Source organism: Lygodium microphyllum, chromosome 7 (genome assembly GCF_053477565.2).
Source record: "Lygodium microphyllum isolate KBCC chromosome 7, Lygodium_microphyllum_v1.1.10, whole genome shotgun sequence".
Taxonomy (NCBI): Eukaryota; Viridiplantae; Streptophyta; class Polypodiopsida; order Schizaeales; family Lygodiaceae; genus Lygodium; species Lygodium microphyllum.
The window spans coordinates 106,854,620-107,142,977 of record NC_141141.1 but is presented as its reverse complement, the minus strand read 5'-3'; the positions used below and the strand labels follow the sequence as shown (position 1 = coordinate 107,142,977).

Genomic DNA, 288,358 nt, shown 5'->3' with positions numbered 1-288,358 from the left:
GAATCATCTCCCTAGGCCCATGTCATTAAGGGACTATAAGAGAAAATCCCACTGTAGATAATAATGAGCTTTATCAAAATTTGAAGTGAATAAAATCTTGATATGTTTTGTGTGTGTAGTTAACTTCTTCCTAAAGGGCTACGATGGCATCAAGTATATGCCTACCTTTATGAAGCCCTTTGATCCTACATGACCTTAGATAGAATGAAAGCATTTACATGGTTATGTGGACCTAGCCCATACTTTATTTGTATGGATTTATTTAGGAGCCATGCCAAATTCATTTTTCTACATGTAGTAACATTTATGGCCCATGGGCAAGAGTTTGAAAGCATATGCCCTCTTAGTAGTGACCTCTAGGCTAGCATAAAATCCATGTTTACCCATGAAAATCCTAGCTCTTAATTGACACCAAATTTGGCTCCTAGCGAATAGCACATTTTTAGCTATTTGTATCTACATTCCAAATTATCCTTCGTGAATCTAAGAATCTTTGTTGCTTCTTAATCTTTTTCTTAACAATTAGCTCCTTCTCTCTCTTGCTCAAATATGCGTTAGTGAGTTGGACGCTTCTCTTCGCTTCTTTCACAATAACATCCTCTGGGAAGAATGCCTTTAAAGGCAATCCATGTCTCAATCCAAAGATTTCATCAATGCTTTTGTCTCGAAACATCGTCAATTTTCTTTTCAACCACACATTCTATAAATAGACACTATGTATGCAATTCCATAGAATGGGGGTGCAATTATTAGCTTGACCTAATAGAATTTCCTTCCATTGAAGGGGATATGGATGGAAGGAGGAGATGATGTATTATAGCTCAGCTAGGACTCCTATTACTAGTGCAGGTGATAAAAAATACAAGATCGACTCATGCTCTACCATGTCCTCATACATGTTCCATTTCGAATGCCCAATTTGAAAGCTCTTTCATTGTCCACATTTCCATTTAAGATTAGCTACATTAGGCATGAGGCTTTGGGAGGGATAGAGATTGACCATATCTATTCAAACTAGTAATGCAATTACGGCTTGTGCCAATTGGAAGCCACCTCTTGTTGAGCTTGTTGATCAAGTGTCTTGATTACATATTGTAGCAAGTTTGGCAAGGGTAAGAGTGATATCATGTTCTCTCACATGATTTGCATGACTAAGGTTTTGAGGCTATGCCTGGACAAGATTGATCAGTCGTCTTCAATATTTTGCATGCTCTTGATAATCCACTTCACATCCACTTATCAATTACTATCATACCTAGTATATCAATTACTCCTAGACATCCAACATCCTTTTTGGAGGGTACATGTTTGCCCATGAGAGTTTAGGGCCCTTAAAGTTGTTTGCATACCCGCAACACCATAAAAAACTACAAGAGAGTGCCTCTAACTATCCAAGCTAGACTTGGGTGAGTGACAACATACTAGAATGTAGGGGGAATGTAGAGGAAAAATGGGACAAGGATATGGTTTAATACTCCTAATCTACCTCCAAATCCATGTTTGAGATTGCACCAATTGTCAAATGTCTTGTTCAGTTTGTCTAGAAACCATAGCCATCATTTTGGAATAGTTACTCCAAACCCCACTGCGATCTTGAGGAGTTTGGTGTCTTGCCTTCCTACTCCCTTCCTACATAACTTGGTAACCTTTATCGAGACTAACTGAGAGGGTCCTTAATTAGAGCTTTGATGCCAATTTTGAAGTGGTTTCCATCAATCTTGAGGCTAGAAAAAAGGTCTAAATGCATTCCCAAAAGTTTGCAAGTGATTTCTAATAATTTCTAATAGTCAACTTATCATCAACAATAAAGAGGTTGAGAATTATATATTTCTTAGAATTTGAAAGGGAAACGCCCCAAATAATCCTTTTTCCAAATTGACCCTAGATAAGCTCCTAAGTCCATCAATTGAAATTGCAAAAAGGAGAGAAGCTATGGACAAGAGGAGGGCATTGAAGGAGACTAATTCCCTCTAGATTAATAGCATGAATAGAGTGAGAAACTCTTCTAGTTTTGGAGCAATTCATCAAGGATCCCATCAAGACTAGGGATCTTCCCTTTAGCTAGAGAATATACATCACCTCCTATCTCCACCTTTCTAAAATTTGAATCTAAAATTTTAACAATATCTAGGGGGCTACCTTTTTCATGCATGATGCTATTGTAGCTTTGGCAAGTCTTATTTAGGTATGCTAGCTTATTAAGTCAATAATTTGACTATCCTACTAAGTTAGTTAGCAAGTAAGTAGTGTTAATAATTATTATTATAATAAATTTTGATGGTATGATTAGTAAAGGGGGAGGCTCGCTTATTAGGAGTCAACAACCTGTTAAGTTGCTATGAGGGAGCCTTGCCACCCCGCCACCTCACCCATCACCCCACTCCTTGCAAGAATCATCGCCTATCCCCCCGTTGTGCCTTCTCCACCATATACTATCAAGAACCACCATCTATTACACACACCCATCCACCACCCCACTTGTTACAAAACATGGCTTAAGCAAGAAAATGAGAATGAGCTATGGTGGAAAGAAGAAGACCAAGTACAGGAGAAAAATGCCATGAAAGAGACTTGTTTGATTGATAGTTGTGCTAAGCACACTCTTTTATAGCTTTTTAGCTAGAACACAATCTTCCCTCTTTGCTTATGGCATATAGTTCCTTACATGTGCATAGCACAACTTCTAGCACCATGTATTTTAACACCCCCTCCCCCTTGTTGCTAGCTTACCCTTTAGATACATGCACGTAAGGATGCAGTCCCCCTCCCCCGGCACCCCTAGACCACACCCCCTTAATGCCTACAAGGCCTTTTAGCTCATGTAGTGTCAAAAGAGTGTAGGCAATTCAAATTTTTAGAAAAGAGTTTCATTAGATTGTTTAAAGGATGATGGTTCTTGTACATAATTGGTTTTTTGATTCCAAAATCCTTCTCAGCGTGTCTAAATTTATTGTAATTCTTGCACTTGGGTTGTGTCTAGCTTTCCCACATGTCCTACAAGCAATCTTTGAGGATCCTTTGCTATAGAGAGCAAACACTATGGGATTCCATGAAGTTTCTTGATTCTTCTCTTTAAGTTTGTTTTCTTGTTGGTTTGGCCACACTATTAAGTAGCATTACAATTGTCTTATCTTCTTTGATATTCTTATTAATAGAAACTAATTGCACTTTTGAGATTTTAACTTTATTTATTAATGAAATCAAGGAGTCATAAATTTTTAGGTCCAACCATAAAATTTCCATTAGAAGCCAATTGCACTTTTGGGCTTTTAACTTTAGTTATCAATGAAATCAAGGAGTCACAATTTTTTAGGTCCAACCATAAAATTTCCATTAGAAGATTTATTTTTGAGTTCTTTTCTTGGGAGTTGAAGGTTTTGTTAAGTTCATCCTAGGCTTCTTTTACTTTTGCAATCTCGAATATATGATGAAGAACATCACATGGCGAGCCTCATACTATTATCCTGAGTGCTTTATTATTTTTTCTTTTCCATATTAGATCATCAAGTGCCTTGGTTGCAAAATTCCCCAAAGGTCTTTCCACATTAGGTTTAACATGGTTTTCATTTTCCAAGTGTGAAAACCATTCCCATTAAATTTTTTAACTACAATTTTAGACATTTGGGAAATGGAGAGGGTCTCACCGGTCATTCACATGGTAATGTCTACCTCCATAGAAAAGAGATGTAATTTTTCATAAAGACACAATGGGTTTGGTCAATTTTAGTAATCCCTTGGAAAATACCCTTACATATTCTGATACAATACTTAGATTCAGCTTTAGAAGAGTGTGAATAGCCCTTTACAGATAACCAGTTTATCATGGATAGTGTGAGCATGCCTTTTATACACAAACTTGTTTAGTACATCTATAGTATGAATGTAATTTTTAGATTATCCAATTCAATCTAGCAACAACTAGTGTGAATAGGGGCTCAAAAAGACTAGTTTGGAGGGGGATAACAATGAAAAGGGATTGAATTGATACAGTCTAGTACCTTAGTTAAAGAGGTTAATTAAACTTTTTATTAAAAAAAGAAATCTTATCCTCTAAACAATTAGTGGACCATTTCTAGCACCACTTGATCATGACAAGACAAAAGTATGCTCGTGCTACATTTGAATTGGTCCCAGTACATGCTAGTGCAGCAAACAATGAGATCCTTGATCTCCAAGCTCAATCATTAGTTTCTTCTCCCTCTATGTCAAACAAACACAGGCTGCCCCAGCTTTTTAGGCAACCAGGCCTCTTCTTTTCTTCAAGCTACCCCTAGCTTACTTTGGATAAGCATGCCCTATACTTGGTGAAAGAAACCCCCTTAAGTTGTCCCCTTAAGCAAGGGGTTTAGGCTAATAGGTCCCAAAATTTTGACGTTGAAACAACTTTTTGATGACTATAGTCTTCAATGGAAACCATGCAATTAAACATGATAATGATTAAATGATAATGACTTTGCTTATACCTTGCTTGAAACAAACTCTTCTATGCACTTGATATAACTCAGAGTCTTCAACTTCAAGCATTGAGTCATGAGCTTCTTTGAAAGCACTTCTTCCTTGTGCCTCACAAGCCTCAAGGATGAGTGTCTACTACCATGTTACAAAACATGGTTTGAGTAAGAAAATGAGAATGAGCTATGGTGGAAGGAAGAAGAACAAGTATAGGAGCATAATGTGTGACTAGCCTTCCCTTATTCAATAGTCACTAAAAGAATAAAGAATAAAGTGACAATGATGGGCACCCACCACCTATAATGTACAGGTGTGCAATAATGATGTGTGAAGTAAATATAGAGTGACTTAGGCACATGTGCGTTTATTTGCAACATATAGTTTCTTACATGTGCTTGTAGCATAGCATCTAGCACCATATATTTTAACACCACTGCCCCTCCTTTTCTCATTGTTGTTGTGATTGCAAGTGGCTTATGCACCAACCATCCCTCCCTAGCCCCCCCTCGAGTTGATACTATCATCACCTCCTCTAATCCTTCGTCTCTAGCTCACTACAATAAACAAAATGTCCCCCCCTTCCTCAAGATAGATAGAGCCATGAGGCTATCTTTGATTTTAGTGAGAGATAAGAAGAAGATAGAGAGAGAGAGAGTTATATAAATTAGGATATAGTTTGGGCAATGAGAAGGCTACTAAACAAGTATGGTAAATATTTATAGTTATTCAAATGATCCCATCTCTGATGTCTCAAACCAAACTAGTGGGTGAGATCTTAAACAAATAAGGAGACTTAAATTTACACTTGACCATATAATAACCCTAAAGGGAAATAACCTACCAAGGTTAGGCAAAAAAAAGAGGGAAATAAATAAATACCCAAAAAATGGGGGTAGTGGAAATTTGACCCAAATCCCTTTTGTTTTGAACCCTAAATAGTATGCATTTATTTGGTAGTCTATTCAAATATGGAGACAGAGTTGGTTTATATAAAGATAATGACATTAATAATTAGCTTTACACTGCCATCTTGTGTGGGAAGGAGTGTTTGTTGAAATTAATATTAATTTTGGTTTTGATTTCCAAAGAGACGAATAAGTTCTCATTAATTCTATGCTTGTAACTCTCATACTAAAAATAATGGTCACCACACACCTCTACAAGGGCCTTATCATGGCTTCATCACCTCAAGCCAATAAAGACTACCTAAAGATGATTGAGCATGTCTTAGGTAAGGGTCCCATAGTAGAAAGGCTCTCCCTTATGATAGAGTGAGACCTAGTGGGGCTTTGGGTCGTGTGTGTGTGTGTGTGTGTGTGTGTGTGTGTGTGTGTGTGTGTGTGTGTGTGTGTGTGTGTGTGTGTGTGTGTGTGTGTGTGTGTGTGTGTGTGTGTGTGTGCGCGCGCGTGCACGTGCATGCGTGCGTGTGTGCGTGTGCATACGTGCATGCGTGCGTGCGTGCGTGTGTGTGTGTGTGATGTAGTGGCCACATTACGGTGTGGGGGACTAGTAGACTAAGTGTGGCACAAAAATAAGCAAAAGCGGTATGAGGAGAAGATTGAACCAAGGATGAAAAGGATAGCCCAAGAGAGAAAAAGAGGGGCGCCCAACGTAAAGGGGCATGGTTCAAAAAAGGCAAGGTAGATACCAAAATACCAGTAGTTGCACAAGGATTGGGAAGGGTATCCCAAAAGAAAGTAGGGCAAGCATTTGAGGCAAGAGTACAAGGGAAAAAGGAGGAAGTATCATGTGGAAACCTTAAGAGAGGTTAAGGTAAATGGGAGATTGAACACGTGGAAGGTGACGTGGGACTTTCATAAGGAGATGGGAAGTGGGTGCATGAAGAGAAGGTTTCTTGAAATGCAAGGAGAACCGATCCACAAGGGAAAAATCCACCCTTGAAAAAAAAAGGGGTGTATGTTGTAGACTCACGGAGGGGGGTAAAGAAGAGATCTCATGAAAATGTTTAGTAAAAGCTCACCTAAAATTTTTGATGATTTGAAAAGCTCACCAAAACATTTTCCCTACACCACGCAAGGATGTTTCATTTGAGTTAAAGTCTTATCCAACTCCTACACTACTCACGTTAAATTTGATGCTCTATGATGCATGGGCTATGCTTGAAGCGATAACATCAAGCCTCTAGAATCATAACTCTAGTAGGAGGGAAGCTCTCATGGTCTCTCCCAAAAGGCTTAATGGGGTCACAATGAGTTTATCTTTAGAATCAATATGCATTATAGGTATTTCTATTCATCTATTATTAGGCTTTTCATGTCTTTTATGGAGCACAAACTAGTTCCCCAAATGGTTCAATTAGATGTCTCAAGCAAATTGTATATTATCTTACTACATGTTCCTAAAAAAGGGTTTTTGCTAGATGCTTAGCAGCTTGAATGCAAAATGTGATAGGATCTTTTGTTTAGATTCAAGGAAAACTAATGTGCTATGTTGCCTAGCCTATTTATATTTTCACTAGTGGTCTTTTCATGTTGAAAGCTTTGTGTCGGGTGCACTTCTCAGGCTCTCAAATAGTCTCTATACCTCAAATTCTTTCCCTTTCTAGATGCATGTTGTTAACCCTAGCTCGAGATGGAAGAAAAAGAAGTAAAATACAGAGGCAATGGAAGAAGCAAGATGGAGAACAAGCAAAGGCGCAAGGATGGCCTCTAAAATCAAGCTAAAGGCAAAAGCACACTTTTAAGTGAAAGGCGCTCCAAAATTTTTGTAAAAGAGTGCTAGGCTCCCTCCTGTGCAGATTGTAAAAGGATAGACATGTATAAACTAAAGAAATAGGCCAAGTATAAGGGAATGGGAAAAAGGACCTTGCCATAATGGCCGGTCATGTAAAAAAAAAGGGATGGATGCCCATGGGATTTTAGGACATGTATATAAAGTTCAAAAAGTGAATGAGAGCTCATTCTTTAGTATGTGGCAACAAGAGACTCCTTTTCTTTTTCTTCTTCTTCTTTTTGCTTGCTTGTGTGTGCTTGAGAGAGGGAGTGTGAGAGTGTGAGGGTGAGGGATCAAGGAGATGAAGCTCTCCACCGTCTCCTTTCTTCTTCTTCTCTTCTCTTCTCTTCCCTTGTCTCTCATGCGGCTATGGAGGATGGAGTTTGGAGGTGGAGGCTTGAGGATGCTTGAGCTTGCATCAAGAATCGTGGAGCTACTGGTGTGCTTGAGGAAGGAGGCAACTCATTCAGGCATCGAGGTAAGCTCACTACACCTCGGTAGGATCTAAGGCATGTCGGCTAGGTGAGAGATAGCCATAGGTGCTCACTTGAAACACTTGAACAATAAGCGGTTCGTGAGCGTAAACACGCCTTTACATATTGGTTCCATTGTCGGGACCAATGGATTCAAGCTTGAGGGCTTGCACACCTCAAATCAAGCATCAAAGTAAGGGTTTCATCCCTAAACTGGAGCTTGAGATAGGTAGGAAGTTTTGGGTTTTTTAATCTTCACAATAAGTAAGTATTTTGGTTATTTTGATGGTTTGATGATTAGGAGAGGAGGAGAAATCAATTCATTACTTTGCTTTTGATTTGTGTTACATTTACAATAGGTTAAGACTAAGAAATCGAATTGGAAAGGTGTAGGGTTTGCTGTAGCAAAGCTGGCTCAAACATGGCACAAATCAAGACATCACTCGACGTGACGAATTTTACGTCATTTCGACAAAAAACCCACCGCATTCGGCCCATCCGAGTGGCTTGAGCTTGGGCCAAGTCCCAAATCGGCCCTCAACCACTCGTCTTCGGTCATTCGACTTGTCTGAGTCATCTTGGCCCATTTGGATATGTAGCCCCTTGGCCCACGTAGACTCGACCCGTTTGAGTATGTACTCGGCCCTTTCAATTCCGCCTCGAACTTTCCCCGGCCCTCCGCCCAACTGTGCCAAGTGCCATTCGGCCCAACCCAATTCCACCCAGTTCACTCAGCCCCCCCTTAGAATTCGGACCTATTGGGCCAAATCTGATTTTTTCCTAAATTTTTAACTTTTGGACTAGACCCACCTAGACATCGGCCGTACGAACCTTCAAAGACCATATAGATGCCTGAAACACTCTTTTGGCACAAGGAATAGAAAAATCAGCAAGACACAGACGTGAAGGTGACGCTAATCGACTATCTAATGACCCAGCCTGTTAGCGGCATCAAGCGGTGTCGTAGACCCCATCAAAATCTTGACTGACTGGGAGGTGTGTCAAAAAACCCTATAAGCCAATGAGGATGGCAAGAAACCAAACATACAAGCCTATTAGGCCAAACCCATAAACGAGGGCGCAAGAGCCGCTTAGACACTTTGTTTTCTCACTCACTCCGATTTTCAGCACTCGAAATACACTTAAGAATAACTAAAAGCTTCATGGTACACAGTGCATGGAAAAGAATACATACACACGTGCACAGAGTGAGGGTAAGTTGAGGACTACTTGTAATTAACAAGGAACTCACTCAAATATAAAAAAAAACTTGAAGGAACCACCAGTAAGAGAAGATCCCAAGACATAGATGGATGGTCAAATCCCCAAAAGTAGGACCAAGCACAAAACACAATTGAAAAGATGGATGCAGTAAGGACTAACACTATGGGGGAAGTGGATCTACCCGACCTCATCAACCTAATCGACAACTTAGCAGAATAAGAAATCTTAGACATGGAAGAGGGTAGCTCAGGCCATAGAAGCAACAAAGAACTTGACCTAGGAGACTTTCTTGAGGTGATCCATTAGTTAGTGAGCAAATATGATGCTCAAACCCGATTAGAACACTGCGGCAGACCTATGGAGGACATCATAGCAGATCTTGAGGAGGAGAGGAAGCTCACGCGCAAGGCTCCGCAAGGCATAGTTGCATACAACCAAGATCAACAAACTAGGAGCTTACACCAGAGCATGAAACTGCGAGAGATCGAGAGAGTGCTAGCCCTAGTAGGCAGGAATCGGACAGAGAGTGAGAGAGCACTAAAAGAAAACCTCACCTTGAGCAAGCTTCTGATGAAGCGGCTGTAGATAACACAGCAACAGAGCAAAGCGTTGCAGTGTTAGCAACATCGCTACTCGCAGGGTTATGAGTCAACCAAGGCTCTAAGAGCCAATCGAAAATTCTCGTGGTAGCGAAGCAACTGGACAAATAGCAAGCAAACGACAACCGGTACAACTTTGTGGAGCAGTTTGAATAGGTCTGTGAGGCCAATGGCCTCACTGATCCTAATCAACACTCACAAGATTTTGGTCTGTGCTTGGGTGATAAGGACGGACCTGGTATACGAGTCTGGATGCTACGAAGCGAGCCAATTTCAACGGCCTGAAAAATCTATTCATTAAGAGATTTTTCGAGCTTGGGTACTCCGATAGCCTGCTAGTGCGACTTATGAACGTCAAGCAAAGAGAGAAAGAGGACATTCAAGATTATGTGACCCATGTGAGGAGCCTTGTTAAGAGAATCCCTATGGGCAAGAGACCAATTGAAAGAGCAGTGTCCATAGTATTCATTAAAATGGAATACGAAGTGAAGAGCTCTACCAAGCCCTGATCGGCAACTCGAGACAGCGAGATACAATGGTAAGGGTCTTGAAGAAGCTATTAGAGTGGACGACCAACTTAAGCAGAGAGGCTCCAGGGGGTCGAATCAAGAAGAGTCTAGTGCCAGGAATTTCGAAAGGCCTTCAACATCGAGTGAGAGATCAAGCCCAAGCACTCACGATAAAGGGAAGGGCACTAATTTAGGACAAGAGCTAGCAGAGATAAAGATGGAAATATCCAAGTTGTAAGAGATGATGAGACAACCAACACGCCCACATGCCCAATGCGTGCATTATGGCAGAAACCACATGCCAGCCGCGTGTTAGGACCTGAGGTCACGACCTCGTGCTAATTGTGGTAGGTTCGGCCATGACGCCATGCATTGTTGACTATCCTAGAGACTCCCATACTCGCAACCTTACGGTCAACCCTACGTTGCGAACAAGCTGCCGAACTTCTTTGGAAGGGGAGCTCCATTGGCCCTCACAGCACCTAATGATGCTAAGCCGACCATCCCTAGGATGGAGATAAACCCTACGGGTATCCCTAGACCACCTGCACCCTACATAACCCATCCACCGAGTGATACTCTAGTCCACTATGTGGAGGAGCCGAACGGCAATGAGCCTTTTGTAAACCCTTATGTATCATACGATGAACAAGCCAACACAGTCCTTATGGACTACTGACCAGTACTGGTGATGGCATTAGGTAGAGGGAGGGGCAAAGGCCTAGGAGGGCAAACACAAGAGCTGATCGTGTGTTGGACTTGCGGTCACCTAGGACACGTTTCTTCGCGCTGCTCCGAGAGGGAGCAAGCTAATAGAGACAAGACTGACCTAAGATGCGTCGAGTGTGGAAATACTCATCTCTTTGTTGATTGCCCTAAAAGGAAGCCATTCAGCAAATGAGCCATTGGTCCCATTGGGGTTGTTCGATGTCAAGACACTCGATAGGGAGGCCACACCCATCCTGTTGCATGTCATGACCCGTGCGCAAACAAGACAGGCCGGCATATCATTGTTAGGGCCTAGCAATCTCGATGCAACCTCAATCGAAAAGAAGAGTCGGAGACGGAGGAAGAAGAGACCAGACGCTAAGGTCATGCTCAAAACTGAAAGTGCCATGACACTGCCTATTGGACAGAAGGTCACAAATGCAGAGGCAAAAATGTCAGTTCTGAAGACGATTGCGATGGAAAGTGCTAGGGTCGGGGAGTACCCCAACCCAAAGTGCTAGCTCGAAGCCATCAAGAAGGTGAAGGAGTGGGTGAAAGAAGCCCAAGAACAATTAGAAGACATCGAACCCATGCTAGAGGATGATATCGATGAATTCTCGAGCATGAGCATGCTAGTCTCACCCCCACAACTAAAATCGAGGGACGCAACTGCACCACAAGCAGTGCCGCTTAGGCAAAGTCTAAATGCTACGAGCTAGCGAATTAGTGAAGGCCATTGGCCAAGAACTGCAGGGTTAGGAGAGAGGCAAGTAGCTAGCAACCTCCTTAATGCATTGGTGACCACCCCTGTGACTCTAAGCTTAGGAGGCCCGCTTAAGCATCATCCAATGCTATGGCAAGAACTAAAATAGTGGGTCAAAGAATCAAATGAGCAAGCTGTCGTCGCAGACTTGCACGAGCACAATGTGAAAATGCAAATACCTAACCTAACGCTGCACTCCGTGCCTAAGTCCTTGAATGTGAATGTCTTTTGGGAAGGCACAGAGATGCATGTAGTCTTACCAGTCTTAGCTCTTGGAGATGTCATAAGAAAGGGAATCATAGATACATGAGTGGGAGTTAGTGTGCTAAGCCATGAGGTACTCCAAACTTGGGGTAGCCCATCGATTAAGATTGCTAGGTTCAACATCACACTGGCTAATGAAATGAAGGCGAAACTGTTCGACGTATTAAAGAATCGGCCAGTGAAGATCGCAGGAGTCCAATTTTCTATTGACTTTATAGTCACTATGACATCCTGCTAGGTCGGCCCTGGATGCGCAATGCGAGAGTCATAAAAGACTGGGGCAACAATCTCATCTTCCTAGGTAATCAAACGGAGGCTGTAAGGATAGAGATGGACACTTGGAAGACCATGCCGATTGACCTAGATACCATCTCCACCATGCTGAAGGAGGGTGATGAAGGCTCGATTAGAAAATCCTATGGGCCCTTAACGAAGTATATCCCATGTCATGAGGATGAGTGAGATTGGATGCACATTCTTGCTACCATCGACTTGCCGTTCTCTGACAATGAGGAGTACGAACAAGCCATCAAGATGATTGGCAAGCCCAAGGACACACCCTCATTACTAGTTTGCATGATGGCTGGAAACCTACGCGGAAGACCCAACCTTGTCTCATTCCAAGTCCCAAGTAATAGACAAGAGACTTGAGATCCTAGGATATCTGACTGACAAGTTAACCGACAATCCATCAATGAATCTCAAGCCACTCCAAGATCTCTTGGATGAGCCTAAGTGGCGATGGTCCAAGGTGCACGATTTAAATTTGATGTACAATTGGGATTTAGTCCCCGGCTAACAAGAAGAGACGTATCAGGACGTGGGGGATGATGAGTAGTCGGACAAAGATGGTTCTCATGACGACAAATATGAAGACTATTGTTCCTTCAGTGATGAGAGTGAAAGGGAAACGGACACTATAGAATGGGCATGAAATAAAACAAATACGAGTTGGCTCCAAACCATGCAACCAGAACACCTTTAGGATAGAGAAAGGAGTCATGCGCATGGAGTCAAACTTGGTTGGAGCACATGGTCGCAATTGACTCTACCAACAGGCAGGCCTAGCCCAACCAAGTGACACGTCACTACTAAGAACGGAGTTACCTTTGGAGCTACGACCACTAGGAGAGACTCCCTCTTCTAGCGAGGACAAGGAGTTTGATTTTGAGTCAGAAGTCAGCTTAGATAGTGATCCTAAGCTGTCCATCTAAGGCATTGCTGTTAAGAATTGCATGGTGAGGGGACTTGCTTTAGCTACTGCGCCAAACACACACTGTATATACAAGAGGAAGCTCACTCAAGAACACAAGAAGAGAGATGGAGGCCAAAACATTTTCTTGCTGGTTTCTTCTTCTTCTTCCACACACTATAGAATGTACACAAAGTATAGATAAGATACAACATAAAGAAAAGTGGCCTACTAAGTCAAACAGTGCATAACCGACTACACTAATCGACTAGCGCTATGTCTTTGCCAACTGTAGGTAGGTGTAACTAACTAAATATAATAAGTGATAAGTCAGTGGCTATGTGAGTATCATAATGACCACCAATGTGCTAACTGTAGACGTGCGAACCCATCTAGCCAGGCAGTCCATCATCAATGTCCGCACGTGTTGAGCTTGCCATCTCAACACTCCCCCTCAAGCTCAACTCTATCTCTGCAACTCCAAATAAGCTTCAGAACTTTCGAAGCTTCTCTGCACCCAATGCCTTTGTGAAAATGTTAGCTATTTGATCCTGTGTGCTGACATATACCAAGTCAATCTCTCTTGCAAGTATATTCTCTCTCACAAAGTGGTAGTGCACTTCAATGTGTTTTGTCCTAGCATAGAACATTGGATTCCTAGCTAGCTGTAAGCTGCTCATGTTGTCACAATGAATGACAACTAGACCATCTCCCTACACGTTCAAATCACCTAATAACTTTTGCAGCCATACCACCTCACATGCTACCATAGCAGCACCTCTATACTCAGCCTCTGTACTCGATAAAGAAACTGTAGGTTGCTTTTTGCTGCTCCATGTAACTGCTGCACTACCAAGGAAAAACATGAATCCACTTGTAGATCTTCTGTCTGACATGCTACCAGTCCAATTTTCATCTGTGTATCCAAAGACCTGTATGTCCTTACCTGCCTCATAAAAAAGTCCATAATGTAAAGTGGACTTCACGTACCTCAATATATGTCTAACTGCATCCAAATGAGGCTTTCTAGGCATCTGCATAAATTGATTGACAAGGCCAACAACATAGCTCAAGTCTGGTCTTGTGATAGTCATGTAAATCAAACTCCCTACTATCCTCCTAAACATAGTAGGGTCTTCTATCTCATCCCCACCAACGTCAGCACTCAACTTCACATTTTGCTCCAATGGTACTGAAAGAGGCTTGCATGCTATCATACCATACTTGGATAACATATCCAAGCCATACTGCCTTTGGGATAGCCATATACCATCATCACATCTGATCACCTCAATACGAAGAAAGTATCTCAGCTCACCCAAATCTTTCATCTCAAGCTTCTTCTTCAAGAAGTCATTAACTTCAGCAATCCCATTGTCACTATCACCTGTAATAACCAAGTCATCCACATAGATAACTATGAAGACCAAACCTGCATCTCCCTTTCTCACATAAAGTGAGTGATCAGCATCAAAAATACAAAATCCAATATTGACAATATGCTCTCCAATCTTGTCAGACCATGCTCTAGGTACTTGCTTGAGTCCATAGAGCGTCTTCTTTAATCTGCACACATATGTGGGATACTCTAAATCCTCATAACTTGCTGGCTGCTCCATATACACTTCTTCTTGCAATTCACCATGCAAGAAGGTATTCTTAACATCCATTTGCTGCAAACTCCAACCTTTGGCTGCTGCCAAGGCAACACACACCTAAGAATTGCCATCCTAGCAACTGGACTGAATGTCTCTTCATAATCTATGCCATATGTTTGAGCATAGCCTTTTGCAACCAGCCTAGCCTTATACTTGCTAACTGAACCATCTACATTATGCTTGACCTTGTAAACCCACTTATAGCCATTAGGTAAGGGTACCAAATCCCAAGTCTTATTGACTTCTAATACAGCCATCTCCTCATCCATTGCTGCATCCCAATGAGCATGACCAACAGCATCCTCAAAACAAGTGGGCTCAATATCCTCAACTAGTTTCACCATATAAGCATAGTGGGGACCTGCATAACCTTCAAAACCAAATCGTTTAACAAGGTATCTGACCCTGATAGATCTGCGTACCACCGGATCACTCAATGGAGCCTTTACATTACTATGAGTTCTCTGTACACCTGGTGTCCTGACTGAAGGAATACCAAGCTCATCATCCAAGCTCTCCGAACCACTAGAATCTCCATCCAATCCCAAATGACTGGTAGATGCATCATTACCATCCAGCACTTTCTTCTTTCCTTTGTCCTTTCCTGCAACACTTATAGATCCACGTGAAGATGTGGGGTTACTCCTTAGTCTCCTAGACCAAGGGCTCACTGTAGATGTAGTACTAGATGATGTTTTTGGTCCACTAAGACTCCGTGATTCTTATTTATATTTCTGCACATAGCTGTCCTGATCATTATCATCATCCAAAACATCACCAGCAGGTGTATACCAACTTCCCATCTCATCAAAGATAACATCCCTACTCACTCTGAACTCACATGTGACAAGGTTATAACAGCGATACCCTTTTTGCTCTAAAGAGTATCCAATAAAAACACAATTTTTCTACCTTTGGATCAAGCTTCTTCTGTAGCTCATCTAGCACATGAACGTATGCAACACAGCCAAATATCTTCAAGTGCGATATATCGGGCCCCTTGCCAGTAAAGCATTCTTCAGGAGTTATCCCATGAACTGCAGCTATGGAGTTCTATTCATAATGTAAACAGCAGTATGGACAGTCTCATACCAAAAATTGGGCATATTCTTTTCAGCCATTAATGCTTGTGCAACTTCTGTAATATGCTTGTTTTTTCTTTCTGCAACACCATTTTGCTGTGGGGTATACCTGTAAGTAAATTGCCTCTTTATCCCATGAGTCCTCAAGAAGCCACTGAACTCATTAGAAATGTACTCTCCCCCTCCATTTGATCTCAAGCACTTTACTTTTAAGCCTGTTTCTGTTTCAACAGCTACCTTAAAAGATTTGAAGTGCTAAAAAACATCACATTTTTTCTTCATGAAGTATACCCATAACTTCCTTGAACAGTCATCAATAAATGTGAGAAAGTATTTGCTACCACCAAGAGATACATTTTGTGTAGGCCCCCAAACATCTATATGCACTACATCAAGTATTTTTCTACTCACTTCTCTATCATGCAAGAAGGGTTATCTTGCTTGCTTACCAAACTGGCATGCTTCATAGACTTTATGCAATTCTGCAACTCTAAATGTAGGCAACCCTGTAACCAATCCTCTGGACTGCATTAATTTCAGCCTTTGCACATTTGCATGTCCAATACGTTTATACCATATTTCAATATCTGCAACTACTTTTCCTTTAGCATACATAGCAGCATCCATTGTAGGAATTTCAGCATCCAAAGTGAACATTCGGCCAATTCTACTTCATTTTACGACCAACGTGCATTTATCATTAAAGTCTTCTACAAAACAACCTTTTGCATTGAATCGGACCTGCAATCCTTGCTCTACCATTTTGCCAATAGACACTAGATTCTTTGTAATTGATGGCACATGTAATACATCTATCAGACTCTTTTTCTGGCCATCATACAAGGACAAGGGAACCTTTCCAATGTGTAAAATTAGGTGGCATGAATCATCACCCGTCTGCACATAACCTGGGTTTTGTAAGTCCTGTATCTCTCCAAACCATTCAACATGACTGGTCATATGATTAGATGCACATGAATCGACATACCATACATCATCATGTGTCCCTTACCTGTAACTGCATTCATCATATGCTGCATAACAAACAGATGCTTATTTTTTTCTTCATTCTGTCGTGAAGACGATGCATAGTTTCCTTGCTGCAATTTATCACTATGAATATCATCCCTCTTTGCATAGCAATGGGCTGCAATATGGCCTGTGTTGCCACAATAATGGCAAATAATAGTAGAATTTCCAAAATCTCTATTTTGCCATCCACCTCTTCTTTTAGAACTCCCCCTGCCTCTAAAGTTTCCTCTACCTCCAGAAACGTGCATTTCACCAAACTGTTGATTAAACCTATTTTGCTGGTTGTCGCCAGTACGTCCCATACCATGGCCTCTCGAAGAGGATCTACCATATCCCCTTCTTCAACTCGAGTAAAATGCTTGGACCTATTCACCATTTCTTTTAGACGAATCACCCTGTATATTGATCTCTTCAGTAATCATGAGAGAGATCAGCTCATCAAAATCTGGAAATGGCTTCCGTACATATACTGAAGTAACAAATGATTTCCATGCCTTCTCATTGTTAAGGTCACTCAAAGTGGATGGAACCAAATCATCATCATTCGGCATTGCATCAATCGCTGCTAAAGCATCTGCAATGCTCCTCACCTTCAACACATACTCATTGACAGACATTTTCTCTTTCTTCAAGGCATTCAACTCTTGCTTGAGTTGAATCTTTCGTGCCTTTGTATTTACTGAAAACATACTCTCAAAAATTGTCCAAGCTGCATGTGAAGTTTCTGCATTCCTGATATGTCCCAGCATAGTATTATCAATGACTACAAATAGCCAGTACATCACATTTTTGTATTTCGCATTTCACTCTTTCCATGCTTTTAACTCATCTACAGTCGAAGGGATACCCAGCTCTGGCTCCTTTTCTTCACTTGGAACAAACTCATAAAGGCCCTTTCCAATGAGGAAGTTCATCACATGAAACTTCCATGAAGGGTAGTTATTCTTGTCGAGCTTCTCAATAATGGGATTTCCACTGTTCTCTACCATTATCACAAACAAGGATACAACACAGCAAGCTAGTCTTCTGCAATCTTTCACAATACGTGCACAGCACTACACCAAGCAACCTTTTTCACCGATTGCTCAATAGTACATGTAATCTGTAACCTATTTGCAGATAAACTTTATGTTTGCCTCCTGCAAACACCTCAAAAATTACATATTCGCAATCTGTAACCTATGCACCCACTTTTGGTCAATACAATCGAAATCACAATGTACCCTGAAACTATTGTCCGCAACCTTGCGGCTCTAAAACGAGCCTGAAACGGCCTCAGACGCCCAAAATAACTATGGGAAAGCCCTAAAGGCCTAATTTGCAGAATATACAGTGCTCTGCTTGCACACCAAATCTCACAGCAATCTGAGATTTTTGCTCAACCCTGCTTTCGGTGCCTCCACAGGCACTATCCAAGAGAGAGGGAGAGCTTCTTACCCGTTGCTTGCTTGCTCGAACCTTGCTTCTTATCCTTCACTTTAGCCTTCGAAATCAGCCTCTCTCAAAGGCGTGGCTCTGATACCATGTCAAGAATTGCGTGATGGGGAGACTTGCTTGAGTTGCTGCACCAAACACATACTGTATACATAAGAGGAAGCTCACTCAAGAACACAAGAAGAGAGATGGAGGCCAAAACGTTTTCTTGCTAGTTTCTTCTTCTTCTTCCACACACTATAGAATGTACATAAAGTATAGATAAGATACAACATAAAGAAAAGTGGTCTACTAAGTCAAACAGTGCATAACCGACTACACTAATCGACTGGCGCTCTGTCTTTGCCAGCTGTAGGTAGGTGTAACAAACTAAATTTAATAAGTGATAAGTCAGTGGCTATGTGAGTATCATAATGACCACCAATGTGCTAATTGTAGACATGCGGACCCATCTAGCCAGGCGGTCCATCATTAATGTCCGCACATGTTGAGCTTGCCATCCCAACAATTGACGATTGAGGGAGAAACAACAGAAGCCACCTAAGGAAACACATGCGGAAGAGCAGTGAAAATCATAAGACCTACCAAAGCGATTCACGAAGTTCAAAAAAGGAGATAGGGTAGTGATCTTGCCGGGAGGCAAGCGACAAGGGCAAGCAAGCAAAATCGAAGGGCTCGCCAAGGTCAAGGATGTCAATTTAGCCAGGGTAGGGGAGACACCCCGATCCGTCTTTATAACCGATGACTTGACCAAGGAAGAGGAAGCAAGCCTCATGGCTGTCTTATGAGAATACATAGACGTCCTTGCTTGGTCCCTAGAAGAACTTAAACCCAAGGGTAGTGACTCACAACATACCCATGACCCCAGATGCAACGCTGGTCAAGCAATGACTGTATCCCATGAATCCAAAGCACGCCCACACCGTTAAGGAAGAAATTGACAAGCTAATGAGAGTAGGATTCATCTATGAAATTGAGCACACGGATTGGGTTTTGCCCATAGTCATCGTATTGAAGAAGAATAGAAAGATTAGAGTGTATGTCAATTATAAGAATGTAAACTCTGCTACAAAGAGATATAACTATCCATTGCCATACACCGAGAACATGCTCGAGAGAATGGCTGGCAAAGAGACCTACAGTTTCCTAGACGGCTTCTCTGGATACAATCAAGCGCGCAAGTGCATCCTAATGATAGGCATAAGACTGCATTCACCACTAAGTGGGGCATCTTTGCCTACATAGTCATGTCTTTTGGGTTGACTAACGTGCCATCTACCTTCCAATGACTTATGTGCACTATATTCAAAGATATGATTGGGAAGGAGTTAGAGGTCTTCATGGACGACTTGTGCATTCACTCTATGTGGAGGGAACACTTGGACAAGCTCTGAGTGGTGTGTTGACTATATCGTCTCTCATTGAACCCCTTGAAGTGCCTTTTGGGTAAAGCACGGATGCATCCTAGGGCATGTAGTGTCGAAGAACAACATTGCCACAGATTTCTCAAAGGTCACGATCATTGTCGATCTTCCATCCCCAACTGATTACAAGGGCGTTCCAGTGCTTCTTAGGCCATACATGATATTATCAATGGTTTGTGTTGAACTATGCATTGATTGCTAGACCTCTATACAAGCTGTTGATCATATTTGAATGGACCGAGGGGGAATGCCAATGTGTATATGAGGAACTGAAAAAGGCTCTGACCAATGCACCAATTCTACGAGCCCCAAATTGAACACTCATATTCCATATGCACATTGATGCTTTGAAATTCATCGTAGGAGCTATGTTGTGCCAACCTAGTGAACATAACCTAGATTACCCAGTGAGCTTTGCTAGTAGACAACTTACTGAGACCAAAATAAATTACTTAACAACAGAGAGAGAGGGTTTGGTTATGGTGTTTGCTATAAAAAAATTTCAGCATTATCTTTTGGCTACGCCTTTTACCTTCTTTGTTGACCATTAAGCATTGTTATATCTTGTCAATAAACCTTGTGCTACTGGATGTATCACTCGATGACCCCTTTTGCTTCTAGAATTTGACTTCTTTGTGGTGGTACGTAAAGGGAAGTAGCATTATATGATTGACCATATGTTTGCCATCCCCACAGGAGAAACCGCTAGACAAGGCATTGTAGACGAACTGCCAGAGACGCTCATTTGTTCCAACTTGTCCAGTGAAAGGGATTTGTTTAGAGCCGACATGATGCCGTATTGGAAAGATGACATAGTTTAAGTACTTGAGCACGGACTACCTAAACGACCAATAGAAAAGGCTCGCGACTCAGCCGACCCATCTTGAAGATCCAACCTTATCAGTTGATAGCGGGTCAACTCTAGGGGTTGGGGCAAGATGGATTGCTACATAGATGCGTATGTGAGCATGAAATGCGTGGTGTACTCACAGAAGCACATGGTGGAATCACAGGAGGACACTTCAGTGTGGAGATACGACAGCTCGCAAGGTGTTACAGTCCTAGTTGTGGTGGCCCACTCTTTTTTGAGATGCAGCCTGATTCATAAAGCATTGTGATGAGTGCCAACAGACTAAGGTCCCTATTTGTATAAGGACCACATGGAGCTAACCCTAATCATCGCATGACAACCCTTCGAGAAATGGGGGATTGACTTCATCAGACCCATTAGTCTCGCGGTACATTATTCACAAGCTAAGTACATCATTGTCACCATTGATTATCTAACGAAATGGGCAGAAGTGCGCACTACAAGAAGAAACAAACGCTAGGACCACTGCCAAGTTCTTATGGGAGCAAGTGATCTCACGATTTGGTTGCCCCATCAAACTTGTTAGTGACCAAGGCACACGCTTCATCAATGAAGTGATATCTAATCTCCTATCCACCTTCCTGATCATCCATCAGAAGTCTTCACCTTACTACCCTTAGGCAAATGGCCAAGCTAAATCCACAAATAAAATCTTAGTGCATGGCTGTAGGTCAGACTCCCTTTAGATTGACCTATGGAACGTAGGCAATTCTACCCTTAGAATTCTTTGTCCCTAACATGTGGATAGCCCTTCAAGAGAGATGGCAGGGAAAGAAGGCATGGGATGGAACGCTTGATTGAGCTCAAACGCTTATATGAAATGTAGCTTCTAGCTACCCATGCGCTAATATGCGAGAAGGCAAGACACAAAAGCTAGTTTGACAAGCATGCCAAGCAACGAGACTTTGAACATGGTGACTTAGTACTGCTGTACTAAGTTGCATCGTATCCACCTAGCCATGGGCAACATCCGCATAGTTACAGCTTTCAACAAGGGCTGCATGACTCCTTCTGAGTCCACTAAGCCACCGATAGAGAAACTTGCTACCAAGTCTAAGGAGGGAGGTCGTGACTCGTCACCACCCGCCAAACCTAAAGACCTGCAAACCACTGAAGCCAAAACTAAAACCTCTAAACCAAGGATTCAATGGATATTAAACATCAAGGCCTACCACCTAGGAGCAGACATCCGCGACCTCGCAAGGCTAATGACCCACACTCAAAACCTAGGAGGCCAAGACAAAACTATGGACATCAACATACAGTTAAGCCGCAATGGGTCCACAAAACCTTGTTGCAAGCGCAAGGCTACTATGCGGGTAACACTTGGATTTGGCTACCTAAAGCCAAACCAACCAAAGGCCCTACTCAAATGCCACCATCAAGCTTGACCACACGTAACATCAAGCTAGAGGCACTCAAACCCCAAGTAACTCAAGCTGATAGATCCATAGAACCTCCAAGGTCTAAGTCCGCAGAATCTAAAACAATCTATAGGCCAAAACTGCATCTCGCATGCTACTAACAACCTGTCTCAACCTATGTGTGCTAGTACTCCGCAGGTCTCGAAAGCACCCTTAGTAGCAGCCGAAACGCAACCTATTGCACTACAGGGAAAGCCACAACCTCAGAAGCACCTCAAGCTGCAATAATCAATCTTTGAACTCTCTAATTCAGTTAAACCCCAACCACCTGCCAGTCTTAGACCCTCTTATGAGTGGCGATCAGTTCAACCTTGCCAAGTACATTGAAACGTTCAAACCTGACCACACTAAGTGTGCGGAATTCTTGAGGACATATAACCTCAACAAGGAGTGTGGGATAGTATCCGTGGGAAGCATAGAAGGAATCAAGCAGGTGCAGGTTCCGCTTAGTAGGGCCTTGGTGGAGAAGGCATTGGGATTGGAACAGAAAGTGAAAAAGAGGCAGAAAATAGACGTTTATGCTATGTTGAGGATGAGAAAGGAGAGCATCTTGACGAATGATGGCATAAACATCCAAGACATCCTCGACACATAAGTTAGATTGCAGGTCAAGGTGATCCGCTCTCTCTTCTCCAGCCAAAAGTACTACTCGCTCATGCATAGAATTAGTGTGCCTATGTTGGAGAGCATGGTGGTTCACTCGCTTGATGGGGTGGATTGGAATGGCTATGTGTGGAAGGCCATAGACCAATCTGTTAAAACACTAGCCCTTGGAAGCAGACCGTCGGGCGGGTGGAGAGTCCCCAGCATCGAAAGGAACCGACATGAAGAAGCCTCTAGCCAAAGCCTCGTTTATTGGGTATGGAGGAATCTTGACTACCCTTATCAAAGAGCTGATAAGACAGGCATAGGACGGAGAAGAGGGAGTGGATGAAACGCATGATAAGTCACCTCTTCTTCATGACAAAGAACAATCAAGTGAGAGGATGGTTAGTGAAGAGGAGGGAGAGCAAGAAGCTCAATCCAACAGAAGAAAAGCAAAGATACCTAAGAAGAAGATGACGTAGAAAAAGCAGGAGGAAGAGAGGAAGAAAAAGGAGAAAGCAAACCTGCAGAAAGCCAAGAATGAGTCAAAAAGAGCCAAGGAAGAGAGGAGGAGAAAGGGCACTAAACATGAGGAGGAGTTAAGGAAGAAGGAAGAGGAAGACATTGAGCTGGCCAAATGCACGTCAATGGAGCAGCAAGGTGAACAAGGTGAGATGGACACCTTGAGCCCAAGGAGAGAGGAGGGCCCGGGTTCAAGAACTCAAGTACCTAAAGGCACGCCAACCACAATGCAAGAGGGCAAGGGCAAATCCCCCATCCATCCCATTTCGCCCCTCATAGTGCCTACCCCTGCAAGGGCAATGCCCACCCAGAGCGATGCCACTAATCTTATGGTCTGGGTGCAATATTTCGTCAACAAGGAAATAGATCAGGCAAAGAGCATGGAAACCCGAACTGTAGGGTAAAAAAGACTACCCGATAGTAGCAATAGATGCTGAGTCAAGGTAGGACCCTAAGCGAAAAAAGATGGGAGCCTCCATAACTCCCATCCCCACAACTATGATGCAACCTGCTAACTACGACGAGTATGTCACAGAGCTACTCTCTCAACTGGAGAAAGTCAAGGAGGAAAAGAGGATAGTGGTGGCTGAATTGGAAGCCGAGAAAGAGTCGATGGTGACTTTCTTATTGGAAAAAACTCGACATGTGGCCTTGTACCAAAAAGAAGTTAGCGAGATAAGGGTCGAGCTCAGTGCCAAGAAATAAAAAGAGAAAACCTGGATACAACAGCTCGAAGATGAGAACCACGAGCTGGTTACACTACAACACGACTACAAAATCTTAATACTACAACATTAGGACCTGGAAGCTCAGTTGCAAAGAGTCCAATTGGGCATGGAGGAGCTCGTTGCAAGAGAAGCAAAAAGAGAGCAGGAACAGGAGGAGCACCACTGAGAGGTTGAAGACGTGGTGGTCAAGGTGTTCCTGGAGATAGATGAGCAAGAGAGGCTGGAAAGAGAAATCGAACACCTGGAAAAGTAGAAGGAGGGGCTCACCCACAAGGGGAAAGAAAAAGAGTCGATCATAACAGCCCTAACACAGAGGCAAGGGGAGAGCTTTGAGAAGATGACGAAGAGAGCAAAAGAGTGGGAAACCTGCAATGAAGGGAGGGTGAGAACCTTGGCGTGCCGTCTAGCTCAAGTAGAGAAAGATAAAATACTTGTTAAATGCAGAGCAGAGGCTGCCCTAGGTGGGCTTCCAAATGCAATAATGTGCCTTCCTAAATACCCTATTGGATGTCACACAAGCAAAGGAGGGAGAGTCCATAGAAGCAATCAAGAAGAAGCTGGAAATGACACGCAGGGCCTTGAGGGCAACCTGTGGGAATTGGCCTTAGCCTCGAAGAGCAATGCCACTATCTCCTATTGGCAGGCCTAACCCAACAAGAAGTGGATGTGCTTGGATTCGCTGAAGGAGAATAGCAGGAGCCAAGGCAGGAGGAGGAGGTGGGCATGAACTTGGAAATGGGACCGCACGAGGAAAAGCTTGTCCCACCACCTCCCTCCCCATGGCCTGTGACAAGCAGTGACACGTAGATACCTCTGCAGAAAGAAAGGCAGCGCTGAGAGAAAGAAGAAAACAAATGGTGGATGAAACAAGTATAAAATGAAATGCTAGAGGAGTAAGGGCACCCCCAGCACCTATCCCCCCTTGTGAGGATGATTTCCTAGCAAGCTTCCACATCGACCTTGTAATCTGAGAGAGGCAATAAACAGCCAGGAACCCCTTTGACTTTAATTTCCAATTTTCCACCATCCTGCGTTGAGTTTTGCCCATCAAGGTGGTGGAGGAGGTGATTAATATCGGAGGCACGCTCGAGGAGAAGTGGCTAAAGGAGAGATAGCAGAACCCCACACTATGGGGCACTAAAGATTTGGAATTTTGGCAAAACAAAGTTTTTGAGGTGCCAAGGTCTGTGCCTGGTTACGAATGCCAACCTACATGGAGAAGGAGGATCTGCGAAGCCAACATGGACACTTGGATGGGCTTTTGCAACACTCAACCCTTTGAGAGGAATGACCCAATGCCATACCCTCGAAGGAGGGTGGGAGTGGATTTTGACTCCAATGCCCACGACCGCTATGACTTTTCAATAATTTATAATCCTCATTGTACTACATATGAAGGTGCCCTCATTTTCACATCAGAAAATTTGTATGATACCCTAATCCACTTCATCAATGAATTCTCTTCATGCCCTGACCCCGCCTTTGTTACCACATATAATTACCTTAGATTGCTTAGGATACTCCTTAGGCAGGACCCCACTCCCCAAGAGCGCGGCCTCCCAGTCCTCCATTTTAATCCTAATGTTATAGATAGTTGCATGATGGCTCGACGAATGATGTGAATTGCTCTACTACCCTCATTTTGCTTAGATCTTCTAGAGGAAATGAATGAAAGCCACTTCACCCATTGCAATCATCCATTCCTCTCCACCACCACCCTTCAGGTCTGCCTAGACCTCAAGGGGTATCTCCAAAGCCACCAATTCCTTAACAAATCTATTAAGCTCCCTCTCCACCTCACTTTGATGACAAAGACTAACTTCTATCATAACTATATAACTTAATTATTGAAAGAATAGAAGGAAGAAGAAGAAGAAGAAGAGAGAAAAAGAAAAGAAAGAAACAAAAGGCAAGAACGTACAAAACAAAAAGACAAACAAAGAGAATGGAAATGGAAAGAGGCTCACATGAAAACACAGCAAGTTGCACATAGATCACAGCCACTGCACCTAGGGGTTCTCAAGTTAGGCGCGTTCGGTGGCCTCGGTTGGCCTAACCCCCTAGCCCTCTTTGATTCCCCACCACACATGCTTAGGCACATCAAGGGCAGGACATACCTAGGGAGGTAACACTTGCCTATAGTTAGACCTGTCACCCTAAGCTACATGCACTACACTTTCCTCATGCACAATTGGGTCCTCAAGTAAAAGACAATGCTCAGGCTTGGTTTGACCCAACTCCCAGTTCCACTAGCACGAGCACAATGTACCACACAGTAAACCAAGCACACCCCCAAGTAGTGCACCTTCTTTTCTTTTCAGGTACAAACAAAGACCCCAACCACCAGCTTCGGAAGCCCCATCATCCATGCAATGTGTTCCCAGCCTCCACTACCTTAATAAGGTGATTAGTTTCTTCCCAAGCCAAATTTCCTTGAGACCCCATCAATATCAACTCACACATCAATCCTTTCTCATGGAACCTTCATTAGCTCAAAATTGCAAGTGTCTTGGAACCAAGCACCTGCTTAAGAATGGGATCATCTCATGAGATAATGTCACCATGCAGGTGAAACAAGGTAGAAGCAGACCGAGGCAACAACTCCAATCAAAAAGTGAATGAAGAAGCTAATTTGGAATAGCATAGGAAAAGGCAATTGTGGAGGGCCAAATGATGGATCTGCCCACAGTCTCTCTCCACACAAGAATCCATCCAACAAGATATTCAATTTCAAAGGACAAATCCCCCCACAGCCAATAGCAAGAGGGACTCACCCCAACTTCATCTCCAATTTCAAGGACTGGTCCACCCAACACCAACTCCCGCAAGGGCTCATATACACACTCAAAAAAAGCCACTTGACTACACCCATCCCTCCTTCCTACCACTCCACATCAGTGCCATAGGACTGGCACTATACTAGGAAGGGGGTAATGTTAACCCCAGCTCGAGATGGAAGAAAAAGAAGTACAATACGGAGGCAATGGAAGAAGTAGGATAGAGAACAAGCAAAGGCGCAAGGATGGCCTCTAAAATAAGCTAAAGGCAAAAGCGCATTTTTAAGTGAAAGGAGATTCAAAATTTTTGTAAAAGAGCACTAGTCTCTCTCCTGTGCAAATTGTAAAAGGATAGATGGGCATAAACTAAAGAAATAGGCCAAGTAGAAGGGAATGGGGAAGGGACCTTGCCACAATGGCTGGTCATGTGAAAGAAAAAGGGATGGATGCCCATGGGATTTTAGGGCATGTATATAAAGTTCAAAAAGTGAGTGAGAGCTCATTCTTTGGTGTGTGGCAACAAGAGACTCCTTTTCTTCTTCTTGCTTGCTTGTGTGTGCTTGAGAGAGGGAGTGTGAGAGTGTGAGGGAGAGAGTGTGTGAGGGTGAGGGATCAAGGAGGTGAAGCTCTCAACCATCTCCTATCTTCTTCTTCTCTTCTTTTGTCTCTCGCACTGCTAAGGAGGATGGAGTTTGGAGGTGGAGGCTTGAGGATACTTGAGCTTGCATCAAGAATCATGGAGCTACCGGTATGCTTGAGGGAGGAGGCAACTCATTCGGGCATCGAGGAAAGCTCACTACACCCCAGTAGGATCAAAGGTGCATCAGCTAGGTGAGAGAGAGCCATAGGTGCTCGCTTGAAACGCTTGAACAATAAGCAGTCTGTGGGTCTTGGCGGTTGAGCATGAGCTTACCTCTACACATGTTATGCATGTAAGGAGAATGGCTAGTTCACTTGTGATTAAGGAGAAAAAGAAAGCTTCAGTTCTATAGGCTCAATCCCTAGGTAAATGCCATGAATGTAGTAGGGAAAGAAAAGAGGTTGCAAGAGAAAAGTCTTCACCACCCAATCAAGTGAGGGTTGTTCTTTTAGTGGTAAAATACATCTAGAAAAGAAAATGGATGATACCTAAAAAAAGGAGAGCATGACTCCAAGCAAAAACAGAGTGAATAATGTTGTCTTTATTGGATTTGGAGAAAATAAAGGCTATGGTTAAATTCTTGAGGGTTATCTCAAGAAGTTTATAAGGGTTAATTAATGTTTCACAAATTATACTACACATGTACTTAATTTTTTGGTTTTCAAAGATGAGGGAATTCAATGTTTTAAGGGGCTTCATTACTTGAAATTTACTTATAAGATGTCAAATGTGTAGTGCAATTTACTTGACTATTATTAAATACTCTTTGATGCACCAATTAGGGTTTTTGATAATAGAATTACCCTATGTCACTTCCCCCTCCAACATGTTTTGTGGTTGTGATGGTCCTTTTGCTTATATACGCTTTGATTTTCTATGCACCTAACTTGTGCTTAAAGGGATTGGAATCAAGGAGTTAAACTAAAGGGTTGGATCTTAACATTAATACCATTTTGAAAAGAACTTGGCATATGTTTGCATCACCTTTGGCAAGTTTCACTTGTGTGATAACATGCTATATCAAGAGATTAAAGCATGTAAGAAGATAATAAAGTCCATGACCTAAGAGACGTAGTGAAAATATATTTCATATTTTGTGGGCTTGAAAAGGTGTAGAAAAGTACTTGGAAGAAGGTTCAAATTTGACTTGCAACCAACCTTCTTTATAATTAGATCATGTGACATATTATGAGGGGGCTTCCCTTGTAGAACATAAAAATTAAGGAATCATCTACATCCTAGATCTATCTCTCAGACTATGGTTGATGTAATAGATCATTTTGATGAGTTTATACATTGGATTAACATGATACTAAGCAATCTTTAAAAGAGGATGAAATAATGATTTTGATTGAAAGACTTCTTGTATTTGAGTTTGTTGGGGATACAAATATCTATACTCTATTAATATGTTCCCTATGAAAAATTTAACAAAAAGTTATTAGCTTTTACAAGTTTTATTTCCATGGTATGTCTAATTAATCGTAACTCATGAAACTCAATTATCTTCTCTGAAAGAAATGAGATATCTTTCTTTAATTTCACAATTTTCTTGATGTCAAGACAACTGTCTAGAAAATGTAAGGTGTTGTTTTTTGAGTTGAGCTATTTTCTTGACATTGAATCTCAATATTTCATTGAATTCCCAATATGAATAAATTGAAACTAACATGAAAATCATTTTGTATAACTTAATATGTGAATTCAATTTGTGGTAATGATTTATGCAATGATAAACATAAGAGAATTCTTTTTCTTAAAAATCATACTTTGGTAAGCTCCCTTAACCTATTAATTCTAGATGCAAGAAAAAAGGCAAAAAGTGTAAACTTGGTGATACTTGATTTGTTAGCATTGCTTGTTAGGTAGATGCTATTACAATGGTGTGGTGACACAGTGATGCCACCCCAAAAAAGGTACACATTCTTAACTTTAGTTAAGTGGCTCACTTTCAGACTTATTGACTTATGACTTGTTCCACTTTAGATCAAGTTCATTTTATTAGAGTTGAGTAAATCCCTTGTGAAGCCTTTATTATTGTTCGTATCAGAACTTAATCTAATAGCCAAAGTAAAAGATATTAGAAACCTTGATCCACAAAAGTGGCCTATTATATTCCACAAGCGACTCCTACATACCCTCTATGAAACATAGCATACCATGCTCCTTATACCCTTGTGTATCCATTCAAGCTTCCATTACTATAACAAGAAGACTAGTATTAACTGAGAGAGAGAGAGAGAGAGAGAGAGAGAGAGAGAGAGAGAGAGAGAGAGAGAGAGAGAGAGAGAGAGAGAGAGAGAGAGAGAGAGAGAGAGAGAGAGAGAGAGAGAGAGAGAGAGAGAGAGAGAGAGAGAGAGAGAGAGAGAGAGAGAGAGAGAGTGTGTGTGTGTGTGTGTGTGTGTGTGTGGGTGCATGTGCATGCACGCATACGCATGCACTAAATCCCCTATGCCATTTTGTAGTGCTCCTCACCCACAATCCAATGTTGTAGCATAGTTGAAGTTAAATCTAAGGGATCTACGATGGGGTATATACCTTTAGTAGCTCTAAATAGTTATAAGTAAAAATAAAGGTTGTTTTGTTTTCATGGAAGATGATGGAATGATTTTAAGATATCCAACAACCCTTATGCCATAAAACACATTAGCAATAATCTGTATGCATAGAAGGATAAAGGAGAAGTCTTAGAAAAAACCATTTTCTCTATTCTAGTTATTCAATTGATTTTCTAATGCATTCTTTTTCTTTTCTATACTATGTGTTTGAGACTTTGAAAATAGGTCATAGTGAAAGCACCTATTTGCAACATATATGACAATGTTTTTATGGTTTGGGCTACCTAGGAGACATTGGAGAGTTGCTACAGTAGTGAATCTTTGTCAAACACTATAGAGAAAGAGTTATTCTTGGGGTAGCTAGAGGTCATGATTAGAGCAACAATAGGTTGAGTGCTGAGGAGCATATTGTGACATGTTTTTGTAGCTCTAGTGAGCAACACTCCTCCGGCGTGCATACACGTGGTCTTAATAGGATAGAAGTGCATGCAATGGGTAGAAAAATGTAAGTGAAGTAAAAGTAAATTAGTATCTCCATTAAGCGAGATGGCTACTCATGCCTAGTGTTAACTATTATACATAAGTAACAATATTTCACATGCCTTGAAATGCTATTAGTGCCTCAATGCCAACTACAAAAGAAAACTTGTTGAGATCCAAGGTAGCATGACAGTGTGTAGATTGAATACTAGATGACTAAAGGTTAGTATTGCACTCTTTCTCTCTCAAAATACTCGTGCTAGCTCACTCATGTTGTTGGCTCCTACCATTCATATGTAGCAAACACTGTAGTTGAGATATCAAAGGAGAGAGTAGTAATGTTTAACCTCCAATGCTATGTTCTATATTCAAGGATATGCATGTTGATAGCATCCAATGATAGTATTTAGTCATTACCAACATTATATGATGTGAAACCAACAATTTCATGCCATGAATTTTTTTTCTATAGCATTAAGCATGAGGGATATTTGGTAAATATTTAGTCATTATTAGCATTAAGTGATTTGAACACCAAAAGAGAGATTACTATTTTATGCAAATTGTTATATATGGCTAGCACTAGCAATGATAAGTCATATGTTTTGTATCAATACTTCTATAATGAGATGATGCAATTATTTCATCTAATTAGGGGGAAATTGCAACAATTAGTTAGAAAATGCAAGTGTTATGTGGTCCATATTGCCTTCATTATTATAATATAGTGATGAGTTAGTCCTTTGTATCAAAATTGGGAATTGATTGCAAGTATCAAATTTGGGACTTGACTTCAATAGTAAGCCAAAAAGAAACTTTGCAAGGGAAATGCTCTAACTCACAAGTTTGCACTCATTTAAGGGGTTGAATTTAAGCTCAAATGTGTATCATAACTATTCAACATTTTGTTTTTGGAAAACCTATAACAAAAGTTATAGACCATAAAATTCTATAAAATGTATTTTATTGATACACCCTAAAGCTGGCAGATTGAAAGATACTTGAACAAAAAATAAAATAGGACTTGAAAATTTGGTCGTCTAAGACTCAAATTCAACAACCTACTTTGCATTGATATAAATTTCTCACCGTATAGAATCTAGTCTTAAGATAAAAATAGAATGTCTTTGCTTATTAAGAGCTCCACAAAACTTGTCCAGTAGTGGGTGGATAAATATGTTGTGAGCATATGAAAAATTGTGTCTAAAGTGCTTGGCTCAAGTACTAAGCATAGTCCTCAACATGACATGTTTGGTTTGGAGATCAAGCTCATTATTGAGGAGGGCATGCATGGACATAGGTCTAACTCATGGGGTACATGCATAGTTATAGGGACAAGTTTAAATGAATGAGTGTTAAATGGCCATAGGCACAATCTCATTATAAAGGCATCATACATGGTCCTATGGCCAAAGTGGTCCTAGGAAGTATACAATTCTTCTAAATGCTATAGGCATTGATGCTCTCCAATTTGAGTATGAAACTAGTTGGTAACATACTACTCATCTTCTTTAACTTTCTAACAATGATCATATATGATGTTGGCACATAAAACTATTTTCAGCACTCACTAGCTCATTACAATGCTAATGACCCTCTAAAGGTAGTGAGCCTAAAATAGAAAAAAAGAAAAATACCTTTAATGCCTCCAATGTGGTTTTTTCTTTTCATGTATCATGGCAAGATTAATAACTTCAGTTCAAATATGAAATACCCCTCCTTCCTAGCAAGAATTTCTTAAGCACATATTGATGGATTTTAAATAAATTTTCCCCTAAACCTCATTAAAGAATTGAGTTATGTAATAAAGCAAAATAATACCTTTGCCAATATTTAGCCTTAAGTCTAGGGTTAGATACAAAAGGGCTAAGTTGTAACTTGCCAAGCATCTTTTGCCAATTCTAAACATTTCTTATTTGAGGTTTCTAGCTCCCACCATCCACTGAGGATGTGTACTCTTTTGGCCACCATGGCATTGGGGTGGATACATTGCCCCTCCATAGCATGAGGAGGATATCATGGTGCAGCCTCTCATAAATGATTCTCAGTCTTTGTAACAAATTGGTAACATGATTCATGGCACCCTAGCTACCTTGGCTATGGCTTTCTTAGTATTATGTGTATTTCCTATATTTTTTTAGTATTTTAGTTTGTTGTGTAAATTAGCTTCTTTACAATGGTATCAAAGCCTTGAATTTGATTCTTGGCAAGGCCATTTTCAAGTCTAGATTTGGTTACCAGCACCATCTAGGGTTACTGGGGTTTAAGATTTGGTTACAAGACTTGGTACAATTCAAACTATGATTAGTCAGGGTTTTTAGCAGTTAGTCTTGACCAATTTTAGAGATCTAAAGAAGAAATGGTAGATTCTTGGACATTTTAGCAACTTGTGGTCAAGAAGAGGCCCAATTTGAAGATTCTTGATGTAACTGGGATTAATGAAGATTAAGAAGGGCTTAAACGAGATTACTTTTTGCTAATCAAGAGTTTCCCTCTTCTCTCGTAGTCTATCCCAAGATTCCATAGCTCAAATTTTACTAAGATATTTCATGTTTGTCAGGATCTTCATTAGCTGAGCACACCGTCTCATTCTTCACTTTATCTAGAGCATTTGGAGCAACCTATTGATCAATAGTGGAGCAATTCAGCCATGGCTTTGGGAACAACAAGATTAGCATGAATTGCACCACAAATTTCGAGTTGCCTTTTTTTTATCTTCTACATCTTTGATCTCATCCTTGGTGTGACTAATAATTGTCCTTTGGCACTCCCTAAAGCTTCTTCCATAGGTTGACATTATTCCAAGAGTTCAAGTTTCAAAGTTCGCCATGGATTCTCTCTCCTCTTCTTGTTGAGTATTCAGAACATCATTGAATTTCTTCAATATTCCATGGGGGTTTCACTTCTTTAAGCTCTTGTGGAACCATTCTCTTGCTTAATCCTTCAAAGATTGAATCATTTCCTTCTCTTCAAGCTTCTTCCAAACCCTAGCTATGGTAGATTCAAGACAACAAGGAAATCTTAGCAATTTTTTGAATATTTGAGTGGATTTTGGTACTCCTTGGATTCAGGAGGGAGAAGACAAGCATCTATGCTCATAATTGAGATGTCATTGAAGCTTCCTGGCATGATATGAAGCAATTGCTTCATTCCAATTTGGGAAAAAATAGGGCAACTACGAATTTCTTCAAATTGGACAAGAAATGAGGCTCAAACCATGATACTATAGCAACCTCTAGGTATCAAGTGAATCATTGATACTATAGCAACCTATGATACTGTAGAATGAGGCTCAAACAATGATACTGTAGCAACCTGTAGGTATCAAGTGAATCATTGATACTATAGCAACCTATAGGTATCAAGAGGACAAGAAATGTCATGTACCTCTTCCATTGTTTGTTCCAATGAAACTTCAAGTACCTGTAACTCTCTGAATGGGTTGAGATATTATTGTATTACTATCAACCACTAACAAAGAGGATGTATATGCACCTAAACTTAAAATTTGTGTGGGTTCTGAGACTTGAGAGGTGTGCCAAGTCTCTCCTCAAGCCAGTTGGTGCACCCCTTCAAGGTCTATTATCTTTCTGACTTGTTTGGCATCCACTTTGTCCTCGTGGGAATGAACATGGCAAGTACATAAAGAAAATAGTGATGTTATGCATTGATTGAAAATTTCTTTGAATCCTTTAATGAAATGCAAGTGGAAAATAGGGATTGTTTGAATTGGAATGAGCTAAGGATAGACTATTACCCTTTCCAATGACTCATTGCATTATATGGATCCCACTTACCATTTTCACTATTTTGCGGCTCTTCACCTTGAAGGCTACGATCGCATTTGGTGGCGATATATATGCAAGGTTGGCCAATATTTTTTCACATGGGAGGAGTTCAAACAAGTCATCCTTGATGTTTTTGCTTTCCCTTTGGAAAAGGAAAGACTCCAAAGAAGATGGTATGCATGGACCCAAAGAGGGATGTCCGTTAAAGATTATTCAAATACCTATTTGAATCTCTCTATATATGTTGAGGACATTTTAGATTTTGCAAAGCTGAACAAGTATATCTTTGCTCTAGACCCTACCTTGTCATTGGAGGTGGGAGCTTAACAACCCAAAACTTTACATGAAGTAATTCAATTGGTTGAAATATATTCCTAGAAATACAAGAGAGATATAGAGAATTTTCAGCAAAGAAGTTTGTGGAGTAATTCCTCCAATCAACCTAGAAGATATGGATAAGTTTTTAGCCAATCGAGAGAGGGCTTTAAGCAAGAAAAATAAGAGTTTTAGTTTTCCTATTGTTAATGTCTCAAAACATGATGGGAATTATGATCCAAAATAGAGATAAAATTTCAAAAATATTGCTAAGACAAAATGAAAATTTTCAAGGGTTAAAAGTGCTCCAAAACTCATCCAAAATAGTTTCAACAGCAACTTTCTTCCTCTTGACAAGGTTAGGGAAATGCACGTCAAAGGATTTCGTGCTTTAAATGTGGAGAAAAGTGGTCCCAAGATAACAAGTGCAAAGCCAAAAACTCCAAAATCAACATGGTGATTACTCAAGATGTGGAAGTTGAGGAAGAAGAGGAAGAAGAGGGCAATTTATTGCATGTTGATGCTTATCCGATAGTGGAACAAATACATGGAGAAGAGCATGTCACCAATGAGGAATTTTATGATCCTATGGATGGGTTTCCATTTGATCCAGGTGATACCAATGATTCTTATTCTTTCTCATGTGCTATTTCACATGATGCATGGATGGGTTGCAAGGGAGAAAATACACTTAGACTCAAAGGTATCATTAATGGCAAGGTTGCATATATTGTTGTGGATAGCTTCGTCAATACTAAATCTTTGAGCGAGCTGAAGTTGCTACCCATTGATATGGAATCATCCTTACGAATACAAGTTACAAATAGTGCCTATGAGTCTAGTAAAAAAGTTGTATGCATATACTTCTATTGAACTGTCACCTACTTGCACAATACAAGTGGAATTGATCAATTTGGATATGGGACTACTTGATATTTTTATTGGTTATAATTGGTTAAAAATGGATTTGGAACAAATGTAAATGGAATTCAATTGGCAAGGGTAGCATATAGAATTGAAGGGCATTGACCATAAAGACACATAGAGTTGATCTCTATGAAGAAATTGCAGAAGAAAATCAATGCCAAGTTATGCATCTTCATTCTTTTGCTTGCAAAAATAGATGAAGGCTAGCCACCAAATTAGCCATCTTCTTCTCTAAAGAAAAAGGACCCGAGATTGAAAGAGCTATTAGAGGAATATAAGGATTTATTTCAGTCACCATCATCCTCCTCCTAAACGAGAGGTTGACCATCCTATCCACTTGTTGTCCAACACAAAGCCCATCAACAAACCTCCCTATTGCTTATCTAAGTTTGAGAGGAAAGAGGTGGAGTGATAAGTTAAGGAGTTGCTATAAATGGGCATAATTCATCCAAGTCAATCATCGTTTGCCTCTCCCGTGCTCTTGGCCAAGAAGAAGGATGGATCACTCTGCATATGCATTTTGGGTTACTATCAAATTCGAATGAAGGAAGGGGATGAGTTCAAAATAGCTTTTTAGACTAAAAGGAGATTATATCACTTCTCTGTTATGCCATTTGGGCTTTCCAATACACCCACCACTTTTCAAGCCCTTATGAACAAAATATTACAGCCTTACTTGTTCAAAATAGTCATTGTATTCTTCAATGATATCTTTATCTATAGTAAGTCAAAGGAAGAGCATTTGAGGCATATATGAGAGGTCTTTGATACCATAAAAAGACACACTCTTTGCCAAGATGATGAAGTATTCTTTCATGGAAGATGAAGTGGAATACTTAGGTTATATTGTGGGAGAGCAAGGAATTAGAGTAGATCCAATAAGGCGAAATGTGTCAAAGAATGACCTACCCCTACGAATTTGACATCTTTGAGAGGATTCCTTGGATTATCTTCTTTTTATAGGAGGTTCATCAAGAATTATGCTCATGTGGTAGCTCCATTGACATATATATTAAAAAAAGAAGCCTTGTTTTGGGACTCCATAGTCGACAAAAGCTTTAATGAGTTGAAATCTCTTTTAATTTCAATACCTATCCTTGCATGCCCAGACTTCTCTAAGGAGTTTATCATATGTGCGGATGCTTGTGGACGAGGAGTAGGGGCTATTTTATATAAAGATCATGGAGTCATAGCTTATGAGATCCGAAAGCTTGATGACAAGGAGTGCCAACTACATGTTTATGAGCGAAAGATATTAGCAATATTGCATACTATTAAAAAGGGGCATCTTTATATGTATGGCATCAATTTCAAAGTCAAAAGTGATAATTGTGTGTGCTGAAATACTTTCTTTCGTAGCCAAATTTGCCTCCCAGCCAAGAAGATGGTTGGTCACTCTTCAAAGATATGACTTTGAGATATTATATATGGCTAGAAAAGATAGTGTAGTAGCAGATGCCTTGTTTAGAATGTGGGCATGTTTCATTTCTACCATTTCGACCATGTATAAAGATTGGATCCATGACATTCAAGAAGAATACTTGTTGATGAGCAAGCATCCAAAATGATGAAGGAATTTTAGCAAGGCAAAGGAGAAGAGTACCAAATTTATAAGTGGCATAATGGTCTTCTTTGGTATCATGGATGGGTCTATTTGACTCCTCATTCATCTTTTGAATACTGTATTTTGCAAGAGATGCACTCTTCACCTTTAGCGGGCCATCATGGTTTGTTCAAGACATTTGATAATATCCATAAGAGCTTTTATTGAAAAGGAATTCAAAGAGATGTTAAAGATTATGTCATGAAATGTCTTTCATGTCAACAAACTAAGGATTCCACACTTCTATGCAAGAAATTGCTTCAGCTAGTACCTATTCCTTATGGGATTTTATTAGGGAATTGCCTAAAATAAAGCATGGGTGTATTAGCATTTATGTAGTTGTAGATTGATTGACTAAATCAGCCCATTTCATCCCAACAAAGATTTAATTTATAGCAAAGCAAGTGGTTGATTAGTTTATAGAAATTGTCTTCAAACTTCATGGGATGCCAATGAAGATTGTGTCTGATCATGATACTAAATTTATAGGCAACTTTTGGAAGAGTTTGTTCTCTTCTATGGAAACTATTTTGACTCCTAGCATGGCTTATCATCCACAAATAGACGGCCAAACCGAAAGGGCCAATGAATGGCTATATGACACATGGGATTATTGGCTTCACCTTGTGAAATTTTGCTATGATAATACTCATCACACAAGAATTGGCATATCTCCTTTTGAAGCATTGTATGGTTACAAAGTTCAAGTGCCTTTAGTGTTGTTTCATGATGACGTGAATTCTCATGCTCATAAAGAGTTAGAGAAGATGAAGGTTCTTATGAAGCAATGTAAGGACAATATTAGAAAAGATTAAGAGACAATAAAATCCTATGCAGATGAGAAATGAAGGCATGTGGAATTTGATAAAGGTGAATGGGTTTTCTTGAAGGTCCCAAAATCTGGTTATACTTCTCTTAAAGGAGGGCTAAACTTGCCCGTTCGTTTTATGGTCCATACAAAATAGTCAAGCAAGTTGAAGATTTTTCCTATCAACTTGATTTGCCTTCAACTACTCGTATCCACAATGTCTTTCATGTATCTCAACTAAAGAAGTATGTTGGCCCTGAAATTCAAGTTCTTGAAGAACTTCCTCCCCTTGATGAAGATGGTTTGATCATTTATGAACTTAAAAGGATTATTGGCAAGTAGGAAGGTTCTAAGGAACCAAATTCTTGTGGACTATCTCATTAAGTGGAAGGGTTTGCCTATGTGGAAGAGTCTTCTTGGCAGCCTGCTTCGTATTTGGAACAACTTCCATGGTTTCTTCAAGAGAATGCTTCACTCATTGAGTAGTAAATAGCTTGTTGTATTAAATTTATGTGAAGAAATTAAATGCTTTATCTTCATCAAAATTAGATTTTGAGTGGATACTACATAATGTCCTCTATATTTCTATAGATCGAACATGGAAATTGGGCACTTCTACTTTAAGTTATGGACAAAATTGTACTGTAGCCTATTTTGGATAGCCTAGAGTAGCTCTTTTATGCTGGGATGACTTGTAATAAAGCAAAATAATACCTTAGCCAATATTTAGCCTTAGGCCTAGGGTTAGATATAAAAGGGCTAAGTTGTAACTTGCCAAGCATCTTTTGCCAATTCTAAACATCTATTATTTGAGGTTTTCACCTCCCACCATCCATTGAGGGTGTGTACTCTTTGGCCACCATGGCATTAGGGTGGATACCATGCCCCTTTATAGCATGAGGAGGACATCATGCTGCAGCCTCTCATAAATGATTCTTAGCCTTTGTAACAAATTGGTAACATGATTCATGGCAACCTAGCTACCTTGGCAATGGATTTCTTGGCATTATGTGCATTTCTTATATTTTTTAGTATTTTAGTTTGATGTGGAAATTAGCTTTTTTACAAGTTAAGATGTAAAAGCCTCACTAAAACAAAAGAGGGTGTGATGAGGGCGGAAAGGTCATGTCATGCTAGTGTTGTGTAGCTATCACTCACCTATCCCTTCACTAATCCGCTCCTCAAGGGATTCCTCATAAAATTTGGCTTCTCTCTTATCAATTTGAGACCATTAATCACATTGTCAATTGAAACCAATGGCTTGAATATAAAAGCATACGATGATAAAAGTAATATGGCTCTGCTCCATATCTTAATATGTAGAAAAGTGGAGAAGAAGAGTGATTTTGACTTCTAAAACTAGATCAACAACTAACAAAAGTGTTGTGATTAGTGAGGACTATAATAATTGAGACAAGCATGTAGTGAAAGGTGAGAAGGATCGAAGCTTGCTTGGAACTGAGCTAGGGCGGAGAGTAAGAGCAAGAAGAGAGAGAGACACGAATGGGAGCTCCAATAGTCAAATGTGTGACTAGGCCTTCCTTTATTCAAACTATCACTAAAAGAATAAAGAATAAAGTGACAGTGATAGGCACCCGCCACCTGCAGTGTGCAATGGCGGGTACTGTCAGTGTAGTAATACACAGGTGGCTAGGTAGAGGCACCTTTACCCCCAACAACCTCCCACTTAAAGGTGAATCTGCCCCAGTGAGGAGTGAAAAGAAAAAGAAAAGACAGTATAATGTACACATGTACAACAGGATGAGGAAAAACATCATCTCATCCAACACCCATCAATCTCCTGAGAAAGGCAAAGCGCTTAATAGTGAGGCTTTTCTTAGCAAATCTGCATGATTTTCATCAGTGGAGATCTTAACAAGGTCAATAGACTTGTCCTCCACGACCCTACGTATGAAGTGATACCTCACCTCAATGTGTTTCATCTTCGCATGGAAGACTGGATTCTTGGCTAGTTGAATAGCACTCATAGAATCCCAATGTAGCGTAGGTATAGTATCAATCCCAAGGTCATGAACCAAACGGCCCAACCATATGGCCTCCTTGCAAGCCTCAGTGGCCGCAACATACTCGGCCCCAATGGTAGACAGAGCTGTACACTTTTGAACCCTGGACATCCAAGAAACAGCACCTCTAGCATAGGTAAAGTCATAGCCAGAAGTGGACTTCCTATTATTTGCATGTCCTGCATAATCGAAGTCTATGCAACCCACAATTCCTGTATCATGGCTGCCATAGAAAATACCCATATCCGATATGCCCTTCAGGTATCTCATGATGCCCTTTACGTCATCCCAATGATTTTTACCAGGTGTAGCCATATAGCACGCCACAACGCCAACTGCAAAGGCAATATCTGGACGAGTGGCTATCATAGCATACATCAAACTGCCCACGGCTAAGACATAATGGATCTTGACCATCTCAACCCTTTGTTTATCTGTCTGCCGACAATCGGCTTGTGAAACCTTCACATAAGAAGGTAATGGACAACCAATAGGCTTTATGTCTTGCATGCGAAAACACTCAAGGACTTTATGAATGCACTCCCTCTATGAGAGGTAGACTAGTCCTTGATGCTTGTCGCGCTTAATGCGCATACCAAGAATATGAGAGGCCTGTCCCAAATCCTTCATGTCAAAGCTCTTCTTCAACTGAGATTTAAGAGCATCCAGCTCATCATGAGCGTTCCTTGCTATCAGCATATCATCCACATAAAGTACCAAAATAAGCAATGAGCCATCACGCGCTTTCTTCGTGTAAAGACACGGATCCATAGTACTTTTCCTATAGCCCTATGACTGCATAAAGGCATCAAACTTATGATACCACTCCCTAGGTGCCTACTTCAAGCCATAAAGACTTTTCTTCAACTTGCACACTAGGTGCTCCCTGCCAGGTTCTGCAAAGCCCTTTGGCTACTTCATGTATATCTCATTGTGCAAATCCCCATGCAAGAATGCAGACTTGATATCCATCTGGTACAAGTCCAAGTCAAGTTGTGCGACTAAGGCCAAAACCAAGCGTAGGGTGGCCATCTTGACCACATGAGAAAAGACTTCATCAAAGTCAACTCCATGCTCTTGTTTAAAACCCTTAACGACAAGTCTTGCCTTATAAGCTAGCTTGGGGTTTCCAGGGGTACTTTTTTTCCAGGGGTACTTTTCAGCTTGTACACCCATTTGCATGGCAAAGCATTCTTGCACTGAGGCAGTGCAACCAAATCCCAAGTCATATTCTTGTGCAGGGAGTCTATCCCAGACTGCATAGCCCTCTCCCAGGAGTGACTGTCACCCTTGTGCATAGCCTCATCATAGGTGGAGACTCTCTTGCATCTGTAACCAAGACATAATGTATCGAAGGCTCAAATCTATCAGGTGGGCGTCTATCTCTAGTAGACCATCTCACGACAGGCTCTGCGGCCAGTCCAACACCCTGGCCATGTGTACCTGCTGCTGCAGGCTATCCAACTGGTTGTGCAGGAGCATGCGGCTCCTCCTGGAATATAATTCTGCATATCTCTACCACCTTCTCAGGCTGCCTATGCATCTTGTCTTCATGCAAGACTATATCATGGCTGTGGCTGACTTTCCGCGCTTGCGGATTCCAGAGGTGGTAACCCATCTTGCCTACATCCCCATAGCCAAGGAAAATGCATTTGACACTTTTAGAATCCAACTTAGTACGCTTATCTTTGGGCACATGGCAAAATGCCTCACATCCAAAGACACACAGATGCGCATAAGATGGAGGTTTCCCAGTCCATACCTTCTCTGCAGTCTGGAAATCCAAACCACTAGAAGGTGATCTATTTATGACATGCACGACTGTACTGACTACCTCAGTCCAAAAGCTCTTTGGTAAGCCTGCATGGGTAAGCATACTACGTACACACTCCTAGATGGTTCTATTCATTCGCTCAACCAAACCATTCTCAGGTGGGATATAGGGGGTGGTCAATTGACGCTTAATACCCCTCTCCTCACATAGTTGCTCAAAAGCATGTGACACATATTCTCCCCCATTGTCAATCCTAAGGCATTTCAGCCTATGCCCAATCTGGTTTTCAACAAATGCAAGACATCTTTGAAATACAGCCAAGACATCGGACTTAAGCTTAATGGGGTAAGCCCAAACTTTACGCAAAAAATCGTCAATGAATGTCACAAAATACTTTGCACCACCCATAGACTGACAGGGCATGGGTCCACAAACATCTGAATGTACCAATGCCAAGGCTCACTCATGCGTATCCTACCAGACTTCTTATGTGTATTCCTAGTCTGTCTGCCATAAAGACAATGCTCACATGAATCAAAACATGCATAGTCAAGGGGCGGTAAGTACTGCAAACCAGAAAGCATTTTCATTCCCTTCAAGGACATATGGCCCAAACGGGCATGCCAAAGAGATACATGTGGGATGGAACCCATTGATAAAACATGGTCAACAGAGGACCCATCAACTACAAGAGGATAGAGGCTGCCAGCTTTGGCACCTCTAGCAAGCACAAGGCTGCCACCGGTGATCTTCCAGGCAGAATCCCCAAATGAAACATGAAACCCAGCATCATCAAGCTACCTTGCAGACATAAGACTATGTGTAAGCGCAGGTACATAACATACATCTTGTAACAGAAAAGTACTACCAGTAGAGAACTGCAACCGTACATCCCCAATGCCAACAATAGCAAGTGACCTGTCATCGCCCAAGCAAACTGAACCAGAAATAGTGTGGTAGGAGTGGAACCACTCATACCATGGTGTAACATGAAATGAAGCACCATAATCCAAAAGCCAGCACTGCGCATACAAAGAGTGAACATCGATCAACGACGTAGCATCACAAGACCTAGCTACAAGTATGTACTCCTCATCGGAGTCATCAGTTTGTATGACATTTATCTCCTTGATTTTCACACTGGATTTCGCAGGCATAATGCTGCGATCAGAGGACTTTTCATGTACTTTGTCTTTCTCCTTCTCTTTGTAGTTCTCATTGCGCAACTCATGACACTGTGGGCGTATATGACCCTTTTTGCCGCATTGATGTCATGTCACATTAGCATTTCTCCCATGAGACTTGCTGCACAACTTACCACTCGACTTAGACTTAGACTTCTGTGAGTCTCTGCCATGGCCATTCCCACAGTCATTCTTGCCATTACCATCTCTGCCTCTAACAGTCAAAGCATGCGACACATGAGAGGCATCCAAGTTCTTACAGTTGATCTCTTCCTGCAGAAGAGCACTCTCTACATCAGGCAAGTTCAAAATAGAAGTAGGAGCAAGGTAGTGTAGAATACATCCCATGACTCACTTAGAGTCCCCCAAGCAAAAACAATGGAGTAACCTCATCATTAAAGGTAATACCCTGGGAAGTTAAGTTCTTGAGAATAGCATGGAACTGGCTCAAATGACCAGACATTTTCATATTCTCCTTCATGCACAGGTCCATAAGCTACTTCAACCAATACATCTGACTTGGTGGACTTTTCTTGTCATAGAGGTTCTTAATTTTATCCCAAAGCTGCCAAGCACTCTGTGCTTCCTCAACCACATTGTAATGCACCTGTTCAGTGAGAGACAAGATGAGGGTGGACTTGCATAACTCATCAAGCTCATCCTATTCGTCATCAGTCATAGTTTCAGCCTGCTCGCCATGCATCCTTAGTGGCTTTATCTGCGATTTCTGCACCAATACCTGCCAAACTTGGCTCTTCCAAATAGGCATAATTTGTACCATCAAGCTTAGTGATGTTGAAGATAGCACTGTTAGTGGAAGAAGAACCCGTAATGTAGTCCAAAACAGTGCAGACAGTTCAAAACTGCTTGTTGTTTTTTGCTGTAAACAACTAAAAATGCCACCAAAACCAAGGCAAAATGACCATGAACTGATAGCTAATGATGCTGCCCACCAAGTACCATTAAAAATACATAAAATCAGGATGATTCAGCATGAAAATTCCACATCAATCCATACATAATTTCTTGCTGTAATAAATTACAACCAGGTACAATGAGAGCAAACTGTAGGCAAAATCAATGCACCAAGTCAACCACTAACTATCAAAGTATAACTAGCATCAAGTGGGCATAAATCAGCATATGACAGCTATACAGACATCGAGCAAACACCCAAGCATGTCAAACGAATCCGGGTCAGTAAGCCGGCACACCCCCTATGTAATAGGGCAAAGTGTACACAACACTGGCAAGACCTGACATAAAGAGGTGTATGTTCAGGGAGTGCGAAGCCCAAATCAGCCCAAGTACATGTATGCGTACCACGGCATATCAACCATGCAACATCCAAGTGAAGAAGATCCCAGTCTCAGAAGACTCAAAGCTTAATAGCATAAACCACTTGCTCAATGTCTGTCAAACATCCAACGATACTCCCACTAGCACAAAAGCCGTATGGATCAAGCCAAGAATCTCAATAAGGCAATATAAGAGCATCAATGATGAAAGATCCAAGACCAGACATCAATAAGACATCATGAGTATATAGGCTCTGTAGCCCCCAATTAGAGCATCCATAGACATCAACTGTATCCCAAATACAACTTTGGCAAGCCAAGAAATATCCCAAGTAAGCCGAAAGCCAGATGCAAGCCAAGACAAGGCACTAGTAGCAATTGGCTCCAAACATTTTGTAAGTAGCATGTAGTAGTGGCATAGGCCAAGCATGTCAAGACCGGTCAGACATAGGTAACATACATGCCATATGTACATCCAAGACAGAGCATCAAATACGTTCCAAAGCCAAGCTCAAGCTCAAATGAAGATCCAGAACCAAAGATAAGCTCAATGTCGTACCTTGAAGGTCAATAATTCATTGCATATCCCAAAGACATAGCCCGAAATCAATAGGCATAACCAAACTGGAGGTAAAATAACCTGTCAGCCAAGGTAGCATAAATCCCAACCAACAACGAAGTGTCCGCATCCAAATCAAGGCTCAATAGCTCTCAAATAGCATATTCGAGCATAAACCATGATGACCAAGCATCAATACATCCAACAGGACACCCAAATGTCAACAAAGAGCATTGTGCATAAGCTGTCCCTGATAAAACCTTGCTGCCCAAACAATGTACAGCAGTAAATCCCTACATAAATCGAGCTATGGAAGCTCAACCCAAGTCCCAAAGCATCTCAAAACATTGGGAAAACATCCCCAAAGTATCTGGGCATCAAATACCAAGCCTCGAGAGCATCACATAAGCTAAGAGCATGACATTTTTTTGTTGTAAATCAACTCATATTTGTTGCAGAAAATGCTGTGATCAGAATTTGGCAGATCTGACATTGCCATCTCGTCCAAAGCATGCCAAAACCCCCACTCAAACTCTTGCTTTGTCTACATCGGATTCCATATGCTCGAGATATAAGAAAAAATGGGATTTTTGAGCTAGATTTTGAAACAGGCGCAAAAAAAAACGTGAGCGTGTGGGGTTTGCTGGTTATGCTAAGGATAAGGCGGCAAATGGGGGCATACAAGGTGCCCAATGAAGCCAAGGAACACCTGCAAAGAGCCTATGAGGGTTGAGGAGAGGGGGAAGATGAAATCTTACCTCGGGGGGAAGAAGCCATGGCTGGCATTGAAGCTCCAAGCTCTAGGCCTTCAATCCACATTGAAGCAATGCCGGGCCAAGCTCCATGATCAAGCTCTAATCCAAAACTCTGATACCAATTGAAATGTGAGAAGGATCGAAGCTTGCTTGGAAGTGAGCTATGGTGGAGAGCAAGAGCAAGAAGAGAGAGAGATACAAATGGGAACTTCAATAGTCACAATGTGCGACTTGGCCTTCCTTTATTCAAACTATCACTAAAAGAATAAATAATAAAGTGACAGTGACGGGCTCCCACCACCTGCAGTGTGTAGTGGCGGGTACTGTCAGTGTAGTAATACACGGGTGGCTAGGCAGAGGCGCCTTTACCCCCAACATGTAGGTTATATGCATGATGATATTTATATGATTAAAGGAGTGTGAATTTACAATAACTCCTGGTATTTGTGGACTACTACACAACCTCCTCATGTTTGTATGATTATAAGGGTGAATCTACAATACCTCCTCATGTTTGTATGATTATAAGGGTGAATCTACAATACCTCCTCATGTTTGTAGGATCAGAAGAGTGAATCTACAACACTAAGACAAAGGCACAACCCAATATTAGAAAATTTTGCAGAGAATTGGGCTAACTATCAACCACACATATTTTATAGAATTCACCCAATTCAATGCATGATATGTATATACCATATGTGGTCATCTTTTGAGCCTTTAGACGAATCTTCTTTTTCACTTTCTATGCATGCACATAGAGTGATATTGTGTAATGATTGATACAATCAAAATTGATCATTAAAGCCACATAGCCTCAATTAAGGAGCCTAACTTTCATAGTTTTTTCTCTGGTATTTTTGAGCTCTCTTTTCTCATTAAAGAAACCATTCCAAATATTCTACAACTCAAGCATGAAAGGCTTTACATTAGGGAAATGCATATGCCCATAATATATAATAGCTAACCTAGCTAGTAATCCTATTCACAAAGCTCACTCGGCTACACCTCACTTGCTTCACATTTTTATGAGCAAAGGGAGACAACCATTCTCACAAAAAGTAAAACAAATGGCATGCTTCACATACTACAAACTCCACACTCCACATATGAAAATGCATTTTTAAAAGCTATGTGAGTGTATGACAAATTCTGAAACACTGAATGCAAGTTTTATGTGAGTCAAAGAATTCATACTTTTTATATCTTCATTTTTGTAAAAGCTTCAACCAATGCATCTTTTAGTGTCATGCCCTTGGATGCATCAACACCTTAGATATATCTTCAATCGATCCTTACGTACAATATCAATGTTTACATAGTATAATAGCAAACCATTCACATCTGGAAGACCTTGTTTTGAACCTTGTTGAGCTCTCTCTCTCTCTCTCTCTCTCTCTCTCTCTCTCTCTCTCTCTCTCTCTCTCTCTCTCTCTCTCTCTCTCTCTCTCTCTCTCTCTCTCTCTCTCTCTCTCCATATCCCCATTATAAATAGATGGTATATGTATATGTGCATGCGTGTATTGGCCATTCTAAATGCTCAAAGGGTTTAACAATCTAATATATACCCATGGGGTGTTTATATATCTTCCTTTCTCAAATACTCTTGTAAGATGGCCATCTTGTGCTAGTGTCATCCTTATCAATAATTACTTATCTACACTAGACTTGTGCAAGCATCGATGTCAAGGTGCTTGTATAGTGAGGATGTGCACACCTCTCTCTCTCTCTAAAACATATTCTCTATCTCTTATAATAATTTTGCAACTTGCTTCTTAAAATATATACATAGCACACAAGGTGCTAGATTGGCGCAAGTGCAGGTGTCAATGTGGCTATATGGTGTGGTGCATATACCTACACATAGATACACATACACACGCACACATAGAATGCAAGTCTATTTCAATACAAATGTGCTATATATAGTACGAAGTATCTAAAGACTCCAATCCACAATGCAAACTTTTTGTTCACTCTAGCGCACACTATAATGTGCAAATGTGCTATATATAGTATTAAGTACCTAAAGACTCCAATCCACCATGCATATCCATTCTAAACATTTTGTTCTCTCTAGTGCACACTATAATGTGCAAGAATAGTTGACATAGAGATTCGTATAATTATACAACTAGTGTAGCATTTTCGAAATCTCATTTTTAAAAGAATGACATTACCCCAAACATATGTGATTTGTCTAAATGCTTGCAAAATTTTCCAACATGTCAAACTTTCACACCCTCTATTTCATTTGTTTATTGAAGAGAGATGACCTTGGCTTGCCTTCCCAAGTATAAATGGCTTGTATGTATAGTTTAAGCCATTAGTAAAACCTTTCACTTCATATGACATCAAACCCATTTAACCATTCTACAAGGCTTACAATAGTACAAAGACATATGACATCTACATTTTAATATCCTTTGTTAAGCATTCTTGAAGTTTTGAGTCTTTAATTTCTAGTTTAAATCTCAATACATACATGAGCATGCATCCAAAGGCATTCCATAATGCGTAGCTAATCTCTCTCACTCACTCACCCTCCCTCCCTCCCTCCCTCCCTCCCTCTCTCTCTCTCTCTCTCTCTCTCTCTCTCTCTCTCTCTCTATTTGTCACTGTGAGGCTCCATCTCCTCTCTCTATCTGTCCTTCCAATTTTTCCCCGTTAAACCCTAACCCTAGTATCTCTAGCGTAGCTGACCTCTCTTCAATGGTGAGCGATAAAGCTCATAATTGTTTTTTCCGCTGCGCTAATATTTCCTTAGCTACTGTCTCTCCCTCCATATAGTGAGGATGCGCGCGCACACACACACACACACACACACACACACACACACACTCTCTCTCTCTCTCTCTCTCTCTCTCTCTCTCTCTCTCTCTCTCTCTCTCTCTCTCTCTCTCTCTCTCTCTCTCTCTCTCTCTCTCTCTCTCTCTCTCTCGCCATATTGAGTATTCAAAATATTAAAGTTGTGAATTGTTCTCCTTGATGAAAATGACACCTCCCACCATATACACTAAAGAAGGAAGACATGCACACCACACATTGACTTGAAGTGTACATACCATTGGAAAGTATGTGGAAGCAAGCTTCATTATTGTTTTTTTAATCTAGACAATGTGTATTATAGAACTCACCCAAGGAATGAAAATCATGTTATGATATTTTGTTGGCTTTTAACCTTAAAACTTACACAAACAATCAAAGTTCCTCTTTAGTAAAATGTTGGCTTTTAAGATCCTTAATGCATTGAACGGAGACATAAATGCATGTTAGTTGGATGGATATCTTCTACGTATAGTCAAATAATGTATACTTTCTTGGAAAGGATAAGGGACATGCGAATTGAATGGTTGTGGAAAGATGATTATGGTGCTTGCAGTAAAACTTTTGCACTTGGAATATGCATTTCCTTTATAGTGACTTGATGCATATGTGTTAAAGCTTATAGAAGCACAAATCAATATAAAGACTCCAACACCACTACATAATCAAAATAAACTTTATGTTCCTAAGAGAGATGGCCCATCCATTAGGCTTTAAACCACATTTCACAAACTACATTATTTTAGAGAGAGAGAGAGAGAGAGAGAGAGAGAGAGAGAGAGAGAGAGAGAGAGAGAGAGAGAACAAATGCGAATATAATTTTTACAAGACCCACTATCATAAAATAGGTGAGATAAGCCATATGGCAAAAGTAAAAGTTATGTTCAAGCATACATGGTGTAATGGCTTGCAACCAAAACTTTGCTTATTTTGGTGGAGAGACCTTTCCAACCATCCTAAGACATGATGATAACACCTAAGCAAAGACAACCACATACACACAAACAAATTTTTGTCATAAGGCCCATGCATTTTTTGTGTGATGACATACATAAAAGAAATGTTCTTAAATATCTAATCACCATGATTAATCCTCAATAAGCACACTCTATGATCTAAAAATTCTTGAAGTTAAGAATTATTAGGCTCTCTCTCTCTCTCTCTCTCTCTCTCTCTCTCTCTCATACATAATCTGCACCAAGTAGTAATAAAACAAGATTGCAACATAAAGTACATAACATAATTTATCATTATATGGAAGAGAGATTATTAAAGAAGCAAGATCACTAAAAAATTAGATTGTTACAAAGCTAAGACTCCTACATAGGGGAATCAAAACACCAAGCTGCCATGAGTCATTTAAAAGTTATTGGTCCTTGCACCCTCTCCTTGGCACACCTTCATAAATGGTTGTGAGCCTTGAATCTATTGCCTCTATGATGAATTATTGCCACTTTTAGACCAAGGTGAGGCATATTCTAATCACCACCCTACATCTGGATCCTACCTCTAGAGCATTGTCCTTGACTATCACCCTTGGATCGCCCCTTCTAATGCCCCCCTTCCAAATCCACTACATGTGTTTGAGTTGTGAACTTTGAAAAACCCATGTGATGATGCATTGGATCACATGATCTAATAAGGTAGAGATGTTTGTATGTAATTGAATATGGCTCAATGGTAAAACACACTTATACTTTGTTTTGCAATCTACGACATCTTAGTATGAGGTGAGGGAGCCCTTTCTCCCTAGGTGCACCCAAAAAATCATACTCACTCTACCTCTCCCCCTAACATGGGGGATTTATGAAGCAAAGAGGACATTATATCCAACAATTCACATAGAGAAAAAAGAAAAAGATCATTTTGTATAGTCCAATATGTAGGACCAGTGTGAGAGAGATAAAAAAGTAGAAGAAGAAAACCTAAGAGAGGGAGTTTGATAGCAACTTAATTATATTAAGAAATTGCATAGGCCATCTCTAGCTTGGCTCCACTGCCATCTCGATGAGCCCCCACGAGAGAGAGAGAGAGAGAGAGAGAGAGAGAGAGAGAGAGAGAGAGAGAGAGAGAGAGAGAGAGAGAGAGAGAGAGAACATTGAATGCACTTCATTATGCATGATGCATGAATTTTGAAACATGTAATTCATCTATAGTAATTTGTAGTTTTTACTAGTGACCACTTTATTATGTTTCATTGGTCTTTAACTTAGCCCATTTTGGGCTTGCTTCCTTTGCGTACTTCATTTATTGTAACTACTCCTTGACTTCACTTATTGTAACTACTAGAGAAATTTTTTCTTTATTTACTAAGGGGAATATATGTACCTACAAGGTTCCTTAAAGCATTTGCCCTTATGATATGTTCAATATGTATTGTCCTTTAATGGGATAACAACCCTTTTATTTTTTTACATTCCCAAACAAATCTTTTTGAGGTTATTTCAACAAACAATTATGTGTCATTTCGTGCTCCAAAGTGTCAACCTAATATATGGGTACCTCTAACCAATCACGAGAATAGGTCTTAAAAGGCTACATAGATGGAAAAGTGGTGAACTTCTTAGGGGTTTGTTTTTCCTACCCATTGCTCCATTAATAGATCATGGATTTGCTAGATCTTAAGATCATGCACATGTGTGCTCAAAATCGATCAAAATAGCCTCTTCCATGGAGATCTAATTGTGAGTGCATAGGCCATGTATCACCTTACTAAGAGGTCTCATGATCTAGATGCCTACTAAAGTTTTGCATCCATTGATTGCATCCTTTTTTTGCAAGAGATATTGAACATACTTATGAATTGTAATTAGCTAAGGGAAACTCCAAAAGTTTTCTCAACACTCTTGCACATAGTGTGCATATCAGATTGCTTGAGCCTTGGCACCATCTAGTACTTTTGGATTGACCAAGGTAACATGTACAAGAATTAAGGTCCAACCCATCAATAAGTAGTTCTCATAGCATGTCATTAGGAGAATGCATGGACTTTCCTAGCCAAAGTCTCAAATAGTCATCAAAGGAATATATTTAATATCATTAAAGGCATGCCTCTTAAGAGATAAGCTTTCCTAGTACCTGATTGGCATGTGATGTCTTTTAGGATGGATCATGAAACAACTCATATAGCTCTTGGATTGAACTTATGTTTCTTCTATATAGTACTTGAGAGCATACACTTAAGGGTGCTAGAGAACCAAATAAATGGTAGATATTATTAAACCCACTAGCAAAACATGTTCAATTAAAACACTTTAGGAAAGCTTCTAAACAAGAAATAACACTTAGGCCTAATCCTTGAGATTAGCACCACACCATCCAAGTCCTCATATATGCCTTTGTTTATGGTGGCTTGCGCATGCATATGGATTTCACCCTTTTCCCACATTATAGTTATATGTGCTACCACCTTTCCTTTACTGTTGTATCTACTTCTATACAGGAAATATAGCTAGTTCATGTAGTGCTAAGCCTTCATCACTTGAAGAATAGTAAGATTTGAAGCTTGATGCCTCCCCCTTTGATAGAAGCGATTTTCTTGCACGTATGAGGAATCTAAGTCTTGACATATCCCTAAGATGATATCATGGTGTGGGATCAGGTCCCCATAAATTATGCATAGATGATTTAAGAGCATTATTTGTTTGAGATACAATATTTTCTATAGCTTTTTGATCATCATTAAAAGGATTGTTCTCATTGGGCATTGCAATTGTCTACTTTGCATGATACTAACATGGCCAACCGATCAACTTGAGCTTTCACCCACCAAGGATTAATAGGCCATCCTTAGGAATCTTTGAAACCCTAAACTTGATAGTCATGATGAAATATTGAGGTTACTCAAACCTAGCCCTTTGGCGGGCCACTAATGGCAATTCCCACTTTAGCTAGCTTGCTTCTCTATCCACATCTAATTATGGAGATTTACAATAGAGACATAGGCTAACACTGTCTAGAGGACCTAAATTCCTATTAGCAAATTCACAACTTATCAAGACCAAAAATGGGCATGACAATGTGAGTGTAGAGGGAGCTCACTGCTCTACCGCCAAGACCCATGGATTGCTTATCCCTTCAAGTATTTCAAGCAAGCACCTATGGCTATCTCTCACCTAGCCGACACACCTTCGATCTTACCGAGGTATAGTGAGCTTACCTCAATGCCCAAATGAGTTACCTCCTCTCTCAAACACATCGGTAGCTCCACGATTCATGATGCAAGCTCAAGCACCCTCAAGCCTCCACCTCCAAGCTCCATCCTCCATAGTCGTGTGCGAGACAAGAGAAGAAAAGAGAAGAGAAGAAGAAGAGAGGAGAAGATGGAGAGCTTCACCTCCAAGATCCCTCACCCTCACACACTCACTCCCTCGCTCCCTCACACTCCCTCTCTCAAGCACGCACAAGCAAGCAAAGAGAAGAGAGGAAGAGAAGAAGATGAGTCCACTTTTGCCATACACCAAAAAATGAGCTTCTCTATCCACTTTTTGTCTTTTATACATGGCCTAAATCGCTTGGTCACCCATCTCTTTTTTACATGACTGACCATTGTGGCAAGGTCCTCTTTTCCATTTCCTTCTATTTGCCTTATTACTTTACCTATGCCCGCTTACCTTTTACAATTTGAACAACAGGGAGTTTGCCGCTCTTTTACAATAGTTTTAGGGACACCTTGCATTTAAAATTGTGCTTTTGCCTTTGACTTGATTTTTGAGGCCGCTGTTGTGCTTTTAGCTATTCTCCATCCTGATTCTTCTGTTGCATCCACATTCTTGACTTCTTTTTCTTCTGTCTCAAACTGGGGTTAATAGCCACTCTATGCTCCATTCAAACCTTAAACCAAACCCCACTAAAAAGAAGAAATTAGTTGTTGTGTTTGTAATGCATTTATGTAGTCCTCTTTAATTGCCTTGTCTCTAGCTCCCTTAAGCAAACATGTTAATCTATATATAGCCTATGCCACATAAACACCAAGATATAGATCTCCTAACCTAGTAGAATTGTCTTGAATTGGCATTGCCCAATATCACAAATCATAATAAAGCTCCACTCAAGCTTTTGAAGACCTTAGAGATATCTGTCACCTAGCTTATGCTACTGTGGGGGGAAGGGTTTCAATGAGGTGTGGTCTTTGGTAGTAGAGAGGCAATGCAAAAAATACTCAAGCAAGGGGTTTGTTTTTGGGGCTTGGACTTGGTGTACTTGAGCTTGCAAGGATATTTATGCAAGTATTGCCCCATCTAGGTTGAAATACCTAAACTCCCAACATATTTGTGGAACCCCTAGCAAGCCCACAAAGGAACCATGCATGCCTACTATGGACCACTCATGAGAAGAAGCCTGGCTTTGTGTATTAACATTGCTTCAGTGTGGTAAAGTTGCATCTCAAACTTGTATGGAGCAAGCTCACTAGTGCTTGCTTTTATTATGGGAAATGGACCATTATTATGAGGAATGACCATAGATGGAGAATGAGGATAATAAAGGCAAGCATTCTACTAAAGCTACTTGGGCAGAGCCTATTAGAGACACTACTATTGATAGTGAAGGTAAGTCTACATTGGTTTTGAAGGAGATGCACCAAGATGGTTGGCATGCAACTAAGAATAGAAAGGATAGGAAAAACCCTCCTAAGCAAGCAGTGATACCTAAGAGTACACAAAATAATCCTCCACAAATTAGAAACTTTGGAATAAAGCTTCCGTTCCAAAAAATTGTTGGGGGAGGGTTAACTCTTTTCCCCAACTCAATTGTCTACTTCTAGAGCACCTAAACAAGGACTTTCCAAGATGGCATAGCAAGATACAAGCAACTACAACAGAGCCTTCAAAGAGGGCACATACAAAAGAAATCATACTTTGTTCATGGCATAGTTCAACTCAAGAATGTATAACAGAACCAAAGACCAAAACATGTAGTTTAAATAGTACACTCAAACTAAGTATGGAGATAAGGGCTTTGAGTATCGAGAACCTTCTTAGAAGTAAACAAGTAATGAAGAGGATTATGTATTGAATTAAATTTGCCACCATTAATGCCAAAGGTTCAAATGGTGAGGTTCAACAAGAGCCTTGTTTTAGCAATGGTTACTAAACACAATTTTGATGTTGTTATTGCACAGGAGCATAAGTTGTATAGTGTGTTAGAGTACCAACACATATATTATATTGGCTTCCTAGGAAGAGTTAAAGGCAATGATTTGGGATGCTTCATTGTTATCAAAGTTGAAAAAAATCAAGCGCGTGTGTTTAGATTGAAATATGGTGGTGTTCTAATGGTATTAATGAGTTGGGGGAATGACAAAATCAATGTTACCAATGTATATGGTTCAAATGATAGAAGGATCAAGAGGAAACAATGGGTAGCACTGCAAGAATACCTCAATAAGAAAGGTCTCTTTGATGGAGACTTTAACATAGTTGTAGACCCCTTGGATGCACTAAGCTCAACATCAATATGATCAAGTAACACAATTGTTGCTTGGAAAGAAGGTATTGATCACTAGGAACTGGTTGAAATTTCCAATTCTCTCTGCATATTTCGGACCCTACTTTCACCTATAGATCACTCAATCACACAAACATTATTAGGCTCGCTTAGATAGGTCATATTGCAATGATCAAGGAGCATGGATTCCTATAATAAATTCCACAGAAGTGAATACAAGGTGCTTATTTTGAGTTCACTTTTTGCTAATTTTGCAAGTTATGCTAGTTGAGTTCAAAAGGCTAAATAGTATGCATAAACCTATTGTAGTGAATCCCAAGAATTACTTGCAAACACCATTTCATTACATGTTGATTGGGCAATTGAAAACTAAATGAAGATGCCCAACTCTCATTTGATCCTTAGGGTTCCTTCCCCAATGGAATGTAGTAGATGACACCTTGCAAGGGTCATGGTTGTGCACAAAGGATAAGATCTTACATTGCCAAGTGTAGATCACTTACTAGTAAAGAAGCATCTAACCTAAGAATGGACAAAATCATCCTTGGAGCTACCATTACTAGGAAAATGGAGAAAATCAATATGATCAATAATATAATAATGATTGTTGATCTCTACTACATGTCCCCCATGTTTCTCAAAAGGGCTTCAAGGAAAAAGAAAGAAATAAAGCATGCTCACTTTGCAACTTGATAATAGGAGGTGGGTATCGAGTTAATATGAAATTGAAAAAGAATGCATGCATTTCTTCATGAATTTGATGTTGACATGGAGGTGAATGATAATTGTGAAGCCATAGCAAAACTCTTAGGACCAACTGCTATGGTGATATTAGAAAGGGAAAATCATATTCTAATCAAGCCTTTGAAATTGGCAAATTGGAATTGGCACTGAGCAAATGGGGCAATAGGAAGTCTCGTGGATTTGATGGCACATTTTAATTGTTAACAATATTATTGTCATTTGATTGAATCAAGTGACTTTGGCTAATAGCTATTGTGAAAGAGGATTCTTGCCTTCCTCTTAAACAAAAGGCACAATAGTCCTTGTTCCCAAAGAGAACTCAATGTATCAAGATTAGCCAATGGAAGCCAATATCATTAATGAGGACCATTTATAAAATATTTGCTAAAGCAATTACTTTAACATTGGTTCCAATAGTTAAGAAGCATGTCAACAGATGACAATATTGGTTTATAAGTGGTAGAAACATCTCCAACAATATTCTCAATGTGATGATGGTGGCTGCTAAATGGGCAAGAGCAACAAATCAAAATATAGTTTTCATGGAATTGGATATAGAAAATGCATTTGATATTAGGGTAAAATGGAGCTATATTATAGACATGATGCTAAAGATGAGCTTCAATGCCACGATTGCTAATCTACCATTCTCACTAACTAAAAGGAAGGGGGGGGGGGGGGGGGAGGGAAGCATTTCTTTCTGTCCGTGGTACCATCTTAGACCCAATTGGCATCAATAGAGGGGTAAGGAAAGCCTTAGCCCCCTCTTCTTTTTATTAGCTACTTACCCTTTCTTTTACCTATTGGCAAAGGTTGTTGAGTTGGGAGACCTAGTGGAGTCAAATATAGGGGGAAGTAGATCATTAGACAAGCTTCACTTATGACCTTTTTTTTTTTTTTGAGAAAGGCTTGAAATTTGAAAAATGCCTCAAGGATGAATCTAAGGTTTGAACTCACACACCCATACACTCAAACCACTTAAGCTACAACCCCATTGGCTTCATCGATGACTTACTCATCACGAGTCTTGAATCCAAAAAGAAAAACCTAGAAAAAGCACTTGATTTGTTGGGAAAATACATATTAGCTACTAGTTTTTCAATAAATTATAGCAAATAAACTCTTATTGGGGTTATTGAAGATGACATTGAATCTTTAGCATGGAAGAGAAATATTACCAAAAGAGGAAGTCTCTTTAGGTATACTAGGCATCCCCTAGGCATAGATGTGCATGAAAAATGGAGATTTGCTTGGATCATGGATAAGCTAAGAGCAAAGACAAGAAGTGGAATCAAGTATACTAGCCCCTTCATGTCAAACTCAAGATATTAAGTACCTTCGATTACCCAAGCCTTACCTTTTACTTGCCTCTTATAACTTGGAATGCTAAACTATAGAAATTTTGGGATTCAATAATAAGGGACTTCTTGTGGGGTAAGAGTAAGAAAAACATATATTTAGCTCCTAAAGCTCTCCAAAGAAGTGGGAGGATTACAATTGATTGATCCTAGTTCTAGAGGTGTGCCTCTCAAAAGTGAAGTTACTAAAGGGATGTATTGAAGCCAAACCATCTTCGTGTTTTATGCTCAAGGACTTACTAGCATTTAAGAATTCCAAAGTGTGTACCACTTGGAGTCTCAAGGGAGATGACCTAATCCATACCCAAGCAATCATGAAGGTGAAATAGATTGGGTTTATAGCTCTCTTATTGCATTCGTGGAAAGAAATATTGAGCAAAGCACAAACAAGCAAAAATATTAGCAAGGTCAACATGAAAGACAATATTCTTTGACGTTAGTAGATAAAAGAAAACAACTTGGACTTGGGTGTTTAATCCTCCCTTGGTACAATGGAAGTTTGGAATAGACATATCAAGTTGGTAAAAAGAGGAGCATATCAATTTAGACATTGGCTCAGCAATACTAGTGGAGAGTATATGCTTGAGGAAGTTGTCATCAAGTTGGGACTAACTCAATCCAACAAGCTCACTTGGTTGTGTAGATTTTAATGAAATGTTTAGGTCTAAGGAGCATCAATGAGCATATCGAAAACTTATAGGTATTGGTACATACACATCCCACCCAAAATTTTTTGGGAATGTTATTGCAACACTTAGTCTATTCAACTCCCCTTCAAGGATAGACTATATCTTTAAAAGATCATGGCGGGGGTAATCCTTTTAGGAAGAAAACTTAAGAAGAGGTGTATCCATGATGGGAAATATCTTTACACAAAGGAGGAGATGCTTGCCCACATGTTTTGGAATGGGTGCAAGATGTAGCAAGTTTGTATAAGTAAGTAACGCAACATTTTAAGGCACCAAAGGGAAGCAAAATCTTTTGATCTTCTAGATTTTTAGTCACTTTGGATTCCAAGGTAATACCAAGAAGTTTAGCTATTAGTCAATTAGATTGTTAACATTGTTCTATTATGGGGGGCTCAAAAGTACTTTTTTTTTTGAGAACAAATCATATCTTGGGTGGAAACAGCCTCTAAAGTGTCATGGTTTTGGGAACTTTTCTTATAGGCTTCGGCATTTGGGAGATAGGGAGCTTGAGAAATATCAAATGGCCTTGATAGATCATTTTTAATTTATCTTTTTATCCTTTACTTTGATTGTTTGTAACAAAAACTGTTAAAAGCCATGAGAAGTCGTGAGTTCAAGTGCCATGCATGATGTGAGAAGCTATGTGAGTTCAAGTCCCTTACTAAATGCCTACCACCATGATGTGGCCATCTCTTTCACTCTGATCTGACCATGTGTGACTTGACAAGCTACTTCAAGTAAATCTATCCATGTCATTGCTATTCTTTCTATCCATGTCATTCGCATCCCATGTACCCATGTTGTTCTAGTTGTTCTTGTCCTAATGAATTTCTTTGGTGATTAATTGTAAATAGCTAGTGATTAGTGATGAATCTCTTTAGTGATTAGTTGTTATTTGTTAGTGATTAGTATTAATCAATGATTAATTATTAGATATTTATCATTAGCTTAATAATTAGTTGTTTGTCATTTAGTAACTATTTTAAACCCTGGCAAGAATTAAGATAAAAAGATTGGTTGCAATGCTAAAAAATGGATTGAATCAAACTCTAAGGGTAAAATGTGTTGCCTCTCCTCTCTAGTGGCTAAAGCCCCCTCTTCCCTTTAGTTGAGTGGATGAAGCTCCTCTTCCCTTCAGTTGAATGGCATTTTGTCTTTATTCCTTAGGGCAAAAAGAAAGAAAATGGGTTGCAATCAATGTAGCATTCTTAAGCATAACTAATTTCAGTTGTTAGTTACTAGTGAGGTTAGTTAGTTGTTTGTCATTAGTTTAGTAATTGGTTATTAGTCATTTAATAATGAGTCATCAGTTGTTAGAAATTAATTAATAATAGTTTTAAATCTTAGTAAGAGTGTTAATTTTTAATTAAACTAATGAATTAATTAATTAGTAATTAGTTTTAAAACTTATTTAAGGTATTAGTTTTAAATTAAATTAACTATTCAATCAATTAGTAATTAGTTTTAAAACTTAATTGGAATACAAGTTTCTATTAAAATAAATAAATAAGTAACTATTATTTACTAACTTTAAATCTTAATTGATTTACACATGGTGGATTGTGATTAATTTTTAAATTAATTTTAAGTGTAATTTAAGTTAAAATTAATATTTTGTATGCTAACAAAATTAGTTTTGTAATGTGAGGAGGGCAATGATGGCTAAGTCATGGGGGATTAGAAGTGGTGAGTAATTTTAAATTAAAATTGAAAACTAATTTGAACATGAAATTAATGATTTTTTAACTTATACTTATAATATAAATATAATTATTAATAATTTTAAATCATATTAGATAGATATTATAGTTAAATACTTAGTGACAACTATTAGGCAACTATTATTGTAGCTAACTAATTACTTAAAGAGAGTATGTGTAGTATAGTATAGTGTGTGTACTACATTATAGTGTGTTTAGTTAGTGTATGGTTAATAACTAATAAGTTAATTAATCGATTAACAAATTACTTCTAATGCTCCATGAGAGAGAGAGAGAGAGAGAGAGAGAGAGAGAGAGAGAGAGAGAGAGAGAGAGAGAGAGAGAGAGAGAGAGAGAGAGAGAGAGAGAGAGAGAGAGAGAGAGAGAGAGAGAGAGAGAGAGAGAGAGAGAGAGAGAGAGAGAGAGAGAGTGTGTGTGTGTGTGTGTGTGTGTGTGTGTGTATGATGGATATATAACTATTTAATTAGTTAGTGATTTATCTTTAAATAATTGATTACTGGTGGTTGTTATTTTTTAATGTGAAACTAATAATTACTATTATTGGTTGTTAATTTTGAACATGAAAGTCATAATCATTGTACTTAGATTTATTGTAGTTTGCTTATTTGGTTTAGTCTTATCATTCCAAGCTTCAGTTTAATAAACACAACTACAATCTTTGTACAATCTTTCACTAGGTTAGAACCTACTTGTTTTTCTTTTTCACACAGTCAACAATAAACAAAAATAAAAAAAGCGAAGAGAAGTGTATATATTCCTAAAAGATGAAAATTTGAGATCTTCCCAATAATTATAAAATAATGAAGAGACTTGTGCCACCTCTTTGAGATGCTACTTTTATATCATGTTTATGTTTTTTTTGTGTTACTGCTATGCTTTTACGAAGTTGTATGCTCTTCATCAACACAATGTCTCAAGCTATACAATAAATTTCTAGTCAAATATGATTAGCTCCAAAAACTCCTAGGCATTGTTCATTTAATGTATAGTTCAAAAGACTTCATATCCCTTAGATATGGTTAAAAACATATTGTAGCTTTTCTAAACATAGAGATTAAGATGTGAAAATATATTTAATCATAGAATGGCACTACTAGATTCGTGAAAAAACATGCTTTGTTATGCTAAAGGAAAATTATGACTTTCAAAAAAACATTACTAAGAGCATGTGCCGCAAGTTGATATGATACACATAAATTCAGATCATCTCGGGTACACTAACAATATGTCTATCTTGTGGAGTAGTCATGATGTACCATCAAACCACCTTCTCACAAACAAGTCATTGATGTATGGAACAAATGCAACTTTCGATGGTTTTCTCAAGCATAATCCTTATCCTTGCATGCCAACAACACAAAGGCCAACATCATGATACCAAAATGTGGAATGTGTCATGCAAACAAAGACAGAGGTCCGAAATAAGCACATGATCACCCTTTTGCTAAACTACAAAAAGGATTCGCCATGCTACTGGTTCAATATAGCTATAGCTTCTAAGCATCATTGATGTGTCAATATCAGTGTCCAAAATAACAATAGCAATCACACATGTAACATTAGACCAATAATTGATTCTCAATAATCATTTGGTGCGTTAGAATGATGCATTGTTTGCTCAATGATCCAGTAGACTTAACAACATCTAGTATTGCTGAAGTCTTTGCTTTTAATAGACTACATAATCTAGTGATGCAAAACTACAACACAATAATGAAACATCCACATCCAAAGCCAAGTATCTATATCCTCATCAAAAGCAATTAATTAAAAGGATTCTAGAAGTCCACATGAAAGCTCCTCTACAATGCTAAAAGTAGGAAATGAACTAGTTTATATACTCCTTGACAACATATGTCAAGCCCATGCATTCCAAAGAAGCAATCAATGTGAGTTTGCATGCATCATCCTATGAGATAGTAACTAACTTCTCAAATGGATAACAATGTTCACAATAGATGATATGCCTACAATAATCTCATCCTATTTGGATATCTCCTTTGAGATCACGTTGTTCTTATTCCTCTTTCAAGAAATGAACTAGATTATAGTCTCTTTAATAACATAGTCGACATGCATTCCAAATAGTAATCAACACAAGTTTGCATGCATCATCCTACCAAATAGTAACTAACTTCTAGAAAGGATAACAATGTTCATAATAGACGACATGCCTACAAAAATATCATCTTATCCAGATATCACCTCAGAGATTGCATTGTTTTTGTTCATTATCAAGATGTACATGTCAACTCTATTCTCTGTCTACACCATGCACAAGCCTTACATCATAATTATTAGTAAAATAAGTTGTTTTGATGGTGAATGGCATGAGCAAAACTTGCTTACAAAGAGACATTGATACCTAAGGCCCAGTAGACAAGAACCACTCCAATGAGAAAGTGGTTAGACACATATTGTGCTACAACATACTTGCATCACTATTGGGCTTCCCATCTTGGCACCTTGACATAACTTGAAGGACATTATCACAATGGTCAATGTGTGGGGCATGCCTCGCTTCTTTCTTACATTTCACTATAGATCAAGTGATAGTACAAGGTGAGCCAAGATCGACATATTGGAAGTAATTGCATAGTAGCTCAATCCAGAATTGTCATGGAAAGATTGTCTTATAGAGTATACCATCCTCTTTCATACTAGGTTTCACCTTTTCTTTAATTAGTACATATTTGGAAAAGCCACTTGCATGAGATGTATCCAACATCATGTGATCAAGTACAAGATTCAACATAGGGGCTCATTGCATGCACATATCATCAACAAATAAGATCTATACATATGTTCCATCCGACGAGTGATGCGTTTCACTAAGAGCCCTCATTTTGGTAAACTAACTTCATAAGCATCGTTGCACCTATTATATAATTGATACTAGTTGCCATGGAAAATGCAAGTATAGATTTCCATTTGCCATATACAACAATCTAGATCCAATAATAGGCCTTGAAACCCAATGATACATCTACTACCATCCTAGAGAAGAGCACTGCCATGTTTTACCATATCAACCTACATTACTACTCTTGTGGGAAGCCTATATGAATATTCAATGAGTAATAAGCTCATCCATCTCATTCTACCTACTTGAGTATGCAATGAAAGATGAGATGATGGGAAAATTAAACATTCTAAGAAAAGATGCCAAGAGACTAGGTTTGCAAGACTTGAACTTAAACAAATAGAGACAATGTCTATGATAGTATTGTGTAAGCCAATATCACCCATCCAAGTGGCCTTGAATTATATGTAGATTCTGATATTAACAAGAAGCAAGGCTATTGAATACATAGGCATCTCTCTTGCCAAATCATGATAATGAAAGCTCACAAGAACATGGAATATCATCATGCACCCCACGGACCTATACTGCATCCTACCATCAAGATTAAACCACTTGACATTGAATGACTACTAGAAAAACTATAGCATCACCAAAACCACATTTGGATTTGAACTTGAAGCCAATCTATGGGATACTTATGGAAACATTGTTCAACAACATAATAGATTAGTACAATTCACTAATTTTCATCAAGGTCACTAAACTGAAGCTTTCTTTGTCAATAGGTTATTGTAACAAGTAATGTTCAGATCCAAGAGCAAACTAGTAAGCAATGAAAACATAGGGCAATTATACTACATCTAGAATAATAGCTCTGTAGTCTTGTGGTAAATGAGGAAGACCTCTATATGTACGTCACTGAGCATACACAAAGAAATTCATTGGCCCTAGATTGGACATACCATAATTGATGAATATGATCATACAAAAATTCCCATTCATAAAGAATAATCTAGAAATATTCATAGTAGCTCCAATAACCATTGAGCCTTGGAACAACATTACATCAACAAAAACCAAGATAGTATAGCTCAAAAAGAGTTTAGAATAATACTTGGCAATACTCTAGCAATAGAACACACAACTCACTCACAAACAACTCATCAATGCAACATCTAGCCTGCACATAATCACAATGGTACACAAGGCAGTGGAAAAGCTTTCTTATATGCTACTATAGTTATAACCTCGTTGCCAAGAATAGCAAGCATAAGAGTGGTCATGGCTAGACTATGTAGTCTCTCCACCAATGTCCACTATTAGTCCAAGATACCAATGTGTGCATGGCAATCACTAGTATCATTACAAGAGATGGATAAGTGCTTCATCGTAATAAGAGAAGCAAACATAAATCATCATTGACAAGATGTTTATGTTGTTGCAGTCAACATTTGGTATAATAGTGCACCAAATAGTCAATGTTTACTATTGTTTACCAAATAATCCATTTAACAAAAAGCTCGTAATATTGTTTGGCAACCTTGCACAATTACTATCAATCTACAACCATCAAACCAAGTTGTGCCAATAATATCACATCACATCATTTGCATATTGGACACATGGACAACACCACACCCTCCACACTTGGTTTGACATGCATATGACCTACTATTCCTATCATTCCTGCAAGTGACAATGATATCCAATGATGAAAGAGATATAATAAAATCTACATGAGTGCATCAATGATAAGGACATCTTAGATTTCGTAGACTAGAGAATAACCATCATACATATACATAAGGAAGACATCTACAAGTACAACAAAAATATCCACATTGTCAAAGTTCAAACAAATACAACTAATGAGCCAACAATACAGAATTGAATACATAATTGTAGTGACAATAGAGAACATTGACCTCACCATAGATGTTGCAAATGATGCAATATGTAAATTTGACCACATTGAGAGAACAAATGGCAAAATTATCTTTGAATCTAGGTTATGATCTAGTTTATTATTCAATAGCTCAGATTACAATGTAGCAAGCACCAACAAAGGGCATTGGACAACAAGTGATATCACAAACCCACATTCCCTGCATAATCACTAATTATTAATCGTAAGGAGTTACAATCACCCAAAAAGCACTTTTTCATATAAGGAGTGCATTGCCACTCGAATTGGTATACATAATGCTCTCTCCCGTAATTGAAAGAAGAAATTTGTGTATAATTGGGCTCCAACACCATGACTTGTACACAGATAGTGCAATTGAACATAAACTAATCGCAACATGATGGGTGACAAAAAGGCCTCCTAACACTACTTCTAATGAGAAAAAAAACAAATTTTTTCTTTCCATACCAAAGATTATCACTTGTATTGCAAACCTTATTAACATAGTGACATGCTTGTTTTTCCTCCTTTTTACAAATAAAGAACATCCTTTAGGCAAAGATGACTTGAGATAATTCATGTAGAGAACATAACACAATTGCAAATGGTATGAACCTTGCTAACCTTTAAAACCTTGGTTTGCTTATCCCAACTAATATATACCTATTTCATTTGGAAGACTCCTAAAAGAGATGCTTGACAAATTTAAACTCAAGTATGACGACATGCTTGAGAATCCATTATGAACAAGTGTTGCCTAAGTGCTACTAGACACCAAAACAAATGACATCTCCACATACACAATCGAGATCTTACATTAAGAATTCAACATCTCACTCGAGACCTTAAGTAAAAGTAATGAAAGGAGAAGCCAACACTGCACAAAAAGAGTACATGAAAGAAAACCAGTACACTCATGGCTGTGAAAAGCGTACGATGACCATTGAAAAGGTCATATACCCATCAAAGAGGTTTATGGTCAAGTCCATGATAGCTAGACCAATCCATTTAATGCTATCATATGCGTGCGTAACATGCAAGTGCTCAAATATGCATTGCAAAAAACCCCCAACACATTTAACCCAAAAAAAAGAGTCTCTAACAATAGCAGCATTTCTCATAGAAGTACATATGCAAGCAAATCAACAAAAAAACTAGACTTCTACTATCGGTAGAGTATCAACCTCAGCCACTTCAAATACTGCCACCATCTCGAGGGCAACCACATTGTCCACAATACCAGCTCCAAGCAAGACCCATGAGCCAATGCGAAAGTGGCAACATAAAGCAAGGACGCGAAGCACTTCATTCGAATGTTCAGCTTTGATATTCAAGCAAGAGAAAGTAAATACTAAACAACCCTTTTCCAAGGGATTCATAAAGAAGGACATACATTACTACTACCTAAACCTGATTGCACACGTCAACCTGGTTTTTTAAGCGTGTCTGAAAACGTTGGGGTGGTGGTAGAGCCAAGAAATACCATGCAAGAACAAGGCGCTTCCCTTTGAAGTACATTTGACTTCATCCAGCCAGACACGTTGCAGTCCCGGAGGAGCAGGCATGGCGGACATGCAGTACCAGCGCCTGAAGCCAGGCGCGTTGGTGACTGCAGCGGCAGTCGCCTACCTCACATCCCTGCGCGTGCCACAACTCGTTCTCTGCAAGCAGGTTTGCCGCAACTCTAGATTCTGCTGTTTGCAGTACAAGTAAACACATAGAAAGAAAGGACAAAAAGGAAGGAAGCTGGTTATTATGTTGAGAGATAGGGTTTCTCGGAAGAAGACAACACAAGCGCAGTAACAGAGCGGGGGCTGCAAATCCCCTACCAGGCGTTGGCTGCGGGTCGGATATGAGGCGCTTGAATCCCTTTACGTGGCCAGCTCCTGGTTACAGCACAACATTGCTAGAAGCAGGATCACTGCATAAGATTGTCGGGACAGGGCGAGAGCCAACCAGGTCGTTGTCAGCATTACAATGGGATTTGAACCTGTCCTGCGAGGGAAGCAATTCCAAGCTCCGACGGACCCTTGGGGGCTGCTGAGCGCGTTTTCTTAGTTCCCGTGTTATAAGACACTACAATCACCAAATCACTCAACTAAAACAAGAAGTGATCTTAACAAGCAATCCACACAAACAAGCTGCTGATACAAAAGAAGCTATTTCTATCAGAAGCTTTGAAGAGATCGAACTGCACTCGAGAGTTGAATGACTAGTGGCGTCCAGACACAATCCAACTATCACACAATCAAAGCTATCACTTCAAACCAACATAAGAGCGAGACTCAACAATGAGACTCCTTGGCACACAATCTGACATCAACAAATTAGGGTGGGTGCAAAAGCATACAACTTGGAGAGAGAGTAGAGTGAAGTTTAGTGGTGGAGTAGAAAGGGAAAGAGAGAGGAGAAGTACACAATAGGGCAGAAAGTCACACACTCCTAATATTTTTAGATGATCCTTTTTACAAGAGAGTTGCCCTTTTATAGAAGAGAAGATCAAGTTTCTCTCTCTCTCGAATAGAGATGACTCTAGGAAGATTTGAAGATTTCTCAGTGGAGAAATGCAGACAAGATTCTAGTAAAAAATAATTGGGTCTAGGGTCTAGGGTCCGGTTAAAAAAGGACTGAGAAATGGGACCAAGAGTCCAGCCTTGAGTCTGAAGTCTAGTCCAGAAATCTTGGTTGGGTTCAGTCCAGTGCAGTCTCTAGAAAATGTCTTCAGGATTTTCTAAAGTAAAAGTCACCCAAAGTGACTTAATCTATAAAAGTAAAGTAAAAATAACTTAACAAAAGCATGTTCCTATGCTGTATATATAAAGTGGCGCACAAATAAAAAAACTTGTTCTATGATGTATACATAAATGGTGTACACAACCCCTAAATGCATAGTCATGTGGGATGACCATTTTTAGGTCCCTTGTCCTTATTTCCTGTCCCCATTTCCCATTCCATACCTATTCCATGTGACTATGGATGGGCAATTCATGGCCATGCCCATTCCCATTCCCATTCCCAATCCCAATTACCGTTTCCCATTCTATGTGACTATGCCTGAATGAGTTCCCACAACCCTTAATCCAAAGACATGCGGCATCAAATTTGACCAAGTCATAAAGTTAGACCTGTTGAAGCAACTCTTATCACTAAATGCTTTCTTGCTTGATGTAGATTTGTGATGGTTATGTGAGAAGCAGGATAAGTGGGTGGCATAGGACAAACATGTGAGTGACTAGGTGCTACATGCGGTATAGAAGTCCTGACATGGTGCCTCAAGGTGTTTGCCCTTGAGGAGGCAATTAACTAGTATGGGATGTGTGTGTTGAAAAGGTGAAGCTTGGCCCAATAGGCATTGACATGTTGTAAAAGTGTGTTGCCACTTGTGAGATGGGAGGGATGCGAAGGGATTGACATGACATGGTGGGTCACCCTTAGGTCTCCTTCGGTGCTTGGTTTTGGAATGCAAATCCCACTGTTGTTGCATCTACCACCCTACAGTTGGATAGGAATGTGAACCACGGGACACGTGCATAATGGTGTCGTACCCCCCGGTGTGGTGAATTGTGAAATCTTTCCGGTTTTGGAATGCAAATCCCACTGTCGTTGCATCTGCCACCCTACAGTTGGATAGGAATGTGAACCATGGGACATGTGCATAATGGTGTCGTACCCCCCCGGTGTGGTGAATTGTGGAATCTTTCAGTTTTGTGAATGCAATGGAAGCAAGAGGATTTTGTGAAATGAGTGGGAGTTGAAATTATGAAGATTTGAGTTTGATTGAATGAACATGAAGCACCAACAGCAAATTCATTGGAATAAGCATGTGATGCAAAGGTATTACCTAACCTCTTTCTTTTATGGCTACCTCTTCTTGCATTTGCATACTGGTATGGATTTGGATCTTCACGATAAGTTTCACTCTCATTACTTGCGTCTCAAAAGGAGAAATGAAAAAATAATTTGTAAAAGTGGTATCACATGTACCTTGCACTGTGTTTGGTGAAATGGTTGACATTGGATAGTTCATGTTTCCCAAACAAATCTAAGAAGAAGAAATCAAAAGATAAGTCAAAGAGGAGGGTACAAGAGAGAAATTTGGATAAGAAGATTAAACAAAAGTTGAAAGATTTAGGTCTTTCTAACACCAAGAAGAAAGAAAAGTATTGTGAGATATGCCAAACAAATGGCCATGAGACCATGACTTGTTGGTATAATCCTAATGTTACGATGGCACAACATATGCTAGTGATGCAGTCTAGGCCAAGACTTGTTCAACTAGCTATAGTCAATCAAGTTATTACTGACTCAATGCCTTAGAGGCCCTTTAGGGGACCTAGAAGAATGCAGGCAAGACAGCCTTGGGGAATGTGTGTCCACAGAGCAAACTACCCAAACAGGAGCATGCCATTATTTGGAGGTCAAGGACACTTTGTCAGACCAAACTGTGAACTTTGGGCAAGGCATGGGACAGAGAGAGGAATGCTAATAGCAAAGATCTGGGTGTGTAGCCAGGAGTGGATGATTTGGAGGGTGAAAGGATATTTGGCTGGAATGAAGGGATTGAGGATGCACAAATAGAAGACTCCTATTTACAGAGGATTTGGGGGCTTTATTTGTCCTGCTGTCAAAAATAAGCCATTGGTTTTTGGTAATTTTGCATTAATTACTTTTTAGGGCTGTTTTAAGGAGTTTAAATTGGAGGTTAATGCACCATAATCATGTTTGATTAAAACCCCAATATTAGTGATTCAACAAGCTCCCTTTGTGAGAGGTTGAGCAACTAACAAGTAGTAATAAACAAGAGCAGCAGCCAGGTGGGGGAGGGTAGCAGTGCGGAGTAAGAAAGATGAAATAGGTGGAGCTAGAATTAGAAAACAAGCGGGGCTGGTGTGGTTGGTGGTGGTTGTGTAGGTGTAGGGTGGAGACCCCCAGGCAGTGATGCAATTGTAGGGAGACCCCAGATGGCATAGTTGTATGAGGCAATGCTGAGTTGGAGGTGGCTGAGGGGGATTGCTTCATTGCCCGAAGCCCAAATTTCCTCCTCTACATATTCCTTCTTCACAAAGTGCTTCTTAGTTGAAGCACTTAAGTAATGAGAGTGATCACCTTTTAGTTGGGCAAAGACACACCACTTTGGATATGACTAGCTTTATCTCAGCAAGCTAGGTGGCAAGTTTGTGTAACCTATTTGAATTGTATGAAGAACTAGATTCCCTCATGTTACTTCCTCCATTATGTAGGAACCAACTGCAAGTCACCACAGAGACCCAAGGGCTAGATCATTACCAATATGAACATAGGGAAGCTCTATAAGCAGAAGCATTTAAGTAGGTACATCTATATTGAAACCAGCTTTGGAAACTCAAAGGACAAAAAACCATATTTTAGCAAATACGTAATTTAGCATGAAAAATGCACACACAGGTGGACTAGAGTGCTCTTGCACCACATAACACTTGTTGGCTTGCTGCCCTGTTTGGTATTTCTTTAGATTACTCAATATTTCTCATGGACAATTGATCCCCGGTGCACAATGATCTTGTTGTCTTCAACGTTGACCTCCATACCAATGGTAGACTGTTCAAAAATGCATATGCATACTTCAGCTTACCAAAACCCAAAATGATAATGAGGATTTGAATTTTGTGAAGCATTTTTTTTTTCTGGAGAACAGAAACAATCTATCAAGAAGTCCCCTTATGACAATATATCCCAAGGCAAAATACAAAGTACAAAACTGCCTTGTTCTGCATAGTTTTCATACAATTCCACATCACCTCTCACAATCAAAGGGATTTCTCAAGATTAAATTGTGAAAACATTACTTTTTTAATGAAAAATTTGTCCAACAAGTGCTCAAGGCTTGAGATTTTAGAGGAGAAGAGAGGATCCCTACTTGTTGCATTGTAATTGTCTTTTTTGATGAAATGTAGATAAACAATAGTAATATATCTTGTTGTAAATGAAAGGAGAAGTTTGATTGTTTTTGTGACTTCATACACGTAGTCAACTCATGTTCCATTGTTGAAACTTGCAATTTCTGCAGCAAAGAAGAGAAGGGTTGTCTTCGAACTTGGGTTGCTTAAATGAGAGAAAGAGACTCCAAATAACGAATACCAACTTTCTAAATGAGTAATCAACTGCTCTATAATCAAAATTGAATTTGATTAAGGGCTAATTAATCAATGGTGATTAAGCATCGTACCTACTTTACAACTGAATGAGCTACTTGTTGAGCGAAACTTTCAAATGATCATTAATTTTAAGGTGCAAATTTTCAATTTAATGGAGGTTTCACATTGCACCTTTTTCCTTTTACCTTGTTATACCACATAGCCTACACATTTTTCCATTGTATGCCTCATGTGAAGTATTTCACTGTTGGTACAATGGTCAACATGCCAAGAGCTAGGGGTACTAGAATTAAAGTTCATCTTAAATAAAAAACTTGGTGGAGTTCAATGTAATTATTAAGTTTATTTTTCATTTTGGTGAGTCGTTGATATATCCCCCTCTTGAAACATTGCAAGTGGCCCTAATTGCATGCACTTAAGATCCACTACAACATGTGAAATGACCAATATATATTTTTCAATAACTAAGCCAACTACCGTTAATGTATAGTCAATGTACAATTGTGCATACATCTTTCCAAGTAATCGAGCATACTACTATTACTCCATATATTGTAAATGTATAACTATCCAGTTGTTTCCAAGTAACCAAGCATGCTACTGGTCCTCCATGTACTAGAAGTGTATAGTTATCCAATGTGGAGATATGCTAGGGTTGGCAAAAGAAAACATTGAGTGTACAATGATTGAAACACAGAGAACTCAAGCATGAATGTAAAAATGCAAAAACCCAGATAGAGAAAAAAGAGAACTTTGACCTAAATGAATGAATGCTATAAATAAAGAAAAGAGCATATAAGATCATAATCATTGGTTGGTTTATCAGATGGACTTAAAGTAGGCCTTTTTTAATGGTATCTTGGAGGAGGAGATTTATGTCACACAAGCTTTTGATTTTTTTGTGAAGGGGAAGGAAGACCATGTTTGTAGGTTGCAGAAGGCCCTCTATGGCCTGAAGCAAGCTTCTAGGGCTTGGTATCAGAGCATTGGCCAGTTTATCGGATGGACTTGAAGTCAACCCATTTAAATGGCATCTTGGAGAAGGAGATTTATGTCACACAAGCTTTTGGTTTTCTTGTGAAGGGGAAGGAAGACCATGTTTATAGGTTGCAAAAGGCCCTCTATGGCCTGAAGCAAGCTCCTAGGACTTGGTATCAGAGAAGATTGGTCGATTCTTCTTGGATAGTAGCTTCCATCACTCAGATCATGACTCCGACCTTTATTACTAGGTTGAGGTAGACTAGTGTGTCTTGGTTAACTTGTATGTTGATGACCTCATTATCAGAGGGAGCGATACGTAAGAGGTTGATTTCACTTGGATGATATTGGGCCAGAAGTTTCATATGACGGATCTTGGGATCCTACATGTTGGGGATAAAGGCGCTTGTGTCTAGCTACCTATGTATTACTACACTGATAGCACGTGCGCCCACACATTGCAGGCAGTAAGCTCCCATCACTGTCACTTCATTCTTTATTCTTTTAGTGACATTTGAATAAAGGGAAGGCCGGTCACACATTGTGATTGTTGGAGTCCCTACATCTTGAGTCTCTCTTTCTTGCTCTCTTGCTTCATCTGCCATAGCTCACACCTCTCTTGCTTCCACTTGCTCGTGCTTCCACTTGGGGAAATGAAGCCACCAACTTCACTATCAATTCTAGAGAAATGAAGTTGGCACGAGCACTTGCATCAAAGAAGGCTAAAGCATGTTGATCTCTTACTTTTTCCCATGCACAACATAGCTTTGAAGGAAGCAACTATATTTGGTTGTTGGTCATTTTTGTCTTTGTGTAATAGTCATGGATTTCTTTGGGTAGACTACAATAGTAGGTCTCTATTGTTTGCCCATTGTGACCTACGAAAAGAGCTAACTAACAACAAAGCTGCCCATAATTCGTTTGTTTACTCTTACAAAATTGGCACAATGATTTGAATCCAATTTGTGCCAAGCTGTTGTCACATTCACTTCAAGTGTTTGTAAGTTATCAACAAGAGAAAGCATGTTTAAAATGCACCCAAGTTGCTGGTGCCTTGCCTTCATGAAAAAGGTTGTCCACCAGTGAAGTGCATTCCCTTTTATGAAAGTGGTTGCCTTGTGTACTTTCGAATGCTTAGAAAACTTGCCCCCATAATAGGTTGCACCAAATTGTTGAATGAAGGTCAATGCCTTCAATCTATCTTGCACACCATTGAAGGTTTCAAATTAGACTGTTATCCCACCTTCTTCGTAATCTTTAACTTTTGGCCAAAGGTGTCAAATTATCGTACACTAATGGGTAGAAAAATGGTGGCCCGATGCATTGCTGTGTTTGCATTTAAGATAGTGTCAACAAAGGCTCCCAATTGACCAAACATTCCAGTTTGCATTCTTGGCTACATGCCAATATTACCGCCCTAAGGATTCCAAAGTGAACTTACCATCTGGATCAGGTGCTTCACAGTGCAGCGTCATCTTGGCTGGAGATGCACCATGTTATTCCTCGCTTCTTCACACCACTGGATTTCAGAGCACAATCATGATAAAATTTATGCCTTTCATTCAGAAAAATATCAGTGTAAAGGAGCTGATCAACCTTGAGAAGTACATACATTTATTTTATAGAGGAACTGTAAGGTTAGGTTCAAGATTTCAGAATTTTGCCACAGACGATCTTGACTCATACATTTGGCACTAATGCTTTTATGATAATGATTCAACTTAAGTCACTATTTCCATTATCATCCTTGAGCTATGAATAAGTGGTTGCACATGTTTGTATGCATGCATGTTTATGGAGTTCTTGAAGCCGAAATCCTTGTTTGTTGTATTGGCACCCTAAGTTTCATTCACTGGTTTATTCTTCCATTTTGTTTTGCATGTAAAATAGCTTCTGTCTTCATTTACTACTGCATAAGCAAAGTGCCAAATATCTTTTGTGCAGCTAAGCTAATTTAAATACTGGCTGATGCAGGGTTTAATTGAGGTTTTGGAGATTGATGAGAAAGAATCATCAACAGTTTCGAGTGTAGAGCTCAATTGGCCAGTACTCACATGTTCAGTTATTACAGCATCTAGTGTGTGGGAATCCAAAGATATGCTACCATTAAATTGTCATGAGCAGCTGAGGTGCTTGGATCTTCTCCTTGTAAGAAATGGATCTTCTCCTTCCCCACTTGGTTGGCCTTCTGAGTTGATAGATATCCAATATTATTGTCTGCATCTGCAAATTTTAAGAACTTTGTTTAGGTTGTTGAATGTTGAATTCATACCCCTCTTCAATAGTCCTGAAGTTATTATTTTGAGAACATGTCATATGCTGATGATAGCAGGTATCTACACAAATCAGATATGGCAGTGCAGGATTTTCACTTTTAAGAATATAATGCTTTCAGGTTACTGATGGTGAAGGAACAATGGGAGTGATACAATGGGATGAGAAAGAACTTGAACTTAAATCATGTATTTTTCCTTATGAAATTAAAGGAAACTTGGTCAAATCTATTGCAATGTTGAAGCAACCTGCAGTTTCATGGCCCATTAGGTTCTTCAACAATAGTGGAAAACAGAAGAATGGTAACTCCAAGGTAAAAACATGTCATATGCAGTCTACCTTCCTTTTGTAATTGTGTTCAGGTGCATGATTAAAACAGAAAGTTGATGAGCTTTTTGGATATAATGTTATCTGTGCAGTTTTATGGGTCCACCTATGTAGCCATTTCATCATATCGAGAAGTGATTCAGGTCGTATCAGCATCATGGAAGATACCTGATGACACACAGAAGTTATGCTCATCATTGTCTCCCAATCAGATGTCATGTATCATGCAGGAGCTTCAAATATACTACTTTCAGATGTTGGAAATAGAAAGTGACAGACTTGGAGGACTTGTCCCACCACCTCAGGCCCTTGATGTGTTGGGCCTCAGTTTTTTTGGGGGCTCACAAACACTCAGTGATGATGCTTTCTCCATGGAAGCAAAAGACTGTAAGGGAAGGCCTCTCCTTGCACTTTTAACAGCCCATAAAGGTATGGATAAATCACAACAATATTACGTAACTCTTTGTGATGTCAGGTGTTTGGATAAACTTAAAATCTTTTTGTGTGCTTTCAGGTTTTACCCAGAACATGATTTCTTTAGAATGTGTGGTTGTAGACTTCTCTACCAAAATGATTTCTGCAGGTCCATGGAAAGTAAGGTGAAGGATATTACCTTTTCTAAATGTAGAAAATTTATGCTATCTAAGTACAAGCCAGTTATCTAGATCTTTGTTTTTATTGAGCAAAAAAAAGTCTATTAAAGCCACCTAAGCTGAGACATCCAAAGTGAGAATATGCCAAGACAGCCCAGATACAGAAGGAAAAGCAAGAGACTTAGGACAAATATCCCAGGATGACCTTTCTCAAGGGAGAGTCCAGTACACTGGGTTCAATAAGATCCATTCCAGGGAAGTATACTGCAAAGACATGTGAGGAAATAAGTGGAAAAATTAGCCTGAACATCCAATATTTATTGACAGTATCTACTTTTTCAGTCTATTAGTTAAGCAAAGACTCACTGTACAGGAATTTTTCAGTATCTACAAACTATGTTCCTTATGATTTAATTATGGTGATTTGGTTACTGAGGATGATTTTGACGTGGTGTGCAATGTAAGAAATGCTAAATTAAGTAAAAATAATTACAAAATCGTCGGTCAAATTTATTTGGCTCTAGAACCGCCTCAAAAAGGAAAAATAAAGTTATTACTTGTATTTGAGTTTTAGAAGGACGAAAGTCCAATAAAAAAGGGGCCATGGGGGACAGCCACACTTTATCCCAATCATTACTATTTAATGTAATCATGATCTGCTTCCAACCTGCCACAACTGTTGTCTAGTGTGCCACATCATTGTTCATGATTGGTCCACCAGACAATCACACTACTGGTTTGCATCCAGAGACACACACACACACAAACACACACACGAATTGACTCCCTAGTTACTTGGAAAAATTTCAGAAAACCTTACTTAGAATGCGGAATTTGGCATGTTTGACCCCAAAAATGAGCTCAGGAGGCCCAAAAACCTAATAACTGACTAGAAACATGACCCATTTTGGGTTTTGAGGCCTGCTTTAACAGATCAACTTTTCAAGGTGTTGGGTGATTTGTGTCTTGGAAAGTTGGTTGCCGACGAGCATCAAGACTTGAATGGGTCCTCACAATCTAGGATGGGTATCTAAATCAACAGTCAAGTATCTAAGCCATACGCATTCAACTGTGGTTGTGAAAGCTGCCTTGTATTCAGCTTCACATGGGGATGTGACAACCGTGGATTCTTTCTTGCTAAGCCAAGAGATGCAAGACGAGCCAAGAAAAAAACAATTACCACTAGTGGAGTGACGAGAATCAAAATCACCAGCCCAATCTAAATCACTGTAAGCATGTCGTTGTAGTGGTTCCCCCTTGGCATAAAGCAATCCAAGAGTCCTAGTACCCTGCAAGTAACGAAAAATACGCTTCACAGCTTGCCAATGTGACATGCGTGGGCAGTGCATATATCTGCTCAAGGCTGAAACTGCAAACTAAATGTCTGGCCTTGTGTTGCATAAGTACATGAGACATCCAATTGTTGGAGCATACGTGTGGATATCAAACAAATCACTATCATCATGCAAGGACATCTAGACTGTGACAATCCAAAGCCTCTAGCATCATGAATGAAACGAATGCCCAAATAGTGGTGCAAAGGCCCTAAGTTTGACATCTCAAAAGTTTGTTGCAAGCTTTATTGGAATGCTGAAATCTGATCAGCATGTGTCCGTGTGAGCAGAAGACCATCAACATAAAGACATATGACGAGCAAGGATTCCCCTTTTTTACATACATAAAGTGTAGACTCTGATGAGCTGTTAATGAACCCTTGGCTGAGTAAAAAGGCAACAATTTTTGCATACCAAGCTCGGGGAGCTTGCTTCAAAGCATACAAAGCCTTTTTTGGCTAGCATACCAAGTGTTCAAATCCCTCAACTGTAAAAGCAATGGGCTGTTGTACATTCACTTCTTCTTGAAGTTCCCCATGTAAAAATGCAGTCTTAATATCAAGTTGGTGCACAGTCCAACTACTATGGGCAGCCAAAGCAACCATAGTCCGAATGTTAGTCATGCGGGGTGTAGGAGCAAATGTCTCCTCATAGTCAATGCCTTTCTTTTGTGCGTAGCCTTTGTAAAGATGGTGATAGGATCGAAATGCAGCTGAGAGTGCAGTAGACAGTGTGAGAGTGAGAGAAACAGAGTGAAGCACAACACCCAATCCAATAGACTGAAAGAGTGTAACATGAAAGTACAAAGTACAACCCTTAAACCTTAGGGTTGTAAGGGGTGTTCACACCTGACACACGGTAAGTGCCCATAAGTGTGTAACATAAGCACATAAGCACATACGAAAATAAGACTATAAGTCTGGGGGAAAAAACCTCTCCTACCGAGAGTAAAAAGTGCCCCAGTGTCCTACTGATCACCGACACTCCCATATGAGCATAGGCATAAGTGAGGCGTGAGTCAAATACCTAACAAACCCCCCTGGAGTGAAGAGTGATCAAGAGTACAAGGATCATCCGCCACCAAAGGATATCAAATTTAAAGCATCGCGAAATGCTTCAAATTTATCACGAGGAAGAGCTTTGGTAAACATGTCTGCCACATTACTGGTAGTAGGACAATAGACAAGGCTGATATCACCTGCATGTAGCCTTTCTCTGACAAAGTGATAATAGATCTCAATGTGTTTCGTGCGGGCATGAAACACTGGGTTCCGTGCCACTGCAATGGCACTTTGACTGTCAGTGAACAAAGGAGTAGGCTCCGTAACAGATACATCTAGATCAGCTAGCAAACGTCTAAGTCATACGCATTCAACAGTGGTAGTGAAAGCTGCCTTGTATTCAGCTTCACATGACGATATGGCAACAGTGGATTGTTTCTTGCTAAGCCAAGAAATGCAAGAAGAACTAAGAAAGAAACAATTGCCACTAGTGGAGTGACGTGTATCATAATCACCAGCCCAATCAGAATCACTGTAAGCATGTAACTGCAGTGGTCCCCCCTTGGCATGTAACTGCATGTAACTGCAGTGGTCCCCCCTTGGCATAAAGCAATCAGAATCACTGTAAGCATGTAACTGTAGTGGTCCCCCCTTGGCATAAAGCAACCCAAGAGATTGAGTACCCTGCAAGTAACGAAAAACATGCTTGACAGCTTGCCAATGTGACATACGTGGCTGATGCATATACCTGCTCAAAGCTGAAACTGCAAACTGTATGTCCGGCCTAGTGTTGCATAGGTAGATAAGACATCCAACTGCAGGAGCATATGTATGTATATCAAACAAATCACTGTCATCATGTAATGACAGTTTCAGTCCAGGTTCCATGGGGTTACAAACTGGCTTGCAATCCTGTAAGCCAAACTTCTCAAGAAGCTGCCCAATATACCTTGACTGTGATAGCCCAATACCTCGAGCATCATGTATGAACTGGATGCCCAAGTAGTAATGCAAAACTCCCAAGTCAGACATGTCAAAAGTTTGCTGCAAATTTTGTTTGAATGCTGAAATCTGATCAACATGTGTTCCAGTGAGCAAAAGGTCATCAACATAAAGACATATAATCAGCATAGATCCCCCTTCTTTACATACGTAAAGGGTAGACTCAGATGAGCTGTTTAGAAACCCCTGACCAAGCAAGAAAGCATCTATTTTTGCATACCAAGCTCTAGGAGCTTGTTTCAAACCATATAGTGCCTTTTTGAGCTTGCATACCAAATGTTCTGAGCCTTCAACTGCAAAACCAATGGGCTGCTGTACATAAAATTCCTCCTGAAGTTCCCCATGTAAAAATGCAGTCTTGATATCTAGCTGCTGCACTGTCCAACCATAATGTGCAGCCAAAGCAATCATAGACTTGATGGTCGTCATACAGGAAGTAGGAGCAAATGTCTCCTCATAGTCAATGCCCTTTTTCTGTTCATAGCCTTTAGCTACAAGCCGTGCCTTGTATTTATCAATGGATCCATCTGCTTTCCTTTTCAGTTTGTAGACCCATTTCATTCCAATGGCTTTCTTTCCAAATGGCAAAGACACCAAATCCCAAGTTTGATTCTTAGTGATAGAATCTAATTCAGCTTGCATTGCTGCCATCCAATGCACACTCTGTTGTGCATCCTCAAAACATTCAGGCTCTTCATTATCAAAAGTACTTGCTGCCATAACAAACTCCATGGTATGTGCTGAATCATGCAAACGAGTTTGCCTTCTAGTACGAACAGCCATGGGTGCATCCAAAGGACTATCTTGCATAGTCTGCAAATACCATCTAGGTAACTGTCTAGCTTCCTGACTGTGTGCAAGCTCTTGCTGAATTTCAGCTTCAGCATTATGCTGAATATTCCGATCAACCAATGGCTGAATTTCTGCACTTTTCATAGGAGCAGCTGGCTGAACATTAGGTTCATTTTCTGAAGCTCTAGCTGAATCACCAAAAGTAATGGGCAGCAGCCCTTCAAAAACATCACGGGCAGCCTGATATGTGTCCAAACCAGCCAAGGATAATTCTGATTTTTCATCAAAAACAACATCCGTGCTGACAAAAACCTTCTTTGTAACGGGATCATAGAGTCTGTAGCCTTTGCTCTCATTGCTATATCCCATAAAAATGCACTTAACAGCCTTGTTGTCCAACTTTTTTCTAAGTACCTGTGGAATATGGGCATAGGCAAGACACCCAAAGGTACGGAAGTGGCCAACAGAAGGTTTACGACTGTTCCAAGCCTCAAAAGGTGTGATGGTCTTCAAGGCTTTGGTGGGGCATCTGTTGAAAATATGGCAAGCACACATATTCCCCCCCTCGATCCGAATGGAGAGTCTTAATTTTGCATCCAGATTGATTTTCAACAAGTGCACTGAAAGCCAAAAATGCATCATACACTTCTGACTTCTTTTTCAAACAGTAGGCCCAGCAAAAACGTGTAAAGTCATCAATGAATGTCACAAAATAATAACAACCGCCCAATGACATTGTTTGCATAGGCCCACAAACATCTGAATGCACCACTTGCAATCTGGTTGTTGCTCTGAAAGCAACATCACGGGGAAATGAGAAATGATGCATTTTTCCCAAAATGCATCCCTCGCATAAGTGCTCAGGAGGTCTCTCCAAGAGAGATAAGCCATCTGGCATCTGAGTACGCTGCAAAAGCATCAAGCTGCGAAAGTTTACATGCCCCAAACGAGCATGCCATAACTCCGTCTGTATCATAGCAGGAGTAAGAGTGGATGTCAAGTATGCCGACTGATCTACTGAAAGAGCATCTAGCTCATATAAACCATGACACAAAGATCCTGTCAAGACCAGAGTCATGCGTTCTTTATCTCTAACCATGCAACGGTCATCATCAAATGTGACTTGCAAACCCCAATGTGCCAAAGAAGAAATAGAAAGCAAATTCTTCTTGATTCCAAGCACAAACAAAGCATCCTGCAGGCGGAGAATAGAGCCATCAATGGCTGTGAGCTGAATCTCCCCAATACCACGAACAGGGTATGATGCATTATTGGCATACTGTACAGATTTCCCAACGGGAGGTGCACTAACTGAAGCAAACAGATCTCTGCGAGATGTAATATGTCTAGAAGCACCACTGTCAAAGAACCAAGTGTTAGCATCCTCTGTAGAGCTAAGTGATCTATTGGTCCAAGAGATGTCATAACTGCAAGTGTAAAAACAATAGTCCCTGTCCACAACAAAGAACGCAGATTCACTAGAGTGGAAGGAGTAGTAGAAACATACATTCCTGACTCCTTCTTCTTCTCTTTGGCAATGCGCTTCCTGCACTCAGTGATATAGTGGCCTGGCTTCTTACAATAATGACATTTCTCTTTTTTAGCTTGCGTCCCCCCTTGTGTCTGATTCTGCGATGTGCCCGAAGTGCCAGAACTCTGTGGAGCATTTTTCACCTTGCTGTTTTTGCCTTTCTGTCTTGCCACAAAATCCTGCTCAGAGACTATAGCATCCACACCACTATTTTTCCTTGTTTGCTTCTTCTCTAGAAGCAAACTAACCAGCTGAATAAAAGTGAGTGGGTGCTCGGCAATCCTCATGGTGAGGTTCAATGCAGTATGAAAATACAAGTATGAAGCAGGTAAGGAATTCAAGGTGGTGGATATCAACTGTGCATCCGAAAAGTACTCATCTACATTCATGAGCTGCTCCCTCAAGTCTTGAATCCTATTCAAGTGATCCTGCATAGAATCACCCTCATTCATCTTCAAAGTTTCTAACTCTTTCTTCAAGAAAGAGATCCGAGTCTCATTCTTTCCTGCAAACATATGCTCCAAAGTCAGCCATGCATCTCGGGAAGAAGATGCTGAATGAATGTGAGGGATGATGGACCGTTGAACTGCCAAAGCAATCAGCGACAAGGCCTGTGCATCACGTGTATCCCAAGCTTTTTGAGCTGTAGTTCTTGGAGGAAGTGGCTGAGGTGGAGCAGGCTGAGGTCCCCGTTGTCCATGTGCCCCTTGAGGAGGAGTAACGGGAGCTACAACTCCCGGTCGAGTTTCCTCTCCACTGACATAATCCCATAAATTCTTGGCCACTAATACATTCTTCATCATGAATGACCATAGCGAATAATTGTTTTTGTCCAATCTGTCTTCCTTGGATACATACGTAAATACATCACCTCCCTGATTTGCCATGATGACAAATTTCCAAAGACAAATGAGCAATGTCAAAGCAGTAAGGACTGGAAATCTGCAAATTTCCAGAAATTGCAGCAAGCACACTTCTGCAATTAATGTGCAAGGGCATACTCTGTCAAAAACTGTCTTTAATGCACGCTTCCCAAGGTGCAAACAGTACTCAGCAACATTGTAATATCAAAATCCCCAAAATTTTTGCCTCAAATGTGTTCAAAACAGTCTTTTTGTGACTGTAACCGCAGTTCATATGCAATTGTCCTCAAAATACATAAAAGCTCCAAAATTTCTGATGAATGTGCCCAAAAATTTGCATCTAATTTGTCCCACACTTGTATCCTGTATGCTGTGCTTGCTGCATATGAACCTTCTCTGCCAGAAATTTATTATGGAATAAAGGGATAATTAAAAAAAAAAACCTGACGTGGTCAGGGCGGACGCTGGTCAGGTCGCTGGTGACAGACGGAGCAGTCGGCTGACGTGGACTGGGCAGACGCGGGTCACTGACGGGGTAGTCGGACGGGCGTTTCACGTGGACAAGGCGGACAGTCAAATCACACGCAGACGACGTGGCGTTGCAACGTCAATGATGCGACCATGCGTGAGGGACCAGACCACCAGGGACTTGTCGCGAGAGTCGGATACTATCATGTCGGAGTCGATGATGGGGCAGGCGATGGAGGTGACCTAGTCGCTGTGGCCCTTGAGGGTGGCTTTGAGCTGACGAACAGGGCGGTGGAGCTGTCGAGCAGGACAGGTGGACGTGACGAACAGGAGCTGTCGAGCAGGATGGGTGGACCTGACGAACAGGAGTAGGCAGACGAGCTGCAGGTCGAGCCTGACGAGGATGAGGCGCCGCTGGGACAGGTGGCGTACGTAGGTACAGATGGTGTCTTCAGCTACTGGCGAGAGCTGCAGAACTGACGGGGGCCGTAGACAGTGGGGGCTACAGTCTGTAGACTTCAGACTGCTCTGATACCAAATGTAAAGATGGTGATAGGATTGAAATGCAGTTGAGAGTGTAGTAGACAGTGTGAGAGTGAGAGAAACAGAGTGAAGCACGACACCCAATCCAATAGACTGAAAGAGTGTAACATGAAAGTACAAAGTACAACCCTTAAACCTTAGGGTTGTAAGGGGTGTTCACACCCGACACACGGTAAGTGCCCATAAGTGTGTAACATAAGCACATAAGCACATACGAAAATAAGACTAAAAGTCTGGGGGAAAAAACCTCTCCTACCGGGAGTAAAAAGTGCCCCAGTGTCCTACTGATCACCGACACTCCCATATGAGCATAGACGTAAGTGAGGCGTAAGTCAAATACCCAATAACCTTTGGCCACAAGCTTGGCCTTATATCTGTCATGGATCCATCTGCATTCCTTTTCAGCTTATAGATCCACTTTGTACCAATGGCTTTCTTCCCAACAAGCAAGGTCACTAAATCCCATGTTTGATTCTTTATGATAGAATCAAACTCAGCTTGCATTGCTGCCATCCAATGCACACTTTGTTGTGTATCCTCAAAACATTCAGGATCCTCATCATCAAGTTTATGTGCTGCTATAACAAACTCCATTATATTAGCACCATCATGTAGATGAGCTTGTCTTCTAGTATGACCAGCAATAGGAGCATCCAAATGACTATCTTTCATAGTTTGCAAGTACCATCTAGGCATTTGCCTAGCTTCTTGATTGTGTATAAGCTCTGGCTGAACTTCAAATTCAGCATCTTGCTGAATATTCAGATCAGCCATAGGCTGATTTTCTGCATCACTCAATGGAGCACACATAAGTGCTTCCATCCAAAAGCCATGTGGCAAACTCTTAGCTTTTAGTATACATCTGGCCATCTCCATGAGTGACCGATTTTTCCTTCCTGCAACTCCATTCTGCTATGAAGTATATGCAATAGTGTACTGGTGGGCAATGCCTTTCTACTTCAGAAAATGATTTGGCATGGAAGACATGTATTTCCCCCCTCGGTTTGAACGTAGAGTTTTAATTCTACAGCTAGATTGATTTTCAGGAACTGCTACAAAAGCCAAAAATGCATCATACACCTCTGACTCTTTCACCAAAGAGTAGACCCAACAAAAAGGAGTAAATTCATAAATGAAAGTGACAAAATAATAATAGCCACCCGATGACTTTACCTATATAGGGTCACATATATTCGAATGCACAATCTGTAATTTGGCAATTGCTCTAAAAGCAACATCACGAGGAAACGAAAAATGATGCATTTTTTCCAAAAATGCATCCCTCACATATATGCTCAGGAGGTCTCTCCGAGAGAGGTAAGCCATCAAGCATCTGTGTACGCTGCATAAGCATCAAGCTACCATAGTTAAGGTATCCCATGCGAGCATGTCATAACTTTGCTCGTGACATAGCGGGAGTAAGAGTAGATGCTAGATAGACAGACTGATCAACTGAATAAGCATCTAACTCATAGTCCATGATATAAAGTGCGAGTTAAAACCAAAGTCACGAGTTCTTTATCTCTGACCATACATCTGTCATCATCAAATGTGACTTGCAAACCATACTTTGCAAAGAAGAAATAGACAACAAAATCTTCTTTATGTCTCGTACAAATAATGCATTCTGCAAACGGAGAATAGAGCCATCAATGGCTGTCAAAACAATCTCCCCAATACCTCTAACAAGGTCCGATGCATTGTTGGCACATTGTATAGACTTGCCAACAGGAGTTGCAATAATGGGGGAAAACAAATCTCTACGGGATACAATATGCCTAGAAGCACCACTATCAAAGAACCAAGTGCTTGCATCCTCAGTAGAGCTAAATGCTCTATCAGCCCAAGAGGAGTCATAACTGCAAGTGTAGAAACAATAGTCCGGTTAGCAACAAAAGACGCAGACAAGGTAGCAGTAGAAGGTACATCAGTAATAGACATCCCAGACTCCTCCTTGGCTATGCGCTTTCTACATTCTGTGATGTAGTGACCTGGTTTCTTGCAATAGTGGCACTTGCCCTTCTTGGCTTGCGTGCCCCGTGTTTCTTGTTGTTGTGTGAAGTACTTGAAGTGCCAGAACTCTACGAAGTATTATTAGCATGGCTGCCCTTGCCCTTCTGCCTTGACATAAAAGCATGCTCAAAGGCTATAACATCCACCCCATTGTTCTTTCTTGTTTGCTCTTTCTCTAATAGCAAACTAACCAACTGAAGGAAAGTAAGTGGCTGTGGAAAAATCCTCATGGTGAGATTCAAGGCCATATGAAAGGCTAAATAAAAGGGCAGCAATGAATTCAAAGTAGTAGGGATCAACTGCGCATCCGAATAGTACTCATCTACATTCATAAGCTGCTCACGCAAGTTCTGAAATTTATTGAGATGATCCTACATAGATTATCTTCATCCATCTTCATAGTCTCAAGCTTTTTCTTCAAGAAAGAGATGCGTGTCTCATTTTTTCCAGCAAACATCTGCTCAAAGGGTCAGCCATGCTTCTCGTGAAGAAGTTGTAGACCGCATGTTCGGGATGATGGACCGCTGATCTACCCATGCAATCAACGACAATGCTTGAGCATCCCGTGTGTCCCAAGCCTTTTGTGCTGCTGATCTCTGGGGAAGTGGCTGAGCTAGAGTAGGCTGAGTGGGCCTTTGTCCATGTCCTCCTAGAGGAGGTGTAGCAGGAGCCACAATTTCTTCACCCCTCCTTGGACACATATGTGAATACATCACCTTGTCCTTGATTGGTTGGCCATGATAAATGCCACTGATCAAAGAGCACAAGAGCACTACTTCAAGCTAGACCAACCTGGAAATCTGGGAATGCTCAGAAATTACAGCAAATACCTTGCTGTAATTAGCAAATCTGATCACACTCTGTCAAAAGCTGTTTGATGTACCCACCTGTCCAAGGTACAAACAGTGCTTAGTAGCACAAAAAATACAAAAAATTCAGTTACAGATTGCCACTAATGTACATTTGCCAATGTCTGAGCTGACATAAAAAACCCCAAATTTCTAATCCAAAATTCACAAAATCTCTACCATAAATGTGTCCTAGACACATGCAGGAACAGAGATATGCTGCCTCAGCAAAAGCTCCTTTTAGAAGATTAAATCTGAATAAAAAATTGATAAATTTTGCCTTTTGTTACCTCTGATATGGGTGGCTGAGTTGGTGGCTCTGGCAATGGAGGCGACTGGAGGCAGAGTAGGCCAGGGGAACTGGATGTTGTGGTAGCGCACCTCTCATGCGTAGTCAAACTGGTGGTGGCGTCTCGCTACACGACCAGGGGCTCAAGGCGGCGACGTCTGGCTCAGGTGGCGGGCTTTGGTGGCGAATAGGGCAGGCAAGGCGTCTGCTGGTGTTAGGCGGTGCATAGGAAGCAGAGGTGCAGGTGGTGCAGGTAGCGGGTTTGCTTGGTAGTGACATTGGCACTGGCGGCTGATCTAGCAGTGCAGGTGGCGGACTTGCTGTGCAAGCGGATAGGCTCTGGTGGAGTTGAGGACAGCTGGTGGCGGTGGAGTTGTTGACACTGCGGGTGGTGGCCACGAGCTCAGTTGAGCTGAAGGTTAGTTCTGATACGAAATGTGAGAGGTGAAAGAATGCACAGAGATTGAAGCTCAGCTGAGAGTACTGTTGACAGTGAAGAGTATGTGAGAGTGAAGACACGACTCCCAATACAATAATCAAAGAGTGTAATGTGCAAGTGCAAAGTACAACCCTTAAACCTTAGGGTTGTTAGCATGTGTTCACACCTGAAAGGTGTAAAACATGATAAGTGCCCAAACTATGTAACATAGACATATAACATAAAAGAGAGTAAAGGTGGAGGAAAAAACCTCTTGTAAGGAGAGTAAAAAGTGCTCTAGTTTTCTACTGAGGATCACCGACACTCCTTTGTAAGCGTAGGTGTGAGTCAAACCCAACAAAATTCCCGAACTTCTTCAGAGGGGGATCCTATTCCTCCAATTCCAAAGGGGGTCAGTTCTTATTTTCATCATTCATTGGGGGACTATGGTTTTCCCCTTCCATATAATGGCCATCTATGCACCTTGGCCAGGATTGTGGTTTTCATCCCCTTCTCTTTCAACACTAACACTAAGAACCTATGGGGCCTTGGATGTTTCAGCCATGACTTGGTGGTTGTGCCTTCGTATCTTGTCTAGTAGAGAGAAGGGGACAGTGTCCTCAGTCTTGAGGCCTAGGATCAAATATACCTTTGTATTATTATGCGCATGGAGACACAAAGCCATTGGCTTCACTCCCAAGTTCGAGTTTTGGGCATCATCGGCTCATATTGTGTACTGGTCTTCCTCATAGGTTTCCTTTGATGTAGAATTTTTGGCATACAATTGTTACCCTCATCATCAACCTACATTTTGGTGTTCTAGCTGCTGCCCAGCTCCACACATGGGTCCTACCAGCAATCTTTGACCTCAGTAGTGCTGTGTTTGCAGTTTTAGATCTGTTTGCACTTTGCTGCTGCTGCATGTCTGTCTTCAGCAGGCCACCCAGCTGGTTTTCTACCTCTAGAGCACACTAGGACTGCTGTTCATCATCATCTTCCTCTCTGACAACTCTCGAGGACTATGTTTCGCTCCCTCTATTGCTGTCTATCATCTTCAATGTCTTCTCTGACATCCCATTGCCCAGAGGACTGCATTTCACTCCCTCCACAAAGCATCTTCATCCACAGGGTGCTGTGGCCTGATAAGCCAAGACAGTAGAATCATCTCCAAGTTCAGATCCATTGTTTCAGCAAGATTCATTGTGTTCATCCCTCTTCCTTCTTCTTCTTTGTTTTTGGGTTTTTTTTGTCAGAGTGTTTGCTACACACTTTGTGTTTCTCCCTGCAAACCCTATTATTTCATGGCAAGAGGGTCACTTCTTTGGTGGCATGATTGGATTTGTTTACTTGTTGGATAGATGGCTGCTACGTTGAGCTTTAACCCCTTGGTCCAACTTGGATGGTGATTCCTTGTTAGAATTTTCTATCGTGGAGGTTGTCATGTTTGAGAGGGAAGCCTACATCTTCTATGGCATGTCTAGGATGGAGGACCGATGCCAAGATTATTTGGCGGTCTTGCAAGTGGACTTCATTGATCACTTTAGTGAGACTTTTTCTCCTCCAGTGTATGCCTTGCCATGGAGCGAGGATAACCCTATCCTATAGTAGCAGAGTGGTGCTCCTCACACATACCTAGGCAAAAGAGGGATTGTGAGAGTGATTTTGGGCATGCTTATGCTTGACATACATCTATATATGATGCAAGGGACCCTAAGGGAGGCTCTCTACATGCATTGGCTTAGTTTGGCAGCTGACAAATCTTGAAGCTGGTATGACTTTGAGATTCGTGATGGGAGGTTGCAACAAGCAGGATATTGCTCTTAGTCTGTTCCCACATGGGAGGACACTTTGGCTATATGACCAGAGAAGGGGAATCCATGGTCATGGTGTGCATTTGTAGAGTTTGTGACAAACAATGAGATTATGCTGTTTCCACTTCCTAGGTGCTTTTAGGGTGCATCTGTCATTGGACACAGCGTTGTGAGTATCCATGCGCATTCTTTGTCATTGTCGTATGTCCTACGATGTTAGAGGTTTTTGGCAGACTCACTGTTGCGGTGTTGGACATGATGGTGGTCTCTAAGGGCTTGTATGCTCCCATCATTGTATATTTTATTATATTGATCACCATGATGTGAGAGAGGGTGTTAGTAGTGGACATTTCATGGGTTTCAGGACACTTTACTTGGCCTTTACTAGGGTGCCTTTATGGGTAGCTGGGCTGCTCATTTTGGTCCTAACTATTGTCTAGGGTGGCATCCAAAGGCCTATATATTCACACTCCTCCACTGTCAGTATTGGATCACATCACCTAGAGAGAGGGAGATTGGAGATAATACTGGTCATCACATGTACTAGTACCCATGTGGTTTGTACTGATCATTCTGATACTTTGAGTTATGGATTCTATTGCCTGTTCATTATTCACTCTCTGAGTACTTTTGTTCTTCTCTCACTGTTCATTGTGCGAGTGTCTATGCTCTGTGTTTTCTCGCTTTGTTCATTTGCAGATTCCGACATTGTATCAGATGTCTAGATCTTCCAATCTTGGTGCTCTTGTATACTGCTTTTGGGTTGTTTCCAGGTCATTTACTGCAGAGTTTCAGGCCTTAGAGCTGCTGATCATTGCATTTTATGTCTCTACTCCTTATCTATGCTGGGCAACCTCTATAGACAGATGGCCAGTTGTGATGATTGTTGACAGCATTATCAACCTACCAACCTCGTGTTTTGGCTGAGTTGACAACCTTTTTTGATTGCGTTATTGCCATTTGCAGCTCTCTATCTCTTCCTCTTTGGCAACCCACACCATCTTTTCTTTGCTATTGAATCTGTTGTGCTGCTGTCTTTGTCTGTTCCAGCTATGGAGAACACAAAGAAGATGGGTGGGAGTCAAGGCAGCAGCTAATCTTTCCTCTTGGCATAGGGAATCAATAAGGCAGCTTTAGAACTCTGGAGTTCTTGTTTTCTTGATTTTAGAGTTTGCATGAATGTGCTGTATTGCTCTTTGGGTGCCTGAAGGCAGGTTTCAAACTCTTACACTTTGAGAAATCAAAACGCAAAAGAATGGAGGGGCAAAGCTCTGGCATTGAAGAAACTGAGAAAAACCTGAGACGATCTATATGTACAAGTGACCTGCCTAAATTGATAATGGGAGGTAGGGATGGCTAATGAGTAAGGATGACACTTGATGCTGATGGGGAGTAAAGCAGCAAGACTGTCAAGGACCATGTGCAGACTTCAGAAGATGCATGATACTTGTTCTTTTGGTCTTGTGAGGAGCTAGCCTCCCATGAGTGGAAGGAGATGGTGGATCAAACAATGATTAGGTGGTGGGGCGGTTGTACGTGATAGGGATGGGAGGCTTTGGTTGCAAAGTAGTGAGCACCTTGTCTTGCAAATATGGACGAGAATGTGGATGGCTGTTGAATCAGCCTCCCTTGAGGAGGACTTACGAAGGATCACATCCCTATTGGTATAAATAGAGTGGAAAAACCGTAGTAGGCAAGGTGGGAAAAATGTATGTGTAGGAAGAAGGTTTGAGCTATGGAAGGCTGATAGGCACCATGTAGTTTCAGCGGGTCTCTTCTCAAGAGACAAACTTGCCTGAAGTATCTCAGTGACACTAAGATGAGGAGAAATATTTTGTACATCATAATTGTTGCATTGGCTTTGATAAATTTCTTGTATTCTTTTCGTTATATTCCATTTGGATATTCACATGATTTCTAGGGTTTTCTCTGGAGACGAATTGAATCTTTTTCCTTTTTTTTTTTTGGTTACACAGTAATCTGCATCCCACCACAAGGCTACTCGTGCCTTGGACATCTCAAGATGAGGACGAATCCTTTCGCATGGCAGCTTTCTCTACTCACTTGGGCATCATAACAATATCTAGTATACGCATTTCCTTTTTCCAAGCACAAGGACGTACATCCTTCTTAAACTTGGCTTTAAAGGGCATTCCAACCTGTTGTGACATATTTGATAGAACAAATTTGGTAAGGTTTGAATAACTGTTATGTCTTTTTTGGATGCTTGTATGGTTTCCATATTTATGTTCTCTCTAGAACAATTTTTAGAGACTACTAATGCAAGCTGAAGAAACATACTGCTCATGTATAATTTGGTAGGAAAAAGAGTATTTTTACAAGAATTGGAAATAGTGGACTTCCCTCACATTTTAATAACAAGGATTTGGTTTTGTCAAGGTGGTTGGAGACAGCAGTGCTTCATTGTACATGTTTAATCTGAGTGATTGTCAGTGCTTTAGAATGCAAAGGATAATATCCTATGATTTTTTTTCAGCAGTTAAGGTAAGCATCAAACCATACAAAAGCTTGTGCTTTGCTAGCATGTTAGTTTATTTTAAAGTTTTTGGCTACCATTGTGTTGAAACAATTTATAGTTGAAAGTTTTTCTACCAAAATGGTGGCTATAAAACTCATAACTTCCACTAAACTGGAAGATTTCATTTCAAGAATGCTTTAAGAAAAGTTGTTCTACTTTGCAGTACTTTGCATGCTTTACTTAATATGTATAATGCCACTATCAGTTTTTGTTCTGATAGCATTATTACTCGACGTGTCTTGGTGAATATTGAAAACTTAATGTAAAAATTTCTTGTTAGCTCTAATTACAGTGGGACTATGCAAACATAACTGTTGTGGAAGAGCACTCTGCATATCATTTAATTACAGGCAAGGTTTGACTTAATTTTTTTTGGTGTTTTTAAGATTTGCTACTAATACTGGTCATGTTCACATTATTCACACAAAGAAGTGCCATGCTCTTTTTTCACATTGCAAAATCATTTTGCATAACGTCTCATCCTTGTTTAGTTTTGTCATTATGGTGTGATGACGTGATAATATTGCAAGACCTCACCCTTCACAGACTGCATGAAGCAACAAAGCTATCATAGCTGGTGTGATTGGAACCATCTTTTGGAGTCGCAATGGAGGGAAGCGAAGCACTAATGATGAAGGGCCACCTAAGCCTCCTGATAGCTAATTCCATTCAACACACCCAAGCCAAGCCAAGCCAAGCTCTAGAAACTTGTCACAGAAGGACAAGAAAGAAAAAGACAAATCCAAGAGGAGATCAGGAGAAGAGAAGTTAGAAAAGAAGGAAAGCAACTAAAATGGACCTTACTCAATGAATGCTTGGTTGGCCTGAAGGCCTAATGTAAATATTCCATACATTAATATACACGTATTCACAAGAAAAAAAGAGAGATTTATGTGCTCATTTGAAAGCACACCTGTTCCTTGTACAGCAGGCTTGATGATGGGTGACTTTGATGTGTGTGTTGCCACTTCACAGCTTACCTTTGAGCATACAGTGATGGATGCACGGAAACACAATATTTGGGATGGTTTTGCATCAGCCGTTCTTAAACAGGACCTTTGCTAGTGGCTTTGCCCATTTGCTTTGCGATTTACCTTTCATTCGGTGCAGCATACGGCAATATGGAGTCTTTTGGATTGTATGTATATTATACAGGATACTGCTTTCTTGCTAGAGATTTTGGAGATGAGGGCATTGCATCAGTGTGCATTATCTGATCATGCAAATTTTAGTGGCTGCATGGGGACATCTGCTTGACAGGTTTTTGCTCTGACTTTCCATTTGTGGGCAGTGCCTCTTTTGAGCAATTGATACAAAATGTGCAAAGGGTTGCTGGGCCATATGGGATTCATCATGCTTCTCTTTGTAAGTAGTGTATGCATGCTATGGAGGAATTGTTGGCCTTTGTTCGTTCTTTGTTGCTTGTCTCTCCAAATGATGATTTCTTGGCTTCCTTAGACTCTCAGTGTATGCGGTGGAAGGAAATGATTTTATTTGCACTTGTGATTCTGGCACCTTCTTCAACTTTGAGTCACATACAATCTGGCATTACTTTCTGGCATACGAGCTGTTTACTCAGCTCTTGTATCTCTGATGTACTTTATGCTTATTTATAGGGCTTATTTTGCACTTTGCATTTTACCTTGAGGAATGCGCTTTCAATAGAAATCTCTTTTCTTTGAAACAAAGTCACCAAGTGGGTAATATGCCAATAGTGGATATTCTTGTTTACTTAAATGGTAATACTCAAGTCATTCGACTTAAATGGTAAAAGTAGGGAATAGTGGATATTCTTGTTTCCTTAGATGGTAGGGCTTTGGAACATAAAGACTCAAACATTCATACCTCATGTTAAAATCCAAGTTTCTTACCATGTTGGTCGTTTGCTGGTGGTGTCCAACTTTTAGTCTAGGAAAGGGCAGTGCTGTTTGTCTGCATCAGAGTGTCTCAAACAAGTAGGATTAGCAGTCATTTTGAAGGTCCTTCATTCTTGAAGTACCACATTATGAATATTTGCTAAGTTGAGCTTCATGATATGTTGGGACTCTCATTGCACTTAATTAATAATTCAATCATTTCTTGATGTTTTTCCTTAAAGAATGAAGGGATCATTCTTGACATGCCACATTATGAATAATTGCTGAGTTGAAGCCCATGATATGTTGGGATTCTCATTGGTTTAATTAATAATTCAATCATTAGTAAAGACGTTTTCTCTTACTGTTAGTCTTGGAAGGTAACCTTCATGAAGTTTGTAGTTGGTCTAAATCAAGCGAGATTCCCTCACATCATTGGCCTTTATTTTGTAGGTACTGAAATACATTGCAGTCATGACGGCAGTATCAGATCATAGGTTTACATTTTATGCCTATTGTGAAGGGGGTGACACTCATGTTTTTGCAATTACAAAAGAAACTGAATTGAAAGAGAATTCTTCTGAATTGGCCTGTGGATCTCCTAAATGTGCCCGTGCAGTGTCTATTTTCCATGGAGAAAATGAGGCAGAAAAGCGAGATGCAGATGGAAGTCTTATACATGATACAACAGCTCCTGTTCACGACTCATTGCTTATTCGTAATCCTGGATGTGAGTCAGACAGTCACCTTCTTTTAGCCTGTGGAAATTTTCCCTATGGCTCTCTGCGAAGGCAAGATTTCAGTCCTTGTTCCAGAGATGGTGGTCTTTAAATGGAAAAAAATGACAGGAATGTGTGATTTCCAAGGCATTTATCATTTTGCTAACTGTAATTGAAAAAAGATCCTTATTCTGTAAGTTCAAAAAGCCTAAAGGGCTCAGGGGACTCTACCCACCAGTGGGTACAAGGCAAATAGCTCCCAGGCTGGCTACTTAGGGGTACAATCCTCCTACAAAAGAGAAATGTGGGGAACCTTGGGGGAGAAGGGGAGGTAGGCAACATACCAATAGGAGGAAAGGACGTGGATCTAGTACATTAAGAAAGGCTTCTCGCCCTTTTTTTAAAAATCATTCTTGGAGTTTCCTTCAATAGCTTCTGAAGGACTGAATAATATCATACTTGCCTGCATCCTACCTGCTGATTTCCCATGTCTAGGTATATTGCCTCTTTTATTAATGAGAAATCCTGTAAATGGCATCAAGTCTATGGACAGTCAATGGCCAAGCTACCAAGCCGATCCTTAATAAACAGGCTGGCCCCCAGTGACGAATCATGTTTCCACCTTTACTTTGAGCAAAGAATACTGAAACTTGTCTGCCAAAGCTCTTGATCTAGGAGGCAGTCACAAATGCAATGTCTAAGAGTCTTGTGTGATGCTGTCATGTGAACAATTAGGTTTTTCTCCCTTGCTACGAATGCCTGTCTTCAACCATGACATTGGCTGCTGAAGTCAAGCTTGTTGCAATGCTTGGATAGGATCCTTTATAGCAGGAAATACTTCCCTTGTTTCCATGGAGCTTATTCCGAACAGGCTGTGCCTCTTTCATTCCAAGTCCCTTAACCAAACTTCAACAATTGGCGGACCCCTCTTTCCTCCCTTGCTTGAGATGAAAAGGCCTCTCACTTCCTTTGGCGGATCCCTCCCTCACACCTTTTGCATCCATGGAGGAGTGCCTACCCATGGATAGCATTCCTATCATGGGCCACAAGTAAAACCCCTCCATAGATCTCCAATGTACACACGACATGGCACAAGTCATATAGGCATACAGAGTAACATAGAGGATAGAGATCAAGCTCTAAAGAAAATACCCTAACACAGAAGCATAAACACAAACCGTACGACAAAGCATAGACTGATAAAACAACATAGTTAGGGTTAGGGTTAGGGTAACTTAGAGACAATGAACACAGTTAATAAATGAAATGATATGACTACTAATAATACAATGCTCATGCAGCAAACACACTATGCAGTGAATGAATATTGAACCTCGAACTCTTGTATCTCAAGGATCAAGGCAGGGGTAATGAGCTGGAGAGTGTGTCGTACTCCGAATGGATCCTGAATTGCAGCAAGGCAGCCTCCAGATGTCGAACACCAGCAAATGCAACAGTGAGAAGCTGGATCTGATGCAGACAACAATGAGGAGAGAGAGACTAAAAACGCAGGTAGGACAGCCTGCAGGAGAGAGAAAAACTGTAGCGATTGCAGCAGGAGAGAGAAAACTGTCAGAGCGGCAGCTGGGGCCTGCAAACGCAGCAGTATGTTGACATGGCAGGCTGTACGACAGCAGTGCAGATGATTAGCAGTCAGTCGCCAGGCAGAAACAATAGCAATCGGCGTGTGGAGGGCTGGAAACAGGCGCCAGACTGTAGGGAACAGTGATGGACAGCAAGGGCTGAGATGTCCTCCGCGAATGGGGTGTGGGCAGCAAGCTTATAACACTTGAAACCTGCAAAAATGAGATTAAGGAAAGAGTGGAGGGCTGGCTGCCAATTTATAGAAAATTAGGGTTTTAGATCCTCTTCCACTTAAGTCTCTCGATCCGCTCCCCGGTTTGGGGTTTTGGCTAAAATAGGCCTAAAATAAGCATATCTTGGGGCTGTTTAAGTGGCTAAGAGCAATTCTTAGCACAACACCCCTTCTCAGGCCCAAAATAGGGCGAGAAAAGTAGGTCAGCCTAAATTTTGATTTACCCCAAGGCGTCGCATCCCAAAGTAGCCAGAGCATCGGACAAAGGGTGCACGTCGGCTGTCCAGTGGCCTACCAAGACTACAGAGGCGATGGTTATCTTACCAAGGGAGCCCAAGTGATCACCCTAGAGAGGCCAAGGCATCAGATCAAGGGTGATCGGTGGCTGCCCAAGGGTCTACCAAGTCCTACAAAGGCGGATGGAATCAATGGATTTTTTTTTTTTTTTTGAAATATTTTGAAAATACATAAGTAATATAGGGGCAACGGCCGATTAAGTGACAGATAGGAAAAGATAAAGAGACTTTTAAACCCAAGTCAAGCACAAAACTAGCAGACCAATCCCTCACACTAACTAGGATAAGTGCCTAAGGATGAGAACAAGTGTGTGTATGTGCTAATCATGTGGTGAATATGTGGAAAGGCAAAAAAGAGGATGGTGGGCTTAGCAAGACAAGCAAAACAAGCAAGCAAGAAAGGGTAGGAAAATTGCCGTTAGGAGAACTGCTGTGTTATGCTACGAATATGGTGGATCCTAGAGTCGACCACTCCAAAAGACCGAAAAGGGATAAATGCGCACAGATGCATGTTTACATGAACAGAATGCCAATGCATGGGGTAATGTAAAGGGAGATGCAAGATGTCATGCTCATGCAATATGCTATGCAATGGTGCCACTGGGACAGTGCTCTCACAGGGGAATTATTCACTTGTCCAAGTGCCCTTTTACAATCAGGTCATCTTGATGGTGCGGATGAAGTTACAAATGCCCATAATACAATATAAAAGAATAAATGAATGTAATGTCTAAAAACTGTAAGCATCATCATTGTCACGATTAAGAGTAGAAGCCGTCCCCTCTCAAACTGGAAGGGAAAGCAAGAGGGAAGCACCCTCTCCCCGTCAAGTTGAAGAAGTAGGGGAGGGTGTACCTAAGCCGATCCTGGATAGCAGGTACTGAAGAACCGGCTGGTTGACCGCTTTGGTCAAGATAATTGCAAAATTATCTGATGAAGGCACAAACTCTAGGCGAATAGTGTCCAGCTCAACTTACTCTTTGAAAAAGTGAAAGTGGACTCCCACATGCCATGTTTGTAATGTGATGATCGGATTGCCCGCAAGGGCAATGGCACTCTGGTTGTTGCAATAGACAACTGTGGGAGAGTCGCATGGAAAATGAAGCGCCGCCAGTAAACTCCTTAGGTAGATGGCCTTGGTGGTGCCATCGAAGAGAGTCCGGTACTCAGCCTCGGCCGTGGAAGCCGCTACCGTCTCTTGCTTACGGCTGGACCAAGAAATGGAAGCTGTGCCCAAGGTAAAGAGATAGCCGCTATGGGAACGCCGGGTGTCAGGATCTCCTGCCCAATCAGAATCAATGTACCCCTGCAAACATAAACCAGAACCATATGTCAAGCCATAAGAAAAAGTACAATTAACCAAAGAAGTTTTCCTACAATAGAACGATAGGTGTGTGCATCGAAGGGTTGTCCTAGGGTATCCTTCGACAAGTGGACAGTAGGATCAAGAGGCGTGGCTACTGGCGGTGTCTGATCCGAAGTATACTGTTCCACAAGCTGAAGTGCGTATTTCTGCTGTGACACAAAATACATCCTCCGGAACGAACTACCTTCATCCCCAAAAAATAGGACAACAAACCAAGGTCTGCCATTTCAGATGTAGCTTTAAGCTTTGCCTTAATTTCCACTATAGCAGCTGAATCTGAACCTGTGATGAGTAAGTCATCAATGTATAGCAGGATATAGCTAACCCCCTCTGGTGTGGATCGAATATATGAGTTCGGGTCATAAGGGGTAGAATGGAATCCATGAGTCTGTAAGAACTCATCCATTCTATGGAACCAAGACCGGGCGCTTGCTTCAGTCCATAAAGAGCTTTCTGCAAGCGGAATACCTTATCCCTGGGTTCCTTGAAGGAAAGCCCGGTGGCTGCTCCACATAGACTTCCTCCTCCAAGTATCTGTTCACGAAGGCACTCTTGACATCCATTTGATGTATCGGCCAGCCGTGGTGAGCAGCGAGTGTAAGTAGCAACCGAAAGGAAGTCAACCGTGCAGTAGGGACAAAGGTCTCTTCATAATCAACGCCGTGCTTCTGTCGAAACCCTTGCACTACAAGATGAGCCTTGTACTTGTGTAAAGTTCCATCAACTTTTAGGTTTGTCCTAAAAATCCACTTTGTCCCGATGACTTTCTTGTGGCTTGGATGATCCAGCAATATCCAAGTCTCATTTCGGTCAATACTCTCTAGCTCCTTTTCCATGGCCTCTCGCCATTGAGGATGCTGAAGAGCCTCCAGCCATGTATCTGGCTCAGAATGCGCTATATAATCAGCTAATAGCGTTGCAAATGATGCCTGAGGAGCAAGCCGGGTAGATCTTCTAGGTCCCTCCGGAGAGGAATCCGGTGGTAGGATCCCCAAATCCCGCATGGTCTGTTGGTACCAGCGAGGTAACGGGTCTTGCGAAGGGGGCATGGGAGCTGAAGAATCTACAGGAATGTCAGGAGCGGGAAGTAGACTAGGCTCAGTAGGCACGATCTTGGATGATATGGAAGAAGGAAACGGATTGGAATCCGGTGTAGAAAATTGCACAATATCCCTCTCGTAAAAAACAACATCCCGACTAACAATCACCTTGTTTGTCTGAGGATCGAACAAACGATAGGCTTTCACTTCAAAGGAATATCCCACACAAATAAGGAGATCAGCTCAAGGAGTAAGCTTACCTATCTTGTCATCAGGTGCGTGTGTGTGTATGCACGACACCCAAAGACTCTGAAATGGGAAATAATAGGCCAAGAGCCCAAAAATGCCTCATATGGGGTCTTTTGAGGAAGAGCCGCAGTCGGGCACTGGTTGAGGATGTACACCAAAGTGTTAATAGTCTCGACCCAAAGGCGCTCAGGAAGCTTTGCTGCGAACAGCATAGAGCGTGCCATTTCCATGATTGTGCGGTTCCTACGCTCTACGACTCCATTTTGAGAGGGGGAGTTGGTAGAGGTGAGCTGGCGAGAAATGCCATACTTTTGTATAAACTCAGAAAACTCGTGGGAGATAAACTCACCACCACTATCACTCCTCATGCACCCGACACGACGACCAGTTTGGTTATGAACCATCAGCACCCAAGCAGAAAAATATGTGAAAGCATTTGACTTATGCTTGAGGAAGTACACCCACATGTATCAAGAATGATCATTCACTATAAAAAAAAAGTATAGCGCGCCGTTCAAAGCGGTAGTGGATGTTGTCCTGCAAAGATCAACGTGAATCAATCTAAGAGGCTCCTCAGCTCTATGTGTAAATTGCTGAGGAAATGGGGTACGGTGCTGCTTCCCAAGATGACAGGCTTTACAGACATCTTGAGCTAGCTTTAAGCATGGAAGGTCCTTAACTAGCTCACGACGTGACAACTCATAAAGTGAGTCATAACCAAGATGTCCTAAGCGAAAATGCCAAAGACGCTTATTGTGCGTAGGCTCCCGAGATGTGGCTAAGGCCTAGAAGCTATGGAACATGGAGCCCTCGACAGTCGGCTTGGTGAGAAAATGAGTCATGTGGTATAGGCCATTAGGTTGTGCCTCACCGTGAGCAATCACTAAACTAGTCTGAGAGTCAAGGACCTCAACTGTGGTCGCTATAAAGAAAACTGTTCACCCCAACCAGCAAAGTTGCTGAATAGATAACAAGTTTACCCCAAGCTGAGGGACATGATATACATTGTCCAGTGAAGCCAGATCCGGACCCTTGTCAGTGGCAAAACTGACGCAATCTTGAGCCTGAATCTTGACCGAGGAGTTGTTTCCTACATGGACCTGCCCTGCTGCAAGGGCTCGGGTACGAAAAATGTCCTCTATAGGAGTCATGTGATATGTAGCTCCACTGTCCACAATCCAAACTGGAACTAAAGTGCTCGACTGTGACGAGTGGGCCTCTGCAGTAACCTCGTCAGGAGGCAACTCACAGACGTGAAGAAGACTCACATCGGATGTCTCTACGGAGACGATGTGGGCCTTTGTAGACCAGTCAGACAAGCCCTCTGACTGAGATGGCTGTGCGGTGGGAGTGTGAGTCTGACCTTTAAACGGCCCCTTGCCATCACCTTGCCTTCCCTGCTGGGGGTTGCCCGAATCCCATAGGTTCTGTGAGTCAAGGACATGCCTCATCAAATTTGACCAAGTAGTAAAATTTGACCCGTTAAAACGAGTCTTGTCATTAAATGCATTCTTGGCAGAAGATGAGCTAGAACCATGAGGTGTCGGGTAGGTGGTGTAAGATAATGGTGGGAAAGATGATGGAGGTGGGTGTGTCTGATAAGAGAAAAAGGGAGGGGGAAGAGGTGGGTAGGCAGAAGGAGGCTGTGAGTGTCCAATGAGTGCCGATTGATACGGAGGCACTAAAACATGAATGTTTCCATAAGGTGCTGGTGTAGGTGGAGACATTGGGACACGGTAGCCTTGTCCAAAGTGAGGTTGGGACACAACAGAATGACCAGAAGGTCCACTAGGCAATGCCATGGAGGCAAACTTTGGAGACAACTGATCCACACTCGGGAGATGTTGAGTGGGATACCCGGGCTGCAATGATCCCGAAAGTGTGTATGAGGTAGGTGAAACACCACCCAGCTGAGTGAAGGATGAGGTCCTAAAGGATGTGTCTATGTTTCCATAACCCCCGGGTGTGATGTGCGGTGCGACATGAGGTGTTTGAAATGGAAATGTTAATGGGGTAAATGGAAGAGGTTAAGCAGCGGAAGAATGTGGTGGAATGAGTGGGTTTTGAAAGTGAGGTGTATGAGGTGCAAATTCTTTTTGTTCATTTTTATCATTTAAAGACTGAAAATGAAACTGTAAAGATGATGATGCACCATGTAATGAAGTGAAAGGAACACCAAATTCATTCTGATTATGTGAAGTAGATGGAAAAAAAGGAAGGGCAAAAGAAGAGTTACGTGGCTTTTTCTTATAATCCCCTGGACGTGTGTTAATATACGAGAATTGGTCCTCAAGAGGTCCTTTTCCATAGTCAACAGACTGGACTCTTTCTTCTACATGATCTCGATCAGTATATTGCAAAACATTGATAACATTCTCAACGCGAGGGGGCTTGTTTGACTCGTCTCTAGATGCCCACATCATCTCTGTAGAGACATTTGAGGATGCGAGTCTCATCCACATCTACAAGCTGCCTCTTGATGACGAGGTGATTGTAGAGTCCACTTGTCATAGCCGAGTACTTTAGCTACTCCTTGGATTGTGGACAGTGGAGCTACCCAATCATATGACTCCCCTTGAGGACGTTTTCATATCCCAAGCCCCAACAGTCCGACACGTCTCAATTGGAAATAACTCCTCGGTTAGTCTCACGGCAGTGTCAGTTTTGCCATTGATCAGGGCCCAGATCATGCTACGCTATTGGATGATGCATACTATGTCTCCCAACTAGGGGTGAACTTATTATTTGTTCAAAAACTTTGTCGGTTGGGTTGATCAATCTTCTTCATAGTAACCACAATCGAGATTCTTGACTCTCAAATTGGTTTAGCGATTGCTCCTAGTGAGGTATAGCTTAGTGGCCTATTCCACATGTCACGATTTCTTTCAGAGCTGACAACCAAGGGCTTTGAGTCTCACTACGTCCAAGATTTAGCGGCTACATGGCAACCTACGAGGGCTGAGTGTCTTTGGCATTTTTGCTTAAGACATCTCGGATAAAACTCTCTTTATGAGTTGTCGTGCCGACAAGATGGTTGATGGCCTTCCATGTCTAAAGCTATTGCGGGATATCTGTAAAGCTTGTCAACTCGGGAAACAACACCATATCCTATTTCCTTAGCAATTTACACACAGAGCTTAGACATCCCTTAGATTGATTCATATTGATCTTTGTGGGACAACATCCACCGCTGCCTTGAACCACGCATTGTACTTCTTTTTTATTGTGGATGATCATTCTTGTTACATGTGGGTATACTTTCTCAAGCATAAGTCTGATGCCTTTATATATTTTTGTGCTTGGGTACTATTGGTGCATAACAAGACTAGTCATCATGTAGGATGCATGATGAGTAATGGTGGGGGCGAGTTTCCTTTCATGATTTTTTTGAGTTTCTATAGGGGCATGGTATTTCACACCAACTCACCATTACCAACTCCCCTTCACAGAATGGAGTCATAAGGATTTACTCCAACATATAGAGTAATCATATGTAGGATGTAGGAACCGGACCGTCATGAACATGGCACGCTTTGTGCTGTTCGAAGCAGATCTCCTTGAGTGCCTTTGCGTCGAGGCTATTAACACTTTGGTGTACATCCTTAATCAATGTTCTACCACGACTGTCTCTCAGAGGACTTTGTATGAAGAATTCTTTGGCTCTCGGCTTATAGTTTCCCACTTTAGAGTCTTTGTGAGTTGTGCTTATACGCACACCCTTGATGATAAGATAGGCAAGCTCACTATCTGAGCTGATCTCTTGATTTTTGTAGAATACTCTTTCGAAGGAAAAGCCTATCGTCTGTTTGATCCTTGGACAAACAAGGTGATTGTTAGGAGAGTTGTAGTGTTTAAGGAGAGGAACATTATAGAGTTTTCTATACTAGATTCTGAGCCCTTTCCGCACATTATTCCTTCCGAGATAGTGCCTTTTGAGCCGGGTCTACTACCAACTCTTAATCCACCCACAGATTGTTCAGCTCACAACTCCCCTCTGCAAGATCCGTCATCTCATTGGTACGAGCAAACCATGTGGGATTTGGAAATCCTTTCATTGGATTCCACTCCAGGGAGCCCTAGAAGATCATCATAGCTTACACCTTAGACATCATTTGAGTCACTATTTATAGTTGATTACATAGAGCATCTTGAGTTGGATAGATAGCAGTAGGTTCTTTAGCACCCCCAATGGCGAGAGGCCATGGAAAAGGAGCTAGAGAGTGTTGAGAAACCCTTCACCCGTAGTTTTGTGTTCTGCATTCTACGTTTAGGGTTTCATAGTGGACAACCCCACAAAGGGGCTAGGCGCCCACAGTGGGGCACCACCCTAGGCAGCAGGGGCCCTCCCTTTGGGCACTACCCTAGACAATCTCTTGCCTATTTATAGGCTACCTTCGTCACTCATTCAATATGGCAGATTCATTCAGTCCTTCACCTCTTCTCTCCAGCCTCTCCACTGCCCTCACACCCCTTTAGGAGGACATTGCAGTTCGTGGTTCGTGATTGTCTTCATCATCTTCCTTGTGCTACAGCACCCTTGTTCCCTTGTATCACATTCACTCCATGATTTAGAACTTCATCATTCCATTCATCAGAGTTTCTTCGCTCTTCTCTTCTCTTCTTCATGTTTGCTGAGTTCACTTCGTGTTCCTCCCCGCAAACCCTATAGTCTCGCTGATACGTCATCTTTTGACATGGTATCAGAGCTGGATTTGCTCAAACAGTGGAAAAGATCCTCCACTCCAGTGAAGGCAAAGACCGGTGGCGAGTTCTTGTCTTCTTCTTTTGCTGCATCAACACCCTAATTGGCGGCTACTCTCTCTTGCGTTTGCTGTTTTCCAGCCTATGTTCAGGGTTGTTACTGCTGCCTCCACCTCTCCTTTGATGCGTTTAGTGCTGGCAGCTCTTCTGCTACACCTGGTGGCCCCTCCCTGCACCTAGTGGCTCATCCTTGAGTGCTGCCTGCATTTGACAGCTAGCGGCTCCTCCCTGATTGCTGCCTGCGTCTGATAGCTGGCGGCCCTTCCCTGACTGCTGGCGGCTCATCCCTTACTGCTACCCTCTGGAGTATTTGGGTCTTTTACCAGGCACTCCTTGTGCCACCTCTCCTTTTTGGGCCACAGAGATCATTTTGCATCGGTTATCATAGTATTATGCTCAAGGCAATAAGCTATACTCGATGTGTAGTAAGTCCTTTCGAGCACACATAGGCTCTAAGATCTTACAAGGCGATAAGCCCTTGTGGAGACCACCCCACTGCGTGGAGGTTTCCCCCACCTACTTTTGGGTACAGTGGCTTCTACGGCCCACATCTCTTCAACAGTCCACTCTCCTGAGAGCCTACGATTTTTCCCCACCCTTGGCTTATCCTGAGCCTCCTTCTCCACCCTCTTCCACTCAGGTTCAAGAGGCCACTTCTAGGTGCTTTCCGGCTTCTTATTCCGAGCCTCGAATACCTTCTTCGGCATGACTGGCGGCACTTACTTCGTTATCAGATGCTTCAGAGTCCGTGAGCCATGAGTGGTTGGATTCCCTTTTTCTCTCAAGCTGGGATTCAGAGGGGGATTTTCTTACTTCGCCCTAGGGGGCTTCCAGTTCTTCTTCGGCTTTAGTGGGGGTTCCTACTTCTACTTCTTCCGATTCAGAGAGGAACCCTATGTGACATGAAGTTTTTCACACACCACCATCTTTCACTTTCGAGGAGTGGCTCTCCTTTGAGCAGTTATTTCCTCTACTCATACCTAGGATCTAGAGGATCTACCTAGATTGAGGCCCTTGGGTCTTCAACAGCGACTTGGTGGCTATGCCTTCGTATTCCTTCCAGCATGGAGTCACGGAGCTAGTGGCTTCTCTCCCGAGGTTGAGTTTTTGTTCTACAGCTCATCCAGTCTCCTGACTATCTTCAAAGGTCTCCTTTTAAGTGGTATTCTCAGATTACGGGGTGGATCTTCTTCGTCCCTTGGTCAGCATGGAGCCAACTCTCGAGATGGAGTACGGGCATATCCTTATGGTTCTCAGCACTACACAAAGTCTGATACTCCTTCTATGCATTGCATGATTTCATCATCTTTGTACTATGGCACTTGGGCAAATGAGCAATTTTCCCATGAGGGACACTCTCCAAGTGGCACCTGCTGCATGAGCATTTTGCAACATGTAGCATTCCATCTCCATCTCACTCTTCTCTTGTTCCCCTTTTTTGGGCCTAAAAGGGGGTGTTGAGAAACCCTTCACTCGTAGTTTTGTGTTTTACGTTTTGCATTTAGGATTGTGTTTTGCTGTTTAGGGTTTCAAAGTGGACAGCCCCAAAAAGGGGCTAGGCATCCACAGTGGGGCACCACCCTAGATAGTTGGGGCCCTCCCTCCGGGCGCCACCCTAGACAGTCTCTTACCTATTTATAGATTGTCTCTGTCACTCATTCAATATGGCTGATTCATTCAGTCCGTCACCTCTTCTCTCCAGGCTCTCCACTACCCTTACACCTCTTTAGGAGGACATTGTGGTTCGTGGTTCGTGACTGCCTTCATCATCTTCCTTGTACTACGGCACCCTTGTTTCCTTGTATCATATTCACTCCATGATTTAAAACTTTATCATTCCATTCATCAGAGTTTCTTCTCTCTTCTCTTCTCTTCTCTTCTCTATGTTTGTCGAGTTCACTCTGTGTTTCTCCCCGCAAACCCTACTGTCTCGGTGGTACACCATCTTTTGACAGAGAGTATTGACTGAAATGAGACTTGAACCTTGGTGGATTGTATGAGCCACAAGAAAGTCATCGAGAGAAAGTGAATTTTTAGGACTAAGCTAAAGGCCGATGGGGCTTTAGACAAGTACAAGGCTCGTCTTGTGGTACAAGGGTTTGGATAGAAGCAAGGTGTTGACTATGATGAAACCTTTGCTGCTACTGTGCGACATCATTTCGTTTGTTGGTTGTGTTAGCCGCTTACTATGTTTGGCCAATATATCAGATGGACATCAAAAGCGCCTTTTTGAACAGTTAACTAGAGGAGGAACTCTATGTGGAGCAATCTCTCAGATTTTCTTCTGTTGATTGGAAAGATAAGGTCCTTTGCTTGTGGAAAGCTCTTTATGGACTGAAGAAAGCGTCGCAGTCTTGGTTCCAAAGGGTGGATGAGTTTCTTTGAACTCATAGATACCATTCTACCTCTTATGACCTGAACGTATATGTCCATACTACTTTAGAGGGGGTCAACTGTGTCTTGCTGTATGTAGATGATTTACTTATCACTTGCTCAGATTCTATTGCCATAGCAGAAATTAAGGCCTAGCTTTGTTTTACTTTTGAGATGATAGACCTTGGTTTGTTGTCTTACTTTTTGGGGATGGAGGTAGTTGGATTTGGGGTAAGTATTTTTGTATCACAATGAGAGTATGCTCTTTAGTTAGTGGACTAGTATTGCATTGATATGACATGGCTTGTGGCCACACCTCTTGATCCCCCTATCCATCTTTCTAAGGATACCTTAGGTCCAACCCTTCAATAAGCACACCTGTAGATTTGTGGTAGGAAAGCTTCTTTGGTTGATTCACACTAGGTCAGATTTAGCTAGCTTACTTAGTTTGCTTAGTTAGTATTTCATTGTATCTAGGATGTTACATTGGATTCCATGTCTTTGTGTTTTGAGATATTTGCGGTGTATCTATTCTTATGGACTAACTTATGGATCTAGTTTATGTTTATAGGGGTACATTGACTTTGATTGTGGATAGGAGGTCTGGACACCCGGTGTTCCAATAGCAGCTATTTCTTTACCTTGGACATGACACCCATCTCTTAGGCTAGCCGTAAGTAAGAGAGTGGTGGCTTTCATGCCCAAGGCTGAGCATTGGGCTCTTTTTGATGGTATCATTGAGGCTATCTATTTGAGGAGCTTATAGACAACACTTCGGTTTCCATGTGACTCTGCCACTGTTGTCTATTGCGACAACTAGAGTGCCATTGCCCTTATGGGCAATCCGATCATTACACCATGGACGCGGCATGTGGGGTCCACTTCCACTTCCAATGACCTACCTTGCCACAAATGTGACAAATAAACTTCTTGGCTTTGTCTTGCTCGGTTTTCTCGTCCTTCTTATTCTTCTTCGTCTTCCCCTTTTGTTGAGAAGATTGACCTATTAACACGTCCGTCTTGGGAGTGTTCTAACCTTTGAGTTATTCCTCCTAATCCAAGCCATTAGAACCAAGTTTCATTGTGTTCATTGTCTTTGAGTTACCCTAACCCTAACTGTGTTCCTTTGAGTATATGCTTTGTTGTATGCTTTCATTTATGTTTTTGCGTTAGGATATTTCTTCCAAAGCAAGGTTCTCTTATATGAAACCTTGGCCTTTGATCTGAAAGCCCTTCATAAGAAATAGGAACAATAGGAGGGCAAGATGAATTTGAACACACCTTCACCACATCATCATGATGCTTCAGAGCCTAGCGCATCCAAACATGCGACGGAGTGGGCTTCACAGTTTTGGAAAAACCATTTGTGATGGAAGCATATGCTTCTGATGATTGTATTGGTACCAAATAAGAATCCCATATGGTAGCTTTTGTGAGGTGTTGCCTAAATGATGTGGAGAGAAGGTATTGTATTTATGAAAATAAGCTCTTAGGTGTGGTTCCTTGTAAAATTAGACATCTCGTTTGAAGCATATGCAAGACTCCAAAGCATTTACAAGAGAAACATGCAAGAAGGAAGGGATTCTTATCAGTTACAAACTATTTATACTCTTGGGATGCTTAATGTAGTTGCATATATTGGAGATCCCCCAAAAGTTGAAGAAATAAAACATTTTTTATATTAGAAATAAAATTATTTCATAAGGATTAAACCACAAGAAATGGCCTTGTGAGACAAAAATTCATTTTGACATTCAAGTATGTATCCATAGCATATTAAAGTGGATAGGTGAAAAATTCATGAAGGATTACATGACATCCTTCAACCATATGAAGAAGATTTTTAGCTAAAGACAATTGAATGAAAGCTAGAGGGTTATCACAAGACAAAAGAAAAACAAGTGGTATTTTTTTAATGAACTTGAATATTTCATTGCATATTGAATTGTGTTACTTCTCGAGTCGGGGAAAGCTTATGATAGAGTTCATTCCAGAGGTTTGGAAGGAACCATGCCAAGGATGGGTTTTCCAAAGTGGTGGGTTAGAGGTGTGTGGCTCTAATTCTATAGCACATAGCTAGGTTCTCATTGGTGGTTCCTGAGGCAACAGATTTAGGTGTTGGTGAGATGGGGTTGCTACATTCCATCTCTACTTTTCCTATTTTGTAACAGAGGCTATGAGCTCTATTTGATGAACATATCTACAAGTATTTGTAGCATAAGGCTGCCCATCCTAGAGTTTGAGGAGCTTTGGATGTAGTATTTGCAAATGACACAACTATCTACTTGGATGGAGATGAGGAGAATTTTAGGGCTTTGACATTTGTAGTTGTGATGGAGACTTCTTGTAGAGGTTGAGGAACTCTTATCAATTGGCACAAATTGTAAGAATTTTGGGTTTGTGACACTTAGCAGCCAGATTGGAGGCCACATAAGAACTTCACTTCAAATCCTTCAGGTATTTCAAGGGATACCTTAGTTGTCATGTGGGCATTGACACCACGTTAGAGTAGTAGCTAGCACCCTTATTTTTGAACATTAGGCAGAAGTTCATGTATTGAAGCAGGGAGAGACTCTCTTTATCAGGGAGTATGGTGGTGGCTGATTAGGCACTACTTGCCACCATGTGGTATGTTACTTCTTGTTGGGCCTTCTCCAAGTCATGCATTGGCAAGATGAAGTGCCTCATGAAGAACTTAGGGTGTTTTGGGGATAGTAGATCCAGAGAGAGAGTAAAACGTTCCAGTAAGGTGTATTATGAGGCACCTTCTACTAGGCTTCAGTTATGGGGATGTATAGGAGAATATGAGGATGTATAGGGGAGTCATGCCTATCTCATCTTTGGAACTCAGCCCATGAACTCATCAGGATGCTATGCTCTTTAGCATATGAATAAAGCTCCAAAATGGCAGAAAACAATTCATGTAGTTGGACAAAAACTAGCCAAGTGCTGGATTGGTTCACATCATTTTGTAACATGGTCATAATTTAGAGAGACAATACCACTCCTTTGGCATTACCCAGCTAGTAACGTTCTTTTGGATGGACTCTAGCCTAATGCTGTGCTGCTTGTTGGCATTTTATGACCAAAATTTTCCAAAGCCATCACCAAATTGGGTTTGTCACGGTGATTCTCTCCTTCCATGGTCATATTTTCTTCCCATAGTTTCAGGGAATTTTTTTGGCTATTTGAAATATCTCCTTCCTGTTATCAGAGTACTCCAAGTCCTTTAGTTGAGTTGGAAGGTACTTTGAAAAATTGGAAAGGAGCAATGCCTTGGTTTAAGAAGTATCTCCTTTGTACATTGAGGAATCAAAGAGCATGGTTTCACCTAGATCAGATAAGTTTGAGATATTTGAACAGAGATTTAACAGGCCCTCTAAACCCCAACCAGCAGAAAAGGTTAAGTTTTCCAAGCACTTAATGGCATTGAACTAATTTTACTTTTGTTGACCCTAACATCTACGCTTATATTCTTAGGCAAGATTCAACCTTACATACTACAAAGTGACTTCCACTATGATACCCACAATGTTTACATTCACAGAAGTGCATACATCTAGATGCACAAGGCCATCTATCTAAATAAACGAAGGTCACATAGAGGATGACTGTACTAATCATTTTCAATCAAAATGCACAATCTTAGCTGAATCCCTGGATTCTTAGGACATGACGTGAGGCCCTGTCATATAGGTATGGGCTAGAGGATCATATAAAAAAGGGTGGAGCTGTTGATTTCAAGTAACATTTTTGCAGGGCTAACTCTGTCATTTCTAAGATTTGCCACTATTAAATGTTTTTGACATCCTTATTTCTAGAAGAAAGAAAACTCATGGAAAATGGTGAGAGGGTGTTGTTATTATATTTGAAGCTTACAGCCAACAGTTGTGCATTTATTTCAGTTTTAATATATTTGGAAATTTCCAGGGCGAGGATGGCAGTGAATCTTCTTTTAGATGGGGCTTACGATGTCCAGGTAGATGTTTTTGTTTGATACACTATATTCATCCATTATTATTTTAAGCTTTCTATTTGACAGGTACCTGACTTACCAGTGCTTATACCTTTCAAGTGGCATTCCCATGTTTACCATAGCCATATTGTGCTTTCCCATAGAATAGAGGTAAAAACAATAAAGTCCTTAGAGCTAGTTTCACATATATTCTTGCTCTTCTATTATGATGGTATTCTCCATGCAAAACTAAAATATATCACAGGATGCAAGCCAAATCATGGAAATCACTGGGAGTGGGCTTATAAGTGCTTGTATTCACGGTTTCGATATAGGACACAGGACACTTATGATGGGAACCCTGCTAGATAGATGGCTTGTGCAGGTATCCTTTAACAGTTTGGTCTCCATAGTTGTCCAACTGCATAATCAGGTGTAATCAATCAGAATTACTTTTTTTGTAAAACATTCAGTTTAGCCTTTCAGGTCACATCTGTATCTCTAAGAGTCCTACAAATTTGTCCCTGTGGAGAATTAGTCAAGGAGTGGATGCCAAATGAAAGTTTCCCCGAGATGAAGAAACAAGGCATAACACTTGCTGTGCTAAATAATGAGACAATAGTTATAGCATCTGTGGAAACCATTTATGCCATAATGGTGACAGACAAAGGCCTTCCTCAAATTATGGGATCCAGGTCATATCCTCATGAGGTACATGTGTTTTCAACTTATGAAGCTTGGTTCTAGTTCAATATCCAGACTATCTTTGGGAGAAGCAATTGTGATGTCATTTTTCATTCCTGATAAACTCTAAGATAATTTGGTTTACCAAACAAATTACATACCAGAAGTGCTGCTTGTGATTAGCATGATGTATGCATGCTATATTGTTGTGGATCAGAGCTGAAAAATGTGGATGAATCAAATGTACATATGTGACATCATGTGCAGTTGATTTCTCATCGTCTACCAGCCTTTCAAAAGATCGAGAACACTGAGACTTTGCTTTTGCTCTCTCAAGTGGCTCGATTCACCTCATTCCAAAAGTAGGTAATCTACTTGACCCACACAACAGGTGGCTTATTGCCTTATTGAATTCTGCATATAAGATTCTGAAGAATTCAAACTGCTGCAGCTTCAGATCTTTCAATTGATTTGATACACTCAAGGCAAGATAAAATCCTATTAAATAGCACCTTGGTTATAATCAACAACCACTGCAAAGTTACAAGTATCAAAACCTTCTACCTAAGATAAGAATAACTGGATGCTCCCTGGCTGTCACTGTTGGAAGATATTTAATACAGTGCCAGTAGAATAGTCAGTCTGGCAGTCTTTAGTTCTAAATAAGGAGGGGAATCTTTGAATTGAAGGTGTCAAACTCCCAAGTATGTATGCAAACCTCTCACCTCTCACCTCCCACCTCCCACTCATGGGATATGAAACATCCTGCAGCTGCTCCCATCATCTCCATCACAGAGGATCCTGGGAGGAGGAGTATGCTCCTGCTCTACAGCTGCACCACATCTCGATGCTCACATGTGCCAAGCTGCGATGCTGCCAATAGCTCCCACCTTTGATAGTGGCCTGCTGACCATTCTGTTTCGAAGAAATCTGTGGTAGCTAAGATGTGTCACTTCAGTTCTCTGAGAGGGGCAGAGCAGATGGGCCAGTAGATTCTATGTGGATGATTAGGCCTGTGAAACAGGAGGTATTATTGACATCATTCTAGGCATCATGCTTTTAGAGCACACTCTACTGCAGCTGATGATTTTCGAGAGCGCTACATGCTGGACCATAGGGATAAGGATCTCTGGCTGTCTCTACCATCAATGGCTGTGTGACCATCCCCAAAATACTTGATCCCCTGGCAGATCTAGGCAATGGGTAACCTGAACTCATACTGATGGCCTCTTGTAGGAGATCAATATTGAGGTGGAATCTCGTCAAAACTCTTGATCCTTTGTAGCATGGCTGTCCTGTTCAGGTGTGCCTCTTGTAATCTTGTCTCTTGTCCTTCTTGAATCTGTGGTATCCAGTTTATGTGTGACGGCCTAGAGCCATACTGCACCTTGTAATCCTGAAATCTTTTACCTGTTTTTCATAATGAATAAAAATTACGAAAAACCAAAAGAGTGCGAAGCCGAGTCCCCTAGCATACTGCAACCTTGCTACTTCTTTGCCATGACTTTTTGTACTCTTTTAGTTATCTGAACTTCTGTAAAGGAGAGTTTATGCACGATGGCCTAGAGTCATCCTGCATCTTGTAATCATGTAATCTTTTACTTTTTTCATAACCAATACAATCACCTATTATGGAAAAAAAAACAAAAGAGAGTGCCGAGCCTTTGAATCTCAACCACAAATGACCTAATCAGCACTGGTCGAGTGACTTCATGACTGATTTGAGAGAAATGTTCTCCCTAAAGTGTGTGGGGCGTTTGCTTTGAATCATGCTAGAAAGAGAGAGAGAGAGAGAGAGAGAGAGAGAGAGAGAGAGAGGGAGAGAGAGAGAGAGAGAGAGAGAGAGAGAGAGAGAGAGAGAGAGAGAGAGAGAGAGAGAGAGAGAGAGAAGAGAACCGAGGTGCGATGGCGAGTGTGCGTGCAGCTGTGTCGTCGCCTGTGCGTCTTGCCCTGCTGCCGCCTGTTTAACCTGTCGACCACGGCTCCTGACGTCGCCGCGTCCTGTGCGACCTGCTGCCGTTGCCCGCGTGGCCTGTGACTCGCGCCCCTTGCCGTCGCCCTAACCTGCGCCCCATCGCCCCGTTTGACCTGTGACTCGCGCCCCCTGCCGTTGCCCTAACCTGCGCCCTCTATCGACAGGCCCCGTGGACGCCCGCCATCTGCCCGCCAGTTCCGCCGCTGGTTGCTGGTTCTGCGCCAGCGAGCAGCGCCCTTTGAATCTGCGCCTCGACGCCTGCCTTGTGCCTGACCCGTGACGCCTGCCCCGTCCACGTTTGACCGGTGCAGAGCACTCCGTCCGTGGTTGACTGCTCTGCGTCAACGTGCAGGGCTGATGCAGCCGCGTTGAAGCCTCACCTGTGTCTGACCCGTTACCGTGCGCCCCGGTTCATCTGCGCGTGTCTGTCCTGTTTTCCACAGGAACCCCGTTACAGTCCTGTTGCTGCAGCCGGGTGGTTCCCTGATTTTGCAGGTCTGCGGGACTTGCACACACACACACACAGAGAGAGAGAGAGAGAGAGAGAGAGAGAGAGAGAGAGAGAGAGAGAGCGCGAGCGAGAAGACAGCAGTATGGCTGGCCTGGATATGGATTTTCTCGACCGGACGGTGGCAGCCCTTGGCCCTGATTCCGATACAGAGGAGCCGGAGGATATGGTGCCATCAGGAACGTTCCTATGCGCAAGTTGCCTCTGATCCTGTGGATTCGCAGGAAATTGACTGGGAGCATTTGCTGGACTTTGCCAATACTCTGCTTGGCGATTATGTCCAGCATAATAATGAATCTTTTTCTGATGCGGGAACGGATGATGTGCTGGAAGCCACGGTGGACCCCAAATCAGTCTTGCGGTCCTTCTCGCTGTTTTATGACCGTGCAGTTATACTTTTCTTCACTGGCAGGATCCCAGTGCTTTCGCATATTCGCCAGTAAATGCACCATTTATTGCAAGGGGAGTGTGTTGAGGAGATCTTCCTTGGACCTCGCGGCTTTTATGAGGTGCTGTTGAAATCGGAAACGCATCGAGCTGAGCTCCTGTCCAAGTTGCCACTATTCTTTGATCGCCGCTTGGTCCATGTTGTACCATGGCGCCCCATGGGCGACTTCCAGCGTCTGCTTCAACGAGAATGCCCGGTGTGGGTGGAAGTGGAAAATTGTCCGGTGGTCTATTGGCCATTGTTGAAGGATGCGATGGCGGTTGTGGGAACAGTGGTGGTTCCCCCAAGCCTCAGGGCGATGAATCAAAACCGTTTATGCATGTTATGGGACACGGCCAGGAAAAGGCCCGCGTGGCTTCGCCTCAATTGTTCAGGCATGCATCCTTTGCATTTTCGCTTGAAATGGGGCAACTTTGCGGGACACTGCTTTTCATGTGGTAAATTGGGGCATTTCATGGCCGAATGCCCTGAAAGGCAGCCGTCTTCGGAGGATGCGCAGGTTGTGCCCAAGGATGACATGGTGCTTGATGCCCCGCCCCACGAGGCCCTTCAGTCACCTCATGTCATGGATAAAGGCAAACAACAGGTCCTGGGTTTGGCTTCCTGTAGCACTGACTGGATTGAGGCACGTCACAAAAAAGGTAAAAAGTTGGATGCGGGTCTCGCGGATCCTGGGCCTAATGCTTCCCAGGATTCCGTGCGCACGTATACGCGCAGGAAAGAAATGGTCACTTCACAGCAGGCTACGCGTACTACGGCCCCGTCTGCCCCTCGTAATCAGTCTCCAAGGAAAGTCTATACCGACGGCCCCAAAGGCCCACCTGCTAAGCTGGCGTTTGATACAAAAGGTAATGTGATTATACCCTGGGATCGGCGTTATCCCCGCCCCACTCCCAAGGCAGTGGATTTCCCTTCTACCTCTAAAGCAGGTCGCCAGAATTCGTTTGCAGTATTGGCTGATTTTCTGGATGAGGGTGTCCTGGATGCTCTCGCGGAAAAGGTGAAATCGAGGCAACAGGCGCCTCGTTCCTGACTTCCTTTTTTGAAGATATATGAAGATAGCCACGTGGAATGTGCGAGGCATTTGCTCTCGCCATAAGCAACATGCCATGTGGACTGTCTTGCATCAGTGGGATGTATTGTGTGCAGTTGAGCACAAAAGTCACGGTGAAGCAGGAAAAGTTGTGGATTGTCATGGATTCCGTCTGTTTTATGCAGGGACCCATGCTACGCACTATTCGGGCGTGCTGATGATTGTCCATGAGAAATACCAGCCTGTCCTTGTTAAAAATGATATGCAGGGCCGCTTTCTGGTAATCGAAGTCTTATTTGAAGGAGAGATTTTATGGTTGTTGGGCCTCTATGTTCCGAATGATCCCGCATCCCGACGGGATCTTTGGTTCACTTTGCAGGGCTCCATGTCACTTGGCCGAAGGGGGTTTTTGATGGGAGATTTCAATATGTGTGTTGACTCTTCTCAGTCCACTTCAGGGCATTCAGTAATGGATACGCCGGAAAGCCGGGTGTGGAATTCCTTTGCTTTGCACTTACTTAAGCAAGATCTTTGGTCGTGGCTTCACCCTTCTTTTTCAGGGTTTACTTTTCATTCCACACAATATGCAACTACTTGGTCGCGCGGCTGGATAGAATGTATATCATGTAGGGGGATGATTTTCTTCCCGAGATGCTGGAAATGAAGGTCTTGCAGCAATATGCGTTGTCGGACCATTTTCCCCTCCAGCTTGAGATGCGGGCACAATCTATTGCACCTTTTATGCAGTTGCTGGATAGGCTCCCTTTACGTTTCAACTCCTCTTATTTGAAACATTCAATTTTTCAGGGCTATATGCAGCAATTGATTGAGAGGTTCTTATTGGACTTCGCCTCTAAGGGCTTGCCTTCATTTGCACGGTTGCTCTCTAATGTGCAGCGGGTTGCTCGGCAGTATGGGATCCATCATGCCTCGCTTTGTCGCCGACGTCGACATGCAGCAGAGGACTTACTGGCTTTGGTCCGTTCCTTGCTCCTGGATTCCCCAGATGATGATTTTCTGCTGTCACTGGAGAGGCGTTTGGCCCATCTTATTCAAGTGTTTTAGTTGAAATCTTATCAGCAGGCCAAGCTGCATAACTTGACTGACACATTGCAAGATAGTGCCTGCCAGTCTCATAAGTTCTTTCGCGCCTTGCATGCGTCTCCAGCTCGCGAAAATATGACCAGACTCCAGGATTCGGAAGGTCGCATGGTCACTGATCCGTAGACCATTGTCAATATGTGCAGAAATTATTTTATGGAGCTTCTTGGTTCTTCTCCCTCGCCTTCTAGCCAGGTTACGCATGCCCGCTCGGTCTTCTATCATCTGGTCCGCCAACAAGTTCCATTTGATATGCAAGCCACTTTGGAGGTGGATATTTGCGAGGAGGAGCTTATGGATGTTTTGTTGCACCTGCCTAAGGATAAAAGTCCTGGTTGGGATGGTCTCACTAATGAATTCTTTCAGAACTCGGCCACGCAGTTGGTGAAGCCATTGGTGGTCATGTTTCAGCAGGTTTGGGAAACAGGGGTCATGCCCTCCTCATGGAAAGAAGGCCTTATCAAACTGATTCCAAAGGTCCCTTCGCCGTCAAAGCTGCAACACTGGAGACCAATCTCTTTGATGGGCTCGATGTATAAAATCTACTCCAAAGTGCTGGCGAATCGGCTTCACAAGCGCCTTCCAGCTATTGTGCATCCTCTCCAATATGGTTTCATTAAGGGCCGCAACATTCTGCATAATATCTTAAATGTGCAAATGGCTATTGACTATGCGCGGCACTCCGGTTAGGAAGTGGTATTGATTCAATTGGACTTGGAAAAGGCGTTTGACTATGTGGACTGGTCTTTCATTGCAGATCTCATGTCCGCTATGGGCTTTGGTACCTGGATGTCCCGATTGATCTACACCATTAGTGCTGTGGCTTCCTCCAGAGTTATGCTCAATGGTGGGGTTACAGAGCCATTTGTCCTTGCACGCTCGGTCAGACAGGGTTGTCCTTTGAGTCCTCTCTTCTTTGACCTGGCGACTCACCCGGTCCTTTCAATGTTATCCTCCATGGTGGCTTCTGCTCAGCTGGCAGGGTTGTCTCTTCCTTTGGGCCAGCACTTCATTAGCCAATCTTTGGCTGATGACACCTTTATGATTTTGCAGGCGGACAGGGACAACATTCGAAAGGCATTAGATGTTTGGACGCTCTTTGGTCAGGCCTCTGGTCTTCGCATCAATGCCTTTAAGTCAGCCATTCTCAGTTGCACGGAGCCTGATTTACAGTCATTAGGCTGGCAAGGCCAGGTGGTTTCCCGTGGCTCCATTGTCAGGCATCTTGGATACCCATTGGGGGTGGATGTACGGCCAAAGGACCTGTTGGAGTGGATTTCACAAAAACTGGTGGCGAAATTTATGTATTGGAAGTCACAAGCGTGGCCATTCCATGTCCGCCTCAAAGTGGCTCAGACAATTATGCTACCAATGCTAACGTATTTCCTGCCATTGTTGCCATGGACGCCTACTACTTTGAAGGCTCTCACTCATCCCATTCGTTTCATGCTATGGAAGAAGGATTCACTGCAGGCAGGCATTTCGTGGATTTCATGGTCACATACATGTACCGCTAAGCGCATGGGTAGTGGAGCTATTTTGGATGCAGAAACTCATATGCTAGCTCTCCGTTGGTCCCTTTTTCGTGCCATGTGTGTGGATCATCACCCGTGGACCATCATAGCCCGTTATTTTCTTGCGGACAGCGGGCTCCGCCATGGTAACACACGGCTTCGGGCCTCCTGGTGGCATGTCCTTAATGCTGACTCTCGATTTTCCAGTCCCTCTTCCTCTTTGTTACTGCACTTGGTCGGCTCTTGGAAAGTGGTGCTCCAAAAGGCCCGTTGGCACCCAGTAGGGGACCGCTTGCAGACTAACTCCTTTCAGCTGGAGTTGTTGGCAGTATGGAGATTACTCTCATGGGAAGATAAACATCAGCTCAGACCGAGATTTAACCGCATGGCCCGTTTAGGTGTGACGTCGGTTGCGGATGCTACCCGTGCCACTCGCAATGTCCTCGTATCGTTTCGGACTGCTAGGAGACTTTTCAAGATCCCGTGCGGATACTGTGATTTATGGGGAAAGCTTTCGTCGGAGCTTCAGGGTAGGCAACCCTTTCCTGCCCTGGCTGTGGATCGCCCTTGGCAGGACTGGGACCTTGCAGGCCGGTTGAGTCTGGAAAAGGCCTCTACTAATCAGGTGTATCATCTTCTCATTCAAGATCACCAATGGCTGGGTGTGAAAGCTAATACTGTTTGGGGACTGTGGAAATCGCTGTCATGGTGGCAGGCAACGCTGATGGAGGGCTGGCTGAATAAGGCACCTTTCAAATGCAAGGTATTTCTTTGGCGGGTAATGATTGGTGGTCTTCCTCTTGCCTCGGCCCTTGCCAAGCGTCGAATCTCGAATGGCAATTGTTTCTTCTGTACCACTATGGCGGAATCGGCCCGACATCGTTTTCTTTCTTGCCCGCTCGCCAAGAATATGTGGTCACTCTTGTCGCAAATTTGGCGCGCTGTGGTGGGGTCCTCACTAACTCCTTTCCCACACTGCCATAGTTGCATATGAAGATCTTATTTCACTTTTTCAGATACTGGGGATGCTGGCACATTTGGACCACGCGCAATGCTTTTCTCTTTGATTCGGCCTCTAATGTACCGAGACATATTGCCAGGCTTAAAGGGCTCTTGCAGTGGCAACTAGATCTCATCCGACACTCTGACTTGCTCCCTCGGGAGGATTTGCATCCTTGGCATATGGCAATTGCCTCTGGGTCGTTGCCATGATTGGTGTAACCTTTTTAGTGCATTACTACGGGGATTTCCCACACGTTGGCCTAGGGCCCTCGTGTCTCTTGTAATCAGAGAGAGAGAGAGAGAGAGATGGTCGCTTCCGTTCTGCCCACGTCTCGCTGCGCCCCGCTTCTACCTACCCGTCGCCCTTTGCTGTGTGCTGGACGGGACCCGCCATCCACTGGCGTCCCGTTTCCTGCGCGAGACATCCACCTGGAGAGAGAGCCGTCGCCTGTTCGCTGTACCTGCGCCCCGTTGACGCCTGGACCTGCGCCGTCGCCTGCTGCACACCAGGTCGCCTGGACTTGCGCTACCTATCCCGAAACCCGGTACGCTCTCGCTATTGTCTCGTCTGCCCTATGTAAGGTCTGCTGCCGGTGGGTGCCTGCAAAGAGCATCTGGTGGTGACGCGCCTAGAGAGAGAGAGAGCGGGAGAGAGAGAGGGTCAGTCCTCCTTCGAGATCAGATCGTGATACACGATGGCTGGTTTGGATCTGGATTTCATAGACCAAACGGTGGTAGCACTTGGCCCGGATTCTGATGCTGAAGAACCTGAGGATATGGTTCCGTGCAACGAAGAGATGCCCCCTGGTCCCGACATCCAGCCTGTGGGTAAACGTACCAAGCATACTTCGGAAGAGATAGGTGTTCATCAGGATCGTTCCTATGCTCAGGTTGCTTCGGATTCTGTGGACTCTCAGGATGTTGACTGGGAGCATTTGCTGGAATTTGCCAACACTTTGCTTGGTGATTATGTTCAACATAATCAGGAAGTCTTTTCTGACTCTGCACCTGACGATGTTCTGGAAGCCACCGTGGACCCAAAAACTGTCCTACGCTTCTTTTCGGTGTTTTATGATCGCGCTGTGATACTCTTCTTCACTGGTCGAATCCCGCTACTTTCCCGTATTCGCCAGTGGCTGCACAGTCTGCTACAAGGGGAATGTGTGGAAGAGATTTTTGTTGGGTCCCGAGGTTTTTTTGAGGTCCTGTTGAAATCGGAGACGCACCGTGTTGCTCTCCTGTCTAAACTACCTTTGTTTTTTGATCGCCGGTTGGTTCATGTGGTTCCATGGCGCCCAATGGCAGATTTTCAGCGTCTGCTGCAACGTGAATGCCCTGTGTGGGTAGAAGTGGAAAATTGTCCGGCTATTTATTGGCCACTATTGAAGGATGCTATGGCCGCTGTGGGCACTGTTCTGGTCCCTCCCAGTCTCAGGGCTGTGAATCGCAACCGCTTGTGTATGTTATGGGACACTGCAAGAAAAAGGCCTGCTTGGTTACGCCTCAATTGCTCTGGCATGCATCCGTTACACTTTCGTTTGAAATGGGGCAATTTTGCAGGACATTGCTTTTCCTGTGGATAGTTGGGGCATTTTATGGCCGAATGCCCGGAACAGCAACACACTTCAGATGTTGGCCATGTTGCGCCGCCCATGGAAGATATGGTGTGTGATGCTCCGTCGCTGGATACTATCCACCAGCCCCAAGTTCTGGCCAAAGGTAAACAACAGGTTTCGGGTCTGGATTCCCGTGCCACTGATTGGGATGAAGTATGTGCAAAAAAAGGCAACAGGGTTGTCGCTGGCATGGAGAATACTGTGCCTACTACCTCACAAGATTCCATGCGTACATACATGCGTAGGAAGGAAATGTTGCCTTCTGAGCGCTCTGCTCTTGCTATGGTTTCCTCTGCCCCCCGTCCTCAGCCCGCCAGGAAAATGTATTCGGATCGTCCAAAGGGTCCCCCTGCTAAGCTGGCTTTTGATACCAGAGGCAACGTCATTACCCCGTGGGACCCTCGTTATCCCCGTTCCAACCCCAAGCCAGCAGATATGCCGTCTACTTCCAAATCTGGTCCTCAGAACTCTTTTGCGGTGTTGGCGGATTTCTTGGATGAGGGAGTCCTGGACATTCTCGCCGACAAAGTCAAATCCAGGCAAGCTGTGCCTCGTACCTGATTTTGTTTTGAATACACATGAAAATAGCCACGTGGAATGTGCGAGGAATTTGTTCTCGACACAAGCAACATGCCATGTGGACTGTATTGTATGAGAATCAGTGGGATGTCCTGTGCGCTGTTGAGCACAAGAGTCACGGTGAAGCCGGAAAAGTTGTGGATTGCCATGGCTTTCGTTTGTTTTATGGAGGGACATAGGCCATGCATTATTCGGGTGTGCTCATGATTGTACATGACAAATATCAGCCTGTTCTTATTAAAAATGATGTTCATGGCCGCTTTTGGTGATTGAAATTTTATTCGAAGGGGAAATCTTATGGTTACTTGGCCTCTATGCTCCGAATGATTCGTTATCTCGTCGGGAGCTTTGGCAGACTTTGCAGACCTCCTTGTCACTTGGCAGACGGGGCTTCTTCATGGGGGATTTCAATATGTGTGTTGATTCTTCCCAGTCCACATCGGAGTATTCGGTAATGGATGCTCTGGAAAGTCGTATGTGGCATGAGTTGGCTCTTGATGTTCTTAAGCAAGATCTTTGGTCCTGGCTACACCCGTCTTCTACAGGGTTCACTTTCCATTCTGCCGAGTATGCAACAACATGGTCGCGATTGGACCGTATATATATAATGCAGAATGATGATTTTCTTCCCGAGATGCTTGAAATAAAAGTGCTGCAGCAATATGCCTTGTCGGACCATTTCCCTCTGCAGCTCGAGCTGCTTGCACAACCCATTGCACCTTTCAAGCAATTTCTGGAGACACTCCCTTTGCGTTTCAACTCGTCTTACTTGAAGCATGCAATCTTTCAGGGCTATATGCAGCAATTGATTGACAGATTCTTCTTGGACTTCTCCTCTCAGGGCACTGCGTCATTTGAAAGATTGCTCTCTAATGTGCAGCGGGTTGCTCGGCAGTATGGGATCTATCATGCCTCTCTTTGTCGGCGGCGTTGCCAGGCAGCAGAGGACCTGCTGGTTTTGGTTCGTTCTCTGCTGGTGGACACTCCGGATGATGCATTTCTGCTCGCACTGGCCATGCGGGTGGCTGATGTTATTAAAGAATTCCAGTTGAAATCATATCAGCAGGCCAAACTGCAACATCTGACGGAGACTTTGCAAGATAGTGCATGTCAGACCCATAAGTTCTTTCGAGCTCTCCACGCCTCTCCTGCTCGAGAGAATATGACTAGACTCGAGGATGCAGAAGGCCACCTTATCCTGGATCCGCAGACTATTGTGCATATGTGCAGGAATTATTTCCGTGACCTTCTCGGTTCCACTTCTCCACCTTCAGCCCAAATTACTCAGGCCCGTTTGGTTTTTTATGACCTGGTCCGCAATCAGCTTCCGCAGGACATGCAAGCTACTATGGAGTCAGATATTTGTGAGGCAGAGGTTATGGACGTCCTGTTACACTTTCCCAAGGATAAAAGTCCGATGGTCTTACCAATGAGTTCTTTGAAGCTTTTGCTACCCAACTGGCGAAACCATTGCAGGCTTTGTTTCAGCAGGTGTGGGAAAAGGGGATCATGCCTTCCTCATGGAAAGAAGGACTTATTAAACTGCTTCCAAAAGTTCCTTCGCCATCTAAGTTGACACAGTGGCGCCCAATTTCTTTGATGGGTTCAATGTACAAAATCTTTTCCAAAGTAATGGCGAATCGGTTCCATAATCATCTCCCTGCCATTGTGCACCCTCTACAGTATGGTTTCATTAAGGGCCGAAATATTCTGCACAATGTATTGAATGCTCAACTGGCAATTGATTATGCAAGGCATTCTAATCAGGAGGTAGTACTGATTCAACTGGACCTGGAAAAGGCTTTTGACTATCTGGACTGGTCTTTCGTTGCTGAACTTATGTCTGCTATGGGCTTTGGTGCTCGGATGTCTCGTCTAATCTACACCATTAGTGATGCAGCGTCTTCGCGAGTCATGCTGAACGGAGGTGTTACTGAGCCATTTGTCCTTGCCCGCTCTGTCAGACAAGGGTGCCCTTTGAGCCCTCTATTCTTTGCCCTTGCGACACATCCAGTTCTTTCGATGTTATCTCATATGGCAGCCTCTTCTCAGTTGGCCGGACTGTCGCTTCCTACAGGACAGCACTTCATTAGCCAATCCCTGGTGGATGATAGTTTTATGATTTTGTGTGCGGACAAGGATAACCTTCGAAAAGCATTGGATGTTTGGGGTCTCTTTGGTCAGGCGTCAGGCCTTCGTATCAATGCGCTCAAATCAGCCATTCTCAGCTGCATGGAGTCGGATTTGCAGTCCTTGGACTGGCAGGGTCTGGTTGTTCCTCGTGGCTCCATTGTCAGGCACCTTGGGTACCCTTTGGGTGTTAATGTTTCCCCAAAGCAGCTTCTGCAGTGGATTTCTCAGAAAATGGTGAATAAGTTTATGTATTGGAAGTCTCAAGCCTGGCCCTTCCATGTTCGCCTCAAAGTAGCCCAGACAATTATGTTGCCAATGCTCACATATTTCTTGCCATTGTTGCCCTGGACTACTACGACTCTGAATGCTCTTACTCAGTCTATTCGTTTCATGCTATGGAAGGAGGACTCATTGCATGCAGGTATTTCCTGGATCTCTTGGTCGCATGCGTGCACCCCCAAACGCATGGGTGGCGGAGCTATTTTAGATGCCCAAACTCACATGCAGGCACTCCATTGGTCTCTTTTCCGCGCCATGTGTTCGGATCATCATCCATGGGTCGATATAGCCCGTTATTTCCTTGAGGGCCATGGCCTTCTGCATGGCAATACCCAAATCCGGAGTTCTTGGTGGCATGTTCTTAATGCTGATTCGCGGTTCTCCAGTTCTTCTTCGTCGCTGCTTACTCATTTGGTATGTTCCTGGAAACAGGTTCTCCAAAAGGCTCAGTGGCATCCAGCGGAGGATCGCTTAGCTACTAACTCTTTTCAATTGGAATTGCTGGCAGTCTCGCGTTTACTTTCATGGGAAGGTAAACATGAGCTTAGACCACAATTCAACCGGATGGCACGTTTGGGCTTGTCTTCAGTTGTGGATGCCACCCTTGCCAGTCGCAATGTGCTTATATCGTTTCGTACATCAAGGAGGGTTTTCAGGATCCCTCGTGGATATAGGCCTTTATGGGAATAGCTTTTGAGGGTGCTCCAGAGCAGACAGCCCTTGCCTGCCCTTGCTTCGGATCATCCTTGGCAGGATTGGGACCTACAAGGCCGGCTGACTTTAAGCAAAGCTTCTGCTAACCAAGTGTATCATCTTCTGATTAAAGATCATCAATGGCTAGTTACTAAAGCGAACGCTTTATGGGGATTGCGTAAATCCCGGTCATGGTGGAGGGCGACTGTGATGGAGGGCTGGTTGAACAAGACACCCTTCAAATATAAAGTCTTTCTTTGGAGAGTGATGATTGGTGGTCTTCCGCTTGCTTCAGCTCTTTCCAAGCGACGAATCTCCAATGGCAACTGTTTCTTTTGCACCACTACTATGGAATCCGCCCGCCACCGATTGATTTCTTGCCCCATCGCTAAGAAAGTCTGGTTATTTTTGTCGGCTGTTTGGCAAGGGGTGGTTGGTTTCACCCTGCGCCCCTTTGATTGGGTTTTCGGGCAGCCCAAATACCCCACTCCGGCACAGCCACATATGAAGCTCATGTATCATTTTCTTCGATATTGGGGCTGTTGGCATAACTGGACCATTCGGAATGCTTTTCTTTTTGACTCCGCCTATAATGTTCAGCGGCATATTGCGAGGCTTAAGGGCCTCTTGTATTGGCAGTTAGATCTTCTCCAGCATTCTGATTTGCTCTCTAGGGAGGACTTACGTCCCTGGCATATGGCAATTTCCTCTGCGTCTTTGCCATGACGTTGTAACTTGTAGCACTTAGAACCTCTTCACATGATGGCTTAGATTGTCGTCATGTATCTTGTAATCAAGTAATCTTGTACTTTTTTCGTAATTAATACAATTACCTTTTACGGAAAAAAAGAGAGAGAGAGAGAGAGATTTATGATGGTCTGAAGGGGTTTTTCTCTCTCTCTATCTCTGCATCTTGTAATCTTCCAATCATAATTAGACACTTGGGATATCCTATTGGTGTGGAGGTTGGTCCTTGTGCCTTGCTTGATTGGATGGTCTTCCGAATTCATGACAGGTTTATGTACTGGAAATCTTAGAGTTGGCCTCTACATGTTAGACTAAAAGTGGCTCAATGCATAATGATCAATATGATTTCGTTCTTTCTGCCATTGCTTCCTTGGACTAAGAAGTCCCTTTTGGATTTGGTCCAACCTATCAGATTTATGCTGTGGAAAAAGAAAGGCAATCGTTTGGGTCAGGTATGGATCTCTTGGCAGCATGTGACTACTCCAAAAATGATGGGGGTTGCAGCTTTGTTGGATGTTAATTTGCATATGGCCGCTTTGAGGCTATCCCTTTTGCAGAGTCTATGTATAGTGTCATCCTTGGTAAGATATTGCTAAATTCTTCATTGAAAAGACAAGCATCTCTCATGGTAGCATGGTTATTCATACTTCCTGCTGGCATGCGCTTAATTCTACGAGGCCTATTAAGGTCTCCCAGCCTTTTCTCCTTTCTCATGTGATTGCTTCCTGGCGGCAAGAGATGCTTCGTTTTGCAGTTTGGCGTCCTACGGATATTTGTGAGGAGGAAAATTCGCTGCAAGGAGAAGTACTGGCTTCCTTAAGGTCATTGGATTGGCCACAAAAAGATTTGCAGCGAGACAAGTTTAATCGGATGGTTAGGTTGGGGTTGATGACAGTCCATGATGGTGCTATTCCTGGGCAGCCCTGTCTTTATTCTTTCAGGCGTATTCGTCAGTACTTTAGGGTGCCTCGTGGATATAGTGACATTTGGTCGCCATACAAGATAGTCTTTAGAGGTTCTCTCCTTCGTGTGCATTACAGCCATTGAATCCATGGTGTGAGTGGATGTTTGTGCTTCGTGATGATTTTGAGAAAAGGTCAGCCAATTAGATATATCATTAGATGGTGGAAGCTAAGAGATGGGTCACGGGGAAAGTTAATAAGTTATAGCATCTTAGGGATAGCAAAAAGAAGTCGCGGGAAAGATTTATCCAGCTTTGGAAGTCTATGGTTCCCTATTAGGGTAAAGTGTTCATGTGGAGGTTGCTCATTGGGGGTCTACCAACGGGAGAAGTGCTCTGTGCCCGAAAGGTCTTTGCAGGTCATTGTGTTTTCTTCACTACATGTGATGAGACATTGCTTCACCTCTTTGTCTCTTGCCCTGTTGCGCGGCAGATTTGGAATTTCATTTCTCGAGTGTGGTCCTCGGTAACTCAGCACTGCATACCAATTCGTTCGTGGATTATGGGAAATATGTCCTCTATGCCTTCTTTGCATTCAGATTGTTCCTGCCTATTCCATTTCCTTAGATGGACAGCCATATGGCATATATGGTGTACTTGCAATATGTTTATTTTTGATTCAGCATCAGGCATCCATGGGCATGTGGCCCGTGTGCGTGGATTAGTGTTATGGCAAACCTCTTCTATGATGTCAACTGACCTGGTTCTTCCGGATATTGCTGCTCCCTGGTTGGTGATTGTTCCCTCTACTCCAGCTGTTCTTTCTATGTGATTTATTAGTACTGTTCATGTAATAGGTTGTTTTGAGAGCCTGTAGGCCTCATGCAAATATTTCTGGTGGGAGAGAGTTTATGTCTGTTAGCTCTATGCTAACTTGATGGTCTATTGTAAACATTTACTTCTTAATACAATTATCTTCACTAAAAAAAAAGAGATGCCACTACTTAATTCAATTATCTTCACGAGAGAGAGAGAGAGAGAGAGAGAGAGAGAGAGAGAGAGAGAGAGAGAGAGAGAGAGAGAGAGAGAGAGAGAGAGAGAGAGAGAGAGAGAGAGAGAGAGAGAGAGAGAGAGAGAGAGAGAGAGAGAGAGAGAGAGAGAGAGAGAGAGAGAGAGAGAGAGAGAGAGAGAGAGAGAGAGAGAGAGAGAGAGAGAGAGAGAGAGAGAGAGAGAGAGAGAGAGAGAGAGAGAGAGAGAGAGAGAGAGAGAGAGAGAGAGAGAGAGAGAGAGAGAGAGAGGACGCGCCGCCGCTTTGCCCTCCCGACAGGAGCCCTGACGAAGTCCCGTTTGTGCGTGATCCGTTGTCGTTGCCTGCGCGACCTGCGACCCGCGCCCCCAGCCGTTGCCTGCGCGACCTGCGACCCGCGCCCCCAGCCGTCGCCCTTACCTGCGCTCCCTCGCTCCGTCTCGCCTGCGCCCTCTCGCCCCGACCTGACCCGTTGCGGCACCGCCCATCTGACCGGTCCGACCCGCCGCGGGACCTGCACGTCGTCCTGTTCGCCTACCAAGACCTGCACGTCGTCCTGTTCGCTACCAGATCAGCCCTCGCCTGTCAGACGCCATAGCCCGCCAGACCTATCCGCCATCGCCTGTTAAAAGCCGTCATCGCCTGTCAGACGCTGTCCGCTTCGGCCAGTCACCGCCCTGTCTACTGCCTGTCCCGCTGAAACGTCTGCAGCCGCCCCGTTTACCTCGCCTGTGCTGCCGTTCGAGGCTCCGCTTGCGTGTGTTCCTCCTTTTGTGCAAAGGCGCCCAGCTCCTGTAAAAACCTGAACCTGACCATCGTCAGAGAGGCAGCGTCTGGGATAGCGTGCCTCCGGCTCTGTTCACAGAGAGAGAGAGAGGCAGAAGGGAGAGAGAGTGAGCGGTCCCGCTCTGCACTGTCGGTCAGCCCTTCTTCGGGATCAGCTCGTCATACACGATGGCTGGTTTGGATCTGGATTTCATAGACCAAACGGTGGCAGCACTTGGCCCGGACTCGGATGCTGAGGAACCGGAGGATATGGTTCCGTGCACTGAAGAATTGCCCCCGGGTCTTGACATCCAGCCTGCGGGTAAACGTACCAAGCATGCACCGGAAGAGATAGGTGCTCCTCCGGATCGTTCCTATGCGCAGGTTACTTCGGATTGTGTGGACTCTCAGGAGATGGACTGGGAGCATCTGTTGGAATTTGCCAACACTCTGCTTGGTGAATATGTTCAACATAATCAGGAAGCCTTCTCTGACTCTGCTCCAGACGATGTTCTGGAAGCAACCGTCGACCCAAAAACTGTCCTACGCTCCTTTTCAGTATTTTATGATCGCGCGGTGATACTCTTCTTCACTGGTCGAATCCCGCTGCTTTCCCGTATTCGCCAATGGCTGCAGAGTCTGCTACAAGGGGAATGTGTTGAGGAGATTTTTGTTGGATCCCGAGGTTTTTTTGAGGTCCTCTTGAAAACCGAGACGCACCGTGCTGCTCTCCTGTCTAAACTGCCATTGTTTTTTGATCGTCGGTTGGTTCATGTGGTTCCATGGCGCCCGATGGCAGATTTCCAGCGCCTCCTGCAACGTGAATGCCCTGTGTGGGTAGAAGTGGAAAATTGTCCGGCTGTTTATTGGCCGCTATTGAAGGATGCTATGGCCGCTGTGGGCACGGTTCTGGTCCCTCCCAGTCTCAGGGCTGTGAATCGCAACCGCTTGTGCATGTTATGGGATACTGCAAGGAAACGGCCTGCTTGGTTACGCCTCAATTGCTCTGGCATGCATCCGCTACACTTTCGTTTGAAATGGGGCAATTTTGCCGGCCATTGCTTTTCCTGTGGACAGTTGGGACACTTTATGGCTGAATGCCCTGAGCAACAACACGTCTCAGATACGGGTCATGTTGCTCCGCCCATGGAAGATATGGTGTGCGATGCTCCGTCGCAGGATACTATCCATCCGTCCCAAGTTCTGGCCAAAGGTAAACAACAGGTTTCGGGTCTGGATTCCCGTGCCACTGATTGGGTTGAAGTACGTGCCAAAAAAGGCACCAGGATTGGTGCTGGCATGGAGAGTACTGTGCCTACTACCTCACAAGATTCCATGCGAACATACATGCGCAGGAAGGAGATGATGTCTTCTGAGCGCTCTGCCCCTGTTATGGTTTCTTCAGTTCCCCGTCATCAACCAGCCAGGAAAATGTATTCGGATCGCCTAAAGGGCCCACCTGCACAGCTGGCTTTTGATACCAGGGGCAACGTCATTACTCCGTGGGATCGTCGTTACCCACGTTCCAACCCCAAGCAAGTAGATATGCCGTCTTCTTCAAAATCCGGCCCTCAGAACTCTTTTGCGGTGTTGGCGGATTTCTTGGATGAGGGAGTCCTGGACATTCTCGCCGACAAAGTCAAATCGAGGCAAGCTGTGCCTCGTTCCTGATTGTGTTTTGTATACACATGAAAGTGGCCACGTGGAATGTGCGAGGGATTTGTTCTCGCCACAAGCAACATGCCATGTGGACGGCATTGTATGAGAATCAGTGGGACGTCCTGTGCGCTGTTGAGCACAAGAGTCACGGTGACGCCGGTAAAGTTGTGGATTGCCATGGCTTTCGTTTGTTCTATGCAGGAACACAGGCTATGCATTATTCGGGCGTGCTCATGATTGTACATGCCAAATATCAGCCTGTTCTTATTAAAAATGATGTTCATGGCCGCTTCTTGGTGATTGAAATCCTATTCGAAGGGGAAATCCTATGGTTACTTGGCCTCTATGCTCCGAATGATTCGTTCTCTCGCCGGGAGCTTTGGCAGACCTTGAAGACTTCATTATCACTTGGCAGACGGGGCTTCTTCATGGGGGATTTCAATATGTGTGTTGATTCTTCTCAGTCTACATCGGAGCACTCGGTCATGGATGCACCGGAAAGTTGTATGTGGCAAGAGTTGGCTCTTGCTGTTCTTAAGCAAGATCTTTGGTCCTGGCTACACCCGTCTTCTCCAGGCTTTACTTTCCATTCGGCCCAGTATGCCACAACATGGTCGCGGCTGGACCGTATATATATCATGCAGAATGATGATTTTCTGCCTGAGATGCTCGAAATAAAAGTGTTGCAGCAATATGTCTTGTCGGACCACTTCCCTCTGCAGTTCGAGTTGCTTGCACAACCCATTTCCCCTTTCAAGCAATTTCTGGAGAGACTCCCTTTGCGTTTCAACTCGTCCTACTTAAAGCATACCATTTTTCAGGGCTATATGCAACAATTGCTTGACAGATTCTCCTTGGACTTTTCCTCTCAGGGCACTGCGTCATTTGAAAGATTGCTCTCTAATGTGTAGTGGGTTGCTCGGCAATATGGGATCTATCATGCCTCTCTTTGTCGGCGCCGTCGACAGGCAGCGGAGGACCTGCTGGTTTTGGTTCGCTCCCTGCTGGTGGACACTCCGGATGATGCATTTCTGCTTGCACTGGCCATGCGGGTGGCCGATCTTATTAAAGAATTCCAGCTAAAATCGTATCAGCAGGCCAAATTGCAACATCTGACAGAGACTTTGCAAGATAGTGCATGTCAGACACATAAGTTCTTTCGAGCTCTCCATGCCTCTCCTGCTCGAGAGAATATGACCAGACTCGAGGATGCACAAGGCCATTTTATCCTGGATCCACAGACTATTGTGCATATGTGCAGGAATTATTTCCGTGACCTTCTGGGTTCCGCTTCCCCACCTTCAGCCCAAATTACTCAGGCCCGTTCGGTTTTTTATGACCTGGTCCACAATCAGCTTCCGCAGGACATGCAAGCTACTCTGGAGCCAGATATTGGTGAAGCAGAGGTTATGGATGTCTTATTACACTTGCCCAAAGATAAAAGTCCGGGTTGGGACGGTCTCACCAATGAGTTCTTTGAGGCTTTCGCTACCCAATTGGCGAAACCATTACAGGCTTTGTTTCAACAGGTGTGGGAAACGGGAATCATGCCTCCCTCATGGAAACAAGGACTTATTAAACTGCTTCCAAAAGTTCCTTCGCCATCTAAGTTGACTCAGTGGCGCCCTATTTCTTTGATGGGTTCAATGTACAAAATCTTTTCCAAAATAATGGCGAATCGGCTCCATAAGCATCTCCCTGCCCTTGTGCACCCTTTCCAGTATGGTTTCATTAAGGGCCGAAATATTCTACATAATGTTTTGAATGCCCAATTGGCCATTGATTATGCCCGCCATTCTAATCAGGAGGTGGTATTGATTCAACTGGACCTGGAAAAGGCTTTTGACTATCTGGACTGGTCTTTCGTTGCTGACCTTATGTCTGCTATGGGCTTTGGTGCTCGGATGTCTCGTCTGATCTACACCATTAGTGCTGCGGCGTCTTCGCGAGTCATGCTGAACGGAGGTGTTACTGAACCATTTGTCCTTGCCCGTTCTGTTAGATAGGGGTGCCCTTTGAGCCCTTTATTCTTTGCCCTTGCGACACATCCAGTTCTTTCCATGTTAACACGTATGGCCACCTCTTCCCAGTTGGCCGGACTGTCGCTTCCTACAGGACAACACTTCATTGGCCAATCACTGGCGGATGATACTTTTATGATTTTGCGGGCGGATAAGGATAACCTTCGAAAAGCAATGGATGTTTGGGGTCTCTTTGGTCAGGCGTCAGGCCTTCGTATCAATGCGCTCAAATCAGCCATTCTAAGCTGCACGGAGTCGGATTTGCAGTCCTTGGACTGGCAGGGTCTGGTTGTTCCTCGAGGTTCCATTGTAAGGCATCTTGGATACCCTTTGGGTGTCGATGTTCCTCCAAAACAGCTTCTGCAGTGGATTTCTCAGAAAATGGTGGCCAAGTTTATGTATTGGAAGTCTCAGGCCTGGCCTTTTCATGTTCGCCTCAAAGTAGCCCAGATAATTATGTTGCCAATGCTCACATATTTCTTGCCATTGTTGCCCTGGACTCCCACGACTCTGAATGCTCTCACTCAGTCTATTCGCTTCATGCTATGGAAGGACTCAGTGCATGCAGGTATTTCCTGGATCTCGTGGTCGCATGTGTGCACCCCCAAACGCATGGGTGGCGGAGCGATTTTAGATGCCCAAACTCACATGCAGGCACTTCGTTGGTCCCTTTTCCGCGCCATGTGCTCGGATGATCATCATCCATGGGTCGCTATCGCCCGTTATTTCCTCGAGGGCCATGGGCTTTGGCATGGCACTACCCAACTCCAAGGTTCTTGGTGGCATGTTCTTAATGCGGATTCGCGGTTTTCCAGTTCTTCGTCATCACTGCTTACTCATTTGGTGTGTTCCTGGAAACACGTCCTTCAAAAGGCTCAGTGGCACCCAACGGAGGATCGCTTGGCTACTAACTCTTTTCAATTGGAAGTACTGGCAGTCTCGCGTTTACTTTCGTGGGAAGGTAAACATGAGCTTAGACCACAATTCAACCGGATGGCACGTTTGGGCTTGTCTTCAGTCGCGGATGCCACCCTTGCCAGTCGCAATGTGCTTATATCATTTCGTACTGCTAGGAGGCTCTTCCGGATCCCTCGTGGATATAGGCCTATATGGGAACAGCTTTCGATGGTGCTCCAGAGCAGACAACCCTTTCCTGCTCTTGCTTTGGATCATCCCTGGCAGGATTGGGACCTACAAGGCTGGCTGCATTTGAGCAAAGCTTCTGCTAATCAAGTGTATCATCTTCTGGTTAAAGACAATCAATGGCTAGTTGCTAAAGCGAATGCTTTATGGGGATTGCGTAAATCCCGGTCTTGGTGGAGGGCAACTGTGATGGAGGGCTGGGTCAACAAGACACCCTTTAAATACAAAGTCTTTCTTTGGAGAGTGATGATTGGGGGTTTTCCGCTTGCTTCGGCTCTTTCCAAGAGACGAATCTCCAATGGCACCTGTTTCTTTTGCACCACTACTATGGAATCTGCCCGCCACCGATTTATTTCTTGCCCCGTCGCTAAGAAAGTCTGGTTGTTTTTGTCGGCCGTTTGGCGAGGGGTGGTTGGGATCACACTGCGCCCCTTTGATTGGGTTTTGGGCCAGCCCAAATACCCTACTCCCGCACAGCCACATATGAAGCTCATGTACCACTTTCTTCGATACTGGGGCTGTTGGCATAACTGGACCATTCGGAATGCTTTTCTGTTTGACTCCGCCCATAATGTTCAGGGGCATATTGTGAGGCTTAAGGGCCTCTTGTATTGGCAGTTAGCTCTTCTCCATCGTTTTGATTTGCTCTCTACGGAGGACTTCCGTCCTTGGCATATGGCAATTTCCTCCGCATCTTTGCCATGAAATTGTAACTCGTAGTACTTAGCACCTCTTCACATGATGGCCTGGCTTGTCATCATGTATCTTGTAATCAAGTAATATTGTATTTTTTTCGTAATTAATACAATTACCTTTTACGAAAAAAGAGAGAGAGAGAGAGAGAGAGAGAGAGAGAGAGAGAGAGAGAGAGAGAGAGAGAGAGAGAGAGAGAGAGAGAGAGAGAGAGAGAGAGAGAGAGAGAGAGAGAGAGAGAGAGAGAGAGAGAGAGAGAGAGAGAGAGAGAGAGAGAGAGAGAGAGAGAGAGAGAGAGAACTCTTGAAGAGAAAGCGCGTGATGGGAACGATGTCGCCGCCTGCGCGTGATGCCCTGCCGTCGGTCGTTTGACCCGTCGGCCCTGCTCGCCATCACGCCTGCCTGCCATCGGGCGTCAGACCTACGGGTCTGGGTCGCCGTCGGACCTGCACGCCGCCCCTGCAGACCTGCACGCCGTAGGACCTGCTCGTCGCCCCTGCTTGCCATCCGACGCGCCCCTGTTCGACCTGTCCGCCATCGCACCTGCACGCCGCCGGACCTGTTGGTCGGCCCTACTCGCCATCCAACCTGCCCGCTGTTCGACCTGTCCGCCAAGAGAGAGAGAGAGAGAGAGAGAGAGAGAGAGAGAGAGAGAGAGGTGAGAGAGGGGAGTCGTGGCGCGCTGCTTCGTGATGGCGGATCTGCTGCCCCCCTGATCACGCGCTGCGATTCTAGTGTCCTGGGCGTCCCCAGACTTGTGTGCAATTCAGCTGGCCTCGTCGTTCACATCGTCTCCGTGATCCTCCGTCCTGCGGACCAGTTTGTAGGCGCCGCCTAGTATCCTGTTCGTTTCTACCTACCTTCGCGACCACAACAGCCGGGTGGTTCCCGGATTTTGCAGGTCTGCGGGACTTGCACAGAGCGAGAAAGAGAGAGAGTGAGGGAGCGAGCGAAAGCGAGAAGACAGCAGTATGGCTGGCCTGGATATGGATTTTCTCGACCGGACGGTGGCAGCCCTTGGCCCTGATTCCGATACAGAGGAGCCAGAGGATATGGTGCCATGCACGGAGGAGCCGCCTCCGGGTTCTGAACTGCCGCCTGCAGGCAAACGCTCTAAGCACACTTCAGATGAGCCAATGGGTCCTCAGGACCGTTCCTATGCGCAGGTTGCCTCTGAACCTGTGGATTCGCAGGAAATAGACTGGGAGCATTTGCTGGACTTTGCCAATACTCTGCTTGGCGATTATATCCAGCATAATAATGAAATCTTCTCTGCTGCGGCTGCGGATGATGTGCTAGAAGCCACGGTGGACCCAAAATCAGTCTTGCGGTCCTTCTCGGTGTTTTATGACCGTGCAGTTATACTTTTTTTCACCGGCAGGATCCTAGTACTCTCACATATTCGATAGTGGATGCACCATTTATTGCAAGGGGAGTATGTTGAGGAGATCTTCCTTGGACCTCGCGGCTTTTATGAGGTGCTGTTGAAATCGGAATCGCATCGAGCGGAGCTCCTGTCCAAGTTGCCACTATTCTTTGATCGCCGCTTGGTTCATGTGGTACCATGGCGCCCTATGGCTGACTTCCAGCGTCTGCTTCAACGAGAATGCCCGGTGTGGGTGGAAGTGGAAAATTGTCCAGCGGTATATTGGCCATTGTTGAAAGACGCGATGGCGGTTGTGGGCACAGTGCTGGTTCCCCCAAGCCTCAGGGCTATGAACCGAAATCGTTTATGCATGTTATGGGATACGGCCAGGAAAAGGCCTGCGTGGCTTCGCCTCAATTGTTCTGGCATGCATCCTTTGCATTTTCGCCTGAAATGGGGCAATTTTGCCGGGCATTGCTTTTCATGTGGTAAATTAGGGCATTTTGTAGCTGAATGCCCAGAACGGCAACCGTCTTCTGAGGAGGCGCAGGTTCTGCAGCCCAAGGATGACATGGTGCTTGATGCCCAGACACAGGAGACCCTTCAGTCGCCTACTGTCATGGATAAAGGTAAACAACAGGTCCGGGGTTTGGTTTCTCCTAGCTCTGACTTGATTGAGGCACGATAAAAAAAAGGTAAAAAGTTGGACGTAGGCCTGGCAGATCCTGGGCCTAATGCTTCCCTGGATTCCGTGCGCACGTACACGCGCAGGAAAGACATGGTCACCTCCCAGTAGGTTGCGCGTACCATGGCCCCGTCCGCCCCTCGTAATCCCTCTTCAAGGAAAGTCTATTCCGAGGGCCCCAAGGGCCCACCTGCTAAGCTGGCGTTTGATGCAAAAGGCAATGTGATTACACCTTGGGATAGGCGTTATCCCCGCCCTACTCCCAAGGTAGTGGATTTCCCTTCTACTTCTAAAGCAGGTCGCCCGAATTCATTTGCAGTATTGGCTGATTTTCTGGATGAGGGTGTCCTGGATGCCCTCGCGGAAAAGGTGCACTCGAGGCAACAGGCGCCTCGTTCCTGACTTCCTTTTTTTGAAAATATATGAAGATTGCCACGTGGAACATGCGAGGCATTTGCTCTCGCCATAAGCAACATACCATGTGGTCTGTCTTGCATGAGAATCAGTGGGATGTATTGTGTGCAGTGGAGCACAAAAGTCACGGTGAGGCAGGAAAAGTTGTGGATTGTCGTGGATTCCGTCTGTTCTATGCAGGGACACATGCTAAGCATTATTCGGGTGTGCTGATGATTGTTCATGAGAAATACCAGCCTGTTCTTGTTAAAAATGATGTGCAGGGCCGCTTTCTGGTAATCGAAGTCCTATTTGAAGGCGAGATTTTATGGTTGCTGGGACTTTATGCTCCCAATGATCCCGCATCCCGACGGGATCTATGGTCGACTTTGCAGGGCTCCATGGCACTTGGCCGCAGAGGGCTTTTGATGGGAGATTTCAATATGTGTGTTGACTCTTCTCAGTCCACCTCAGGGCATTCGGTAATGGATACGCCAGAAAGCCGGGTGTGGAACTCCTTTGCTTTGCACGTACTTAAGCAAGATCTTTGGTCGTGGCTTCATCCTTCTGTTTCAGGTTTTACTTTTCATTCCGCACAATACGCAACCACGTGGTGGCGGTTGGACAGAATGTATATCATGCAGGGGGATGATTTTCTTCCCGAGATGCTGGAGATGAAGGTCTTATAGCAATATGCGTTGTCGGATCATTTTCCCCTCCAGCTTGAGATGCGGGCACAATCTATTGCACCTTTTATGCAGCTGCTGGATAAGCTCCCTTTACGCTTCAACTCCTCCTATTTGAAGCATCCAATTTTTCAGGGTTATATGCAGCAACTGATTGAGAGGTTCTTATTGGACTTCGCCTCTGAGGGCTTGGCTTCGTTTGCACGCCTGCTCTCTAATGTGCAGCGGGTTGCTCGGCAGTATGGGATTCACAATGCCTCTCTTTGTCGCCGACGTCGACTTGCAGCAGAGGACTTATTGGCCCTGGTCCGTTCCTTGCTCCTGGATTCCCCAGATGATGATTTTCTGCTGTCACTGGAACTGCGTTTGGCCCATCTTATTCAAGTATTTAGCTTGAAATCTTATCAGCAGGCCAAGCTGCATAACTTGACTGACACATTGCAAGATAGTGCCTGCCAGTCTCATAAGTTCTTTCGCGCCTTGCATGCTTCTCCGGCTCGCGAAAATATGACTCGACTTCAGGATTCGGAAGGTCGTATGGTCACTGATCCGCAGACCATCATCAATATGTGCAGAAATTATTTTATGGATCTTTTTGGTTCTTCTTCCTTGCCGTCTAGCCAGGTTACGCATGCCCGCTCGGTCTTCTATTAGCTGGTCCACCAGCAGGTTCCGTTTGATATGCAAGCCTCTTTGGAGGCGGATATTTGCGACGAGGAGGTTATGGATGTTTTGTTGCACCTGCCTAAGGATAAAAGTCCTGGTTGGGATGGTCTCACTAATGAATTTTTTCAGCACTCGGCCACGCAGTTGGTAAAGCCATTGGTGGTCATGTTCCAGCCGGTTATGGAAACAGGGGTCATGCCTTCTTCATGGAAAGAAGGCCTTATCAAACTGATCCCCAAGGTCCCTTCGCCGTCAAAGCTGCAACACTGGTGACCAATTTCGTTGATGGGCGTGATGTATAAAATCTTTTCCAAAGTGCTCGCAAATCGGCTTCACAAGCACCTCCCAGTTCTTGTACACCCTCTCCAATATGGTTTCATTAAGGGACGCAACATTTTGCACAATATCTTAAATGTGCAAATGGCTATTGATTATGCGCGGCACTCCAATCAGCAAGTGGTCTTGATTCAATTGGACCTGGAAAAGGCGTTTGACTGTGTGGACTGGTCTTTCCTTGCAGATCTTATGTCTGCTATGGGCTTTGGTATCCGCATGTCCTGATTGATCTACACCATTAGTACTGAGGCTTCTTCAAGAGTTATGCTTAATGGTGGGGTCACAGAGCCATTTTTCCTTGCACGCTCGCTCAGACAGGGCTGCCCTTTGAGTCCTCTCTTCTTTGCCTTGGCGACTCACCCGGTCCTTTCAATGTTATCCTCCATGGCGGCTTCTGCCCAGCTGGCAGGGTTATCTCTTCCTTTGGGGCAGCACTTCATTAGCCAATCTTTGGCTGATGATTCCTTTATGATTTTGCAGGCAGACAGGGATAACATTCGCAAGGCATTAGATGTTTGGACGCTCTTTGGTCAAGCTTCTGGTCTTCGCATCAATGCCTTCAAGTCAGCCATTCTCAGTTGCACGGAGCCTGATTTAGAGTCATTAGGCTGGCAGGGCCAGGTGGTTTCCCGCGGCTCAATTGTTAGGCATCTTGGATACCCATTGGGGGTGGATGTACGGCCAAAGGACCTGCTGGAGTGGATTTCACACAAACTGGCCGCGAAGTTTATGTATTGGAAGTCGTAAGCCTGGCCATTCCATGTCCGCCTCAAAGTGGCTCAGACAATTATGCTACCAATGCTGACGTATTTCCTGCCATTACTGCCATGGACGCCCACTACTTTGAAGGCTCTCACTCATCCCATTCGTTTCATGCTATGGAAGAAAGATTCACTGCAGGCAGGCATTTCCTGGATTTCATGGTCACATGCATGTACCCCTAAGCGCATGGGTGGTGGAGCTATTTTGGATGCAGAAACTCATATGCTGGCTCTTCGTTAGTCTCTGTTTCGTGCCATGTGTGTGGATCATCACCCGTGGACCATCATAGCCCGTTATTTTCTTGAGGACAGCGGGCTCCGCCAGGGTAACACACGGCTTCCGGCCTCATGGTGGCATGTCCTTAATGCTGACTCTCGATTTTCCTGTCCCTCTTCCTCTTTGTTACTGCACTTGGTCGGCTCTTGGAAAGCGGTGCTCCAAAAGGCCCGTTGGCATCCTGTAGGGGACCGCGTGCAGACTAATTCTTTTCAGCTGGAATTGTTGGCAGTATCCAGATTACTTTCATGGAAAGATAAACATCAGCTTAGACCAAGATTTAACCGCATGGCCCGTTTGGGTGTGACTTCGATTGCGGATGCTACCCTTACTACTCGCAATGTCCTGGCTTCGTTTCGGACTGCTAGGAGACTTTTCAGGTTCCCTCCCGGATACCGTGATTTATGGGGGAAGCTTTCCTCGGAACTTCAGGGTAGGCAACCTTTTCCTGCCCTGTCTATGGATCGCCCTTGGCAGGACTGGGACCTTGCAGGCCGGTTAAGTCTGGAAAAGGCCTCTACTAATCAGGTGTATCATCTTCTCATTAAAGATCACCAATGGCTGGGTGTGAAAGTTAATACTGTTTGGGGCCTGCGGAAATCACTGTCATGGTGGCAGGCAACGCTGATGGAGGGATGGTAGAATACGACACCTTTCAAATGCAAGGTCTTTCTGTGGTGGGTAATGATTGGTGGTCTTCCTCTTGCCTCGGCCCTTTCCAAGCGTCGAATCTCGAATGGCAATTGCTTCTTCTGCACCACTTCGGCGGAATCGGCCCGACATCGTTTTCTTTCTTGCCCGCTCGCCAAGAATATCTGGTCACTCTTGTCGCAAATCTGGCATGCGGTGGTGGGGTCCTCACTGACTCCTTTCGATTGGGTTTTTGTGCGCCCGAAGTATCCCACACCGCCACCGTTACATATGAAGATCCTATTCCATTTTTTCAGATATTGGGGATGCTGGCACATTTGGACCACCCGAAATGCTTTTCTCTTTGATTCGGCTTCTAATGTACCGCGACATATTGCAAGGCTTAAAGGGCTCTTGCATTGGCAGCTAGATCTCATCAAGCACTCTGACTTGCTCCCTCGGGAGGATTTGCATTCCTGGCATTTGGCAATTGCCTCTGGGTCCTTGCCATGATTGGTGTAACCTTTTAGTACCCTAGTCCGGGGATTTCCCACACGTTGGCCTACGGCCCTTGTGTCTCTTGTACTCGTGTAATCATGTAATCTTGTACTTTTTTCGTAATTAATACAATTACCTTTTACGAAAAAAAAGAGAGAGATGCTTGATGGAATGGATCCATCTTGCATCTTGTACTTGTATTTTTTCATAATTAATACAATAACCTATTATGAGAGAGAGAGAGAGAGAGAGAGAGACAGAGAGAGAGAGAGAGAGTATATTAACGTCTCTAAAAGGCCAATGTGGCCTATGAGACCAAAGCAATACATACAATGATGGTGTGTTTCTCTTCTGGAACGAGAAAAAGATGAAAAACATGCCTATAAGACTGAAAAAAAATGAAATAGTGTCCCATAAAAGGGAAACATGTCAATGAGCTGAAAGTGAGAGTAGAGAAAGGAAAACTCTCCATCAATGATATGTCTGTTCTCTAAGGAGGTGTATCTCTGCATGGTTGAGGCGTCTCGGCATCTGTCTCTTGTGGCGCTCAATGATGGCTTTAATTTGTCTGTGCTGTGGATGTCTAGGCCTTCGTCCAGGTGGACGTGGGCGCCTAGACCTGCTAAGTGCCACTGCTCTATCCAAAGGGACACCTACAGAAGATGAGGTCCAATGATGATGTACTCTTGTAGGCTGTGTGGCAGTAGTAGTAGTATCTGCCATACTCTGTCGTGTATTAGTGAAAAAGTCAGTGATTGCTCTCTGCCTATGTGAGCTGAGCTGTGGGGGCCTCCTACTCTGTAGAATTGTTGCTCTGCGCCTCTGGAGCTCCAAGATGAAGAATCCCAAGCATCTCCGATCCTCAAACTGCATGATCTGTCTCAGGGGTCCAAAACCCTCTCGAAACAGACAGTGGTATCTACCTCGTATGTCATAATCTGTATACCCTCCCATCTGCCTGTCTCAATCCTCAGGTGGTGGGATGAGGTGCGGATCTGACCAATAACTGTGTGTAGTCCATGAGGTAGCTGTGTGTCCATGTAATTGGGTCGGGTGATGAAACCATCCTCAGATACCTGAAGGAAGTGGGTTTGGTAGTGTGCCATCCTCGTGCCATGGGGGGAGGGGGATCGGATCCAGGTCTTCTCCGTATCTAACTTTAGTATGCTGCTCTGATCACATGGTTTAGCTCTGATCGGCTTAGGTCAAGTGTAGGGCAATCCAGGCTATAGTCAGAGGGGGGTAGTCTGTCAATCTGCAGCCCATGTAGACTCATCCATGTACTCATTTGAGCATACCAACAGTGTCTGTCACTGTCTGCTGCTAGTTGTCTAGAAGAGGCCAGGGCTAGCTGTGGGTATCTATCTTGGGGGAGCTCCCATAGTCTATGTATGAAAGTCACTGCCTGGACCAAGGCCTCAGCCACCATGGGTGATGCTCCCAACTCAGCTCTGATAATCTCATGTGGGGTCGAGCTCTTCGCTCGTATCATACGTGAGATCATCATGACCAGTGGTCTTTCCATATGCTCCCATCCGTCATAGTATTCCTTCTCTTGTCCATCTTGGTCTCCCAAAGGCTGTCTCCTCGTGTGAAAGAGACTTGGACCCCAAATAGCTGCCCCATATAGGAGTGTGGGTGTAACCAGGGTATCAAAAAGCCACAGTTTGGTGCACGGCTCATGAAATTGTATGTGAGCACATTGCCTCTCCAATGCACCTAAGGCTGCATATGCTTTTGCCAAACGAGCCTCTGATGTCTCTCTCCAAGAGAACTGTGGTCCCTTCAATGTGACCCCCAAATAGACATACTTCCTAACCATCTCCACTGGCTCTCCATCAAAAGTAAACTGGTGCTCAGCTCTTGTCACCCAAGCAGCTGAAGTGTTAAATACCATAAATTTAGTTTTCCCAAGGTTCACCTTAAGATCTCTATCTTTGCAAAAAGCTGATAATGCATCCAAGTGTCTATTTAGTTCCTCAGGTGAGTCAGATATAAGTACAATATCATCGGCATAAAGCAGTAATGGTATCAGCACTCCAGCTAGGCTGGCTCTGGCCCCACCAGTCCTATCCACATATTCTGAAATTTCATCTATATACAGCCCAAATAGTGTCGGTGAAAGTGGACAGCCTCGTTTCACCCCAATGGTGCTATTGACTGCATGTGAGATGCCCTCAGGTGTTTATACTCTGCCCGTCAGTGTCTCATACAAGGCATAGATACTCCACTGTATCTCTACAGGCACATCAATGTTTTGCATTCTTCTCATGAGTCTAGCACGTGGCATTGTGTCAAAGGCCTTGCGAAAGTCCACAAAATAGCAATAGATCTTTTTCTTGAATGCCTTGCCTTCTTCGATGATTGCCCTCAATGTAAAGATATGGTCTAGAGTTGTATATCCCCTCCTGAAGCCAGCCTGGCCTTTTGATCTCAGGCCATGCATCTCGGCCCATTCACTCAATGCTTGTTCCACGATAGAGCCATATATCTTGGCCAGCATGTGTCCAATCATGATAGATCGGTAGTTACTAGGTAGCGCGGGGTCTCCACTCTTAAAGAGCGGCACAATAATATGGTCTGACCAACCGGTTGGAAATCCCTCACAAACTGCCCTATTAAAGATGTGAGCCAGCGTTGGTGCCAAAATATCACAGGCAGCTTGTTCAGCCACTAAACCATCATGATCTTGGGCTCTTCCATTTTTCAGTTTCCATATGGCATTCCTCACTTTTTTTTCTGTGAAAAATCTGCAATTTGCTGGTCTTGAGGTTGAGGGGAGTGGCATAGGCTCTTGGCCAGGAACATCATAGAGTGTGCAAGCATATCCATGCCAATCATCTGGTCTAGTAATTTGTAGGGGTGGTTGGTTCTCATGCATCTTTTTCCATGCTCTCTTGCTGTCTTGCCCCAAGAACATGGAAAACATTTCTATTTCTAGTCTGCTCAGGTATTCCCGCTTCTTTTTGTGTTTGACGGTGTAGTGTGTGGGAAAGCGTATGCTGCTGAAGTGTGTATTATCTCGGCCAACTGTCCTGTAAACTCATCCAGAGAGGCCTGTGTGTCTAGCTCCCTCAATGCATCTCGCACAGTAGTGCTGTATATGTGTGAGGTCGCTTCCACAAAATCATAGCGTGGCAATTTTGGTATGTGTGCTTGTGCTTCGTGTATATGCCCATATTGCATTGTGAAAGCTAGAATAGCATGGTCTGCTGCTAATCCAATTGGTCTGTCTGAGATTTCAAAGCTTTTTATGTCAGGTAGCAAGTTGGGTGATCCAATCAAATAGTCCACTGTGCTTGACCCTTTCTTGTTATTCCAATATGTGAAGCCATTAGATCTTGGCCACTGTGGCAGCCCGTTAAGGATGGCCAAACCATGTGTACTTTCCAATGCCAGTAGGTGTGTTCCATATTCTGTTATCTCTCTATCTTGGGCTGATCTAACTAATCCCACTTCATCTAGTGCAATATCTCTGAACATCTCATCACTAGTGTCAAAGAAAGCAGATTGGTTGTTTCCTGTGCGTGCATTAGAGTCTCCTGCTAGTAGAACATCCCCAATTCTCATGTGTCTCATTATGTCCTCATATAGTGGTGTATACGGGGATGCCTCTTTAGGGGAAAACTTAGAGTATGCAGGGGGAAAATAGCATATGGCAATATACATGTCTCGAGTTCTGCTTGTATGTAACCTGATCCACATGTATCTTGCCTCTACATCTCTATATACCACTTGGACTATATCTCGGAGCTCTTCTCTAAATAGAATTGCCACACCTCTTGATCCCCTCGTCCCTCCAGGCCACCTAGGCTGAGGGCGATATACACTTTCCCATCTATATCCATATGCATCAGGTGGACGGCTGTCTTTACATTGACGTGTCTCAGTATATATAGCAATGTCTATCCCTTTGAAAGTATCCTCAAAATAACCTGCATCTGTCTTAAGGGAGCCATTGCAATTCCACAGTGTGAACTTCAGGGTCTCATAGGCTGCGCACCGTCATGCCGTCCTTTTCTCTGTGATGATGACTCTTCCATCTCTGTATACAACTCATTTACCTGCTTTCCGTGCCTCTAGAACACGTGGCATATTTTCCCTCCTGTGGGCTAACTGGGCTGGGGTGAGGTCTTCATCTAGGTAGATCTTTTTTCCTTTGAGAGCGATCCTCTCGGAGAGGAAGGCTCTCTTCTTTTCCAAGTCTCCAAACTTCAAGATGAGGACTTTTGTTTTTGTGTCAGCTTTCCCGACTCGCCAAGCCCCAATGATGGGTACATCTGTAGCCCCAATTTTGGTGGCAAGAGCTGTAGCATCTTCAATTGGGGAGCTTTTCTCATCTAGTCCAACCACTCTTACGTGGAGTGTGCGTGCTTGTCTTTTTGCCTCTTCTTCCAAGGTGGCATTCATAACTTTCACTTTGTTGCCATGCATTCCTTTGTTCTTTTTTGCCACATCTATCCATTCCACATTTTCTTTGACTGTATTCTCAACATTCTCCATTTTCTTTTGGGTGTCTTCCACCACACTTGCATAGGTGTGCATATCCTTTTTTAAAACATCCATTTCTTTTTGTAGTTCCGGTGTGATTTGTGGTTCCTTTTGTGCGTCCAGTTTCTTTTTGCATTCCTCTAGTTCTTCTTGTAGATTAAAGATCATTGAGTCTTTCTCTGCCATGTGTGTATCCAATGTTTGTTGCATCTCCTTTTTTAGTTTTTCCATCATTTCAGCTCGAACCCGCTCTTGTATATCCTTTTCCATTTCCTTCCTCATGGTATGCATTTTAGCACGGAGTATGGTTAACATCTCCTCTTATAGTGTTTCATTAATTTTGCGGGATGTCTTCCCATATCTACTCGACCCTAGAGAGACATTCCAATCTCGGGTTTTGCGCCCATAGGTTTTGTATCTCGTGTTCTTTGGCGGTGTATGAAACATTGTCTCCATGATTGGTTTTGTGATTCCTTCATTGTTAGTTTCTTCCATCATGATTATAGTATGTGCTATAGCATAAAACTGTTTACAGTCTGACTAGAGTAGTAAACCAGTAACATAAACTATCACTATAGCATGAACCGTCAGTATATCATAAACTGTTAGAGAGAGAGAGAGAGAGAGAGAGAGAGAGAGAGAGAGAGAGAGAAAAAAAGAAAGAAAGAAAGTTATATTAACGTCTTCTAAAGACCAAAATTGGCCTATGAGACAAACTGTGATACAACTGATGAGGTCCAGCTATCCAAAATAAAAGTGCTGAATGAAAAGCTAAAAACTGGAAACTGAAAATACGGTGCTGTGAGTGTGATAAGTGTCGTATATGTGTATGTGCGTATGTAGCTCTGGTACTCCAGATAATGGCTACAAAAGGGGAACAAATGTCGGCTGTGATAGGGGAACAACTGTCGGTTGTGATAAAGTGGTGCGATGTGTATATGTAACAGATGCAGGGAGATATACTATCCTGGGATGTAGTAGCAGTCGTCGAAGTCGCTAATAGCAGGTGATCCCTCCTGGATGCAGGATGTGGTACATCGGCGGTGGAGAAAGAGCAAATTGGAGATCTGAGATCCAATGTGTCGAGTGTCGTCGGATCTCAGTCTGCTGTCGATGTAGATTAAGAATCCTCCGGATCTCCTGTCGGTGTGGCTGTGGGGTTCGAAACCCCCGGATCCTCGTGCGGCGTCGGGTACACTGGTCTTCAGCCTGCTGTAGTGTGAGCCCAGAGGTCTGGCTGGAGGCTGATATAGTAGCTCTCATGTGCCATGCCTCTCCCAGAAAACGGCCAAATGATCTCTGATCCATATCAGTCATACATCCCTGAAGTGAGCTGCTCAATGTGTATCTAGATCTCAACTCTGAGTATGCCGGGCATCTGAGAACAAAATGCTCCTCACTCTCCACCTCTGATCTGCAAAGGGGGCATATCCTCTCCTCCCGTGGGATGCTACTGGCTCTGCCACTCTCAATCATAAGCTGATGTGATGATACCCTGAGCTGTCCAATAAGAACTCTCAATCGATGTGGCATATAGATCTGCATATATCTTAGAATCTCTATGAATCCCTGCTTTGATATGCTCAAGAACTGTGTATAATAATGTGCCATCTTCGATGGCAGTGGCTGTGCAGGGCTGACCCATGTCCTCTGTATATAAATATGCCATATCTCCTGTCTGACGACTCTATTCCTCTCAGAGAGAGAGAGGGTGTAAGTGGGAGCCTGAGTATCATATAGAAGAGGTGGGAGTCTATCAATGTCCAGCCCATGTCTGTCAAACCAAGCTCTAGTCTGTGCATACCATGATGTGGTATCCCCCGCTCGAGCCATCTCCTGAGATGCCATATATGCTCTATATGCAATGCGATCTCTGTCCATATCCTGAAATCTGTGTAGGAAGCAGACTGTCTGAAATAATGCCTTGACTAGCATGGGCGGTGTGGCAAGCTCTGCTCGCACAATGTCATGTGGGATTGAGGCCTTGCTGCGAATCAATCTAGATATCATGATCACTTGAGGTCTCTCCATCAATGTCCATACATAATCGGCAAGGCCTGGCCCCCATATAGCTGCTCCATACATCAGTGCTGGAGTGACTAGAGTATCAAAGAGCTACCCCTTGGTGCGGGGCTCCTGGAAATGTGCCTGATAACACTATCGCTCCATAAGAGCCAATGCTGAGTATCCTCTAGTGAGGCGGTCACGAGCTGCCTGTGTCATCGAGAAAGTCCCTAAAGCTGCTATAAAGGTGACTCCCAAATATACATATGATCCAGTGACCTCAATACTCCTTCCTGCTGCCATGAAAATACTCTGTCTGCGTATCTGAGCTGATGTATGGAATATAAGAACCTTGGTTTTACCAAGGTTCACTGTCATGCCTCTCTCTATGCAAAAATCATCCAATGCTAATAAATGCTGCTGTAATCCCTGAGCTGAGTCTGAGACCAACACAATGTCATCTGCATATAGTAAGATATGAATTGTGGCTCCACTGAGATCTATACCTCCACCGGCTCGCTGTTGAATAAACTCTGCTATCTCATCAATGTATAGCCCAAATAGAGTCGGTGTGAGAGAGAGAGAGAGAGAGAGAGAGAGAGAGAGAGAGAGAGAGAGAGAAACTCTACTATCTCATCAATGTATAGCCCAAATAGAGTCGGTGAGAGAGAGAGAGAGAGAGAGAGAGAGAGAGAGAGAGAGAGAGAGAGAGGACGGATTGTGACGCGATGGAGAGGGATGTCGTCGCCTGAGCGTCTCGCCCTGCTGTCGGCCGTTTGACCTGCAGGTCCTAATCGCCGTCGTCACCCGTCAGGTCCTAGTTGCCGTCGTCACCCGTCCGCCCTGCGTGCTGGGGTTCTTGCTGTTGCCATCAGTCCTGGGCGCCGTCGCTTGTCAACTGCCTGTTAGCTCGCCACAGACATCGCCTGTCAGCCCTGCGATTCGAGGTCCCTGCTGTCGCCATCAAACTTGAGCCTCGTCGTCCCTGCACGCCGTGGTCCCTGCAGCTGCCCTTCAGTCCTGCGAATCGTGCTCGTAAACCTGCATCATTAGGGTTGCGCCCTGCCCTCTGCGTCACCTACACTATCTCTGGACAGGCCACGACTGAGGCAGACCGCCCCTCCCTGCCGCGGGCCGTCTGACCTGCGGGTCCTGGTCGCAGACATCGCCTGTCAGCCCTGCGATTCGAGGTCCCTGCTGTCGCCATCAAACCTGAGCCGCCTGGTCCTTGCACGCCGTGGTCCCTGCAGCAGCTGCCCTTCAGTCCTGCGAATCGTGCTCGTAAACCTGCATCATTAGGGTTGCGCCCTGCCCTCTGCGTCACCTACACTATCTCTGGACAGGCCACGACTGAGGCAGACAGACGTGCACCTCTGCCTCACGAGAGAGAGAGAGAGAGAGAGAGAGAGAGAGAGAGAGAGAGAGAGAGAGAGAGAGAGAGAGAGAGATCGCTCACCTCCTGTCAACCAGAGAGCTCGCCCTCTGTGTGAAGACAGCAGTATGGCTGGCCTGGATTTGGATTTTCTTGACCGTGTTGGGGGTAAAGGCGCCTTCGCCGTGCCGCCCCGTGTATTACTACACTGACAGTACCCGCCACTGCACACTGCAGGTGGCGGGCGCCCGTCACGTCACTTTATTCTTTATTCTTTTAGTGACAGTTTGAATAAAGGAAGGCCCGGTCACACATTGTGACTGTTGGAGTTCCCATTTCTTGTCTCTCTCTTTCTTGCTCTTGCTCTCCCGCCATAGCTCGCGTGTAAGCTTCGATCCTTCTCACCTTTCAACTGGCATCAGAGCTTGGCATTCTCTTGCTCGAGCTCGACTCGGTGCTTCCCGACCTTCGCATCGACTCGCTTCACGCATTGGGTCTCCATCCCGGCAGCCATAGCCGACCTCTTGAGCTCCCGACTCTCCCCGGCTTCCCGAGCTCCATCCTGGCCTTCTTGAGCTTCATCAGGGCCTTGCCCTTGAGGTATTGCTTCAGCATTTGCAGGCATTTGAGTGTATTCTCAGATTGAAACAGGGCAGGAACAAAGGGCAGCCACTCTTCTTGAGCTCCATAGCTCATATCTTCCCTCCCCTTTGCATTGGGCCTTCATGGCTTGGTATGTGCCTACCTTGGGCCATCATTGAGCCCCCCATTACCCCCTTTTCAGCCCATGTGGAGCAACAGCAAGTTCAGCACCAACAGGGCAGATTGCATCATTTTTTCCAGGCTGTGAGCACTCATCTACTTCAGCTCCACACTTGGCCATTGCTTCTTGCTCTCTACCTTGATCAAGAGGGCTATAGACTTCATGTTTGATGTCATTCAAGCTTTGGGTATTGGTCTTGATCTTTCGGGGCTGATTTCTTCAGATTTGGGACTGTCATAAACTGTCATAACAGGCTGAAAACAGGGCAGCACCATTGGCATTAGCATTTGTTGCTTATACTCCATTCCGGTTGTGCTATTTGATGCCCGTATGCGGTCTACATGATGCCTAGTGCCTTGGGAATGTATGCACATGATTATGGCATGATTTTGGCTTGAAATATTGGCTGATTTGGGACTGTTATTTACTGTTATACAGTGCTGGAAACAGGGCAGCCACACTTGGCATTGGCATTTAATGCTTATACTCTACTCCGGTTACCTTGTTTGATGCCCGTATGCGGTCTACTTCCTACCCGGATGTATTGGGGATGTATGCATTTGGTTTGACCATGATTTTGGCTTGAATTTGGGGCTGAAATCTACTGTTTAGAACAGTAAATACATGCTGGAATAACAGTGGGCTGAAGGTACTTTACATGCTTTGGCACTTACCTACCGATACCGGATGTATGCTTTGAGCTTTGGCATGATATCTCTGACATTTGGGGACGACTTGGAGCATATGTATGAGATTATGGGATGCTTTTGAGCTTCGCATTAGCTCCGTCTTCACTGGCATTTGGACCGACTCGGCATGCTCGTGGACCGCCTATGCCTCATGTCTCTGCTTGGCAGTTAGGCTTTTGCATTACATGCTTTGGTTCGTGACATATGCTATTTGGTTCGTGTATGCCATACCGACATTTGGAGCTTGGATTTGGATGTATTTGAGCATTCCCGGCTTACTTGATCACTGATCTTGGTTGCTATTTGGATGTCATTGAGTTGACCGAGAGCTTATTTGGGCTTATGTATTGCTTCATGGTTAATACGACCGGTGCTTCATGTATGTCATGCTCTCTCGGATGCGCTTGATGCATTGACAGGGTCACTTATCACTGGTGCTTTCTCTTGGGTTGTTTGAGCTTCTGAGCTCGCTTTGTACGCCTTTTGTGCCAGTGGGAGCATTTTACATGCTTTCTTGACCTTTGACAGTTGCATGCTATTGGAGCACTTACATGTATTTGAAGCAGTTTATGTCTTGAGCAGCTACATACACATTGAGACTTTGGGATCATACTCCGATCTTTATGGATATGCATTGATGTACTCTTGGTTCACAGGATGCTTATGAGCTGAGTCTCATATTTGGATCTTTCTCTTTGAGCAGATACCTATTTGTGTCAGGTTTTGGCAGTTACAGGAACACTTTGCCTAGAGTGTCTGGGGGTGTGCCTTTCACTGGCAGATGTTATTTTGACATGCTTGGTGTTGAGCTCATGTTCTTTTCACTGTCATTGGCCTTGCTTATGTCCGTTTCATGCCGGCTTTGGACCTAGCATTGTTTGCTTGACGTTGGATCCTATTTTGGGACAGTTTGCTCTCTAGACTGCATACCTACAATTTATTACAGCAAGCAGTTATTGGTGGACTGAGGTGTACTTTTCATGCTGAAATATCCTGATTTGGTGTATCGCACCTAGTACTAAGTGGGCAGCAACTTTTGGCACACTTTGCTCACCCTTTGGACCCCGTTTTGGTCATTTTTGGGCAGTTTCTGTAGTAAAACAGCAAGCAGTTTTGGACTGTTTGGGCATTTCCAGCCTGCATAATGGCGTCATCTTCGCATGATAGTGCCATCTTTAACATTACAAAGTTGGATGGTACCAACTACTCTTACTGGAAGAGTCAAATATGGCAGGTTTTGGTGCAGAAATCTCAGATTAAGCCACTTCGGTTGAGTGGGGAGCAGCCTGAAACTATGGACATTGACGACTGGCTTGAACTTGATGAGCTATGCAAGTCCACGATTGTATTGTCTCTCACTGAACAGGTACATTATAATGTATTTGAGGAATCACAGAGTGCATGGGATCTATGGAATAAGATCAAGAATCTTTATGATAAGAAAAGTCCGGCGAGTCAGATGTACTGGTTGAAGCAGCTTATGGATCTGCGCATGAAGGATAATGCGACTATGTCTGCTCACTTGAGCCAGTTCCATGCTATACTGAAGAACCTGACTTCGCAGGATATCACCTTTGGAGAGGAAGTAACTCCTCTTTTCTTGCTTGGAACTCTGAATGAGTCATGGGATGTATTCCGCATTGCTCTTTGTGCCTCTAGTGCTACTCTAAAATTGGCAGATGTTGAGAGTGCTCTTCTTCAGGAAGAGGTGAATCGCAAAAACTTGGATGCCTCTCGTGGTAGTCATGCTTTGACAGTTAGAGGCAGGAATGACAGGTATGACCGTGGTAATGGCCGAGGCCGTGACTCGCAGAAGGGTCGGTCTAAATCTCGTGGTGGCAAGTCGCGTAGTAAGTTGCGTGGACGCAATGCAAATGTCACTTGTCATCATTGTGGGAAAAAGGGCCATATTAGACCACAGTGTCATGAGTTGCGCAATGAGAAGCGCAAGGATAAGGGGAAAGATAAAGTGCAGGAGAAGTCCTCTGATCGCAGCATAGTACCTGCGAAGTCCAACGTCAAGATTGAGGAAATTAATGTCACGCAGACTGAAGAGTCCGATGGTGGTGATGAGTTTATACTTGCAGCTAGTTCTTCTGATGCTTCACACTTGACTGAGACACCTAGTATGTATGCACAGTGCTGGTTATTGGATTCAGGTGCGTCCTTCCATGTGACGCCTTACCGTGAGTGGTTTCACTCTTACCGTACTGTATCTGGATCAGTCAAACTTGGAGATGACAGGTCTCTTGATATTGTGGGTTGTGGAGATATTCAGTTGCAGTTTTCCACTGGCAGTTCCTTTTTGCTCAGGGATGTACGTCATGTACCTGCGCTTACGCGTAGTCTTATGTCTGCAGGACAGTTGGATGATGCAGGATTTCATGTCTGTTTTGGGGATTCTACTTGGAAGATTACCAAAGGCAGACTTGTGCTTGCTAGAGGCGCCAAGGCTGGCAGCCTCTATCCTCTTGTTGTATCTGGGTCTTCTGTAGACCATGTTTTGGCAGTGGGCTCTATCCCACATGTATCACTTTGGCATGCCCGTTTGGGGCATATGTCTTTGAAAGGAATGAAAATGTTATCTGGTTTGCAGTATCTTCCGCCTTTGGATTATGCATGTTTTGACTCGTGTGATCATTGTCTTTATGGTAAGCAGAATAGGTCTACGCATAAGAAATCGGGTAGGCCACGCATGAGTGAGCCCTTGGCATTGGTGCATTCCGATGTTTGTGGGCCTATGCCTTGCATGTCTATGGGTGGCGCGAAGTACTTCGTTACCTTCATTGATGATTTTTCTAGGAAAGTGTGGGCTTATCCCATAAAGCAGAAGTCCGATGTCTTGGCAGTTTTTCAGAGATGGCTTGCTCTTGTTGAGAACCAGACTGGGTATAGGCTGAAATGCCTTAGGACAGATAATGGGGGAGAATATGTCTCGCATGCTTTTGAGCAGTTTTGTGATGACAGGGGTATTAAGCGTCAGTTGACCGCCCCTTACACCCCACCCCAGAATGGTTTGGCTGAGCGCATGAATAGGACTATTCAGGAGCGTGTGCGCTCTATGCTTAGCCATGCAGGCCTACCCCCGAGTTTTTGGGCTGAGGCAGTTAGTACGTCAGTGCATGTCATAAACCGATCGCCTTCCAGTGGATTGGATTTCCAGGTTGCAGAGGAAGTTTGGGCTGGTAAGCCACCCTCTTATGCGCATCTCCGTGTCTTTGGATGTGAGGCATTCTGCCATGTGCCCAAGGACAAGAGGAGTAAATTGGATCCAAAGAGCATTAAATGCATATTCCTTGGCTATGGTGAGTCAGGAGAGATGGGCTATCGCCTATGGGATCCGCAGGCGCGGAAAATAGTACGCAGCCATGATGTCGTCTTCCATGAAGACAAGATGCACAGGCAGCCTGAGAAGGTGGTTGAGATCCGCAGAGTGATCTTTCAGGAGGAGCCTAAAGCTCCAGCACAGCCAGTAGTACAGCCTGCAGCAGTTCCTCCACAGGGCCAGGATGTTGGACAGGTAGTTAGACAGGCAGCAGAGCCTGCGGTGAGACGGTCTGCTAGAGATAGACGTCCACCTGACAGATTTCAGCCCTCTATGCATTATGTTTTGGTTACAGATGTAGGAGAGCCTTTCACTTATGATGAGGCTATGCGCAGGGGTGACAGTCACTCCTGGGAGAGGGCTATGCAGTCTGAGATAGACTCCCTGCATAAGAATGAGACTTGGGATTTGGTTGCCTTGCCTAAGGGCAAGAAGGCTTTGCCATGCAAGTGGGTGTACAAGCTGAAAAGTACCCCTGGACACCCCAAGCCGGCATACAAGGCTAGATTGGTAGCAAAGGGTTTTAAGCAGGAACATGGTGTGGACTTTGATGAGGTCTTCTCTCCTGTGGTTAAGATGACCACCCTGCGCTTAGTCTTGGCTTTGGTTGCACAGCTTGACTTAGATCTATATCAGATGGATGTCAAGACGGCTTTTCTACATGGGGACTTGCATGATGAGATCTATATGGATCAGCCTAAGGGCTTTGCAGAACCTGGCAGGGAGCACCTAGTGTGCAAGTTGAAGAAGAGCTTGTATGGCTTGAAGCAGGCACCTAGGGAATGGTATCATAAGTTTGATGCCTTTATGCAGTCACAGGGCTACAGCAGGAGTGCTATGGATCCGTGTCTTTACACGAAGAAAGCCCGTGATGGCAGTTTGCTTATCTTGGTACTCTATGTTGATGATATGCTGATAGTAGGGAAAGCTCATGATGAGCTAGATGCTCTTAAATCTCAGCTAAAGAAGAGCTTTGAGATGAAGGATTTGGGACAGGCCTCACATATACTTGGGATGCGCATTAAGCGCGATAGGCATCAGGGACTTTTGTATCTCTCACAGCGGGAGTACTTTCATAAAGTCCTTGAGCGCTTCCGCATGCAGGACGTAAAGCCTATTGGCTGTCCATTACCTTCTTATGTGAAGGTATCACAGGCCGATTGTCCGCAGACAGATGAGCAGAGGGCTGAGATGACTAAGATCCCTTATGCATCAGCCGTGGGCAGTTTGATGTATGCCATGATAGCCACTCGTCCAGATATTGCACATGCAGTTGGTGTTGTGGCACGCTATATGGCTACACCTGGCAGCAGACATTGGGATGCCGTGAAGGGTATCATGAGGTACCTGAAGGGCACAGCAGATATGTGTATTTGCTATGGCAGCCAGGATACAGGGGTCGTGGGGTACACTGACTCCGATTATGCAGGACATGCAGATAGTAGGAAGTCCACTTCTGGCTATGTATTCACCTATGCTGGAGGGGCTATCTCTTGGATGTCCAGGGTTCAGAAGTGTACGGCTTTGTCTACCACTGAGGCCGAGTATGTTGCAGCCACTGAGGCTTGCAAGGAGGCCATATGGTTAGGCCGTCTAGTTGCTGACCTTGGGATTGATGCTACACCTACACTGCATTCGGATTCTATGAGTGCCATTCAGTTGGCTAAGAATCCGGTCTTCCATGCGAAGACGAAACACATTGAGGTGAGGTATCACTTCATACGTGGTGTCGTGGAGGACAGGTCTGTTGACCTTGTCAAGATCTCCACTGACGAGAATCCTGCAGATTTGCTCACGAAGAGCCTCACTACTGAGCGCTTTGCCTTTCTCAGGAGGTTGATGGGCGTTGGATGAGATGTCACCTTTCCTCACCTATGTACATTTGTACTGTCTTTTCTTTTTCTTTTCTCTCTCACTAGGGCAGATTCGCCTTTAAGTGGAAGGTTGTTGGGGGTAAAGGCGCCTCCGCCGTGCCGCCCCGTGTATTACTACACTGACAGTACCCGCCACTGCACACTGCAGGTGGCGCGCGCCTGTCACGTCACTTTATTCTTTATTCTTTTAGTGACAGTTTGAATAAAGGAAGGCCCGGTCACACATTGTGACTGTTGGAGTTCCCATTTCTTGTTGGGGGTAAAGGCGCCTCCGCCGTGCCGCCCCGTGTATTACTACACTGACAGTACCCGCCACTGCACACTGCAGGTGGCGGGCGCCCGTCACGTCACTTTATTCTTTATTCTTTTAGTGACAGTTTGAATAAAGGAAGGCCCGGTCACACATTGTGACTGTTGGAGTTCCCATTTCTTGTCTCTCTCTTTCTTGCTCTTGCTCTCCCGCCATAGCTCGCGTGTAAGCTTCGATCCTTCTCACCTTTCAGACCGGACGGTGGCAGCCCTTGGCCCTGATTCCGATGCAGAGGAGCCGGAAGATATGGTGCCATGCACGGAGGAGTTGCCGCCGAGTTCTGAACAGCCGCCTGCCGGCAAACGCTCCAAGCATACGCCTGATGAGCCAATGAGTCCTCCAGAACGCTCCTATGCGCAAGTGGCCTTTGATCCTGTGGATTCGCAGGAAATTGACTGGGAGCATTTGCTGGACTTCGCCAATACTCTGCTCGGCGATTATGTCCAGCATAATACCGAATCTTTTTCTGTTGCGGGAACGGATGATGTGCTGGAAGCCACGGTGGACCCCAAATCAGTCTTGCGATCCTTCTCGGTGTTCTATGACCGTGCAGTTATACTTTTCTTCACTGGCAGGATCCCAGTGCTTTCGCATATTCGCCAGTGGCTGCACCATCTATTGCAAGGGGAGTCTGTTGAGGAGATCTTCCTTGGACCTCGCGGGTTTTATGAGGTCCTGCTGAAATCGGAAATGCATCGCGCTAAGCTCCTGTCCAAGTTGCCGCTATTCTTTCATCGCCGCTTGGTTCATGTTGTGCCATGGCGCCCCATGGCCGACTTCCAGCGTCTGCTTCAACGCGAATGCCCGGTGTGGGTGGAGGTGGAAAACTGTCCGGCGGTCTATTGGCCCATGTTGAAGGATGCGATGGCAGTTGTGGGAACAGTGCTGGTTCCCCCAAGCCTAAGGGCGATGAACCGCAACCCTTTATGCATGCTATGGGACACGGCCAGGAAAAGGCCCGCGTGGCTTCGCCTCAATTGTTCGGGCATGCATCCTTTGTATTTTCGCTTAAATTGGGGCAACTTTGCGGGCAACTGCTTTTAATGTGGTAAATTGGGGCATTTCATGGCCGAATGCCCTGAAAAGCAATCGTCTTCGGAGGATGCGCAGGTTGTGCTGCCCAAGGACGACATGGTGCTTGATGCTACGCCCCAGGAAGCCCTTCAGTCTCCTCATGTCATGGATAAAGGCAAACAACAGGTCCTGAGTGTGGATTCCCGTCGCACTGACTGGATTGAGGCACGTCCTAAAAAAGGTAAAAAGTTGGATGCAGGCGTGGCGGATCCTGGGCCTTCCGCTTCCCAGGATTCCGTGCGCACGTATACGCGCCGGAAAGAAATGGCCACTTCACAGCAGGCTACGCGTCCTACGGTCCCGTCGGGCCCCCGCAATCAGTCTCCAAGGAGAGCCTATACCGACGGCCCCAGAGGCCCACCTGCCAAGCTGGCGTTCGATGCCAAAGGAAATGTTATTACACCCTGGGATCGGCGTTATCCCCGCCCCTCTCCCAAGGCAGTGGATTTTCCTTCTACCTCCAAAGCAGGTCGCCAGAATTCATTTGCAGTATTGGCTGATTTTCTGGATGAGGGTGTCCTGGATGCTCTCGTGGAAAAGGTCAAATTGAGGCAGCAGGTGCCTCGTTCCTGACTTCCTTCTTTGAAGATACATGAAGATAGCCACGTGGAATGTGCGAGGCATTTGCTCTCGCCATAAGCAACATGCCATGTGGACCGTCTTGCACGAGAACCAATGGGATGTATTGTGTGCAGTTGAGCACAAAAGTCACGGTGAAGCAGGAAAAGTGATGGATTGTCATGGATTCCGTCTTTTTTATGCAAGGACCCATGCTACACACTATTCGGGCGTGCTGATGATTGTCCATGAGAAATATCAGCCTGTCCTTGTTAAAAATGATGTGCAGGGCCGCTTTCTGGTGATCGAAGTCTTATTTGAAGGAGAGATTTTATGGCTGTTGGGCCTCTATGCTCCGAATGATCCCGCATCCCGACGGGATCTTTGGTCCACTTTGCAGGGCTCCATGTCACTCGGCCGAAGGGGGTTCTTGATGGGAGATTTCAATATGTGTGTTGACTCTTCTCAGTCCACTTCAGGGCATTCGGTAATGGATACGCTGGAAAGCCGGGTGTGGAGTTCCTTTGCTTTGCACGTGCTCAAGCAAGATCTTTGGTCGTGGCTTCACCCTTCTTTTTCAGGGTTTACTTTTCATTCCGCACAATATGCAACTACCTGGTCGCGACTGGACAGAATGTATATCATGCAGGGCGATGATTTTCTTCCCGAGATGCTGGAAATGAAGGTCTTGCAGCAATATGCGTTGTCGGACCATTTCCCCCTCCAGCTTGAGATGTGGGCACACTCTATTGCACCTTTTGTGCAATTCCTGGATAGGCTCCCTTTACGTTTCAACTCCTCTTATTTGAAGCATTCAATTTTCCAGGGCTATATGCAGCAGCTGATTGAGAGGTTCTTATTGGACTTCGCCTCTGAGGGCTGGCCTTGATTTGCACGGCTGCTCTCTAATGTGCAGCGGGTTGCTCGCCAGTATGGGATCCATCATGCCTCGCTTTGCCGCCGACGTCGACATGCAGTAGAAGACTTACTGGCTTTGGTCCGTTCCTTGCTCCTGGATTCCCCTGATGATGATTTTCTGCTGTCTCTGGAGAGGCGGTTGGCCCATCTTATTCAAGTGTTTCAGTTGAAATCTTATCAACAGGCCAAGCTGCACAACTTGACGGACACAATGCAAGATAGCGCCTGCCAGTCTCATAAGTTCTTTCGCGTCTTGCATGCGTCTCCGGCTCGCGAAAATATGACCAGACTCCAGGATTCGGAAGGTCGCATGGTCACGGATCCGCAGACCATTGTCACTATGTGCAGAAACTATTTTATGGAACTTCTTGGTTCCTCTTCCTCGCCTTCTAGCCAGGTTACGCATGCCCGCTCGGTCTTCTATCATCTGGTCTGCCAGCAGGTTCCAGTTGATATGCAAGCCGCTTTGGAGACGGATATTTGCGAGGAAGAGGTTATGGACGTTTTGTTGCACCTGCCGAATGATAAAAGTCCTGGCTGGGATGGTCTCACTAATGAATTCTTTCAGACCTCGGCCACGCAGTTGGTGAAGCCATTGGTGGCCATGTTTCAGCAGGTGTGGGAAACGGGGGTCATGCCCTCCTCAGGGAAAGAAGGCCATATCAAACTAATTCCAAAGGTCCCTTCGCCGTCAAAGTTGCAACACTGGAGACCAATCTCTTTGATGGGCTCCATGTATAAAATCTACTCCAAAGTGCTGGCGAATCGGCTCCACAAGCACTTTCCAGCTATTGTGCATCCTCTCCAATATGGTTTCATTAAGGGCGGCAACATTCTGCATAATATCTTAAATGTGCAAATGGCTATTGACTATGCGCGGCACTCCGGTCAGGAAGTGGTATTGATCCAATTGGACTTGGAAAAGGCGTTTGATTATGTGGACTGGTCTTTCATTCCAGACCTCATGTCGGCTATGGGCTTTGGTACCCGAATGTCCCGATTGATCTACAACATTATGCTTAATGGTGGAGTTACAGAGCCATTTGTCCTTGCACGCTCGGTCAGACAGGGTTGTCCTTTGAGCCCTCTCTTCTTTGCCCTGGCGACTCACCCGGTCCTTTCAATGTTATCCTCCATGGCAGCCTCTGCTCGGCTGGCCGGGCTGTCTCTTCCGTTGGGTCAGCACTTTGTTAGCCAATCTTTGGCTGATGACACCTTTATGATTTTGCAGGCGGACAGGGACAACATTCGAAGGGCATTAGATGTTTGGACACTCTTTGGTCAGGCCTCTGGGCTTCGCATCAATGCCCTTAAGTCAGCCATTCTCAGTTGTACGGAGCCTGATTTGCAGTCCTTAGGCTGGCAAGGCCAGGTGGTTTCCCGTGGCTCCATTTTCAGGCATCTTGGATACCCATTGGGGGTGGATGTACGGCCAAAAGCCCTGCTGGAGTGGATTTCACAAAAATTGGCGGCGAAGTTTATGTATTGGAAGTCGCAAGCGTGGCCATTCCATGTCCGCCTCAAAGTGGCCCAGACAATCATGCTTCCAATGCTAACGTATTTCTTGCCTTTGTTGCCATGGACGCCTACTACTTTGAAGGCCCTCACTCATCCCATCCGTTTCATGCTATGGAAGAAGGATTCACTGCAGGCCGGCATTTCCTGGATTTCATGGTCACACGCATGTACCCCTAAGCGCATGGGTGGAGGAGCTATTTTGGATGCACACACTCATATGTTAGCTCTCCGTTGGTCCCTTTTTCGTGCCATGTGTGTGGATTATCACCCATGGACCATCATAGCCCGTTATTTTCTTGAGGACAGCGGGCTCCGCCATGGCAACACACGGCTTCGGGCCTCCTGGTGGCATGTCCTTAATGTTGACTCTCGTGTTTCCAGTCCCTCTTCCTCTTTGTAACTGTACTTGGTCGGCTCTTGGAAAGTGGTGCTCCAAAAGGCCCGTTGGCACCCAATAGGGGACCGCTTGTAGACTAACTCCTTTCAGCTGGAATTGTTGGCAGTATCGAGACTCCTTTCATGGGAAGATAAACATCAACTCAGACCAAGATTTAATCGCATGGCCCGTTTAGGTGTGACGTCGGTTGCGGATGCTACCCTTGCCACTCGCAATGTCCTCGTATCATTTCGGACTGCTCGGCGACTCTTTAAGATCCCGCGTGGATTCCGTGATTTATGGGAGCAGCTTTCGTCGAAGCTTCAGGGTCGGCAACCCTTTCCTGCCTTGACTGTGGATCGCCCTTGGCAGGACTGGGACCTTGCAGGCCGCCTGAGTCTGGAAAAGGCCTCTACTAATCAGGTGTATCATCTTCTTGTTCAAGATCACCAATGGCTGGGAGAGAAAGCTGACACTGTTTGGGGACTGCGGAAATCGGTGTCATGGTGGCAGAAAACGCTGATGGAGGGCTGGCTAAATAAGACACCTTTCAAATGCAAGGTTTTTCTTTGGCGGGTGATGATTGGTGGTCTTCCTCTGGCCTCGGCCCTTGCCAAGCGTCGCATCTCGAATGGCAATTGTTTCTTCTGTACCACACCGGTGGAATCGGCCCGACATCGTTTTCTCTCTTGCCCGCTTGCCAAGAATATCTGGTCACTCTTGTCGCACATTTGGCGTGTGGTGGTGGGATCCTCGCTAACTCCTTTCGACTGGGTTTTTGTGCGCACGAAGTATCCCGCACCGCCACAGTTGCATGAGAAGATCTTATTTCACTTTTTCAGATATTGGGGATGCTGGCACATTTGGACCACGCGCAATGCTTTTCTCTTTGATTCGGCCTCTAATGTACCCCGACATATTGCCAAGCTTAAAGGGTTCTTGCATTGGCAGCTAGATATGATCCGACACTCCGACTTGCTCCCTTGGGAGGATTTGCATCCGTGGCATATGGCAAATGCCTCTGGGTCGTGAGAGAGAAAGAGAAAACCTCTTCACATGATGGCTTTGTTTCATCATGTATCTTGTAATCCAGTAATCTTGTATTTTTTTCGTAATTAATATAATTACCTTTTACGAAAAAGAGAGAGAGAGAGAGAGAGAGAGAGAGAGAGAGAGTGTGTGTGAGTGACGAGAGAGGGTGGGTGTGCGATGGTGGACCTGTGGACGTGCGTTCCTGTCGGCGGACGTTCTCCCCCTAACCAGCGGTTCTGTGTACCTGTCTCGTGCGCTGCCTAACACCTTCCATCACCAGCACAGGGTCGGTTCTGCCCTGCTCGAGCCCTGCCCTCGCCCACCTGTGAACAGCCGCTGGAACCGTCCTGCGAACTGGTGTGCCTCCTACCATCCTGTGGCGTCCTGCTCTGAGAGAGAGAGAGAGAGAGAGAGAGAGAGAGAGAGAGAGAGAGAGAGAGAGAGCGAAGAGAGAGAGAGAGAGAGAGAGAAGAGAGAGGATGCTGCGCCCGCTCCCTGCCGCCCTGCTCTCGCTAGGTCTGGCGCGTCCTGTACCTGCGTTTACCTGCGCCGCCGCCGCCTGACGCCCCACCCGGTGACGCCCACTGTTCGCCTCAGGCTTGTCGTCCTTTCTGTGCGCCAGGCCGTTGCGTCTCGTCACTTCACTCGCGGGCTGCCTCTCTGCCGGCCTCTGTCAGTCGCGGCTGCGCCCTGCGCTGCCGCCAGCATCCCTGGTGTCGCCTTCCAGAAGTCCTGCTCCTGGAGCAGTCGGGAGCAGTCGCCCTACTCCTGCAGCGTGTTCGGTTTCGGCCGCCCTGTCCACGCCCAGACGCCTGATCACTGACGTCCTGTCTATGGTAGCATCCCCCTGACGCCCTGTTCCCGGACTCTGCGGACGGACCCCTGCCTGGCACCCCAGCGTGTCCTGTCCTGCTGTGGAGACCGCCTTGCCTGTGTTTCGCCTGTCTGCCCCTGCACGGTAACAGGTAAATCTCAGTTTTCATTAGCTCTCCTTGCCGAGCACACCCCGGGACAACACCTCTGTACAGAAAAAAGGAAAAGCGAGAGAGCCGGCAAAAGAGAGGGTCAGTCCTCCCTCGAGATCAACTCATCAGATACGATGGCTGGTTTGGATCTGGATTTCATCGATCAAACAGTGGCAGCACTGGGCCCGGATTCTGATGCGGAGGAACCTGAGGATATGGTTCCGTGCAACGAAGAGCTGCCCCCTGGTCCCGACATCCAGCCTGCGGGTAAACGTACCAAGCATGCTTCGGAAGAGATAGGCATTCCTCAGGATCGGTCCTATGCTCAGGTTGCCTCGGATTCGGTGGACTCTCAGGAAGTGGACTGGGAACATTTGCTGGAATTTGCAAACACCTTGCTTGGTGATTATGTTCAACATAATCAGGAAGCCTTCGCTGACTCTGCACCTGATGATGTGCTGGATGCCACAGTGGACCCAAAAACTGTCTTACGCTCCTTTTCGGTATTCTATGATCGCGCTGTCATACTCTTCTTCACTGGGCGAATCCCGTTGCTTTCCCGTATTCACCAGTGGTTGCAACATCTGTTACAAGGGGAATGTGTTGAAGAGATTTTTGTTGGCTCCCGGGGTTTTTTTGAGGTCCTGCTGAAATTAGAAACGCACCGTGCTGCTCTCCTGTCTAAACTGCCTTTGTTTTTTGATCGCCGGTTGGTTCATGTGGTTCCATGGCGTCCAATGGCAGATTTCCAGCGTCTGCTGCAACGTGAATGCCCGGTCTGGGCCGAGGTGGAAAACTGTCCGGCTGTTTATTGGCCATTATTGAAGGATGCTATGGCCGCTGTGGGCACTGTTCTGGTCCCTCCCAGTCTCCGGGCTGTCAATCGCAACCGCTTGTGTATGCTCTGGGACACTGCACGAAAAAGGCCTGCCTGGTTACGCCTCAATTGCTCTGGCATGCACCCATTACACTTTCGTTTGAAATGGGGCAATTTTGCAGGGCACTGCTTCTCCTGTGGACAGTTGGGGCACTTTATGGCCGAATGCCCGGAAGAGCAACACACTTCCCAGGATGGCCATGCTGTGCCGCCCATGGAAGATATGGTGTGTGATGCCCCATCGCTGAATGCTACCCATCAGCCCCAAGCTTTGGCCAAAGGTAAACAACAAATTGGGGGTCTGGATTCCAGCGCCACTAATTGGGTGGAAGTACGTGCAAAAAAAGGCAACAGGGTTGTTGCGGCCATGGAGAACAATGCGTCTACTACCTCACAAGATTCCATGCGTACATACATGCGCAGGAAGGAAATGCAGTCTTCTGAGCGCTCGGCTCCTGCTATGATTTCCTCTGCTCCCCTTCATCAGCCCGCCAGGAAAATGTATTCGGATCGTTCAAAGGGGCCCTCTGCTAAGCTGGCATTTGATACCAGAGGTAATGTCACTACCCCCTGGGACCGTCGCTATCCCCGTTCCATCCCAAAGCCAGCAGATATGCCGTCTACTTCCAAATCTGGTCCGCAGAACTCTTTTGCAGTGCTGGCGGACTTCTTGGACGAGGGAGTTCTGGACATTCTCGCTGACAAAGTCAAAGCGAGGCAAGCAGTGCCTCGTACCTGATTTTGTTTTGAGTATACATGAAAATCGCCACGTGGAATGTGCGGGGAATTTGTTCTCGGCACAAGCAACATGCTATGTGGACTGTATTGCATGAAAATCAGTGGGATGTCCTGTGCGCTGTTGAGCACAAGAGTCACGATGAAGCTGGAAAAGTGGTAGATTGCCATGGTTTTAGATTGTTTTATGCTGGGTCACAGCCCATGCATTATTCGGGCGTGCTCATGATTGTCCATGACAAATATCAGCCTGTTCTAATTAAAAATGATGTTCATGGCCGTTTTTTGGTGATTGAAATTATATTCGAAGGGGAAATCTTATGGCTACTTGGCCTCTATGCTCCGAATGATTCCGTATCTCGTCGGGCGCTTTGGCAGACTTTGCAGACCTCCTTGTCACTTGGCAGACGGGGCTTCTTCATGGGGGATTTCAATATGTGTGTGGATTCTTCCCAGTCCACGTCGGAACATTCGGTGATGGATACGCCGGAAAGTCGTATGTGGCAGGCGTTGGCTCTTCACGTTCTTAAGCAAGACCTTTGGTCCTGGCTACACCCGTCTGCTACAGGGTTTACTTTCCATTCTGCCCAGTATGCAACAACATGGTCGAGATTGGATCGTATATATATCATGCAGAATGATGATTTTCTTCCTGAGCTGCTCGAAATCAAGGTGTTGCAGCAATATGCCTTGTCCGACCATTTCCCTCTGCAGCTGGAGCTGCTTGCACAACCCATTGCCCCGTTCAAGCAATTTCTGGAGAGACTCCCTTTGCGTTTCAATTCGTCTTACCTGAAGCATGCAATCTTTCAGGGCTATATGCAGCAATTGATTGACAGATTTCTCTTCGACTTCGCTTCTCAAGGCACTGCGTCATTTGAACGATTGCTTTCTAATGTGCAGCGGGTTGCTCGGCAATATGGGATCCACCATGCGTCTCTTTCTCGGCAGCGTCGCAAGGCAGCCGAGGACATGCTGGCTTTGGTTCGTTCCCTGCTGGTGGACTCTCCGGATGATGCGTTTCTGCTAGCGCTGGCCATGCGAGTGGCGGATCTTATTAAAGAATTCCAATTGCAATCATATCAGCAGGCCAAACTGCGACATCTGACAGATACGTTGCACGATAATGCATGTCAAACCCATAAGTTCTTCCGAGCTCTTCACGCCTCTCCTGCTAGGGAGAATATGACCAGACTCGAGGATGCAGAAGGTCACCTTATCATGGATCCGCAGACTATTGTGCATATGTGCAGGAATTATTTCCGTGACCTTCTCGGCACCACTTCGCCACCTTCAGGTCAAATCGCCCAGGCCCGTTCGGGTTTTTATGACCTGGTCCGCAATCAGCTACCGCACGACGTGCAAGCTATTATGGAGTCCGATATTTGTGAGGCAGAGGTTATGGATGTCTTGTTACATTTGCCCAAGGATAAAAGCCCGGGTTGGGATGGCCTCACCAATGAGTTCTTTGAAGCTTTTGCTACCCAACTGGCGAAACCATTGCAGGCTTTGTTTCAGCAGGTGTGGCAAACCGGGATCATGCCTTCCTCATGGAAAGAAGGGCTTATTAAACTACTTCCAAAAGTCCCTTCGCCATCTAGGTTGACACAGTGGCGGCCCATTTCCTTGATGGGCTCAATGTACAAAATCTTTTCCAAAATAATGGCGAATCGACTTCATAAGCATCTCCCGGCCATTGTGCATCCTTTACAGTATGGTTTCATTAAGGGCCGAAATATTCTGCACAATGTATTGAATGCTCAACTAGCTATTGATTATGCAAGGCATTCGAACCAGGAGGTAGTACTGATTCAGCTGGACCTGGAAAAGGCTTTTGACTATCTGGATTGGTCTTTCGTTGCTGAACTTATGTCGGCTATGGGCTTTGGTCCCCGGATGTCTCGTCTTATCTACACCATTAGCGCGGCAGCGTCTTCGCGAGTCATGCTGAACGGAGGTGTTACCGAGCCATTTGTACTTGCCCGCTCTGTCAGACAAGGATGCCCTTTGAGCCCGCTATTCTTTGCCCTCGTGACACATCCAGTTCTTTCCATGTTATCCCATATGGTAGCCTCTTCTCAGTTGGCCGGTCTGTCGCTTCCTTCAGGACAGCACTTCATTAGCCAATCCCTGGCGGATGATACTTTTATGATTTTGCGTGCGGACAAGGACAACCTCAAGCGCGCATTGGATGTTTGGGGCATCTTTGGTCAAGCCTCCGGCCTTCGCATCAATGCGCTCAAGTCAGCCATTCTTAGCTGCACGGAGTCAGATTTGCAGTCCTTGGACTGGCAGGGTCAGGTTATTCCTCGTGGCTCCATTGTCAGGCACCTTGGGTACCCTTTGGGTGTTGACGTTCCACCAAAGCAGCTTCTGCAGTGGATTTCTCAGAAAATGGTGGCTAAGTTTATGTATTGGAAATCTCAAGCCTGGCCCTTCCATATTCGTCTCAAAGTGGCCCAGGCAATTATGTTGCCAATGCTGACATATTTTTTGCCACTATTGCCCTGGACTACTATGACTCTCAATGCGCTTACTCAGTCTATTCGCTTCATGCTATGGAAGAAGGACTCATTGCATGCAGGTATTTCCTGGATTTCTTGGTCGCATGCCTGCACCCCCAAACGCATGGGTGGCGGAGCTATCTTAGATGCCCAAACTCACATGCAGGCACTCCGCTGGTCTCTCTTCCGCGCCATGTGTTTGGATCATCATCCATGGGTCGATATAGCCCGTTATTTTCTTGAGAGCCATGGGCTTCTACATGGCAATACCCAAATCCAGACTTCTTGGTGGCATGTTCTTAATGCTGATTCGAGGTTCTCCAGTTCTTCTTCGTCGCTGCTTAATCATTTGGTATGTTCCTGGAAACGGGTCCTTATAAAGGCTCAATGACATCCAGCGGAGGATCGCGTGGCTATGAATTCTTTTCAATTGGAATTATTGGCAGTCTCGCGTTTACTTGTATGGGAAGGCAAAAATGAGCTTAGACCACAATTCAACCGGATGGCTCGTTTGGGCTTGTCTTCGGTTGCGGATGCCACCCTTGCTAGTCGCAATGTACTTATATCTTTTCGTACAGCTAGGAGGCTTTACAGGATCCCGCGGGGATATAGGCCGTTATGGGAACAGCTTTTGCGGATGCTCCAGAGCAGACAACCCTTTCTTGACCTTGCTTCAGATCATCCTTGGCAGGATTGGGACCTACAAGGCCGGCTGACTTTAAGCAAAGCTTCTGCTAATCAAGTTTATCATATTCTGATCAAAGATCAACAATGGTTAGTTAACAAAGCCAATGCTTTATGGGGCTTGCGAAAGCCCCGGTCTTGGTGGAGGGCAACTGTGATGTAGGGCTGGTTGAACAAGACCCCCTTCAAATGTAAAGTCTTTCTTTGGAGAGTGATGATTGGTGGTCTTCTGCTTGCGTCAGCTCTTTCCAAGCGACGAATCTCCAATGGCAACTGTTTCTTTTGCACTACTGTTGTGGAATCAGCCCGCCACAGATTTATTTCTTGCCCCGTCGCAAAAAAAGTCTGGTTCTTTTTGTCGGCTATTTAGCAAGGAGCGGTTGGATTCACCCTGCGCCCATTTGATTGGGTTTTCGGACAGCCCAAATACCCCACTCCTGCACAGCCACATATGAAACTCATGTATCATTTTCTCCGATATTGGGGCTGTTGGCATAACTGGACCATTAGGAATGCTTTTCTCTTTGACTCCGCCTATAATGTTCAGCGACATATTGCAAGGCTTAAGGGCCTTTTGTATTGGCAGTTGGATCTTCTCCGACATTCTGATTTGCTCTCTAGGGAGGACTTCCGTACCTGGCTTATGGCAATTTCATTTGCCCCCTTGCCATAACTTTGTAACTCGTAGCAATTAGCCCCTTTTCACATGATGGCCTGGAATTGGCGTCATGTTTCTTGTAATCAAGTTATCTTGTACTTTTTTTCGTAATTAATACAATTATCTTTTACGAAAAAAAAAAGAGAGAGAGAGCGAGGAAGATCAGACCTTCAGTCTGCGGCTGGAATCGGCCGCTGGCATCCGTCCGCCGCTTTCTCTCTGCTGCAGCAGTGATCGTCGCTCTGGTAGGCTCTGCATCAGGTTTCACGCCCTTGTCTATTCCACCAGAAACCCTAAGTTCAACAGTCGCCCTGCTCCTGGAGCCGCCAGCATCTTCTGTTCCGGCCGCCTTGTCCACGCCCAAATGCCCTGTCACTGATGCCCTATTCATGATAGCATCCTCTTCACGCCCTGTTCCCGGACACTGCTGACGGACCCCTGCCTGGCATCCCAGGCTGTCCCGTCCTGCTGTGGAGACCGCCCGGCCTGTGCTTCGCCTGTCTGCCCCTGCACGGAGACAGAAAAAAGGGAAAGTGAGAGAGCCGGCAAAACAGAGGGTCAGTCTGTCAGAGTGCAGTGGTGCGGAAGCGTAGGACTGAGAGAGAGAGAACGCAGAGAGAGAAGGGAGAGAAAGAGACAGTGTACACTGAAGATCTGCTGTATAAAGAATGCTGAATACAAAGATATACACGGGCGCAGTGCGCTGGACTGCGTGTCTCCACCTCGACGATGCGACCTGCTGTCCACCTCGAAGTCTGCTGCAGTCTGCACTGTCTGCTGTCAGAAATCTGCGAACAGAGACAGAGATCTGCACGGCACCGGTCTGTAATCTGCGACAGAGAGTGAATGCCAGACTGCTGAAAACGTCAGCAATAAATAGGCGAAAATCTGCCTAGAATGGGGCGCCAAAATAGGGCGCAGCCAGATAAAAATCAGCTGCAGGCAGTCGGACTGCCACGTGGCAGTCCGACTGCACAGTCCGACTGTGCAGCTGGACTGTGCAGCTGCTGCCTGCCTGAAACCAGGCTATGATCTCTGACACCCCCTCTCAGAGCCTGGACAGGGCAGAAGCCTGAGGGATCTGGAATGTTGCCGAAGTAGAGCCTGAGGAAGCGCCTTCATAAACAAATCCGCAAGATTATCCTCCGTCTTGCAATACTCCACAGTGATGGTCTCATCCAGAAGCTTTTCTCGGATGAAGTGGTACTGGATCTCAATGTGCTTCGTCCGGGCATGAAAAACAGGGTTCCTTGCCAAGGCAATGCAACTCTCATTGTCACATCGCAGCAATGTAGGACGAGTCTGGGGGCACCCAAGCTCCTCCAACAGTCTCCGAAGCCACACAACCTCGCATGTGGTGGAAGATGCGGCCCGATACTCCGCCTCAGTAGACGAAAGGGCTACCGTGGGCTGCTTCTTGCTACTCCATGAAATAACACCTGCACCCAAAGTAAAGCAGTAACCTGTTGTAGACCGCCTGTGGTCCACGTCACCGGCCCAATCCGAGTCGCTCCAACCTGCAAGTACAAGATCTGACCCATCTGTCCCTGCGGGGTAATGAATCCCCAAATCAGACGTCCCCCTCAGATACCGAAGTATCCTCTGAGCAGCCTGCCAATGCACCGTCTTAGGTTCACTCATGAACCCTGCCAAGAGCCCAACAGCAAAACATAGATCAACCCTGGTGTTGAGAAGCCAAATCAAAGACCCTATCAACTGTCGATAGCGGGAAGCATCCGCCAAAGGAGAAGCTGAATGGGAAGTGGCCTTCCAGTTCGGATCCATAGGAGTAGAGAGGGCCCGACAATCTTCCATCTCAAAAGACACCAAGAGTTCCTGTACATATCTCTGTTGAGAGAGAAAGATCCCCCTCTAAGACTGAAAAATCTCATGTCCTAAAAAGAAATGGAGTAGCCCCAAATCCGTCATCTCGAACGTCCGATGTAAAGCTGACTTTGTCTCCTGGACCTGCTGTGCATCATCACCTGTGACAATCAAATCATCAACATATAATACAAACAGCACACAACCATCCTCGGAAGTGTGAACATACAGCTGCGGATCGGCCTTGGACCGCCGATATCCCAACTGAGTCTGGAGGAACGAATCAATCTTCTCGTTCCAAGCTCGCGGGGCCTGCTTGAGACCATACAGGGCCTTCTTCAACCTGTAGACTTTCCCATCTGAAGAACCAAAGCCAGGAGGCTGCTCAACGTAGATCTCCTCCTTCAAATCACCATTCAGGAAGGCCGACTTCACATCCAGCTGATAAACAGGCCATCTCCTATGGCCAGCCAAAGCAAGAACAGCTCTAATGGTTGCCATACGAGCTGTAGGGGCAAAGGTGTCATGACAGTCAATCCCTGGGCGCTGGGCAAAACCCTTAGCAACAAGGCGAGCCTTGTGCTTATCCAAAGTACCATCACTGAGATATTTGGTCTTGAAGACCCACTTGACTCCAATCACCTTCTTCTTCGGGGGGCGTGGCACAAGTGACCAAGTGCCATTCCTCTCAATAGCCTCCAACTCAGCTTCCATAGCTTTCTTCCATGGGGCGGACTGTAAAGCCTCCTTCACGGAGGTGGGCTCTCGATCCTGCATAACTCGGGACATCAAACAATAATTGGAGCACACAAGCTCCGAAGAATGCGCCTGGTGCCTCCGTGACCGCCGTGGACCATCCTGCGGTCCCCACTCCTCAGGAACCCCCTCGATCCCTGAATCACGGAGTGTGTCACGGGCCCAGCGAGGAGGAGGCCGAACCTCCCCTCGTCGTTCTCCATCAGTAGAAGACTCTGGAATGTCCACCAGTGGTAACTCCTCAGAAGGATCCGGTGGAACAGTAGACTCTGTGTCAGAAACAGAATCATAATCAAACGGCACAGGCTCCAGTGGAACTGTAGAAGGAGCCAAACTCTCCCCTGGATCTCCAAGAACGGGATGCTCCTCACCCGTTGAAGAATCCGGAACCTCCACAAACCGCACATCACGGCTAGTATATACATCCCGCTTGACGGGATCATAGAGTCGGTAGCCTTGGGACTGGGAGCTGTAGCCAACAAATACCTATTTGCGGGAAGCCGCTTCGAATTTGTCACGGTGAGCTTTGGGAATGTGAACATAGGCATCACACCCAAAGACCCGAAAGTAAGAAACATCTGGCTTCGTTCCAAAATACGCCTCAAATGGAGTCATCCCTTCCACGGCCGAAGTAGGAGATCGGTTAAGGATGTGGACTGCAGTAGCCACAGCCTCGGCCCACAGAACCTGGGGGGTCTGTCGGTGCTCCATCATGGTGCGCGCCATCTCGATCACACTGCGGTTCTTCCGTTCGAGAATACCATTTTCTTGTGGAGTATTCGTATTGGCAAACTCCTGGTGAATTCCTCTATCTGCACAAAACCGAGCAAATTCATTAGAGACAAATTCACCTCCCTTGTCGGATCGCAAGGTCTTCAACTTCCGGTCTGATCGGTTCTCCTCAAAGAGAAGCCAATCCTTGAAGTGCGAGAAAGCTTCTGATTTTAGTGCCAAAAAGTAGGCCCATGTCATCCTGCTATAGTCATCCACGATCAGCATGAAGTACGAGCTCCCACGCAGGGACTCATTCCTCATAGGGCCACATAGATCCGTAGATACTAACTCCATCGGTGAAGTAGACCGCCGCGAAGCGGTGTGGGGAATGGCATCTCTATGCTGCTTCCCCCTTATGCAGGAGACACATGGCTGCTGGCTCACCACTATATCCGGCAACCCTCGAACAAGCTGTCCCCGTGACGCCTTCCGAAGATAGTCATAGTTCAGGTGACCAAACCTAGCATGCCATAATTCAGACTGTGACTGTGAGGTAAGAAGAATAGTAGAGAGGGCAGTGGAAGACTTCAGTTTGTAAATGCCGTTCTCCTCATATCCAGATGATAGAACCTTCCTCGATTCACGATCAAGGACTCGCACTGTAGAACTGTCAAACTCCACCAGAAGACCAAGGGAACAAATCTTATGGACTGAAAGGAGATGGTACCCCAATCCTGGGACATGCAAAACCTCTGAAGTATGGGTGCCACCTCGTCCATCCGGAATAAGCTGCATCTTACCCCGACCTGCAATAGAAACTGAAGAGCTGTCTCCAATGAGAACCTGCCCACGCGAAGGTCGCAGCTGGGCAACACCATCTGATGAAGGAGTCATGTGCCGTGAGGCACCACTATCAATAATCCACTCTCGAGATTGGGAAGCCGCCATCGCAGCATCAGAAGCATTCGGTGAAGCGTCCTCAATGACAACTAAATGTAGAAATGCAGCTGATGAGGGTGCAGCCACCGCTCCAGAATCCTTGGTGTCCTTCTTCTTGGTGTCCTTCGAGTCTTTGTCAGGGCAATCCTTCTTCCAGTGGCCAGTCTTTCCATAAATATGGCATGTGGAATCTTTGTCCTTGTCCTTCTCCTTGTCCTTCTTGGACTTGTTATCCCCCTTCTTCTTCTTTTGGTCCTTCCCCTTCTTCTGAGAGGCTTGACCTGTCAATGCCTCCGTCTTGGAAGCATTCTGTCCCTTTAGCTGTTCTTCTTGGTCCAAGACCATAGGAACCAACTCCTCCCACCGAAGAGTAGACTCTCGCCCCAAAGCAATAAGGGCAGAGTAAAATGTACCGAATCGTGGCGGCAACTGGGACAATAGTGTAATCGCCATGTCTTCGGAGGAGATCGGCTTCCCCGCATTCTGAACCTGCATCTGTAGCTGCCTTAGCTTATTAATGTGTTCCCTTAGCGAAGAAGACTTATTGACGGACAAGGTCCGCATCTGTACCTCCAAAGAAACCCTCTTCATCAGGGTCATCCGATTGTACATTTGATCAAGCTCCAGCCATATCTCACGAGCCACCGTCAAGTGCTCGATGTGAGCGATCACGGCTGTAGTGCATGATAGAAAGAGAAAAGATCGAATCCTGGCATTCAGTTTGTCCCAATGAGACTGGGCCCTAGCCAACTCCGCACGAGCATCGGAAGAGAGTTTGGACTCATCTCTTACCGAGGGCCGGTCAATATCTTCCTGTACCAACTCCGCCAAATCATAGGACTCCAGAATGGCCAACATCATAACGCGCCAGATGCGGTAGTTGTCGCCGTCGAGCTTCTGATCTGTAGGAAGAGCCGGTAGGACAGGCACCTTCCGGTCCATAATCGCCTGGAACTCCAAGTCCATCTCTGTAGACATCTTCACCTGCAATGCCTTCTCAAACGCAAAAGCAGCCCCCTCTGACTGAGTAGACTCAGCCTGCTAAGGCTCTTCAGCGTCCCGAAGCTCCTTCACCCGCCGGAGGCGATGAAAAAGCAAAACCTGCACTTTTAGGTTGAAAACTCAAACTTTCTCCGCGACAAACAGCAGTAAACAGCAGCAAATCCACCACCTGTACTCCTTTCCTGTGCGCCCACACTCGTTTCAGCCTTGTTCCAAGGTGCAGCCCTCCTGTCTGCCCTTAAACGCAAAAAACGCAAATTTGTGTCGCGATGGAAACTCCACTTCAGGTTGATTCTGTGCTCAGTCAGCCCTCAAACACTGCTCTGATACCATGTCAGAGTGCAGTGGTGCGGAAGCGTAGGACTGAGAGAGAGAGAACGCAGAGAGAGAAGGGAGAGAAAGAGACAGTGTACACTGAAGATCTGTTGTATAAAGAATGCTGAATACAAAGATATACACGGGCGCAGTGCGCTGGACTGCGTGTCTCCACCTCGACGATGCGACCTGCTGTCCACCTCGAAGTCTGCTGCAGTCTGCACTGTCTGCTGTCAGAAATCTGCGAACAGAGACAGAGATCTGCACGGCACCGGTCTGTAATCTGCGACAGAGAATGAATGCCAGACTGCTGAAAACGTCAGCAATAAATAGGCGAGAATCTGCCTAGAATGGGGCGCCAAAATAGGGCGCAGCCAGATAAAAATCAGCTGCAGGCAGTCGGACTGCCACATGGCAGTCCGACTGCACAGTCCGACTGTGCAGCTGGACTGTGCAGCTGCTGCCTGCCTGAAACCAGGCTATGATCTCTGACACAGTCCTCCTTCGAGATCAAATCATCATATACGATGGCTGGTTTGGATCTGGACTTCATAGATCAAACAGTGGCAGCACTGGGCCCGGATTCCGATGCGGAGGAACCTGAGGATATGGTTCCGTGCAACGAAGAGATGCCCCCTGGTCCCGACATCCAGCCTGCGGGTAAACGTACCAAGCATGCTTCGGAAGAGATAGGCGTTTCTCAGGATCGGTCCTATGCCCAGGTTGCCTCGGATTCGGTGGACTCTCAGGAAGTGGACTGGGAACACTTGCTGGAATTTGCAAACACCTTGCTTGGCGATTATGTTCAACATAATCAGGAAGCCTTTTCTGACTTTGCACCTGACGATGTGCTGGACGCCACCGTGGATCCAAAAACTGTCCTACGCTCTTTTTCGGTATTTTATGATCGCACTGTGATACTTTTCTTCACTGGTCGAATCCCGTTGCTTTCCCGTATTCGCCAGTGGTTGCAACATCTGCTACAAGGGGACTGTGTTGAAGAGATTTTTGTTGGCTCCCGGGGTTTTTTTGAGGTCCTGTTGAAATCAGAGACGCACCGTGCTGCTCTCCTGTCTAAACTGCCTTTGTTTTTTGACCGCCGGTTGGTTCATGTGGTTCCATGGCGTCCAATGGCAGATTTTCAGCGTCTGCTGCAACGTGAATGCCCGGTCTGGGTCGAGGTGGAAAACTGTCCGGCTGTTTATTGGCCGCTATTGAAGGATGCCATGGCCGTTGTGGGCACTGTTCTGGTCCCTCCCAGTCTCCGGGCCGTGAATCGCAACCGCTTGTGTATGCTATGGGACACTGCAAGAAAAAGGCCTGCCTGGTTACGCCTCAATTGCCTTGGCATGCACCCATTACACGTTCGTTTGAAATGGGGCAATTTTGCAGGGCATTGCTTCTCCTGTGGACAGTTGGGGCACTTTATGGTCGAGTGCCCGGAACAGCAACACACTTCCCATGATGGCCATGCTGTGCCGCCCATGGAAGAGATGGTGTGTGATGCCCCATCGCTGGATGCTACCCATCAGCCCCAAGCTTTGGCCAAAGGTAAACAACAGGTTGCGGGTCTGGATTCTAGCGCCACTAATTGGGTGGAAGTCCGTGCAAAAAAAGGCAACAGGGTTTTTGCGGCCATGGAGAACAATGTGCCTACTACATCACAAGATTCCATGCGTACATACATGCGAAGGAAGGAAATGCAGTCTTCTGAGCGCTCGGCTCCTGCTATGGTTTCCTCTGCCCCCCGTCATCAGCCCGCCAGGAAAATGTCCTCGGATCGTTCAAAGGGTCCTTCTGCTAAGCTGGCATTTGATACCAGAGGTAATGTCATTACCCCGTGGGACCGTCGTTATCCCCGTTCCATCCAAAAGCCAGTAGATATGCCGTCTACTTCCAAATCTGGTCCGCAGAACTCTTTTGCAGTGTTGGCAGATTTCTTCGACGAGGGAGTCCTGGACATTCTCGCTGACAAAGTCAAATCGAGGCAAGCAGTGCCTCGTACCTGATTTTGTTTTGAGTATACATGAAAATCGCCACGTGGAATGTGCGTGGAATTTGTTCTCGACACAAGCAACATGCTATGTGGACTGTGTTGCATGAAAATCAGTGGGATGTCCTGTGCGCTGTTGAGCACAAGAGTCACGGTGAAGCCGGAAAAGTGGTAGATTGCCATGGCTTTAGATTGTTTTATGCTGGGTCGCAGGCCATGCATTATTCGGGTGTGCTCATGATTGTCCATGACAAATATCAGCCTGTTCTGATTAAAAATGATGTTCATGGCCGTTTTTTGGTGATTGAAATTATATTCGAAGGGGAAATCTTATGGCTACTAGGCCTCTATGCTCCGAATGATTCCTTATCTCGTCGCGCGCTTTGGCAAACTTTGCAGGCCTCCTTGTCACTTGGCAGATGGGGCTTCTTCATGGGGGATTTCAATATGTGTGTGGATTCCTCCCAGTCCACATCAGAGCATTCGGTGATGGATACGCCGGAAAGTCGTATGTGGCAGGCGTTGGCTCTTGACGTCCTCAAGCAAGATCTCTGGTCCTGGCTACACCCGTCCACTACAGGGTTTACTTTCCATTCTGCCCAGTATGCAACAACATGGTCGAGATTGGATCGTATATATATCATGCAGAATGATGATTTTCTTCCCAAGCTGCTCGAAATAAAAGTATTGCAGCAATATGCCCTGTCGGACCATTTCCCTCTGCAGCTTGAGCTGCTTGCACAACCCATTGCCCCGTTCAAGCAATTTCTGGAGAGACTCCCTTTGCGTTTCAATTCGTCTTACCTGAAGCATGCCATCTTTCAGGGCTATATGCAGCAATTGATTGACAGATTTCTCTTCGACTTCTCTTCTCAGGGCACTGCGTCATTCGAACGATTGCTCTCTAATGTGCAGCGGGTTGCTCGGCAGTATGGGATCCACCATGCCTCTCTTTGTCGGCAGCGTCGCAAGGCAGCCGAGGACATGCTGGCTTTGGTTCGTTCTCTGCTGGTGGACACTCCGGATGATGCATTTCTGCTCGCACTGGCCATGCGAGTGGCGGATCTTATTAAAGAATTCCAATTGAAATCATATCAGCAGGCCAAACTGCAACATCTGACAGAGACGTTGCAAGATAATGCATGTCAAACCCATAAATTCTTTCGAGCTCTTCACGCCTCTCCTGCCAGGGAGAATATGACCAGACTCGAGGATGCAGAAGGCCACCTTATCATGGATCCGCAGACTATTGTGCAGATGTGCAGGAATTATTTCCGTGACCTTCTCGGCACCACTTCTCCACCTTCAGATCAAATCACTCAGGCCCGTTCGGATTTTTATGACCTGGTCCGCAATCAGCTACCGCAGGACATGCAAGCTATTATGGAGTCCGATATTTGTGAGGCAGAGGTTATGGACGTCTTGTTACATTTGCCCAAGGATAAAAGCCCGGGTTGGGATGGTCTCACTAATGAGTTCTTTGAAGCTTTTGCTACCCAACTGGCGAAACCATTGCAGGCCTTGTTTCAGCAGGTATGGCAAACCGGGATCATGCCTTCCTCATGGAAAGAAGGCCTTATTAAACTGCTTCCAAAAGTTCCTTCGCCATCTACATTGACACAGTGGCGCCCCATTTCCTTGATGGGTTCAATGTACAAAATCTTTTCCAAAGTAATGGCGAATCGGCTTCATAAGCATCTCCCGGCCATTGTGCATCCTCTACAGTATGGTTTCATTAAAGGCCGAAATATTCTGCACAATGTATTGAATGCTCAACTAGCTATTGATTATGCAAGGCATTCTAACCAGGAGGTAGTACTGATTCAATTGAACCTGGAAAAGGCTTTTGACTATCTGGATTGGTCTTTCGTTGCTGAACTTATGTCGGCTATGGGCTTTGGTCCCCGGATGTCTCGTCTAATCTACACCATTAGCGCTGCGGCGTCTTCGCGAGTCATGCTGAACGGTGGTGTTACTGAGCCATTTGTACTTGCCCGCTCAGTAAGACAAGGATGCCCTTTGAGCCCGCTATTCTTTGCCCTCGCGACACATCCAGTTCTTTCCATGTTATCCCATATGGTAGCCTCTTCTCAATTGGCCGGTCTGTCGCTTCCTTCAGGACAGCACTTCATTAGCCAATCCCTGGCGGATGATACTTTTATGATTTTGCGGGCGGACAAGGACAACCTCAAGCGCGCATTGGATGTTTGGGGCATCTTTGGTCAAGCCTCCGGCCTTCGCATCAATGCGCTCAAATCAGCCATTCTCAGCTGCACGGAGTCGGATTTGCAGTCCTTGGACTGGCAGGGTCTGGTTGTTCCTCGTGGCTCCATTGTCAGGCACCTTGGGTACCCTTTGGGTGTCGACGTTCCACCAAAGCAGCTTCTGCAGTGGATTTCTCAGAAAATGGTGGCCAAGTTTATGTATTGGAAATCTCAAGCCTGGCCCTTCCATATTTGTCTCAAAGTGGCACAGACAATTATGTTGCCAATGCTGACATATTTTTTGCCATTGTTGCCCTGGACTACTACGACTCTCAATGTTCTTACTCAGTCTATTCGCTTCATGCTATGGAAGAAGGACTCATTGCATGCAGGTATTTCTTGGATTTCTTGGTCGCATGCCTGCACCCCTAAACGCATGGGCGGCGGAGCTATTTTAGATGCCCAAACTCACATGCAGGCACTCCGTTGGTCTCTCTTTCGCGCCATGTGCTCGGATCATCATCCATGGGTCGATATAGCCCGTTATTTCCTTGAGAGCCATGGGCTTCTACATGGCAATACCCAAATCCGGACTTCTTGGTGGCATGTTCTTAATGCTGATTCAAGATTCTCCAGTTCTTCTTCGTCGCTGCTCAATCATTTGGTATGTTCCTGGAAACGGGTCCTTCTAAAGGCTCAGTGGCATCCGGCGGAGGATCGCTTAACTACGAATTCTTTTCAATTGGAATTATTGGCAGTCTCGCGTTTACTTGCATGGGAAGGCAAAAATGAGCTTAGATCACAATTCAACCGGATGGCTCGTTTGGGCTTGTCTTCGGTCGCGGATGCCACCCTTGCTAGTCGCAATGTGCTTATATCTTTTCGTACAGCCAGGAGGCTTTACAGGATTCCGCGGGGATATAGGCCTTTATGGGAACAGCTTTTGCAGATGCTCCAGAGCAGACAACCCTTTCCTGGCCTTGCTTCAGATCACCCCTGGCACGATTGGGACCTACAAGGCCGGCTGCCTTTAAGCAAAGCTTCTGCTAATCAAGTTTATCATATTCTGATCAAAGATCAACAATGGTTAGTTACCAAAGCCAATGCTTTATGGGGCTTACGAAAATCCCGGTCCTGGTGGAGGGCAACTGTGATGGAGGGCTGGTTGAACAAGACCCCCTTCAAATGTAAAGTATTTCTTTGGAGAGTGATGATTGGTGGTCTCCCGCTTGCGTCGGCTCTTTCCAAGCGACGAATCTCCATTGGCAACTGTTTCTTTTGCACCACTGCGGTGGAATCAGCCCGCCACAGATTTATTTCTTGCCCTGTCGCAACAAAAATCTGGTTCTTTTTGTCGGCTATTTGGCAAGGAGCGGTTGGATTCACCCTGCGCCCATTTGATTGGGTTTTCGGGCAGCCCAAATACCCCACTCCTGCACAGCCACATATGAAACTCATGTATCATTTTCTTCGATATTGGGGCTGTTGGCATAACTGGACCATTAGGAATGCTTTTCTTTTTGACTCCGCCTATAATGTTCAGCGACATATTGCGAGGCTTAAGGGCCTTTTGTATTGGCAGTTGGATCTTCTCCGGCATTGTGATTTGCTCTCTAGGGAGGACTTCCGTCCCTGGCTTATGGCAATTTCATCTGCCCCCTTGCCATAACTTTGTAACGTGTAGCACTTAGCCCCTCTTCACATGATGGCCTGGATTGGCGTCATGTATCTTGTAATCAAGTTATCTTGTACTTTTTTTTCGTAATTAATACAATTACCTTTTACGAAAAAAGAGAGAGAGAGAGAGAGAGAGAGAGAGAGAGAGAGAGAGAGAGAGAGAGAGAGAGAGTACATGTGATGACGACGCTGTGTTCCTGCCCCCTGCGCCGTCTGTTTCCCTGCCTCTGACTAGCGCAGCTGGTTTGGACATGGCCTTTATTGACCAAACGGTGGCAGCCCTTGGTCCGGATTCTGAAACAGAGGAACCAGAGGATATGGTTCCTTGCACAGAGGAGATGCCACCTGGTCTTGAATTCCAGTCTGTGGGCAAACACACCAAGCATACTTCAGATGATACAATGGATCATCACGAACGTTCGTATGCTCAGGTTGCTTCTGATTCTGTGGATTCTCAGGATGTTGACTGGGAGCATTTGTTGGAGTTTGCCAACACTCTGCTTGGTGATTATGTTCAACATAATCATGAAGCGTTTTGTGACTCTGAAACTGAAGATGTTTTGGAAGCCACTGTGGATCCTAAAAATGTTTTGCGTTCATTCTCAGTGTTTTATGAACGTGCTGTTATACTCTTCTTCATTGGTAGGATCCCAGTGCTTTCCTATATTCGCCAGTGGCTGCAAAGTCTACTACAAGGGGAGTGTGTTGAAGAGATTTTTGTTGGGCCCCAAGGCTTTTATGAGGTGCTGTTGAAATCCGAGAAGCATCGTGCCGATCTGCTGACTAAACTGCCATTGTTCTTTGATCGCCGTTTGGTCCATGTTGTGCCATGGCGCCCAATGGTAGATTTTCAGCACTTGCTTCAACATGAATGCCCGGTGTGGGTTGAGGTGGAAAATTGTCCGGCTGTCTATTGGCCACTGGTAAAGGATGCCATGGCCTTTGTGGGCACTGTTTTGGTCCCCCCGAGCCTAAGGGCCACGAATCGTAACCGTCTGTTTATGTTATGGGACACTGCTCGGAAAAGGCCTACTTGGTTACGTCTTAACTGCTCTGGCATGCATCCTTTGCACTTTCGTCTGAAATGGGGTAACTTTGTAGGGCATTGTTTTTCGTGTGGAAATTGGGGCATTTTATGACCGAATGTCCAGTGAAGCAAGTGACTTCAGATGCTGAGCATGTTTTGCCTCCCATGGAAGATATGGTGCTTGATGCTCCGTCGCAGGATGCGACCCAGCCACCTAAAGTTTTGGATAAAGGCAAACAACATGTTCCGGGTTTGGATTCCCGTGACAATGACTAGGTAGATGCACGTGCCAGAAAAGGTAAAAGGTTTGATGCTGGCATGGCGGATACTATGCCTAATGTTTCATGAGATTCCTTGCGTACTTATATGCGCAGGAAAGACATGTTGTCTTCAGAGCATGCTACTCATGCTATGGTTTCTTCTGCTCCTCACAATCAGCCCACTAGGAAAGTATATACGGATGGTCCGAAGGGCCCACCTGCTAAGTTGGCTTTTGATGCTAGAGGTAACGTGATTACCCCATGGGATCGTCCTTATCCCCGTTCCATCCCCAAGACTGTGGATACACCATCTACCTCTAAATTTGGCTGTCAGAACTCTTTTGCCGTGTTAGCTGATTTTTTGGATGAGGGAGTCCTTGACATTCTAGCAGAAAAGGTTAAATCGAGGCAAGCTTTGCCTCGTTCCTGATTTTCTTTTTTGAATACACATGAAGATAGCCACGTTGAATGTGCAAGGTATTTGTTCTCACAATAAGCAACATGCCATGTGGAGTTTATTGCATGAGAATCAGTGGGATGTTTTGTGTGCTGTTGAGCACAAGAGTCACGGTGAAGCAGGAAAAGTTGTGGATTGCCATGGGTTTGGCTTGTTTTATGTAGGAACACATGCCATGCATTATTCTAGTGTGCTTATGATTGTACAGGAGAAATATCAGCCTGTTCTTATTAAAAATGATGTACATGGTCGTTTTGTGGTGATTGAAGTTCTATTTGAAGGAGAGATCTTATGGTTACTTGGGCTCTATGCTCCAAATGACCCTTTATCTCGCCGGGATCTTTGGAATACTTTGCAGACCTCCTTGTCACTTGGCAGACGGGGTTTCTTGATGGGGGATTTCAATATGTGTGTTGATCCTTCATAGTCCACATCAGAGCATTCGGTGATGGATGCTCCGGAAAGCCATGTGTGGAATGCGTTTGCTCTTGCCGTACTTAAGCAAGATCTCTGGTCATGGCTACACCCTTCTTCTACAGGGTTTACTTTTCATTTTGCGCAGTATACAACTACATGGTCGCGGTTGGACCGCATGTACATCATGCAGGATGATGCTTTTCTTCCTGAGATGCTGGAAATGAAAGTGTTGCAGATGCCTTGTCGGACCATTTTCCTCTACAGCTTGAGATGCTTGTTCAACCCATTGCACCTTTAAAGCAATTTCTGGATAGACTCCCTTTGTGTTTCAACTCGTCTTATTTGAAGTATTCAATCTTTTAGGGTTATATGCAGCAATTGATTGATAGATTTTTATTGGACTTCTCCTTTGAGGGCAATGCTTCTTTTGAACGATTGCTCTCTAATGTGCAGTGGGTTGTTCGGCAGTATGGGATCCATCATGCCTCTCTTTGTTGGCGGCGTCGACAAGCAGCGGAGGACTTACTGACTTTGGTTCGTTCTCTACTGGTGGAGACTCCAGATGATGTATTTCTGCTGCCATTGGCTATGTGTTTGGCTGATCTTATTAAAGAGTTTCAGTTGAAATCTTATCAGGAGGCCAAATCGCAAAATTTGACTGAGAATTTGCAAGATAGTGCTTGTCAGACTCATAAGTTTTTTTGAGCTCTCCATGCATCTCCTGCTCGAGAGAATATGACTAGACTCTAGGATGTAGAAGGTCAAATGGTCATTGATCCTCAGACTATTGTGAATATGTGTAGGAATTATTTTCTAGACCTTCTTGGTTCTTCTCCTTCACCTTCTGACCAAATTACTCATGCCCGCTCAGTTTTCTATGATTTGGTCCGCAAGCAGGTTCCACATTACATGCAAACTAATTTGGAGTCAGATATTGGTGAGGCGGAGGTTATGGATGTTTTGTTACACTTGCCCAAGGATAAAAGTCCTAGTTGGGATGGTCTCACCAATGAATTCTTTGAGGTTTTTGCTACCCGACTGGTGAAACCATTGACGGCTATGTTTCAGCAGGTTTGGGAAACGGGGTTCATGCCTTCCTCATGGAAAGAAGGACTTATCAAACTGCTTCCAAAAGTTCCTTCGCCGTCTATGTTCAAACATTGGCGACCAATTTCTTTGATGGGTTCTATGTATAAAATCTTTTCCAAAGTAACGGCGAATCGGCTCCATAAGCATCTTCTTGCCATTGTGCATCCTCTTCAATATGGTTTCATTCGGGGCCGAAACATTTTGCATAATGTCTTAAATGTGCAAATGGCTATTGACTATGCAAGGCACTCTAATCAGGAGGTGGTATTGATTCAATTGGACCTGGAAAAGGCTTTTGATTATTTAGATTGGTCTTTCATTGCAGAACTTATGTCTACTATGGGCTTTGGTACTCGGATGTCTCGTTTGATCTATACCATTAGTGCTGTGGCTTCTTTGCGAGTTATGCTGAATGGTGGTGTTACTGAGCCATTTGTCCTTGCATGCTCTGTGAGACAGGGTTGCCCTTTGAGTCCTCTCTTTTTTGCCCTTGCGACTCATCCGGTTCTTTCGATGTTATCTCATATGGCAGCTTCTACTCAGTTGGCTGGATTGTCGCTTTCTTTTGGACAGCACTTCATTAGTCAATCCTTGGCGGATGACAGCTTTATGATTTTGCGTGCGGACAAGGATAATCTTCGCAAAGCATTAGATGTTTAGACTCTCTTTGGTCATGCTTCTGGTCTTAATATCAATGCTTTGAAATCAGCCATTCTCAGTTGCACGGAGTTAGATTTGCAGTCATTGGAGTGGCAGGGAATGGTTGTTTCCCGTGGTTCCATTGTCAGGCATCTTGGGTACCATTTGGGTGTTGATGTTCGGCCAAAGCAACTACTAGAGTGGATTTCACAGAAACTGGCAGCTAAGTTTCTGTATTGGAAGTCACAAGCTTGGCCCTTCCATATTCGCCTCAAAGTGGCTCAGACAATTATGTTGCCAATGCTCACATATGTCTTGCCATTGCTGCCTTGGACTACTACTACATTGAATGCCCTTACTCAGTACATTCGTTTCATGTTATGGCAGAAGGACTCCTTGTATACAGGCATTTCATGGATTTCTTGGTCACATACATGTACCCCCAAACGCATGGGTGGTGGGGCTATTTTGGATGCCGAAACTCATATGTTGGCACTTCGTTGGTCTCTTTTTCGTGCCATGTGCTTGGATCATCACTCGTGAGTCTTTATAGCCCATTATTTTCTTGAGGATCACGGGCTTGTGCATGGTAATACCCAAATTCGGAGCTCCTGGTGGCATGTTCTTAATGCAGACTCTCGGTTTTCTAGTCCTTCATCATCCTTGCTTGTTCATTTGGTATGTTCATGGAAATTGGTTCTCCAGAAGGCTCAGTGGCATCCAGTGGAGGACCGCTTAGCTACTAACTCTTTTCAATTGGAATTGTTGGCAGCCTCGTGATTACGTTCTTGGGAAGGCAAACATGAGCTCAAACCAAAATTTAACCGCATGGCACGTTTGGGCTTGATATCAGTTGTAGATGCCACCCTTGCCAGTCGCAATGTGTTGATATCGTTTCGTACAGCCAGGAGGCTTTTTAGGATCCCTCGTGGATACTGTGATTTATGGGGATAGCTTTTGATGGTGCTCCAGAGCAGACAACCCTTTCCTGCCCTTGCTTCGGATCGTCCCTGGCAGGACTTGGACCTTGCAGACTGGCTGAATTTGGAAAAGGCCTCAGCTAACCAGGTGTATCATCTTCTGATTAAAGAACATTAATGGCTGGTTACTAAAGCTGATACTGTATGGGGATTGCGTAAATCTCAGTCATGGTGGAAGGTAACTGTGAGGGAGGGCTGGTTGAACAAGACACCTTTCAAATGCAAGGTCTTTCTTTGGAGGGTGATGATTAGTGGTCTTCCTCTTGCTTCAGCCCTTTCCAAGCATCGAGTCTCCAATGGCAATTGTTTCTTTTGCACCACCAGTGTGGAATCGGCCCGTCATCAATTTATTTCTTGGCCTCTCGCTAAGAAAATCTGGTCACTCTTGTCAGCGGTTTAGCAAGTAGTGGTTGGCTTCTCGCTAAGCCCTTTTGATTGGGTTTTTGCGCGGCCTAAATACCCCACACCGGCACAGTCGCATATGAAGATCTTGTTTCACTTTCTTAGATATTGGGGCTGTTGGCACAATTGGACCATTCGGAATGCTTTTCTTTTTGATTCAGCCTCTAATGTTCAGGGATATATTATTAGGCTTAAAGGTCTCTTGCTTTGGCAGATAGATCTCATTCGGTAGTTTGACTTACTTCCTTGGGAGGACTTACTTCCTTGGCATATGGCAATTTCCTCCGTGCCTTTGCCATGACTTTGGTAACTCTTTTGTCGTTTAGTACTTTATAAATATAACATCCATTACGAGAGAGAGAGAGAGAGAGAGAGAGAGAGAGAGAGAGAGAGAGAGAGAGAGAGAGAGAGAGAGAGAGAGAGAGAGAGAGAGAGAGAGAGAGAGAGAGAGAGAGAGAGAGAGAGAGAGAGAGAGAGAGAGAGAGAGAGAGAGAGAGAGAGAGAGAGAGAGAGAGAGAGAGAGAGAGAAGAAGACGGAAAAAATTGATGCGTCGAGCGATGGCGGAACTGGCTGGGGCCTGACCTGGTGACGCGCACGTTCCTCTGCTGTCGGTGCCTGCACCCTCCCGTTTCGCCTTCAAGAGAGAGAGAGGAAGCGTCGAGCGATGGCGGAACTGGCTGGGGCCTGACTTGGTGACACGCGTCCTGACCTGTGCGCTACGGGAGATCTCCCCTCAGTCCAGCGTGGGGTTTGCCCTGACGACAATATCTCGCCCTGCCAACCTGTAAGTACCCTGCCGTCCTTTAGAGCCTACTGCCGTGCGACTTGCTGTTCTGGGTCGCCCTCCTCGGAGAGAGAGAGAGAGAGAGATCGCCGCCTCTGGTTGACGGTCGCGCCTGCTCACGGAGCCGTCCCGCCGCCCTGTTTCTGCCGCCCTAGCCACGGCAGCCTGCCCGTGCGGCCGTGAGTCAGCGGATCCGCCCCTGCCTGTCTCGCTGAATCATCTGAAGCCGCCCTGTCAACTTTACCTCTGCTGCGGCTCGAGGCGCCGCCTGCGTGTGCTCCTCCTTTCGTGCAGAGGCGCCCAGTTCTTGTGAAAACCTTGAACCTGACCGTCGTCAGAGAGGAGAGAGTTCGTCCTCTGTGTGAAGACAGCAGTATGGCTGGCCTGGATTTGGATTTTCTTGACCGGACGGTGGCAGGCCTTGGCCCTGATTCCGATGCAGAGGAGCCGGAAGATATGGTGCCATGCACGGAGGAGTTGCCGCCGAGTTCTGAACAGCTGCCTGCCGGCAAACGCTCCAAGCCTACGCCTGATGAGCCAATGAGTCCTCCGGAACACTCCTATGCGCAAGTGGCCTCTGATCCGGTGGATTCGCAGGAAATCGACTGGGAGCATTTGCTGGACTTCGCCAATACTCTGCTTGGCGATTATGTCCAGCATAATACCGAATCTTTTTCTGTTGCGGGAACGGATGATGTGCTGGAAGCCACGGTGGACCCCAAATCAGTCTTGCGATCCTTCTCGGTGTTCTATGACCGTGCAGTTATTCTTTTCTTCACTGGCAGGATCCCAATGCTTTCGCATATTCGCCAGTGGCTGCACCATCTATTGCAAGGGGAGTCGGTTGAGGAGATTTTCCTTGGCCCTCGCGGGTTTTATGAGGTCCTGCTGAAATCGGAAACGCATCGCGCTGAGCTCCTGTCCAAGTTGCCGCTATTCTTTGATCGCCGCCTAGTTCATGTTGTGCCATGGCGCCCCATGGCCGACTTCCAGCGTCTGCTTCAACGCGAATGCCCGGTGTGGGTAGAGGTGGAAAACTGTCCGGCGGTCTATTGGCCCATGTTGAAGGATGCGATGGCAGTTGTGGGAACAGTGCTGGTTCCCCCAAGCCTCAGGTCGATGAACCGCAACCGTTTATGCATGCTATGGGACACGGCCAGGAAAAGGCCCGCATGGCTTCGCCTCAATTGTTCGGGCATGCATCCTTTGTATTTTCGCTTAAAATGGGGCAACTTTGCGGGCCACTGCTTTTCATGTGGTAAATTGGGGCATTTCATGGCCGAATGCCCTGAAAAGCAATCGTCTTCGGATGATGTGCAGGTTGTGCTGCCCAAGGACGACATGGTGCTTGATGCCACGTCCCAGGAAGCCCTTCAGTCTCCTCATGTCATGGACAAAGGCAAACAACAGGTCCGAAGTGTGGATTCCCGTCGTACTGACTGGATTGAGGCACGTCCTCAAAAAGGTAAAAAGTTGGATACAGGCCTGGCGGATCCTGGGCCTTCCGCTTCCCAGGATTCCATGCGCACGTATACGCGCCGGAAAGAAATGGCCACTTCACAGCAGGCTCCGCGTCCTAGGGCCCCGTCGGGCCCCCGCAATCAGTCTCCAAGGAGAGCCTATACCGACGGCCCCAGAGGCCCACCTGCCAAGCTGGCGTTCGATGCCAAAGGAAATGTTATTACACCCTGGGATCGGCGTTATCCCCGCCCCTCTCCCAAGGCAGTGGATTGCCCTTCTACCTCCAACGCAGGTCGCCAGAATTCTTTTGCAGTATTGGCTGATTTTCTGGATGAGGGTGTCCTGGATGCTCTTGCGGAAAAGGTGAAATCGAGGCAGCAGGTGCCTCGTTCCTGACTTCCTTCTTTGAGGATACATGAAGATAGCCACGTGGAATGTGCGAGGCATTTGCTCTCGCCATAAGCAACATGCCATGTGGACCGTCTTGCACGAGAACCAGTGGGATGTATTGTGTGCAGTTGAGCACAAAAGTCACGGTGAAGCAGGAAAAGTGATGGATTGTCATGGATTCCGCCTGTTTTATGCAGGGACCCATGCTACGCACTATTCGGGCGTGCTGATGATTGTCCATGAGAAATATCAGCCTGTCCTTGTTAAAAATGATGTGCAGGGCCGCTTTCTGGTGATCGAAGTCTTATTTGAAGGCGAGATTTTATGGCTGTTGGGCCTCTATGCTCCGAATGATCCCGCATCCCGGCGGGATCTTTGGTCCACTTTGCAGGGCTCCATGTCACTCGGCCGAAGGGGATTCTTGATGGGAGATTTCAATATGTGTGTCGACTCTTCTCAGTCCACTTCAGGGCATTCGGTAATGGATACGCCGGAAAGCCGGGTGTGGAGTTCTTTTGCTTTGCACGTGCTCAAGCAAGATCTTTGGTCGTGGCTTCACCCTTCTTTTTCGGGGTTTACTTTTCATTCCGCACAATATGCAACTACCTGGTCGCAGCTGGACAGAATGTATATCATGCAGGGCGATGACTTTCTTCCCGACATGCTGGAAATGAAGGTCTTGCGGCAATATGCGTTGTCGGACCATTTCCCCCTCCAGCTTGAGATGCGAGCACACTCTATTGCACCTTTTGTGCAATTCCTGGACAGGCTCCCTTTACGTTTCAACTCCTCTTATCTGAAGCATTCAGTTTTCCAGGGCTATATGCAGCAGTTGATTGAGAGGTTCTTATTGGACTTCGCCTTTGAGGGCTGGCCTTCATTTGCACGGCTGCTCTCTAATGTGCAGCGGGTTGCTCGCCAGTATGGGATCCATCATGCCTCGCTTTGCCGCCGACGTCGACATGCAGCAGAAGACTTACTGGCCTTGGTCCGTTCCTTGCTCCTGGATTCCCCTGATGATGATTTTCTGCTGTCTCTGGAGAGGCGGTTGGCCCATCTTATTCAAGTGTTTCAGTTGAAATCTTATCAACAGGCCAAGCTGCACAACTTGATGGACACAATGCAAGATAGCACCTGCCAGTCTCATAAGTTCTTTCGCGCCTTGCATGCATCTCCGCCCCGCGAAAATATGATCAGACTCCAGGATTCGGAAGGTCCCATGGTCACGGATCCGCAGACCATTGTCACTATGTGCAGAAACTATTTTATGGATCTTCTTGGTTCCTCTTCCTCGCCTTCTAGCCAGGTTACGCATGCCCGTGCGGTCTTCTATCATCTGGTCCGCCAGCAAGTTCCAGTTGATATGCAAGCCGCTTTGGAGACGGATATTTGCGAGGATGAGGTTATGGACGTTTTGTTGCACCTACCGAATGATAAAAGCCCTGGCTGGGATGGTCTCACTAATGAATTCTTTCAGACCTCGGCCACGCAGTTGGCGAAGCCATTGGTGGCCATGTTTCAGCAGGTGTGGGAAACGGGGGTCATGCCCTCCTCATGGAAAGAAGGCCTTATCAAACTAATTCCAAAGGTCCCTTCGCCGTCAAAGTTGCAACACTGGCGACCAATCTCTTTGATGGGCTCCATGTATAAAATCTACTCCAAAGTGCTGGCGAATCGGCTCCACAAGCAGCTTCCAGCTATTGTGCATCCTCTCCAATATGGTTTCATTAAGGGCCGCAACATTCTGCATAATATCTTAAATGTGCAAATGGCCATTGACTATGCGCGGCACTCCGGTCAGGAAGTGGTATTGATCCAATTGGACTTGGAAAAGGCATTTGATTATGTGGACTGGTCTTTCATTGCAGGCCTCATGTCGGCTATGGGCTTTGGTACTCGAATGTCCCGATTGATCTACACCATCAGTGCTGAGGCTTCCTCCAGAGTTATGCTTAATGGTGGAGTTACAGAGCCATTTGTCCTTGCACGCTCGGTCCGACAGGGTTGTCCTTTGAGCCCTCTCTTCTTTGCCCTGGCGACTCACCCGGTCCTTTCAATGTTATCCTCCATGGCAGCCTCTGCCCAGCTGGCCGATCTGTCTCTTCCGTTGGGTCAGCACTTCGTTAGCCAATCTTTGGCGGATGACACCTTTATGATTTTGCAGGCGGACAGGGACAACATTCGAAGGGCATTAGATGTTTGGACACTCTTTGGTCAGGCCTCTGGGCTTCGCATCAATGCCCTTAAGTCAGCCCTTCTCAGTTGTACGGAGCCTGATTTGCAGTCCTTAGGCTGGCAAGGCCAGGTGGTTTCCCGTGGCTCCATTTTCAGGCATCTTGGATACCCATTGGGGGTGGATGTACGGCCAAAAGCCCTGCTGGAGTGGATTTCACAAAAATTGGCAGCAAAGTTTATGTATTGGAAGTCGCAAGCGTGGCCATTCCATGTCCGCCTCAAAGTGGCCCAGACAATCATGCTTCCAATGCTAACGTATTTCCTGCCATTGTTGCCATGGACTCCTACTACTTTGAAGGCCCTCACTCATCCCATCCGTTTCATGCTATGGAAGAAGGACTCACTGCAGGCCGGCATTTCCTGGATTTCTTGGTCACACGCATGTACCCCTAAGCGCATGGGTGGCGGAGCGATTTTGGATGCACACACTCATATGTTAGCTCTCCGTTGGTCCCTTTTTCGTGCCATGTGTGTGGATCACCACCCTTGGTCCATCATAGCCCGTTATTTTCTTGAGGACAGCGGGCTCCGCCATGGCAACACACGGCTTCGGGCCTCCTGGTGGCATGTCCTTACTGCTGACTCTCGTGTTTCCAGTCCCTCTTCCTCTTTGTTACTGCACTTGGTCGGCTCTTGGAAAGTGGTGCTCCAGAAGGCCCGCTGGCACCCAGTGGGGGACCGCTTGCAGACTAACTCCTTTCAGCTGGAATTGTAGGGAGTATCGAGACTCCTTTCATGGGAAGATAAACATCAACTCAGACCAAAATTTAATCGCATGGCCCGTCTAGGTGTGATGTCGGTTGCGGATGCTACCCTTGCTACTCGCAATGTCCTCGTCTCATTTCGGACTGCTCGGCGACTCTTTAAGATCCCGCGTGGATACCGTCATTTGTGGGAGCAGCTTTCGTTGAAGCTTTAGGGTCGGCAACCCTTTCCTGCCTTGACGGTGGATCGCCCTTGGCAGGACTGGGATCTTGCAGGCCGTCTGAGTCTGGAAAAGGCCTCCACTAATCAGGTGTATCATCTTCTTGTTCAAGATCACCAATGGCTGGGAGAGAAAGCTAACACTGTTTGGGGACTGCGGAAATCGCTGTCATGGTGGCACAAAACGCTGATGGAGGGCTGGCAAAATAAGACACCTTTCAAATGCAAGGTTTTTCTTTGGCGGGTAATGATTGGTGGTCTTCCTCTGGCCTCGGCCCTTGCCAAGCGTCGCATCTCGAATGGCAATTGTTTCTTCTGTACCACACCGGCGGAATCGGCCCGACATCGTTTTCTCTCTTGCCTGCTCGCCAAGAATATCTGGTCACTCTTGTCGCACATTTGGCGCGCGGTGGTGGGCTCCTCGCTAACTCCTTTCGATTGGGTTTTTGTGCGCCCGAAGTATTCCGCACCGCCACAGTTGCATGAGAAGATCTTATTTCACTTTTTCAGATATTGGGGATGCTGGCACATTTGGACCACGCGCAATGCTTTTCTCTTTGATTCGGCCTCTAATGTACCCCGACACATTGCTAGGCTTAAAGGGCTCTTGCATTGGTAGCTGGATATCATCCGACACTCCGACTTGCTCCCTCGTGAGGATTTGCATCCGTGGCATATGGCAATTGCCTCTGGGTCGTTGCCATGATTGGTGTAACTTTTGCAGTGCATTACTACGGGGCTTCCCGACACGTTGGCCTAGGGCCCTCGTGTATCTTGTAATCAGAAAAAAGAGAGAGAGAGAAAGAGAAAACCTCTTCACATGATGGCTTTGTGTCATCATGTATCTTGTAATCTAGTAACCTTGTATTTTTTTCGTAATTAATATAATTACCTTTTACGAAAAAAAAAAGAGAGAGAAAAGAAGGATAGGTATATCTTGATTGTGATGGATACATCCAGGACCACATGTCCTTCTTCAAAGACACCGCTGGAAGGGCATCCGAAGCCTATCACTCAGGACCATCCATGATTGAGTGCAGAGAAGTCGCCTGATCCCTAGATACACATGCATTAAAGTCACCCATGACAAAAGCTTGACGAGCCATGGAAAGGTAGTGTAGGTCATCCCAAAGTTGACGATGTTCCGTTGCAGTAAAAGGAGCATACACACCCACCAACCACAACACCTCTCCCTCATAAAGGATTTCCAGAATCACAAATCGACCTGTAAGAAGGATTTGAAAGCCAACATAACTCCAAATTTATGTGGAGGTCGACCACTGAAAAAAACTACATAATCCTTAAAAACATAAGAAGATCCAGCCAAAGCATGCTGTTTATGCTCCACAGCACAAAATACATTCCAATTTCGAGCAAACACAGCTTTCCACAATCAATACTACTTGCTACCCGAAGAGATACCTTTCACATTCCACAAAGCAATTCTCATAATAAATCAGAGATGAGAAAAATTACTACACCACCGCTTTCCCTTTTCCTTTTACGTCTATAGCTTTAGCTGCATGGAATCTCTCTATCTCACTTCAGATTACGTCTACAACGTCTGCTCTGTGCAAACTAGCAATTGAAGCACAAGAAGGAAACTGTTGTTGCTATGAACAAAAAACATCCCTAGGAGGCACAAGCCTCCCCCGCGCATCAAAGCGCAAAGCAAAATCAGAAGTCCTTTTATCATCCCTTGTTGGTGCACGTGAAGATCGAGGATTCATGTAAAACCCCTTACCTCTGTGTTGAAAGGTCTGAGTGATTGGGTGCGGCGGTGGGTGGGGAGTGAGAAGCCTGTCTGGCACTACGCCTAACCACCGAGACCCACGAATCTTCCTGAGAAGACACATTCTACTCAACCGCAAGCGAAACACGCTCAAGACCAACTAGAGAAACCTCCTTCTTTCCTTCATCATGACCATGTTGGGGAAGCATCTCAGGATCAGCTTGTGGCTGCTGAAGTATGTACTGAGGATGGTGGTCTTGCATATCCATGTCTAGGTCTATAGTTCATTGCAAAACCTCAGGATTCTTGTCACATTCTCAAACGAAATGGCCCAATTAACTCATAAACCAAAGTTTGCAGTCCTGGAACCTCAAAACAGTCGGTCGAGGTTTCCCTGTATCCCAAAGCATGCATGCCCTGTTCCTATTGTGGGAAGCCAGCCGAGGCTCCACCAACACCTTGCCAAGGGTTTTCAAAACCAAAAGTGGGAGGAGTCTCTAAAGATGTGCAGGAAAATCAACCACCTCCACCCAAATTGGGCATGCCTGCCTCAATACCTCCTGAAACTTGGCCATGGGCCTCCAAGGGACCATGCGAATAAGCTGCCCATCCAAGAACAAAGGAATGTGCTGCATAATGAAAGCCCACACTTCCGAGGAACAAAAAAGAACCTCCAAAAACCCCTTTGTACCATCATAAATCTCTTCAATAAGAGGGGCCTGCACATGCCCTGAAGCCTCATCTTGGCATTGTTCAACACTTACAAGCATGGACTGCAGCCAGGCACGAATCTTGGCGATCAAGGGAGGCCTTCCTGTAAAGTAAAAGATGGACTGCAGCCAAGTACGAATCTTGATGATTTGCAGGCTTTTGATTGGAATGGTATGGTGATTCCTAAGGGGAATATAACTAGACACTTGGGTTATCCTATTGGTGTGGAGGTAGCTTCTCATGCCTTGCTGGATTGGATGGCATCTCGTATTCATGATCGGTTTATGTATTGGAAGTCACAAGGTTGGCCTCTCCATGTGAGACTTAAAGTTGCACAATGCATTATGATCAGCATTATTTCATTTTTCTTGCCACTGCTTCCTTGGACTAAGAAGTCCCTACTAGATTTGGTTTAGCCTATCCGATTCATATTATGGAAGAAGAAAGGAAATCGCTTGGGTTAGGTGTGGATTTCATGGTAGCATGTGACTACTCCTAAAAGGATGGGGGGAGCAGCTCTCTTGGATGTTGATTTTCATATGGATGCTTTGAGCTTAGCTCTTTTGCAGGCTCTTTGTGTACATACTCATCCCTGGACAGATATAGCAAATTTTTTTATAGAAAAGATTGGCATTTCTCATGGTAGCACGATTATTCATGCTTCTTGGTAGCATGTGCTTAACTCCACAAGATCTATTAAGGTCTCCCAGTCTTTTCTCCTTTCCCATATGATAGCATCATGGCAGGCAATGCTACGTTTTTTGGTTTGGTATCCCCCGGATTCTCGCAAGGAGGAGGATTCCCTGCTAGGCAAGGTACTGGCATCCTCCAGGTTGTTGGACTGGCCTGATAAAGATCTGCAGAGAGACAAGTTTAATTGGATGTCTCGTTTGGGGTTGCAATCAGTCCAGGATGGAGTCATTCCTGGCCAGGCCCATCTTTATTCCTTTCGACGTATTCGTCAGTACTTTCGGGTGCTTAGAGGGTATCATTTTATTTGGACGGCCATACATGACAGACTTACGAGCTACTATCCTTTGCCTACATTACAACTTTTGTCTCCCTCGCGTGATTGGATGTTTGTGATTCTTGATGATTTCGAGAAGAGGTTAGCCAATCAGATATATCATCCATAGTTGTCAGGTACGAAAGGTACGATATGGCTGAAGGGTCTCCAGTGCGTATCCAAAGTTTTGCCACTAAAATAAAGGCTTCACAAGTGACTCTCTCCTCCAACAAGTGGGAGAAGCAAAAGCCACGTGCCCTCTCTGATCTGCATAGCATCCTAGCTCCTCTAGCATTGCATTGTGGTCATCCATAGGGACCACACGAGTCAAATAAGCAAGCTAGTCCACACAATTGTAGTAAACTCGGCCTCAAGCAAACGGCCCATACGCCGACAATTCGACGCATTGTCGGTAACAACTTGCACCACATTTAAGGGGCCCACCTACAATCACAATTTACAAATTACAAGTTATGTATAAATCAAATTTCAATTATGAATCATGATATTTATTATTTTCATAATGAAAGAAAGTGAAACAAATTTAAAACGCAAATGCAATGTATACATCAATGATAGCTTGTCGAATGTGGTGGGAGATGAATGTGCCCGTCGTTTTTCTCCCCCTCTTGCCGGTATCTACGGCCCGCAAAAAGTAAGTGCCGAGTGGACATGAGACGAGTATGTTGATGATGCCCCGTTTCTTATGATCACTCCATCCGTCGGTGAGAATGGAGCAGCCATATTTTATCCATGCGGCCCGAATAGGATCAAGGGCTCTATCAATTCTCTCCTCTTCATCAATCTTTCTCGTTCTCATGTCGTTGTATGTGACACCGGTCCATCCTTCACATGGACCCACATTGGTAATGGCTTTTACCATCTTCTTCCATTGCTCTTACTTTAGGACATTGAATGCAAGATTGCACTCAATCATCATGCGTGCAATTTCAATGTCTGCAAGTCGTTGCCTTTCTCTAAGAAAGGCAACTGATCCACGCACATGATTGGGAGCTTGAGAGAGAGACGATTGTCTCTTCGGCACCACATGATCCTCCACTCTTTGTCTTTTATTGGAGCCGGATGTGGATGTGGAGTCTCCACCACCAATGGTAGAGGCCTCTCATGCATCGTTTGAAGATACGCCCACATTGGATACTTCCTCGTTAGTAGGCATAGGAGTTGGTGCCGATAAGCCACTTCCTCCTCCTCTTGTGGATCCCCCTTTCATCTTGGTGAGAATCTCCTCTGCAATGTTTTGAGGGATCTCCTTACATAGAGCAACTTGCCCCCCATCTTGGAACCCCCATCTTGGAAAGTTGTTGGAGGAGCCGAGTTGCACCACTTGTATAGCACTTCCCGCAATAATTGCATGTCCAATGGTGGGAGTTGGACTTCTTTGTGTCCCTCTCCACATGGATCGCATGCAAATTGAAGGCCTTGTGCTTCTCACGAGTCATGGTGCCGATGATGGATAAAGAGGCCGGAGAGAGAGAGAGAGAGAGAGAGAGAGAGAGATGCTTGAGTCTCGACTCTTGAAAGTTGAGAGGGAGACTTCAGAGGGCCGAGGGTTGGGGAAAAGTTGAAAGAGCAAGAGTGCGAGAGAGGGGATGGGAGATGAGAATGGCAAATGCTTTGATAGGGTGCGGGATAGAGGGGATGGGACATGAGATTTGAGAATGGCAAATGCTTCTATAGGGTGCGGGAAAGAGGGGATGGGAGGTGAGATTCGAGAATGACAAATCACAAGTCCATTCAAGAATCAAGATCAAAGAGAGGAAGATGAGAATGGTAAGTCACAAGTGCTTGCTGAATTGGTGTGGAAGCATGGAGGAGAGGAGCACCTTTTGTAGATGAGAGAAGGGTCAAAGTTCAAACAGTCAAAGAGGGGTCAACGGTCAAAGAGAGGGCTGCCAGCTAGAAGGAATCCAAAGTGGGCTAGGGAGGGGAGTGCATGGCTGGAAAAGGTGGTGGGGTGAGGTATCCAAGGCTTCCCACCCCCCAAAAAGTGCCACACAGGCAGGCGGAGTAAAAGCGGGGGCGTAGGAAACAAGTGACGTGGGATGCAGGACGCGCAGGTGATGTGGCTGAACCAGGCCCAAAATAACGTATGAATTTGTACGGATACGTACTGTATGGTTCGCACCGTACGAACCTGTCTGTACGACGTACAAAGGCAACTATGATATCATTAGATGGTAGAGGCCAAGAGATGGGTCATGGATAAGGCAAATAAAGTATGGCGTATTCGGCACAAGAAAAAGAAGTGGCAGGACAGATTCATCCAACTCTGGAAATCTAAGGTTCCATATCAGGGAAAAGTGTTTATGTGGAGGCTACTTATTGGGGCTCTTCCTAGTCGGAATGTATTGCGAGCTCGTAAGATCTTTGCTGGGTGATGCATATTCTGTACTACATGTGATGAGACAATGCTTCATCTTTTTGTCTCCTGCCCTGTTGTAAGACAAATTTGGAGTTTTATTTTCCGTGTTTGGTCCACGTTGACTCAACACTGGATTTCAGTTTTTTCCTAGATATTGGGAAAGATGACCTCCATGTCCTCTTTGAGTTCCGATTATTCCTGCCTTTTCCATTTCCTTAGATGAACAGCGTTGTGGCATATTTGGTGTACTCAGAATGCCTTCATTTTTGATTCGGTTTCTAGTATTCATGGTCATGTGGCCCAAATCCAGGGTTTAGTGTTATGGCAAATCACCTCTATGGTGTTTGCTGATTTGGTTCTTCTTGATATTGTTGCTCCCTGGCTGGACACTATTTGCTCCACACTAGCGGTACTTTCAGTGTGACATTTCTGTATTAGAGTCTGTGTAGACTTTCCTTTATGTTTGTTATTTTCTATTGTTTCTTAAGCTGACCTGATGGTCTTATGTAAAATTAGAGTCTGTGTAGACTTTCCTTTATGTTTGTTATTTTCTATTGTTTCTTAAGCTGACCTGATGGTCTTATGTAAAATATTTACTACTTAATTCAATTATCTTCACGAAAAAAAAACAAAGAGATTGATGAGAGCCATTCTACATCTTGTCATCTTGTACTTATATTTTTTTATAATTAATACAATTACCCATTGAGAGAGAGAGAGAGAGAGAGAGAGAGAGAGAGAGAGAGAGATCAGAGGGCGGGAGAGAGAGAGAGAGAGAGAAGAGAGGACAGAAGGCTGCTTCGCGATGGCGGATCTGCTGCTCCCCTGATCACGCGCTGCGACTCTGGTGTCCTGGGCGTCCCCAGACCTGTCCGCAATCCAGCTGGCCTCGTCGTTCACATCGCCCCCGTGATCCTCCGACCTGCGGACCAGTTTGCAGACGCCGCCTAGTATTCTGTTCGATTCCGCCTGCCTTCGCGACCACAACAGGTACCCTTCGTCAGCTGCCCCGTCAGCCGTCTGCTCCTCATCTGCTGCCCGCGGGTGCCTGCCCTCTGCACTTGCTGTGCCGCGACAGAGAAAGGGCGCCCTAACCTGGCAGCACGTGACTGTAACCTTGCACACATCCGCGATCTGATCTGCTCCTGTACAGAGAGAGAGACAGCGAGAGAGAGAGCGAGAGAAGAGAGAGAGAGAGAGTGAGAGAGAGAGCCCTCCGTTTGTGGTCGGCTGTGCTGCGTCAGCGTGGAAGTCTGTTGCAGCCGTGTTGAAGCTTCACTGTCCTGTTGCTGCAGCCGGGTGGTTCCCGGATTTTGCAGGTCTGCGGGACTTGCACAGAGCGAGAAAGGAGAGAGTGAGGGAGCGAGCGAAAGTGAGAAGACAGCAGTATGGCTGGCCTGGATATGGATTTTCTCGACCGGACGGTGGCAGCCCTTGGCCCTGATTCTGATACAGAGGAGCCGGAGGACATGGTGCCATGCAGGGAGGAGCCGCATCCGGGTTCTGAACTGCCGCTTGCAGGCAAACGCTCTAAGCACACTTCAGACGAGCCAATGGGTCCTCAGGACCGTTCCTATGCGCAGGTTGCCTGTGAACCTGTGGATTCGCAGGAAATAGACTGGGAGCATTTGCTGGACTTTGCCAATACTCTGCTTGGCGATTATGTCCAGCATAATAATGAAACCTTCGTTGCTGCGGCTGCGGATGATGTGCTGGAAGCCACGGTGGATCCAAAATCGGTCTTGCGGTCCTTCTCGGTGTTTTATGACCGTGCAGTTATACTTTTTTTCACCGGCAGGATCCCAGTGCTCTCACATATTCGCCAGTGGATGCACCATTTATTGCAAGGAGAGTATGTTGAGGAGATTTTCCTTGGACCTCGCGGCTTTTATGAGGTGCTGTTGAAATCGGAATCGCATCGAGCTGAGCTCCTGTCCAAGTTGCCACTATTCTTTGATCGCCGCCTGGTCCATGTGGTACCATGGCGCCCTATGGCTGACTTCCAGCGTCTGCTTCAACGAGAATGCCCGGTGTGGGTGGAAGTGGAAAATTGTCCAGCGGTATATTGGCCATTGTTGAAGGACGCGATGGCGGTTGTGGGCACAGTGCTGGTTCCCCCAAGCCTCAGGGCTATGAACCGAAACCGTTTATGCATGTTATGGGATACGGCCAGGAAAAGGCCTGCGTGGCTTCGCCTCAATTGCTCTGGCATGCATCCTTTGCATTTTCGCCTGAAATGGGGCAATTTTTCCGGACACTGCTTTTCATGTGGTAAATTAGGGCATTTTGTAGCTGAATGCCCGGAACGGCAACCGTCTTCTGAGGAGGCGCAGGTTGTGCAGCCCAAGGATGACATGGTGCTTGATGCCCAGACACAGGAGACCCTTCAGCCACCTACTGTCATGGATAGAGGTAAACAACAGGTCCGAGGTTTGGATTCTCCTAGCTCTGATTGGATTGAGGCACGACAAAAAAAAGGTAAAAAGATGGACACAGGCCTGGCAGATCCTGGGCCTCATGTTTCCCCGGATTCCGTGCGCACGTACACGCACAGGAAAGACATGGTCACCTCACAGCAGGTTGCGCGTACCATGGCCCCGTCCGCCCCCCGTAATCCGTCTTCAAGGAAAGTCTATTCCGAGGGCCCCAAGGGCCCACCTGCTAAGCTGGCGTTTGATGCAAAAAGGCAATGTGATTACACCTTGGGATAGGCGTTATCCCCGCCCTGCTCCCAAGGTAGTGGATTTCCCTTCTACCTCTAAAGCAGGTCGCCCGAATTCATTTGCAGTATTGGCTGATTTTCTGGATGAGGGTGTCCTGGATACCCTCGCGGAAAAGATGCAATTGAGGCAACAGGCGCCTCGTTCCTAACTTCCTTTTTTTGAAAATATATGAAGATTGCCACGTGGAACGTGCGAGGCATTTGCTCTCGCCATAAGCAACATACCATGTGGTCTGTCTTGCATGAGAATCAGTGGGATGTATTGTGTGCAGTGGAGCACAAAAGTCATGGTGAGGCAGGGAAAGTTGTGGATTGTCGTGGATTCCGTCTGTTTTATGCAGGGACACATGCTAAGCATTATTCGGGCGTGCTGATGATTGTTCATGAGAACTACCAACCTGTTCTTGTTAAAAATGATGTGCAGGGCCGCTTTCTGGTAATCGAAGTCCTATTTGAAGGCGAGATTTTATGGTTGCTGGGATTTTATGCTCCCAATGATCCCGCATCCCGACGGGATCTATGGTCGACTTTGCAGGGCTCCATGGCACTTGGCCGCAGAGGGTTTTTGATGGGAGATTTCAATATGTGTGTTGACTCTTCTCAGTCCACCTCAGGGCATTCGGTAATGGATACGCTAGAAAGCCGGGTGTGGAACTCCTTTGCTTTGCACGTACTTAAGCAAGATCTTTGGTCGTGGCTTCATCCTTTTGTTTCGGGTTTTACTTTTCATTCTGCACAATATGCAACCACTTAGTCGCGGTTGGACAGAATGTATATCATGCAGGGGGATGATTTTCTTCCCGAGATGCTGGAGATGAAGGTCTTGCAGCAATATGCGTTGTCGGATCATTTTCCCCTCCAGCTTGAGATGCGGGCACAATCTATTGCACCTTTTATGCAGTTGCTGGATAAGCTCCCTTTACGCTTCAACTCCTCTTATTTGAAGCATCCAATTTTTCAGGGTTATATGCAGCAACTGATTGACTGGTTCTTATTGGACTTCGCCTCTGAGGGCTTGGCTTCGTTTGCACGCCTGCTCTCTAATGTGCAGCGGGTTGCTCGGCAGTATGGGATTCACATTGCCTCTCTTTGTCGCCGACGTCGACTTGTAGCAGAGGACTTATTGGCCCTGGTCCGTTCCTTGCTCCTGGATTCCCCAGATGATGATTTTCTGCTGTCACTGGAGCGGCGTTTGGCCCATCTTATTCAAGTCTTTAGCTTGAAATCTTATCAGTAGGCCAAGCTGCATAACTTGACTGACACATTGCAAGATAATGCCTGCCAGTCTCATAAGTTCTTTCGCACCTTGCATGCTTCTCCGGCTCGCGAAAATATGACTTGACTTCAGGATCCGGAAGGTCGCATGGTCATTGATCCGCAGACCATTATCAATATGTGCAGAAATTATTTTATGGAGCTTTTTGGTTCTTCTTCCTTGCCGTCTAGCCAGGTTACGCATGCCCGCTCGGTCTTCTATCAGCTGGTCCACCAGCAGGTTCCGTTTGATATGCAAGCCTCTTTGGAGGCGGATATTTGCGAAGAGGAGGTTATGGATGTTTTGTTGCACCTGCCTAAGGATAAAAGTCTTGGTTGGGATGGTCTCACTAATGAATTTTTTGAGCACTCGGCCACGCAGTTGGTAAAGCCATTGGTGGTCATGTTCCAGCAGTTTTGGGAAACAGGGGTCATGCCTTCTTCATGGAAAGAAGGCCTTATCAAACTGATCCCCAAGGTCCCTTCACCGTCAAAGCTGCAACACTGGAGACCAATTTCGTTGATGGGCGTGATGTATAAAATCTTTTCCAAAGTGCTGGCAAATCGGCTTCACAAGCACCTTCCAGCTCTTGTGCACCCTCTCCAATATGGTTTCATTAAGGGACGCAACATTTTGCATAATATCTTGAATGTGCAAATGGCTATTGATTATGCGAGGCACTCCAATCAGCAAGTGGTCTTGATTCAACTGGACCTGGAAAAGGCTTTTGACTGTGTGGACTGGTCTTTCCTTGCACATCTTATGTCTGCTATGGGCTTTGGTAACCGCATGTCCCGATTGATCTACACCATTAGTACTGAGGCTTCTTCAAGAGTTATGCTTAATGGTGGGGTCACAGAGCCATTTTTCCTTGCACGCTCGCTCAGACAGGGCTGCCCTTTGAGTCCTCTCTTCTTTGCCTTGGCGACTCACCCGGTCCTTTCAATGTTATCCTCCATGGCGGCTTCTGCCCAGCTGGCAGGGTTATCTCTTCCTTTGGGGCAGCACTTCATTAGCCAATCTTTGGCTGATAACTCCTTTATGATTTTGCAGGCGGACAGGGATAACATTCGCAAGGCATTAGATGTTTGGACGCTCTTTGGTCAAGCTTCTGGTCTTCGCATCAATGCCTTCAAGTCAGCCATTCTCAGTTGCACAGAGCCTGATTTAGAGTCATTAGGCTGGCAGGGCCAGGTGGTTTCCCGTGGCTCAATTGTCAGGCATCTTGGATACCCATTGGGGGTGGATGTACGGCCAAAAGACCTGCTGGAGTGGATTTCACACAAACTGGCCGCGAAGTTTATGTATTGGAAGTCGCAAGCCTGGCCGTTCCATGTCCGCCTCAAAGTGGCTCAGACAATTATGCTACCAATGCTGACGTATTTCCTGCCATTACTGCCATGGACGCCCAGTACTTTGAAGGCTCTCACTCATCCCATTCGTTTCATGCTATGGAAGAAAGATTCACTGCGGGCAGGCATTTCCTGGATTTCATGGTCACATGCATGTACCCCTAAGCGCATGGGTGGTGGAGCTATCTTGGATGCAGAAACTCATGTGCTGGCTCTTCGCTGGTCTCTGTTTCGTGCCATGTGTGTGGATCATCACCCGTGGACCATCATAGCCCGTTATTTTCTTGAGGAGAGCGGCCTCCGCCAGGGTAACACACGGCTTCGAGCGTCATGGTGGCATGTCCTTAATGCTGACGCTCGATTTTCCAGTCCCTCTTCCTCTTTGTTACTACACTTGGTCGGCTCTTGGAAAGTGGTGCTCCAAAAGGCCCGTTGGCATCCTGTAGGGGACTGCGTGCAGACAAATTCTTTTCAGCTGGAATTGTTGGCGGTATCCAGATTACTTTCATGGGAAGATAAATATCAGCTTAGACCAAGATTTAACCGCATGGCCCGTTTGGGTGTGACTTCGATTGCGGATGCTACCCTTGCTACTCGCAATGTCCTTGCATCATTTCGGACTGCTAGGTGACTTTTCAGGATCCCGCGCGGATACCGTGATTTATGGGGGAAGCTTTCCTCGGAACTTCAGGGTAGGCAACCCTTTCCTGCCCTGGCTATGGATCGCCCTTGGCAGGACTGGGACCTTGCAGGCCGGTTGAGTCTGGAAAAGGCCTCTACTAATCAGGTGTATCATCTTCTCATTAAAGATCACCAATGGTTGGGTGTGAAAGTTAATACTGTTTGGGGCCTGCGGAAATCACTGTCATGGTGGCAGGCAACGCTGATGGAGGGATGGCAGAATAAGACGCCTTTCAGATGCAAGGTCTTTCTGTGGCGGGTAATGATTGGTGGTCTTCCTCTTGCCTCGGCCCTTTCCAAGCGTCGAATCTTGAATGGCACTTGCTTCTTCTGCACCACTTCGGTGGAATCGGCCCGACATCGTTTTCTTTCTTGCCCGCTCGCCAAGTATATCTGGTCACTCTTGTCACAAATCTGGCACGCGGTGGTGGGATCCTCACTGAGTCCTTTCGATTGGGTTTTTGTGCGCCCGAAGTATCCCACACCGCCACCGTTACATATGAAGATCTTATTCCATTTTTTCAGATACTGGGGATGCTGGCACATTTGGACCACCCGAAATGCTTTTCTCTTTGATTCGGCTTCTAATGTACCGCGACATATTGCAAGGCTTAAAGGGCTCTTGCATTGGCAGCTAGATCTCATCAGGCACTCTGGCTTGCTCCCTCGGGAGGATTTCTATTCCTGGCATTTGGCAATTGCCTCTGGGTCCTTGCCATGATTGGTGTAACCTTTTAGTACCCTAGTCCGGGGATTTCCCACACGTTGGCCTACGGCCCTCGTGTCTCTTGTACTCGTGTAATCATGTAATCTTGTACTTTTTTCGTAATTAATATAATTATCTTTTACGAAAAAAAAAAGAGAGAGAGAGAGGTTTAATTTTGAAGGAAGGCACTTTTGCTAGGAACAAGACTGATGCGCGCGCGCGCGAGAGAGAGAGAGAGAGAGAGAGAGAGAGAGAGAGAGAGAGAGAGAGAGAGAGAGAGAGAGAGAGAGACGTCGCGATGGGGATCGAGCGTGGAGAACGGAGCGATGGCGACCTGCCGTGACCCGTCTTCTGCAGCGACCTGGCTTGCGCCTGTTTTTTTCTGCCCCGCTTCTACACGCAGGCTCTGCGCCCGTCCGCCATCGTCTGCAGGTCCGCCGCCTGCGTCTGCAGGCCCCGCCCTCGTCAGCAGGCCCTCCGCCCTCGTCAGCAGGCTCTGCGCCCGTCCGCCATAGAGAGAGAGAGAGAGAGAGAGAGAGAGAGAGAGAGAGAGAGAGAGAGAGAGAGAGAGAGAGAGAGAGAGACGTCGCGATGGGGATCGAGCGTGGAGAACGGAGCGATGGCGACCTGCCGTGACCCGTCTTCTGCAGCGACCTGGCTTGCGCCTGTTTTTTTGTGCCCCGCTTCTGCACGCAGGCTCTGCGCCCGTCCGCCATCGTCTGCAGGTCCGCCGCCTGCGTCTGCAGGCCCCGCCCTCGTCAGCAGGACCTCCGCCCTCGTCAGCAGGCTCTGCGCCCGTCCGCCATCTTCTGCAGGTCCGCCGCCTGCGTCTGCAGGCCCCGCCCTCGTTAGCAGGCCCTCCGCCCTCGTCAGCAGTCCCCGCCCTCGTTAGCAGGCCCTCCGCCCTCGTCAGCAGGCCCCGCCCTCGTCTGCAGGCCCTCCGCCTGCGTCTGCTGGCCCCGCCCTCGTCTGCAGGCCCTCCGCCCTCGTCAGCAGGCCCCGCCGCCTGAGCCCCGTCGTCCTAGTCTGCAGGCCCCTTCTGCAGGCTCCGTCGCCCTCGGCTGCGTGCCTGATCTCCTGTCGCCCCTGCTTCGCAGCAAGTCTGTGGCTGACGGTTCAGCAGAGAGAGAGTTCGTCCTCTGTGTGAAGACAGCAGTATGGCTGGCCTGGATTTGGATTTTGTTGATCGGACGGTGGCAGCCCTTGGCCCTGATTCCGATGCAGAGGAGCCGGAAGATATGGTGCCATGCACGGAGGAGTTGCCGCCGAGTTCTGAACAGCCGCCTGCCGGCAAACGCTCCAAGCCTACGCCTGATGAGCCCATGAGTCCTCCGGAACGCTCCTATGCGCAAGTGGCCTCTGATCCGGTGGATTCGCAGGAAATCGACTGGGAGCATTTGCTGGACTTCGCCAATACTCTGCTTGGCGATTATGTCCAGCATAATACCGAATCTTTTTCTGTTGCGGGAACGGATGATGTGCTGGAAGCCACGGTGGACCCCAAATCAGTCTTGCGATCCTTCTCCGTGTTCTATGACCGTGCAGTTATTCTTTTCTTCACTGGCAGGATCCCAATGCTTTCGCATATTCGCCAGTGGCTGCACCATCTATTGCAAGGGGAGTCGGTTGAGGAGATTTTCCTTGGACCTCGCGGGTTTTATGAGGTCCTGCTGAAATCGGAAACGCATCGCGCTGAGCTCCTGTCCAAGTTACCGCTATTCTTTGATCGCCGCCTGGTTCATGTTGTGCCATGGCGCCCCATGGCCGACTTCCAGCGTCTGCTTCAACGCGAATGCCCGGTGTGGGTAGAGGTGGAAAACTGTCCGGCGGTCTATTGGCCCATGTTGAAGGATGCGATGGCAGTTGTGGGAACAGTGCTGGTTCCCCCAAGCCTCAGGGCGATGAACCGCAACCGTTTATGCATGCTATGGGACACGGCCAGGAAAAGGCCTGCGTGGCTTCGCCTCAATTGTTCGGGCATGCATCCTTTGTATTTTCGCTTAAAATGGGGCAACTTTGCGGGCCACTGCTTTTCATGTGGTAAATTGGGGCATTTCATGGCCGAATGCCCTGAAAAGCAATCGTCTTCGGATGATGCGCAGCTTGTGTTGCCCAAGGACGACATGGTGCTTGATGCCACATTGCAGGAAGCCCTTCAGTCTCCTCATGTCATGGACAAAGGCAAACAACAGGTCCGAAGTGTGGATTCCCGTCGTACTGACTGGATTGAGGCACGTCCTCAAAAAGGCAAAAAGTTGGATACAGGCCTGGTGGATCCTGGGCCTTCTGCTTCCCAGGATTCCGTGCGCACGTATACGCGCCGGAAAGAAATGGCCACTTCACAGCAGGCTCCGCGTCCTAGGGCCCCGTCGGGCCACCGCAATCAGTCTCCAAGGAGAGCCTATACCGACGGCCCCAGAGGCCCACCTGCCAAGCTGGCGTTCGATGCCAAAGGAAATGTTATTACACCCTGGGATCGGCGTTATCCCCGCCCCTCTCCCAAGGCAGTGGATTGCCCTTCTATCTCCAACGCAGGTCGTCAGAATTCTTTTGCAGTATTGGCTGATTTTCTGGATGAGGGTGTCCTAGATGCTCTCGCGGAAAAGGTGAAATCGAGGCAGCAGGTGCCTCGTTCCTGACTTCCTTCTTTGAGGATACATGAAGATAGCCACGTGGAATGTGCGAGGCATTTGCTCTCGCCATAAGCAACATGCCATGTGGACCGTCTTGCACGAGAACCAGTGGGATGTATTGTGTGCAGTTGAGCACAAAAGTCACGGTGAAGCAGGAAAAGTGATGGATTGTCATGGATTCCGCCTGTTTTATGCAGGGACCCATGCTACGCACTATTCGGGCGTGCTGATGATTGTCCATGAGAAATATCAGCCTGTCCTTGTTAAAAATGATGTGCAGGGCCGCTTTCTGGTGATCGAAGTCTTATTTGAAGGCGAGATTTTATGGCTGTTGGGCCTCTATGCTCCGAATGATCCCGCATCCCGGCGGAATCTTTGGTCCACTTTGCAGGGCTCCATGTCACTCGGCCGAAGGGGATTCTTGATGGGAGATTTCAATATGTGTGTCGACTCTTCTCAGTCCACTTCAGGGCATTCGGTAATGGATACGCCGGAAAGCCGGGTGTGGAGTTCTTTTGCTTTGCACGTGCTCAAGCAAGATCTTTGGTCGTGGCTTCACCCTTCTTTTTCCGGGTTTACTTTTCATTCCGCACAATATGCAACTACGTGGTCGCGGCTGGACAGAATGTATATCATGCAGGGCGATGACTTTCTTCCCGACATGCTGGAAATGAAGGTCTTGCGGCAATATGCGTTGTCGGACCATTTCCCCCTCCAGCTTGAGATGCGGGCACACTCTATTACACCTTTTCTGCAATTCCTGGATAGGCTCCCTTTACGTTTCAACTCCTCTTATCTGAAGCATTCAGTTTTCCAGGGCTATATGCAGCAGTTGATTGAGAGGTTCTTATTGGAGTTTGCCTCTGAGGGCTGGCCTTCATTTGCACGGCTGCTCTCTAATGTGCAGCGGGTTGCTCGCCAGTATGGGATCCATCATGCCTCGCTTTGCCACCGACGTCGACATGCAGCAGAAGACTTACTGGCCGTGGTCCGTTCCTTGCTCCTGGATTCCCCTGATGATGATTTTCTGCTGTCTCTGGAGAGGCGGTTGGCCCATCTCATTCAAGTGTTTCAGCTGAAATCTTATCAACAGGCCAAGCTGCACAACTTGATGGACACAATGCAAGATAGCACCTGCCAGTCTCATAAGTTCTTTCGCGCCTTGCATGCATCTCCGCCCCGCGAAAATATGACCAGACTCCAGGATTCGGAAGGTCGCATGGTCACGGATCCGCAGACCATTGTCACTATGTGCAGAAACTATTCTATGGATCTTCTTGGTTCCTCTTCCTCGCCTTCTAGCCAAGTTACGCATGCCCGTGCGGTCTTCTATCATCTGGTCCGCCAGCAGGTTCCAGTTGATATGCAAGCCGCTTTGGAGACGGATAATTTGCGAGGACGAGGTTATGGATGTTTTGTTGCACCTGCCAAATGATAAAAGCCCTGGCTGGGATGGTCTCACTAATGAATTCTTTCAGACCTCGGCCACGCAGTTGGCAAAGCCATTGGTGGCCATGTTTCAGCAGGTATGGGAAACGGGGGTCATGCCCTCCTCATGGAAAGAAGGCCTTATCAAACTAATTCCAAAGGTCCCTTCGCCGTCAAAGTTGCAACACTGGCGACCAATCTCTTTGATGGGCTCCATGTATAAAATCTACTCCAAAGTGCTGGCGAATCGGCTCCACAAGCACCTTCCAGCTATTGTGCATCCTCTCCAATATGGCTTCATTAAGGGCCGCAACATTCTGCATAATATCTTAAATGTGCAAATGGCCATTGACTATGCGCGGCACTCCGGTCAGGAAGTGGTATTGATCCAATTGGACTTGGAAAAGGCATTTGATTATGTGGACTGGTCTTTCATTGCAGACCTCATGTCGGCTATGGGCTTTGGTACCCGAATGTCCCGATTGATCTACACCATTAGTGCTGAGGCTTCCTCCAGAGTTATGATTAATGGTGGAGTTACAGAGCCATTTGTCCTTGCACGCTCGGTCCGACAGGGTTGTCCTTTGAGCCCTCTCTTCTTTGCCCTGGCGACTCACCCGGTCCTTTCAATGTTATCCTCCATGGCAGCCTCTGCCCAGCTGGCCGGTCTGTCTCTTCCGTTGGGTCAGCACTTCGTTAGCCAATCTTTGGCGGATGACACCTTTATGATTTTGCAGGCGGACAGGGACAACATTCGAAGGGCATTAGATGTTTGGACACTTTTTGGTCAGGCCTCTGGGCTTCGCATCAATGCCCTTAAGTCAGCCCTTCTCAGTTGTACGGAGCCTGATTTGCAGTCCTTAGGCTGGCAAGGCCGGGTGGTTTCCCGTGGCTCCATTGTCAGGCATCTTGGATACCCATTGGGGGTGGATGTACGGCCAAAAGCCCTACTGGAGTGGATTTCACAAAAATTGGCAGCAAAGTTTATGTATTGGAAGTCGCAAGCGTGGCCATTCCATGTCCGCCTCAAAGTGGCCCAGACAATTATGCTTCCAATGCTAACGTATTTCCTGCCATTGTTGCCATGGACTCCTACTACTTTGAAGGCCCTCACTCAGCCCATCCGTTTCATGCTATGGAAGAAGGACTCACTGCAGGCCGGCATTTCCTGGATTTCTTGGTCACACGCATGTACCCCTAAGCGCATGGGTGGCGGAGCGATTTTGGATGCACACACTCATATGTTAGCTCTCCGTTGGTCCCTTTTTCGTGCCATGTGTGTGGATCACCACCCTTGGTCCATCATAGCCTGTTATTTTCTTGAGGACAGCGGGCTCCGTCATGGCAACACACGGCTTCGGGCCTCCTGGTGGCATGTCCTTAATGCTGACTCTCGTGTTTCCAGTCCCTCTTCCTCTTTGTTACTGCACTTGGTCGCCTCTTGGAAAGTGGTGCTCCAAAAGGCCCGCTGGCACCCATTGGGGGACCGCTTGCAGACTAACTCCTTTCAGCTGGAATTGTTGGCAGTGTCGAGACTCCTTTCATGGGAAGATAAACATCAACTCAGACCAAGATTTAATCGCATGGCCCGTTTAGGTGTGATGTCGGTTGCGGATGCTACCCTTGCTACTCGCAATGTCCTCGTCTCATTTCGGACTGCTCGCCGACTCTTTAAGATCGCGCGTGGATACCGTGATTTGTGGGAGCAGCTTTCGTCGAAACTTCAGGGTCGGCAACCCTTTCCTGCCTTGACGGTGGATCGCCCTTGGCAGGACTGGGATCTTGCAGGCCGCCTGAGTCTGGAAAAGGCCTCCACTAATTAGGTGTATCATCTTCTTTTTCAAGATCACCAATGGCTGGGAGAGAAAGCTAACACTGTTTGGGGATTGCAGAAATCGCTGTCATGGTGGCACAAAACGCTGATGGAGGGCTGGCAAAATAAGACACCTTTCAAATGCAAGGTTTTTCTTTGGCGGGTAATGATTGGTGGTCTTCCTCTGGCCTCGGCCCTTGCCAAGCGTCGCATCTCGAATGGCAATTGTTTCTTCTGTACCACACCAGCGGAATCGGCCCGACATCGTTTTCTCTCTTGCCCGCTCGCCAAGAATATCTGGTCACTCTTGTCGCACATTTGGCGCGCGGTGGTAGGATCCTCGCTAACTCCTTTCGATTGGGTTTTTGTGCGCCCGAGGTATTCCGCACCGCCACAGTTGCATGAGAAGATCTTATTTCACTTTTTCAGATATTGGGGATGCTGGCACATTTGGACCACGCGCAACGCTTTTCTCTTTGATTCGGCCTCTAATGTACCCCGACATATTGCCAGGCTTAAAGGGCTCTTGCATTGGCAGCTGGATATCATCCGACACTCCGACTTGCTCCCTCGTGAGGATTTGCATCCGTGGCATATGGCAATTGCCTCTGGGTCGTTGCCATGATTGGTGTAACTTTTTCAGTGCATTACTACGGGGCTTCCCCACACGTTGGCCTAGGGCCCTCGTGTATCTTGTAATCAGAAAAAAGAGAGAGAGAGAGAAAGAGAAAACCTCTTCACATGATGGCTTTGTGTCATCATGTATCTTGTAATCCAGTAATCTTGTATTTTTTTCGTAATTAATATAATTACCTTTTACGAAAAAAAAAAAGAGAGAGAGAGAGAGAGAGAGAAAGAGAGAGAGGGTGTGTGGTGGCACGCACGTCGATGGCGCCTGCTCGCGACCTGCTGTCCCGTCGTCGTCCGTGGCCTGGTTCCCCCCGCGTTCCGCCGACATAGGCCGTCGCCCGCCTGTTCGTCCCTGCCGTCGCCCGCCTGTTCGTCCCTGCCGTCGCTCGCCTGTCTCGTCCGTGTTCGTGTTACGGGACTGGCTCCGCAGCGCCGTCCTGCTCCTTCCCGGATTCCCTTGCGCCGTTTTCCTGACCACTCCAGCTGCCACGCCGGCCCACGCCTGTCAGCTTGCGCCGACGCTGCTGTCTGCAGGTACGACTGTTTGTTCGCCTCCCTTCTGCAGAGCCGCCCGGCGGCGGTCAACCCTAAGCCACACGGTCGTCAGCAAGGCAGCGTCTCGCCCTGACTGCTTGCTGATCTGCACGGCGTACGAGAGAGAGAGAGAGAGAGAGAGAGAGAGAGAGAGAGAGGTGTCGCCCCGTCTGCAGCCGCCCTGTTTCCCTGCCGTCGCTTGTTACCGACCTCGTGTCGTCACCCACAGGCTCCTCGCCTGCATCTGGCAGTCCGTCAGTTGCGCCTCCAGCCCTGTTGTCGCCCGCGTGCATTGCGGGCTCTGCGCCTGGTTCACGCCCGTCCGCCTTGTGCGTCTGGCCTTTTGCCCACGCCTGATTTCTGCCCATGCCTGAGGTTCGCCCTCGCCTGTTGGTCGCCCCCCTCTCCTGTGCGTTAGTCCTCCTTCGAGATCAGCTCGTCATCCAAGATGGCTGGATTGGATCTGGATTTCATAGACCAAACGGTGGCAGCACTTGGCCCAGATTCTGATGCTGAGGAACCGGAGGATATGGTTCCGTGCACTGAAGAGATGCCCCCGGGTCCTGACATCCAGCCTGCGGGTAAACGTACCAAGCATACCTCGGCAGAGACAGGTGTTATTCAGGATCGCTCCTATGCGCAGGTTGCTTCGGATTCTGTGGACTCTCAGGATGTGGACTAGGAACATCTTCTGGAATTTGCCAACACTCTGCTTGGCGAATATGTTCAACATAACCAGGAAGCCTTTTCTGACTCTGCACCTGATGATGTTCTGGAAGCTACCGTTGACCCAAAAACTGTCCTATGATCTTTTTCGGTGTTTTATGAACGCGCTGTGATCCTCTTCTTCACTGGTCGAATCCCGCTGCTTTCCCGTATTCGCCAATGGCTGCAAAGTCTGCTACAAGGAGAATGTGTGGAAGAGATTTTTGTTGGGTCCCGGGGTTTTTTTGAGGTCCTCTTGAAAACTGAGACGCACCGTGCTGCTCTCCTGTCTAAACTGCCTTTGTTTTTTGATCGTCGGTTGGTTCATGTGGTTCCATGGCGCCCGATGGCAGATTTTCAGCGCCTGCTGCAACGTGAATGCCCTGTGTGGGTCGAAGTGGAAAATTGTCCGGCTGTTTATTGGCTGCTATTGAAGGATGCTATGGCCGCTGTGGGCACGGTTCTGGTCCCTCCCAGTCTGAGGGCTGTGAATCGCAACCGCTTGTGCATGTTATGGGATACTGCAAGGAAAAGGCCTGCTTGGTTACGCCTCAATTGCTCTGGCATGCATCCGTTACACTTTCGTTTGAAATGGGGCAATTTTGCAAGCCATTGCTTTTCCTGTGGACAGTTGGGGCATTTTATGGCAGAATGCCCAGAGCAGCAACACATTTCAGATGCGGGCCATGCTGCTCCGCCCATGGAAGATATGGTGTGCGATGCTCCGTTGCTGGATACTATCCATCCGCCCCAAGTTCTGGCTAAAGGTAAACAACAGGTTTCGGGTCTGGATTCCCGTGCCACTGATTGGGTGGAAGTACGTGCAAAAAAAGGCAATAGGATTGTTGCCGGCATGGAGAGTACTGTGCCTACTACCTCACAAGATTCCATGCGTACATATATGCGCAGGAAGGAAATGTTGTCTTCCGAGCGCGCTGCTCCTGCTAGGGTTTCCACGGCCCCCCGTCCTCAGCCCGCCAGGAAAATGTATTCGGATCGTCTAAAGGGTCCACCTGCAAAGCTGGATTTTGATAGCAAAGGCAACGTCATTACCCCATGGGACAGGCGGTATCCATGTTCCAACCCCCAACAAGCAGATATGCCGTCTACTTCCAAATCTGGTCCTCAGAACTCTTTTGCGGTGTTGGCGGATTTCTTGGATGAGGGAGTCCTGGACATTCTCGCCGACAAAGTCAAATCGAGGCAAGCTGTGCCTTGTACCTGATTTTGTTTTGCATACACATGAAAATCGCCACGTGGAATGTGCGAGGAATTTGTTCTCGACACAAGCAACATGCCGTGTGGACTGCCTTGTATGAGAATCAGTGGGATGCCCTCTGCGCTGTTGAGCACAAGAGTCACGGTGACGCCGGAAAAGTTGTGGATTGCCATGGCTTTCGTTTGTTCTATGCAGGAACACAGGCCATGCATTATTCGGGTGTGCTCATGATTGTACATGCCAAATATCAGCCTGTTCTTATTAAAAATGATGTTCATGGCCGCTTTTTGGTGGTTGAAATTTTATTCGAAGGGGAAATCTTATGGTTACTTGGCCTCTATGCTCCGAATGATTCCTTATCTCGCCGGGAGCTTTGGCAGACGTTGCAGACTTCCTTGTCACTTGGCAGACGGGGCTTCTTCATGGGGGATTTCAATATGTGTGTTGATTCTTCCCAGTCCACATCGGAGCACTCGGTCATGGATGCGCCGGAAAGTCGTACGTGGCATGAGTTGGCTCTTGCTGTTCTTAAGCAAGACCTCTGGTCCTGGCTACACCCGTCCTCTACCGGGTTTACTTTCCATTCGGCCTTGTATGCAACAACATGGTCGCGGTTGGACCGTATATATATCATGTAGAATGATGATTTTCTTCCTGAGATGCTCGAAATAAAAGTGTTGCAGCAATATGCCTTGTCGGATCATTTTCCTTTGCAGTTCGAGTTGCTAACACAACCCATTGCACCTTTCAAGCAATTTCTAGAGAGACTCCCTTTGTGTTTCAACTCGTCCTACTTGAAGCATGCAAATTTTCAGGGCTATATGCAGCAATTGCTTGACAGATTCTTCTTGGATTTCTCCTCTCAGGGCAGTGCGTCATTTGACAGATTGCTCTCTAATGTGCAGCGGGTTGCTCGGCAGTATGGGATCTATCATGCCTCTCTTTGTCGGCGCTGTCGACAGGCATCGGAGGACCAGCTGGTTTTGGTTCGCTCTCTGCTGGTGGACACTCTGGATGATGCATTTCTGCTTGCACTGGCCATGCGGGTGGCCGATCTTATTAAAGAATTCCAGTTAAAATCGTATCAGCAGGCCAAATTGCAACATCTGACAGAGACTTTGCAAGATAGTGCATGTCAGACCCATAAGTTCTTTCGAGCTCTCCATGCCTCTCCTGCTCGCGAGAATATGACCAGACTCGAGGATGCAGAGGGCCACCTTATCTTGGATCCACAGTCTATTGTGCATATGTGCAGGAATTATTTCCGTGACCTTCTCGGTTCCGCTTCTCCACCTTCAGCCCAAATAACTCAGGCCCGTTCGGTTTTTTATGACCTGGTCCGCAATCAGCTTCTGCAGGACATCCAAGCTACTATGGAGTCAGATATTGGTGAGGCAGAGGTTATGGACGTCTTGTTACACTTGCCCAAGGATAAAAGTCCAGGTTGGGATGGTCTCACCAATGAGTTCTTTGAAGCTTTCGCTACTCAACTGGCCAAACCATTGCAGGCTTTATTCCAGCAGGTGTGGGGAACGGGGATCATGCCTCCCTCATGGAAACAAGGACTTATTAAACTGCTTCCAAAAGTGCCTTCGCCATCTAAGTTGACACAGTGGCGCCCAATTTCTTTGATGGGTTCAATGTACAAAATCTTTTCCAAAGTAATGGCAAATCGGCTCCATAAGCATCTCCCTGCCCTTGTGCACCCTCTCCAGTATGGTTTCATTAAGGGCCGAAATATTCTGCACAATGTTTTGAATGCCCAATTGGCCATTGATTATGCCAGGCATTCTAATCAGGAGGTAGTACTGGTTCAACTGGACCTGGAAAAGGCTTTTGACTATCTGGACTGGTCTTTCGTTGCTGAACTTATGTCTGCTATGGGCTTTGGTGCTCGGATGTCGCGTCTAATCTACACCATTAGTGCTGCGGCGTCTTCGCGAGTCATGCTGAACGGAGGTGTTACTGAGCCATTTGTCCTTGCCCGTTCCGTCAGACAGGGGTGCCCTTTGAGCCCTCTATTCTTTGCCTTGGCGACACATCCAGTTCTTTGCATGTTATCTCATATGGCCGCCTCCTCTCAGTTGGCTGGACTGTCGCTTCCTACAGGACAGCACTTCATTAGCCAATCTCTGGCGGATGACACCTTTATGATTTTGCATGCGGACAGGGATAACCTTCGAAAAGCATTGGATGTTTGGGGTCTCTTTGGCCAGGCGTCAGGCCTTTGTATCAATGCGCTCAAATCAGCCATTCTAAGCTGCACGGAGTCGAATTTACAGTCCTTGGACTGGCAGGGTCTGATTGTTCCTCGTGGCTCCATTGTCAGACATCTTGGATACCCTTTGGGTGTTGATGTTCCCCCAAAGCAGCTTCTACAGTGGATCTCTCAGAAAATGGTGACTAAGTTTATGTATTGGAAGTCTCAGGCCTGGCCCTTCCATGTTCGCCTCAAAGTAGCCCAGATCATTATGTTGCCAATGCTCACCTATTTCTTGCCATTGTTGCCCTGGACTACTACGACTCTGAATGCTCTTACTCAGTCTATTCGCTTCATGCTATGGAAGAAGGACTCATTGCATGCAGGTATTTCCTGGATCTCGTGGTCGCATGTATGCACCCCCAAACGCATGGGCGGCGGAGCTATTTTAGATGCCCAAACTCACATGCAGGCACTCCGTTGGTCTCTTTTCCGCGCCATGTGTTCGGATCATCATCCATGGGTCCATATAGCCCGTTATTTCCTTGAGACCCATGGCCTTCTGCATGGCAATACCCAAATCCGGAGTTCTTGGTGGCATGTTCTTAATGCTGATTCGTGGTTCTCCACTTCTTCTTCATCGCTGCTTACTCATTTGGTATGTTCCTGGAAACAAGTCCTTCAAAAGGCTCGGTGGCATCCAACGGAGGATCGCTTGGCTACCAACTCTTTTCAATTGGAATTACTGGCAGTCTCGCGTTTACTTTCGTGGGAAGGTAAACATGAGCTTAGGCCACAATTCAACAGGATGGCACGTTTGGGCTTGTCTTCGGTTGCGGATGCCACCCTTGCCAGTCGCAATGTGCTTATATCGTTTCATACAGCTAGGAGGCTTTTCAGGATCCCTCCTGGATATAGGCCTTTATGGGAACAGCTTTTGCTGACGCTCCAGAGCAGACAACCCTTTCCTGCCCTTGCTTCGGATCGTCCTTGGCAGGATTGGGACCTACAAGGCCGGCTGAATTTGAGCAAAGCTCCTCCTAACCAAGTGTATCATCTTCTGATTACAGATCATCAATGGCTGGGTCCTAAAGCGAATGCTTTATGGGGATTGCGTAAATCCCGGTCGTGGTGGAGGGCAACTGTGATGGAGGGCTGGTTGAACAAGACACCCTTTAAATATAAAGTCTTTCTTTGGCGAGTGATGATTGGGGGTCGTCCGCTTGCTTCAGCTCTTTCCAAGCGACGAATCTCCAATGGCTCCTGTTTCTTTTGCACCACTACTATGGAATCCGCCCGCCACCGATTTATTTCCTGCCCCGTCGCTAAGAAAGTCTGGTTATTTTTGTCGGCTGTTTGGCGAGGGGTGGTTGGTATCACCCTGTGTCGCTTTCATTGGGTTTTTGGCCAACCCAAATACCCTACTCCCGCACAGCCCCATATGAAGCTCATGTATCACTTTCTTCGATACTGGGGCTGTTGGCATAACTGGACCATTCGGAATGCTTTTCTGTTTGACTCCGCCTACAGTGTTCAGCGGCATATTGTGAGGCTTAAGGGCCTCTTGTATTGGCAGTTAGCTCTTCTTCATCGTTCTGATTTGCTCTCCACGGAGGACCTCCGTCCCTGGCATATGGCAATTTCCTCTGCATCCTTGCCATGACATTGTAACTTGTAGTACTTAGAACCTTTTCACCTGATGGCTTGGATTGTCGTCATGTATCTTGTAATCCAGTAATCTTGTATTTTTTTCGTAATTAATACAATTACCTTTTACGAGAAAAAAGAGAGAGAGAGAGAGAGAGAGAGAGAGAGAGAGAGAGAGAGAGAGAGAGAGAGAGAGAGAGAGACAGAGACAGAGACAGAGAGAGAGAGAGAGAGAGAGAGAGAGAGAGAGAGAGAGAGAGAACTTGGGAGAGAGAAAGAGAGAGAGAGAGAGAGAGAGAGAGAGAGAGAGAGAGAGAGAGAGAGAGAGTAGAATCGATGGCGCCCTGTCGCGAGAGAGAGCGTGCGCCCTGTCGTGACGTGACCTGCCGCCTGCGCCTGTCGTGACGTGACCTGCCGCCTGTCGTGACGTGACCTGCCGCTTGCGCCTGTCGTGACGTGACCTGCTGCGCCTGCCCTGTTTCGTCACCTGCCGCCTGCGCCTGCCCCGTTTCGTCACCTGCGCCCTGTCGTGACTTGCCACCTGCGCCCTGTCGTGACCTGCTGCCTGCGCCTGCACTGTTTCGTCACCTGCGCCCTGTCGCGACCTGCCGCCTGCACCGTTGTGCCACTAATGGGGGTGGGGTCCCCGCCGCCGTCGCCCTGCAGTTTCGTCAGGCCGTGTTCTTCGCGTTCTGGTCCTGCGCGCCGTGTTGCCTCGTCCCGGCTTCTGTTGTGCCTGTCTCCTGTCCCATCACGCTGCCGCACCTGCAGACACCCATTTTGGTTCGACGATTGTCCTGTCCGCGGGTCCGCGTGCTCGCGTTTGTTCTTCTTTGCAGAGGCGCACAGCTGTTGTCAACCCTAATCTCCACAGTCGTCAGAGAAGCAACGCCTCGACTAGAGTGCCCCCTGATCTGTACACACAGAGAGAGAGAGAGAGAGAGCGAGAGAGAGAGAGAGAGAGAGAGTTCGTCCTCTGTGTGAAGACAGCAGTATGGCTGGCCTGGATTTGGATTTTCTTGACCGGACGGTGGCAGGCCTTGGCCCTGATTCTGATGCAGAGGAGCCGGAAGATATGGTGCCATGCACGGAGGAGTTGCTGCCGAGTTCTGAACAGCCGCCTGCCGGCAAACGCTCCAAGCCTACGCCTGATGAGCCAATGAGTCCTCCGGAACGCTCCTATGCGCAAGTGGCCTCTGATCCGGTGGATTCGCAGGAAATCGACTGGGAGCATTTGCTGGACTTCGCCAATACTCTGCTTGGCGATTATGTCCAGCATAATACCGAATCTTTTTCTGTTGCGGGAACGGATGATGTGCTGGAAGCCACGGTGGATCCCAAATCAGTCTTGCGATCCTTCTCGGTGTTCTATGACCGTGCAGTTATTCTTTTCTTCACTGGCAGGATCCCAATGCTTTCGCATATTCGCCAGTGGCTGCACCATCTATTGCAAGAGGAGTCGGTTGAGGAGATTTTCCTTGGCCCTCGCGGGTTTTATGAGGTCCTGCTGAAATCGGAAACGCATCGCGCTGAGCTCCTGTCCAAGTTGCCGCTATTCTTTGATCGCCGCCTAGTTCATGTTGTGCCATGGCGCCCCATGGCCGACTTCCAGCGTCTGCTTCAACGCGAATGCCCGGTGTGGGTAGAGGTGGAAAACTGTCCGGCGGTCTATTGGCCCATTTTGAAGGATGCGATGGCAGTTGTGGGAACAGTGCTGGTTCCCCCAAGCCTCAGGTCGATGAACCGCAACCGTTTATGCATGCTATGGGACACGGCCAGGAAAAGGCCCGCATGGCTTCGCCTCAATTGTTCGGGCATGCATCCTTTGTATTTTCGCTTAAAATGGGGCAACTTTGCGGGCCACTGCTTTTCATGTGGTAAATTGGGGCATTTCATGGCCGAATGCCCTGAAAAGCAATCGTTTTCGGATGATGCGCAGGTTGTGCTGCCCAAGGACGACATGGTGCTTGATGCCACGTCCCAGGAAGCCCTTCAGTCTCCTCATGTCATGGACAAAGGCAAACAACAGGTCCGAAGTGTGGATTCCCGTCGTACTGACTGGATTGAGGCACGTCCTCAAAAAGGTAAAAAGTTGGATACAGGCCTGGCGGATCCTGGACCTTCCGCTTCCCAGGATTCCGTGCGCACGTATACGCGCCGGAAAGAAATGGCCACTTCACAGCAGGCTCCGCGTCCTAGGGCCCCGTCGGGCCCCCGCAATCAGTCTCCAAGGAGAGCCTATACCGACGGCCCCAGAGGCCCACCTGCCAAGCTGGCGTTCGATGCCAAAGGAAATGTTATTACACCCTGGGATCGGCGTTATCCCCGCCCCTCTCCCAAGGCAGTGGATTGCCCTTCTACCTCCAACGCAGGTCGCCAGAATTCTTTTGCAGTATTGGCTGATTTTCTGGACGAGGGTGTCCTGGATGCTCTCGCGGAAAAGGTGAAATCGAGGCAGCAGGTGCCTCGTTCCTGACTTCCTTCTTTGAGGATACATGAAGATAGCCACGTGGAATGTGCGAGGCATTTGCTCTCACCATAAGCAACATGCCATGTGGACCGTCTTGCACGAGAACCAGTGGGATGTATTGTGTGCAGTTGAGCACAAAAGTCACGGTGAAGCAGGAAAAGTGATGGATTGTCATGGATTCCGCCTGTTTTATGCAGGGACCCATGCTACGCAGTATTCGGGCGTGCTGATAATTGTCCATGAGAAATATCAGCCTGTCCTTGTTAAAAATGATGTGCAGGGCCGCTTTCTGGTGATCGAAGTCTTATTTGAAGGCGAGATTTTATGGCTGTTGGGCCTCTATGCTCCGAATGATCCCGCATCCCGGCGGGATCTTTGGTCCACTTTGCAGGGCTCCATGTCACTCGGCCGAAGGGGATTCTTGATGGGAGATTTCAATATGTGTGTCGACTCTTCTCAGTCCACTTCCGGGCATTCGGTAATGGATACGCCGGAAAGCCGGGTGTGGAGTTCTTTTGCTTTGCACGTGCTCAAGCAAGATCTTTGGTCGTGGCTTCACCTTTCTTTTTCGGGGTTTACTTTTCATTCCGCACAATATGCAACTACCTGGTCGCGGCTGGACAGAATGTATATCATGCAGGGCGATGACTTTCTTCCCGACATGCTGGAAATGAAGGTCTTGCGGCAATATGCGTTGTCGGACCATTTCCCCCTCCAGCTTGAGATGCGGGCACACTCTATTGCACCTTTTGTGCAATTCCTGGATAGGCTCCCTTTACGTTTCAACTCCTCTTATCTGAAGCATTCAGTTTTCCAGGGCTATATGCAGCAGTTGATTGAGAGGTTCTTATTGGACTTCGCCTCTGAGGGCTGGCCTTCATTTGCACGGCTGCTCTCTAATGTGCAGCGGGTTGCGCGCCAGTATGGGATCCATCATGCCTCGCTTTGCCGCCGACGTCGACATGCAGCAGAAGACTTACTGGCCTTGGTCCGTTCCTTGCTCCTGGATTCCCCTGATGATGATTTTCTGCTGTCTCTGGAAAGGCGGTTGGCCCATCTTATTCAAGTGTTTCAGTTGAAATCTTATCAACAGGCCAAGCTGCACAACTTGATGGACACAATGCAAGATAGCACCTGCCAGTCTCATAAGTTCTTTCGCGCCTTGGATGCTTCTCCGCCCCGCGAAAGAGAGAGAGAACTTGACAGACACATTGCAAGATAGTGCCTGCCAGTCTCATAAGTTCTTTCGCGCCTTGCATGCTTCTCCGGCTCGCGAAAATATGACTAGACTCCAGGATTCGGAAGGTCGCATGGTCACTGATCCGCAGACCATTGTCAATATGTGCAGAAATTATTTTATGGAACTTCTTGGTTCTTCTCCCTCGCCTTCTAGCCAGGTTACGCATGCCCGCTCGGTCTTCTATCATTTGGTCCGCCAGCAGGTTCCATTTGATATGCAAGCCACTTTGGAGGCGGATATTTGCGAGGAGGAGGTTATGGATGTTTTGTTGCACCTGCCTAAGGATAAAAGTCCTGGTTGGGATGGTCTCACTAATGAATTCTTTGAGAACTCGGCCACGCAGTTGGTGAAGCCATTGCTGGTCATGTTTCAGCAGGTTTGGGAAACAGGGGTCATGCCTTCCTCATGGAAAGAAGGCCTTATCAGACTGATTCCAAAGGTCCCTTCGCCGTCAAAGCTGCAACACTGGAGACCAATTTCTTTGATGGGCTCGATGTATAAAATCTTCTCCAAAGTGCTGGTGAATCGGCTTCACAAGCACCTTCCAGCTATTGTGCATCCTCTCCAATATGGTTTCATTAAGGGCGGCAACATTCTGCATAATATCTTAAATGTGCAAATGGCTATTGACTATGCGCGGCACTCCAGTCAGGAAGTGGTATTGATTCAATTGGACTTGGAAAATGCGTTTGACTATGTGGATTGGTCTTTCATTGCAGATCTCATGTCTGCTATGGGCTTTGGTACCCGGATGTCCCGATTGATCTACACCATTAGTGCTGCGGCTTCTTCAAGAGTTATGCTCAATGGTGGGGTTACAGAGCCATTTGTCCTTGCACGCTCGGTCAGACAGGGTTGCCCTTTGAGTCCTCTCTTCTTTGCCCTGGCGACTCACCCGGTCCTTTCAATGTTATCCTCCATGGCGGCTTCTGCTCAGCTGGCAGGGTTGTCTCTTCCTTTGGGGCAGCACTTCATTAGCCAATCTTTGGCTGATGACACCTTTATGATTTTGCAGGCGGACAGGGACAACATTCGAAAGGCATTAGATGTTTGGACACTCTTTGGTCAGGCCTCTGGTCTTCGCATCAATGCCTTTAAGTCAGCCATTCTCAGTTGCACGGAGCTTGATTTACAGTCATTAGGCTGGCAGGGCCAGGTGGTTACCCGCGGCTCCATTGTCAGGCATCTTGAATACCCATTGCGGGTGGATGTACGGCCAAAGGACCTGCTGGAGTGGATTTCACAAAAATTGGCGGCAAAGTTTATGTATTGGAAGTCGCAAGCGTGGCCATTCCATGTCCGCCTCAAAGTGGCTCAGACAATTATGCTACCAATGCTAATGTATTTCCTGCCATTGCTGCCATGGACGCCTACTACTTTGAAGGCTCTAACTCATCCCATTCGTTTCATGCTATGGAAGAAGGATTCACTACAGGCAGGCATTTCGTGGATTTCATGGTCACATACATGTACCCCTAAGCGCATGGGTGGTGGAGCTATTTTGGATGCAGAAACTCATATGCTGGCTCTTCGTTGGTCTCTTTTTCGTGCCATGTGTGTGGATCATCACCCGTGGACCATCATAGCCTGTTATTTTCTTGAGGACAGCGGGCTCCGCCATGGTAACACACGGCTTCGGGCCTCCTGGTGGCATGTCCTTAATGCTGACTCTTGATTTTCTAGTCCCTCTTCCTCTTTGTTACTGCACTTGGTCGGCTCTTGGAAAGTGGTGCTCCAAAAGGCTCGTTGGCATCCAGTAGGGGACCGCTTGCAGACTAACTCCTTTCAGCTGGAATTGTTGGCAGTATCGAGATTACTTTCATGGGAAGATAAACATCAGCTCAGACCGAGATTTAACCGCATGGCCCGTTTAGGTGTGACTTCGATTGCGGATGCTACCCTTGCCACTCGCAATGTCCTCGCATCGTTTCAGACTGCTAGGAGACTTTTCAGGATCCCGCGCGGATACCGTGATTTATGGGGAAAGCTTTCGTCGGAGCTTCAGGGTAGGCAACCCTTTCCTGCCCTGGCTGTGGATCGCCCTTGGCAAGACTGGGACCTTGCAGGCCAGTTGAGTCTGGAAAAGGCCTCTACTAATCAGATGTATCATCTTCTCATTCAAGATCACCAATGGCTAGGTGTGAAAGCTAATACTGTTTGGGGATTGCGGAAATCGCTGTCATGGTGGCAGGCAACGCTGATGGAAGGCTGGCTGAATAAGGCACCTTTCAAATACAAGGTCTTTCTTTGGCGGTTAATGATTGGTGGTCTTCCTCTTGCCTTGGCCCTTTCGAAGCGTCGAATCTCGAATGGCAATTGTTTCTTCTGTACCACTACGGCGGAATCGGCCCGACATCGTTTTCTTTCTTGCCGGCTCGCCAAGAATATCTGGTCACTCTTGTCGCAAATCTGGCGCGCAGTGGTGGGATCCTCACTAACTCCTTTCGATTGGGTTTTTGTGTGCCCAAAGTATCCCACAGCGCCATAGTTACATATGAAGATCTTATTTCACTTTTCCAGATACTGGGGATGCTGGCACATTTGGACCACACGCAATGCTTTTCTCTTTGGTTCGGCTTCTAATGTACCGAGACATATTGCCAGGCTTAAAGGGCTCTTGAATTGGCAGCTAGATCTCATCCGGCACTCCGACTTGCTCCCTTGGGAGGATTTGCATCCCTGGCATATGGCAATTGCCTCTGGGTCGTTGCCATGATTGGTGTAACCTTTTTAGTGTATTAGTACGGGGATTTCCCACACGTTGGCCTAGGGCCCTCGTGTCTCTTGTACTCATGTAATCATGTAATCTTGTACCTTTTTTCCGTAATTAATACAATTACCTTTTACGAAAAAAAAGAGAGAGAGAGAAGATCGCGATGGTGGGAGCGGGACTGAAACCCTACCTCGACCCGTCGTCTCGTCTGTCACTGCCGTCGCCTGTCTGTGCCGCGTCAGTCGCCGTCGTCCGTGCTCGTCCGCTTGTGCCCGTGCGCGTCAGTCGCCGTCGTCGTCGTCCGTGCCCGTTAGAGAGAGAGAGCGAGAGGATTTGACGCGCCTCTCCTGACCCGCAGACGTGCTCCTCTGCCTCACGCGCTGCCTGCATTCTCCCCTCAGACCAGCGTGGGGTCTGTTCGACCCTGCGGCTCGACTCCTGCCCTTGCCTGTCTGCGAACAGCTGGTCGCCCTACAGTGCGCACCACAAAGAGAGAGAGAGAGAGAGAGAGAGAGAGAGAGAGAGAGAGAGAGAGAGAGAGAGAGAGAGAGAGAGAGAGAGAGCCCTCTGCCTGGACGTTCCGTCGCCCCCTGCCTGCTGCCCGCCTTGATCTGCCCGTTTTGCCACCAAGGGCCAGCAGCCAGTCACACCCAGGTTGCCACACAGAGCGCGCGACAGCGTGAGCCAACAAAGGGAACGAGCCCTTCTCTGCCTGCGGACGTGCCTTCTCTGCACAGCGGCCGTTTGTTTCTGCGCACGCGCTTCCCAAGCTTCTTCGTTAGTCCAGTGCCGGGTCCGTTTTGCCTGAGAAAGAGGGAGAGCGGCCTGCGCATTCGTGCCTCCGGTGAGATCTTCGTTCGGCCTCTGACCGGTATACGTAGTGATACACCGTGGCTGGCTTGGACCTGGATTTTATAGACCAAACGGTGGCAACGCTTGGTCCGGACTCTAATACCGAGGAACCCGACGATATGGTTCCGTGCAATGAAGAGATGCCCACTGCTCTTGACTTTCAGCCTGCAGGCAAACACACCAAGCACACTCAGGATCGTTCCTATGCTCAGGTTGCTTCGGATTTTGCACTCTCAGGATGTTGACTGGGAGCATTTGCTAGAGTTTGCCAACACTCTACTTGGCGATTATGTTCAACATAATCAGGAAGTCTTTTCTGACTCTGCACCAGAAGATGTTTTGGAAGCCACTGTTGACCCCAAATCTGTCTTGCGCTCCTTTTTAGTATTCTATGATCGCGTGGTGATACTCTTCTTCACAGGTAGAATCCCCCAGCTTTCCTGTATTCGCCAGTGGCTGCACAGTCTGCTACAAGGGGAATGTGTTGAAGAGATTTTTGTGGGGCCCCGAGGTTTTTTTGAGGTGCTGTTAAAATCTGAGACGCACCGTGTTGCTCTTCTGTCTAAACTGCCTCTGTTTTTTGATCGCCGTTTGGTCCATGTTGTACCATGGCGCCCAATGGCAGATTTTCAGTGCCTGCTGCAACGGGAGTGCCCTATATGGGTTGAAGTGGAAAATTGCCCGGCTGTTTATTGGCCGCTGTTGAAGGACGCCATGGCTGCTGTGGGTACTGTTCTGGTCCCTCCAAGTTTAAGGGCAGTGAATCGTAACCGCTTGTGTATGTTATGGGACACTACCAGGAAAAGGCCTGCGTGGTTACGTCTCAATTGCTCTGGCATGCATCCTTTACACTTTCGTTTGAAATGGGGCAATTTTGCAGGACACTGCTTTTCCTGTGGAAAATTAGGGCATTTCATGGCCGAATGCCCAGAACAGCAACACACTTTAGATGCTGGGCATGTTGCGCTACCCATGGAAGATATGGTATGTGATGTCCCATCGCAGGATGCTATTCACCCACCTAAAGCTCTGGATAAAGGTAAACAACAGGTTTCGGGTTTAGATTCCCGTGGCACAAACTGGGTTGAAGTACGTGCAAAAAAAGGTACCAGGGTCGTTGCTGGCATGGAGAATTCTGTGCCTTCTACGTCACAAGATTCCATGCGTACTTATATGCGCAGGAAAGAAATGTTGCCGTCGGAGCACTCTCCTCCTGCGATGGCTTCCTCTGCCCCCCGTCCTCAGCCCACTCGGAGAGTGTATTCGGATCGGCCAAAGGGTCCACCAACTAAGCTGGCTTTTGATACCAGAGGCAACGTCATTACCCCGTGGGATCGTCGTTATCCCCGCTCCATTCCCAAGCCAACAGATATGCCGTCTACCTCCAAATCTGGTCCGCAGAACTCTTTTGCCGTGTTGGCTGATTTCTTGGATGAGGGAGTCCTGGACATTCTCGCAGAAAAGGTCAAATCAAGGCAAGCTGTGCCTCGTACCTGATTTTCTTTTACAAAAAACACATGAAAATAGCCACGTGGAATGTGCGAGGAATCTGTTCTCGCCATAAGCAACATGCCATGTGGACTGTATTGCATGAGAATCAGTGGGATTTCTTGTGTGCTGTTGAACACAAGAGTCATGGTGAAGCTAGAAAAGTTGTGGATTGCCATGGCTTTCGTCTGTTCTATGCAGGGACACAGGCCATGCGTTATTCTGGTGTGCTCATGATTGTACACGAAAAATATCAGCCTCTTCTTATTAAAAATGATGTGCATGGTCGCTTTGTGGTGATTGAAATTTTATTCGATGGAGAAATCTTATGGTTACTTGGCCTCTATGCTCCGAATGATCCTTTATCGCGCCGGGAGCTTTGGCATACTTTGCAGACTTCTTTGTCACTTGGCAGACGGGGCCTCTTCATGGGGGATTTCAATATGTGTGTTGATTCTTCGCAGTCCACATCAGAGCATTCGGTAATGGACACGCCGGAAAGCCGCAGGTGGCATGAGTTGGCTCTTGCTGTTCTTAAGCAAGATCTTTGGTCCTGGCTGCACCCGTCTTCTACAGGGTTTACTTTCCATTCCGCTCAGTATGCAACAACATGGTCGTGGCGGCTGGACCGCATATACATCATGCAGAATGATGATTTCCTCCCTGAGATACTTGAAATGAAAGTGTTGCAGCAATATGCATTGTCTGACCATTTTCCTTTGCAGCTTGAGATGCTCGCACAACCCATTGCACCTTTTAAGCGATTTCTGGAGAGGCTCCCTTTGCGTTTTAACTCGTCTTATTTGAAGCATGGAATCTTTCAGGGTTATATGCAGCAATTGATTAATAGATTCTTACTGGACTTCTCCTCTCAGGGCACTGCTTCGTTTGAACGATTGCTCTCTAATGTGCAGCGGGTTGCTCGGCAGTATGGAATCCATCATGCCTCTCTTTGTCGATAGCGTCGGCAAGCAGCGGAGGACTTGCTGGCTTTGGTCCGTTCTCTGCTGGTGGACACTCCAGATGATGCATTTCTACTAGCACTGGCAATGCGTGTGGCTCATCTTATTCAAGAGTTTCAGTTGAAATCGTATCAGCAGGCCAAATTGCAGCATGTGACGGAGACTTTGCAAGATAATGCGTGTCAGACTCATAAGTTCTTTCGAGCCCTCCATGCCTCTCCTGCTAGAGAGAATATGACTAGACTCCTGGATGCAGAAGGGCACCTGGTCCTTGATCCGCAGACTATTGTGCATATGTGTAGGAATTATTTCATCGACCTTCTTGGTTCCACTTCTCCACCTTCAGCCCAAACTACTTAGGCTCGTTCAGTTTTTTATGACCTGGTCCGTAATCAGGTTCCGCAGGATATGCAAGCCACCATGGAGTCAGATATTTGTGAGGCGGAGGTTATGGATGTTTTGTTACACTTACCCAAGGATAACAGTCCTGGCTGGGATGGTCTCACCAATGAGTTCTTTGAGGTTTTTGCTACCCAATTGGCGAAACCATTGATGGCTTTGTTTCAGCAGGTGTGTGAAACGGGGATTATGCCTTCCTCATGGAAAGAAGGACTTATTAAACTGCTTCCAAAGGTTCCTTCGCCATCTATATTGAAACATTGGCGCCCAATTTCTTTAATGGGTTCTATGTACAAAATCTTTTTCAAAGTAATGGCGAATCGGCTCCACAAGCATCTCCCTGCCATTGTGCATCCTCTTCAATATGGTTTCATTAAGGGCCGAAACATTCTGCACAATGTATTAAATGCGCAACTGGCGATTGATTATGCAAGGCATTCTAATCAGGAGGTCGTACTAATTCAATTGGACCTGGAAAAGGCTTTAGACTATCTGGACTGGTCTTTTGTTGCAGAGCTTATGTCTGCTATGGGCTTTGGTGATCGGATGTCTCGACTGATCTACATCATCAGTGCAGCGCCGTCTTCGCGAGTCATGTTGAATGGAGGCGTTACCGAGCCATTTGCCCTTGCCCGCTCTATCAGACAGGGGTGCCCATTGAGCCCTCTCTTCTTTGCCCTTGCGACTCATCCAATTCTTTTGATGTTATCTCATATGGCAGCTTCCACTCAGTTGGCTTGATTGTCGCTTCCTTCTAGACAACATTTCATTAGTCAATCCTTGGCTGATGACAGCTCTATGATTATGTGAGCGGATAAAGATAACCTTTGCAAAGCATTGGATGTTTGGGCTCTCTTTGGTCAGGCTTCCGGCCTTCGCATCAATGCGTTGAAATCATCCATTCTCAGCTGCACGGAGTCGGATTTGCAGTCATTGAACTGGTAGGGTATCGTTGTGCCTCGTGGCTCCATTGTCAGGCATCTTGGCTACCCCTTGGGCGTTGATGTTCCCCCAAAGCAGCTTCTGCAGTGGACTTCTCAGAAACTGGCGGCTAAGTTCCTGTATTGGAAGTCTCAAGCTTGGCCATTCCATGTTCGCCTCAAAGTAGCCCAGACAATTATGTTGCCGATGCTCACATATTTCTTGCCCTTGCTGCCCTGGACTACTACTACTCTGAATGCTCTGACTCAGTTTATTCGTTTTATGTTATGGAAGAAAGATTCCTTGCATGCAGGCATTTCCTGGATTTCTTGGTCGCATGCGTGCACCCCCAAACGCATGGGTGGAGGAGCTATTTTGGATGCCCAAACTCACATGCTGGCCCTCCGTTGGTCTCTTTTCCGTGCCATGTGCTCAGATCATCATCCGTGGGTCGTTATAGCCCATTATTTCCTTGAGGAGCATGGGCTTCGGCATGGCAATACCCAAATCCAGAGTTCTTGGTGGCATGTTCTTAATGCCGATTCCCGATTCTCTAGTTCCTCTTCATCACTGCTTGCCCATTTGGTATGTTCCTGGAAACTGGTCCTCCGGAAGGCTCAATGGCATCCGGCGGAGGATCGCTTAGCTGCTAATTCTTTTCAACTGGAATTGCTGGCAGTCTCGCGGTTACTTTCATGGGAAGGTAAACAAGAGCTTCGACCACAATTCAACCGTATGGCACGTTTGGGCTTAACTTCAGTCGCGGATGCCACCCTTGCCAGTCGCAATGTGTTAATATCATTTTGTACAGCCAGGAGGACCTTTAGGATCCCTCGTGGATACAGGCATTTATGGGAATAGCTTTTGATGGTGCTCTAGAGCAGACAACCCTTTCCTGCCCTTGCTTTGGATCGTCCTTGGCAGGATTGGGACTTTGAAGGCCGGCTGAGTTTAGGCAAAGCTTCCGCTAACCAGGTCTATCATCTTTTGATTAAAGATCATCACTGGCTGGTCACTAAAGCTAATGCTCTATGGGGATTGCGTAAATCCCGGTCATGGTGGAGGGCAACTGTGATGGAAGGGTGGCTGAACAAGATACCCTTCAAATATAAGGTCTTTCTTTGGAGAGTGATGATTGGGGGTCTTTCGCTTGCTTCGGCTCTTTCCAAGCGACGAATATCCAATGGCAACTGTTTCTTTTGCACCACCAGTGTCAAAGAGAGAAAAGAAAATGATATATTAACATCTACAAAAGGCCAAAATGACCTATGAGACCATGAGTTACAATCATGTGTATGATGGTACAACTGTCTGGGCAAAATATGTAACACAAGCAGAATAAGAAAGGAAACTAACTATGGCTATGTGTAAAACATAGAGCTCTAAAATGGTACAATCTCATGTGGGTATGGAGGGCCTAGCTCTAGCTCGAGCAATAATCCCTTGTATCCGCCTATGAAGGTGTTGTTGGTGTCTGTGTCGAGGCCTAGGACGTTTGGATCGGCTAAGCTGAACGGCTCGATCACTCAGTAATTGTCTGTGTGTGGACTGTGGCGGTGAGAGAGGCTCTCGTGTGGACTGTGGCTGTAACTATATTGAAGTCTTTTGAGTCTTCTTTGCAAAGAAGTTTGTGAGCTGCCTCTGTGAAGGGCCTCGGTGTCTTGGAGTAGATGTACTCCTAAGGCACATGTCACAAAGCCGTCGTATCTCGAGAAGAAAGAGGCCAAGGCATCGCTAATCGGTAAAATCCATGACTCTGGATAGTGGTCCAAATCCGTCTCTAAAGAGACAGTGGAAACGACCACGGACCTCATAGTACGCTGGGCAACGGCAGATATAATACTCCTCTGTCTCTGGCTCTAATTGGCATATCTGGCATACATGCTCCTCTGGTGGGATAAATCTATATTTGCCAGCCTTAATTTCTAGCTAATGTGAGGAGCTGCGCAACTGGCCAATAGTACATCTGATCCCATGGGAAAGGTGGGTGTCCATGTATGTCGGGCGAACAATAAATCCATCATCTGTGGTATGAAGGAAATGCGCGCGGTAGAAAGCCATCTTTGTCCCTAGCTCCTGCTCTGGCATCAATCATGTCCGTCTGATATCCAACTGGGTAAGATCCATCTTGATGATCTTGCGAATCTCTAACCTGCTCAGATCAAGAGATGGTGCATCAAAGGAGTACTGGAAGGGGGGTAACTTGTCCATGCTAAAGCCATGCAGCTAAAACTAGGCCGACATCTGTGCATACCAGCATGAAGTATCACGCTCTCTGACAAGTTGCCTGGAGGACTCAAGGGCCAACCGTGCATATTTGTGTCTGGGTAAGTGCCATAGCCTATGTATGTATGCGACCGATCGGGTGAGGGCCTCTACCACAGTTGGTGTAGCTGCTAGCTTGGCTCTGATGATCTCATGTGGCACTGAGGCCTTACATCCGATCATCCTGGATATCATGGACACTAGGGGTTTCTCCATTGACCTCCATCCGTCATAAGTGCGCCCTGATCTGCTATGGTGGTCAAGACTAGGTCCCCACATTTGTACTCCATATAGTAGTGTGGATGTGACCAGTGTATCGAAGAACCATAGCTTGGTGCGGGGTTCTTGGAATTGCACCTATGAGCACATCCTCTCCAAACCACCTAGTGCTGTGTATCCGCGACTCAGTTTGGTGTCTGTTGCCTCTCGCATAGAAAAGGTGGGCCCTGTTTTTTAGCATCCTAACACCTGGACCAGATTGGATTAGATATACACTTGTCAGAGTGATTCCTTTCTTCCTGCAGTCATTGACATGTGGGTGGAATGACAACATGTCTTATCAGATGACTACCCTTTGGTCTTGAAAATGACCCATAGACCTGTTCATGTATTCAAGGCTCTCCTTGCTTGGTTGCCTCTTCGTTTTAATCAATCTTTTTTGCAGTAGAACCAGTTTTTGGAATGTGTTCAATAACTGATCACTTCTTTTAGCTAGAAGGTCCTATCTGGAGGGAGGAACGCATGGGCTAAAATATGCATTGCTTGCTGATTAGCCTCTTAAATAGCCCCAAAACACACTAAAAGTGCTCTTTTAGAGTAAAACCCTAAAACGGGGAGCAGTTCGAGAGAGTTCAATGGAAACCCTAAAACGGGGAGCAGTTCGAGAGAGTTTAGTGGAAACCCTAATTTTTGGGGCGCCCTTCCACATCTATAAATAGATAAGCTGGCCCCCTTCACCAATCATCGTTGTTTGCAAGTTACATCAGCCCCCACATACCCTCTGCTATTGTTGGCGCCCAGTTTCCAGCCTGTAGCCCGCCTCCATTTGGTGTCCAACCATCATCAGCTGCAGCCACATTATCTTCAGCCTGTCCATTACTATAGGTGACAGCTCTCAGTTACTAGCAACTGCTCCAGACTATCCTAGACTGCTGTTCAGCCTGCTTTCCATCATCTCCAGGGTCAGCCAGCCTGCATTTTCAGCATTGTAGGCCCTGACACTCTCAGACACTGTTTACAGCAGACTATGCACAGTTTCCAGCCTCCGATTGGTGGTACACTGCTCCATTTACCAGTTTCCAGCCTCTAGATTGTTGCTTTTTGGTGACCAGTCTGCTACCATTCACTATTCAGCACTCCTACACTTCGACTGGTGGTCATAGACTTGGCATCTGTCTTCGGTGGATGTCACACTCCAACATTGCTCTGCCCTTGAGCACACTATACACTCTTACATTCATTTATAGCATTCATTCACTTCAGAGTTGTGTTCTCTCTCTTCCTTCTTCTGTTTGTGTTTGAGTTTTGAGTTTTGCGTTTAGGGCTTAAGTTTTGAGTTTTGCGGTTAGGGTTTGAGTTTTTCCCTATGTGTCTGTCTGTCTCTTTGTGTTTCGGTCGTGGTCATACACTTTGTGTGTCCTCAGTACAAACCCTAGCAGTTTCCTTCACATGGTATCAGAGCTGGTGCTCTTGTAAAGAGTATTGTGCGGATATTGTGGAGAGCTAGTCTTTGTGCGAGGCACACAATACGACTCGTAACCGAATCACAATGTCCTAGACACCTTCTCCAATTCCTATGATGTCTTAGCAGGCTTCTCCATCATTGGAGGCCTTGAGACAACATTATGGACTCGGTGAGAAGGACGACATTTCACCTTCACCAGATTTCACTAACATGACAGATGAGGACTTTGAGGGGTACTATCGCAACAAGTATGGTGATGTTTACACCGCTCCTACTAGTTTTGCTACCACATCCGGACCGGTTGGTGAGGCTGGCCACCTCTGCAATCATGGAGGACATACGGCATTCGGAACGTCTGGCGATCCGTTTTCATCATCTCAGCCAGGTCCAATGTCAGGTTTGTACAATTCTTTTGTATTGCATGAATCAAAACCCTCGCCTGTTTCTTCTTTTGAGGTACAAGATCCAGATGGCTTTGCGTATGTGAACTTCAATAGAGGGGGACTCACGAAGCAGACGAAATTCAGGTACATCTACAGCTTCTGTTTCATTTAAGCATATCACACACACTTCTCACTTCCCTCCCATCCCACCCTCTTCAATATTATACCTTGATTACCTCTCATCATCTTTCCAAAACCTTGGATTACACTCCACATCTGCATCACATAACCTATGGGTTGGATCCTCCATCTCCGCTCCTAGTACCTTTTCCTTCTCCACCCTATTCTCTACCTCTTTGCACCATGGTATTTGGTTAGGGGAAATGCCACCCTTTAACACAGTGCCTCTCACCTTTTAGCAAATGAGCACACCCATAACTCTTAGGTCGATTGTGTTGGGCATCCCCGTCACTATCCCCAGCTTCACATCTCCCATGACCACTCATACACAGGGGTTTCCATCCTCAGCTTATGGTGCGTCTTCACACTCTCCTTGGGTTACACCTACGCAGGGATTCCCATCTTCTGCTCATCGTGTTCCCATTCCACCTCCTTGCATTCCTCATGTGGCTACCATGCCCATGCCTAGTCAACCCATCCCTACCTATGGATCCACCTTGCACACTACGCACATGCGTGGTGGGCACTTTGGGGCTCATTCCCAAGTGTACTCCACTCCCCCATCCTACCCATACTACACTTTTTCACACTATCCATCTCCGAGCACTACCACTCCTGTTGCAACGGCCAAGAATGCCTTCACGGATAAGACACGTTTTAACGGGTCAAATTTTACCACTTGGTCTAATTTCATGCAACAAGTGCTTGAGTCTCAGAGTCTTTGGGACCTTGTCATTGGTCTAGAGCCTATGCCGGACCCTCGACTAGCTCACCCTGATTATATCCGTCAATGGAGAGCCCGCAATGCCACAACTAATGTTGAGATGATGCAGGGATTGCTTCCTGAGTTTCACTCTGAGTTGCAGCACTTCCGGCTTGCGTCAAAGCGTTGGAGTCACCTTCTCGACCGCTATGCGGCTCGTGATCGTACTCAGCGCATCAATCTCGACTTTGAGCATCACGAGTTCTCTATTAAGGAAGGGGATGATCTGAAAGTCAAGCTAGCTGAATATAGGCGGTTACCTGCCAAGTTTGCCACCACTGGCTCTCCAAAGTTAGATGACGATCAGGTTACATTCTTCTTGAATAAGTTGTCCGAAAAGTACTTCAATTTCATTCAACACATCATATCCCAACCTAGATTGCCAACCTTCTACGACTGTGAGTACCAATTCTTGCGTTATGCGAGGCTGTATGGTCAAGTCCACAAAAATTCCTCATCACAGCCTTATTCAGAGCAGAGGGGGTTGGTTGCCTCTTCTTCGGGAGAGACAACCACTAGTGGCAAGAACTCGCTAGATGCGAAGGCAAGCCAATCAAAGGGTGATTCCTCTTCCTCAGATGGAACCAAAGAATCTAGACCTATCTGGCAGCAACTCCCTAAGAAAAACCAGTTTTGCACACATTACCAAAGAGCAAGCCATGTGGACGAGGAGTGTCGCTCCAAGGCCCAAGGTCTTCCACCTAAAAAGCCTCAGTAGACTGCTGTGACTACACTGTCTAGTGGGGCTACGCCCTCCGCTCCTACTTCATCTGCTCCTTCAACACCCGTTGTTGTTGCTGTTGGACATGTGGCTCGAGTACAGCCTCAGCGGCCCATCTCTTTTACTACCCTTGAGGGATTGGCTGATTGTTCTGCAGGTTCCGATTCCGTTTCACTTCATGCATCTATTTGACCTTTCTCCCCACCTCGTCAGGCGTTCCCCTTGGCAGATCCCTACTACTAGACGTATGCAATGCCGCCCACCTTCTTAGCCTAGCATGTCTCAAGGTCCTTTCGGATACCCTAGGTCAGTCTAGCATTCATTTTTTACACTCTTAGAGTCGGGCCCATAGGACTCATTATCCTTAGTTTTTCCATTTTTTGTCTTCTGTTGCATTTACTCACACACATACACATTCATTGCATTTATTTTGAGTTAGATTTTCTTTCTGTTCTGTTTTGCTTTGGAGCATCTCACCACTAATCTCTGTGTTTGCAGATTCTCATCTCTTTTGCAAGGTTTTGTCTTTCAGTGTAGGGCTAACTTGCAGATTGCTTTGGTCCTACCTGGGCTAGAGACATGGGGATGCGCAGCGTTTTAGGGCAGTTTTCCCTTCCAAGGTGGATCATGCAGCATCTCTCTCGATGCTATCATGGTGGTGACTTCTACCTTGCTCTTCTAGCGAGATGCTTCATCCACTTCATCTTCTTTCATGCCTTATGGTTCTCGGCACCATATGAAGACCGACATCAGGCTCCTCTTTCTTCTTCGGTATCTCCATCCAGGTTGAGAGGGGGTTCCTACCCTTCTTGGTATTCTACAGGCTTCAACACTTTGTCTTCGACATCGGCTTCTTCCCCCTGTTGTACCTTATCCTTTGGATTGCATGATTACATCATCCTTGTACTAGGGCACTTCGGCAAGTGAATAATTTTCCCACGAGGGATATTGTCCAAGTGGCACTAGCTGCATGAGCATTCTTCAGCATGTAGTATACTTTGCATCTCATTGTGCAGAGCAACACTTGCGCGGATCCTAAGCTTTTTCCCTCGGTGGTTGTTGTTCCCACACCACCATCCTTCTTCATCACATGGATACCTCATCACCTGTTTTTCCTCGTCATCGACACCATGAGTGGATGGGTTAGCTTGTACTGTTTTGTGATGTGTTGGGTGTACCCTCCCTACTCCCGTATTCTGGGTCACTTTTACTCAATCGACCGTATCCCATCAATCTTACTTCACTTATTTAAAAAAAAATAAAAAATCCATGTAGTTCTATCCGCCTTTGTAGAGCTTGGTAGGTCACTGGGCAGCCGACGTGCACCCTTTGTTCAATGCCCTGTCCTCTCTTGGGTGACTACTTGGATTCCCTTGGTAAGATAACTATCGCCTTTGTAGTCTTGGTAGGCCACTGGGCAGCCGATGTGCACTCTTTGTCCAATGCCTTGGTTGCTTTGGGGTAGGACGCCTTGGGGTACATAAGCATCACAATGGCTGGCCTAACCTTTCAGCTCAATTTTGGGCGTGAGAGGGGGTGTTGAGCTAAAATATACATTACTTGCTCATTAGCCTCTTAAATAGCCCCAAAACACACTAAAAATGCTCTTTTAGAGTAAAACCCTAAAATGGGGAGCGGTTCGAGAGAATTCAGTGGAAACCCTAAAATGGGGAGCAATTCGAGAGAGTTTAGTGGAAACCCTAATTTTTGGGGCGCCCTTTCACATCTATAAATAGACAGACTGCCCCCATTCACCGATCATCCTTGTTTGCACGTTACACCAGCCCACACATCCTCTGTTGTTGTTGGCGCCTAGTTTCCAGCTTGCAGCCTGCATCGATCTGCTGTCCAGCCATCATTGATTGTAGCCACATTATCTTCAGCCTGTCCATTGCTGTAGTCGACAGCTCTCAGGTGTTGGCGACTGCTCCAGACTATCCTAGACTATTGTTCAGCCTGTTCATCATCTCCAGGGTCAGCCAGTCTGCGTTTTCAGTATTGCAGGCCCTGACACTCTCAGCACTGGTTACAACAGATTGTGCACAGTTTCCAGCCTCCGATCGGTGGTACGTTGTTGTGTTTACCAGTTTCCAGCCTCCAAACTGCTGCGTTTTGGTGACCAGCCTGCTGCCATTTACTATTCAGCACTCCTACACTTCGACTGGTGGTCGCAGACTTGGGATCGGTCTTCGGTGGACGTCACACTTCGACATTGCTCTGCTCTTGAGCACACTGTACACTCTTACATTCATTTACAACATTCATTCACTTTAGAGTTGTGTTGTCTCTCTCCCTTCTTCTGTTTGTGTTCGAGTTTTGATTTTTGCATTTAGGGTTTGAGTTTTGCCCTCTGTGTCTGTGTCTGTCTCTTTGTGTTTCTGTCGTGGTCATACACTTTGTGTGTCCTCAGTGCAAACCCTAGTAGTTTCCTTCACAAGGGACACATGGGCTGTTTTTAGGGATAATGCGTGAGAGTTATCCCGTCAGTATGGTACTCAGCATACTTCCTCTTTACGTGCTGAATTGCATCATGCCCAATCTTTATTGTCCCACTCCTTGTTTCTATAAATCAATCAGGGGATTCTAATGAAGACTTGTTCACATGCATTGAATGGTTGAAAGGCAAGGTTATTCTCTTCACGAAGAGGAATATGCAAAATACAAATTACTGGCCAGAGCTGAAGCTTTATACAATAATAACTGTAAATCCCATCAATTCTTTGCTCGTCTGTACTAGAAATATGCACGGGAAAATATTGTGCGTTTAATGGATGAGCAGGGTATTATGGTGATTGATCCTACCTCCATCATCCGGATGAGTGTTGACTTTTATCAGGTTAAACCAGAATGGGTGGATTTAACGAAGGCTAATATTTTAGAAGATGAAGTGGAAGAAGTGCTATCCCAGCTGCCTCGAAGGAAAAGTCGTGGCTGGGATGGGCTTCCTAATGAGTTTTTTTAAGCTCATGTGGAGCAGTTTAAAGACCCATTGACTCGCCTGTGTTAGCAAGTGTGGAATTTTGGTATGATGCCGTTAGATTGAAAGATTATTGTCATTTGGTTGTTACCCAAGGTTCCCTCTCAAACTTCTTTGAAACAATGGAGACCCATTTCTGTCATGGGTTCGTTAAATAAAATCTTCTCCAAAATCATTGCCAATAGATTGCAGAAAGTTTTTTCGCACTTGCTTCATCCATGTCAATATGGTTTCATTAAAGGTCGGAATATAATGCATAACATTTTGAATGTTCAACTGGGAATTAGCTATGCTAAAGCTTCAGGTTAGCAAGTAGTTATGCTTGAGCTCGATATTGAGAAGGCATTTGATCATGGTAGCTGGTCTTTTTTGTGGCAATTATTGTCTAAAATGGGATTCGGTCCTCACATGGTGTCTCTTGTTGATACCATTAGTTAGGGTGTTGTGGCTTGTATTGCTCTTAATGGTGGGATCACAAAGGAAATTGCCTTATCTCGGTCTCTTAGGTAAGACTGCCCTCTTAGCCCTTTGCTATTCGCTTTGGTCACTCACACGATGCTCTCATTGTTGGATAAGTTGACTGATCAAGGCGAGATTGTTGGTTTGTCTCTTCCCAGTGGTGCTCAACTTTTGGGTCAATCTTTGGCAGATGATTCCTTTATGTTCCTTAAGGACGATCACATTAATGTTAATTGGGCAATGGTGGCCTGGAATCTTTCTGCTTTGGCATCGGGTCTTCATATTAATACTCAGAAACGTACACTTCTCTTTTGTACAGAGCATGATTTGCACGCCTTGGGCTAGCATGGAATTGTGATCTCAAAGGGAAATATAATCCGACACTTGGGATATCCTATCAGTGTGGAGGTAGCTCCTCGTGCCTTACTGGATTGGATGGCCTCTGGATTCATGATAGGTTAATGTTCTGAAAATCTTAAGGTTGGCCTTTACATGTCAAACTTAAAGTTGCTCAATGTATTATGATTAGTATGATATCGTTCTTTCTCCCACTGCTTCCTTGGACTATGAAGTCCCTTTTGGAATTGGTTCAGCCTATCAGATTCATGTTGTGGAAAAAGAAAGGCAATCGTTTGGGACAGGTGTGGATTTCATGCTAGCATGTGACTACGCCTAAACAGATGGGGGGTGCAGCTTTCTTGGATGTTAATTTGCATATGTCAGCCTTGAGGTTGGCCCTTTTGCACGCTTTATGTGTACTGGATTGGATGGCCTCTGGATTCATGACAGGTTCATGTGCTAAAAATCTCAAGGTTGGCCTTTACATGTCAGACTTAAAGTTGCTAAATGTATTATGATCAGTATGATATCGTTCTTTCTCCCACTGCTTCCTTGGACTATGAAGTCACTTTTGGAATTGGTTCAGCCTATCAGATTCATGTTGTGGAAAAAGAAAGGCAATCGTTTGGGACAGTGTGGATTTCGTGCTAGCATGTGACTACGCCTAAATAGATGGGGGGTGCAGCTTTCTTGGATGTTAATTTGCATATGTCAGCCTTGAGGTTGGCCCTTTTGCACGCTTTATGTGTACAGAGTCATCTTTGGTCAGAGATTGCTAAATTTTTCATTGAAAAGACTGGTATCTCTCATGGTAACACGGTTATTCATGCTTCCTCGTGGAATGTGCTTAATTCCTTGAGGCCCATTAAGGTCTCCCAGTTTTTTCTCCTTTCTCATTTGATTGCATCCTAGCAGGAGATCTTACATTTTTCAGTTTGGTGCCCCCTTGATATTCGTAAGGAGGTGAATTCGCTGCAAGAAGAAGTATTGGCATCCTCCAGGTTGTTGGATTGGCCAGACAAAGATTTACAGAAAGTCAAGTTTAATCGGATGGCTTGTTTGGGGTTGCAGACAATTTTTGATGGTGTTATTCCTAGGCAGTCCAATCTTTATTCTTTTCGCCATATTCGTCAGCTTTGGGTACCCCGTGGATATTGTGAAATCTGGTCATCCATATAGGCCAGACTTCAGAGGTTCTCTCCTTTGCGTGTGCTACAGCCATTGTATCCATGGTGTGACTGGATGTTTGTGCTTCCGGATGATTTTGAGAAGAGGTCCGCTAACCAGATATATCATCACATGGTGGAGGCCAAGAGATGGGTCACTACAAAGGTGAATAAATTATGGCATACAAGGGATGGCAAAAAGAAGTGGCGGCAAAGATTCATTCAGCTTTGGAAGTCTAAGGTTCCCTATCAGGGTATAGTCTTCTTGTGGAGACTGTTGATTGGTGGTCTTCCAACTGGAGAGGTGTTGTGTGCTCGAGAGATCTCTGCTGGTTGTTGTGTATTGTGCACTACATGTGATGAAACATTGCTTCATCTTTTTGTCTCTTGTTCGGTTGCTCGACAGATCTGGAGTTTTATTTCCCATGTGTGGTTCTCGGCGACTCAGCACCGGATAATGGTCCGTTCATGGATTATGGGAAAGCTGCTCTCTGCCTTCCTTGCATTCTGATTATTCTTGCCTATTCCATTTCCTTAGATGGACTGCCCTGTGGCATATTTGGCGTACTCGGAATGCCTTTATTTTTTATTCAATTTTGGGCATCCATGGTCATGTGGCCCATGTTCGAGGTTTAGTGCTATGGCAGATTTCTTCTATGATATCAGCTGACCTGGTTCTTCGTGACATTGCTGCTCCCTGGCTGGCTATAGTTCGCTCTACTCCAGCTGTCTTTTCTGTGTAATTTTTTTCCTTATGTAAAAGTTCTGATAGTCTTTCGTTAGTTTCCCTGATGACCTGATGGTCTGATGTAATAGAAAGTAAGAGATACAAAGAGAATGCTGACCTGATGGTCTGATGTAAAAATTTATTAATTATTTCAATTGTCTTCACCAAAAGAGAGAGAGAGAGAGAGAGAGAGAGAGAGAGAGAATGCTATGACGTAGGAGTGTCTTATTCACAGGTGCAATATACATGCAGGGCCTGCAGAGGAAGATAGATTCTGTTCAGATTTGAGACAGCTAGTCAGGGTTGAGAACAAAAGAGAGAGAGAGAGAGAGAGAGAGAGAGAGAGAGAGAGAGAGGTGACCCTTCCTGCATGGTGACTTGATCCTAGCCTCGTGCCCTTGCCTTCTTGCACAGCATCAGGTCCACAGGCCTGCGCAACTCTGCGCGGCCCCTGTGCGCAGGACTCAGGCAAAGAACGCGACAGAGAGACAGAGCGAGAGAGAGAGAGGGGATCATGGACGCTGTTACCTGCGCTGGCCCCTGGTGCCTGCCATCGTGCCCTGCACACTGCCTACCTGGCCCGCCAACGTGACCTGCCTTCTGCCTATCTGTAATTGTGCTCTGCTACAGCGTGGAAGTTTTGACCAGTGTATCGCAGAATTGCCAGGATCAAAGGGGATGCTCGCAGAATACGTCCCTGCATAGGCCGGGAAATGACAGTAACAGGGATAGACAGATAGACATTTTACAAGGACAGATCTGTGCCCAGGAGGCAGCAGATTACTGACGAGCAGAGACTGTAGACAGTACATTCTGCTGTTGCACGTGCAATCTGCCCCTACACACAGACAAAGAAAGCAGACCCACCTCTGTACAGAAAAAGAGAGAGAGAGAGAGAGAGAGAGAGAGAGAGCTGTTAAAGTGGTGATACAACATGGCTGGTCTGGACATGGATTTTATTGACCAAACGGTGGCAGCCCTTGGTCCGTATTCTGAAACAGAGGAACCATGGTTCCTTGCACAAAGGAGATGCCACCTGGTCCTAACTTCTAGCTTGCGGGCAAACGCACCAAGCATACTTCGGAAGATACAATGGATCATCAGGATCATCGGGAACGTTCTTATGCTCAGGTTGCTTCTGATTCTGTGGATTCTCAGGATGTGGACTGGGAGCATTTGCTGGAGTTTGCCAACACTCTGCTTGGTGATTATGTTCAACATAATCATGCAGTGTTTTCAGACTCTGAAACTGAAGATATTCTGGAAGCCACTATGGATCCCCAAAATGTTTTGCGCTCATTCTCAGTGTTTTATGAACGTGCTGTTATACTCTTCTTCATTGGTAGGATCCCAGTGCTTTTCTATATTCGCAAATGGCTGCAAAGTCTACCACAGGGGGAGTGTGTTGAAGAGATTTTTGTTGTGCCCCGAGGCTTTTATGAGGTGCTGTTGAAATCCGAGAAGCATCATGCCGGTTTGCTGACTAAACTGCCATTGTTCTTTGATCGCCGTTTGGTCCATGTTGTGCCATGGAGCCCAATGGCAGATTTTCAGCGCTTGCTTCAACATGAATGCCCGGTGTGGGTTGAGGTGGAAAACTGTCCGGCTGTCTATTGGCCACTGTTAAAGGATGCCATGGCCGTTGTGGGCACTGTTTTGGTCCCCCCGAGCCTAAGGGCCACGAATCATAACCGTCTGTGTATGTTATGGGACACTGCTCGGAAAAGGCCTACTTGGTTACGTCTTAACTGCTCTGGCATGCATCCTTTGCACTTTCGTCTGAAATGGGGTAACTTTGTAGGGTATTGTTTTTCGTGTGGAAAATTGGGGCAATTTATGGCCGAATGTCCAGCGAAGCAACTGACTTTAGATGCTGAGCATGTTTTGCCTCCCATGGAAGATATGGTGCTTGATGCTCTGTCACAGGATGCGATCCAGCCACCTAAAGTTTTGGATAAAGGCAAACAATATGTTTCGGGCTTGGGTTCCCGTGACAATGATTGGGTAGATGTACATGCCAAAAAAGGTAAAAGGTTTGATGCTGGCATGGCGGATACTGTGCCTAATGCTTCACAAGATTCCTTGCGTACTTATATGCGCAGGAAAGACATGTTGTCGTCAGAGCACCCTTCTCATGCTATGGTTTCTTCTATTCCTCGCAATCAACCCACTAGGAAAGTATATACGGATGGTCTGAAGGGTCCACTTGCTAAGTTGGCTTTTGATGCTAGAGGTAATGTGATTACCCCATGGGATCGGCGTTATCCCCGTTCCATCCCCAAGTCACTGGATACACCGTCTACCTCTAAATCTACCCATTGGAACTCTTTTGCCGTGTTAGCTGATTTTTTGGATGAGAGAATCCTTGACATTCTAGCAGAAAAGGTTAAATCGAGGCAAGCTTTGCCTCGTTCCTGATCTTCTTTTTGAATATATATGAAGATAGCCACGTGGAATGTGCGAGGCATTTGTTCTCGCAAAAAGCAGCATGCCATGTGGAGTTTATTGCATGAGAATCAGTGGGATGTCTTGTGTGCTGTTGAGCACAAGAGTCACAACGAAGCAGGAAAAGTTGTGGATTGCCATGGCTTTCACTTGATTTATGCAGGGACACATGTCATGCATTATTCTGGTGTGCTTATGATTGTACATGAGAAATATCAGCCTGTTCTTATAAAAAATGATGTACATGGTCGTTTTGTGGTGATTGAAGTTTTATTTGAAGGAGAGATCTTATGGTTACTTGGGCTCTATGCTCCAAATGACCCTTTATTCCGCCGGGATCTTTGGAATACTTTGTAGACCTCCTTGTCACTTGGCAGACGGGGTTTCTTGATGGGGGATTTTAATATGTGTGTTGATCCTTATAGTCCACATCAGAGCATTCGGTGATGGATACTCCGGAAAGCCATGTGTGGAATGCGTTTGCTCTTGTCGTACTTAAGCAAGATCTCTAGTCATGGCTACACTCTTCTTCTACAGGGTTTACTTTTCATTTTGCATAGTATACATCTACATGGTCACAGTTGGACCGCATGTACATCATGTAGGATGATGCTTTTCTTCCTGAGATGCTGGAAATGAAAGTGTTGCAACAATATGCCTTGTCGGACCATTTTCCTCTACAGTTTGAGATGCTTGTTCAACCCATTGCACCTTTTAAGCAATTTCTGGATAGACTCCCTTTGCGTTTCAACTCGTCTTATTTGAAGCATTCAATCTTTCAGGGTTATATGCAGCAATTGATTGATAGATTTTTATTGGACTTCCCCTCTGAGGGCAATGCTTCTTTTGAACGATTGCTCTCTAATGTGCAGCGGGTTGTTCGGCAGTATGGGGTCCATCATGCCTTTCTTTGTCAGCGGCGTCGACACGCAGCGTAGGAATTACTGGTTTTGGGTCGTTCTCTACTGGTGGAGACTCCAAATGATGTATTTCTACTGCCATTGGCTATGCGTTTGGCTGATCTTCTTAAAGAGTTTCAGTTGACATCTTATCAACAGGCCAAATTGCAAAATTTGACTGATAATTTGCAAGATAGTACTTGTCAAAACAATAATTCCTACACATATTCACAATAGTGCTTAAGTACGGCAAGAGCAAACGCATTCCACACACGGCTTTCCGGAGCATCCATCACCGAATGCTCTGATGTGGACTGTGAAGGATCAACACACATATTAAAATCCCCCATCAAGAAACCCCGTCAGCCAAGTAACAAGGAGGTCTGCAAAGTATTCCAAAGATCTCGGCGGGATAAAGGGTCATTTGGAGCATAGAGCAAGAGCATGAAGAGCATGAAAGAACAATAGTTCTCACCGTGACTAGACTCCAGGATGCAGAAGGGCAAATGGTCACTGATCCTCGGACTATTGTGAATACGTGTAGGAATTATTTTCTAGACCTTCTTGGTTCTACTCCTTCACCTTCTGACCAAACTACTCATGCTCGCTTAGTTTTGTATGATTTGGTCTGCAATCAGGTTCCACATGACATGCAAACTACTTTGGAGATAGATATTTGTGAGGCGGAGGTTATGGATGTTTTGTTACACTTGCCCAAGGATAAAAGTCCCGGTTGGAATGGTCTCACCAATGAATTCTTTGAGGTTTTTGCTACCCAACTGATGAAACCATTGACGGCTATGTTTTAGCAGGTTTGGGAAATGGGGTTCATGCCTTCCTCATGGAAAGAAGGACTTATCAAACTGCTTCCAAAAGTTCCTTCACCGTCTATGTTGAAACATTGGCGACCAATTTCTTTGATGGGTTGTATGTATAAAATATTTTCCAAAGTAATGGCGAATCGGCTCCATAAGCATCTTCCTGCCATTGTACATCCTCTTCAATATGGTTTCATTAAGGGCCGAAACATTTTGCATAATGCCTTGAATGTGCAAATGGCGATTGACTATGCAAGGCACTCTAATCAGGAGGTGGTATTGATTCAATTGGACCTGGAAAAGGCTTTTGATTATTTAGACTGGTCCTTCATTGCAGAACTTATGTCTACTATGGGCTTTGGTACTCGGATGTCTTGTTTGATCTACACCATTAGTGTTGCAGCTTCTTCGCGAGTTATACTGAATGGTGGTGTTACCGAGCCTTTTGTCCTTGCACGCTATGTAAGACAGGGTTGCCCTTTGAGTCCTCTCTTTTTTGCCCTTGCGACTCATCCGGTTCTTTCGATGTTATCTCATATGGCAGCTTCTACTCAGTTGGCTGGATTGTCTCTTCCTTTTGGACAGCACTACATCAGTCAATCATTGGCTGATGACAGCTTTATGATTTTGCATGCGGACAAGGATAATCTTCGCAAAGCATTAGATGTTTGGACTCTCTTTGGTCATGCTTCTGGTCTTCATATCAATGCTTTGAAATCAGCCATTCTCAGTTGCACCGAGTCAGATTTGCAGTCATTCGACTGGTAGGGAATGGTTGTTCCCCGTGGTTCCATTGTCAGGCATCTTGGGTACCCTGTGGGTGTTGATGTTTGGCCAAAGCAACTACTAGAGTGGATTTCACAGAAACTGGCAGCTAAGTTTCTGTATTGGAAGTCACAGGCTTGGCCCTTCCATGTTCGCCTCAAAGTGGCTCAGACAATTATGTTGCCAATGCTCACATATTTCTTGCCATTGCTACCTTGGACTACTACTACATTGAATGCTCTTACTCAGTACATTCGTTTCATGTTATGGAAGAAGGACTCCTTGCATACAGGCATTTCATGGATTTCTTGGTTGCATGCATGTACTCCCAAACTCATGGGTGGTGGGGCTATTTTGGATGCCGAAACTCATATGTTGGCACTCCGTTGGTCTCTTTTTCGTGCCATGTGCTTGGATCATCACCCGTGGGTCTTTATAGCCCGTTATTTTCTTGAGGATCACGGACTTGTGCATGGTAATACCCAAATTCAGAGCTCCTGGTGGCATGTTCTTAATGCAAACTCTTGGTTTTCTAGTCCTTCATCATCCCTGCTTGCTCATTTGGTATGTTCTTGGAAATTGGTTCTCCAGAAGGCTCAGTGGCATCCAGCAGAGGACCGCTTAGCTACTAACTCTTTTCAATTGGAATTGTTGGCAGCCTCGTGATTACTTTCTTGGGAAGGCAAACATGAGCTCCGACGAAAATTTAACCGCATGGCACGTTTGGGCTTGATATCAGTTGCAGATGCCACCCTTGCCAATCGCAATGTGTTGATATCGTTTCGTACAGCCAGGAGGATTTTCAGGATCCCTCATGGATACTGTGATTTATGGGGACAACTTTTGATGGTGCTCCAGAGCAGACAACCCTTTCTTGCCCTTGCTTCTGATCGTCCCTGGCAGGACTAGGACCTTGCAGGCCGGCTGAATTTGGAAAAGGCCTCAACTAACCAGGTGTATCATCTTTTGATTAAAGATCATTAATGGCTGGTTACTAAAGCTGATACTGTATGGGGATTGCGTAAATCTCAGTCATGGTGGAAGGTAACTGTGATGGAGGGCTGGTTGAACAAGACACCTTTCAAATGCAAGGTCTTTCTTTGGAGGGTGATGATTAGTGGTCTTCCTCTTGCTTCAGCCCTTTCCAAGCGTCGAATCTTCAATGGCAATTGTTTCTTTTGCACCGACAGTGTGGAATCGGCCCGTCATTGCTTAATTTCTTGCCCTCTCGCTAAGAAAATCTAGTCACTCTTGTCAGCGGTTTGGCAAGTAGTGGTTGGCTTCTCTCTAAGCCCTTTTGATTGGGTTTTTGCGCGCCCCAAATACCCCACACTGGCACAGTCGCATATGAAGATCTTGTTTCACTTTCTTAGATACTGGGGCTGTTGGCACAATTGGACCATTCGGAATGCTTTTCTTTTTGATTCAGCCTCTAATGTTCAGGAACATATTGCTAGGCTTAAAGGTCTCTTGCATTGGCAGATAGATCTCATTCGGTACTCTGACTTATTCCCTCGGGAGGACTTACTTCCCTGGCATATGGCAATTTCTTCTGCGTCTTTGCCATGACTTTGGTAACTCTTTTTTCGTTTAGTACTTTATAAATATGACATCCATTACAAAAAAAGAAAAGATGGAGGATCCATGTCGTAGCATGTTGGAAGCAAAAGTGGAGTGCAATTTGAGGTTTTGGAATGAAGAAGAGAGAAAATCAAGGTGTGGGTTGGAAGAGGGTGAGATGAGAGAGACTTGAGAAGAGTGGTTCACATGCTCAAATGAGACAGAAGTTGTAGATATGCCTTGTAAAGGATGTGCGCTTCGGGAGCCTCCTCTATTGAAGCATACATACTAAAAATCTTCCAGATCCTACACATACCAAAAGGAGAAATAGGAGAGAGTTTGGATTCATACAACCCAAAGAGATTATACAAACTTGACACTAGGCTTGGCTGAGATGAAGATAGGTTGCCAGTCGTCCGAGACGTTGTATGTCCTCCATGATCGGAGAGGTGATCAATCTCACAAACCGGTTCAGATGTAGTAGCAAAGCTAGTAGGAGGGGTGTAAACTTGACTATATGTGATGCACAAGTCTTCTTTAAAGTCCTCCTTTGTCATGCGATTAAAATCTAGAACAAGAGAAGAAAAAGAAGGTGAAGGTGGGGTGTCATCTTTCTCGCCGAGTCCATAATGCCTCCTCAGGGCCTCCAATGATAGAGAAGCGTGATAAAACATCGTAGGGTCCCAAGAAGAAAGTATCTAAGACATTATGAATAAGTTTCATGTTGTTTGTGTATCTCACACAATACCAAGTCTCCACAATGTCTGCAAGATATTCTCTGATACCATGTAAAGATATGCTAGGATTTGCATTAAGGAAACATAGAAAGTACAGCCATGACTGAAACACGAAGATTCAGATAGTGATGTGTAAAACTCAAAAAACCCTAAACGCAAAACACAAAATGCAAATTCACAAACACAAACAAAGAAGAAAGAGAACTTTGAAGTGAATAAATCAATGCTGTAAATGAAGGAAAGAATGTACAAGATGCTCAAGGGCAGAGCTGTCTAACAGCCAATGGCTCTCGTGGGAGGGGGTTGAGGGAGATATCAATGTGTGTCATCCATCGGAGACAAATCCCAAGTGCAGTAACCACCAATTGAAGAAAAGTGCTGAAGACACAAAAATGACTTGATGAAGATGATGGCAACTGATTGCTGGCAGCAATGGGAGGCTAGGTGACAACTATAGACTACATAGCAATAGTCTCATTGGGGGCTGGACTGCCAATGGAAGAGGGCTGACGGGGCTGAAACCTACAAGACAAGGATGGGGATGAATGGTAAACAGCTTTGTCTATTTATAGATGTAGAAGGATCTTCCCAAATTAGGGTTTTGCATGTGAGACACAGAAACTCTCTAGAACCGCTCCCCATTCAATGAAACTTTTGGTAATTTATGTGTTTTGGGGCTGGTTTAAAGAGCTAATCAATGGGTGATGAATTTCTAGCTCAAGAGTATATTGCTTTTTATGAATGAAAATCAATGTAGTAGCATCATAAAGCTTTAATCTATGACAATCCATCTTGTTACCAACTACATGACCACAAATCAACCATGCTATAAGGTCAAATATACTACCAAGTGAAATTGTGCTACCTGATATTCAATTTAACTCATGTATATAACCACTAATTGAAGTGTGCTACAACAAATCAACTATATATCCATAAATTGTGAGACTTTACTTGGAGGGCAGGAGTGCAGTTGGTAGGTCCTGAGTCAGGGAGAGGGTGGGAGTATGGGTGGCAGCCAAGCAGGAGTGGCAGGGAAGAATAGCAGGGCTGTGACCAGTCAGTAGAGGCTCATATTGTTAGCTAGTTGTCAGGACGTCCCATCAAAGGTCCTAGTAGTATGGTAGAGATAGTGATAGAGCAAATCCCTTTGGAGTTGACGACAGATACGACCACTTATCAGACTTAGAAATGTCTTTTCTTCGAGGGGACATCCTTCTTGAAGTCGTTGCAACTAGCAGGCATGGAATATTCACTTTCACGGTGAAGGATGACGTCCACCTTCAAAGAGAGGACTTGGATTAGACAAAGTTCATCGGCTGCTCTAGATAGAGGATCAGAGCAATGGCACATTGTGAGAGGAGACGGTACATTGACTTAGACCTTGTCACTTGCTTGATTAATGTATCAAGACAGTGGGCTTATCTAAGGAGGCCCCTACAAAGATTATAGTGCAATACAGGAGAGTGGGTTTGGAGAGACCCATTCCTTGACAGGCCATGCAATGTAGCTGCCTTTAGCTACACCACCTCATTGCCATCCCTCACAAGCATATGTATGGTATCTCAGATCCCTTATTGTCAGATTTTTGGAGGAGGCCAAATGATAGCTTTATACCAATGAAGATTAATTTCTTCCTATGGCTAGTAGCTGATGGGAGTTTGGCAATTTATACATGGATTGGTTATGGTAGGGCTCCAGTGGCATGCACAAGACGTGGAGAGTTAGAGCAGACTCATAGGGCTGATCATGAGATTGTCCCAGAGCTCAAGAGATGTGGAGGAGAGCCCTTAGGATGTCCTCTCATGGCAGAACTATGGTTGCGACTTGGGGGACAATATCTTGAGTCACAAACAGAGGCCCAGCATGCTGATATGAGGATTTTCAGGGGAGGCACTCTTTTCTAATCATTGGCCAGCATTTATGCAGGATCCCACTCCAGATTACTCGTAGGCACAGCACACTTAGGGACACTATCATAGATGGGAGCTGATTGCTAGCATCATTGCTTGGTTAATGCAGACTGTAAGTTGTAGCCATCTTCTTGACCTTCAGGATGGTTCCACTGCAAAGAATCTTTGTACAATTTGAGCAGAGATCATCCTTACTCTCCACCAGAGATGGGAGAGGCTGCAGGATAGTTCTGAGAGGATAATGAGGAGGAGAGATGCTTTCATGCAGACATGGGATTTTGGAATGCCTTCCACTTAACCCCTCATATGATCTAGCACTACAGCCCACCAGATTGATTGCTTATGTAACCAGTGTATTTAGGATGTACTCAATTGCAATTTACAGGGCCTTCTTTGTACTTCGTCTTTTTACCTTAAGGTGATTTTTCTCCAATGTATTATTCATGGATCTCTCTTTTCTCTGGAAAAAAAAAAAACTTTGCTATTCATATCGCAAGAAGCCTCTAATATGGTGAAGAATGTCTTTGCGGGTCTGCTTAGTTGATTTTTGGATCTGGACTCCTTAAACAATACATCATTCAATTTACATTTTTCAGGTCTCATCACTTGAAACCTGCTCATTACAACTCCCATCTGACCCGAAAATGTATGACACAGAAGTCACATTAGCTATATCTGTGGTGGTGATTGGACAGTGGTCATCGAACACAGTTTCCATCCTTAGGTTGCCTGACTTGGTATGTGCTTTTGGATTACACCTACTTATGTACAAACTTTATTTGTCATTCTATTGTTGTAATATCCACATTGAACACTAATAGCAGGCTCAATGTACAGACACTAATAGCATCACATATTGAAATTTCATGGCTTACTTATTGGCATCAATGCTCATATGACAATTTCAGACTTCTTTTCAGTAGCCAAACCCATCATGGGGTTCCAAATGTATGAGATACTAACTGTTGGTGATTGGACATTGGTACCAGACCTTTATTTTGCTTATCACTACTGTATTTTGGTTACTGTTATGATCTCCTGGATTGAGTTACGGGCTTCGGTGGCTTTCAATTGTGTCAGCCAGGAGTCAGGTGGGCCTCCCAGACTATAAGAGCACCAGACCAAAGCTCCATCAGAGACAATTGCACAGGTTTGGAAAGGGATCATCTATACCCTTGGAGGTAGATGGAATAGACTCCAGTAAGATTCTGAGAGCATGCAGAGGAGATGGGAGGCTCTTTAAGCTGCCTAGGATCAAGCCTCCTGACTGAGCCTATTTTACATGTCTTTCTCTCTTGAGAATGATCAGCCTGAGAGACTGTCCTTGCTTGATACTTTCTATATTGGCATATTGCATGTTTTGATTGGGTTTGGTTATATTCTGTTTACTTTGGTTTGTAGCTGAAGTAGATGCAATAGAAGCTTTTTTTCTTCAGAAAAAGAATGTGTCAATACATGCTTGGAAACTAATAAAAGAACTGCAGATATTGAAGCAATTATTGTGGACCACATCAATAATTCAAAAGGCTTTTCTTTATAATGTGCATACCATTCCATACTTCATTGTGGTAGCAAGTTTTACTTTTTCAACCTATGAAATTTCTCAGGCATAGCTTAGGTATAGTTGAATAACCACTAAATCCTTGCTCTTCCTCACAAACACAGGAGGTTCTAGCAACTGTTGACTGTGATTCTGCAGCACCTGTGCGATCTTCCAACCTAGTGGAGCTTCGAGGCACACATTATCTTTTTGTGGGCATGGCCAATGGCGATTTGCTATACTTTACATTACAAATCTTTCAGTATACTGACGCAGATCAAGGAAGAAGCCAAACGAATGATGATTATGAATTACAACTTAATGATTCAGCTAAAGAGAAGGAAACATGCACACATTTTCTGTCTTCAAAGTCTGCATTTCCATTACAAAGGGATTTTGTTTTCACCCACAACACAAACAAATTTATTCTGCAGACCTTGAACAAAAGCTGCTTGAGAGTTGGTTCCAGTGAGGTGTCATTTCTGGTAGGGAACTTTTCTGGGATGCACAAGCCAAGCTTCATGTCCAAGTCTGTGCTCATACAGACAGCTGAAAATGCAGTTCTTTTAGTAAAAAACAGTTATGAACTTAAAGCTTATGGAGTGCATGGAGAAACTAGCCTGATGACATCAACTGCAAGGTCTTACATTAGTAGATGTAGCTTGCAGCAGGACACGTAACATCTTACCATTTGTTTTCTAACTTTTCCCTCTTTTGTACCTGCTCCGAAAACAGAATTCATACAGAGGCATACCCACATTCTTTGATCTCTGTCTCTAGAAGTGGGCAGCTGCTGATTTTTCATTTAGTTGACCTGCCAAATCTATGGTATGTCTAGGCAAATCTCACCCACTAATTTTTTCTTGATGTTGACTTGAATGATAAGACCATCTTTGTGGCATACAGCTGGGATAAATTGCACCTTGGCGGTACTCCATGTCATCTAGTCTATCATGAACAGAGTCACTGTGCTGTAGTTTCATGCCTGGTAAGCCCCAACTTTGTAAAGAAATATCTCACTTTGGTCTTCAGTCTCATTAATTTGGCATACCCATCTAATGTGCTGCAGGAGATTCAATCTTCAAAGGTAGTCTTTGTACACATGAAGTCATTGTGCAAAGTAAGCCAGTTGCAATATGTTTCCAAATAGTATTTGATGCTTTTTAGATAGTTTTTGAATTTGTGCGATTACTTATACAAGGTCCTCTGCATGGAGATTGGAGGATTCTATCGACCAAGTTTTATGGGAGCTGTAGACCTTCCTTGTCTAGAAGATGTTGGTATCACTGAAGCTTCACATTATTGTTAAAGATGTTGATTATGTACCACATTACCCATTTATCATCTTCCATGACCAAGCTACTTTTTCTCAGTACTCTCTTCCAACCTGATGTACAGATAGGAGTGATAAAGCAGTATCTACTTCTTGGATCATATCTCCATGATAATGCACTAGGAACATTGGCTATTTTGGACTTCCAAACATTTAGTCCTGGTATGCTATCATGCCTTTAGCTTCCTTCAAGAGCAATTTGTTGCAGAAAACATTGTGTAGATGCAGTTGAAATCAAGGAAAAAAAAGACATTTGAAAATTACTGCATGCAATAATAGGTTGTTACAAAGAAGTAGCAAAGATGTATATGTGATCTTTGAATCACTTTATACTGTGTACAGGAAAGCAACAAATGCAATATGAGCTCCATCTTTTAACAAGACTGGATACAGAAATCCCATGTCATTGTTTTTGTGTATTCTCTGCAGCCGAACATGGTAGTCAAGGCACTATTTTAAACAGGTATCCTTAAGATTTTGTCTTTGTTTTAACACTGCACCAGAAAGCCCATTAACATTTGAATATTGTTCTTTTAACACTTCAACTGCTGCACCAGAAAGACCATAAGCACAAAGATCAAAGAAGTAGACAGGTACAATTGATGAAGTCACATTTGTTACACGGTACAGCTGTCATATGTATGTACAAACATTTTGGTAACCACAGTACAGATGTAAACTTCTCCTTATTTTCTTCAATCTTGGTACATGGAATAACTGGGCCTTTGGAGTTTTCCCAGTTGAGGTCTTCTTGGAGAGATAATTCTCACACCAAATTGAATTCAGTATGCCTTGAGGCTGGACTTCAAGCTGTTGGGCCTGCACATACTAAGAGACCTTAATGTTCTGAACCTTCTAAATGCCATGAAGCATCTGTCTTTGTGACTGAGCCAGTAGTTGTAGAAAGGGAATCACTCCCCCTTTGTAGAAGCAATCTGCGAAGAGAACCTGCCCCAAGATAAGCGCATCCTCTCTCAGATGGTGTCCCTTTGTCCTAAATAACTGGTTGAAGAGAAGAGGGTGCTTCATCTTCTCTTCAGAGGTAGCTGGAGCAATCTGGTGAAGCTATGCAAACACTAATCTCCCAACCCAGATAATGGCAAAAGCAAAGCCAACCTCAAAACGCTTCCTGAGCCCTACAGCTTGAATTTGCTAAAAAATCTACTGAATGCAAGGATGCCATGGTCTTCCATCCATAGAAACAATAGTTTGCAGTCTCCACAACAGTAACTTCTTCCATGACTCCTCACCTGGAAGGACCCTCTTAATCGGCTGGAGTGGCAGCCCTTGAGGCATCTTCTCTGGCCCGTAGACTAGTTGGAGTCCCCCCAATTCGCATTCTGAGGATTCCATCTAGATATTTCTCACTGGTATCCTAGCTAAGTCTCCTAAGGCTACCTCTAGCAAAGGGATGCTTTAGGCTTCAGATCAAGTCACCTGAGCAGATGGAGGCACCATTTGTACCAATCTGCTCAAGGTTGTGTCTTCAATGGCACACTTTGACACATGGGTTGGGGGTAGGTTTACTTACCTAGCTATTCTCATAGACTCCTTGGCCAGTCAGTGCTTTGGCTGCAGAATGGTCGGACATCTAATGGTGGAATGCCCCAGGACATGACAGCATTTTCTCCTTCAGTGATGAGGGAGCTGGCAGAACCTGACCTTGGAGGATGGACGCAGAGCACCAGAGACGGAATAGTGCTGGACAAAGAAGGAGACACCACATAGTGATAGCAAAAGGACACTGATGATGGACAGAGGTAGGGGCAAAGTGCCAAATAGGCTTAAAACAGCAGTGACAGGCAGAGGGACAGTGGAGAGTGCTTAGAGATCTCAAACCAGCAGCCCATGTGGCGCCACCTCAGCCTGCTATGGCCTCGACAAACACTCCTTTAGCCACCTAGGAGCCAGAGATTCCACAGCCCAGTCTGCAGCAAACCCTCAGAGGGAGGCATTGCAGCCTAGCATCTCTAGCATGCCCTGGCCACGAAACTGAGCACAAAGAGGTGATTTTGTTACACATACCTGACACTCCACAGGAGGGGGACATAGAGGCTTCTTAGGAGAGCAAGCAGGAGAGGGACAACTCGGATGCATACTTTGATAATTTTCCCCCCTTACATGTAACAAGAGAAGTAACATAGGGGAAATTTGAGAGGGAGTATGCAAGGAGATAGCAGAGACAGGCATGGACTTGCAGAACCAAGTCAGATTCAAATGTACCCCACGTGGATCCTCTCATGTAATGTACAAGGCTTCAAAGGATGACATTTCAAGCAAGGCTAGAGCCTCAGGACACAGAACCTGCATAGATCATTAGTGGGAGAATCAGTAGATTTATGCTACAGGACAAATCTTGCTAGAAAACAGCTACACTTATCGGGCAGCTGTGGGTGTCACAAAGATACAAGGAGGTGTCTGCATATGCATTGGAGGAGGTACATGGCTGGGGTATTGTGGGTCTAGGGAGTGCCATGTGAGTCTCTGTGAGAGTAGAGGATGTGCTTATTGGTCTTTTAGTCATTTACACCCTGAATGGCCAGCAAGACAGTTTTGGACTACCCTGAATGACCAGCAAGACAAGAGACAGTTTTGGACCACCCTCAGTTGGTGCGTATTCTAGGTCAACCATTGGATTGTAAGGGTCGACTTCATCATGGTGGAAGCCCTGGAGGATAGGGGAGGCAGATACACAAAGACCATTAAAGCAGGTAACCAGGCTGCCTAGGAGGACCTCTTATTTTAGATGAGACAATACAACCCATGATTTATAACAGAGTTTGGTAAATCCACCAGCTCGCCTTAGGTCTCTAGGAGAGGTCAGGTAGTAGGAGGGAGGAATTTCTCCACCATCAATGGATTCTATGTGGATGGTAGACACTTGGATGAGACCCCACAAGAGATCAATTCCTTCTTCAGAGAGGCCATAGGTAGGGCCTTCTAGAGAGGGAGAAGATCACTAGTGTCACTGACTATACTCCAGAGGGAGACGAGATGTTCAGGTTGTAGATGGGTGGGAGAAAGGTTGCATATTGCCAGAGCATAGATTGATACTATGAAGGAAGCTAATTGAAAGTATAGGTTTCATAGGAGAGCTTCCTTTTGGACTCAACGGAGATAGGATTAAGAAAGATTTCTTTCATACTACAGGGCCCAAAAAATCTGGATAGAGCGTACGGAGGCTCAAGAGAGTTGATGGATCTATCACACAAGTCCCCTTGGAGCTGGGGCAGGTGGCTATACAGAGTAGTTATTATATGCCTTTGCTAGGATCCACAACTAGACCCCCCTGCTATGAGAGGAATAGAGAGATGGTACGGCAAAGCACTAAGAGGGTAGTCACAACAGGGTGAGTAGGCATCTGATAGCCCTCTTTACAAAGGAGTTGGAGAGGGCACTTTCGGCATTTCCCTCAGGCAAGGCCCAAGAGAAGATTGACTGAATAAGTCCTCTTAAGCTATTGGCAAGTTCCCAAGAGGAGGGCTGAATAAGTTCTTCTTGAGCTATTGGTATCTTATTACCACAAGCCTCATCACACTTTTCTAGGAGATTATGACATCACGGGATATGCCAGAAAGATGTTTCGATGGATTTTGATTCACCTCATTCCAAGGGGAAATGGGGACCAACTAGAGATCACATAGTGGAGACCGATTACTTTGCATAGAACTTCCTACAAGATCCTAACAAAGGGAATCGATCTCAAACTAGCCCCTCTGATTCTAGATATTATCCATCCCACCTAGATAGGCTTTATCCGAGAGCATATCATCTTGGTTAACATATTCACCTTTTAGGAGTCCATACTCTTGCTCACTCCAGGAGCCAAGACTTCATTGTGTTTCTTGTAGACTTTGAGAGGGGTTCCGACCCTGTGATTTTGGAGTTTTTGGAGGGCACAATATTGAGAATGGGATTCCCTTAGTAGTGGGTTAAGCAAGTCGCAGCTCTTTATTCCTCAGCACATAGCTAGGTTCTAACTTGAGGAGCCAAAGTAGAAAGATTTAGCATCAAGAGATTTGTGAGATAGAGATGTCAACTAGCCCCCTTTTTGTTTCTATTTGTAGCACAGGCCACGAGTGTTTTCTCGACAAACAGATCCTTCGGTATCAAAGGCATCAAGTTACCCATTTCTAAGTTCAAGGAGCTATTTGAGGTGGAGTTTGTAGATTTTGTAAAATATGTGTTGGGGGTTTCCTAAAAACCCTCAGTGTGGCCTGGAAATACAAAACGAAACTGCCTCCATCATATAACAATTTATCTAGATTGGATGAATGTAACTTTAGGGCCTTTGTAGTGGCCATGCAAATATTCTGCAAAGCAGTAGGTACCCTAATTAATTTCCACAAGTATATGGATTTTGGGTATGCGACACCAGGTAGCTGTAATGGAGATCACACAATATTTTCACTTGGGTCCCCTGTGGGGCTGCATTGAAATATCTTGGATTCTAAGTAGGGATCAATACTACTTCAGAAAAGCAGTTAACTCCTCTTTTGTGCATCAGATAGAAGCTCCTTTACTAAAGCTGACAGGCTTTCACTGGTAGGGAGAGTGGCAGTTGCCAACCAGATGATCTTGCAACCATGTGGTATATCACTTCTTGTCAAATGATGCATAGACTAGGTGAAAGGCCTCTCAAGAACTTTATTTGGTAGGAAATGGGAGTCCAGCTTACCAGGAGCCTCACACCAAATTATGCTTGTTTGACACCCTAGTCACACCTACACTACTATATGGAAACAAAGGTATGGGGCTGTAGCTTGTACCACAAGCATCTTAGCCCACTCAATGATCAGACCAGAATAGCGAGAGATTATTTATGATGGTTGGAATAGCATGGAAGGGTCATTGATCATGATGATAGCATGTATGATTAGGAGTAAGCTCTCCACCCCATATCCCATTGTCAAAGCAGAACTGGGGGCAGCACCTATAGTCACATATGCACTCTTCAAGGCGGTGACCTTTTGGCACAAATTATGGGAGCTTTTGCAACATAGATACTCCAAATTGGCATTAACTTCAAAGGGTGAGAAGAACTGTTGGTTTTCTTAGATGGCTACTTGGATGATCATACATAGTTTGAATATTGACCTCCTTCCACCTTTTGACTATAGCCTTGATAGCCCTACAATCTCTCTCAGTCAATCTGAGAGAAACCAAGTGAGCAAAGCTGATATCTTGAGGACTGAGACAATGAGGCCATGGATCCACCCACCACTCCCTCTAGGATTGAGGATGGAGTTCTACCGAAGTCACTTCTTACGTCTCTCTGATGATGGATTCACTATTCGGCCAGCATACATGGACACTCATCTCTCCCACAGCATACAGGGTGATATCAAACAGATTCGTACCTCCGCCCATAGGCTACAAGTGAAGACAAGCAGATGGACAAATACCCCAACAAAGCATAGGACTTGCCAACTTTGTGGTCAAGAGCCTGAGATAGAGGAACACTACATATGCAGATCTAGAGTATACTATGACATATGAGGACGGTACCGTTGCCACTTCCATGATGGTTTTGGACCTCTTTGTCATGTTTTACAGTACGAGCCATATATGCTTAGGTCTTTTCTTCCTAGAGCTCTAGAGGCGCTGCACAACACCACTACAAGACTGGAGGCCATCTCACCTAGAGGGACCCACACAGAGAGTAGTGACAGACTTTTTTCACAAACCAAACCCTACTGATACTTTTAGCCTAGGAGAGGCAGAGCCACCCTGCCAGACACCTTCCATTCCATGTCATAGAGTCACATTGGATAGAGTCATTTCACTTCATTGAGAACAATGACCCTATCTACTAGGTCCACATCTGAGGAGGCCACAACACAGCCGGATGAGAGCAATTATTACGAGACAATGGAGACTCACCACCAAGCATATCAATGGAGTAGTTAGGGATTGCATCATAGCTGAGATCATGTGCAAATCTTGAGATCAGCTACAACCTATAGTCTTCACCACATTTTCTATAAATAGTTTTGTCAGTTTAGATTTTCCTTCCCTTTCTACTGATGGGATAACACAAGACATTGTTCTACTCTAGCATAGTCTCATCCTACAGCTACTCTTAGCATTGTTTCATAAGTCACTTATTTTAATGTTATCTTCACATAACTGGTGAGATGACATTTGACATGCATGTACTCAGAATTTTGTCTCATTGGCCACATTGGGCTTATGTAGATGTTAGTATTTCTCTCTTTCTTCTCTCTCTTTTTTGTAATGGGTAATTATATTGATTATGAAAAAAAAGCACAATATATCAAGATTACAAAGTGCAGATTGGGTCTAGGCCATCATTTATAAACCAAATACAACGGATTCAGTAAGTACAATAAGATGAGAATGCAAAAGGCACCCCAGGACTAGACAAACACAAAGGGTCAATAGCTTTGACAAGATTCAACTGTGTGGGCCTAGGCCTTAGCTGCCAATGTCTCCAATACACTATCTCTAGGGACGGCCCCCAACACTGCAAAGAGTTCTGGTCCTTGTCCATGGGATGATCCACCAAGGCACTCTTGCGATCCAAACATTCGCCGACAAAATGACCCAGTTGACCACAGGAGAGAGAGAGTGGCTAGCAAAAGTACCCCACTTGAGCCAGAACCAAAGAGGCCGCATGGCTATACAATTGAGGCACAACCAGTTGGGTCACTTCCTCGCTATATCCCATAGCATGCACAATCTGTTTCTATGGGCTGTCTTCAGATTGGGGGATACCAACATATGGCCTTTGGCAGCCATTGCATCCTTGAGAAGGGCCCAATAGATAGCCAAGCATTCTCCACTTCCACCCACACTAGAGATTGTTGCTTTAGTAAATATTGGAATTCTGGCAATGGATGCCATGAGACAATATGCAACAACTGTTTCTCAAAGAAGATGGACTGCTTTTGAAGAAGGAAATTGTGGGCTGAAGCTAAGAGAAGGATGATCTCATAAAATCCACGCGGACCGGCAAAGATATCCTCCACCCCATCGATTTGATGAATAGAGGTCTACCAATGGCGGATCTTGGCAAGCACGGGAATCCGACCTATGAACAAGAGAATGATATTGCGCTTATGAAATTTTAAAAAGGAACAAAGGACCTCGAGTCAATACTTCAATATCCAGAACCTCCCCCTCTACACACGCAGGGATAGCTCGATGATTATGCTCAACGTATTCTTCCTTGAGGGAGTTTGCAAACTTGAGCAATTGTTCCCCAGTGCCTTCCCACTCTACTGTGCAATAGATTATTCAGCCCAATCAGTCCAAAGGCAAGCAACTTGCTCATTCTTCAAACTTGGAAACATAGGGATAGATAGAAGCTTGATGCAATAAAGGCAAAGCAAAGGAGACTTCTATTGCCACAACACCTCTTGATCCTTCTCAAGAACCCCTCCGCACTTCTTCATGTTGCCAAGAAAAATCCTAGGATGCGCTTACCACTCGAGCTCCTCCTTTGCCAAGGACCCACCATTCCCCAAAGAGCACCAACAACATAAGCAATCATCCCAATCATCATCATCCACCCACGACCCTCCAACTTAGGTGGCTTTTGATGCAGACGGTAGAATCATCACTCCATGGTATTGCAAATATCCAGGTTCTTCCTCCCACCCAATCGATGTGCCCTCCTCCTCGCGGTTTGGACATCATAGACGTCGTTCCTACAAATCCTACAAAGTGGAAGCCACCTAAGCATATGAGTGAGGTAGAGAATCGCCCACGTTAAGGGCCTTGGAAGTAGCAATAAACACATCGTGAAGATGCTTGCTAGGTATGACAAATGGCTAAACATCAAGGTGGCCAAAAGCCTTCTCATCCGTGCAAGTTACAATGTCTTCTTCTTTAGCTGCATCATCTTCCACTTCCATGTCTGGATTGGGGTCCACAAAAGCGATGGGTCCATAAGAGCCTAATACAATCCCTCCATAAAAAAGCAGTCCCATCAGTTCATTCTCCCTACATCTCCCATAGCCTCCCTTGCCCCAAGGTGCAGGAGGTAAAGTAGGCTTGTGGGGTTCTTGTGGCATGCAATCAAGGACAAACAACAAAAAACAAGCTACGCAAAAGGATCAACACCTAGCCACAAGCAGGGTGGCTTGCACAAACAGGGAAAGTAATAAGGCGGTGGCCCACACAGGTAGAGTGGCAATATTTACATCAAACCATCAAGTCAGCTAAGAAAAAGAGCAAACAAAAATCACCAAGACTCTAACTTGCAAACATCACACAAAAAGGACAGTTGGTGTGGAGCGAACAATATCCAGCCAGGGAATAGCAATGCCCTCTACAAACCCGCAACCAAAGCGCGGGAAGGGAACTGTTGTTTCTAGGAGCGGAAAACATCCCAAGGAGGCACAAGCCTCTCACGTGCATCACAGCACAAAGCAAAATCAGAAGACCTTTTATCTTCTATTGCCGGAGCATGCAAAGATTGAGGTTTCATATAAAACCCCCTACCTCTGCGTTGAAAGGTTTCAGTGATTGGGGGCGGAGGAGGATGGGCAAGAGTGGAGCGAGAATCCTGTTTGGCATTACGACGAACCACAGTGACCCAAGAATCCTCTCTCTCTCTCTCTTTTTTTCATGAAGATAATTGAATTAGATAGTGGATATACCATCACGTCAACATTCTTTTTTGTATCTCTTACTTTCTATTACATCAAACTAGCCGGTTAGCATACTCTGTCTCTCTCACTCTCTTTGTAACTAAATATTTACATGAGGCCTGCAGGCTCTCAAAACAACCAGAACAACCTATTACATGAACAGTACTAATAGATCACACAAAAGGAACAGTTGGAGTAGAGCGAACAATCGCTAGCTAGGGAGCAGCAATATCCGGAAGAACCAAGTCCGCTGGCATCATAGAAGAGATTTGCCATAGCACTAATCCATGCACACAGGCCACATGCCCGTGGATGCCTGATGCTGAATCAAAAATAAAGGCATTTCGAGTACGCCATATATGCCACAGGGTTGTCCTTCTAAGGAAATGGAAAAGGCAGGAATAATCCGAATGCAAAGAAAGACATAGAGGACATATTTCCCATAATCCACGAATGAGTTGGTATGCGGTGCTAAGTCGTTGAGGACCACACTTAGGAAATGAAACTCCAGATTTGTCGCGCAACACGGCAAGAGACAAAGAGGTGAAGCAATGTCTCATCACATGTAGTGCGGAAAACACAATGACCTACAAAGATCTTTTGGGCACGGAGCACATCTCCCGTTGGAAGACCCCCAATGAGCAACCTCCACATGAACACTTTACCTTGATAGGGAACCTTAGACTTCCAAAGCTAGATAAATCTTTCCCGCCACTTCTTTTTGCTATCCCGAAGATGCCATAATTTATTAACTTTCCCAGTGACCCATCTCTTGGCTTCCACCATCTAATGAAACATTTGGTTAGCTGACCTTTTCTCAAAATCATCAAGAAGCACAAACATCTAGTCACGCCATGGATACAATGGTTGTAACACAGGCAAAGGAGAGAACCTCTGAAGACTGTCTTGTATGGATGACTAAATATCACTATATCCATGAGGCACCCTAAAGTACTAACAAATACACATGAAAGAATAAAGATGGGGCTGCCCAAGAATAACACGGTGAAGGACTGTCTCAACCCCAACCGAGCCATCCGATTAAACTTATCTCGCAGTAAATCTTTTTGTGGCCAATCCAACAACCTTGAGGAAGCCAATATTTCTCCTTGCAGCAAATTTTCCTCCTTACGAATATTAGGAGGGCATCAAACTGCAAAATGTAGCATCTCCTGCCAGGATGAAATCAAATGAGAAAGGAGAAAAGAATGGAAGACCTTAATAGGCCTCGTGGAATTAAGCACATGCCACCAGGAAGCATGAATAACCATGCTGCCATGAGAGATGCCTGTCTTTTCCATGAAGAATTTAGCAATATCTGACCAAGGATGTCTTTGAATACATAGACTCTGCAAAAGGGATAGCCTCAAAACAGCCATATGCAAATTAACATCCAACAAAGCTGCACCCCCCATCCTTTTCGAAGTAGTCACATGCTGCCATGAAATCCATACCTGACCCAAATGATTGCCTTTCTTTTTCTAGAGCATGAATTTGATAGGCTGAACCAAATCCAAAAAGGACTTCTTAGTCCAAGGAAGCAATGGCAGAAAGAACGAAATCATACTGATTATAATGCATTGAGCAACTTTTAGTCTGACGTGTAGAGGCCAGCTCTGAGCTTTCCAACACATGAACCTGTCATGAATGTGGGAGCCCATCCAATCCAACAAGGCATGGGGAGCTACCTCCACACCACTCTCGTCTCTCTCTCTCTCTCTCTGTGCCCCAACCTAACTATCTACCCCACCCTTGTCCCTACCCAAACCCCCCTTGCCCTCACTACACCTACACCCACCCCACCCTTGCCAAAACCACGAAAACATTTTGTCCCGTGCCAAGAAGTTTCGTAGGGGAAGGATTGCTTCCATTTGTCACTGGTAGATGACAGTATTGATGATCCCAGGGAGCAATCACCTTGCCTCTATGATCCAAAGCAAGGGATGCCAAAGGATCCCTGGTGTGCTCTCGAGGGCACTCTACCTATGATCTTTGTTGCATGGCCTGCTTTGAACTGGAAGGGTCCATGAACCTGGCAGCTCAAAAGATTTATCCTTTCTATGCACGTATGTACGAGAGGCATCTTGAGTGCCTGACAATGAACCTGTTGGCTGCTGAATTTCAACCTTCTTACCCTTTCTACATTGTTCATCAACCCATCCCGAATCATGTGGGTTTGGAGAAAGCACAGGTTGATTTTGTTGAACCACATCCTTTTGCAGAGGCCATTCCCCAAGAAGCGATGCCTCCGTCATCATTTCAATAACCCCATTACGAGAAATAGTAGCATTCTTTTTGTTTGGACACTCGGCCATGAAATGACCAAGCTTGCCACAAGCGAAACAGTGACCTACAAGGTGCCCCAATTAAGCTTAAACCAAGGTGGATGCATGCCAGCGCAATTAAGCCTGGGCCTTTTCCTCAAGGTGTCCCATAGCATGCATCAATGATTCCTATTGCCTGCCCTCATACTAGGAGGCACCAAGACAGTACCAATCACCACCATTGCATCCATTAACAAGGGCCAATAAACTACAGCGCAGCTTTCTATTTCAACCCACAGTGGACATTCCTGTTTGACCAGATTTTGAAAATCCGCCATTGGTCTCCATGGCACCACATTCACCAACCGTCTATCAAAAAAGAAGGGCAGCCTGCCCAAAAGATCATCTTTGTTTGTGGCCAATGTGAGTATGACCTCATAGGAACCCTTGGGGCCCACAAAAACCTCATCAACGCAATCACACCTGAGAACCAAAGCCAACCACCGTCGATTCCAAGGGATCATTGGGATCCTACCCGTGAAGAAAAGTATGACGCCACGCTCATAAAATGCAAAGAAAGATCAAAGCACTTTTTGTGTATCAACATGTGCATCTGCAATGTCCTGCTCATCACAATTTGGAAGATTACTATGATTGTGTTGAACATATTCTCCAAGTAAAGAGTTAGCAAACTCTAGAAGATGTTCCCAATCCAATTCTAGGGAATCATCGAAAGCATTGGCAGTCTGCACTTACAAACGTGGCAGGGATTCCGAAGGTGCCAAACTACCAACAGTCATCATAGGAGCATCCTCATTATGCTTTGGCGTTCCTCTGTGAGTTGTGCATCAGAGATTGGAGCCACTTCCTCAGCCATCTCCTCTGTGCGTGGTACCATCTCATCCTCACCCTCTGAATCGGGCCCCAAAGCATCAACTACCTAGTCTATAAATGCCATATTGAGCTCAGACATGCTGAGTTTGTGACAACAATCTGCTCCGGTCTAGACTATGAATCTAGACAGCAAAGAATACCTGTGTGTGTGTGTGTGTGTTGTTATCACCTCTACCTAGTGGGTCATCTCCTCTACCACTCTCTCACACTTCTCTTGCAAGGCAAGGCTCCTCCTTGTCATCCTGAAAGGAGGCTAGATGAGGCCTAACAGCCTGTCTCCTCTGGGGCAATCTGCCATTGCAAGGCGGCCTACCATCCTGCAAGCAAAATGCTGCTCTATGAGACCAGCCATAGTTGTCCTGTACGAGAGGTATGATATGGTACGACATGATAAAATGTGTTTCTAAATGGTACCTTAATATTTTATAACATACAATATGATATTAGTACCCAAAAAAAAATTTTACTTGATTATTTTGGACTACAAATGATAGAACACATTTAAAGCCAAAATAGCAACGTCATTAGAGTACATAAGATGAACACAAGGGTAAAAAGCCAAAACCTGTATGACATATGCTACAACTTAGAAGTAGATAGATATGTATAGATGATATATCAATGATCATACAAAGGGGCAGTTTTTTCATACTAAATCTCATGGGTAGATATGGTATAGTACTATATGGATCGTACCCTGTGGATCAGTCTACCACGTAGGGATGCAACTAGGAGGGTAGTGTAGTATGTGGTCTCTAAAGCATATACCCCCATTCACCGAGGGGTTCATGATAGTGTAAGGAAAACAAGTGAGGTGCTTGGGAAAATACCCTAACTTATGAGTACTAAGGGCACATCTCTGCCACCACACCTGCAAAGGTCCTGTCCCTCTAAATGACACATCTAAAAGATTGACCGATATAGGCAATGTGAGGTATGAAGTACTCATCGAAACTACAAAGGTGCATTATGACAATTGTGGCATCACTGAGCATATAATAATCCCTACCTACTATTCACCTAATGAACCCAATGGGAAAACGCTATCTTGAATCATGCCAATGTGCTAAACCTGACCCTAAAACACCCCTTCCCTAGATGGGTTACTTTCAAAACCCTTGCTGGTGTGCCTGTGAGAGCTGCCTGTATCGTGTCCTTGAAGTAGTGCACTGCTGGCCAGTCATCTACCAGTTGGCAGGCCAGAGATGATGCCTCCAAAGCCGTCACGCTATCTCCGATGTCCATCTCTGCATCGAGATCAAACTTGATCTGCAGGAAACCATCGAATGTGGGAACAATGGGGGCTGTAGTGGTGTCCCCTAGGGAACAAGAGGGACCTGGATGCTTTCTCACAAATCAAGTTTTCTCCTTTGTGTTGCCGTTGCTGTTAATTCACTTGTATTTCTTGAGTCTCTGAGCATTGCTTTGCTGGCTGCTTCCTCATGAATTGCATTTTCTCCTTAGTTTTGCTGTTGGTTTGAATTCACCTGTATTGCTTGAGTCTCAGAGCCTTGCTTCTCTTGTGTCATCACCTTGGGGAAAGGAAGAATTGAAGAGGAAATGGTGGAGCGCTGTACGCCATTGAGAGGACTTGAAATAGGGCCACTAGAGGTGAAGGGATGGAAGCCATGGATGACAAGCTGGCAGTGCTAGTGAATGCTGGTGGTGCTGGGGACTAGCAGGGGCAGGTTGGTGATGCGAAGCGGCCAGGCTGAAGGGGAGTTGCAAGAGGCAGAGAGAAGGCAGGTGTGGTGGGCAGGATACCTGTGAGCTGGCGGCAACAGAGCTGAAGGCAGCACAGCTGTAGCTGGCAGGCAGGTGGTAAAAATCAACAAAAATCCAGCTTGTGCGGGTAATGAACTGGGTGTCAGCAAACTCCTGCGCTAAATTAATCTAATGGCTAGTTGGGACATGTATCTAGAAGCAATTATTGCTAACTTTGGGATCATAACGTGTTCTTCTCTTATACCCTTGATGGGAGAGCTTGGGAGCAGAGTTTCTCCACTTTCTTGAAAACCTCTACAGTCTTTAGAAATTTACAATGTTATTTCCCTCAGTAGATGCCTCATTCAAGGTAAAGAGCATTTATTATTATAATTTGAAAGAACATCTTTGTCAACTATGCTCTGTATGACAACAGGCACAAGAAACAAGGCACAAGTACAAAATGGCAGACAATGTTGGCAGTAGGTGGCTTCGGAAAAGTGCATTTGTACTTTCTTATGTTGAAACTTGGTTTGTATCTTTAAGATAAGGAAACTTAAGAGTTGCACTGAAATTCCTCTAACAGACAGTATTTGTATCTTTCTTCACAATTGATGCCGTATGAGAATGCTTCATGATGCAGAAAAGAGCTCTTTGCATTTTGAAATAGAAAGCATTTTGGAATTTGAAAGTCCAGGGAAGAGAAACATTACATCTTTGTCTGCCCTTTCAGATGGAACTTTGCTTGTGAGTAAATTTGATAATTCATACTTTTGTGAAAACCATTCGGTCTTACTTCAGTTGATTTATAATGAAGACTTGAAGTCAAAACAGGTTGTTGAAGAGCTGTATGGTGTAAGCATATTTGAAATGCATGATTTGAGCTCCATTGCTCCTATTGCAGTACAATTATTTAATAATCCGATACAAGCTGCAATGCCAATGTGAGTTCCATCTTTAACATCATTTCAAGTAAAATTTGGCCAACATCCTTCAGGCCTTTTCTACACTGATACTGGTGTTGCAATTCTGTGTGTTAGCAGCTCAGAACATACAATTCTTATGGCAGTGTATTCTGAAGGTTTAAAGGTCATGAAAAGGAATAATGAAGAGGAAGTTGCTTATAAAGTACGGACAGGGGCATCTTAGAACCCATGGTTTTAGTCATTTAAATAAACTAAATGATCAAAATGTATCTTCTTCTATTCTATACAGTTCCCTTTTATATCTCGTTCTGAAGCAGATTGAAAAGATAAGGATGGAAGAAATGAAAGAGAAGGTATTGCTAGAAGAATCTGAACATGAAAGTCCTTCTGGCAATGCACATACAAGGGATCTTCTAGCAAAATTTATGGCTAGAAGCCTTCCAGGCCTTTTTTGTTCTGCAGCTGTGAACATGCCATTTGCAGGTAGAATTGAAATGAGGATAATATTCTCTCTCCATGTGCATGCTATGATACAATGGTTCTGACAAAGGAAATAGTTTAAGCAAAGTGATTATCCAGTCAGTACTTCACGTGATAAGCTGATACTAGAGAGTGGGACTGGCAATGGAGGGCGGCAGGTGGGAAAATCAACTGGCAGAAGCTGGTCGGTTTTCTTACAGATCTTGACTTTAGCACTGATTGGGTAGTTCATTTGGGTTTTAGATGGTTGTGTTGTAAAGAAAATACCCTAACATAGAGGCATAAACAGAAACCGTACGACAAAGCATAGACTGATAAGAGAACACAGTTAGGGTAACTCAGAGACAATGAACACAGTGAATAAATGAAATGATATGACTACTAATATTACGATGCTCATGCAGCAAACACACTATGCAATGAATGAATACTGAACCTCGAACTCATGTATCTCAAGGATCAAGGCAGGGGTAATGAGTTGGAGAGTGTGTCGTACATTGAACGGATCCCGAATTGCAGCAAGGCAGCCTTCGGATGTCGAACACCAACAAACGCAGCAATGTGAGTTGAATATGATGCAGATTGCAGTCTAGAGAGAGTGTGTGCAGAAAACGCAGGCTGTAGAGGGAGGTAGACAGCAAACCTAGGTAGTGTGGAGGCTGGCGACAGCTGAGGGGAGAGAAAACTGTCAGGGCGGCAGCTGGGGCTTGCAAATGCAGTAGTTTGCTGGCGTGGCAGGCTGTACGACAGCAATGCAGATGAGCAGCAGTCAGTCACTGGGCAAAAACAGCAGCAATCAGCGTGTGGAGGGCTGGGAACAGGCACCTGACAGCAGGGAACAGTGATGGACAGCAAGGGCTGAGATGTCCTCCACGAACGGGGTGTGGGCAGCAAGCTGATAACACCTGAAACCTGCAAAAACGAGATTAAGGAAAGAGTGGAGGGTTGGCTGCCAATTTATAGAAAATTAGGGTTCTAGATCCTCTCCCACTCTCTCGATCTGCTCCCCGTTTTAGGGTTTTGGCTAAAATAAGCTTAAAATAAGCATGTTTTGGGGCTGTTTAAGTGGCTAAGTGCATTTCTTAGCTTAATACCCCCTCTCAGGCCCAAAATAGGGCAAGAAAAGTAGTCCAGCCTAAAGTTCGATTTACCCCAAGGCGTCCCACCCCAAAGCAGCCAGGGCATCGGACAAAGGGTGCATGTCGACTGCCCAGTGGCCTACCAAGACTACAGAGGCGATGGTTATCTTACCAAGGGAGCCCAAGTAATCACCCCAGAGAGGCCAGGGCATCGGACCAAGGGTGCTCGGCGGCTACCCAAGGGGCTACCAAGTCCTACAAAGGCAGATGGAATCAACGCACTTGTTTGGTTTTTGGTAGATCTTCTAGGTCCCTCCGGAGTGGAATCCAGTGGTAGGATCCCTAAATCCCTCATGGTCTGCTGGTACCAGCGAGGTAATGGGTCTTGGAAGGGAGCCTAGGAGCTGAAGAAACAACGGAAATATCAGGAGCGGGACGTAGATCAGGCTCAGTAGGCACGATCTCTGATGATGTGGAAGAAGGAAGCGGATCAGAATCCGATGCAAAAAACTGCACAATATTCCTCTCGTAAAAAACAACATCCTGCCTAACGAGCACCTTGTTTATCCGAGAATCGAACAAACGATAGGCTTTCGCTTCAGAGGAATATCCCACAAAAATAAGGAGATCAGCTCGGGGAGTAAGCTTTCCTATCTTATCATCAGGCGTGTGTGTGTACGCACGACACCCGAAGACTCTGAAATGGGAAATAACATGCCGAGAGCCAAAAAATGCCTCATATAGGGTCTTCTGAGGAAAAGCCGCAATCGGGCACTGGTTGAGGATGCACACCGAAGTGATACCATCCTCGACCCAAAGACGCTCAAGAAGCTCTGCTACGAACAACATAGAGCATGCCATTTCGATGACTGTGCGGTTCCTACGCTCTACGACTTCATTCTAAGAGGGGGAGTTGGTAGAGGTGAGCTAGCGAGAAATGCCATGTTTCTATAGAAACTCAAAAAACTCGTGGGAGATAAACTCACCACCGCTATCACTCCTCATGCACCAGACACGACGACCAGTCTGGTTATGAACTAGCAGTACCCAAGCAGAAAAATATGTGAAAGCATTTGACTTATGCTTGAGGAAGTACACCCACATGTATCGAGAATGATTATCCACTATCAAAAAGAAGTACAGCGCGCCGTTCAAATCGGCAATGGATGTCAGCCCGCAAAAATTAACGTGAATCAATCTAAGAGGCTCCTCAGCTCTATTTATAGACTGCTGAGGAAATGGGGTACGGTACTGCTTCTCGAGCTAACAGGCTCTACAAACATCTCGAGCTAGCTTCAGGCATGGAAGGCCCTCAACCAGCTCATGGCCTGACAACTCATAAAGTGAGTCATAACCAACATGCCCTAAGTGGAAATGCCAAAGACGCTCATTGTGCGTAGACTCCCGAGATGTGGCTAAGGCTTGGAAGTTATGGAATACGGAGCCCTCACAAGTCGGCTCGGTGAGAAAGCGAGTCATGTGATATAGGCCATTAGATTGTGTCTCACCGCGAGCATTCACCAAACCAGTCTGAGAGTCAAGGACCTCGACTATGGTCGCTGTAAAGAGAACTGCTCACCCCAACCGGCAAAGCTGCTGAACTGATAACAAGTTCACCCCAAGCTGAGGGACATGATATACATTGTCCAGTGAAGCCAGATCCGGACCCTTGTCAGTGGCAAAACTTATGCAACCTTGAGCCTGAATCTTGACCGAGGAGTTGTTTCCTACATGGACCCGCCCGGCTGCAGGGGCTCAGGTACGGAAATTGTTCTCTGTAGGAGTCATGTGATGTGTAGCTCCACTGTCCACAACCCAAACTAGAGTTGAAGTGCTCGGCTGTGACGAGTGGGCCTTCGCAGTAACCTCGTCAGGAGGCAACTCACAGATGTGGACGAGACTCGCATCGGATATCTCTACGGAGACGATATGGGCCTCTGCAGACTAGTCATACAAGCCCTCTGCAGTTGAGAACGTTGTCGACTGAGATGGTTGTGCGGTGGTAGTGTGAGTTTGACATTTAAACTGTCCCTTGCTATCACCCTGCCTCCCCTGCTGGGGGTTGCCCGGCTGTGGGGCGGGGGTCTGAGACTTAGGTTTTGGTGTTGTGCCTCGTGCCTTTGATCGACACTCATCATCAAAATGGCCAGCCTTTTGACAATGTTGACAATACCTATTCTTTTTAGGTATATTCTGCTACCCTGGTTTAAGTTGTGACTGGGAGTTTCCTTGAGAATCCCCAGATTGATTTAGCTTTTGATTTTGATTTTGATTTTGAGTGGAGGTTTGGTTTGGTTTGCCCTTTCCTTTTTTCCCTTTCAGAGAATGAGCAAGAAGAGCCTTCTTTGAAGAGGAATTCATATGAAACTGATTAAACAACTGTACGTAACGCAACAACTAACACTCAAATTCATAGAATGTAGGCATGGTAGGCTTTGAAACTATTCCTTCCACAAAATTGAAGTATTTCTTGGGGAGTTTATTGAGGAACAATGTGACCTCATTGTTAGAGGACTTGGGAGTCCCCGTAGTGGAGAATTCAGCGAGGAGACGCCGATACTTAGCCAACTTGACTTTCAAGTCATCCCAGTTAATGATTTTGAAAAGTTGAAGCTCATGGTCAAGATTAATACGATGGGACCTATCCCAAGCCGCGTAGCGGTCAGTCAAGTGTGCCCATCGCTCTGACGCTAAGTGAAAATGCTGAATCTGAGAATGAAACTCAGGCAATAAGCCCTGCATCAGCTCGACAATAGCGGAGGCATTCCTAGCCTTCCATGAGTGAATGACCTCGTATGGAACAAATGCAGGATCGGGTTGGGGTTCCAACCCTTGCATAAGATCCCATAGGTTTTATGAGTCAAGGACATGTCTCATCAAATTTGACCAAATAGTAAAATTTGACCCGTTAAAACGAGTCTTGTCATTAAATGCATTCTTGGCAGAAGATGAGCTAGAACCATGAGGTGTCAACTAGGTGGTGTAAGATGATGGTGGGAAAGATGGTGGAGGTAGGTGCGTCTGATAAGAGAAAGAGAGAGGGGGAAGAGGTGGGTAGGCAGAAGTAGGCTGTGATTGTCCAATGAGTTCCGATTGATGCGGAGATACTGAAACATGAATGTTTCCATAAGGTGCCGGTGTAGGTGGAGGCACTGGGACACGATAGCCTTGTTCAAAGTGAGGTTGGAACACAACAGTATGACCAGAAGGTCCAGTTGGCAATGCCATGGAGGCAAATTGTGGAGGCAACTGATCCACACTCGAGAGAGACTAACTGGGATACCCAGGCTGCAATGATCTCGAAAGTGTGTATGAGATAGGTGAAATACCACCCGGCTTGTATGTTAACACACGTTAAGGGGATTATAAGAAAAAGCCAGGCAACTCTTCTTCTGCTCTTCCTTCTTTTCCATCTACTTCACATAATCAGAATGAATTTGGTGTTGCTTTTACTTCATTACATGGTGCATCATCATCTTCACAGTTTCATTTTCAGTCTTTAAATGATAAAAATGAACAAAAAGAATCTGCACCTCATACATCTAACTTTTAAAACCCGCCCATCCTACCACATTCTTCTGCTATTTTACCACTTCCATTTACACCATTTACATTTCCATTTCAGACACCTCATGTCGCACCGCACATCACACCAAGGGGTTATGGAAACATAGGCACATCCTTTAGGACCTCCTCCTTGGTCCTCAAGAGGACTTTTTCCGTAGTCAACAGACTGGACTCTTTCTTCCACGTGATGGCACAAAAGATGAATCAAAAGTACCTTGCACTGGAGAGGACGGAAGAGTCTAAAAAAATGGAAAATACTCTGGATCTTGCTCTCCAAGAGGGGGGCCCATCCCTAATGGAGGTCTTGACGGCCCTGCAACATCATCAGACTTATGCGCAACATCTGAAGAGTGAAAATCATGCATACATTCATTCAGAAGCTTTTCTTAAAGGGCAATCCTTCGGTCAGGCTTCTCAATCTTCTTTCGTCGATAGGCTATGATCAGTTTATATTCTTCAGAGGTCAGCTTGTCTATCTTTTCTTCCATGTACTCATATGTGTCTTCCACCATGTCGGAACTTTGTGGAGCAAGCTGATCGGCCCACTCTCGCTCGGTTCTCGGCATAGACTGTTCTGGAGACTGAATCGGTGTTGATGTGTTTGAAGTCATTTGAACCTACTGTTGTTCTTGCTTCTTGCGAAGAGCTCTCAGATCAAAGTCCTAGGTTTCTCAGAGTACCAGGCTCTGATGCCATGTAAAGAAAATACCCTAACACAGAAGCATAAACAGAAACCGTACGACAAAGCACAGACTAATAAGAGAACACAATTAGGGTTAGGGTTAGGGTAACTCAAAGACAATGAACATAGTGAATAAATGAAATGATATGACTACTAATAATACGATGCTCATGCAGCAAACACACTATGCAGTGAATGAATATTAAACCTTGAACTCCTGTATCTCAAGGATCAGGGCAAGGGTAATGAGCTGGAGAGTGTGTCGTACTCCAAACGGATCCCGAATCGCAGCAAGGCAGCCTCCGGATGTCGAGCACTAGCAAACGCAGCAATGTGAGCTGGATCTGATGCAGACTGCAGTCTAGAGAGACAGAGTGTGCAGAAAACATAGGCAGTGTGGAGGCTAGTGACAGCTGAGGAGAGAGAAACTGTCGGGCGCAGCAGGTTGAGAGAGAAAACTGCCAAACGCAGCTGTGAGGAGAGAGAAAACTGCAGACGACAGCTGAAGGTGAGAGAAAACCTGCAGCAACTGCAGCAGGAGAGAGAAAACTGTCAGGGCGGCAACTGGGGCTTGCAAACGCAGTAGTTTGCTGACGTGGCAGGCTGCACGACAGCAGTGCAGATGACCAGCAGTCAGTCGCCAGGCAGAAACAGCAGCAATCAGCGTGTAGAGGGCTTGGAACAGGCACCTGACAGGAGGGAACAGTGATGGACAGCAAGGGCTGAGATGTCCTCCGCAAACGGGGTCTGGGCAGCAAGCTGATAACACTTGAAACCTGCAAAAACGAGATTAAGGAAAGAGGGGAGGGCTGGCTGCCAATTTATAGAAAATTAGGATACTAGATCCTCTCCCACTTAACTCTCTTGATCTACTCCCCGTTTTAGGGTTTTGGCTAAAATAAGCTTAAAATAAGCATGTTTTGGGGCTGTTTAAGTGGCTAAGTGCATTTCTTAGCTCAACGTGTGCATGGGGCAGGGAGACAGATATCTTGGATTCCAGGTAGGACTTGACATCACAGCAGTCCAGTAGTGCTTATGTTTGAGTCCATCTAGTAGAAGCTGACGGAACATGGCTCGCCTCTCCTTAGAGGGACAAGCTCTAGTAGTCAGCCTGTTCATGTTAGTGATCTCTTGGTGCATAGCTTCTTTCACTAATGTTTCTCCTCACCATGCATTGCTCAGTTACACTATTTAGCCCAAAACTTCCTATTGTCTGGACTGGACAAGTCTAGGGATGATTGGACCATCATTAGACACTGATTAGAACGACATTTGGGGATGACCAATTCAGAGTACCAAAGCCAAAGCCCTTCTCGGAGGGTTTCCAAGAATGTCAACCATGCCTCAGAGGAGAGTGGAGACCATCTCTAAGCTGGATCTTCACACATACCCTCCATAGATATTCTTTCCCTTGCAGCTTGCTACGAGTTTGGCACAACTTGCAAACGGTTCTAGAGCAAAGGCCCACAGGTCGTTAGAGCCAGTCATCTGGAATCTGCAACTCCATGATCAGGATAGGCTGCAGCTTGGGTAGCATTCACACATTCAGTGGACTGGCTCGGAGGCCAGCCTTGGCCACTCTATCAAGATTTGGAGACTGGAAGAAGCGCAATCTACTGAAATATGATCCTCTAGAAGAAACTTGATGGTAACTCCAAGATCGAGATCATGACACAAACAACTCCTTCGAAAAGGTGCCAACCAAAGCCTCCTAGATTCCATTGATTTTCTTGACAGTGGTTACAACTGTGTGATCGACATGTCCCTCCTTTCCTCGTCTATTGAGGGTGTACACCACTGAAGTTCAAGCAAAATATCTCCAATCAGCACAGTGGTTTAAAGTATTCTCCCTGGCTTTATTATTTGGCCCAATCAGAAATCCTCCATAGCATATACTCACTGCTCTTCCATAAAGGTACAACTCTACACTGAGAATTAGCCATCGATATTGGGAACAAATAAGTGTAGCTTTCACTTACAAGAATGTTTCTGCACTTGGACTCACAGTGATCCTCTACATGAGAGGAAAATAAATGGCACCTTCAGCCAAGGATTGAGGTCCTAACTCAAAACACTCCTTCCCTACTGGAAAATAAATGGCAACTCCAGCCAAGGATTGAGGTCCTAACTCAAAAGACTCCTTCCCTACTGGAAAATATGCTCTTTGAAACTTCCTACAATCCAATGATTTGCTTGGGGAGGTTGTGGCTGAGGGTGGTCCACATGTCGCTCCTCTCTTTTTCTACCAAAAGACCATGCAAAATGTCATCAACTGTTGTTTGGAGTCATTCCTATAGTGTGTCCTCAAGTCAGTGTGGAGAGCAATGCCTCCCTAGTGTCAGACCAGGATGCCTCAAGTTAAGGCACCATCTCTAGAAGTAAAAGCTCTGTATTTGGGGATGCAAGGGAAGACATCTTCAAAAACACTGGGGGAAGGGGAGCAGGCTGCATTGAAGATCCGAGCAGTATGCTCAATTCTGTATGCTTTCTCATTGTGCACTTCCTTTGAAGCTGCTGCCTCAAACTCTTCTGTAATGCGAGGAGCTCAAAGTTGGCAGTGTGTTCTGAGAAGGAAGCAGGAGGCAGGGAAGCAGCAGGGCTAGCAAAGATGGGATGAAAATAGGCTGGTTAGTCTGCTGGGATGTGGAGAACTCGGCAGTGTGTTCTGAGGAAGGGGGAGGCAGGAACCAGTTGAAGCAGGAGGGAAATCCGCTGCCTGGTAACAAGATGGGGAGGAAGTAAGGGACTGCTAGAGAAGAACCCAGCAAAGAGAGGCTGACTGGCAGGTTGGAAGAGAAAGGACAGGGCTGAGAGGGGTAAAGGCAGGACTGGGAGTAGAACAATTGAAGTGAGGAAGGGTGATGATGAGGCAGGAAGCAAGGGGCAGAGCAGCAGATTGGAAGGGAAGGCAGTCAGGCTGAGGCTGGGATGAGAAGGGCAAGGAAAGGAGACATTGAAGAATGATGAAGAATGGGTGGTTTCCAGGGGAGAGAATCCCAAGGGTGGGGTAGACATCAGAGGAGCAGCAGCAGCAGAGGTGGGCTGAGATGACTGATGATGATGGGCCCTGCAGTAACCTGTCTAGTCAAGGGTATGCACAGAAGAGGCCCTGCAACAGTATGTCCTTGACGAAGGCAGCTTCCATTGCGGGTCCGGCTCAGTCAGCTTCTGCAGTGTCCCCAGGTTTTATCATCCGTATGTCCTTGATGAAGGCAGCTTCCATTGCAGGTCCAGCTCAGCCAGCTGCTGCAGTGTCCCCAGGTTTTATCATCCGTAAAGAACCTGAAAGGACCACACCCTTTGTCTGAGTCTTGTTGTTATACAGTTCTCTTTCATTTGTTTAACGAAACTTCAGTACTACAAAAGTTTGATAGAAAGTCTTCACTAATACTTTTCCCTATGTTCTAATTTTCCAGTTGGGTGCTGTATTGCAGCCTTCAGACTATTGTGTGGAAATTTCGGTATTCATGTTGATTCTTGTATACAAACTTCTGGAGAAAAGGTTGATTGCAATCCTAGAAAGCATTGTGCAGTTGTAATTACTCCATTTGGTGAGGTATGAGCTTCAACCAAGCAGGATGCTTCACCTAATACAAATTGCAGAGGAATAATCATTACCTTTTATTCGGCCTGCTGAATGTCGACTGTGTTTGTTGTGCAGGGTTATGTTCTCTCTCTTTTTTTTTCCATAAGAAGTATTTACAAAGGATCCATGCCATTTTTCACTCTAGTGTTTGTGTCTAACTCTACAGAATCTGTATCAGTATAATGGCATCCCTAGGCTCATATTGGGTAAAGTAAAAAATGATGGGATGTGGCTTGTTGTTTCTTGCTGTTATCTGGCGTGCGTGCACTCTTTTTCTTTGTGAGTAAGTGTGCATTAATGTTGGAACGTTTACATCCGGCCTTCAACCCCATCCAAACAGAAAGGATTCAAGTCTCACATCAGGCCTTCTGGCCAGCAATGAAAATCCTATCAAGCACAAGTCAAAGCCACAAGGGTACTACAAAACACATAAATATCATACTGGCTGCAGAATTGGAGTAGAGCAAACAATATCCACCCAAGGAGCAGCCACATCAAGAAGGACCACATTTGCTGAAATCATGGAAGAAATATGCCATAAGAGTAATCCTTGAACACGGGCCACATGACCACAAATACCTAAGGCCGAGTCAAAAATAAAGGCATTACAGGTTCGCCAAATGTGCCAAAGAGCTGTCCATCTAAGAAATTAGAAAAGGAAGGCATAATCCAAGTGCAAAGAAGACAATGAAGGCATCTTGCCCAAGAGCCAAGAACGGATGGGCATCCGCTATTGACGAGTCACCAAGGTCCACACATGGGAAACAAAGCTCCAAATTTGTCTCGCCAAAGGGCAAGAGATGAAGAGGTGAATCAGTGTCTCATTAGTAGTGCAAAAAGCAATGGCCCAACAAGATCTTGTGGGCACATAGGACATCCCTAGTAGGAAGACCACCAAAAAGCAACCTCCACACAAACACTTTTCTATGATAAGGAATCTTCAACCTCCACAACTAAAGATACTATCCCGCCACTTCTCTGTGCTATCCCGAACACGCCAAACTTTATTTGCTTTCTCAATGACCCATCGCTTGTCCTCTACCATCTGAATTTTTTTGAAAATCATCAGGTTTCACAAACATCCAATCCTACCACGATGCAGCAAGCTGAAAAGCAGGCAATGGATTATACCGTTGAAGGTGGTCCTGAAAGGTTGACCAAATTTGGTTGTAGCCTCTAGGCACCTGAAAGTGTTGGTATATGCACTGGAAAGAATAAAGACAAGGCTGGCTAGGAATGATAGCATTCTGTACAAATCACAACCCCAATCAAACCATCCAATTAAATTTATCTCGCTACAAATCTTTATTTGGCCAATGAAGAAGCCTAGATGTAGCCAACAATTCTGCTTGTAATGAATTAGCCACTTTCGAAGATAAAGAGGACACCAAACTGTAAAGTGATGTATCTCTTGCCAAGAGGCAATCAAACGAGTTAGAAAAAATGACTCTGAACATTTAAGAGGCCTCGTAGAATTCAGCACATGCCACCAAAATGTCCGGATAACCATGCGACCATGGGAGATACCTATCTCCTTGATAAAGAATTGTGCAACATCAGTCTAAGGATGGCTTTGCACACAAAGGGCTTGCAAAAGTGCCATTCTCAGAGCTATCACATGAAGATTAACATCCACTAAAGCAGCTCCTCCCAATCATTTCAGAGTAGTAATATGTTGCCAAGATATCCACACCTAACCCAAATGATTACCTTTCTTTTTCCATAACATAAAATGGATAGGCTGCACCAATTTCAAGAGAGACTTCTTGGTCCAAGGAAGAAGGGGTAGGAAATAAGAGACCATACTAATCATGATAGATTATGCCACTTTGAGCCCTATATGAAGGGGCTAACATTGGGATTTCCAATACATAAACCTATCATGAATTCTAGAGGACATCCAATCAAGCAGTGCTCGGGGAGGGACTCCACACCAATGGGATATCTCTAGTGCCGCATAGTATCTCCTTTGGAAACAACAGCTTCATGCCAACCCAATTCTTGCAAATCTATCGCCATACAAGAGATGAATATTGATTTTTGATCCAAACTACCATTGCGTGATTGACATTAGTTTAATCAACCTTGAGAAACATAAAGGAATCATTTGCCAAAAATTGCCCCAATAGTTGAGAACCACTAGGAAGAGATAAACCAACAATCTCCCCATCCTCGGCCAACAAATCTAGCAAAGAAAGCATGGGGTGAGTGACCAATACAAACAATAAAGGACTAAGAGGGCACCCTTGATAAAGAGAATGAGATAAAGCAATCTCTTGTCTGACTCCCCCATTAAGTGCAATATGTGTCATTGCATTCTGACTAATAGTGTCAATAAGAGAACTCATGCGAGGGAGTGAAGTGTTAGCGACTCAAATAAGCGACCATTCGTGCTGAGATTTTATCAAGAGATAGCCTAGGGCATAATCTTCAAAAGCCCTAAGCTCTTGGGCTGCATTGCGCAACGTATTAGGAGCTAGAGATGTAGCAACAATTTCTATAATGCCGGGTTTGTGGAGCAACAATGTCTATGTTTGTTGTGCTGGCCTAAGGCGCCCTTATGTAGGGAATAACTCCCCAAAAGAAATCGTAATGAGACATGCTTTGTATAAAGAGATATAGCTGCTCCAAGTCAGCAAGGTGCTACTTGCTATGGAGGTCAAGAAGAGTAGAGTGAATATTGAGAGAAGAGATAAAGACTTCTTCTAGAGCTGAGTTGAGCTAAGGTTGAGGAGAGTTGTAGTAGTAGTGTGCAGGGCTAAATCAAGCTCACCATGGCTCTAATACCATGTTAAGAAACATAGATCTCGAGCAAGGTTAGCTATGGAGGTCGGAAATCATAGACAACAAGCATGATAACTAAGACTAGACAAGACTCTTACTCAAGTGAATTAGGTTCCAAGATTAATTAACTTGGACCCATAAACATAATCATGAGTAGACAAAGACGTAGACTAAAAGTACAAACTATAATAGCATTCAAATGATTGTCAAGTACACTCTTTTATAGTTGCAGGATGGTACCTTTTTTCCCTCACAATGCCTATGGGATACAAGGTAGCTCTTCTAGACTATTCCATGTTCCTTGCCTTGCTGCTCCATAAAAAGAGGCTATCATAAGAGTATGATTGTATATTTCTCAACACATGCAAGGATTGATTAGTACATTCCCATTGTATCGGTATTCTTCTTCAATTAATGCAATATTCATCCTTTATCTGTGTGTGTGTGTGTGTGTGTGTGTGTGTTCATGTTTCTCTTCTGTTGCACACTCTCACATGAAGCCCATGGTAGAAATCAACTACCGCATAAAGGATCAACCAACATGATAAAAAACCTTTTCAATATCTAACTAGATCATAATTACATGTTGGCTAGAGGCTTTGGCATAATCAATCCCCATTTGAACATTCAAAATATTATGCATGATATTTTGTCCCTTAATGAACCCATACTGATGGGGATGAATTAGGTGTGAAAACACTTTTGCAATCTATTTGCAATGAGTTTGGAAAGACTTTATACAATGAACCCATAACCAAATGGGCCCCCACTACTTTAAAATGGATGGGGAAGGAACCTTGGGCAGTACAATTTTCCAATCTACAAGCATCGATCCGAATCTCGAAACATGCTGAAAATGGCGTGTCAACAGGTCCTTAAGCTATTCCACATTGGCTAAACACAGCTCATTAGGAAGGCCATCACAACCTGGACTTTTCCTATGGGGTAAATAGCATAGCACTTCCTCAACTTCTTCCTCTATGACATCTAATTCCATCAATTTCCTCTATTCAAGATTGACCTGATTTCGAACTAAGTCACAAATGTACCTCTGAATAGAAAGAATAGAATCAAAAAGAACTTCTTGTGGACCCAACAAAGATCTTAGTATTCAAGGCACATCTAAATGATGGATGTGGACTCAACAACCATTTCCCCTTGGTCGTTTATCGATCACACAATATTCTCTCGGACATATTTCTAATGCACATGAGCAAAAAAGTGATGAGTCTGGCAATTAGTATCATGCAAAGCATCCAAACGAGCCAGCAATTTAATCGTAGCACGTTCTTCCTCTTGTAGAGCTTGAACTACGCATTTCAGCCATTCAGAACATGTGGCCAGTCCCAACAAAGAGTCCATATACTGCAATTCAGCACAAAGACAGAAGCATGCTGAATACCATACTATCGGGACAAGGCACGTGCATTATCCCTAAAAACACGCCATGCATGGATGCCCCCAACAAAACCTAAACCGACCAATCAATTGTTGCATGTACCCAAAGAATTGATCATTCAATAGAAAAGATTGACTGAACCACAAAGGCAAGCGGGCACAAAGGGCCTTGAAGGCATGCACCAGCCGATGAGTCATGGCCAAAACTAGTGGGTAGCGATCCGAAAGGATGTGATGCCTCTCCACCCACATGTCAATCTTTGTGAAAAGGAAGGAATCACTCTTGCAAAAGTACATTCTATCTAGTTGGGCCTAGGTTTTCAAATGTTGGAGATATCAGTATGTAAAACCAAACTCGTGAGGATGTAACCACAACCACATCTCTTGTTTCAAAGCCAAGACGGACATAGCAATTATGCTTGACACTTTGAGCCATCCATAACAGAGTGAGGCAAAGTCACCTATTCCACGAATACATAAACCTTAAAATCACCCATCACAAGCCCTTGATGAGCCATGGAAAGACATTGCAAATTCTCCCAAAGCCAACGATGGCCGGCTGCTATATTAGGTCCATACACACCTACCAACCAGAAGACCTTCCTCTCATATTCCTCTCATACATAATCTCCACCACCAAGAATCTACCCCAAACATCTTGACAAACCAATGCAAGCTACAGTGAAACACACACACACACACACACACACACACACACACACACTCTCTCTCTCTCTCTCTCTCTCTCTCTCTCTCTCTCTCGTGAAGATAATTGAATTAAGTAGTAAAAAATTACATCAGACCATCATATCAGCATTCTCTTTGTATCTCTTACATTCTATTACATCAGACCATCAGGTTAGCATAACATTCTCTTTGTATCTCTTACTTTCTATTACATCAGACCCTCAGGTCAGCATACTCTGTCCCTCTCACTCTCTAAACTAATATTTACATGAGGCCTGCAGGCTCACAGAACAACCTATTACATGAACAATACTAATAGATCACACGAAAGGAACAACTGGAGTAGAGCGAACAATTGCCAGCCAGGAAGCAACAATATCTGGAAGAACCAGATCCGGTGACATCATAGAGGAGATTTCCCATAACACTAGTCCACGCACACGGGCCACATGGCCATGGATGACCGCTACTGAATAAAAAATAAAGGCATTTCCGAGTACGCCATATATGCCACAGGGCTGTCCATCTAAGGAAATGAAATAGGCAGAAACAATCTGAACTCAAAGAGGACATGGAGGACATATTTCCCATAATCCACGAACAAATTGATAGGTGGTGCTGAGTCAGCGAGAACCACACACGGGAAATGAAATTCCAGATCTGTTGTGCAATAGGGCAGGAGACAAAGAGGTGAAGCAATGTCTCATCACACATAGTGCAAAAAAACACAACACCCAGCAAAGATCTTTCGGGCACAAAGCACTTATCCCATTCGAAGGCCCCCAATGAGCAAGCGCCACATGAACACTTTTTCCTAATACGGGACCTTAGACTTCCAAAGCTGGATAAATCTTTCCCACCACTTCTTTTTACTGTCCCTACAATGCCATAACCTATTCACTTTCCCCATAACCCATCTCTTGGCTTCCACCATCTGATGATATATCTGATTAGCTAACCTTTCTCAAAATCATCAGGAAGCACAAACATCCAGTCACGCCAAGGATCCAATGGTTGTAACACAGGCAAAGGAAAGAACCTCTGAAGACTTTCCTGTATAGGCGACCAAATGTCCCTATATCCACGAGGCACCCTAAAGTACTGACGAATATGCCTAAAGGAATAAAGACAGAGCTGCCCAGAAATAACACCATCAATGACCGTCTTCAATTCCAACCTAGCTATCCGATTGAACTTGTCTCGTTGCAAATCTTTTTGTGGCCAATCCAACAACCTTGAGGAACCCAATATTTCTCCTTGCAACGAATTTTCCTCTTTACGAATATCCAAGGGACGCCAAACTGCAAAACGAAGCATCTCTTGCCAGAAGCTATCAAGTGATAAAGGAGAGAAGACTAGCAGACCTTCAAAGATCTCGTAGAATTAAGCACATGCGACCAGGAAGCATGAATAACCGTGCTACCATGAGAGATGCCAGTCTTTTCTATGAAGAATTTGGCAATATGTGACCAAGGATGACACTGAATATATAGACTTTACAACAAGGATAGCCTCAAAGCGGCCATATGCAAATTAACATCTACCAAAGCTGCACCCCCCATCCTTTTTAGAGTGGTCACATATTGCCATGAGATCCATAACTGCCGCAAACAATTGCCTTTCTTTTTTGAGAGCATAAATCTGATAGGTTGAACCAAATCCAAAATGGAGTTCTTAGTCCAAGGAAGCAATGGCAGAAAGAATGAGATCATACTGATCATAATGCATTGAGCCACTTTTAGTCTAACATGTAGTGTCAAACTCTGAGATTTCCAGTACATGAACCTATCATGAATTTGGGAGGCCATCCAATCCAGAAAGGCACGGGGAGCAACCTCCACACCAATAGGATATCCCGAGTGTCTGGTTATATTACCCCTTGTGATCACAATTCCATTCCAGCCCAAGGCCTGCAGATCATTCTCCGTACAGAAGAGAAGGGTGGATTTTTGAGTATTAATGTGAAGACCCAATGCCAAAGCAAAAAGATTCCATGGCACCATTGTCCGATTAACATTAATACGATCTGCCTTAAGGAACATAAAAGAATCATCTGCCAAAGATTGACCCACAAGCTAGTCACCGTGAGGAAGAGATAAGCCAACTAACTCACCTTGAGTTGCCAACTTATCCAATAATGAGAGCATGGGGTGAGTTACCAAAGCAAATAGCAAATGGCTAAGAGGACAGCCTTGCCGAAGGGACTGAGACAAGGCAATTTCCTTCGTAATCCCTCCATTAAGAGCAATACGGGCCACAACACCCTGACTGATGGTATCAACTAGAGAAATCATACAGGGCCCAAAACCCATTGTAGACATCAATTGCTGCAAGAAATACCAGTTGACATGATCAAATGCCTTCTCAATATTGAGCTGAAGCATAACAACCTGCTAGCTAGAAGCTTTGGCATAGTCAGAATATTCAAAATGTTGTGCATTATATTCCGACCTCTAATAAAAGCATATTGGCGTGGATGAATGAGGTGCGGAAAAACTTTCTGCAATCTGTTGGCAATAATTTTTGAGAAGATTTTATATAACGGTCCCATAACAAAAATAGGTCTCCATTGTTTCAAAGAGGTCAGAGAAGGAACCTTGGGCAACAACCTGATGACAGCAATCTTCCAATCCGAAGGCATCATACCAGAGTTCCATACCTGCTAACACAAGCGAGTTAATGGGTCCTTAAGCAGTTGCACAAGGGCTGAAAACAGCTCATTAGGAAGCCCATCCCAGCCTGGACTTTTCTTTTGAGGCAAGTGAGACAGTAGTTGCACATGGGCTGAAAACAGCTCATTAGGAAGCCCATCCCAGCCTAAACTTTTCCTTCAAGGCAAGTGAGACAGCACTTCTTCCACTTCATCTTCAGAAATATCGGCCTCCATCAAATACACCCATTCTGGTTTAACCTGATTACTAACTAGGTCACAAATGTATGTTTGAGCAGAGAGAACAACATCTAAAAGAATCTCTTGCGGACCCAACAAGGCCCTATAAAAGTCAATAGTCATCCAAATAATGGAGGCAGGATCAGTCACCATATCACCTTGCCCATCCTTTAATCGCACAATATTTTCCTGGGCATATTTTTGATGCAGACGAGCAAAAAATTGACGAGTTTGACAGTTGTTATCATATAAAGCTTAAGCTCTAGCCAACAGTTTGCATTTTGCATTTTCCTCTTCCTGAAGAGATTGGACCCTGCCTTTGAGCCATTCAATGCGTGTGAGCAAGTTATCATTGGAATCCCCAGTTTGACACAGAGACAAGGAATGAGATAATAAAGATTGAGCATGCTGCAATTCAGCTTGAAACGAGGAAGCATGTTGAATACCATATTGTTGGGATAACGCTTGCGCATTATCCCTAAAGACCACCCATGCTTCCATCCCTGTAGATAAAACCCTCGAGCTAAAGGAGGCTATCAGTTGTTGAACGCCTTCCAAAAACTGATTTTACTGCAAAAAAGATTGATCAAACAGAAGTGGCAAGCGGGCTAGGAGAGCCTTAAATGCATGAACACATCTGTGGCTCATTTCCAGGACCAAAGGGTAATGATATGACAAAACATGTTCTTCTACGGGCATATCGATGAGTGCAAGAAGAAAAGAGTCACTTTGATAGATATATATCCTATCGAGTCTGGCCCAAGTATTTAGATGCTGAAAAGAATAGTAAGTGTATCCTGCTTGTGATGGATACATCCAGGACCACATGTCCTGTTTCAAAGATGCCACTGCAAGAGCGTCCCAAGCATGTCTCTCAGGACCATCCATAACCAAATGCGGAGAGGTCGCCTGATCTGCAAAAGCAGAGCTTGTTGTTTGGATAAGAAGAAAAACTTTCAAAAATATGTGCCTATCTCTGGTTTTTTGTAGATTTATAACATTTTTTTTGTTTATTCCTAGCATAACCTATTGCAAAAGATTTAGGCATTTCTTAGATTTTGTATCAATAAAGAATAAGCATGTTTGGAATTGTTTTTCATAATGTTTTCCATTCATAACCATTCAAATCTAGCATATTGAAATATGAGAATGGGTGCCTACTTTATGAATGATCACCCTCAAGTTTACTTGTTTCTTGATGGTGGTTCAATTTAGTTCGATTTCTCTAAATCATTTTATGGTTACTATGTCATAACAGATTGGATGTGTAACATTGACTAAAGAGTAGCAAGCAACAAACAACTTGATAAACAAAGCATCGACATTGGTTTTATGAATACCTACATGTAAGTAAATCATGTACCAGGGAAGGTTGAAGGTGATCCTAACCAACTGATGTGTCATTGGTTGAGGAAATAAGATGGGATGTCTATTGAGAAGGTCTTCAATTTGAAAGTTTTGCTAGGTTTGTTCGAAAAGTGTGTGAGTCTATGGTTGTAGCACACTTTTATACTATACTAGTCTGCAAATGTTGCCTCAACTTTATAGTATGGTATATGGTATTGTGTTTTATAACCAATAGGGTCACAAATATGATCCCCACGTTTTGTCATCCAACAATTGATATTGTATATTCGTGTTTAATTTGTATTCTAGTAGTAACCATCCTCATTAGCATTCAACAACTAGTATTGTAGGGCTAACCATCCTCATCATTGTCTTGTCATGCAACAACTAGAAAAGTAGAAGTCTTCTTCAATCTCACAAACTTGAAACTTATCAAAACTTTTTTATTTCCTAAGATCGTCATCACATTATCTATCAAGTTTAATAAGAACTTTCCAACAATATGAAGCACAAAGTGGATGGGGTGTGTTATATCAACTAAATCGATACATTATCAACATGTTCAATCCTCTCATAAAGTACATCAATCACCTTAATAATAACGTTTAATACATTGGCCACCATCTTTAATGATATATCCATATAATTAAGTGCTTTTTAATTTTTTTTTACTAAACTTAGCTAGGCAAATGTAAACTAAATCATAACTTAGAGCTATCATAGGGGAGGGACAAGGACATTAAAGGAAATCTATTAATGTTTTAAGGATTTTTATAAAGTTTTTTTTGCAAATAGGATTTTTCTAAGCTCTTATCTTAATAAATACATTTGTTTTTAAGCATCTTTCTAACAATTCTTGCATGTTATCTCAAATAGATAAAACTTTTTAATACTTTCAATGCCCTCGTGTTAAGATGCTCTTAGATTAAAACCCTGTATTTTAGAAAACACCCCCATTTGGACACATCATGAGAAGAGTTTGTATACTATCACTCTCCTTATGGATCGTTAATGTGATGAAAGTGAGGTTCTTATGATCAGAGTTCGAAAATTATTGTGAATGTAACACTTGGATATCAAAGAAGGAAACTCATAGTCCCAATAAAACTATAAGTCAATGTCCATTGGATTATTGTTTTGAGATAACAATCTACAACAAAGCATATGTATATATACACACATTGAGAGAAGAATATTATTCACAAAAATACTTTTCAAAGGGGATACAAAAAATGTTTAACCTTGTTAATTTTCAGTCGCTTCTTAAATTTTGTAGATTTAGTGGTCATGTATTACATTAAATATTCTTAGATCTTAGTGAAAAACCCCTAATGATTTTGAGCTTTTTGATAGGGGTAAAGATACCTGTGTCTACGCAGCCTGTGTATTTACTACACTTACAATACCGCACACCTGTAACTGTAGGTGGTGAGTGTCCATCATTGTCACTTCATTCTTTATTCTTTTAGTAACTAATGATTAAGGGAAGGCCGGTCACACATTGTGTGACTATTGGAGTTCTCACACCTTGTATCTCTCTCAAGTTAAGGTTAATGGCTACTAGCTAAGAAGATATTCATAGGCATCTTCCTAGCTTGGTATCAAAGCATTAGTTTGAAATAGCTTCATTTGTGTGGGCTTCTTTCTAGCATTGATGGGGACTTCGTTGAGTACTAGTAAGTCCTCCAAAGTGGTAAGCAACACCAGCATTTGCTCCAAATTAGTCGATGTGGATTGTACTTGTTCTTGGATAACACTCCCTCTGCTTTGTATAGCAGCCCATTTCCACTGGTAATTCCTCTTGGACACTTGCGCAACCTTTGGCATACTCCCTAGTATTGAACACTTGAGTACCTCTGTTATTTGTTGCAATATATAGCAAACTTGTTGTTATAAGTTTGTAGCAGTCTTTTGTTAGTGATTGGAGTCCATTTCTTACTTTTATTGATACACATTGGTTGCTTGGATGCTTGGAATACATTATGGTGATGTATTAAGGTGCCATTTGATTGATTTGAGCTTGTATTGGCTCAGTTTTAGCAGGGTTTTCACTGCTATAATACAGTAACCAACAAGCCATTTGACTATGAAGGTTCTTTTCTTCAAAGCTTGAAGCTTGCATATGGTTCTGTTCATGCTTATTAGTACTCGGATCATTGCTAGATTCTTGGCAAATGACTTAGCAATGTATTGGGGATGCATTAAGTTTTAATTTACCTCATATTTTAGAGGCTATTTTACTGTTATACATAGTGGGTTAGCAAGCATTTATCTGGAATAATACTATGCCTATTACTTGAGTATACAACTTGGATATATTGGTGTCTATCATTCATGTATACATCTTGATATGTCTATGATGACACTTGAGCTTCGCATTTGAGCTTGGTTACATGTCTTGGAGCTTTGGTTAATTGTTGCTATAGTGATCATTCACTTACGAGCTTGAAGATTTTATTGGGTTTTATGCTTCCAGCTATGCACTTGATTTATCTTAGATGCTTGGATGTCATGTATTTGATGTATTGAGCTTGTCTTACTCACATTCGGCTTTATTCCAATGTAGGTCACTTAAGCCACTTGGATATTTTGCATTCAAGCGCAGCTTTGGGTTTTATACGGTTGAGTTTCTTCCATTGAGAGAGTGAGACTCATTGAGTTATGTACATGCTCTCTTAATGCTTATTTGATACATTCTTTGGCTATGTATTGAGCTTTGTTACCCTTGCTCAGTCGAACATGCATTTGATAGTTCTCTTTCATTCCTCTTGAGACCTACTTTATGTATGATGTCTATGCTTACTGGATGTATGGTTTATAGACACATTAAGGTTATGAGAAAGATCTTTGCTACTGGTTGCATGCCCAATCGCTACTTGTTTCTCTTACGAATCTTGTTCGTTGCAAGAAACATATAGTAGTGTGACATTGGATTTTTCTAATCGATTGCATATAGTTTACCTTGGATTCATTGATATAGTGTAATTACATGTTTATGCATTATTTATGAGAGAGAAAATGCTTGGATTTTCTTGTCTACCCACTTAAATGAGTTTCATTTTATTTTCAGTCACTTGTCTTCACAAGGAATTGACTTTAAGGAGAATCTTCTAACATTCTTCTTGGTTACATTGCTTAAATCATAGGATACAATTTATACTACTATGTGTGCAAATATGCTTGTTGATGGGTTGAAATTGCAAGATGTAGAGGGTGCAATATTTAATGAAGAAGTTAATTGAAAGAATGTTAATGCTTCTCGTAGCTCTCATGCTTTGACAATCAGAGGTAGTAATGCTAAGAACAACAATGATCGTTATAGGAGAGACTTCCAAAAGTCTCGTTTCTTAGTTACGTGGACAGTCTTGCAATAAACCACGTGGTCGCAAATATGCATTGACTTGTCATTATTGTGATAAGCCAAGTCATATGTGGCCACAATGCCATAATATGCATGATGGCAAGTGTAATGAAAAGAGAAAGGGCAAAGTGTAGGAAAAGAATAATGATTGCAACATTGTTCTTAGTAAGTCCAGCATCAAGATTGAAGAGATTAATGTAGTGCAAACTAATTCAGATGATGATTATGTACTTGTAACTTCCTCTGTTGATATTTCACAGTTGATTAATGTCTTGTCTACTTATGTTTAATGTTAGTTGATTAATTCAAAGGCTTCATTTTATGGTACGTCTCATTGAGAGTGGATCCAATCTTAGCGCTATATGACACGATTTGTCAGATTGAGTAATGACTTGGCAGTTGGAATTTGCTTCAAGCAACATCTTTACTTTGTATGGTGTACGCCATGTTTCGACTTTGACCAAAAGTTTGCTCTCTACTAGATTGTAAGATGATACATGCTACTTTGTATCTTTTGGTGATTCCTCATGGAAGATTACATGTGGGAATCTTGTCCTTGCATGCGGTACTAAGTCGGCACTTGTTATCCCTTACTTGTATATTTAGATCTATCGACCATGTTTTGTCAGTGGATGTAGTATCAATGTATTATTACGGCATTATCGCCTTGGATATATGTCATTAAAGAGAATGAAAATGTTTATTCATTTGCAGTATCTTCCACTCATTGACTATAAATGTTTTGATTCTTGTGATGATTGTCTTTATGGCAAGCTGACATATAGTTTGCATAAGAAGTCTAACATTCTCATGTTTATGGACCTATGCCCTGTCAATCGTTAGGTATCGCAAAGTATTTCATTACTTTCATTGATGATTACTCACATAAGGCCTTGGCATACCCCATAAAGTAAAAATCCGTAGTCTTGAATATATTTCAGCATTATCTTGCTCTTGTTGAGAATCAGTTTGGATACAAGCTAAAATGCTTACGATCCGACAATGGGGATAAGTATGTGTCTAAAGCCTTTGAGTACTTTTGTGAGATGATAGAGGCATTAAGTATCAATTGACCACCCCATACATCCCACCCCAAAATGGTATGGCTGAGTGCATAAATATGACAATTTAGGAGAGAGTCTGTAGAATGCTTAGTTTGGCAAGCTTACCACATTACTTTTGGGCTAAGGTAGTTACTACTGTCGTACATTTGATTAGTAGATCCCCATACGTTGCTCTTGGTTATAAGGTTGCAGAGGAGATATGGTATGGAAAACATCCATCATATACTCATTTGTGTATCTTTAGTTGTGAGGCCTTCTGCTATGTTTCCAAGGACAAGCACAATAGGTTGGATCCTATGTTAGTAAAATGAATCAAAATCTTCTCACTAAAAGTCTCTTCAATAGAACATTTTGCCTTCCTTAGGAAGATCATGGGCGTGGAATGAGATGACGTTTTTTCTCATCCTGTTGTACTATATGTAAATTTATAATGTCATTTTTTAATTATTCTCTCCTCAATAGAGGTGCATTCTTCTTTAAGTGGGAGGTTATCGGGGGCAAAGGCACCCATGCTTACATTGCTCGTGTATTCACTACACTTATAGTACCTGCACACATGTTCACTGCAAGTGATAGATGCCCATCATTGTCATTTCATTTTTTATTCTTTTAGTGACTAATAAATAAGGAACGACTAGTCACACATTGTGACTATTGGAGTTTCTACATCTTGTGTCCCTCTCTCTCTTGCTCTCTTGCTCCATCTACCATAGCTCACAGCTCCCTTGCTTCTGCTTACTCATGCTCCCACTTGGGCTTCTCCCTTTAGTTTTTCTTTTAAATTTATCCATTCATATGACTAGTAACCTTAGTTGTTTTAGTGGAAATTATAGAACACAATTTGAAGCTAGAAGGATACCACTAGACGAGAGCTCTCCTTATCCGTCTTTTATGGATTTAAGTGAAGGGTACACTACTGCGAGCTTGATTTTGTTAGCTAGCTTGCTACCATTTGATTGTATGTAAATGCTTGTTTTAGATCTTTTTAGTTCATTTGATGAACATTTCATTGCAATTTGACAAATAGTGAATGTTAAAACTCAAAAAGTACAAATGTTGCTAGTTATCAAATCTAGCTCCATAAAATAGACTTGAAGTAACACTATTGCATGCATAATTTATAATAAATCAAAATCCATTTTAGCACATGTTTTATAATCCAAAAAGGATTGAGAATTTTCATTTTTTTGAGAAACTACTGAAATTATTGAAATACATCAAGTGAAAGAATAAAATTTAAGTATAAGCATTGCTTAGGAGTAGCATTACCATGGCCTTATTAGATTGTTTTATAGTTACAAGTTTATCTCGAGTAATCATATGTTGATAATGAGCTTAAAAGATATGCATTGTTACATTTCTTAGATTTAGAAGTTATCAACTTGTTCATAGATGTAGTAGAAAATTTCAAATCTATTATGCTGCTCTCTCTCTCTCTCTCTCTCTCTCTCTCTCTCTCTCTCTCTCTCTCTCTCTCTCTCTCTCTCTCTCTCTCTCGTATTTTCATATTGCAAAAAGTAACACAACAATTAAAGGCTCTTGCAAATCTTAACCATGGCCATTTGCATACAAGAAGGATAATATGCAAAGCAAGTCTCCGTACAGAAATTGCTATTTGTAAAGAAAGAATAAGCATGTGGCACATCTAATATGGTTCCATGTTTAAGGAAACTACCTCTCCATCATTGTTTTAACCAAGGTTGTTACTACAAAGAAAATTTGACTTGCAATAAGCATTTGCATTCAAAGTGTGCCATTAAGTGCATTGAGTACACATAACAATAGACGATAAGACTCAGAACTTCAATAACACACATAAAATTGAATATCTTATGAGATCCAACTTACTTATATGGTCTAGGGGGATAGTAAACAAAGCACACTCTCCTTTCATCATAGTCACATTTTCTTGGTGCCATGCCTTAGATGACTTACCTTGGAACAATAAAGATATTAGCATCAAGAAGTGGCCAACTAAAGAGAACACATATGGTTCGGTTGAAAAAGTAATCCAAATAGGAGGGTCTTGAGTCAAAGCCTCAAGCATATTCAAGGATGTTATAGGAGTTGTAGGAATAGGCATGTAGAAACAATGGAAGTCAAGGCGAACTATTAACAAGATGAAAACTTGTTGTAGAGCTACTTCCAAGAAACACTTCCACTAGAGGCAGGAGCCTCCATTATATGTTTTGAGCTCCAAATATCAGTGCTTCCAAGTTCCCCACCAAGAACTAGTGAAGTTGAGTGAACTCCACTTCTCATCTTGGTATCTTTTGTATCCCCTTGAGTTGCTTTTGGTCCTTCAATAAAAATAATTTTCTCTAGTGTCTTTGCATTTGTATTATGGTATTTACTTAGTTTTGATTTTGAATTTGAAAGAGAGAAACGATGCATTTGTTTCCTTTGGGCCAATCCTCTTGAAAGAAGCACATGGAGCATGAGGTGGATGTCATTTTCCTTTCCCTCCTTTTTGGGATTGAGGCTATGGCTCTTTTTTGTCTTCATTGTCCACCATCAGCTTTGGAACATTATTCTTCTAAGTGGAAGCAAGCATATAGAAAAATTTCACCAATTTAGATCCAAGAGCAGTGCATTAGCTTTCAACAGGAGTTGCTACTTCAAGCATTGTTTGAACTCCAAAATTTAGATACACTTCTTTTTCATCTAGAATCATGAGATTTGCAAAAGGGAGGAAACGATCAAGAAGTCTACTACGTTAATGCACACTAAAAGGTCATCTATACATATGTACATTTACTTCCATTCAGCCACCACTGGATATACATATGTAGAGGCATACACCATCGCAACTAACCATCACCCTTCATGACCACACATATATACGAGTGTGCTATTTTGACACATCTAGTCACAAGCATGCTTATTGCATCATCTCCATGTAGTCATAAAGAGAATTTGTAGTATCATCTCACACCAATATGGGCTCCATCGCAATCCTAAGAAATTAAAGAGCCTTCACATACCTTGTTAAACACTTAATTGAGCTACCGTTGAACCACTAGCAGGTGCTCCCTTGAGCCATTCTGGATTCAAAGAAGGCTCACTTCTCTCCATGAGAGATGTTTACCATAATTGTTCCAAAGCTAGATAAACCTGATCTCAATTTGGGTATTCCATAGATGCCTATGATGCGCCTCAATCTACTTATTAATGTACCTCATGTAGTCCACATGTACATATGATGTATAGCACCATAGTAGCAGACAGTAAAGAGAGGATTTTGCATTATGTCATACATGATGACAATAAAAATTGAGGTTGATAGAGAGAGAGAGAGAGAGAGAGAGAGAGAGAGAGAGAGAGAGAGAGAGAGTGTGTGTGTGTGTGTGTGTGTGTGTGTGTGTGTGAGCGCTCTAACCGGTTTGCATGCAAGCCTTTTCCCTTCGATGTGTTCTAGGTGCCAGAGATAGAGGTTTGCATGTAGTCTCTAAGCTTGGACACACCAGCAATGTTGTAGGAGGCTGATGAAGTTATCCATGTGTGATGTTGATGATGGATTTGCACATAGCTCACATGCCTCGTTGAGAATAGACAAGAGGGAAGAGGGATGAAGAGACCAAGAGTACACACACAAAAACAATGGAGACTTCAGTACACATAGAGATAGGGCTGAAATCTTCTTCTTCTTCTTCTTCGTTCTTCTTCTTCCACACAAAAGAACTAAGTTGACAACATGATAAAAGACTAATATGAATGTATCACAATGTATATACATGCGGTCATCACTAAGTGTGAACTCGCTAATAAGGAAAGAAGAGGTAGCACAATGAATGTCCCATAACCAAGGATGGACTCTGTGGGTATATTCTAGCTGTAGAATCACTGATGTATCCTCTTGTTGGTCACCTAACATGCCAATGAAAAATATCTTGTTACGTCACCAAGACACATAGTGGATGCTAGCTCATGTAGAGCTCGACATCTCAACACTCCTCAAGCTCAGCATGAGCTTGTGAACTCCAAGCATAGTTTTGAAGCATTGAAACTTCTTAGCTCCCAAGGCCTTGGTGAAAATGTCACCAGCTTGATCCTTTGTGCTGACATAAACCAAGTCAATATCACTTGCTAGAACCCCCTCTTGAATGAAATGGTAATGGACCTCTATGCATTTGGTCTATGCATGATACATTGGGTTCCTAGCCAATTGAATGCTACTAAGGTTATCATAGTAGATGATAACCTTCTTGTCCACCCGCATCCCCAAATCACTAAGTAGCTTGTGTAAATAAGCTACCTCTCACATTGTAATTGTAGCACCTCTATACTAGACAAGGCAACTGTCAATTGTTTCTTACTTGTTGCTCCAAGTAACAAAGCACTGATAAAGAAAAAAATAAAACCACTGATAAATCTCGTGTCTGAAATACTACCAGCTCAATTTGTATCTGTGTAGCCATGCAAATCCAAGGGTACACTTGCATCATAGAATAAGGTATAGTCCAATGTGGACTTGACATAGTGCAATGTGTGCCACATTGCATCCAAATTTGGTTTTTGCAAAAGTTTCATAAATTGACTCTCCAAACCAATTGTGTAGTTTAGGTTTGGCCTAGTGATCATCAAATAGAAAAGGTTTCCCACAATCTTCCAATACATAGTAACATCCTCAATTGAGTCAACCTCATGTGTAGTAAGCTTAGCATTAATATCCAAATATATAGAAATAGGCCTCCAATCATCCATACCATATTTTTTCAACATATCCAATGCATACTATCTCAGTGACAAGCATATACCCTCTAGAGTCTTGAATACCTCTATGCCAAGAAAATAGCACAGCTCTCCTAAATCCTTCACCTCAAATTTAGTCTTGAGAAGATCCTTCACATTGTCAATCTCTGTCTCACTATCACCCACAATTATCAAATTATCCACATATATAGTAATGACCACAATACTTGTATCACTCTCATATACATAGAGTGAGTGATCAGCTTGTGCTCTGTAAAATCCAATGTTGACAAGGTATTTTGCAATCCTATCATGCTCGACATAAATTTCCTCTTGTAACTCCTTGTATCAGAATGCATTTTTTGCATCC

General features: G+C 44.9%; 1 protein-coding gene across 7 annotated transcripts; it reads left to right on the top strand.

Moving 5' to 3' along the window:
- The first annotated feature begins 65,116 nt into the window (after positions 1 to 65,116).
- LOC148033798 (uncharacterized) lies at positions 65,117 to 279,177 on the top strand. 7 transcript variants are annotated; one of them, XM_087681790.1, is made up of 27 exons: positions 65,117 to 65,335; positions 72,751 to 72,924; positions 73,172 to 73,363; positions 73,470 to 73,806; positions 73,892 to 73,976; positions 88,860 to 89,073; positions 89,284 to 89,388; positions 91,732 to 92,069; positions 107,829 to 107,877; positions 107,941 to 108,024; positions 108,119 to 108,238; positions 108,340 to 108,564; positions 243,689 to 243,829; positions 244,758 to 245,272; positions 245,368 to 245,460; positions 245,539 to 245,620; positions 245,702 to 245,752; positions 245,834 to 245,908; positions 246,031 to 246,127; positions 246,308 to 246,428; positions 259,882 to 259,976; positions 260,089 to 260,192; positions 260,280 to 260,389; positions 260,489 to 260,573; positions 260,689 to 260,854; positions 269,614 to 269,735; positions 278,783 to 279,177. In XM_087681790.1, exons 1-27 carry the CDS (start codon positions 65,228 to 65,230, stop codon positions 278,810 to 278,812), a joined length of 3,918 nt encoding a protein of 1,305 aa, XP_087537916.1. In that variant the 5' UTR covers positions 65,117 to 65,227; the 3' UTR covers positions 278,813 to 279,177. The 7 variants fall into 7 exon arrangements, 5 of the variants coding, with proteins under 5 accessions (XP_087537916.1, XP_087537915.1, XP_087537917.1 ...); XM_087681789.1 differs by having other exon boundaries at positions 260,486 to 260,573; XM_087681791.1 differs by lacking the exon at positions 243,689 to 243,829 and having other exon boundaries at positions 260,486 to 260,573.
- The last annotated feature ends 9,181 nt before the right edge of the window (positions 279,178 to 288,358 follow it).

Coding starts and splice junctions, on each gene's coding strand:
- LOC148033798 (XM_087681789.1), top strand. CDS start 65,228: ATGGCGGACATGCAGTACCAGCGCCTGAAGCCAGGCGCGTTGGTGACT. Junction 245,909..246,030: donor ACCTTCCTTGTCTAGAAGAT/GTTGGTATCACT, acceptor CCTGATGTACAG/ATAGGAGTGATAAAGCAGTA. Junction 246,128..246,307: donor CTTCCAAACATTTAGTCCTG/GTATGCTATCAT, acceptor TACTGTGTACAG/GAAAGCAACAAATGCAATAT.